A 248162-nucleotide genomic window follows, 5' to 3' on the forward strand; every position below is an offset into this window, starting at 1 on the left:
GGTGTCCGTGGCACAAGTGAAGTGTGGGTAAAGCGTCTTCCACTCGTCCCTTTTGTCCAAGTTGTTAGCCTGCATCTCGTACATTTTGCGGATGTAGCTTTTAGCATCCTCTGCATCTTGTTTCCTGCCTGTCCAGAAAGCAAATGTACAAATAGTAAGTACAGGAGCAAAACCCTCTGCATCCACCGCCTGCTGTCAGTTCGGTTTTTGTCTTTGTCCGGCCACCTTTAGATTTAGTTTGCATTAAACTTTGAGTTACGGGAGTTTGAAGATCTGCTCCATTGACGTCAATCTCAATCCGCATGACTGACGTCTATGACTCAGAATATCAGAAAAATGCGATTCTTGACACTGAAACTGCCTTGTGACGCACTTGTTCCCGCAAAATAAAAAACAAACAGCCCAAAAAAAATCTGATAAACCTCCATCTGTTAAATATTCTGTTAAGGTAAATTGAAATTGAAGATTTTGATCTTGTGTGAGGCTTTGTTTCACCGCACCAATGCCGACGAAAACCGAGTAGACGCCAGTCATGACACACACACAGGGTGGGGGGGGGTAGCAGCGGAAGCTTCATTCAGTGGTTACCATGGGTTACAGATGGCCGCTGATGATGGTGGAGGGGAAAGAATAGTGGAGTGTGGAGACGAGGCCCCTTGGACCAGTGGACCACACCGTCACCCTCACATACAACAACCACAGTCCTGAAGCGACTTCACCAAAACACCCTCTGTTGTTGTTTTCTTTCACATAATGGAAACAATTTCAAAACAATTCTGCTCAAGATAGTTTTCCAGAGCCTGTATTGTTGAGAGACTGCTCTCTAGTTTGCCGAAATTAGGTCCAAACCTGGATACATCACAAGATTCTGTGTTGTCCAATCCGGGAGTTCACTCAAACCTCATGAACCAGAAATAAATACATAGAATGTACAAATAAATATGAGGAAATTACGATGAAAACATGAGTAACTAAATAAAAAACCAATAAATGTATTAATATAAAATGAACGGTGGGCACAATCGTAAATGAATTGGCAAATGTAATTTTAAATAAATATTGAAACATAAATATTAAAAAAATAAACAGAGAAACATGAAATAAGGTCGCCACACACACCATTCACACGCACACTGGGAGCAGTTTTAGTGTCCAACTAACTAGTGAGCATGCCTTTGGGAGGAAACCGGAGTACCCAGAGAAAACCCACATGCACACGGGGAGAACATGCAAACTCCACCCAGAAAGGCCTGGAGCAGGATTTGAACCCTGAACCTTCTTACTGTGAGAAGGTTAGCAGTGCTAACCATTACGCTACTGAGAATATATAAATACTACTAACAAAACAACAATAACAAAATTAAATTAAACTTCAAACTGTTCATTTTCACTGAAACTTTTGATATTATTACCTTAAACATATTTTGAAATATAATCCTAAAGATCTTATCCTGGGTGCAATGAGATGAATCAGGCATGAGGTGCGCTTAACACACACACGTTCCAACAATACACACTCACCTGAAAAATTGGGGAAATATTTTTGCAGATCAGAGGTTTGTATTTTGTCTGCCAGGATGTCAGTCTTGTTGAGGAAGAGGATGATGGAGGTGTTGAGGAAGTAGCGGGAGTGGATGGTGGTGTAGAACAGAGCCAGACTCTCCTGCATTCGGTTCTGCCAGCAAGGTAGACAGAAATCAACAAAAGAGGCGCAAAGATATGTGATTTTACTGTGATCTGAAATGGTTAATGTGGAACAGGATGACTGGAGGACACGAGCAGGGGCATTTGATGGAGGCTGTGAAGGAGCGCTCGGGTCACTCCAGGGGTTAATGAATGTGTTGACTGACTTCAGAGTGGCTGGGAGAGATAAACAGCTTAGTGACAAGGTGGAACACCGGAGTGGACATGACTGGTAGGGGAGAGGGGAGAATGCTTCTTATATGAGAGTGACACCTGCTGGTGGACAGCCATAAGGACTTACTGAAACAGAAAAAGATGGGTACTGTAAATCATAACCTCTTATGATTTCTGACAAGCGGAGGACTAACAACAAAATGCTCTCAGAGGCTTCAAGATACAGTCAAAACCCTAGTCAAGTCTGAGTCAACCAGAGTCCATTGCAAACCATGAGTGACTCAAATCACACTTGAATCTTGTCATGCCACCAGCATAAATTGTAACCAAAATAAGCATGCGTGCTACCTCTTACATTACATTTCATTTGACAGCCATGAAAGAATTTAAGAATAAAGCAGGTCTTACAATCGTCTCTCGCTCCTCCAGGACTTGGTCGTATTCACTGAGTGAAGCCAGGAAAATAAGCGAGGTGACGTTCTCAAAACAGTGAATCCATTTCCGGCGTTCTGACTTTTGACCACCAACGTCTACTATCCTGTCGTAGAGATAAATACAAGAACAAACATCACTTCAAGCATTTCAAGTTCAAGTTCAAGCATCACTTAATGTTTCTTCAGCACTATTTCATCAGGGTTGCATGACTACAATTTCATGTCTTTCCAATCTGTTGTGAAACATAAAGCCATAACACTAGAATGAGAACTTTTATGACCGTTATGAGGCAGGACTGAAGCACGTATTTATTATATTGAAAATTAAAAAACAAAAAAAGTTGGAACAGTTGCAATAAAAAGACTTCAACATGCAAATGTTGTATTATATTTCTCGAAGCAGAATAATGACACATTCTGCTTTTGGAAAGAGAAAAACGAAATGCTGAACAAATTCACGGGTGAAAAACAAAGGTGACAGGTAAAAAAAAATCATAAACGAAGTTCCGAATGAAAACATGAGAAAAAAATCTGCCCTAATGTTTTTTTTTTTTTGGTTATGGAAAACTGAAAAAGGTTTTTTTTCACAAGGAAAAAAATATATTTCACTATTGATGTAAATGCGGTGTAAAAACTTTTTTTTTATATTTAATTGTGGTCTAAATTTTTAAACGAGTAGCAAATTGACCCCAAAAGATAGTTTTTAAAACAGAAATGATAAACAGAATGGAGGACAGTGTGAAATAAAGGAAGAGGTACATGTTATGAGACATATATAGTCCAGAATTCATACACAATAAAGTCGATTGAAAATTTAGTTTAGAATATTGATAGAAACTAATCTTACGGACATAAATGCAAAAAACTAAAAGTTGGGGTAAAAAATATTGGTTTTAGTGTGAATAAAGGAAATATTGCAAGGAAACTTCACACAAATGTAGCTGCTATATTTTGTGAGTTCTTTAAATAGGATTTTGCCATGTGTCGAGGAAATGAACGAAACTCTACGCAGTAAACAAGTGCACAACTACATTTAAACAAGGATGGAGAAAAAAAAAGACATTTGACACTTTCAAAATATTGCCACATGATGATGAGGGCGGGATATGCTGTTCAGGGCATCTATATTGTGTATCATGACAGCACACAGGAATTCGTCCAAGCCCTGTCGAACACTTCCTTCCAACTCTTCCTCAGTCTGCTCTTTACCAACATATGGAATTGGTTTTTAACTAAAAATAGGAACCCACGAAACCTATCTCTGGTTTCGGGCGCACATATTAGCGGCTGGAAGAGGTAGAAAAGAAAGGGAGGGACAATTTTAGTAGCTGTGTACTCCTCTCAGATCTCCTGCACAAACAATACATGCTCTCGTTCTGAATCAGACCCAATGGGAGACTCCTGACTTCCCAGCAGCGGCGGTCAGAAATGTGATCCTGTTGCGTGCAAGCAGCAGACAAAGCCCCGGTGGTGGATGGTGTCAGTATCACATTTGTCGCACCAGTGAAAGTCGCTGCTGCCCACCTCAGAGTGATGGTCTTGATGTTGAAGGAGTAGTCATGGATGCCTGTCGTTGGGAAGCGAACCCGCAACACATCCTGCTCTGTGGGGATGTAATCCTGGGTGGAGATGCGGTCCAGATTGTTCATGTAGCTGAAAGACAGACACGGATATAGATTAACTCAAGCAACTCAAGAAAACCTCAGCTGATCTGCAGGGAACATCAGCTATTGCAACATGACAGGTTGTCAAATACACAACATTGGGAAACCTGTCCTAATGCTATGGCTCAGGTGGATTACTGACGACAAAAGGAAAAAAAAAGTGATTAAAATATAAGATGGCGGTGTGTTGGCTGCATAACAGTGACAGAGCAGACAGGACTTTATGACAGGTGATATACTCTGTCATTAGCTCTTGTTGACATGATGGCTCTTATCTCGGACACCATGATGACTGAGCTGCTGGGCAAACACTGAGCACGGCAGCAACCAACCAGGAGAGAAATAAAAGGCAGGTTCTGCTCCAGCAAGTTGTCACTCATCCGAACAGCTTTTCATTAAAATGCTGAGCATGTGCCAGCATTTTTTGTCTCAATAAAAGAGATTTCTGTCAACATATTTGGCTCATGCCAGATATGTAATGAAGGTTCTCACTTGGTCTTTAGGCAGAGCCCTCCCATGGCAGAAGTATCCCAAAATACACACAGAGAGAAACGCACCCACCAGGGCTTTGAACCTTACAGGAGGTATAAATAAATTGATTTTTTTTGTGATATACATCGTTATTAGAGCACTATTGAAGTCATTTAAATTGGTCACTGTTTCATAATAGTGTAATACATAATGCTGTGTTGTTCCTGTGAGGAAACCTATTGCTCATTGACATGAGAAGATGCTAGAGACTCCAGTTTACCTGGACCACGCATAACCCTCTCTGTGATTCAATTCCTCCTTTTTGAACTCAGAACAGCTTCCATTCGTTACTTCCTATCATCATTGACCAAATCTTGACACAACAGATTATGACACTTAAGATGACAACCTGCAATGACAACTATAAAGAAAAATGTTTGAATAACTTAATCTCACATTTCTTTTTTTTACTTTCAAGACATCAACTTACATACACAGAGGGGTTGAAGGACACACCCAATGTTCAGATCCATACATGAATGTAAAGGTTTGAATGTAGAGAAAGGATTATTTTTTCTTTTATTCATTTCAGTCAATGTTTGCTTCTCCAGGAAGGGTGAGGTCCTCAGTCCCGTATTTATATCACAGAAAGGAGGCAGGTGTGGTGGTGCAGGCATTTCACACAGATGCTATCTTCTTATTCAATAGGATGTTTTGTAAGTCCTGAGTGAAGACCATCATGTTCCTCAGTCTGGGTTTATAGAAACGAGCGTCTTTATCTACGGGCTACTCACTATTCGGTGGAATCCAGGAGTTGGTACTCGCAGCGGCGGCTATAGCAGATCCTTATTCCAGGGTCTGCCCAGAGGCGGCGGATGGCATCAATATAGCGTTGGTCCAGTTGTGTCACCTGGACTGTATTCACCTGCTGCAGCAACTTGGCAAAACCCTGGGGAGCAGAGTTATGGCATCCATGTAGTATCCATTATAGTATGCATTTGGTCCAAAAGAACGGAAGAATCACAGACAAAGTCACTTTTAGACTTGACAAGGAATGTCCTCTTGTCACTTGTATCTGGCTTAAAATACTGACACCATGACAACATGAAATCACTGCCCACAGCTGAAAGTACTGCTCTAATTTATGAATCCAAAAGTAACAGACGAAGGTTTAAACAAAAACTTCAGTGGTTCTGGAGTAGCTGGAAAGAAGACTTAACCTCAATCAGCCATGTTTTTATTTCAAACATGATGGCTTTAGAGTTTCATGTGCCTCTGTCATGCACTTACCTCATTCTGAGGGTTGGTGTACGGTATTCTGAGCGTGCTCATGGCTGTCGTCATGGCGTTCATGGCAGTGAGAATGTTCTGGAAAATGCATTTTGCAAATGCTCTCCTTTCCTCTTCTGAGAAGCCTCGTCCGTGAATGATCCTCATCTGCCGGATGAAGGTTGTTTTCCCACTTTCACCAGTTCCTGAGTAAAAAAAAAAAAATCTTGTTGTTCTGGTAGGGTGGCAAAATTCTGAAAACTTCTGAAACAAAAATTAATGGGAATTTACGGGAATAAGGGAATAACCAGGGATACATTTGGGATATTGATAGGGAACTGTATTAAAGTTGAGGAAAGTACATTTTAACATAATCCTGACTCACTCAAACAGATGCCATTCAAATACACTTGAATATCCATGCTATTCCTCAATCAGATGCATAGAGCACACAGCTTACTGCATAGCTAGTGAGACCACACCCCTAACTGGCACTGTGCATGCCTCCATCACATGTACAGAACATTTCTCGAACGAGATGATCAAGGTAGGTTAGAGTTGAGGAGGCTGACTTGCTGTGGCAACCCCAGACGGGAAATGCAGACAAAAGAACCTTCCATTTTCTGAACATGATGTAATCTAAACATACAAAAGTGTGATGTCCGACAAGAGTAATGGAGTAGAATTGCAATCGAACATGGGTGGCAATTGGATTTGATTCGGGGCCAAACATTATGCACAGTTATTGTTGTGAGGGGCCATAAGGCATAAGAGAGAAGGCCAAAGGAAAAACAGTCTTAAATTTTGCTGAGAAGATTGCTAAAAAATTGCTGTGACATTTTTTTCCATGATGCTTACACTTTTTAAACACTATTTAAAGTTGTTTTTTTTTTTTTTTACAATTCTTCAGTTGTCTGACCTCATGAGGGCCACATAAAAACAGGGAAAGAGCTGCATGTGGCCCCCGGACCCATCTTTGCCTATGTCTGCAATACAGTATGCAATAGTGATGTCAATAATCCGCAAGATTCGTGACTCAAAAAGGGATACAACCATTGATCATCGTCAGGAGCCTCATATAGTCCTATTCTTAAGTCATGTATTTCCATCTAGGCCTTTGTAAAACTAGAAAATAAATTATAAATTTGAGTTGAGGCCATTGACATGACACAAAAATGTGTAAACGTGAAAAAAGGGAGGCGGTGTTTGTGTGTTTAATATCTGGTGTGTGACTGTGAGTGACTCTGGTATAATGAGCACATCTGTCACGACACACCGCTGCTGCCGACAGCGAGGAAGTCGCGGGGTTTTTGAGCGTAACTAGGTATCACCAGTCACGATCTGGACCATTCTTCACATACTCTAATGGTGACACATGCTTCACATAACTCCCTCTAGGTCACCAAACAGGCCAGGCAGTTTAATTTGACAGGCGGTCTTTAATCCCTATGTGTCAAGGGGTAAATCAAATCAGACTTAAATCAAATAAAATCACCGACCTAGAAGAAGAATTTTGATTTCCCGCCGCTCCTTCTTCTTCTGGTGCTTGAGGATCCTCTGGATCTCTTTGTCCACTGCGATGCTCCTCTTCTCATCTTCAGAAAGGCAGCACACACAGGAGCGACGACAGGTCTGCCAGCAGCTGGCCATGGCCCAAACAACTGCAGAACAAAAATCAGTTTGAGACACAATGTCGAGAGATGGACGGTGCTGATTTGGTGACAGGATTGAATATAACTCACATTTACAAAGTCGGTGTCACTAGACACCTCATGGTTCACTGTATTGACATTTTGTATGTCTGGGCAACACAAATCACTTCCATACACTCAAGCTATGGACTTTCCTCAAACATAAATGGCACTAAAACATGCTCAGAATGAGCGCAGCTTTAGTTTTCTGGATCTCAATATACTTAACAGTTATGAAGTCCCCGTCAGAAATAACACTTCCTACTTTACCTCTCACTCGGCTGTCACTCTCCGAGAACGCGATCAGGCACGGATTTCTTTTCTCGGCCCATTCCCGCTGACCCGGTCCACCGCATATGCCACTCAACCTCTGATACCTGAAGACGTTTCTCCTTTAGCCCACTCGAAACAACCTGTAGGTCAGGAGAGTCCACCGCGCCTACGCAGGAATGCTTCGCTCTGCAATAGGAATTCGCTTTGGGCAACGCAATGTCAAGGCTGCGCTCACTCGCAGAAGCCGCGCCGGAACTGCTACCAGCCCCCCTCCAAAATAAATGCATAAATAACACGCAAATGCGTCTTCTTATTTCATCTGAAGTGTCGACGAAATCACAAATATTACTACAGCACTTTTAATATTCAGTACTGAATTAATAGATCATATTTTCTTGGTGTCTTCTAACTGCAAAATATTGATCAAATTCAACAATCAACTTTTCAATAAAGTCAGCCTTCACACATCGTTTAAATGAAAAAGCGACACATGTGTTGATATAAACCGGAAGTGTGCCAGCGCTAATTCTGTCCGCCTTGACGAGAGAACCGCATTGAATGAATGAGTTCGCTTCTCCACGGATAAAGTTTCGACTCCACTGCTGCGGAGACTCTTGTGTGCTTCGTGTTTCAGCTGTGCGGGCCTGAAATAGCGTCAGACGCTCTGTTTATTTCAAAGTTTCTATTTATAACGAACACAAACGATATAATTAGATCACTTTGAGCCTGGATCATGTTCTATCTTATACAAACTTCAGCGCAACACACGTTTATTGTGTGGCTCGGTTAAACACAAAAATAATGCAAGGCATTGTCAAAATACCAATCTGTGAAATACATATTTATAATACCGCCTTTGTTTCATGAGTTTTCAAAACAGAGATGAATCCGATGTTTAGTCAGTCCTAGCCGCAATCTTTTGTTTTATCCCGCAGAACCGGTTGGCCCGGCCTTTCATGGGCTCAGATATTGGGATCACATGAGCTGTGAGTCACCATGGCAACCAGGTGGAGGCGAAGGAGCCAGCTCATGGTTAAGAGGTTCCTTGTTGTCCGGGGGATTCCAATCTATTCCTAACCTTTGTTTAAACATGCGTACAGCCGGGAGATTGAAATGTGTCAAAATCCACACAGATACTGTTGTCCCCATATAATATACATTCAAAAAACGAGTAAAGGTGAAGAATTTGGCGAAAATCAAATCAATCAAAATATGAGATGACAATAAGGTGTAAATTATTCATATTTTGCTGCACAAGTCACATATGTGACATACAAGTTTTAAATGCTGCTTGAAGATAAAAACTAACTCACACTATAAATTCATAAATGTGTATCAGACTGATGTATTACTTTTACAATACATGCACTTAATATTCTTTGTATCATACCAGTTATTATTCAAAATTAATATGCCTATACATAATATACCTCAATTTACTCGCAAGTAGATTTCGCAGGCTTACATTTTGTTGTTTTATCGCCAATCCGTTATTGTGGCTACGAAGTTGTCCTTTTCAAAGTAAGGCGAAAGGAAGTGCAACGAGATAAAGTGAAGGAACTGCGGGAAGAACGTGAAGGATGAACAAAAGTTCTCGTCAATCGGAAAGAAGACAACTGCATCGTTCATTCCTGGAAAAAAATATAATCTGCATTTCCTCGAATAATACAGCTGGATTCATAATCAGTATTCTTTATTTTGATGAATCTTTTTACAGCTGGTCATAAGAGGAGACTTTGTCCCCTCTTGTGGGAAACAGACAGAGGTCAATGATTAATCTTGACATGAGGAGAGAGGCTTCTTGGAGCAGTTGGGTGAGGCAGCCTCTTGATGAGACCATATAAATAAAAGGGGGCACTATAATTACTATAATATTTTTTTTGTGGCTGTCCAGAAGCATCTTAAATTATATTCAACGAATAGAAAACACAATATCAGTACTGTGAACAAATGAAATGTTGGTATTAGAAAGACAGGTTTAGCATGTAAATAGCTCGATACTGGAGTACAGGCAAGAGGTAAAACACCAGGATCTATAAATCATATGATATTATAGAGTACAGTAAATAATACTGCTGTTTTAATAAAGTTTAACTTTTTGCTTTTTTAGAAGCCTATGGTCACGTCAATAATATATCTGTGTTTGTTTCTACTGGACTTTGTGATTCGCGTAAACGCAACTCATTTTTGTGCACAATCTGTCGATTATTTATTTCGAAAATACTGTAAATACAGTCGGCGAACTGTTGAAATGTAATTCCTATATTGACCAGTAGAGGTCCCTTTATTCTTCTTTATGGGTCAGTTATCCTCAGTTAAACTGACATCACTGGGCAGCATTTATTCATAATTATTGTTCCAGAAAACCCTCATAAAGTTAATTTAAGATCCTGCTTTAATTTCACCCATGACTGCAGCTAGTATGCAATGTTTAGCAGGTTCATTCTTAAAGTCTGCACCATCATAGAATCCGGCTTAGTGGCTATTTTTTCCCATTCATCCATTTTCATCTGCTTTTTTCTTCATCGCGGGGGCAGCTGTCAAAGTAACGAAGTCTAGATCTCCATTACCCAAGAAGCCTCATTTATCCGGTGTGTCCTGAGCCTGACCCAAGACATGGATAGTTGCATACTTCACAAGGATGTGCAGGATTAGATGCATTAATCACCTCGAAGGGCCTCTCTCAGTGTGTCCAGTCGCCCTGTGGAGATAAGTTCAAAGTAGGGATGTAGAGAAAATTACTGAACATGTTCTACACCACGACCCAGCGTCCCCACGACTGAAAATGCTGCAGCCATCCATCTACTCATCTCACTCTGCACCAAAATTTGAACATGGACAAGCATTTTAGTCTCCACTGTGTCTCGTTTTTCTGGCAATGTAAACATGAGCCTTTCTGTGCAGGATTACTGGAAAACACGAGACATCTACTCTATTCAGTCATAGCAAAGAACACAAAGTCACTTCAAATATTGACAGGATGTGGGATGTGTGCAGACAAACCGGATAAATCAAGTCAAAGTTACTGTGAACATAAAATTCTTTGTCTTGTTATCAAGTATCCCACTCAAAGCTCATCATTTTATAGATCATCGGCAAAAACAGTAATCATGATTGTTATATTTCTGTTACTAGTTAGTTTTGGAAATGTGGTGGTTTAGTCAGATACTTTGGGTCGGTTCAAACTATGTATAAGACACTACTTTTCAAAAATGGGGTCAGTGATATAAAGGCTGAATGTGGCTGGTCATAAGTTAAAAGCTGATAAAAAAAATAGTATGCAACAAGTGATTTCTATCATATCAAAAGTGTGACTGAGTATATTCAGACTACAAATTCACTTGCAGCTTAACTGAGGTTTTGGTCATTCAATATGGCCAATAATTTCCCATGTTTAAATGCAACTCAAGTCACAAAAGAAATTGTAACAAAAAGTATGAAAGGTAAATGACACACTATAACATCCTCCAATTGTGTCAATGCCAGTTAACACTTTCTTAAATAATTATAGTCATTGATCTCTTGGAATCAGTTATCAGTCATTTAAATGTATTGAAATTAAAGACATAGATAATTGTTAAAATGGTTTTCCATGCAGTTTAACTTAATAATAATAATAATAATAATCAGTGTCATCGGCTTGCACTCGTTCAAACAATGTTATTAGGTAAAATATCTATCACACACTGGTGTCTTTACTTTCCCAAACTAATGCAATATATTTAATTAATTACGAAAACAAACTTTTGAAGACTGTTATTATACTGTTGTTCTTGCAAACACGCACCAGTGTTTTGGAGTGGGACAGTTTTGAGGACGTTTAAATTGTAGTGAAGCTACGGTCTATTGACATTAGGTCATACATGGTAAGTTGGCGCATGCTCTTGGGCGCACGAGTCTGATGGCCTCGATTAAGGGCGTGGTTCATCCAGTCAAATGTCAGACGCCGTAGCTGACACGCCTCCTTATCCTCAAGCAAACTTGCCAAGGATATGCCCATGAATCAATGTAGTCCCGCCTTCCACGCCCAGTACCCCTGTTTCTATTCGCTTCGCGTGATGTCAATCAATGATTTCCCCAGCGACGTCAACAGCAGCGACACACAGATGAGGAGTGGGTGACGAGGATTCATCTCAGCCACTAGGCGAAAATCAAGAGCGAGAAAATGTTTTGACATGTATGGTATGCTTCGCCAAAGCGGCGTGTTGGCGCCTTGATCTTTCGGGTGTTTGTTATTTTTCTGTGGGGAACGTTAGCGCCTTGGATGCAGTTCCAAATATGCTAGTTGTGCTAACCCAGCTAGCTCAGAATTAGCTTGTCAATTTGGCGACTGTGGCTGCAAGATAGGACAACGTCTGAGCGACCGTGCTTTTGGACTAGTTTTCATTGTCAATGGAAGACTGGAGGGTGAAGCAGGGCGCAAGTGTGTGAGTAGATGGACAGTCGGATGGGCGCTGCTTGTTTCTGCGCGGGCGTACAGTGTTCGACTGGCTAGGCTTGTAGTCGACCGAGCAGTCATCTGAGGGATGGTACAGATGTGGCAGCTTCAAGTCTCCCAGAAACTCTGAAACCGCCAGGTACTAGCTATTTTGTTTTTTCATGTTCACTTAGCTCTCACAGGCTTTCAACTGCTTTATAAAGTACACACAAGATAGTGGCTATTTGTACAGTTGGTGATCAGATATGTTTAGTAACAGGCTGCTTTGCAAATATCCAGCGATCAGCTGCTGTTCCCTGTAGCTCGAGGATTTACATAAGAGTTTGAATTGACTGTCAAATATTTGACACTTGACTGCAGGTTCACTGGGAAGCTTCAGCGGAGAACTCTGCTCAGGCTGTGGTCAGACTCCAGAGGGGACTAGTTGGAAACTTCTCTGCGTGGATTTTTGTTTACTGTTCGTTGTGAGGTGCTGCCCGGCGCCCCTTGTCAGACGGGATTTTCAGCTCATGCGGTGATGACTTTAGACTCCATGATGGCTTGTTGCCTGAGTGAGGAGGCGAAGGAGTCAAAACGAATCAACGCTGAGATCGAGAAACAACTGAGGCGAGACAAGCGAGATGCCAGACGGGAGCTGAAGCTTCTTCTGCTTGGTAAGTTCTGAGAGAAACCACCAAACTGCTTTCTTTGCATCATTCCAAGTTCATGTGCACGAACTAGCTGTGGCCATGACTGCAGTGTTTTGGTCACCACAAGATTTGCTTTTTATGGGTGAAGATCAAATCAAATGTCATGAATGATCTTCTCATTGTTTATGCACTGTATTATACTGCCAAACCTTGGTAAAGGATGAACAAGTGCAAAATGCTACCTTTGTTTCTGACAACTAAACTTGTGTTTTTGTTTTTTTTTAATTTAGTATACCTCCTTCTTATTCAGACACTGTAGTGTGGGAGTTTGGAATATGTTTTTTTCTTCTAGATCATGGTTGGGCAGCCGATGGCTCCTGGGCTCCATGTGGCTCTTAGTTGTGATTCTCTTCAACGTTGACTAGTGATGGGTCAGTCGCGACTGAAACAGCTTTAACAACTAAGACTTGGGATGCTCTGATCAGGATTTTTGCTGCCGAGCACCGATACTGATCAGCCCGAGTGCTGGTCACCACCGATCTCATGGATTGACTATGAATTTGTAATCTACATGATGAGACCTTCCGTGTTCATGACGGGAAAACTATTGAACTATTAAATCATTTAAATTAAAAAAAAAAAAAAAAAACTGAAAAACTTGTAATTCGATGTGAGGCAATGCAGCTTGGTCAATCTCTAGAGACTATGTCTGTGAAATATTTACCTACTGGCCCCTGCTGGCGAGACTCAGAGAGAGCGAGCACTCATCTTCCATCACTCCAAAACAGCGATACACTCGGCTGTTTCCATCATCTAGCTTGGTGAAGTTAATTATTTTTTGGGCAATTTGCTTAGCTTTCCGAATTTCACACTTGGACCAGTAGGTTTTGCTAGGCTGTGCTCTGTCAAATGCTGATGGTTTAAATGGCATATTTCATTCATGGTGTTTAAGACTTATAACATGCGTCCCTGCACAGCATCTTCCCGTGCATGTGCTGCAGGATGCAAACTTTAAATGACAGATAGAAAAACCTTCACAGGAGACATGCTGCTGCTGAGTGAGTAGCGAGTAGGGAGGAGCGGATGCGTCACAACCGGTCACAACTCGCAAATGGCAGGTAGAGATCAGCATTCACAGATCACAGATCGATCGGCGCATCACTAAACCAGATGAAATTTGCTTGCATTTGCTTGCAAACGTATCCACACACCGATTAGACGATGTTGAACCAAGCAGCCACCTGGAGGGGTATTTATTTCATGTCACCAGCTCAGAGGCTGGAGTACTTTTGTTCTTGAATGCGGGTTCAAACATTTCTCTATAATGACATCAGTAGTGACAGAGTAAAGTTGGATCCATTCAATGCTTTGATGCTCAGATCCTTGATCGACAAGATTTATGGTTAGCTAGTTCAGTGTTTCATGTTATGACCTCATCGATACTTGTGGTATATTTTGTGTATTATTTATCGTTGATTGCATGAAGTCAAGTTAATCCAGCACAATGGAGAGTCAACTTGAGACGCTCTGGATTGGGCTGTCTGCTGAATTCACACAAACACAGAACTAATCGGTCTCTGCTTTTACTGAGCCTCCTGTCACGTTCATTCGGACAGGAGGACAGCAAGTAGAATGACTTTCGTCTCTCTTCATGTGAGGAATCTGACAGAAAAAAAAAATGGTGAAGATTTTGAAAGTCCTTTTATTTGTGGCCCCCTGATGGAGTTTTACAGAAACCCGCCCTCTGCGGAGTTTGTTGTATTCAGTTTTGTACCACAAGAAAAAAAAGCTGGAACAAAATCAAGTGCCCATGAAGAATGGTAACAACTGTCCATTCATATTGATTGAATTTGATATTTGTGGTTCAAATAAGTAGGGTAATAAGTAGGAATTTGGAATTTTCTGGCATCATTCGTGGCCAGTACCAAGTTGTGTTTGATATTAGACTTCCTAAATGTCTAATCGTCGTAACAAGATTATCTAAAATGACAAACATATTGAGAGAATCCTTGTGTCTGGGGTGTGTTGAGAGAGAATTCCTTCAGATAATTAACTCTGAAAATGGCTCGGGTCGTTAACCGTCTTTCGTGTTAAACATGAAACACAAAACTCTTATGGCGTTTGCCATAACACAGTTCAAAGAATATCGGTTTGCAGTGTCAGCAGGCAAACACCACTGAAGCCCTGTGGTTCCCTGGTCTAATTGATTTACCGAAAGTTACAGTTAACAGGGTGCGGAGAATCGTCCAGAGATGCAGCACCACCCACAAAATTTGACAAGGGGTTCAACTATGAAGGTAAGTCACTTATGCTAACAATGCTATCCACGCTTTAATACAAAGCTTTCAAAGTGAGTAGTGTATCTGTATTTTGCGTATCTTGATGAACAAAGCCAAGTCTGACCATACAATTTGTACTGTACAGTAATTTGTGTTGCAATAAAACGTCTGTCTGAAGTTCGGAGAGCTGTTACTGCTCTCTATAGTGCATCAACATTTTAGCTGGTTTTATATTTCACAGTGGTGATGAGACATGGCACTGATCTGGTGCAGATTATGTATGTATTGATAACTCAGAAAGAATCATAGTGAACAACTCGCTTATATAATGTTGTTGGCTTCAAGGAGAATATGTTGGATTTAAAATCAATAAATTAGCTTTTATTGATTTTATAATTGTGTGTGTGTCAGAACATTTTATAATGGTTTAACTTCCGAGTGGAAATGCGCGATAAATGTCCGCAATGGGAGAGAACTGTTCATGACAAAAAATAACTTATGTTCCATATCTAAAATTGTTGAACATATTTATTACAACTTGTACATTTTTTCTGGTTCCTAACTATCATTGCTTGTTTTTCAGATAACCATATGTGATTCTGATCATGTTGGGATTGTGAGCTGCTTTTGCTCGTGTTCCTCGGCAGCATTTCTGTATCACATTGCACACAGTCCCTGCCATTCTCTCCTGCACTGAGACTGAACAGAAGTAGCATAAACAGAAAAAAGGTCTGTATCGGATATATCTTCACCTAATATCAATATCTTCAAATGGATGCAATGCCTGGGCCTGTGCATTCCATGATGGCTGTGAGGCCCAAGCCTGCATCAACTAGTGGAATTTGGTTAAAACGGGAACACTGTGCGCATCACTGATGTGATAGTGTCTAACTTTATTGAAGTGTAAACATTACTGTAAGTAAGATAGTACATCATCTATTTGCGTTACATATTGTATCATATATTAGTTAGGCCGTGGATCATGTATGGCTCTCCAGCTGGCATCTCTACTCTCGTTTCCAGAGGCTGCAGTGGTAAGATGCCTAGTATATCCGTGCTCGACCCAGGAAAAGCCTACTCTGACTTCAGCCCAAACACTCCCACTCATTGCCACAATGAACATTAGGGGTGACAAGCCACTTGTGGACTCTGTTTTTGGCAAAGTCCAGTCCTGTCATATCAGAAACCACCTCCCAAACCTGATTGTGTGATCACACATGATGCCCCAGAATTACTGCTGGAGACTTGCACCTGAGAATCCCGAGTGCTGCATCTGACATGAGTTTCTTTGACGTTCTCAGTCACGCATAACTGTCTTCAGTGTTTAGTGCTGTGACGAATAAAGATAAGCTCTTACCTCATGTTATCTTAATTGAGGAGTCAACATGATCCCAAAGTGCAGCACCTGAGTGGCATTTCTAGGGCAAAGAGAAAATGACAGCCTAACATTTTAGGGAGGTAGGTCACATAGAGGGCAGAGTTCAAGAGGGGGCATGGAAATGGGTGCCTTGAAAGACTAAGCCACTGCTCACTAGGTCATATTGTTCATCCTGTGCAGCCTGGCTGGAAGCCTCACCAGACAGTGCCAGGGTTGGCCTACGACCCCCCTGAGATTCTCTTGTTAATCACAGGACTTTAATGGTGCTGCACATTCACACGAATAAGTCTGTGCTCTGTACTTTGAAACAGAAATGTCATCAATCTTTCTTCAATTAACCTGCAAAAATGCCTCTTGATTGACAAATAGCTTTTAGAAATACATGCACATGACAATTATTTAATTGTGCATAACAAGTGTATCAAGTATAAGTGTACGCCACATAAAGCACATTCCACAGATACAAGCATACACCCATAGCCACTGTTCATGAAAAAGTAGGATTACAGGGCAGACATTACTCCGCTCCTTTTCATATATATTTATATCTGAATGTTGCAAGACAATGTAACAAAAGAAATAAAAAATACCATGACCTCTGTCAATTTCTCTTTGTATTGATGCGTGCTGAAATGTGTTCTTAACTGTTGTTTTGCAGACAGACAAACATAACAGCCTAGCAACAATATACTTTCATAAATTTCGGGTCTTCGGTGAACATGTGGGAACATGGAGGACGGCATGTACCATGACTTTTGTCTCTCATCATGTTAGGAGTCTCACAGAAAAAAAAATGGTGAACATTTTGAAAGTCCTTTTATGTGTGGCCCCCCCCGATGGAGTTTTACAGAAACCTGCCCTCTGCGGAGGACTGAGTGCTCACTGCTCCTGATTTAAGTTCTCAGTGGAGCTAAACTAGAACAAAAAAATGCAAATCATTGCAAAAAGAAATTCTGTCCTCGACCTTGTGATGGTCTAGACACGCAATAATCATTAACAAGGAAAAGAAACAACACACGTGTAGGCATGAAGAAGTATCTCTGGAAAATTTGATCGAAATACTTTTCTAATTTTAGCGCAATTCTACATAATGGTTAGTCAAAACAAATGCATAATCTGGGGGTGATAACTTTAAATGTGTGTGCATTTATTGTAATGTGTTTTTTAACCATTAATTTGTATAGTCAACTTTAATTTTAGTTCTTCATAACACAGGACTTAAATTCCTGTTATCGCTGACATTTCACTGAGGCATCCTAGAATCTTTTCTGCTTGTGTAGTTATGAATAGAGTTAGATAAATTTACAGACAAACGCACCATTATCTCAGATTACTGCAGATGTCACTCGTTTTCTAGCCTCAAAGGCTGAGTGACTTGAGCAGAACAAAAATGCAAGTGCAAGCATGATTCTTTTAAGCAGAAGATCATGCAGCTGTTGCATCGCTGCCGTCATTCATAGTCTGCTTCAGATCCTTGTTAAATTGATGGTGACTTTGTTGCACGGTAGCTTCATGCCATTCTTACTTTTCTTCACATCCTATAAAATAGAGATAAATTAGTTGAAAGAATGTGCTGAAACTCAGTGTGTGTCTGTAGTGAAATATTTTCAGCCGACTTGTTAATAAGTGCAACATGAATGCATTTGTTTTCCCGCAGTTTCAAATGGATCTTCACTTGACTCAGATGTCCAGTTGTGCAGGACCCAATTTAGCTTTTCCACCATCTCCTAGCCTGCCTTCTTTAACTGCTCCAGGATATTTAGGGCTGTGTGTCAGCTAGGGAAAGAGGTGCCAAACATTTTGTGTTCAACATCGTCTGGCGCTACTAGTTAGGTTTCCATCCGAATGGTTCAACATTTTTTTTTCAGCGAAGTAAAATGCACGAAAAGAAAATGTGACTTTATGCTCGTTTCCATTTGTTATTATTTTGCAATTATTGAGAGGTGGGTGCGCCATGACATGATGTCATCAAAGAGCGTCTCTCTGCATCAAAACAAACACACTCGGCTGACCGTTGTTTGCTGTTTACCATTGAGAATAGCATTAGGCTACATCCACACAGAGCCACACATTTTCCTATCAATCATTTTCCATGCCATAAAAACTGGGCTGTCTCGACAGATCAGCTAGATACAATTTAAAACAGTGTAGTTCCTGTGCCAAGACTGTAGAGGCGCTGTAATGATTATTATTGATATAATGGTTATTTCGATACAAGCCTATGTGTCTGGTGAACTGTGGAACTTGAAGCAGATATGACTAAATAGTCTTACAACTTGAATAACTTGCTTGGCTATTTAGCTAGTTAGTTATTTAGTAATACCTTTTTTTTAACAGAGTTTAAAATGTTTACTGCATATATACATATGTATGTGTATGTATGTATGTGTATATATATATATATATATATATATATATATATATATATATATATATATAATATATATATATATATATAATATATATATTAAAAAATATATCTCATCACTTATTTTAGGACCAAAAATGGTTCATTTAAATAAATATACATATATATATATACATATATATATATATATATATATATATATATATATATATTTACCAAAGATGGTTCATTAAAATAAATTGTTGTTTTGTTTGTTTTTGTTTTTTGTTTTTTGTTGTTTTTTTAATTTTATTTTTAGCCCATATCGCCCATACCAACTGGAGCATGTTTGAAATGTGAAAGTGTGTGACGTGGGTTTTTAGCAGCTCTGTGGTCACCTGCTTCTTGCACCCTCAACACCACAGGGACAAACCAGCTTCAATTCCAGTCTATAAGTTCATGTTTGATTATGCTTTGAGAAAATAAACATTCGCTCAAAATATTGAATGTGTTTTTGTGACTGGCATCCCTGAAGAGTGTGTGCTGCGCACTTGTCCTCGGCACATCTGTCACAACAATTGTTCACTGCTTATAATGACAGAGTAGCGGAAGATTTTGTGTTAATATTGACAATAACCTGAGCAGTTTCCGACTGTACCCTAATTTTAAGTGACTTTTGGTCATAGTTTATCTGCAAAACCTGTTTCCATAGTGATAAGTCATTTCTTTTTGTGTGTACGAAGAAAGTGTACCCCCTCTTCCAACTTCTTTGCGAATTTTCACTTTTTCTCTTTTTATTATCGCATTCTCATTTATGTTTATTTTTGCTATTTGTGAAAATTCTAATAAGAATAGGTGGATGGAAACCCTATTAGTGTTGTGAAGTGATGTTAAATGCTGGTGGCTCACCCCTGCCATGAGCCACCAGCATTTCTGTCGCTGCAGCATGGTTGTTTAAAGAGTAACTTACTTGCCAAATAATTGTGGGTATCCTTACTTTGCGGTTTCATGAAGAGGATTGCAAATAAATATACAGTATAAACAATTTTTGTATTTATTTTTGCAACTTACTAGTTTGGGCCTTTTTATTGTTATAGAACCGGTTCATATTTCATGGTATTTATACACCTTTAGAAGCACTTTTTGCCATCAAGAGCATTAGATCTGAAGTAGAATATTTTTTCACTTTGGTTTCTGTCAGTTTAACATACCATTTAATAGTTTAATTTTCAATTTGACAGTTCAATGAAAGCAAATACTCAAATAGAGGAATAATAGTTTTGAGGAGCAATGAGTTCAATATGAATCAAAATAATAGCGATTTTGATTTTTGTCATGATCGCACAGCCCGAGCATTGTCCTATTACCATGTTATAGGACAATGCATGTTACCACCTGTAACATATTGACTTTCCAGTAGTCGTGTATTTGCTGACTGCTGTAGAAACACAGGGTTCTCCTCAGCGCTTTAGCAGCATAGGGGGCCTCTAAACTGGAATTTCGACCCCCCCTTGCTGGGAAAAATACTAGCTGAAGGGTGGAATCCCTGTGTTTTCAGCGGTTTTATCAACATGAAATGCTTCCTCACCGTCTGTCGAGCAGGCGCTTTATTTTATGTGAGACTGTTAAAGAGGACCATGAAAGACGTATAATGCGCTGTCGTCTGTCAGCCTGCCCCTCACCCCCTCAAACTCTGACACTCTCAGCAGAGAAAATGTGAAATACAAATACAAGTCCTTTTTGTATAATGAATTCCTGGAGAGATTTTAATGAAAAGACATTTTGTAGCACTTGCATTTGTATGACATCGTCCTGCTTTCTTACCTACTTCTGCTCTGTTCCACAGCATTTATGTCTAGCTGCATGGATGCATCATATTTAGACATGTATCTGCATACACATGTATGTACGATCTTTCTGCTTTTGACAACTGAAGAGTTGCATCATGTATTATGTGCATGTGGAGACTCTTTGGGTGTGGTTACTATTATGTAAATCAAATGATCTCTCTTTTGAGGACTGCGTTGAGTGATTTTAAAAAAATATTGGATATTTCCATATGAGACAAAAAGGTTTTGTTCTTCAATTTTGTGCCATGATGCTTTGCTTGGACCCTTCCACTTCACAGTGAGTGATGAAGACAAACACGCCTAATATGTCAATACTGTCGAGTTGTTTCAGATACTGTTCTGTTAATCCTTAATAGTGATTCTATTGAGGCTGGTTTCTCATTTCTCCTATTTCCTGCCCCCATCCAATTCCGTGCTGGGAACTGTTTAATCAAGGCACACTGAAATTAATTAAAACCTGACTGTCATATTTGGTATTCTCTTGTTGATTGTGCAATAAAAAAGGTTTCAAGTTGCGCTTTCTCAGAAGGCCCTATCCTTGGCTGCAGTCTCTCCACAGCACACTTATGTCGATGCTCATTCCAAAGGTTAATTTACCGTACCGTACCTGTCAACCTCTGCCAGTAGCTCCCCTTGTAAAGCGGTGCAATTCCCCTTATAAATTGAGAAGAAACTTTACAAACACAGTCGCGGCACATTTTAATATTTTCTTATTACTATTTACATCACAGCAAGACAGACAATGGACTGGAAAATGATAACAAAGATAACATATATAAAAGCGCTTGCAATTACATTTTCCATGTGCAGCATGTTTTAAAATAAATAATTCTTCCTTGTACTCTTCTATTCTTACTAGATGGTAATTCCGATTCTTCCATGCTTACTTCTATGATTTTTCTCTGAACGATTCCTCTTGCAACACAATTCAAAACAATGGATGTGGGTGGCTGTGCACAACACACAACACTCCTATCGTCAAAGCCGAAAGCAACGAGAAAAATAAATGCAAGATGAAGGATAGCTTTTGCTAGTATGATGTGCTGACCGTTGTCAGCTTTTGTTCTAATTTATTTTTCCCCATATAAAAGGCGTTATATTGCGTACATGATTTTAAATTGTTAAAAAAACGTATAAGTTGACAGGTATGCTGTACTGGCATTGGCACTGACGTTTGTGAACTTTCTCCCATTTACTTGTGAAAGAGAGACATCAGCAATTTACAATTACGTAGGAGGTGCCACAATCAATCTCCTTGTTTATCTTGTCTGTGATGTGCAAAACCTCTGACTACATTCAATTCATAAAGTGTTTTTGGATTGGCAATTGTAGTTTACTGCTCACTGAAGTGCTAATGTCACTCTTGCCCGAGTTGAGGTTGTCTTTTTGGTATTTGAATGTAAGCTGGTTTGACATCGTGGCACAGTGTTTCTTCTTTATCTTTCCCAGGCCTGTGGTATCCCCCCAAAAATAAAAACATGCTTTTCGAGGATCGATTTTGACAAGAACAAAAAGAGGGTTCGCTTTGTTGGTTCCGCGATGATACAAATGTGCCCGGAGATGGGTCTAAAACCAGTGCTGAATCAGTCCTTCTGTCAGTGGGCGACAGAGATGAGGAAATCAAACAAGCGAACATGAGCATGTTAATAAATCGAGTGATCTTCTGGGGCAAGGTGATCTTCTGGTGATGGTCTGTCGTTTTGTTGTTTTTAATTATTTAATTTAAATTTTATTTCACCAAATTGTTCTTTGAGCATCCATGCCAAGATCAGACTTCCTCTATTTGGAAATGTCGGATTAATTTCTCAGAATAAGCTTACCTGTCAGTGCTTCCTACATAAGTACTTCTTTATCATACGCTGTTGTACCAAACTCCTACATTGCTTTATTGAGTTACGAGAACCTGTCCTACTTTTAAAATGACCATTGCAGGTCTTAGTCAACCAGCATCTGCTCCTCTAGCTGCTATACAGAGGTCTTCTTTCTTAAAAGTGTCTGAGTTTGGAGGAAGAGTAGGCATCTTGATGAAAACCCTCATTTGTCCATCAAATATCTTGACTCTGGGGGGAGAGAAGAGTGGTGAAAACCTCGAAGTATATCTTTTCTTTGGGATGACTATTTGGTTCTCAGCACAATAACGCCTTTCATTAAGATATGTCCTTGGGAATGTTAACTGGAAGTATGCATGGTCACAGCTACACAAAAACATAAGTTTGTAGTGTTCCATATACCATGTAATTCCACTTGACACCTATGCTCCAAAAACTTGTGCTACCCCAAAAGCGTCTTTTTTCTACCTTTGTAAAACTATAATGTATGGTTGATGGTTGATGCATGAATTCCTTTATCTTTGTTCTGATCACTGATTTGACAGCTTTGTCAACCATGTTTTGGTATACAATGGCGTGGCCTATCACCATTCCACTGTTGCAGTTGTAATGTTGTAATTTTCCACTTACCACATTGCTCCTTTAAATGTTAATCAGAATAGCAAGGAAACAGAAATGATGAGCAGTGCCTCCAGGTTGTCATGACGATTGGGAATAATGTGAATCTCTCAGCATGGGATCACGGTTTTATTTATTTGTTGAAGCAAAAGACACTGTTGGGTCCAGACAACTTCACACTCGGCTGTCTGTCTGCTCTTTTTCCACTTGTGAAAAACACAGGCAAGACTCTTCACCTGCAGCAGACTCTCATGTACTCACATATCTTAACCAGCTGATTCTTAAAATTCATTGCAATGAATCGGAATATTGATGACAATTTCACTTAAGGGAAATGCATGTAAAAGTGGGTACATCAGTTAAAATTTTCTTTGATGTTCCCAAACTTGTGCATGGTTGCAGTTGCTTGACTGCATGAATCTGTATTACGTAATGCAAATCTACATCCCAGTCTACGTCATAGAAAGGTCGGTAACGTCTGTGTACCAGCTTAAAAATGGTGCATCAATCCCACGATATAATAAGACTGAAGATGAAATTACAGGTGTTTGGTTGACATTAAACGGCGGTTTTTGCCCTGTTGAAGTCTCTGGTGATACTGAAGCTTCCCCAGCTCCACCTCCATGACTGCTATTATAATCATGGGTGAAAATGGCACCTTTGAGCATTTTAATCTAAATAAAATGACTGAAATTTCATTGGTCTGATTTGACAAAGTTCGGTCTTGGAAAGTGGCTTGTTTGCCTGTATATTCCCCATGGGACCTGCTCAGGGCCATTTCAAGTCACCGTGACTGAGTTTATTGTTGAGCGTGATGGCACCTGAAATACTAGGTGTCAAATCAACCTATGGTTCAACTCAATGGTAATCTTCAAAGCGATGAAACAGACAGATCAAAGGAAACTGCTTGGCTCTGCAAACTACCAAATCTACCTTGATGATCGACAGGTGGATTGACACTATGGACATCACTAGCATTAACTGTATCCAGACATTAACAGAGAATGTGTCTAACTGATTTCTTGAGAAAGAATGAGAAGAAGACTTTCATGACATGTGATTCGGTTATTTGTTCTTGTAGATCAGTAAGACATTTACTGTAATGTTCTAAATCAACATTTACTTTTGAGTCTCCTTGAGATGGTAATTTTGATAGTAAGGCTTTTAAAAGAACATCAGTCTTGCACCTGATATTTCGAATTCTACATTTTACTATTTGCAGTTTGAAAATGTAGTGGAAAGGTTTGACTCGGATACATGATATTTGTATTACACATTGTGTTCACTTGAGGTGCGAAGGCCCCAAGCAGTGTTGCATATTTACCTTTTCTCATAATCGAAATGTGAGACCGGATACTTTGTAGACACACACTGAGCACACACACTTCATCAGTCGATGTGCTTACTGCTCAAACAGGTTGGTAGTATCGGGGTTAATGAGTGTTTGCTTTTTGGCAACACCCAAGGATGTCTCATGTGAGGTGCCTACCTACGCCTATGATCGCTCCTTACCACAGCCAACCGCATATAATGTTTCTGTTGGTCACTCTTGCCCACTGAGGTCTTTGGTGGCGCTAGAAATTCTTGGCCAAACCATTGTGACCCCTTGCTAGCACTAAGACCTGCTGGTACTCAAGACCTGGTTGAGAAGGGAAAATAAATATCCATTGTACTTGTGCATGAAACTTGATCTCAACTGAAAGTCTTGGTCTCGAAACTCTCATCAATGTTAGTCTAGAGTCTTGGTCTTGGTCCCTGTATGGGCCCATCCCTACTTGGTTCTCGTGGTCTGGACTATGACTCAGTGGTCCAGAATGTGGAGTTGATTTTCCCCTGCTGTGATTATAGAGGACGAACCAAGACTGTGTAGCCTCTCGTCTTTCTCGTTTTCATTTTGTTTCTGTTTTGAAATGATACCGCTGTAATGTACTTATCACTTATCTTTCTGTTATTTTATATGTTGTGTTAATTAGCTATCATGATGTACCAGGTGGGAAGACTTTTGGAAGAGTTCCACCTACTGGGAAAGAAAACAGGTCGCTCTTATATCTGCCCAACACCCTCTTGTCATGCATGTGGGAGTTAGAGTATGGAATCAAAGCTCTATAGCACTGCGTCAGCTGGTCACACAGTGATGTTAAATTACACGTTACCATGTCTCTTCAATTGCTTATTAGGCCTGACCCAATGTTAGCAGGAAACTTGATTAATATTTCACAGAAGGAACTAATGTTCGATGGACTGCCCGAATACAACACATTTGTTTTTGTTTTCTCAAAATGATCAGTTTGAGTCTTGTCAGTCATATGAGGTACACCTTGCATTGCATACAGCATGACTTTGTATAATATAGTTCCCTGATCTGAAGGCTGCATCAAACATTGGAAATATCTGTATACAATATTTATATAAGAAATATAAGAATAATGACAAGAGAAAATAATTTTATTTACAATTATAGTTTTGTGGCACATAATAAATTGTTTATAAATAGAGTTTTTGAGGCACATAATAAGGCATTTTTTCAGCATTTGTCTCTTTCAGATGGCATCAACTGTATTGTGTCATTTTGTTTGGTTGTAATTATTACCAAGGTTGATTTATACTTTCAAAGAGATTCATGCCCTTTTACATAAAAATATTTTTATTATTAAGTATTTGGTAGAATTTTGTGCGGTTGCACATCATGGATCTTGCACCACCATCTTGCGTCCACCAATACTTACAACCATGGTGAGCAGATGCTTTTTTTATTTATTTTTTATTCAAGTCCTGGCACCGCAGCACATAGGAGCGTCATCGCGTACAACAGTTACGGCAGCACAGTGTCCCAGCATCTCACTCTCACACAGTGATCTACCACTACAGTAGTAACTATGAGCCTGGCGTCTGCTATTTTGAATGGCATTCGACTTACGTCCAATCTGACTTACGACCGGTTGGTCGGAACCAATACTGGTCGTAAGTCTTATGTTACTTGTAGTGGAAAAAAGGCAACAATCAGCATCAGCAACTCTTCGGCTTTCAACCAAGCATTTAAAATTTTATTCAGCTATGGCTTTGGCCACAAATCTTCAATTCGATGCATCCCTAGTATTTTCATGAATATTACGTTATGTGGATGGTATTTAAAATCACCTAAATAAATGTTTGTTCATTGAATTAAGTAATACATGTTGGGAGATGACATAAAAAATGATCATGTTTACTTTTAGTAAGTGAGTGTCTCTTTTTAAGTCTGGTGCAACATGGACGGCCATGTACACACCCTTATGCGTCAAGCTACACGATTAAACATTCATGGAGCACGTACAAATACTTATCAGTCAACATACACGTGCTACGCTGTCCTGAGAGAGTGGGACAGAACTGCACTACTACAAGAGAAAGTGAAAAGTAGCTTGTGTGGACGCCACTTCACTGCTGTTGCCCAACACTATTTCATTCTGTGGTGTTCCCTTATGCAGCAGTATGAGATTCCATTGGCGCCACAAATGTTTATTTAGACACTTTCTATAGAAATCAATAAACATTTTTGTCGATTACTCAAATAAATTTGACGTTGTGACCCGACTTCCTCTGGAGACTGAGACACAGCCAATCAAGACGTTAAACAATATTGTCAAGATTAAATTTAGATAAGATAACTGATGCGTTATTAATCCAATTTAGGAGAGAAAACTCCAAACTCAGACTGATTCAATCATTATATATAATGGCTTTGACCATTGGTACAAAAGAACAAACTAAAGTTTAGGATTATCTGTGAGAGTAGTGATAATCACTGTTGCAATGTGTGGCTGAGTAAACAGCGCGAGTGTTGAGAGGTGGAAGCAAGACATCAAAGACCAAAGAACAACCATACTAAACAAACACCGTCTGGAGAGGAGCAGGTCCAAATCTGTGGTTTTTGTTGCAGTCTGAATTGAGGCTGTCAAATATATATTTACACGTGCAACGTTATCCTATGTGTAGGATATGTGTAGCTCATGATTCAATACTATGGCGATATTTGGCCCATGATAATGATAATATCATGATATGCGATATCTGATATATAGCAAGAAATGAAAAGAAAGTCAGCAGATTTTCATTTTTTTGTCCATGGTTCACTGACTTATATTCCACCAAAGAAGCAGAAACAAAACAAAATATATTCCTCAGATTTAATGGGTTTCAATAAGTTTGTTGTTTAAAGTTTTGAAGCATTTTCTTCTTGTCGCCAGTCCCAGACATCCCATTCTTCAGTGTCTTTGCTGTTGCAGCTATGATGTGGAGATTTCTTACACTTACAATTATTCTTTTCAGATTTAATTTTGATTTATCTGTTTTTGAGGTGGCCCTATTTTACAAGGTATGCTTATTATTTGTGTTTTTTCACTGACGTGACGTTAAAGTATTTAAATCACATTCAAATTGAGATTTGCAACATTAATTGTAAAAATTATAATGGCAATTATTTTGATTCATATCACGATTATTCAAACGGTTACTCAACAATTTAAGATTTTGCTGTCATTGGTCGCCGCTGGATGAGCATCCTTCCTCGGTGGTTCTGAAAACCATGCCACCGTTCTACGGACGACCAAGTCGGTAGCTAACAGTGGTTAACATTAGCGTCCCCCACGGTGTGTAAACAGAGCCTCAGGCTCTCTTGCTGACAGGCAGAGCTTCACACTGTGAGAGGCTATGTGCCTTCCAGAGTAGCTTCCCACAAGTCAATTTTCACGGGGAGGCGTGATGCAGCATTTGGGTGCATCGGGACAGAATGAGAGCAGCTGGGGAGACGATGTTTGGCTAAATAATTATTTCACATTTTCATAAAATGCATGCCTCTGCCTTCATTTCCAGGAATTTTTTTCTCATTGCCCTTCGAAGTGGGTAAGTGGGTCTGCTCATTGACAGTTGTGCTAACCTTGAATTTCATGTCAAGATTGGTCAATGTCATGCATCCCCTGCAGCATCGGTTCAGACGGTCCACTGTGCAGTCCATAATAAATTCCTCTTTGTATCTCACCATGTCCTTCATTGAGTTCTCTTTTATCATCACCATCTTTTTGCTCTTGCCTTGACTTCTCAGTGTGCGGATGTCTCCCCAGTCTGGCCCTAGGATTTCCTCATATTGTCAAATATTTTTCACATTTTAGTTCTTTGTAGTTATCAGCGTCTTAAAACTTTCTCAAATTTGTTGATTTCTGCTTCCCTTCTTGTACTTGGTCTTCCATTGTTTAGATCTCCACTCTATTGCCCTCAGTTTTTTTAGTTATCGCTTTTATTTTGTGTGTTTCCTCTTTTTAATTTTTATAAATGCTGAAAGTCCAATGTAGTGCGTTGCATATATACACTTCTTGGAAATATAAAGTTTGTCACAAACTGTTCAAATTTAAGATTAAATCTCTGTCGTATCCTAAGTCAAAGTCTCATGATATGGTTTTATTCACACCTTAAATGGCTGCACCTTCTTTCTCTACGGGACATATAAGGGAGGAAGTCTGCAGTTTGAATAAGTCAAGGGTTAGTTACTGATTAGTTGTCGTGTCTAGCTGTCAGCAGCCTGTATTGTCCTCAGAATGCCAAATGTTACTACAGTACATGTCCAGTGTGACCTTTGTTCACCCTCAGCCAAGTAAACCTTGTAACATGTCTTCAGTCGTTGCTTCACCAGAAAACCTTCATAAAGGGGTCATTTAATCCTGTTCTAATGCAGTCAGATGAGGTTCTCCCAACAAGGGCATGAATTGGCTGTGGCTTCCTGTCTAATGTGCTTTGCAACCTTTTTAGGGAATGATTTACTCATAGTACCTTACTGGTTTGCCCTGTCACACTTTACACCACACTTCTGCTTCATTCAACTTGAGAAACCGTCAGGAACTTGTCTGCTCGCGTTGGTTATTTTCTTTTTAATATAATATGAATATTTGACTGTTACAGGAGTGAAACTATCCAGGTATTAAAAAATATCTGTTGCTGCAGCTCCTCATTAAGTCTACCAAGACAGCAAGAGGAGGAAGGTCAAACAACTTTAGATGTGCCTGTGGTTCTACTGCTGCTTTTGTATCATTGTCATCCAACCCTTACATTGTCTAGATTTTTGGATTCTTTTGTCAGGATGAGCTGACTATATAGATTATACAGAATTTTGTGTTCTTATCATAACTTAATGCTGTTTTTAAATTAAGGAAATTGTTCGTATCAACTCGATTTTTAACTCATTCACGTCATGGTAATTTGCTTTAGGTTAGATAAACTTTATTAGTTTATCTCTCTATTAGTTTATTAGGGACAATTTGACTTTCATGTGTGTTTATTAGGGGTGTCAAATGGTGCCATAAATGGCGACAAATTGATTACAGACATAATTGCTGCATTATTTTATTGTTTTATCGTGTTAATCCAGCGGCGTGCAGTGTTGCGTGCGGGGGGGAGGCGTTGTGTGTGTGTTCACGTAAAGGCAGCCACTTATGTGAAGGGACATTACCGTGATGTGTCTGCGTCGGGCCACGGTATTGAAGCAGCCCTTTACAGCAGAATCCCACCAGCCTAAAGCCATTGGTGTGCAGGGCTGGATTGCAAAAATGAAGCTACTTGCTATTATCTGCCTCAATAATATAATACATTTCACTGTGTATACCACAAGGGCTTAATGTGTATTGTGTATTGATAGTCATTGTGAAAGTGGACTTCAGATGCCACTCATGGGGCATTGCTAAAGTAGCAATCCCTGTTTCTCAGCGCTACTTTTCAGCTCCATGTATATGAGCACCGTACACGGCCATGAAATGATCTCTTTTTAAAGATCAAATTCCAATAAACTGATAACACATAACGCATCCTGGAGGATTTTTTACAGAAAAATACACAAACTAATACCAAAAAAAAAAAATACCAAACTCAAGTTGCGCATTCTGACCGGGCATATAAAGAGACTGACCACTGCAGATTGGAGAGAGATTTACTCATGATTAAAACCTAGCTATTATGTTGTCACCAGTTTAATAAATGTCAAAACTTTCGCTTTTTGAGTGGCTGCATTCCATTTTTTTTTTTGCTCCACCACAGTTTCAAAATATCATGGTGGAAATCCTGGATTTGATGACAGATATATAAAAACAATGAAACCATTAAATATGGAGGAGTAAGTGGTTAAAAAAGAGGGCAAAATCCTGACAACTGCTGATTTATAGCCAAGTCCCTTGTCGGGACTCCCAGTTTGCAAATACAAATTATGGAGTGGAAGAAAACAGGCTTCACATCGCAAGAGACATATAGTCTGTTCAAGTTCTAATCTCGCAATGACCTTAATTTTTTGCAGGTTTCTGTAGAGTAGTTGAGGTCACTCTTAACTGACTAGGCTTACATCACCTGGATGTCATTAAGTTTGTGTTTACCAAACCGCTTCTTTGTTTTCCTCAGGTACTGGTGAGAGTGGCAAGAGCACCTTTATAAAGCAGATGAGAATCATCCACGGGTCGGGGTACACAGATGAAGACAAAAAGGGCTTTACCAAATTGGTGTATCAGAACATTTTCACATCCATGCAGGCCATGATCCGTGCAACTGAAACCCTAAAGATCCCCTTCAAGTATGAACAGAATATGGTAAGTTTTCCTTTTTTAAAAACTTCCTTTTAATTTAACTTCTGTTTTCACCAAACTGTTATTTCTCTCACACTGGGCTACTTATTTGTTGTGCTTTATTTAGCTTAGTAAACCGTTTTTCAGTGAATATGTTTCAAATTGTTTACTTGGAATGTAATGTCTTCTGCTGACCTTTCTTTCCCATCAGAATCACGCTGTTCTGGTGCGTGAAGTGGACGTAGAGAAAGTTTCTTCATTTGATCAGCCTTACGTCAATGCGGTAAAGATGCTGTGGACTGACCCTGGCATTCAAGAGGCCTACGATCGAAGGAGAGAATATCAACTCTCAGACTCGACCAAATAGTATGTGCTCAGCCAAATAGATGACTGTATTTTGTTTATGTATTTTATCCTCACTTTGTCATCCATTCATGAAAGTTGGTAGAAAATGGGTTTCCATCAGATAACTATTCCAATGCTTATTCAACAGGTGACAGAAATGATTTCCTTTACTCCACTGTCATTGCTTCCATTTAATATATTAAATGTACAGTGATGCATTGATGAATTAATTTCTTCACTCACACACACACAAGCCCATATGTAGATGCACTCGCAAACACATTCATCAGTCTCATATAGTATTTTAAAAGATGAAAAACCAGTCTGTGGTTCCTTTAAGTTCTCCTATATCTGTATCTGTCCATCCTTTTTCAGTTACCTTAGTGATATAGACCGAATAGTGGCGTCAGGATATGTGCCCACTCAGCAGGATGTGCTGCGGGTTCGAGTCCCCACCACCGGCATCATTGAGTATCCATTTGACCTGGAGAATATTATCTTCAGGTACTGGTGGCGAGTGATGTTTCTGGTTGACTGGCTGAAAGACAGTCAGTTGGCTGGGTGCTTACCGCCGTTGCCGCTATTGCCGCAGCATTAACAGCTGGCGCACTCTGCATTCCGGATGGTACACTCCCAAAGGAATTTTCTCTTAATAGACTCATGTTTTTGGCCCAGACAAGCTGGAAAGCCTCCTCCCCCTGGTCAAATTTGGCTCCCCTTCAATCTTACTTCATCTCAATTGTGATAAAGGCATTGAGGAAAATTGTTTTTGGGAGGTGCTATGAGACTTTCTGGTCCACTGGTGTAGAGTTTCACCTCTGTAACTTTGGTCTTTGGTGATCTTTGGTTCTGCTGAGACTGAGCCACTTGCCTCTGGAGGGCATGTGCTTTTTCTGCTGTGATGCTTCATCTTCTCTCTCCTCTCCCACTCTGTGTTTTGCTTCCTTTCCCGTCTCCAGCTATCTAAGTGATCTGGATCGTATTGCTGAACCGTCCTATCTGCCAACTCAACAGGATGTTCTTAGGGTTCGAATCCCAACCACTGGGATCATAGAATACCCATTCGACTTGCAAAGCATCATTTTCAGGTAGAAGAAATACTGTCTATTTTGACTAACTCCAGTCTCCATTCCCTACGTGCTTCCTGTTTAATCATTTTAATGTGGACCAGAGCATGTTAGCTTTCCTCTAAATCCCCTTTTGCGTTGCAGCACATTCCATCAAATCACTATCGCACTGTTTTATGGTGACTGGTACCATTGTTGCAATGTTTTTTCGGCTCTGTATCGAGGTAAATTTACTTCATACAGAATTGATTTGTAATGATTTTTTTCTGCCATATACAATTTAAACTATTCTTGCATTTTATCTCTTTTGTTGCCTTTATAAAATGTATGAGCAAAGGTCACAAATACATAACAAAAAGAGAGAAACTGCTGGATCAGATCCTGTCTCCCAAATATTAACTGTGGCCACAGTGAAAGCTTGAAAGAAAGTATTTTATCTGTGTTATTTGCATCTGTAAGAGCAGCCACAAATAGCTTCCAAATGCTTATTCCCCTGGCAAAGAAAGATAGATGACGAGATAGAGATGGGCTGAGGGAACAAGAGTGATTACAGAAGAGTGCAGATCGATAGGAAGCCATCATGTCAGCTTCCTCCTACGCTTGGTAAGGCCAGAAATAACTCGCTAGCAATGTATCTGTGCTGGAGAGGTTCTCAGCAGCACTGCTGCAACTAACTGCCGCTCCACTTCTGTACCTACGTCTGTCGGTTAATGGTGACTCTCACTTCACTCTGAAGACGACCTCCTTTGTTTTCTGTATAGAGAAGGCCATTTGTGGCTGCGTTTATTTTTGTACCTTGAATCTTTTTTTTCCCCAAAATAATTTTTGATAATACTATCAAATGAGAGGGCGATTTGCCAACGGTGACAAGTGAAAGTAATAGAAATGGAGCACTTGCTTCAATGTGTCTGTAACGGAACAGCTGCTTGCTTGAACTGGCTTTGAAAGTCATAGGAAATAACTTTCAGCGACCTCACCATTTCCACCCTACCACTTCAGAGTGGAAATGACAGCTTGTGTGGTCAAAGTCAAACGGGTTGACCACAAGTAATGATGTTTGATGATCGATGTAAACCACGAGAACGCACAAAAACATGCATCATCGTTACTATTGAGGAACTTGAGGCAAATAGGAGAGTCTTGGTGAGTCTGTATGTTGAATAGAGGATTGTGCTAAAAATAATAATAAATATGAAAGCCTGGGGTTTTCTTGATGATAAGCGAAATAAAGAAATAAAATAAAATTGTTTGGCAGGTGGAACACAAAGCAGCCTAATAAATCAAGTCAGAATTAGAATCAACTCTTGTTATTCCTCAGTATGAAAATGAACAGTTGGAAACATGCTGTTTAACTGATGTCGCTATGAAGAAGTGAGTGAATCAACAAAACTCATGCCGTCCTCTGGGGTCTGTCCAGATCTTTGATCATTTCTTTGCATATGCTTCTTATGAAGGCTCATCTGTCCTGCTTCTTCTGTTATCACTGCCACGTTTCTGCCTTTAATGGTGATCCACCGTGCTTCCTAAAACCTTTTTTGGATTGGTGCAAAGATGCGGTTAACTTTCACCAACTTGGCCAGAATTGGAATGGGCCAGAGTGATGGAGTCCAACTATGAAAATGGTGAATGCTTCATTAGAAGCAAACATGCTTCTTTGCCCCAATTACATGTTTGAGATCAAGTGACTGAAGTCATAGACGCTGCAACCGTTTGGCAGTAAATGTTTTGCACTTGTTAAACTTGCTGAGGAGAAGATGTGCTAACACACATGTACACTCACTGGGAATTTTCCTAACTCTCTGCTCCTAATATCCGCCTTTCTTCGTTCTCATGTGTTTACATCAGCTGTCTCTGTAGTCTGTCTCTTACGTTGACTCTTGTTGCATTCAGGATGGTGGATGTCGGGGGTCAGAGATCAGAAAGGAGGAAGTGGATCCACTGCTTTGAGAATGTCACATCTATTATGTTTCTGGTGGCACTCAGTGAATATGACCAGGTTCTAGTGGAGTCAGACAATGAGGTAAGACCATTCTTTACTATTTACTGTATATTGATATACATTGTTGGGTCCGACTGACAGCGTTTGTGTATCCACTTTTAGACATGGTACACAATACCTGTTGATAACTTAATATAATGAAAGTAGCTAGTGATATCAGCTCCTAAATGTGTCATATTGACATCTGCTACATCAGGTACCAAAATCCCCGTCTCTCACACAAGGTGGTGTGACTGTCAAGGTCAGATGGTTTTCTTAGACAAATCCAGCTACAGCTTTTTTCAGTGTAGTTGATTCTCATTACAGGCCACTCGTGATAAACAGAAACATTGTTTTGGCTGGAGCAGTGTGAGACCAATAGTGCACGCATTCTGATTCATTCCATTTTCATTTCGTAACCTAGTCCTGCTTCATTTGGTCGTGACTGTGTGGTTACATTTGCCAGTTTACAGTTTGCAGCTATCATCCCAGCCCGTTGACAGGGGCCAAGTCTGTGACCCACTGAGTCCAGAAAGACTGCTTTGTGTAATCAGCAGATGGGTCAGGGCCAAGGTACATCCATTGTAGTGGATAGTCCGGACGTTTCATTCAGTCTTTCAGCTGAAAGGTGGTTAAGACATGACCAGGTTTCATTGATGATGACTCAAGTTAACTAATCGCCTCAGTCCCAGAAAGATCATCAGTCAGTAACAACTGGATTTTCCACATTTATAGAAGCATTCCTGAAATGCACAAAACTATCCTTTGTTTCAGTCCACTCTAAAACTAACTAGTGTTCATAGTATCGTTGACTCAAACTTGAATATTGTGCGTTCAGACTTTAGTGACTCTTGTGTTAGATTAGATTAGATGACCTTTATTTGTCCCACAGTGGGGAAACTCAACTGTACACATCTGATGTTGTCGTCTCTGGATGTTTAGAATCGAATGGAGGAAAGTAAAGCGCTCTTCAGGACCATCATCACGTATCCCTGGTTTCAGAACTCCTCAGTCATTCTCTTCCTCAACAAGAAGGACCTGCTGGAGGAGAAGATCATGTACTCTCATCTGGTTGATTACTTCCCAGAATTTGACGGTATTTTTTTTTCCTCTTCCCCTGCCTTTTGTCCTCCACCTGACTGATGATGAAACTGAAATCCATTCATGAAGCTGGTCATTAATGATTATCTAGTGACACCTTCTGGCTGTAATGTATATTCTGAAACTCAGACAATGTTAGCTGTCAAAGGACTATGTGAGTAAGCGTTAGTTATTATGGCATAGTTTAGTTTATAACATGAAAGGACAAGATTAAGTCAGGGGTGAGTCAGGTGGTTTGCTTACTCCTCTGTGTGGTAATATTTGTTGGTTGTATGTGCATAACATTCTAAATGCATTGTTGAATTTTATGTTCTGGGTGGCATTGTACAAAAATATTTTTTCAATGGAAGAAAAAAAATGGGCTACATGTAACTATATTAGTAAAGTAATGTGCACAAACACTAACGCAACTGTGATGTTCAACAAAGTGAAATTGACAAATAGCACTGCATTCTGGGAAGCATTAATACACCCTGAAAGTGAATAGTCTCTTTATTTCTCAGGTCCCCAGCGCGATGCCCAGGCCGGACGAGAGTTCATCCTGAAGATGTTTGTGGACTTGAACCCCGACAGTGACAAGATCATCTACTCCCATTTCACCTGCGCCACTGACACAGAGAATATCCGCTTTGTCTTTGCTGCTGTTAAAGACACCATCCTACAGCTCAACCTCAAGGAGTACAACTTGGTCTGAAAGATGAGAAGGGAGAAAGAGCCGGCACGACACTGCCATTCATGTTCACATTGCAATGTCCCTTTTTTTGGGGGGGTGGGGGAGCATGAAAGGTTGGCTTAACATTTTACAAGATCACTTTTCCGTGTTCTGCTGATCTCATTCACTTTGATTTTTATTTGCTCATCTTGCACAGGCACACCTAAAAAAAAAAAAAAAAAAAAAAAAAAAAAAAAAGAATGCGGGTCTGATCTGGGACTCCGCTTCTTTTGGCCTTTGCTCACATGCACCTTTCTTTAACTATATGACCAAGAGTGCTTGTGTCACAGGTTGGTTGAGGGGCCTCATTTAAATGGACAGTGCTTTATGGACAAAGGGCTTCCCCTTCTCCTTTAAACTACACTACACTGAGGTCCGGATGCAGACTGGCGCCTCCGCTCATCTTTAAAGGCTGACTAATTATGACAAGAGAAAAGATGCGGTACTTGGATACATGGCTGTGTCACGGATTTGGGTTTTCTCTTCGTTTACCCTGCTCCTCCCAAATCGAGCTCTGTTGAATGTAAATAATGTTTTTATTGCAAAGGCAGTGGGGGCTTCAGAAACACACACACACACTCTCAATCTCTGTTTGATGTTTCTGCCGGATATATTACTGTTCTCCGATTCCAGTTGAAGCAACATTGACTACTTCTCAGGACCCACTTGGGGTCTTGGTTTTGTCGTCACTGCCTGTCATTTTGAAGTGTTGCACACACACACTAACTGTATTTACTTGTCATATATATATCAGCAGCACAATACTTTTTTAATACATTGCCAATTGTTTTTTTTCCTGTAAATATAAGTATTGAACATTGCCAGTATCTTCCTGAAAGTATGTGGGAGCTGGTATTGCCAAAGTTGTGATTTGGATGTTAACGGTATAACAACTTGCTTGTTGTGGCTTTCATTGACTTGTCATCGAAATCACAAATGTTTTTGAACTCAAATTCCTCCTAGTTTCTTTTAATCATTAGAAGAATCTTCAGATGTTCAAGTCACTACCAAGTCATGATACTAATTTTGTACAGTGCAATAGTTAGTTGTTTTTAGTCACAGCTTTTGCACTGCCAGTCGGTCCGATCACAATCTCTTTGTATTTGGCTTCACCACAGTGTGGAGCCTACACTTTGGAAAAATTGTTCTTGATTTGTATGTATTCAATATGAATCAGATTGAATTATTGTCTATATGAGATATTCTTAGAGGGGGGGATTTTTTTAATGCAATGAAATGTCAAAAATAATTTTATGGAGTGTATCTTTATAAGGAGTCTTCATAGTTATTGCAGTTCTCTTTTGACAAACTTGACAGTGGGACGTTTCCATTTCAGCGTATGCAAATTTTGAAAACTGATTTTGAAAAAAAAAAAACAAAAAAACAGTGAGATATTTACTGATGAGAGGGTGTTTGTGTTGGCTGTTGTTTCCAGTACCATATCTAGTCTTGGCGAGTGATTCAGGTCATTTTTCAGTACTTCATCACAAGGGCTAATACTAGCAGCTTCAACAGAGTTAACAGACTCAGTTAATAGATGCAAGTGGGATTTTAATTCAGATGTTCAAGGTCAGCATTTGGCAGGAAGATGTCAGTCCGGTGAAGTGTGTGACATTCCTGTTGAAAGTCTGGTTGCCTTTTTTTCCCCCTATTTTAGTGATGTGCGCGTTGAAAGATGATGGCAAATGTGGTTTCCAGGGATGCACCTGACTCGTGATGATGTTGTTTTGGCATTAAATGTTGTCCTAATACACTCATGACTGACATCATAACATGGCAGGTGCTTTTTGAAGTCAAAGACAAAATTTGAGGAGCTGTATGTCAGGAAAAAATGCAAACAATTTCTTCCGATTTTCGGTAATCTCTTCATCTTTTATGTTGGAATTAGATGAATTATGAACTGAGACTCGTTTTAATGGTGAGCACCAGTGCCTTTTGTTGGTAAAGCCGACCAAATTTGTTGTGTGCGACCTTGCTGCTATCTTCTGAATAGCTTGGTCGACTGAAGTGGTGTCCATCTGTTTTAGATCCCCATGTGAGCTGGATAATTTGAATTTATTCATGGCAGTGAAGAGCCAACTCTGAAAACACTTAAAAAATAATGCTAGATCTCACTGTAAGGTGTGTTTAGTGAATGATCGAGTGCTTCACAAAACACCCTGTTTTTGGCTCCTTCTCAGAGTCTGATGTCAGAACCAGCACAAAACGACTGACTGACCTTGTCTGCAATAAATGTATCTTAAATTTCTCTTCAGTGCGTCTCGTTGAAGGCCTGTGTGACAATCCAGTACTAAGCACTGAGCCACTGAGAGTAATCAAGCTGATCTGTTAACCTCTGCGTTGTGGTTCTTTTTTCCACTCAAATGAAGTGTTTAAAATCTGGCTAGTGAAGGCGATACGTGTTGGTTTTATCAAAGAAAGTAAGTGAATTTAAGAGGTGTCTGTTTACAAGTCTGCCACTCTGATCTCCTGTTTGCCTTCACCTTGACTGCGGGTTTAAGTCCAACTTGCACCGTTTGCATTGAAGAACACAAGGTACTATGGTGTGATTGCGCGTGTGTTTCCAGTTCTGAACCCTGCATTTTGCTTCAAGTTGACTCTAATTTGAGAGATGACCGTACCCTGATAATAAACACTGTCTCATTTTGTACTTTTCTAAGGCAGGCACACCTTTGACACATCTTTTTAGGACCATAATTATTATTAAACAGTTCAAATGTGTAGTGGTGTTCAATTGAAGGTAATGTATATTTGTTTGATTATTCTTTTTTTTAAGTATACCAAATGTAGATTCTGTATATTTTGTGTGCCATTTTACTTGGTAACGCCAGACTCTTAACAAGTGCCAATGATACATTAAATCTAGGGGACCTTTGAACTTCATGGTCCAATTTTTTAAATTAAAACACTACAGTATGTGATTTCATTCACTGAAAAAAAAATACAATTTTATTCTATATTTAAAGATGAACTGCTGTTTTTGAAGTAAATGTCATTTGAATTGCATGTTTGTCAGGTCTGCTCGGATGTTGGTGGTTGGGTGGGTGACATACTGTATTCGCACCAAACCCTCGACAAAAAGGGGTCACGTACATGGTTATTGATTACAGTATTTTAGCCATATAACTTTTTTGTATGTTTCATTTCGACCACTGTTGCCTGAACCTCATTCAAACATGAAAATGATTTTCATAGCCTTCTCCTTTTAAATGTTTTGAATTGGAATAAAGTGTGTTCCGGTCCTCGCTCAATGCCTGTGTGTTTTGTGTTTCTGTCTGGTTGTAGAAGGAGGAGGACCAAGACAGGTTAAAGTGGAAGCTGCTGATGGCAGAGATCGGCAAAGCGCGGCCCTCTTGGGGTCAGAGCAATAACAATTGAATTCTGAATATAACTAATTGCAGTAGTTGGGTTTTCCTCGATTTTATTTTCCCTTTGTTTTTAAATAAGATTATTTTAGATTACATTAGATGGCCTTCATTAGTCCCTCAGATGGGAAAGTCAATGTGTCATAGCAGATAATGACAGCAAAGACACTGACACATACCAGAGACAGTAAAGGTGCACAGCAACCATCAAAGATCCTAAGAATCCGCATTAAAAAAGTGAAGTCACAAGCTGTCAAAATGATGAAATAGATCAATGGGTCATGCTCATTTTAGCATTATTTTAACATTTTTGTTCCACTAATTCATTAAAAAAGACCCACTAACTTCTTTAACAGTACCTTTTAAAGATACGATGGCTTGTGTGTACTGTGTGGAAGACATTAAGTATTTTGCAGCAGACTGCTTGTCCCTTCTAATTCAGACAAAGCAAAAGACGAGCAGAATAGGGAAGAATGAAGCTGTCAAAATGGGGATCAAATGTCATTGTAAACCTTTGGGCGAGGCCTCGAATTAATGGCCCCTGATAACGCTCGGATTGTCAATGTGTGCAGTACAGTATGTGTCCTCTAGATGTCCCCGTTGGTCCTATTTGCTGTTATAGATCTATAGAATACAGATCTGTCACGTCTCGTCTACTCACTGCGGCTCTGTGTGGGGCGTTCATCACCGCCACAGCTCTTCGCATCCAAGAGTGACTTTCTCGCCTCCCCATTTCTGTCGGTTCCACGCAGTTTCCACGGGACTCACGTCATCGCGGGGAGAAACGCGGACAATCGCAGCAAACAGCCAAACACCCGTCAGGTTTCCGTTCCAGCGGCATCGTGTTGTCACTGTTGCTGGACGCAGACATTTTGTAATTCCTATTTTTCCCTTTGAAACTTGTCTGTCGGCGTGTTGTGAGGTGGCTGCTGCTGCTGCGACTGACCTCCTCTCACAGCGTTTAGTCGTGTCCGCGTCGCTGCCGCTGGAGCGTCACAGGCGGTAAACTCGCAGCAGCGATGAATCATTTTGAGTGACAGCTTTTGGAGAATTAGCTTAGCGGTGGGGCTGCTGGTGATTTCCTGCCCACAGCCTCAGCAAACACCGGGGTCTGCTCGTTCCAGCGCGAGAAGACGCCGACTTGTATCTTTCAAACGTCGGCGAAGTGAGTCGGTTATCTCCTAGTTTTGTTTTTTTGGGGGCGGCGGTCGCTAACCACCGTTAGCATTTTTCGCCTGCTAACGCTGGACAGCTCCATTTTTTTAAGGTTGAGCTAGCTTTGGACAAAGGACCAACACAAGGAGAAATTGTCGAGTGTCATTCATCGTGTCGAGGAAGGAAAGCACCGAAAACAAGGAACTGACATGATGTTTCCACAATCAAGACACTCAGTAAGTGATTCTTCATTTTTACAGTTTGCAGTAAACGGTGTGCCTCAATTGAAGTCTGGCCATTACAAGTTCATTGGCTTTGTCAGTAATAATGGGACTGTTTTTTTTTTCACTTCCAATACTGGAACAATTCTCAAGTATTCTTGTGAATATTCTGTTTGATGCCAAACTGCAATTTCACACTACAAAGTATGGACATGATTCTACTATGCCACACAACGCTTCCTGCACATTTTAGGAGGCTGGACTGTATTATGGGATGCTTTCCTTCACTGTGGGAGTACTTCTTTAGGTTTTAATGATTGAAAGGGTTCCCCTAATCTCACGTTTCCATGGCAACACATCTCCAGCAGTAATGAGGACTCTTGAGCAACTGGTCAGATGTTTGTGTCAATGGCTGCTAAAATTCCCCCTGGGGCTCGGCCTGTGCCAGTCCCCCATCCAGCCTCCGATTTTAATGGACCGGAGGACAAACATGTAGAATGTGTGGAGCTGCCTGTCTCTCTTTTAGTGGAATATTTCAGCCACCGTCGATCTACATTTGCATTAACAAGGTGTTTGATCGAATTGGGAAAAGTTTCAGATAAAGTTACTGATAAAATAAATAATGAATTGCAGTTACAGCCATGTTTTAGATGGGGAAAACCTCTGTTCTTGTGGATGGTTTTTCCTGGGTGAGAGATGTTTTGTCTGAGTCAGAAACTGAAGCGCTGATGAGATTCATGTGCCTCACAACACCAAGAGAAAATAACTACTTAATAATAAAATAACTTCTTTATTGACGTTGATATCCCCTCACCTTTGGACAGGAATGGAATCTTTGTGGACATGATTTAAGATACAGCAGTCACACAAAGCTTTCCGTCAAAAAAACATTTTGAAAACTTGCCCATCATCAAGGACTTCCTTGTTGCTGTGAAAATGAGGCACCTGGGGAGTAGGATGTGCCCCGTTCCATATGGTGGACAGATGACATTTTGATTTTTTTCCTATAAACATATTGTATCCTATTACCTAAATATGTGTCATCAGGGATATCATCAAGACCATCATCTGACCCCTGTTGACTGGCCATGAAGGAAGAATTAAAGGTTTTCAATTTGGCTGATATTTTTGTTTAGTTAAATGTTTAAACATGGACAGATTATTTCAAACGTTCCCATTACCACAGTGACGATGTAACAATTTAATCATGTCCTTTTAAGGGCAAAGCACAGCACCAAAAGAGAGATGTGCATGTGTGAATGACACTCATAAATAAAGTACAATGGACCTGTGCCCTTTATTTCTCCCTGGCAACATCTTGTCACTACCTCGAGCTGTTGTATAACTGAAAGCGAATGAATTGTTTGCTGAAGCTCGAACCTGAATGTCTTTTGTGACATGAATGATTTGCCCTTTGCCAGTGGGTTTGTGGTGAAGCCTGTTTGTGCTGCACTGTTGAAGTGAGAAAGCTCCAACTGTTTTCAGACTGAAGAGCAGATAGTGAGCGTTTAAAGAATGTGCCGTTAAACTTGGCAAATCACCCTTTTATTGCTCTCTGGAAGCATGTCTTTTGTCTTGCTGTAAAAAAGTTCTGATTCCAAAGATTATTTTTTATTCTTAGTCATTTCTGCAAGTTGTCATTTACAGGTTTCCATTCCTAATGGTGTCAGGTGTACAGTGTAGTCACAGTGGGACAGTGATTTCTTGATTTGATTTTGTTTTCTAAATGTCAAGTACTGTAATCGCAGCCGAAAATTACAGTCTACTTGAAATTTATGCTGTGTATACATCTCTTTTCAGCATCTGACTTGCTGTTTGCTAGGAGTTTGTTTCTAGAGAAGAGTAACCGTTTTCATCCATACAGCTGATGCAGATAAGAGCTTCTAGGCAAATATCATTCCAAGTGTTCACACCTCCTGAAGTTCATAAAAGAAAGTAAAACACTCCAACAAGATATTTTCATGAGTGAGTTGTATGCCTAGCGCTTCACAGTTCACAGACCTGAAATTCATATTCTGGCATGAATTGAATCCCTTCACTGTAACTGTTTACATCACGGCATAAAAACATTACCCCTTCCTCTGTTAAGCCTCTGGAAAAACTCCCTTACCAAGACGTTCGTTGGTCTTAAGTCATATTTGTGTGCACATTGAGTCACCAGCATCAGGAGACGGTCACCAAGTAAGCATGTTAAAGAAATAATGAACAAGCGAATGGGTTGACATTCTGGATCGTTCAAATGCTGTGGTGATGACTAGCAGCGCAGTGACAAGTCAGCATAGTCTACCGTAGTCCACTATTAAATTAGTCCTGTCAGTGCGGGATCTGGGAAAGCTGTAGTATCGGTTCTGCGCATGCGTGGGAACTACTAGGGGTTGATGATGTCATTATGGTTCTCCCACACAGATAAACACGTGTGAGTACAGCATCCGGGAAAGTTATAGTATCGGTCCATTATTTTTTTTTAAAAAAGAACAACTAAGTTTAAATACCATGAGACCACAAAGAAATCACAAACAGTGGCTGAAACAAAAAAAATAAAATACATGCCATACTGCAATGAACACGTCACAAACAGCAAACTTAGCAATTTGTACATATAACTATTGTTAAAGGAGTCCTCAATAATTGTAACGTGGGTCATATCAATCATCATCAAGCTAGCCAAACTAAAAAAAAAAAATCCAAACTAGAATCATATAATCATGTTGAATTCAAGTGCATAACGATAACGTGTCCCAATCTCTTCCCCATATAACAGTGGACAACAGCACTCTGTGAAAACATTTAATTTACTTATGTTTTGGGTTTTTACTTGACTCTTAAGTGAAGCTCAAAGTTTAGGTATTTATTCACAGATTTATGTTTGTCTAACAATTCAAGCCTCCTACCAGCGTGTTGACAAAGATAGATCGCTACTGTGAGCCAAAGGTCAATACTAGAACTGCACAATCGCATTTTTAGTTATATTATAGACAAAGACTTCAAAGAGTGACTTGCTCCTCTTACTCTTATTATCCGTATAGCGTTGCAGTAGTTTATTCATTTGTTTAATTTCTTCAGTATTTTAATGTTATTTTTTTGAGACCTGGGATAATGCAATTTGATTTGATTTTTTTGGCCTCACAATAATCCAGTGTCTTCCTGCATTATGCGTGTCATTTCTAAATTGCTTAAAGAAGCACAGAGGTTTGTGATCCTGTCTACTGTGTATCTGCTTGTTTTTCAGTGTATGACCAGTAATCCTCCGTCAGAAGTTATGGGCACATTTCATTGGATTACAGTGAGGGAGCCTCATTTGGTAGTGGCAGAGTGCCTGACCCATTTGATAGTATTTGGCATATTGTTTGGGTGTTGATTAATCCTTACGCAGCGTCAACAAAGCTGGCTGCGGCGTGGAGGTGGAGCAACACACATGCTTGGAGCCAACGCTGGAGCGAAGAGCGAGTAACATGGCCGCAAATGCTCTCAAGTCGTCTTAGCCTGTGGTCCAATGTTGCCACAGGTTGAAAACACACATACACACAAACACACTTTGACGTCCTCCTCCTCTCGTTTGTCTCCCTTTATCATGCGTTTCCTCCCAGATCTGATGTAGTGGTGGGAGGGTCAGGGGCACAGGGTGCACTGGCATTATTAAGCCCACTTGAATTAACAGAACGGCCCCCAGCCTATCCTCTAAAGCCTCCAGCTGGGGGGAGCTTAATCCCCATGGTCCCCTGTCTCGCCCATTAAACAAACTCCCCCCACCCCTGCACTGCAATGTTGAGAGCACACACACATGAACACGTGTGTGTGTGTGTGTCTGTCTGTCTGTGTGTGTCAGTAGTGGACGTTCGTGCAAAGGCAAACATTGAGTGCAGAGCATGTCGGGTGCACAAATACACCCTGACTCCTTCCAGCTGAATCAAGAAGTACACTGCGTGAGGTGTCATTATCCTCAACAACAAGCTTATTTACCGTGACTTCTCATGACGTTCTGCTGCCCAGTAAACCAGTCATAGTATTTGATCACTATAACATGGATATCCACGCGCAAACAAGCTCAATGCTGCCAGTATTGAGCAGTGTCACATCAGACCAATGAAATTACAGACATCATATTGACATTAAACTGCTAAAATGCGCTGTTTTACCATTTGATAGTGCCTGTGTCTGTATTGTAGAATGGTGTAGGGCTGGGCAATTTGACCTCAAATTAATATCACAATGAATTGGCTCATTTATGCACAATAAATCCCCTTCTCAGTGTTGTACCTATTGGGAAGCACATTGTACGAAAAATGTGATTTGATGGTGTGGTAAACAAGAGGTATACAACACCATATTATTTACTCTGTAACCATTCACAAAGCTGTTTATGTGCCATAACTAGATGCAAGAGCACCTGATAGTTAACCTTTTGAGTCAAACTTCAATGTGCATGAACAACTTTTTGTGGTTAAAGTTTGGGGATAAACAGTTTTTAGTGATTCATTTACAGGTTTCCATTCCTAATGGTGTCAGGTGTACAGTGTAGTCACAGTGGGACAGTGATTTCTTGATTTCATTTTGTTTTCTAAATGTCAAGTACTGTAATTGCAGCCGAAAATTACAGTCTACTTGAAATTTGTGCTATGTATACACCCCTTTTCAGCATCTGACTTGCTGTTCGCTAGGAGTTTGTTTCTAGAGAAGAGTAATCGTTTTCATCCATGCAGCTGATGCAGATGAGAGCTTCTAGGCCGACATAGTAAACTGCAAATATCATTCCAAGTCTTCACACCTCCTGAAGTTCATAAAAGAAAGTAACACACTCCAACAAGATATTTTTATGATTGAGTTGTATGCCTAGCGCTTCACAGTTCACAGACCTGAAATTCATATTCTGGCGTATATTGAATCCACATTATAAAGATTCAGGCTGCACAAGAAAACCGAAGTGCATGACAAAATGTCTCTTTTTGCTACAAAAATATCACATGAAAAAGTTAGAGCAACTCGAAAAAGCATTTTCAAAAATGCATGTTGGGCATGCTAATAAAAGTACACGTGCGTTTTTATTCTGTATAATTGTGTTGTGTTATAATTTAAAGTGCCCTTGTATTTTCTTGATTTCTTCCTAATACATTCTGCCATTGTACAAGCACTGCTGCTTATTTACTGTTTTTTTTTTTTGTTTTTTTTTTTTTTTTTTAAGGCTGCAGGTCAGTGGGGGGGTGGACTACACTATAGCTATTTGACAGATTTCTGAGAAATTGCATGTTCACTGTGTGGGATTTTTTTGTCTGTGTACATTACTCTCTACAATGTATGCGTAACCAAGCTTGCACCTAAATGTACTATTTTTAAAAGAAGAAACATGATTTTCTTTTTTGCTGTAGTCTTCTGTCAGCTACCCATTTACTTGAACCTAAGGGTGATGTGTGGTTATTGTGAGGAAGTGAATGCTAGAAGGATTGGCATCAGTATTCAGCACTGTCTCCCGAAGTGTGTGGGAGGTGTGAAGGCGAGAGGGAGGGGCGGCCTCTGCAGAGCAGAACGGTGCCATGAGCTGGAACAAAGCCTCTTGACGGGGGGCTGCTTGATTGGCCCAGCCACCCTGGCCCGAGCAGGGCCCTTAGACCTGCCAAAACATGAGGCAGTGTACCAGTCCAGACAAGAGAATTGGCTGCTCCGTTTGTCTACCTAAGAACAGTAAGACCCCTACTGAAACAATATGTCGCTTATCCCCAAGATCCCTTTCATGGGGATTCTCGCTCTGGCAGCGACATCCTTCTTCACTCAAGTTCCCTGTCCAAGAAATAAACAAGGGAGAGCTGCAGGACTGATGAATTCCAAATGCATGTTGACAGCATTTGTCATCAACCCTGGTGTGAGGTTCAGCACCCTGCTGTCTTCAGAATGATTCAGGGCCATTCTCATTAAAATGCCTCATTTTGGTTGGGGGTCTGGGGGTATATACACGTTTTTGAAAATGGGCTTAGAAAGAAAGCCACCTACACATAAAATGTATTAATGTATTTCACTCAATAATGTTGACATATACAAGATCGTTCCTCACGGCCATACTCTTTATTTATCTGCTTCCCCCTCTCTCTCTAGCATCAATCCTGCTTGTTGTTCTTTTTTGTTTCATTTTCCCACTGCAAAATAATAAATTGCTCATCCAAGCTTGTGTCAGTTTACAAGGTAAAAATAGGTGCTAACTCTGAACCACATCACCATACAGTAAGAGCGGAACTTCATCTGGAAGCAAAACAGGAATATTTTTGTTATACTGTTGTCCAAAAATTGCATCCTGCCTATAAGTAGACCACAAGATGAACTTTCAAGCGAAACAATTTAACTGGTTGAAATTTGTCCAAACATGACCATGGAGTAACTTTGGGGAGTCACTACTGATTATCGTACTCACTTTGTAAATGCAGTATAGTTATTATTCCTGAACAGCTGCTGTGGCCTTTATCTTAATACTGAACATCAGGTTTTTTTGGTCATATTGTATATAAATATAAATTCTGCTCGTAGAGATATACTAATGGTCAACTTGAATAGTTGAAGAAAACTGTCTGCAACTCTGGACCTCCAATAAACATCAGTAGTAGTAGTAATTGTTGTTGTTGTTGTTTTGAACAGTTAAGTACTCATGTTCATGCAACACATTAAGTGTAGATAATTCAGGTTATTTATGAGATGCAAAATTGATCAATAACTTCAGACGAATTCTGACGTACTATGTGACCCAACAACTGCAGCCTCGGAGCACGTCGTTTTCGAGTCGAAAGGTTACAGCATCTGTGATATATCTGTGCCGTTTGGTCTTTCTGTCACTGCAGAAAAGGTGTCCTGAATTGTCATCTGTTCATTACAGTGGATTTCATATCACGCTGTGACGGTGACTCACTTGACCAAAAACATTTGTCAAGTTTACTTCTAGTTGTGACAATAACGGCGAGGCACAGTACAGAATCACTGATCCAAAATAGTTCCATATTTCTGACCTTAATTTTCTTTTGAGCTCTTCAGACTTATCCCTAGCGGAGTCATTCTGCCACCCTTCCCTCACCTGCCGCGTGAGCAGAGGGAGGAGGGGCTGCCTGAGAGCTGATGGCTCAGTGGTCCACATTAACAAAACTCTGCGGAGAAAAGAGATTGCTCAGTGATACTTAAATGAAACTAAATAAAAATAAGGAAAAAGAAGGTAAGATATCGCACTGTTATGTCAGTATTGTACACACGCACATCGCGATGACAATGTTTTACGCGATTATCGTGCAGACCTATTAAAATTGTGCAAAAAGTTCCTTGCAACCTGGCTGAAGTTGGTGCAGGAGGGAGTCACCTGCGTCTAGTTCGAGTCTGCAGCCTCAAACCGCTCCGAAATGAGTGACAAGTGACAAGTTTTTCATGGGCATTAAATCCCCTGTCTGCACTTCTGGTCCAACTGAAGCCATTTCAGAAGTTGAGCTGCAACTAGAGCTAGTTATAGAAATTCTTAGCATGACCAATCCATGAGAGAAGCGGCATTGCATAGCATAGCTATCAGTAGCCCTGTAAAAGGGCTCAAGTGGGTAAGTCTTTGTTTACATCTGAGATTGCCATGAGAGACACAACAAACTCGGACTGCTGATGTGGCGATTTTGATCTGAATACTCTAAATCTTTCAGCCCTACAAAATAGTTTTCATCAAATGAAATAAAAGCCTTTTAATGGTCTATGAACTGAACAGATTTCTTAAATACATGTTCAAATAAGTAGTGGTTAACTGTATGTATGTATCTTTAACTGAATCTTAATGTGTCATATCCAAAATACATTTCTAGAGTCTCTGCATACAAGTGAACTGACCCTTTTCCATCTTAATATTGAAGTCACATTACGCAGTTGAACTTGAAGCAACTTTTATAATTTTCTCCTGGTTTGTTCTCAAACTGATTCACACGGATTCACATGGACCGCAAATGTGAATGAAGAAGTGTGAAACTGTTTGTTTCAGGTGACACCTCATTGGTTAACTTGTATATGCTTGCAGAGCTTGAACAATAATCTACACCCACTGTGGGCCTTTTGTGGTTCACTTTGACACCACTGCCTTATAGCATTATCTTTTTTCCCCCCAACTTCTTGCGCAACGCTTCCTTTCTCACTGCCTTTCCTCCATTACCTTGTCGTTGCATGTAATAACCTTGGTTTTTACAAGCAGGCATCAATCAACGGTACAACCGCGCTGGGTGTAATCTTAAAGCCCCCGGTCTTCCAAGGGTTGGCTTTAATCTCTGCCATGGTCGTCCAACTCACAGTGCTGTCTGCCTCACCACTTTCTCTACTTTTGACAAATTGCCCATTTCCTTCGGCTTTGCAGTCTCTGCGCTAGTGCGTGTGCGTGTGGTGCGTGCGTGCGTGCGTGCGTGCGTGCGTGCGTGTGTGTGTGTGTGTGTGATTGCCACCCTCATGTTTGTGCGTGCGGTGTGGGAGTATATTGGTAAATTCTACCATGTTTTTGGACAAGTGCATCTGTGTCTTAGCATTGCAACAACATGTTTGTGTGTCTTTGCCATTGGCTTGACTGGACCTGCATGGGGGGTCAAGATTGTGGAGGGAGTGGGGCTGAGCCATCCCAAGTCTGTTTACAAGGGCACTTCACTCGAAGTGATAAAAGTAGAATAATCCCCTTTAAACCATCTTAACGAAGTCAAAGTTGTGCGCACGTGCGTGTGTGTGCGTGTGTGTGTGTGTGTGTGTGTATGTGCTCGTGCATGTTGTGATAACTTTGCTTCTGAAACGGGGGTAAGCCGTGACTTGGTTCGTGTGAGATAATAATCAAAAACCAAATTCCAGGCCCAAACAGGATTAGGCTCTTTCTGCAGTCTTAATCCCCTGTCCAGAGCAGCTAAAGAGACAATCCTATTCCACACACACACACATAGACAGACAGACGGACAGACTCACACACTGCATCCCAGTGTTATTTGTTGGCCCTAGACACAGATGACCAACATGAGCTTGGATGCAGGCCAGTTAGCACGGTCCCCCTCCCAGATCACTGGGCACATACGCTTGGGCCACATTCTAATCTGGGATATTACGATGGAATTGACTGGTTCTTAGATGGAGGATGTGGTCATGTTTGGCACTGTATTAGCAAAACTCATAAACCCCCTCTGTCTGGCTCAGTGAACAAGATTCTCTCACAGATTGTTTTAGGCAACACATTCTCTTACTAAGGCTCTAACAATTGATTATGTTTTATGCTCTTGATTAGTTGAGATCAATACTAGACAGAGCTCAAGAAAAAGCCAATAGCAAAGCCAATTTCTTGGGCAGTGTTCATAGAACTAGAGTTATTTCCTAGTAATTCCTTCCCCAATTACACACACTCACACGTTTGTCTTCATTAGTGAGCACCATCATTGACATACATTGACATAATGCTTTCCCCAGCCTTTCCCGCTAAACCTAACCATCCAAAACAAATGTCTAAACTTAAGTTCTTAACCACACTAAAACACAATTGTAATAATATAATACTAACTGTAGTTTTAAACCTCAAATGAGGCTTGACAAAGTGAGTTCCTCAAAACTCATACAGGTTCTCACAAAGATAGTAGTACAAGAACGCACACACTCACACCCGTTTTTATTGCAATCCTTGTGGGGACATTGAGGTTTTCATTGCCATAATGCTTTCCCCAGCCTCTCACACTAAACCTAACCATCCAAAACAACTGGTTAACCTTAACCAGGACTTCCTAATTATGATGACCCAGTTATTTTGAAGTCTTCATCCTCAAGTTGGGGCTTAACCTCATGGGGTCCAGCCTAATGTCCCCGCAAAGTCATATGGTCCTCACAAGGGTAGTGTTTTGTCAAGAATTGGTCCCCACAAAGTTGGATAAGCAAGCCCTCACGCACACACGCACGCGCACACACACACACCTGTGGTAGGTGCTCTTTCTATGATTGAAGCGAGGATCAGAAATTCATGTCAACACAGAGCATGTGTTTTTTTCACTAGCAATTACTAGAAATAGCCAAATCAAAGTTTTTTTTTCTGAATCAGTTCTTATATAACCAATACCGATACCTGGGCTTTGGGTATCGACCAGTACCGATCCAATACCAGCGTATAAAGTATTAACCATCTTTTCATGCTGTGGGATAACACTGCTGCCAGGGCACCGTGTGTGACGTCAACATGAGCACTAAATGTAGTTTAAATGCCAGGATCGGCTCCCAGATTGGCAATTTTTCAATGATGCCCTATCCCACTTTGAGAGGCTGGATACCCTAGACCAGGATGGAGATTGGTGCATCCCCTACTGCACGAATACTTCTATCTCTCAAAAAAAAAACGAGATGAGTGGCTCTAAAGTGACCCTTGATTGAATTTCTGGCTTCAAGAAACCAGGCCAGTGTAGATGTTTTGCGTATTGTCAAGTGTTTGAACGAGACAATATCCAGTTGTTTGTAGGGGATTGCCAAGATTCTATTTCTGACTCTGACATCGGGACATACACAAACACAGTCCGCTGAAGATGTAAACAACCAGCTTCAAGAATTACAATTCCCCTCTGCAGGATTTAGCCCTGGATGATGTGTCTGATGAGTTGTGTTGTATTTTTGAGTGCATCCGTGTCTGTCTGTGCAGCATATGTATTGTAATCATGTGTTCTCGGTGTGTCTGATCTTTTTGTTATGGTTGTTGCCAAATAAAGCCAGCCCACCGTCAGAATAATCTCCCTCTGTTGCCATCGCTTTTGTTGACGGATCGCGTTGCGTAGAATCAATTTACCACGATTCTTATTCAAAATAGACATCGACGTTCACAGTAGATTAGACGTGGATTGGACCAGATGATGAGACTGAGACGAGATGGTGACTACGTCTGATGATGAGTAAGCTTTGGGTGGGGTTGGGATGGAGTGGGGGTGGGGCACCAATTTCCTGAAACGATAAATCCCATTTATCGCTGAAGACTGTCTCAATTGCTTCAGCAGCGCACAAAGCTTTTTAATGCTTTAATTACGTCTCAAAGGACAGGGCAGAATCAAATTAGAGATTGTCCTACATTTATGCCAGTTGAGTGTTTGTGTGTGTGGGTCTGCTGTCTCTGTGTGTGCACAGTGTGCAAATTGTCTACGCACGACAGCGTGTGCGGGCTTTGTGTCCTTGCGCGTGATTCATGGTAGTGAATATTTGTTCCTCCCAGCAGCTAAGCATCACACACAAATTGACTCATCATGCTACACACACATGCACACGCACTAACTTCCTCACTGTCACACACACACATGCAAGCACACGCATTCCTGGCTCGTTTTGTTGTACTTGTTAGCCATGTACTGCTTTTGTTTTTGTGTACACTTCTGTTAAAGTGGTGTGTGCACATTGAGTTTTGTGCATTTTGGTCTTGCATTTTAGGTGAATTGTGAATTGTGTTGTAATGCCAATGGCTACTTTTTTAGATTGCATCTGGAGGACCGTAAGGTTTTGTATTAATGTTAATCAGTTTTCAACATCACGGCTACAGGGAATTGTGCTGCAACAAAAGTGATTTCACCAAGAGCCTTGTATTGTTATTTTGTGTTTTGACGGCAGGTGCTGGTGTTCAGACTCAATAAATAGTTCCTTTTCTATTTTGAAATAATGTGAAATGACACCAAAACCACTGCTCTCAGTTTCCGGTTATGAAACAGTTGGTGGTTGGTGCAGCTTTGCAGGATTCCTTCACCTGAACCTGCATCTGTTTAGGACTATGCTAGCAGCTCAGAAATAAGAGGTCAATGCGCTCATCTGAGTACCAGTGGAGGTAAACTGTGATAATTTTCTATATACTGCCAGAAGTGTACTGTAATCACATGTTTTGGAAAGAAATCTTGACTTTTTATACATCTGCCAAAAGTGAATGTAAAAAGTACGTATAGAGTATCACCTCATTTTTTGTGGAGGTTACCCTCCGGGACCAGACGCAATAGTTGATGCACCATAATATAACCCTGTTTTAGCGTGGGGTAACGCAGATCATCAGATGAAATCACTGTAGTGTCTCTGTAGCTACTAATGTCATCGGATGGAAACCGCTGAAATTGAATTAAACACGTTCATGTATCTGAGTGGTTTCTCGCACTGCTGCTGGAGCGAATCAGAAATCAGCTGATCAAAGATAGCGTGTCAGCAATCTCATCGGGGCAGGCGCACAAGTGGATTTCTTTTACTGTAAAATGCGAATATCATCCTATTCACGTTACTTTTCACAGGCTGATTTCCTGTCTGGACACTCAGTGCCGTGCAGTCCAGTGCGCCGTAAAAGATAGAACTGTCGTTGTTCATGAGTAGAGCATCAGGAGTGTATTTGTCATATGAGAAATGGCAAGTGAGGCATGAGAGCTTGCGACCGCCCTCATTTGTGTGAGAGTAGACTGCCCCATAAAACCTGCGCTGCACTGATACCATGGAATATGGTGAGGGAACACTTGACATGAGCGAGTACTGTACAAGTACAGTGAAATAGGCCAGTATCGGCGCGAGAACTGATACTGATATCGGTATTGGGACATCCTGACTTGCAACAATGGCGAATAATCGATGCTGCATTGTCTCACTGCAATAAACAAATGTAATGTCATAATGGTTATTTGATCAAGGATGTGATTGAGCTCTAAGTTGAAGCTTACTCACACTTGAAATTGTACGTCAGAACACAGCAAATCACAACTTACGTAAGCTCCTTCAAGGCTGATTTGTCCTCCTTAGGTCTTGTGCATGCTAAGCAGTGACATTTAATCCATTCTGGTGTAATGTGCAATTCCTCCCTGGATCTGGAGCACATTCAAAACTGCTTTTCTTTTTCATGGCTTGAATCCCTTCCTCATTGCCCAGACTTGGGTTTCACTTGGTTCTAATTTTTTTATTTTGTGTGTCTCCCTCTGACAGGCTTCATCACAGCAGCTGAAATTCACAACCTCTGACTCCTGTGACAGGATCAAGGATGAGTTCCAGTTCCTCCAAGCACAATACCACAGGTGTAAACAGACACACTGACACATGCAAACACTGAGCAAAATCAGCTCCTTGTGACAGCCTTACCAGAGCATTAATGTGTCTCCAGGCTTTCTCCTGCTTTTTTTCTGTATTCTTGAAAGCGTTTTGATGTGTGTGTACCAAAATGTTTACTTTAAAATCTCAGCCTGATCAAAAGTTTATTTGGCAATAGTTGGATAAATCAAGCAAAACTGCACTAAGGCTTCTAGTCTAAACCTGAATGGAAGTCTGATGGAAGTCATAAATGTTAAGGGAAACTGGAGGGTCTGCGGAGACCTTCTTTGATGCCCTGTTTCCTTCCTGAAGAGGTTGTTCCTCTGAACCTGCTCTGCTAGAACCTTCCATTGCTGTCTGCTCCAGAGGGAGGAGGATGAAAGCCTGACACATTGTATGCAGAACTGCTGTTCTAGTGTGATCGTCGTTTTGCCGGGGATTCCAAAAATGCGTCCTTTTCTTTGCCTTCGGTTATTGTTATTCTCACAGCGGTAAGCGGCAGCGTTTAACCCTCTTCAGAGAGTCATGGTGCAGCTGCAAGAACACCTTTTTTGTCTGAGCTTACTGAACATGCATACAGTGTCTTTTGACTCAGGAGGGGGGCTGAGATGCGGTGGGTGGCTTGGGAGTCACAGACGAGGCTTTGTCGAGCTTTGCTGCTGTGCTGAGCTTGTCTGTTGTTGTCGCTTCTAAAAGGCAAATGTACCACAGGCGTTCCCTTGGGTGTAGTCACAAGCAATGTAGCTGTGTTGCTGTCTTCCTTTTTGCACCCCCTCTCAGCATCCCCCATGTCTTTACCCCTCCCTTTGTTCAGTTGCATAAATAGATCGGGGAATACATAAATCAAAATAAAGATGACAGCAAAAGCGATTTAGGGACCGAAGAATTGGCAATAAAACTCTATCAAAGTGTCGTTTTAGAGCAGCGGGGCAGCCCTGGGGGTTGCTGAGCACCAGTCGGTGAAGGCACAAAGCCAATCCCAGGTTGGCTGCCAGGGGGTGAACCTGTCGTCATGACAACTAACCACACATCCTTCATATGTCCACACAGAGATTAGAAGGGCTTTTAGGTAGGTGTGTGCTTGAGCCGTTCTAATGCGGAGGCTGCAACAAAAAGCACAAAGCTTCGCCGTCAAATCCCAGTAATTATTAAAGGTCATTTATGACACTAAGAGCTGGTGTTTTATCAGGACAGTCTGTGTTTGTTATTATTTGTTAATACAGACAATATTAAACACCGATTAACTGTTGTACTGATAGAACTTTATCTGTGAATTTTGCTTAATGTTTTTATTTTTTCCATAATGCTCACGACAAATAAGTTGTGTTTTGATGAGCATTTAATGCTGTGTTGTCGCTCCCGACGCTTCACAGCACCACCTGATCTCCCTCCTATCACTGTAGAATAATCCATTTCTTGTGGAAATAGTCCTCTATGGGGTGTAAACTCTGCAGCATGTCACTACAGTGTCACAGAGGCTGCCCCTTCTTTTTCCCCGTATGAAATGCTTCCCAATTTAATAGCCCCAATAAGATGGTTAAAAGTAAATACATTTCCAATGATTTAGAGGTCTTGGACATTGAAAGCTGAAGAAAACACCGGCCTCAGACACTGCCCCGTTTATCCCGACCTTCCTCTTTTTTTCTAGCAGTTGTCTTTTTGATTTCATGATTGGAGTGACTAGTTGATGCGTCTTGCATTGTCCTGCCGCCTCGTGTGAAATCGACGTTGACATGATTGCAGCTAATGGCCGTCGCAAGCACAGTCACAGTGAATACTTAGCCACCATATTCCCCACTCATCTATGATTCCCACAGATCCTGGATGACATATACATTATGGTGCAGGATTTGCTTTGATCAGTAGACATTGACTGTGAAGACACCGACGTGAATCATTATGGTGGTGTTGATTGTCAAGTTAGAATGAAGGTCATGATGGTCGCAAATTTAAAAATGTGGCCTTTCTGTTGACAAGCAAAGAAGATGGAAAGAGCTTTAATGTGCATGTGACATAGCTGACATCAGCATTTTTGGTGATGATGAAGGAGCTAGATCTGACCTGTATCAGTATTTAACAATGAAGGGTGTCTTACTTTGCTCCTTTCTGTCTGTTCCCAGTTTGAAACTCGAGTGTGACAAGTTGGCCAGTGAGAAGTCGGAGATGCAACGTCATTATATCATGGTGAGTCCATCTGTCATGGGTTGTCAGATGCATGTATTCTTTTGTGACATAATAATGCATGCGATTTGTGTATGTTTACTTGCAATAGACACGACAATTTCGACATATAACCATAGTCCTCTCATTGTCATCTGTCACTGTGAAGCTCAACACTTCTCGTGCGGTAGATTCAATGGTTAAACTGAGACATGAATTATCGAATGGCCGTCACCTTGGTAAAATGCTTTATTGCACCCTCCCTTTACGCCTTTGTTTGTGTGTGTCCCCTATTTTGTTGAGCCGTGGTGCACACATGTCGGCGCACACAGATGTGCTCCCCTGCACTTTGCTTAACCTCAGGGCTAATCTCATTGTTGCTGGCCATGTAGCCGTCTGATGTTTTGCCTCTAATTGATCCTCTGACTGGCTTTAATCTCATCTAATCTGTGCCGCCGTGCCGCTCGCCCTGCTAGCACACATGCACACACACACACTCTACACAGGCACTTCCTACTAGTGTTTGCTATCACACACACACGACACACAAACATCCTGGTAGCAGCTGCACTGAATGAAAAGCTTGCCACAAAGCAGAAATATCTGAACCTCCATAACCTCTGTGCGTAACCATCATGATGAAAACATTTTTGAGGGCAATTCATGTGGTGCCTCTCCCAGTTTGATATTAGTTTTCCGTTTAGCCTCTCTGGACCGTTACATCAACTAACAGACCTTAACATGAAACACAAAGATTTTTCGACTCAAGTATGAAAACCATTTTTGAGTGTCAGTTCTTTAAATTAGCTGTAATGAGGTAATGAATGACCTAAGTGTGTGCACAAACTCAACTTCCCTAATTAACTGATTAAACATCATTGTGTTGATGGTCGGCTGAACGTCGGCAGGATGTTTGGTGCCTCGAGGCTGAAATTATCATCACAATCTACCGGATGATAAATGGAAGCTTTTCGTCAGTGTTTGTGTGGGTTAGTCTTCCACACTCCCACTGCCGCTCTGTGTTGCCAAGATAAGATTAATATTATTTATATCTCTACTTGCAATCTTACCCTTTTGTGGAGTTTCACAAAATCACATGGGGTCCCTGACCTTGGCCAAGTGTGTGCTGAATTACAGCAGAATATTGGGGTACATAAAAGGTTCAGAGGAGCTTCTTGTTCACATTAACACAACCTGCAGTTTTCATGGGACTAAGAAAGTTTTGTATTTGTAGGAAGAATCATAGTGCCATAACTACTGAAGACATTACTCCTATGTTTGGACTGGAGGCATGTGTATGAGGCTTCATTGATTAACAACGTGTACAAGTAACACCCGACTTGTGACCTGCTCGACTTACGTCCACCTGGCACCACATCACATACCAGCCCAGCAATGCGTACAACAGTTACAGCAGCACAGTATCCCAGCAGTGATCTACCACTACAGTAGCACCTATAACCCTCGCGTCGGCTATTTTGAATGGCATTCGACTTGCGTCCAATCTGACTTGCGACCGGTTGGTCGGAACCGATCCCGGTCGGTCGGAACCGATCCCGGTCGTATGTCGGATGTTATTGTTTGTCCAATATTCCAGCACATCTCAATTGCTTCGAAAAAATATCCAAATATTGAGGTGCTGTCTGTCAAGTGTATATAATCCAGTTAACAGGTCAATACATCATCAATACTTAATATATACTTATAATAAATAAGACTCAAGTGCCTTCAGAGGCAGGTAGACTGCATGTAGTATCCGTCAGCAAGTACGAAGTGGCTGATGGTGATGTTGAACAGAAAACCTGAGCACATTGGTCTAAAGCACCTGTGAGCTGAATGAAGCCAGGGAGGTGATGTGATCACTTTGATCTGATTAAACCTCGATTTCACGCAGAATGCCTGCAACACTTGCACATACACACAGCAAAACACGGTTTCAGTCGTTCTTTCTCCCCATCAGCTGGTCATGTAGCCCTACTACCAATCTCTCCCTCCTCCTTCACTAATAGCATATCAGGTTTCTGAAATCCCTCCGTCAATAGCGGTACCTCCATTTCCCAGGCGTTGTAATTACTTTAGGGGGCTTCATGTGGGCTACAGCAGCCATAGAAAAAAACAAACCTCGTGTGTGAGTGTGCGTGCATGTGGGAGAGTGAATTTGTGTGCACCAATCTGCAATTGTGTGTGAGAGATGTGGGCTGTTTGTTTTCCATTGACAGTGCCAGTCCCCCCTGCAGACAGAGTCTGTGATTAACAGGGCTGACGCGTAGAGGGTGGCCCCCTCATTAACACGCGCACACACACACACGCATTTTCTCTTTTTTCAGTTTTGGTTCCTTTCCTATTTGTTGCTCCTACGATTGTTTCAGTCCATAATTGGATGTCCTGGGAGGCCTCGAGATGGTTTTGATGGTGCAGTCTGGCTCCCTGACATGAAAGTACTGAACTGTTCTGTTCTTTCCTCCACAGTACTACGAGATGTCCTATGGGCTCAACATCGAGATGCACAAACAGGTGAGGACCCATTTCTATCTGTGATTGTCGTTGTGATAATCATATTGCTAATTTTTGTATGAATAAATGCATTATGTATGTGTAACTATGTAATGACGCTTTTTTTTATTTCCTTCCTGAGGTCATTAAGTTGTATAACAACTAGAATTATCAAAATATTGTTAGAAGCCATGTTGGTCCCCGCTCACTGCTCTGATTCTTGAAACTTCCTAAGGCGTATTCATCTTCTCTAAGTGCTTCCCACTAAAATAGTGGAAAAGTGTCAGCGTCTGTGAATTTTTAATTTAATGTTTTAATATCCTGAAAGCTGGAGTGCAGCACTTTTATATATATTAATGAGTGTCCAATGTACTGACGCGGTCGCCTGCTCATTTCCCACTGCTGATTAACTCCCCGCCAAATAAATCTCTATGAGAGTTTCTTAATCATGAAATATATTACTTATTTCTCTCTCTGGTGCTAATTAACACTGAGAGGTTGAAATGGGTTCATTTGCCTAGTAAGTGCCTCAGGTTTTGTTCTCAAGTGGTGGGACTGTGAGATCTTGAGAAAACAGCTCAGTTTTGACTGTGTGAAGCGTTGCTACCCTGTCACTACCCTAATCTGATGTATATGGCAACCACCTGACAATGATTCTTTTGGTGAACAAAAGTCATGAAAATGAATTGAATAAGTCATCGGACTTCATTGAAAACATTTCAAGACAATTTGAAATAGGCAAAACGTGTGTACCTTGTAAAATCAAGTGGAAAATTAGAAACAAAGGGAAGGGAAGCTAAGGGGGAAGAGGCTGCACGAGAGGCTCATCCTCATACATCAGCTGGGGAAGTAATTTATGCTCCATCTGTAGGAGGCAGAGAGCGATGGGCCTCTGAAAGGCCAGTCCTTATCAGTGACCTCATCCAGCACTGCCGCTCCACACACAAACACACAATGTCTTTATGATTGACGGTGCCCACTGACAGCCATATTGGAAAGAACCGAGGCTGCTATGACAAATGGACACACTGACAACCCCCCTCCCCGACTGCTACCCACCCCACACACACACACACACCCAAGAGTAGCTTCTATGAATTACACACCCTCAGATTTATGCAGACACACCAACATCGGTCTTACGTGCAAACTTACTCCCCTGACTAAGTGTTCTTGTTCAAATCTGATCATAGATTGATGCACACACGTCCAGTTCCTAGAGCATATGCCTTCATATTTGTGTGTAGTTAGTGTGTTTCTAAACAGAAAGGGGGCTTTGTGTGTGTGAGCACTTTCTTTGTGTACTGTGGGTAAGTGGCTGCAGAGACTCACTAGTTCCATTAGGGAGCAGAAATTGACAGAGATGTGCGGAAACGAAGTGTCAGGAGCATTCATGTCGGGGCCCATTGTTGTGAGATGCTTACTCGCCCGCTCTGCTTCTCTTCCTCGTTTCCACCTCTACCTCTATTATCTCCTTTTTTTTCTTTCTAGCACGTTCACACATTCAATTGCTCCCCCTTGATCATTCTGTCTCTTTGGATTCAGAAGATGCCTGGTCTCTCTCACTGTTGGCTTCTAACTGTTGCTCAGCCGGGCGTTTGACTTTCGCCTTTCGCCTGTTTGCATTTAAGTCAGGATGCAAACATAAATGGACACTGTGTGACTAAAATATCCTTGTTGTCTGTCCAATTAGCAATGGCAGATTTAAATAAAATAATGACCATAACACTGTTGCTGAATGGAAATGAATGCTGAATCCTGATTTTTTTGCAGTGGCTCAAATCAATCTGAAATCACATCACGCCATTGTGCATGTAATATTATGTTCTGTTTTCTAATTTCTTCCTGCTCCCTACTTCATAAGCTTCATGAATTTGTCAATACATTCAGTTCCCCTACTGATAACAATAATCATCATTGTCCTGAGCCCCTTTATTGGCGCTTCAGTTTAGATGTATTCCCAACACGTCTGTGTTGTGATGTTAAGGCTGTCAAGCAAGTTTACTCAAGTTGTGCTGCTTTTGTTTTTGATTTTTGCGTTTAAGCCTACAGTGTACATGATGCATGGAATCATCTGAATCATTGCTTTTAAAGTTAACTTTTCCTCTGTATTCAAATCCCTGTCACTGCAGCACAGTGTATATTTTTAGCCAGTGAAAGTCAGTGTGACCTCAAAAACTTCTCACAGTTAAAGCACCGCACTTCAGTGTGACATTCTCTAATTTTGCACGTAGCTCACCTGAAACAGATGCATGGTTTGGTCTAATTTTGTAAGTATTTGGTCTTTATTTGTGCGTAGAATTCCCACGACGATGAGATGAAAATGGTTGCTTGTGTCCTGGGGGAAAACTAACAATAAATCTGTCTACCTGTACTACAAAAACTCTGTAAAATGCCCTTTTCATGGCATGCCACATTGTGTTGTTTTTATTTCCGTTTGGAATCCTCCACCCCAGGCTACATTTTAATAATGCATCACTCATTAAAAAAACCTCTGGTGTACTCACCCAGCTTCCATTTCTTGTTTTTTGTTTTTTTTTTTTCCTCTTGCTTACTGTTTGAAAGCTTGCGCCGCTTTCTGAGGGTGTGCGTTAATTGTATAAACCTAGGATGGCACATTTATGTCGTGCTGCAACAGAAACAGCAGGAACCATTAAAACGGAAATAGAACGTGTCATAGAGAAAAAAAAAAAACATGAACTTAATTGCATTTAAAAATAGATTGTTTAAAGAGCGCTGAAGATAAGGAACTGTCGGCATGGTGCATTTTGCAGCATGTGTTTGTGTGCGTGCGCAGCGACGAGGCGATGAGAAGGAAGCGCTTGATGTGGAGCGGCGCGCTCTGCATGCCTAATGACTGTTCCGAAGGCCTCTCTCTCATCACACCACAAATTAGGCTCTAACACAATTACTGCTGCTTTGCATATCTCAGATGGATTGGATGATTACCAACCAAATGTGATAATAGACCTGCGTGTGAGAAGGATGGTGTGTGTGTGTGTGTCTGTTTGCTCTCATGATGGATGCACCACACGAGCGTGGTTGCATTCGCATCTCAGCCTTTGAAGAAAGACTATTAGGTACAAACAACTTAATTAACCAGGTGAGGAAAGGGATGCGCACGTTGTCCCGCGTGTCTGTGTGTGCCCGTGATGCCGGACACGGCCGCTCCGTTTCAGAAGGTCAGAGCAGATACTTCTCATACAAATGAGTGCGGAATGACGCACTTAATGGCAGTTCTCTTTTAATGAGGGCTTAAAGGTTAGTGCAGCAGTTTTTTTCCTTTTCCTCTAATGGGCAACAAATCCTCTCAAAGATTATGGAAGACGGTTGGACAGTGGAGGGGAAAAATGATGTTCTTCAAAATATTTTTTATTATTGTAATGAAATTTGTGGATCAGAACCATCAGTCTGTTTCAGTTCTGCATGCACTACAGTCATCTGAGGACGCAGATGGTCAGGTGTTTAACAGATGTCCAGGCAAATGAGGGAAACACTGATTTTGTCTGTGAGAAACAGAAGGAGGCCATCGGAATACTGCAGAAGCAAATGTTACATTTGTGAAAGTAGTTGTTGCCCTGCTGTTATGAACACTGGCCATGCAGTTTGTCAGACTTGACCTCATTTTCTGGAGGATGAAAGGCCGCCGTAGAGAGAGATGTAGTTGATGCCAATTTCAGTTCATTTTGTGAAAATATATGTCACGATTTTCACCTCATTGTATTCGTTCTAGTTTCATTAATCTTCAATCTGACTTTTTTTTCTTTGATATGACAATGCTTAATAATGAAGAGTTGAGCAACACATGAGAGTCGAGAGCTGCTCCCTGGCGTATATTGTTTTTTTTTCTTTTTGACCTTCCACACTGGGTTGTTGTGCTGATGAGTTTTGACAAAGGTATACTGTGCTTCATTCATCTGATTTAGTGAACATGCATACAAAAGTGTGAGAACACAGACATCTGATTTTCCAGTCAAACAGTGAACTTCTCCTTCGTCTCAGGCCATCTACACACACGCACCCTCCTTCGTCTTTGTCGTCCATCAATGCGACACACGACATTGCTCAAATGGGAAAAATGAAAGTAAAATCAATAAAAAAATACTAAACACAACACAAATCGGATTTCACTTTGTCCTCACCTCACCATCTCTGGCAGTAGAGTCTTACTTTGTTGAAAAAGTAATGGCAAGATACATGTATTCAAATAGGTGTTTTGGCGTGACTGCTTACGTATGTTGTTGGCGTGTATAATCCAATAAAGATGGAAAATCAATGTGAACAGAGATGCAAAAAATAAGGGAAATCCATAGCAAAGCAGGGACTTTGAAGCTTTCTTTTATGGAAGAGGAAGTACACATAATGGTTTGTATTAATCACCTCTCCTTCCACAGGCTGAGATTGTAAAGAGATTGAACGGGATATGTGCCCAAGTCCTGCCCTACCTGTCTCAGGAGGTAAACAAACAAACATGCACACGCACACGCTAGCCATCACTAACCCCCTGACCTCCAGTCGTATTCCTTAGTGCCTGGAATGAGATCAGCCTCATTCCCGCCTCATTACGTCCACACCTCTGTGACCCTTCTCTTACCATCGCTGCCTCCAACCCTCTTCTCCTGTCATTCATCATCACTCCCTTCCTTCATTCCGCTCCTTCTTGCTTTGGTTTGGTTCCTCCTTCCCCCACTATGCTTCCCTCGTCCAATATTATCCTCTCCGCACAGACCTCTGTCTCATCTCTCCATCCTCCCTCCTTCACACAGGGGGTGTTTGTGTGTATGTGTGTGTGTGTGTCAGTGTAATAAATGGTTGTGTGATTCAGATAAGCCGAGCTGTTACGTGCCCACCAGAGGGTTGACCTCCACCTATTACAGCACACCAGCCGATCATCCATTCACTGATGTCACACCAGTCTCTTCTGTGCGTGTGCGTGCGTGCGTGCGTGCGTGTGTGCGTGCGCGTGTGCGTGTGCGTGTGCGTGTGCGTGTGCGTGTGTGTGTGTGTGTGGACAGCCGGAGGAGGAGGAGGGGAGATCACCAGTGGAGGGTTGTCGGCTCTCAGTTTGGACTATTGATATTGATCTAACCTCTGCCCTCTCTGCCCCCTTCCCTACCCCCAAACTCTCCTCCCACTTGTTTCTGTCTCTCTTTTATTGTCTCTCTCACTTTCCTCCCATCCATCTTCTCCCCTGCGGCGCCATCCCATCCTCCGTCTCCAGCACCAGCAGCAGGTCCTGGCTGCCATCGAGCGGGCCAAGCAGGTCACCCCCCCTGAGATGAACTCCATCATAAGGGTATGATGTTCCGAATTAGCGCTCCTCATCGTCGTTTTTACAACTCGGTGTAAGAAATGGATGCCACATTCAGAGCCATTAGATGTAGCTTTGTTTTTCTGAGCATCAGTGGCACAGTGAACTCCAGCGTGGCCCAGGTTTCATTATCAAATGCTGAGCATAAACCAGGGCCACGTATGAAAGTGACCCTAATCAGATTTTAAAATAATCTTGTTTTGTCGATTGTTTTCCGGATTATGTTCTGGGCACAACAGATTTGGGTCAGATTATTTGCTCAGTCACTTTGATAGGAGTAAGTAGACGACAGACAGAGGTTTGGGCCCTCATCCCATGGACCTCTGAAAATAGAGATTTTTCAAATAGATTAGAAATAGATATTCCGCTTTAATTCATGCTGTTCATAGTTCAGACTTGTGTTTAGCAAATGTAAGATTAAAAACCAGCACAATCCTTCACTTGGATTTTAAGTTTCTGACACTTTCCAAGGAGCATCACAGGGTCTTGTTTCCTGCAGTCATTGATCCAGAAATACAGTTAGTTTGCTGAGGTGTTCCGTAAATGCTTGTGCCCCTGTGCCCAATATTTACTTTATCAGTCCTTGACAAGGTCAACCACCAACTAAAGGTTTAGTTTTAGCAAGTCTGTGTGTATAATAGCAATGTTTGTGTTCCATAATGGTATTTGCAGACGCGGTAATCACTTGTGTATCACTGCGACTGACGCGTCTAAGCTTCTTTGGCTGTCTGTGCGTGATACGACTGTTGAAGCCGCACATGTGCAGCCAGGCAGGACAGACACACAATCAGCCCACTGCTGCGTCTCCATCATAAGTCTAAGCACAGCAGGAAGTTGCCAGCTTGGCAGTGGCAATTGAGTTTTATATAAATAAAATGCAAATCTTGTGTACGCAGCAGGAATCTCTTTCTGCGTATAGCCACTCGTCCATGTTGTTTGTTGACATCGTTCTTGTCCACCGGTTTGTTTTTCCTCAGGATGCTTGATAATGTAGGGAATTGTTTTTCGATCTAAATTATCAGGGGCGGCTGCCACAAACACAGATGTTTCTTAAGGAACTTTTGGGCACTAGTGTGTCAGTTTCCAACTCTCTCCTGTCCTCCACTGATATTCTGCCTTCATGACTATTTTCCACGTGTGCAGTTTTGATCTGGCGCCTGCTCTGCACCTTTTAAAATTCATCTGAAAGTAGAAAACAATTTGAAACTATTTGACATGAGTGCAAGTCAGCCATGTAGTTCTGGTAGTTCTATTGAGGGTGTCTTTACCATGGAGTGAGGAAGGACAGAAACTAAAATATCAAGTGGCTTGTGTAATGAAGTAGTGAAAAGTAGTCAGGTGTTTGCTTGAGGGTCGATGTAAACGTGCTGAGAATGTCCTGGATCTGTACTGTAATGCTGCAATTAAGCTGCGTTGGGTTGTCTTTCAAACAGCAGCAGCTCCAGGCTCACCAGCTGTCTCAGCTTCAGGGCCTCGCCCTGCCCATGACCCCTCTGCCGCTGGGCCTGAGCCAGCCAACCCTTCCTGCCGTCACCACCTCCTCTGGGCTCTTCTCCCTCTCCTCCCTTCTGGCATCTCAAGCCCAGCTGGCCAAAGAGGAGAAGGCTTCGCGTGACGGAGTGGACAGCCACCGCGAGGAGGACGGAGAGAAGTCCGACTAGAGGACGTCGTCATTCAGCGGTTTTTATGGAGAGAGATCTTAGCCCCTTTGGCCTACAGCTTCTCCTCTGCCCTCTGCTTAACTCTCCTCTTCACACATCACCTCCAACTGCCGACACTTCAATATTGTACTTGGTCTTTAAACCGCTCTGCGTCCAGACGCCTGCTGGTGCACTGGGCCCTGGACTTATCTGTCTCCACATCCTTGTTCTCTCTTCACTCTGTCACCAGTTCAGTTTTTGTCTTTCTCACCTTCTCTGCGTTCACGTCTGTCTCCATGTGCCAGGACCTCTGTGGTACACTGGGGCTGCAGGAGCCTCACTAGCTTTGTGTCTGTCAGAAGCTGCACGTGAGTGGAGGAGGAAGCTTATATATTTCTTAACTAGTGGAAGAGAGGAACGTCTTTAGAACCACCTTATGTGTGTTCCAAAAATGCTTTATATAACCAGGGGAAGCAACACATCTGAATTCAAATGTTTGTAGAAGCACCTTCTTGCAGAAACCTTCATGTCAGACTAGCTAGTGGCCCCATTTTACCTTGACTGCTAAATCCTCCAGCACCTTCATATAAAAGCAACAATTTCATCAGGAGCTCACACAGCACTTACAGATGGTGCAGTGTGCGTGTGTCTGACGATAGAGGGCAGTGTGCAGCCTTCTAAAAAGTAACATCCTTCTGGCTGGGTTTAAGCCTGAGCCTCATGACATCTCTGTGACAGAGCACAGGCGGAGGAACGACTCATTTATCCGCCCAGTGTGCACAAAGTTAATAAACACAGAAAAGACTGCTGACATTAATCTCTGCACGCCGTCAGAACCGGTCCACACATTTGTCACTGTTTTGGAAAGCATCTTTGCATGTGAGGAGAACGGACTGCTGCTCTGCTGCTAGAAGTTTGTCGCCAGATTTCATACACGTCCACTGGATCATGGGTGGCAGTGCTGAGGAAGCACATGAGGAAACCTCTGATGGGCTGTCTGGATCTCAGCAGCTACCAATGTTTGATTCTAATGCTTTAAAGCCAGTATTTCAACAAAAAAAACGAGCGTAGTAGTTTCAACTGCCTTTACATTCCTTACTCGGACTGTAAGGACTTTCAATTACAGTCCAGCTTCTAGCAAGCTTGTCAGAAAGTGACTTTGAGTAGTCGGAATATCACTACTGTAGATGATCTCCAGCACCTGTGGTAGCCGCAGCTAACCACTGGCGCTGTAGCTTCTGTCTGAAAGTGCAGTGGTGTTTTGTGTGGCGCCATGACAGCATGGCTGGATGCATTAAGCAAACCATTCTTCTTTGTTCTGACAGGGGAAGTGAAGTAAATAAAACACACACAGAGCTATTACCTAGTTGACAGACATAAACATGCTCCCTCGTCCATAGAAACGTGTCCCTCTGTTTATGCCAACGTAGTTATCACAGCCTCTGCCAGCGTGACTGACGGTGCAGTCCTTCAGGGCCCAATACCAGCTTGACACATCTGTAGTTAACTGCAGACTGGGACCCAAGTTTAGCCACGTCGCGTGATTCTCCTTTGTTCCTGTCATCTTCATTCATCTCTCGCACAGTCGGAACTGAAACCATGCCACCGAAACGTAACAACCAAATGAGTGGGGGATTCTCTGAGTCTGAGTTGTGCGTGTCGACGCTTAGATGAAGCCCTCTCTGAAGCTACCGTGATGATCTGCTTGTGTATTGCGCTGCATCCCATCCTGCTAGGTTGTAGACCAATCCTGACGCACACTCAGAAGCATGCCTGTGGGGAAACCAAGATGGATTTGTTACGCTTGTTTTCTAGAATGTTTTGTAAGTAACGCACTTGTGTTATTTCCTTTAAGTCATCATCAATTAGAGACTGAGAATTATAAGGCTATCCACATGAATAATGGACTCGTATGTGTATGTTGAAGTGTGGGCGTGGCCTCCACATTATTCGGCTGCATCATCTTGTTTGTTCTGGACGACTCTTGTGTGATGTTGTGTTACTGATGTGACACCAGAGGGAACTGCAGTAATTTGACCTTTCTTCTCTCTGATCCATTCCCTCTGCTCACCCCACCCCACACCCCCCAACATTCCGCCCCCCTCTTTAGCGTGAAGCATTGTAAGCGTTTTTGAGCTTTGTAAAGTTCTTCTTTTTTAAATACATATTTTGTGTATAATGTAAAACCTGGAAGTGTGTACTTTGGCAAAATGTTTTGTGTCCAACATCATAGCTTTGTTAAACAACAAAAAAGTGAATATAAAAAGTACAACAGACATTTAATATAAATAATATGAAATGTTCTGCAGTAAGGAAGGACTTCAGGTGCCTTACAAATAAAGTCAATCAAACGATGTGACGTCCTGCTTCTGTTGTTGTTGTGTTGGAGTGGTTCTTTTCAATGGTACTGAGAATATCCTTTCTTTTCACAGAGCTGTTGTCCCTCTTTAGCAGGGGGCACATCCTGCTTTTTCCTTGAGTTCAACCTAAGGTGCTCTTATCCTGCTGTTCCTCCATTATTCTGGTCCAATTTTTCAAGACCCTGAGCTGTGGGAACTTCTCCATGGACACTCAGAAGTGTCATACAATCCTGAGACCACGGCCTGTACACGAGCGACCCTGTCCACGAGAACCGTAATGGATTGATTGAAAATTCAGACGATTGCAACTCTCTTCACAAATATTCATTATTTACAGTACTGAGCGGTCAAGTCAGAGGCGCCCACAAACGGAGCGTAACATTTAGGTGAAGAGGAGAGTGCAGACAGGGCGGAACAGATGGACAGTAGTGAGTCCTGTAATTGTGTTTGGTTTAGAGCAGACCCGGGGAAAGTTCAGCCCGGGGACCAAATGTGGCCCTTTGACTGCAAAAACCTCCTTGTTTTATATTTGTCTTTCAGTTGACTCTTTTAGTAGCATTTCTTGACCCTTAAAATACATCAGAATAGAAAATAGATTTTGAAATATATGAAACACAGAGAATCTATAAATGGAATGTTTTAAATGAAAGATGACACAACAAGAGAATACACATAACCCCCACTTCACATTTTTTCATTTGCCTCTTTTGCTTTGGGCTAGACGGGCCCTCACAATAGTCATTAAACATTGTGGCCCCTGGTTTAAAGCCTCATATCTCCAGAGTTTGTGGACTTCTGAAAACAACAGCTCCCTAATGAAAACATTTAATTTGTTCCTGAAGACAGAAAATTAGCATCTTAATGATACATGACGTGCACGCAGTGTGATATGTTGAATGTTTACTACGTTACAAAATGATTTTGAAAATAATCTTAATTTAGTTAGGAGGCCATTTTGGGAGTGCTGATTCACATTAGTTGCACGAGTCTCACTCAAAACTGGCTGTGACTGTCATTGAGAGTGGGGAAGACCACCAGGCTGCTCAGTCCTATGCAGTCCTGCTAAAATCCCAGGGACGTCAGTGCTATCAATTGAACTGAATATTGGAGGTCTGGGATGATTCTCAGGGGATTCATTTCAGTCCATGTTATAAAATTGGTCCAGGGTGAGGTTTGTTATTGTAAATATGTGGGACAGGTCAAAGTTTAATTTTCTCACGTGATTCATTTGTGTCCATGTTATGAAATTGGAAATATCTATTTTCCCATTCAAACTGTAAAAACCTCAGTGATGCTGAATAACTGAGAGATATCGAACATGTTTACGCGAACATGCTTGTGTTCGAGGTTCACTGCTACAAGAAAAGTCCACCTATTGAAAATTTGACATAGGTGGACTGAGAAAAGTGAAATGTGGCCATCTTCTCCACTGATTCACGTGGCTTGCATCCATGCAAAATATTGCTGCAAACGAGGCTCAGATAATTCAATAAAAGAAGAGCCGTTTCATACACAAATGTCAGATCAGAAGTATTGAACTGTGACGCTGTATTGAACTACAATACAGCGTCACTGTATTGTAGTTCAGCGCTGATCCACAAGGAGGAGGTGTGGCTTTATGTTGCTAAATGTTATTCTTGACGCCTGTGTCATGACTTCTTCAGCTTTATGAGGGTTTGTTCATTCAGGGATGTGTGCCATTAAACATAGGTCACATTAGATCATATATGTGTCAGACCCCTGGGTTGTGACCTCTGTAGGCCTCATTTGGACACAACTCAGCAATATGTTTGTGTCACAAACACTGTCAGGTCTCTGTAACAGACCTTTGTCACCTGGTGGGTTGCTTGTGTACGTAAGGAACTTCACTCCTGTTAAGTGTGTACAACAACCTGGTTGCCCCTTGTAATTCACTTTGTTTTCCCGTCCTCTGCCGAAGTCACTGCCGACCCTCAAAGTGGTCCGTCAAAGCCCAACAAAAGGTCAGATAGAGTTCTAAAGTGGGGCATCTTCTCCCCACCACCACTCCAGGTCTGTGGATTGATTTCCATGGATGATTCTGGGACCTGATGATTCTGCTAGATACAACTGAGGTCTAGTCTGTGAAGATGTTCTTGGAATACTTATGCATTATATGTTTTTTTTGTTTTTTTTTAAGAAGAGCGCACACATCGGCAGGTTACAATAGTATGGCAAATGTTTTGTCATTTTAATAAAGTTATAGATGGAGAGGAAAAATAATTGAGCTGCTATTTTTTTTCGTTGTGTAATTCAGGTTTTGGACAAAGAAAAAAAAAGAGCTTCCAGCATTAAGAGTCCGCTGGCACCTGAGTAAGTCCAGGTTGAGAAGGGAGCCGACCAGAACCTCAACTAGTTCCATACTGAGATATTTCCTTTTCTGAATCGAATTATTGAGGACTGAAGTTATTGGCACAGTATGACGCTGCCCACATTGTCTCTCTGCAGGTGGTCGTAATGTATTGGCTGGTCAGTGGGCGTGTCGTGTGAAGATGAGGTGGCAGAAGAAGGCGTGCATGCGTGAAGCTTCTTGATGAACCATGATTGACTCATTCAGAGGCTCCACTCCTCCCTCCTTCCCTCCTTTATCGCCTGATTACGAACTCCATCTCTTTCGTCCTCCGCCACCCCCCTCCGCCGCCCCCCTCCGCCGCCCTCCCCTGCCACGCAGGAATCCATCCCTTTGAAAGCAGACTGCCAATCCCACACCCTTCATCCTTCCATCCATCTCTCTCATCCATCACCCCCTCCCTCACACACACTGACTCCCTCACTCAGTCACACCAGTCTCCACTCTTCACACTGGCTTCTACTCATCCAGGGCTCCTCCATCCATCTTCTCCTCCTCCAAAGTGATGCTTCGCATCCTGTCAAAACACTCGCACAAGAACGGGAGGAGAGAGAGAGAGAGAGAGACGCCCGTGTGTGTGTGTGGGTGTGAGTCTTCTCCTCAGCCGCAGTGTTGACACAGTCTGGCCCGACACACGTCGACTAATGCATCATGGGAAAACGTGCCCTGCTTTACTTTCAAAGACTTTGCCCTGTGTCAGTCCCCAATATACACACTTGTGTGTTTGTGTGTCAGCAGCTGGGTGTCTCCTGCAGCAGGAGGCAGAGATGAAACTCTTCAAACTTTAATGTACTCACATACAGACCATGTCTCTCTCTCTCACTTTCTCCCTCTCATCCTTCCTTTCCTCGCCGTCTCTCCTTCACTGACCTTCATTTTTCCCCTCCCCTGTTCCACCCTCTGATCTTTCTCTCCAATTCCCTCTAATCTTCTGCCCCTTCACTCAACTCTCTTCTCTGCTCGACCTCTAAACTCCCCATCAACTTGAGCATTTTATCCTTTTGTCTTCCCTCTCGCTACTTTCTAAGCTTCGCACTACGCTTCTTTACTTTCACACTGTGTCTCGTCCCTGTCATCAGGACACCCAAGTTTTGTGATTGTTTCGAGTCCCCTGAACATGAAGCTTGGCACAGGCTGCTGCAGCAGTGGGACCTCAACATGGTAAGACTATTGCGGCGTCACAACTGCAGGCAAGCATGTGCCCACAGTTGTAAAGAGAAGGAAGGATTTGTGTTCCTGTCATCAGTGTGGGAAGAGTTGGTCTACTCCTGTGATGCGTGTGAGAGTCCCGGGAGCTACGTCCATTTTAGTGAGATGTTGTTCAATATTTCTGTTCTTCACTCACCATCATCCAACAATGTTGGTCCTGAATCAACATCCCAGAGGAAGATCTCTGCACTAGATAATGGCGAATCTTGATTCAGACACAGTTCTTTTTCCTGCCCCGCCAGCCTTTTATGTTTTCCTTTGAAGACATAAATACAAACAAATTTGCAGCTTTGCTCTCTTGTCATGCAGACCCGCCGAGTTCAGGCAAGACGACGGCGTATCCATGGCAACGGGGCTTGATTTTTCAGAAGGGGTCAGGAAGAGGCGGCGAGAGCTCTTTAGAGGTCTGCTCTCACCTGCACGGACGTGCCAGGATGTAGGAACACAGGAGAGGGAGCCAACAAGGGCTGCGCCTGACTGACTCTGACTCCTTCAAGTCCCAGCAGGAGCAAATCCCTCCTCCTCTACATTCACCCACAGTCTGCTTCCTCCCCATAAGTACAGAGGACCTATGTCTCCCTGAGGGCGGCCCAGTAGGGATGGGCTCCCATAATGCACTGCAACAGTCACTCAACCGTCTGTATCAGATTCCAGGTTAAACACCATCCTCCGAACAAATCCTGCTTAATTTAGACTCTATTTTTGTTAAAGCTCCTCTCAGCTTAACATTTGTTCTGCAGGACGATGGCGTGTCTTCAGAGCTGCACGTGCTCCTCATTTCAATTGATGATCGCAAATGTCAGACGGTGCTTTGATTTCCATTCACTTGTAGACAAGTGTGTGTCTATTCTGCTGTGTCTGACTCGCCAGCAATAGTTGATAAATAAAAATGACATAGTTAAGTTAAATATTGACGCATTTAATTTTATAAATCAACAATTTTGACGACAATTTTAATTAGTATTTTTAAAAAAAAGGAAGTACAGTAGACAGGACAATGAAAAATAGTCATATTAAATTTAGAAAATAAATGAATGTAGAAAGTAAAGTACAAAGAGACTGTTTCTATTTAGGTGTGAACATCAAATATGGAGCAAGAAAACCCATGAAAACCAAAATATTCTTGATAATAGATCGTATCATCATCGTGAGGCTTCTTCCCTCACTTGTTGTACAGTCCAACCCTGGTGTAAAAGCATTACTGCTCATGCAAACGATTATAATCCAAACAAACGCATTTGAATGAAAAAGTAACAACTGTTTTTGCCTGCATGTTTCTGAGGACATGTCTAGCATAACATCTCAAATCGACAAATGAAACTAATGCACTTTCTTGAGTCAGTTTGGAATCTGCCTAATAATAATGGCAGATACACAGGAGAAAGTTTCAGGTCAATCCACTCACTCACCCCGGACTTCTCCAGCCATCATACTGTATAATGTCTGATGCTACAGAACATGAGTGGTAAAGGCATAGTTGCTGCTAAAGAAGGCAGAGATTGGACCGGGGACCTGGAGCCTTGGGTTTGTTTTCAGCCAATGGGAGACACACGTTTGAATACTGCTGATCTGTGACCACTGGATTTAATGGTGTCACGCAATGAAGTTTGGACGGTCACTGCAAAACTCACCCAAGGGCATAAGTGAGGATCATATGGCATAAAAGGCAGCAATCTACGTGCATCAGAGTAGTGTACGTCGCTCCCAGTCAGCCTGCGGTGCTGAGCTGAACCTGCTGGATTGAGGCGCTGCAGTGATGATGGTACAGTTGCAAGTGATTTGCAGAAACCACGGCGCTCCGCCGGCGAGAGACGCGGCCCAGTCGTGACCCTCGACCTGTCACACGTCAGCCATGCTTCAGTGCAAGTTTTTCCACAGCTAATACGAGTGAGCACCTCCAACAGCTGCATATGTTTTCTCTCCCTCCCCGCTCACAGGAAGTGGCAGGCGGCTGCGTGCACTGGCCATGTGGTCAGACAGTGGGCCGTGTGAGCGACTGCTGTGGTTCAGCCTGACTCCTCCTGCTTCACCAGTCACACGCTGTGGCACACGCTCCTGATGTCTTTGTGCTCTTCTCCATCAGTAAGACTTTGGTCAGTGGTGAAGATCACTGAAGTGATCATTCCTATCATTCCAGCAAACATCTCTCCCTGCTGACCCTGAGAAATGAAGGAGTCCAGAAGATCCCACATGAAGATGGTCGAGGACACAATCCTCCTTCAACAATGCTGTCACACCATCTATTCCAACAGTGCTCGGTCCTGTGACAGGAGTGTGAAGGTGTTGGATCACTGATCTGCCTTCTGATGGTGATGGGGGATCCACCACAAGCTTCTCCACATCCCACCGAGCTGATCCACCACAAGACCACAACACTTCACTTTACTGCTGTCCAAGACCTCCTGAAGATTCCTCACTGAAGGAGAGCATCATTATGTATAATATGTACCATTGACTGTGGAAGGCGTCACCGTCACTGGCATCACCGCTGTTCTACCGCGGCCACAGTTACTGTCCACAGCCTCTTCAGCTTTTTCAAACATGATCATGTGTTGACTCTCCCAGGGTGGAGAGCGTGGACATGAGTCGGGCAGGTGGAACATCCAGATATCTCCAAGGAATCTCCCAACATGGAATCATGAATATTTCAGCACCGGCAGGGCCAACACACACACACACACACGCATCTGTTCCCAGCCTAGCCGTGTCTCAGGAACCCATCTGGAGCAGGATACCAGCGCCAGGATTCTCACAGCTGAGATGCTGCTGCAGCCAGATACAAGGGGACTGATGTTAACACACAACATGATTTTAATGGGCCAAAGTTGAAGGGCTTGGATTTAAAACCAAACTCTAGATTTTCTCCACCAGAAGAGGGAGCTGTGGCATTCTGGTGATGCTGGCGGCGGTCAGCACTCGCTCCATGATGGCTTCAGCTGTGGATACACATTCAGATGTTTCCCTGAGGACAAAAACAAACAATGCTTTTACCGGAACAAGACCTTGAATTTACTTCCTTGATGGGTGGGAACTGGTGCTGTCAGTTTGGGCGGCACAGTGGGGTGCAGGAAACAGTAAGAAGAGCTGCACACCTTTCCCTCACAGTGAGGCCATCACAGTCCACTGGTGCATCACCTCTGGAGTATAATAATCCTCATAGTTTAAGGAGCCTCCCAGCAGGAGCAGTCACCGTTTGTTTTGGAAGGAAATCAGGAGCCGGTTTGTCCCCTTCTGATGGATTAGAAGCGGCACTACAATGTTCAGCTCTGTCCTCATATAGATATATTTCATGTAGGTTTTCACGGCGTGTCATCAAACCCGGAGCCGCCATGATGGAGATACTCACTGCACGACACAGAAGGCTCCTGAAAGCGGTCTGCAGTATTTCCTGGAAAATATGGTGAATTACTGTCGAGTGTTGGGCTGTGCAAATCGTTCCAATTGTGAAAAACATTTGGAATTTTATTGACTTCCAATAGTTATTACAAATCAAGGTGAACAATGCCAGAAGTTGTCGGAAGAAAGGAGGCGCTTGTGGTTAGTGAAGCTGAACTGTGGATAACATCCTAATACAGTAGTTTGCTCATTAAAAAAAGAAAAGTGTAGCCTAAATGACTATTAATTTGCATTATACTGTTGTGGAAGAGTTTTCAGAACATTCCCTGAAAAAGCTATCTCACACACATACTCACACACACAAAATACTTGTGTACATAGACTAAAATAGCACACACACTCAAAATGAAACATCAAAATATTTAAAAACGACCCATTCTCATATAAGGTGCAAATGTTCTCGATGACTCGGTATAACAGTCTGGTTATAAGCCTCCAAACTCCAGTAACATTTCAGGTCCTCGGTGGTGTACGGACCAGGCGAAAAAAAACTATAATATCAGGATACATCACCCACGACGACGGAGCCAACTCGTGCGGGTCTGCAACCCCAATAAAGCTCAACTTTTCCAAGTGTTGCGCATTTTCATGTCCATTAAATCCTCTATATCCTGGCACTCCCAACTTGTTTCGACGAGACTTTGATTTTTTTTTCCCCATTTTTCCATCACACTCCATTCACAGTCTATGGGGCTGTTTACAAAGAGTATCTCCAGCATGGCGACTGTAAGAGAGTGTTGTCTCTCCTCCAGTCCAGTTAGCCTTGACTCCACTCACTTAATTTTGGTTTAGGGGGCGCCACTATCTGTCTCCTCCTCCTCTTTGTGTAGCCATAAAGACTCCAAATATGGTGGTCTGGTGTCATGGCTGCGGGCAGTAGGACAGTATCGCTGTCGGCTCTCTTCCACCCACCCAGTTACTGGGGTGGGTTTGGGTCACAGGGGTTGCGACTGAATGATGGAGGCCCAGACTTCTCCAGGAAAGGTCCTCCAATATTCCACCCAGGAATGAGGCCCAGCTAAAGCACCATTGTGTGGTCCGATGATCAACATTAACACCTACATTTTGCTTGTGTTCGGTCATAACTCGTCTATTCAAGCGACGTCACTCACATGCAGGCGCGTGGGAACCGTGGTAAACGCCACCAGTGCTGCGGTCTGTGTGCGCAGGGCGGTAAATAAAACACACCACAATAAGACTCGTCTGCAGAACAACAACCACCAGCCTGACTGGACTGATGGAGGTGACAGTTACACTCTCAACATCTATCTCTCTCTCTGCTTCTCTTCATCCAGTGGTGGCCATGAGACCGTGAGTGATGGAGGTTGGCTCCACTCGTGTTAAGCCCTCATTTCCTGCTCTGATCTCCACACATGACACTTCATTAATACCAAGACAAGCACCTGTGCGCTAACAAGTCGGATGGTTTCTTAATCTCCTGTCGTCCGATACGTCAGAGACGTTATTGCTTGACATGGATTATGCAAATGAGAACATTATTTATTTATCATTTCCTCTCTATTTGTCCTGAAAAGCTTGGCTTCTGTTGAGGAGTGAAGGCAAAGATGGAGATGCTAGTTGGGGCAGCATCCTCAGTGCTGGTGAAGAAACAGTGTGTGTTCCTATTCTCACCTACGAGCACAAGCTTCTGCTGCCCCCGTGACCTGACCTCAGATGAGCAACGTATGGATGCATGGAAAGTCAGTGCCTTCACCTTTAATGTTCAGTCACACCCAGCCCCAGTTCATGTGCTCACACTGCCGTCGACAATTCCTCCCTGTCCTCCACTCAGTCGTCGTGTCCGGGATGCTTCCCTCCACACGTCTGCAGCAAGGCTCTGACTCACTGCCACATTCCTGCGGTGCTGTTAAAACAAGCGTATGTGTCTCAATAAATAGGCCAAACATTAACGCCACACTTTGAATCCACTTCCTCGGAAATATGTCTCTAAATGACGCGCCACACCACTCACATGCACAGGAAAGTGTCATGAAGACAGTTTGGGCACCGCACACGTGCAACACACACCAGCCTCGCACTCGCAAAGAAAACACTCACACAAGTGAACACACACAAATGTTTGCACTTGAAGGTCAGGAGATCACATGTGTTTGCCGGCGCTAAGGGGTGGACACACTCACCGCAGGTATACACACACACCACAGGACTATTCATCCTGTGTGTGTCGTCGCAGGCTTTTGTTTGTGTTTGTTCTTGCTATTTATTCAGGTACAGCAGAGATAATCCAAGTGAGTTTCATCTTGTGTTTTCTGTTCTGAGCATGAGGCACACACACACACACACACACACACACACACACACACGCTTTATATTTATGTCCGACATCAGAATGTAAAGAGGAAGAGGAGTGGAAGGTAGCAGACCTCCTCCACTCCTCTTCATGGTGATGGAGGAGGAGAAGATGGAAGCTGGAAGCAAGTGCTTTTCACAGGGGACTTTGACCACACATTAGTGCCACCATTGATACCTGTGTAGATTATTGGATGGATCCCAGCACAAGAGCTTCTACCACAGCCGGGGGCTGCTGCAGATGAAGGCTCCTTCTCAGGTGCTTCGCTGTGACTGGACTTGTCATCTTCTCTGGCGTGAACCACACTCAGATGTGGCTTCAGGCCACAGCTGGTCTTCCTCACCAGCCCTGGCCCCACACCTCCCTCCTACCCACGCTGCTGAGATCTTTCTTGGCACACCTGAGGCGCGGGCTCCATGTCACGTGACTCACCCAACGCTCTCTCTCTCTCCGGCCTTTTTCGGTCTAAAAATTCGCGCCGCCATCCGCGTCACGTGACTCGCGCAAGCTAAACCACTGAAGCGGGTGTAATCTGTCGTCGCACCACTAGATGTCATTGGATGATCCCGCCATGTCTGTGGCTGCAGCAGCAGAGTCCTGAACTGCGTCGCGTGTTCGGCGGTCCGCGTGAGTCTGGTCATGTGGCTGTTTCTTCGGTGGGATCCATGCGCTGAGAAGAAGGGAGAGTCGCGCTCGCGACAGCGGAGAGGGGTTTGGAAATTAACAGCAGACTTTACTGAGCATTTATGTGGCGTGACCGGCGTGTGCGCGCGCGCCGCGTGCGTGCGTAATAATTGGAGCTTCAATGCCCACAACCCCGACACCCCCACCTTCTCTCCCCCCCCCTCACCAACACCCATTCAGCAGCCGAGCCCCGCTCTGATTGGTCAAAAGCCCATGCGAGCTGGAGCCCCCACGTGGGCTCCTCTCGTCACGATTGGGTCGGAATGAGGTCGGCTCGTCCAATAAGAGCGCCGGGAGCGCTCACGGACGAGAGAGCGCATTTAAGGTGGAACTGAACTCGAGCGCTTTGAAAGCTCTAAATTAAGACATGGAACTTGACAACAGGTTCAATGCTCAGCCGCCGACTGCGCCAAAACCGGGCCCAGTCTGACCGGAAGTCAACGAAAATTTCTCAACTTTATATCCACGAGAATGTTTTGAAAAGCGACCGAAAATACTTTTTCAAAGCATTCTGCTGTTGGTTGCTGATTCTCTGTCAGTTCAGATGCTGACCTCTGACCTCAGAGCGACACCACTCATGGTCATTTTAAGTTGTCTGTGGGGACACCTCTGAACAAAGAGGACCAGGCCGCTAAACAAGCACGGCGCCGTGTTTAATGCCCTATATGTTTGAGGATGTCCAGTCAGCCGTGTCGTAGCGGTCGCCTGATAAACTGGTGTAACCAGATCTGTTGTCTGCCCACCTGCCTTGCTCAGAGCCGCAGCCAACAGCCAGGAGAATAATGACTCACCTAATCCCGTTCAGACCATCGGATAATGCTGTTTAGTGGAATGGGCTGCATGGGAGTGGAGATGGTGTTGTTGACTGACAGCGTGTCGCGTGGATGAGACGGCCGACTATCATTCAGGCAGCACCTTCTCGTGTTATACACTGTCAAGAGACTTTTACGTTTCTGTTCATCTTTCCTCGCTCCCAGAGAATCAGGGAGGTCAGATTGATACAGATGCAGCCAGTGGAAAATGGTTAGAAGGACTGCTGTTTTATTTATTTATTATTATTTTAGATGTTCCTCATGAAATTCAGTCAATAAATATCTAACTTTGGATTGCACTGAAGATAGAGTGTGTCAATATGAATATGAGTATTTTAGATGGCAGTGGGCGGCACCAAGCCAACGGAGAGATTAAAGTTCGGGGAATCCGAAGAGTAACTCACAGTACAGGTTGGATAAAGAGTTACGATGTGGGTCAGAGGACGACCTTCAGGAAATGTTGTTTGTATTAGCCGAGCCAAAGTGTTCTGTTAGTGATTCATCACTTGGTGGGCAGCAGAGCCTTTCTCAGCCCTGATATGAGTGCCGCCTACATGAATGAATCTCATTGAAGGGAAAAAGAAAAGGGGGATGTGCAGACATGTCTGCTGGTTCACGTTCAGTGACCAGTGGAATCTTTCATATCGACCAAGACGCTCCTTCAGTGGGAGGATAGGGAGGCTCTTCACTGTGCCATTATGGATATGACTCATAAAAATGTCCAAAACACTTGATGGTCTCCATCATCTGGAGGGAGCGCTACGGCGGTTGTGAGAGATCAAAAACTCTTTTGGCAATAATCGGGAGACAGGTGGCCCCTCATTATCCACTTGGGTACATGAGAACAGATGCGGCGAACGAAGGAGAGAATCTTCGATATGAAAGTAGCAGCTGGTGAGAAAATAAGATTTCACTTGTCTCCGTGATGCGGTTTTCAGACGTTTTCCTGCAGGTACTTGTTTGGCGTGGTCGGGATATGGCCCCTTCATTTGCGCGGAAATGAGCCTTGATGTTAGTTATCAGCTACCGTTGTTGGCAGGCGGCATTAGACATCCAAGTTCATATTTCAAGCTTTTGAAAGAGTGTGACACCAAGCTTTTTGAAATTTAGAGTCATGAAAAGCAGCGGTAATAGAACACCCGACCTTGATTGAGGCTGCCTAGCGCTTGTTATCAAGTCCAGTCCCAGTCGAGCTGGAAAGCCTCGGCGGATGCCAGCGCTGACCTTGTGGGACGCAACAGTGTGAGGATTAATGTGTGTTTGATCGAGTTCAAAGACGAAGCTGCCCTGGATAAAGTCATTACACACAGTGCCAGGAGGCGGCAGGGGCAGGTCCTTGTGCTGTACATAGCACTGCTTTAAATACCGGGACCTGTTTGGTCCCAGGCCCCGCAAATAGCCTGCGCCTGTGTGCCAGCAGCTAAAAGGAGACAGACAGCAGGATATTTGCGGGGTGTTGCCGCCGTAATCCCCTAGATACCCGGCTTATTGATTCTCATGACATCTGCCATGGTAAGTAGAGGCTGCTGTGGCGGCCTTTATAGCCCAGAAACCATTTGGGTTGTGTCCCCTGCTGCAGGGTTCTTCCTTTTGAATTCAGAAGAACCTGTGTCAGTGAGAGTCGGGTGTTTGTTTTCTACCACAACTGTTTTCAAGGACTTTTTATCTTAACATTGGTCTGAATTGTTTATCATCTTTACTATGTCCTGGAGCAAATAATCTTCAGCAAATATTCCTGGATAAGTTGGTAGGCCTGGATATATATATATATATATATATATATATATATATATATATATATATATATATATATATATATATATACTGCACGTCTCCTGTCCTTCTGTCTTATGGTTTGATGGCCACTCACAACAATTCTGGTTTTATCATTTATATTTAAGGCCTTCAACTGTTGCAGTATATAATGGGAGAAACAGCCAAAACCAAGACGTTATCACTGCAGATCTGTCACAGATGATTTGCATTGTCAGACTCAACATCTCAAATGTATTGTCACATATTGAATAATCTGAAATGTTATTCTCTTTCAGATAAAATCCTCACTGAGCTCCTTGTGATGTCACACTGTACCACGGGAGTGAGTGATGGCTGCCAGGCAGAGCCAACTAGAGGAAAGCCACCGTCCACATCTTGGCGACACCAGGGGAATCACCTTGGTTGGTAATGTAAAGAAACCATTTCAGAGACAGTTGAGTGCACTGGGTGTTATGGGGTTTGACGTTGAGTCCCAATTTAAGTGACTGGCAACTCTTGCGTCTCACATTTTGTGGTGGGACGCGTCCTGTGGGCTTCTGCCGACACACATTTCATGAAGAAGCTGACCTGGTTTGTGGTTGGATAGGACGGTGCGTCGTCAAACATCTGCATCTCTGGCCACTTCCTGAGGCCATGCCGCTTGGCGTTTCACATCTGGTTTCAGGAGCTTCACTAAATGGACGGCAGACATTTTTTTTTGGCTGGTCTCGTGTGTGTGTGTGTGAGTGAAGATGTGCTCGTATCTGTTTTGGTCTTTGCGCATGACTGATCGCTCTGTCTGTCATGACCACAACTGACGGGAGACGCCGCTGTGTATCTGCTGTCTCTATCTGCCGGGTTCCACCTTAAGAGCAGCTTTATCCGCCTGTCCTGTTTGTGTGGAAGCCAACAGGCACAATATATTACAGTCCAGGGCAGCGCTGCTGCTGGAAAGCTCGCTGGATCCTCCACTGACCTGCTGTTCTTTCCTGCTTCTTCCACATTTAGATTAAAAACAAAGCTCTCCCTCTCTCCTCCCACCCCTCCTCGTCGTCCCTCTGTCCTGCAGCACTAGTCCAGTAAGCGCGTGTGACAGAGAGGTTACAGGAGAGGACTCTTCTTCATGACGGTGTCGGGATGCTTTGCCTGGATGACCCGCTCCGGCCCCTGATTGGACCTTGACTGGCCGTGCACCGGATGAAAGAGGAGAATCTGTCAGTCGCGGGGACAAGTCTGTTCATCATGTCGTTGTTGCGCGCATCGAGCGGTGAAGTGGACGCTGGGCGCTTGCGTGGAAACCCTTTGATCTAGAAGAGTTGGACGACTGAACCGGGCAGTGCGTGGCAGAGGTGTGGGGGGCCAGCCCTGACTGACCTGGCCATCAGACGGACTCCTCTCCCGGGACCATGTTCCCGCAGGGCAGGCATCCGGTGAGAAGCTCTCCATTCCACTTTCGAAATGACTGGTGTTTGTGTTGAGCGTGTGTTTGGGTCTCATGCCACCGCTGCCGTAACACGATGTGACACAAACACACCCTTCCCTTCCTCTGTCTGTAGCGGCGAGGTGCCTCACATGTGACGGCCGTGTAGAGCCATTACATCCCATCCGTGTGTGTGACTTGTCTTTCCCTAACGTCTTTACGCGGACGCCTGCAGGGGTCAAAGGCGAACGGCTCCATTTCTCCGCGAGCGTCTGTGACTCGGGCTTACACCGTTCGGCATCATCTGCATTGGCTGTCTGCTTGAAATGGGTCAGCTGCCACTCGCTGGCAGCAAAGGATCGCAGCACATTGAATGAAAATCGAAGTGCAGTTCAGGTTTCCACCTGTACGTTGCATAAATGCAGCTTTAAATTCAGGGGTCAGCATTTAAAATTCATCCATAGTTTGATAAAAATACATATATCAAGAAACAGGAGTGGTTTCTCATTTGTGTTCTATTCTTTACAACTTAAAATAGTTTGTGCATGTTTGATGTGTTGGGGTTTTTTTCCACGGCGCCTGTGTTTACTTGGCTCCTCGAAGTGACCACGCCCCCTTCGTTGCTATTACCTGGGCCCACAACGCGGAGGCTCTGCCCACCTCACTTCTTTCATCTGAGCCAGTCAGATTATTTCAAGGAGGGAACACACAGTGACATAACACCCAAACTAATGCAATTGCGACTTTTAGAACCTGAAAATGTGTTTAAACAGAATGATATTGCTGAAAAAAGTTGGTCCGATCATCACTGCTCAGTATGTGTGCTCTGGTAGAAGTGGGCATGAGGATATTTGGGTGGGACTATTTGTTCCGGGGTGTCCGAGAGTTGCCAGCTGAACTGTATTTGGAAACAAAAATGCAGGGTCCACATTGAGCAACCTTATGTGACCTCACCACCATGTGATCAAGGACACCGGGCGAAATTTCAAAGGCTCAAGTGAAATGACTTGAGGGGTTTTGGGAGCTACAGCACAAAAACCCTTTTCATTTCACAGTTTACATAGTTCTGCATAATATTAGATCATGGTCTTTGAAGTGAGCACACTGCCCTCCCCTGGTGGGAGGTCGTTATTTCGTGTCTCAGTCGACTCGTATGAGATGTTTATGCTTTGAATTTTTTTCACAGGAGTCAAACGCATGTCATCGGTTTACACGGTGGCTCAGGGTTTGAGCTTGACACATGCAGCAGTCTGTGTCGAGTCGGTTTCAGAGTCGATGGAAATCAATCACGTACATAGAGACCATCGCTTTACTGCAGATAAATCCCGGAACAAAAGTTGGAAAAGTGAATACTTTGAAGCGCCAAAATAAGCTGTTAGTTCCCTCTCTGATTTTGGGTCCCCATCCACTTTGCCATTTGTCTCTTATTCTTCCGAGCCCCCTGCCCGGGAAACCTTTTTTCTAGTGCTGTGAAATGTGATCTGCGGAGAGGCTTTGGAGTGCAACGGTGTGTGGTATGTTTGTGGTTATGGCACACACTCATACTTCCTTTACGCACATGGTTTTTTCATAACCAGGTCACTTACAATCATCCTCCGGGTCCCACCTCCTCCCTGGGAACATCTGGACGACTGATTTCCTTTTGTGTGCCGCCGCTCCAACATTAGGCTTTTATAACTTGGTACCCCTCCTCTTTCACTTACACAGTCTTGGCTTGTTAGCACTTCTGCTTCATACAGCAGATATGCATAACATTACAGCCATAAGCTGTTCAAAGAGGAGAAGATCTTATCCCCTGGTGTGAGCTGGGAAACTCACCCTTAGAGCAAATGGCTCTGAAAAGTTGAGTTATGCTTTTCCCTCATGGTCTTAAGGTGCTTGATAATTCTGAGTTCGTTTATGGCTCTTTTTTTTAAATCAAAAGTAAATGAAAACTGAAACAAAACTGCTATGAGATGTTGCAGTAAATTGTGAGGCATTGGCTTTTGCAGTCAGTACTTCGCTGCCTCCTCCTGGCGCCTGTAAGGAAGATACTGTCTTTCTCACCTTGTTTCCGATCTTCGTGCTGATTTGCTGAGGAAGCTGAGCTGTGGTGCTGTTACTAGAGTGATGTGTTTACTGGTTCTTGCCTCATAATTCTCACTGAAGACTGGTTTCAGCATGTTAAACTGTCCCAACAAACTCAGCTAATGTGTTTTCTCATGTTCAGAGAAAGGGTGTGCTGTGTGTGTGTGTGTGGGACACAAGGACATCCCACTCTCACCTCAGCCAAAAACTAGATTTGTGCTGTGCTGCTACAGTACGTACAAATCACTGGCGAGTCTTGACACCAATAATCTGTATAAATTAAATTAGAGTTAAATACAACTTTAATTTTACCTTTGAAAAGTTTTTACCTTCTGTATTTCATTTGGGGGTTTGTGCTGATAGACATAAGTGTTTTATGTCAACTGGAGACAACCTCTCTTCTTGGTCCTTTCTTTGTGGAGTTTGAATGTTATTCCAAGGTTTGTTGGTACTCCGGTTTCCTCTCACTGTCCGTACAGCCAGAGTCACTGTTGCTTTTGTTTTGTTAGTCTCATTTGTAGTTCTATAAAATGGCATGGGGTGTTGGCCTGTGTGTTCATCCTCACATGCTCAACAAATATGTTTTTAAAGAGTGGTTGGAAACACAATAGTAATTACATATATATATATATTTTATATAAATATATATGATTTTATATTATATATATTTATATATACACACACACAAGCTGAGAATGACACCCAACACCAGACAGCCTGGCTTCTGATGTGCGGTTCTGATGAGGGTTTCCTGCAGAGCTTTACATCCAAGGTGAGGCACCTTGTCTCTGGGAGGATTCATGGACGAGTTCAGAAAGATGCTCTACATAACTTTTAACGTGAAACCCGAATCAAACAAGAACTTGAGGTGAATGTATACTAAGGAGTAACTGTGGATGAGTGTCATTCTGCCTCAATTGTCGATGCGACCGCCCCCTTGGTTCTCTGTTTTTTGTATATGTATGAGTCGACGTTTGAATTTATATATGGAAGATAAGAAGATTGCAATCGCAGTAATCGCGATAAATCGGAACAGCAATGGAAATAACAAGGATAGAAGCAGTGCAACATGATTCACCTGTCCTGAAGTCACAGGAGTGGCGTCGGAATATATCAGTAGGCACAGTTTACTGATGGTGAAGTGACTAGTGGAGTAGAAAAAAGATGCCAATATTATGGCTGGCAGTTCCCATTCATAAAACCATGGCTGGAATAGCTGACCAGCAGAGTGGAGACAAGATAAAGACTGCTCGCTGCAGTAAGGAGCAAGGCAAGATCTGATGCATGTGCCAGGCAAGAAAGACGCCTCACACCATGTTGGACTCATCATGTTTTCACATTTGAAATCTGTCCAGAAATAAAAGCATTTCGCCGCTGTTGTCAGGCTTTTTTGCAGTCGGAGAAACACACACGGGTGTTTGTTAGTGCCGGAGTGTGTGCACACGAGCGAGACTTATCCTGCGCCCCTGAGTAGGCTGACACTTCATTTCTAAAGCCGAGTAAACAAAGTAATCAGAGCCCCCAGAAATCACGGCGGCTGAATTAATGAGGACAGAGCCACTTTAGGAATGTCGGCGTATAAAAGCTTGATTGTCACGGCTGTGTTTTTGTATTATTGCCGCGCCTGAAGTCTGTCAGTGACCTTTGCTAATCCGCGCATTGCTTGTCATTTATCCAAAAGTATGACCAGATTTTGAAGTGCATTTTGTTGAAGTGACATTCCACTGACTGGGTTTTTTTGTTTTTATGGTGTGTGTGTGTTTATCAAATCTTTGTGGCGATAAAGAAATCCATGAAGGCTGCTGCCTCCCACTGTTGCTTTTTAAAGTGAATGCTGCAAAACAAAACACCTGGTCTGTAGTTTAGCACCTACGACATTCTTTCACTTCTTGTGCAACATTTCTGTTCAGTCTGCGCAAGTACTCAGACGTTCATGTGACAGGAAATGTTCAAGAGAGAAAAATAAATACAGTGATACATTGCACATCAAATAAAAGGTTCAGGAAAAATACATTTACTTACTTCACTTTTCACTGTAGCATACTTTTGTGACTCATTCGGTTTAGTTTCATTAATGACTTTTTCACTCGACGACTGTGATCAGTGATCAATGCGCAACATTTTCAAAAACATCCAGGACCAGCAACACTAAGATGGAAATGTAAGTTGTAAAGCCGAAATACTAACATACAATTACAATGTTGGTGAATAATGCGCAGATATTTACCCCCTTTTAAGCAGTTCATTATTGAAGGGACTTTCCATCTATTATTTGCTGTCGATAGCCTGTGAAGACCACTGCTCAAATTCAAATGCTCAGACCTGCTGCGACCAAGGCAGATACAAGGCAGGCTGTCTGTGACCAAATGCAAACGTCGTCGTAAGCTTTGAATAAGTGTGTGCTGGGAGAAAGTATGTATAAAGCAACCTGTACTACTGTTGCTACATGTTATTAGCTACGTTTATGCTTTTAAATACTTAGGCTCCACTGTCCAGGGTGAAGGAGAGTGTGAAAGAGGTGAAGAAGCGGGTGCAGGCAGGATGGAATCATTGGAGAAAAGTGTCAGGTGTTGATGTGTGACAAAAGGGTGTCAGCAAGGATGAAATGGAAGGTGTACAAAAGGGTGGTGAGGCCAGCAATGTTGAATGGTTTGGAAACAGTGGCACTGAGGAAAAGACAGGAGGCAGAGCTGGAGGTAGCAGAGATGAAGATGCTGAGCTTCTCTCTGGGAGTGAACAGGATGGATAGGATCAGGAAGCAGTAGATCAGAGGGACAGCACATTCCAGGTGTTTAGGAGACAAAGTCAGAGAGAGATGGAGATGGTTTGGACGTGTACAGAGGAGAGAGAGCCAGTACATTGGTAGGAAGATGTTGAGGTTGGAACTGCCAGGCAGAAGGTGGAGAGGAAGGCCAGGAGGAGATTGGTGGAGGTGGTGAAGGAGGACATGAGGTTTGTAGGTTTGAGAGAAGAGGAAGCAGAGGACAGGGTGAGATGGAGGAGGATGGTCTGCTGAAGGGAGAAGCTGAAAGAAAAAGAAGAAGATGCTTTGGAATTCAAAGGCTGTATAGAGAGGGTCATGACCTTGTGCTTTCCAGTATTTGTTCCTTTGATTTGAGGAAGGCAGTCATCACCTGACCATCACGATCATAATCATGATTAGTAATCGTGATCATCATAGATCGGAAACATCGTTGCACCACAGGAGGATCATGTGTGTTAAAGGTTTGTGCGAGTGTCAAAGTTTGAAACCAGGTCTGATCCTGACTTTGGTCCGAAGTCTCTCCTTATCCAGAACCTTAGCACAAGACATCTACCTTAAAAAAAAACCCATTTTTTTCATCTTAAACTGCACTAGACAACACTAACTTGATCTGAGTGATAAGTGCCGTCCATGAGCCCCAAACTGGAACTCAACATGTCTCACTAACTTAACTAGCTACCCTGACCCTGGTTTAACTCATCAGTGTGGACCTTCTGTGAGGTCAATGTGCGACCACTGAAATTTCATGATGCTAAGCAAAATCCAATGAGGCAACGAGGGAAACAGGACTGGCTCTTTAGAAAACCGGTCAAAAGAAAACAAGCCCCTCCCCTGAATCTTCTGTCTTCGGCCTGTGCTTTAGATAAATCTGAGCAACAGCAGTTGAAAGCCATCCAGTCTCTCCCTGCGTTGTGATCCACTGCTGGCTGACCTCTCACAATGACTGAATTGCTGGTTAACCAGGCTGAATGGCTCTTGTGGTCTGCCCATGGGTCTGGATCAGGGTCCCGGGTGTTTGGCTGCTAATGGACTGTCAGGAGGGAGACCTGAACGAGGAATCGCTGCCTCGCAGGTGACGTGCACCTCCGCTGCCTCTTCACTTTCAGTCACACGAGAGATAACACACGGATCGGTACGTGTTAAAAGCTGCTCAGGCTTCTAAACCATGACAAATAAGTCACATTATTATTCCCCCCCGCAGCCATTAGGGCTTCCTTCACTTTCCCTCTGAACCAGTGAGCTGTCTCCTGCCACTGTCAGGCTCACGCAGTGGTTCTCAACCATTCATCTCCCCAAAACTTTCACAACATGTCTTTATGCACAGTTTGAACTGCGTCTGCTTTGGTCCCACGAGGAGAACAAAGGGGGATTAGATGGATAAGTAAATAATCATCAGAGAGAGAGAGAGAGAGAGGGTGTTTGTGGGTGTGTTTAATGAAGGCATCCTTGTGGAGACTTGTCTGTTAATACAGTGTGAATGTGTTGGTGAGCTCTGCCCGAGGCTCAAGTGAGAGACAGATGAGGCGCGTCTCTTCTCTCCCATGCTTGGTGAGAGGGGAATAACAGGAGGCGTCACGTGCAGAGGAGCTGGCTCCCATAGATCTGGTGAAGATTCATCTGAATAACGGCCTGGCAGACGTGCAGTAACGCCAGCCATGTTGACTTTAGGTTCCACAACTCCTTTGTGCAGCACTAAGGCAGTGGCTTATCAGAGTGCGAAACCGTAATCTGTCTTAATAAAAAGTTCCTTTACACTGGACATTTTGTTCCTAATGTGGGATCCAGCTTTTACTGCTGGTGTTAGATGCTCTGGTTCCTGCTCGTGTTTCACTCTGTTGAGAAAGTAATTATGAATATTACAGATAAGGGAACACTCAAGCTGTGCATGAGACTTGTCCTCTCACAGAGGTCAGTATAATCTAGATCTCTTTCATTCGATCCAGTGGTGGGGAGCAGCTTGTGCAGGTTGACTTCTCACCCGATGTCTGCCTTTGGTTTATTTCTCCAAGAATGTTTTTTGTCACACGCACGTCGTGGCATAAGTCCTTCATCAAAACAGAAAGAGAGTCGCTTTCACAGTGGGTGGAAACCCACTGGACCAATAAATGATCATCGGTGTGATGAGCACAAGAAGGTGGTGAGACTCTGCGTTGTCAATTTTGGGATTAAATTGTGCATTTAACTGACCACAGTTACATGCATGAGAGAGGCAATAAGTCGATTGCAGCGAGTGGGCACGACCGTATTATTGTGTCAGTCCTTCCAGTTCATCTGTCAACAGAGGAAGAGCATGGCGCCGACAGTGAGCGTGGAGCTGTTTTCAGACACTAATGTTTGTGCAGACTGATCAGCGAGTTTAACTGAAGAGCTCCAGAATCATCCAGAGCGTTTGAGCCATGACTGAGTACTGACCGCCCTGAATCAAATCAAATGTTCAGAGGAGTTTTTCTGTGTTACAAGAATGATAGCCTCCGGGTACAGAGATGTATAGAGCATGCCAGGATCACTCTGCCACAGAGTTTACGATGTAAGTGTCAAGTTGAAAAGTGCTTGATGCACGCAGACATGACATGACGTGAATGAAACCACTGTCCGGTCTGGTTTTAAGTTTTAATGCCAGCATTCACTCTACTGAGTCGCACTTCAGTCGAACTTTAGTCAAACCCACCATCAACACCACTTCTCACATGAGAGTGAAAGGCTGCAAACTCTGGCCTTTTTCAGGGAAGGGAGTCCCATGACTTGAGCCGCCTTTTCACTCAATCAATCTAACACATTTTTTTCTGGAGGAAAAAAAGGGTTCATTGAACGGCCTATAACTGGTGGCCCTCTCACTGGATATGGTCTAAACAGAACGCAATATCAGTCTCTCCTTTAATCATCACAGGCTATTTTTATCATGATGCATCTCTGTGGTTCACCACTGACTTGGACTCAACACAAGAAACAATCTGTTTTTACCCTAAGTGTACAGACGTGCATCTGTCTCTCCTTCTTTCCTTTTATCGCCATTCATTTATTTTGGGAATTTCCAGATTTACTTTTGACATTTATTACACCCACTTGAGTGTTGGACAACAAAGATGGTTGACTGAATTCCTGGTGGGTCATGATATGCTTGGAGATGGTTTTGGGCTTAGTCAAGGGTCTGAATCTCGACATATGGGTTTGACAATTGCACCGAACCAGTTCATGGTTTGTTCGATAAACCCCACGCTGGTCGCAGCGATGCATCAGTGTGGCTGGTGTCAGATGTCAGCTAGTTGTGCTGAGTACATGTTACTGTTTCCTGAAGTTTAGACCCGAGGACTTTGGTTTTTGGAGCTGCCCTTGTCCTGTGTTGTTTCCCACTTTAAACACTAGATAGTGTCACATGTTGATCCCAGTCATTTGATGAGAGTGGATGTTTTTTTTTTTCTTCCCTCCATCCTGTTACGCGATACAGTGAAGCTCCATCAACCCCTCCCACCCCCCCTCCTTAGGTAATCCCTCCTAATTCTCTGCTTGCCAGCAAGACCAAATTGTGATTGACGGTTGTCTGTGTGTATGTGTGTGTGTGCATATCTGGCCCTTCGCCATTCCACCCCCCACCCCTCTCCTTCGTCCACATCCACCTCTGAGATTAACCGGATCAGTTTCTGGTTTCATGAACGGCTCGACATTGCGTGCACGCACACACCGACACACACAGGAAGCTGTTATTTGGCCGAGTGTGACGGGCAGTTGGAACCGTCACAGTCTGGGCCGCCATCTGTCATAATACCAGACGCACAAACACACACACGGATACACATTTCAACAACAGTCTATTTGCGCGTATGTACCGCGTGACTCGTCTGTTTTGTAAACATCGCAGGAGAATGCGTCGTCTCTCTGAATCCATCTTGTTACAGTTCCACCCCACAGCTAGCAATGTGACCTTGAGCAACTCGCTATTATTACTGACAAGCACAGACTCATTTACTTCTCCCTTTTCAAGTTTCTCCCTCACTGGAGGTGAGGAATATTTATTCTCTCGCCCCAGGACGCTGTATCGCACGTCTTCATTTTCATTTCCCTTTTGCTCATAAGAACTTTTACTGCTCCGGGGTGTGTGGCAATGCGCAAAGGTGAGGCTGAGGAATGGACGGACAGTTTGGAGTTTCAGTCCGGCGGATCAGAAATGCATTTAACTGTTTAGAATCAACAAAGGAGAGCAGCCGTTGTCTGAGGCAGATCTCTGGTATAATCCTGATCTGTGATGATGGGCTTTGTTATATGACGTTGTGCAACTGCTGCGAGTGTGTGTGTGTGTGTGCTCATGTTAGCAGATGGTGCAAGTATTATGGATGGACAGAGGGCAGCCTGGTCTGACTCTATCCAACAGCACATTCTGTCTTTCTTTCTTTTTTTTTTGTTTATCATACATTTATCTCTTTTTACCTGAACTTTGACTATGTCTGTATCTTGACAGTTTTCTTCTTTAAACTCTGTCTTTTTCCATCCATCTAACCGACTATTACCAATGGCATGGTAGTAAAGAGCACACCCACAATCCACTGCAACAGTTGAAGCTCCGAACATAAAAGTCAAACGTGCTTTAGTCTGTCAGTTTCGGGAAGTTGAACAAATGTTAATTCCTCAGTGGCATCTCTGACACAGCTGCTTCTTTTCTGGTTCTTGCCGTCCGTGTTGTGTGTGTTTTACCGTGCTCCTGGCTCCGTGTCTCTCTGCCTGTGCTAGATTACCATCTCCCCCCGTCACTGAGTGTCTGTGGTGTGAATCAAGGTCATCTCTTGGCAAATCCATCCATCCATCCAGTCGTCTCTCCCACTCACGCCCGCCGGGTCTGTGTGTGTGTTTTGCCCAGCTCGCCGTCCCCTCTCCGCCTCTGCAGATTCATTACTGAGAGCCGACCACGACTCTGACCTCCACCGCTGGACTAATTGAAATCTAATTGAATGGTGTTCGTCCAGACTAATGAAAGGCCGCCAAAGAAACTGCCAATCTTTTAGTTTGAGCTGCAGGCAGGCGCCCTGCCACCTGACAGTGACAGTGGCGTGAAGACTCAGAACATGGCGAAAACTTGGATGGATATGTGCTCCAGTGGGGGTGAGGCTGTGTGGCTCAGGTGACAATCCAAAAGCTACGGTGGCCTGACACCAGGCTCCAAAGTAATTCTTTATTTCTTATTATATCTAGCATTTCTGTCTTAATGTATTACTTTAGTGGCTATTAGTCCTGGGTCCAGGACAGAAAGAGCAGGTGGCTGGATCGGTTTGCTTGTTCCACAGAACAGCCAACGTCCATTTCCTCCTACTTTTCTGAGGTTGTTAGGAGGACGAGATCTCACCAGCATATACCAGGTCAGACCCAAAGCCACCTCCCAGTTAGCGTGACCTAGATTGCAGGTTTTGCTGAATCAAGTGAGTAAATATGATGATTTTGGCGTGTGAAACACCAATAAACACCTTGCAGACTTGCTGGCGTCCATGACAAGAACGAGGGCGAGCACAAGAACTGTGGGAGAACATCTGAGTCGGGAGTGTGGCATCACTTAGTTTTGACATTTCACCAGATGTGTTGAAACGTCTTGCCGAGATAAGTTTGGTTTTTAGTGTGGAATGGGTTTGTTCAAGCAGCTCTATATGATTGATGTTTTTAGTCAGTGAAAACTGAAATCAGGCTTTTAGCTAGGATTTTGAAACCAAAGCCCACGTCCCACCTGAAATAAATAAATATGGCACCATGTGTATTTTGATCCCTGTTAAGCTATTTTGCTGACATTCTGCAAGCGCTGTTTGCCATGCAGCGAAATGCAACGCTCCACAGAGCAGCTCACTGCCCGGCGCAGGGGAGCCGGGGGAGCAGGCTTCATGCTTAAAAGAAATGTCAAAATACTCCTCTGATTAAAAAGCTAGTTTTGAGTTAGTTATTCAAACCATTCTTTCAAGTTTGGAACTTATCTGCAGTTTCCTCTTGTCATCATCCCATCAATAACAGCGCGTTTCCATGCAGTATGCAGAGTATGGCAACTTGCAACAATTGGCGACCGCGATGGCCAAGCTACGGCTACGAAAGGGTTGAAAAACGGTGAATTTCGATCATGTTTGGTTAAGTCACTGGGCGGAAACACTCTTTTCATGGAAACTAGTGTGATGACGCTACGATAGGGCATTGCACAGGCGCTAATAATCTGCTAAATGGACGCAGATGCCCCACTAGCTAAAAGCCTGGACGCCATCATATAGGTATTTGAATTGGCGATTGCGTCACTAAAGTAACCAAAAAAACAGGCCCTTTTGATGAAACCTCACTTCATTGAAACAGTGGCGTTGAGTGCTGAAGACACAGCTTTGCTCCACTCTGAGCCTCTCCTGGATGACCAGGCTCCTGCTGTTGGCACTAAGCAAGAGTCCAGTCACCCTTTCAAGAAAACCTGACTGTTTCCATTGCTCATCACCACTGGCGACTGTTGGACTGTAGGTCAACCAGTAAATCCAGAGCTTCACCTTTTTCATACGTGTTTGTTTGATGCTTGGTTTTCTCTGGACACTGGTTTCCTCCCGCAGCTCCAAAAACACTAAGCGGTTAATGGGTGACTCTTTATTGTGTGCAGGTGTGAGTGGTTGTATGTGCAGAAGAAAACATCCTGGTTGTTCCCCCTGCCTTCTGCCTGTGCTACTTTGGTTTGAAATGGACAAGCAGCTGTTAACGTTCATGAAAATCCAGCTTCAAAAGCTATTTGCTAAGAGCATTTTCACTGATCTGTGAATCAAATGTCAAACTAAAACTTGTGTGCTGTGCTATAGCAATGTGAGATGACGTTCAAGGATGAGCGCAGCTGTAGAAAGTGATGTAGCCGCGACAGAAACAAGCAGGGGTGGACGGTGGGAGGGGGAGTCCTCTGGGAGGCGCTTGTGTTGTTGAGCCTTCTTCCACTGTTAGCAGGTGAGCGTTGATGCTTGATTCTCCATAAGTTATTCATCTGACGTCTCTTCAGTGCTCCGCTCTGAAATCATGATCGGTCCGGCGTGTGGAGAGAGGGAGGGGAGGGGAGTGGAAGATGGAGGAAACCAGGCCGAGTCATTAGAGGAGGAGGAGGAGGCGGAGGGAAGGAGAGAGTGAGAGAGGATGAGGCTTTATGATGTGTGGGAAGAGGAAGTGACCTTTCCTCTCACTTTCATCTCGGCTTTTCTCTCCCATCGCATTCAGAAACTCTATTTTGTCAGTACCACACTATCTGTAGTTCACCTTTTCCTCCCCCTCTTCTCCCCCCTGAAGGTCCCCCTGCAGCCCGGCCAGTCTTTCAAGTTCACGGTCTTGGAGACTCTGGACCGGATCAAAGAGGAATTCCAGTTCCTCCAGGCGCAGTATCACAGGTACAAACACACAGTTCCTTGGCATTTGTCAGTGCAAAACACAGCGAGATATATGCATATTGATGATATTGAAGGTATGAGATTGTATCTCACAGGCTCTTCAACTCCTGGTCCCACTGTGGAACGTAGCTAAAGGTTTCATCATTTATCTGACCTGACGTGACCTTGTCTCCAGTTACACAAAACATAATAAGTTATAAATACAAACGTCCCAGTATTTTTATCAAGTAATGGATTGACATGGTGCCACTATACCATCAGAACCAGGCCCTGACCCGGGTGACATTACAGTCTCCTTCCTAGTCAATCACCTGCTGGACCACTGGAACTGAAATGACTTTGTTAAAGGCTTGGCTCAGCGCAGATGAGGGGGTTTTCTCATGACCTGAAAACACGAAGCTCTGTGTCGCTGCCTCCACTGTCACTGCGCCCAGTCATATCCAGCCTCACCATATGCTGGGAAGTCATTTGTATGCACTTCCATGACCTCAATCTGCCACGTTTCTTGTGGAATTTGTGCTCTTAGCAGATGCAACTAAAATATTGAATCTGTTTGTGCCCTTCTCTGCCCTTGCAGCCTGAAGCTGGAGTGTGAGAAGCTGGCCAGTGAGAAGACCGAGATGCAGAGACACTATATCATGGTGAGTCACAGCTCCAAACTGATGGTGTGACTGTGATGGTCGTGTTTGGTGGAGCAACATGAGCTGACTCTGTCAGTGTTAGTGTTAAAGGCTCACATGTGTCTCTGCTGAATGCAGTATGATATGCACCATCTGCAAAGCTGCCCGTCTTCATAAAACCTGGGAAAGCAGGGCGGATCTGGATCGTAAGCTTGGAAGCAACACAGATGGATGGATGAAACATACAATTCAGAGAGAGAGAGGGAGCGACTGTTTGACTGTATGTGGGAGGAAACACACAGTCAGACAGACAAACTACTGGGCAGACAGATTAAAGCTCGCAGACAGACAGAAGATAAACAGATGAACAGAGGCACACACACCCGCGCACACACACACACACACGCCTGTCTTTCTATCTTGTGGGGACCGTCATTGACATAACGCTTTCCCCTCTCACCCTAAACCTAACCGTCCGAAACAAATGGGTGAACTCAACCTTTACTCCTAACCAAACTAAAACCCAACTACAATAACTTTGGACGTTTATGAAGTGAGGACTGGCCAAAATGTCCTGACTTTGCAAAATGTCACTCACTCTGTTGGTCCTCACTAAGATAGACGTACACACGTAGCACACATAGATTCCGTACTTGTGAAGATACAACTCATCTGAAAATAAGTACACACGGAACGAATGCTTTAAAGCTGCAGCACGCAACCGACTGGCTGCTACAATAACTCATCAACTCCAGTCAGAAGATTCCCAGTGTCGTGTCCTCAGTTTCGAGGCTGGGTGTAACAAGTAATCCGGTACTATTGTGAAGTGACATGCACTGATGACGTCTGTACCATGAGACCCGTTCTGGAAGTGGATTGCGCAGTTAAGATTCCAGATTGTTTTAGCCACTGTCACGTTGTTGGAACATTCAATATTCAGTTAGTTTAGAACAGGGGTCACCAACATGGTGCCCATGAGCAAGTGACTGAGAAATGTGTGTCAAAACTGCCTTCTCTGTATTGTAGTAGTCTTATTTACTGAAACTCTGACTGGTCATAATGGAAAAACAAAAAAGTTCCATTTGCGTCCCTTGTACCTGACCAAAGCCATGAAACTGAGAAGTGTAATGAACCACAGTTTTGTGCTGTCACACTGCTAGTGTGCACTCAACCGCTGTCTGGAGCTGTTTCCTGGGCCATGTAACATCATGGTCCTGGTTCACTTCGTCGGCACCACATCAACACGGCTGCCTATCCTCTAATCGACGCTGCATTCATCAGTGTCATCATCTGAGCTGCCTGAGTGAAGTCTAAAAATAGGTCGCGAGTTGTTTGCTTTTTAGGGGAGTCAAATAAACAACAGCCTTCAGATATCACCTCTCAGTGGATTCCAAAACGTGTGAAAAGACCTCCTGGGTTTGTCTGTGTCCCATCATGGAACATGGGTTGTGGTCGTCCTGCGGGGCTGGGAAGGAGGTTGCTGCTCCCCCTGTGGTGGATGAGACCACAATACCTTACCCACATTGTGATGTCCTGAACTCACAGTGGGTAGAATTTGCTTGTTCCATGATAAGGTTTTTCAGAGATATTAAGAAAAAAAGATCCATCCATCCATCCATACGTTCATCCATCTATCTATCCATCCATCCATCCATCCAGCTTAGACCACCCTCTTGACAGAATCCTCCTCATCTCCTGAGGGAGGTCTAGGTGGCTTCCTGAATAGAAGAGGTGTACAGATGGAAGAAGGAGTGAGGGAAAACTGGCGAAAAGTGTCGAGTGCATTAATTACTTTGTGTTACATGACATGTTTTTTTTTGTTGTTAAATTGACTTGAATGCACAGAATACAAAGCCCTTCAAGTGACGGCATGTTAAGAATAAGATTGAAAGCTTGCGCAAAAAATCTCCCAGGGAATAACTGGAGCCTTGTTGGAGAAAACTCTCTTCGGCAGCCTTCATCTGTGATCTCACTCTGGTCACTTCTTAAACTTGCAAACTGTTTTTTTTTAACCTCAGATAGACAGACAACTGTTACAACTGAAGCGTATATGATATGAATCGTTTTTCATTGGATGGCTCACGCAGTTTTACAGTTCTTCAAATATATGGAGAGGAAATTGAAGGGAGGGCTTCAATTAAAGATACATTTCTAATATGAAAGTGTTCAGGCATAAAAAAACAGGGAGCCGTTGAGAGAGAGAGAGAATACCACAGAGAGGAAGTGAAGGAGTGTGAATCAGAGCTTCAGACAGAGATGTTATTCAGCGACAGTGTGAAAGGATGGAGATGTAAAACAGAATCAAATACCAGGGGAGCGACTCACCCAGGATAAAAATAAGATGTTCAATTAAACTAAGAGGGAAAGATGGAGGCGAACGGCAAACATGCAAAACTGAGCGCAAGAAGAAGTGTTTGTGTGGTGGGTGTGAAAAGCAAGTGGGGGGGGGCAGATAGAGAGGAGGACATGCACAGACACGTAAATAATGTGAAGTAACAATGGACTGGCTGCGCCCACAGAGGAGATAACCCAGAAGGCTATATTTAGACGGCCAGGCCTGTCATCCACACTGAAGCTTGTTTCCACAGACCAGGGCGCCGCTCGCCACACTCACGGCTTCTTGCGCTACGATTCATCACTTTTAAGCTCTTTAAATATGACAGCCAGGCTTGCAAAGTGGGGAAATAGTTACACAAGATGATACCAGCACTGATGCATGTGGATTTTTATGAGCGCTTCAGGGCTTTATCCCCCAACGCAGCACAAGAAATGATGTTTGTACGCAGTTAGGTGGCAATATTTTCATTTCATCACGTCCGATCCATTTTGCTCGGTGTCTCCTCTTCGCTGGAAGCTTCCGACATGCTCATTGACTTTCCTCAGCTTGGAAAATGATCTACCGTGGAACTAAATCATCTTTGGCAGAGAAATGTGTGAGGGTGGTGAGGAAGAAGAAGGAGTCTGGTGGAGTAAAAGAATCATGCCGTTTTAGAGCAAATTTAAAGGCCTTAGCATGACATATAGTCCTGAAGATATTCGTGGAATGAAAAGCAGAACATGGTTCTTCCCAACATTGAGGCCTTCTACGAGATTTGACCGTTGTTTTTTTCAGTATTATCAGGTCCACTGTTACTGACAATGACAGTACTGCTTCTGTTGAGGAGGACCCCTTAAGGAAGACTGTTTAAGAGGAACGTGAAGGATGTTTGAGATTGGGGTCTTCAACTTGGTCCCCTAAAGCGCAGGTTTTTGTTCCAACTAGTGCTGACATCATAGAAAATACCATAAACTCCAGTGCTGTCATAACTGTACTAAATCCATCAAGACCTGACTGTACTGGTCCTCCTCACGCAGCTCACGCTCTCTGCTGTCGCCAGATCTTCAGGGTGGTGAGTGCAAAGGTGGGAGGACAGGTTTATGGAATTACCTATCTTCATCATAACATATCATCATCTTCGTTGCACATGAGCTACCCCTCGTCCATACGGTGCCTCATAACACTCTGTGAGGTTCTTCATGTTTCAAACTGGTGCTTACACTGGACTGGACCGTATCTTTGGAGCAAGGTCTGTTTCAGTCCAGTCTGTTTCAACCAAATGTCCACTGAATAGTTTGGACCTGGAAGCAGCGCGGTGGAGTAGTGGAATGGAACTGTTGTGGACTGTTCGGTGGACATTCGGTTGAAACAGACTGGCGTTGTGGTCTGGTCTGGTACAGCACAGGCACCACTGGTCTGTGACTCATGATTCACAGTTATCGCTAGAGGCTGTACACCGTATCCATCAGTTGCTTCCCTGAAGTTGTGGAGGAAACACCATGAACAAATGACATGGTGGATGGTGCTAGGGCTGCACATCTGGCTTTCTGTCATTTAGATGTGCCTTTGGTCACCAACCTGCGCCATGCCAATGATGAGAGGTGTTCTGGAGCTGAGCGTGGTGATGGGAGTATAACTGAGCAGAAGATTGAGGCTTGTGACAGCAGGTGCCGTTGTTGTTGTTGTGATGAATTTGATGCGTGCCAGCAGAATTTCTGTCTAGCGGAGAATTTCAGGATTCCGGTTCATACTGCTTCCCGTTGGATGCCGGTTTCGAAAGTTGCTGGTTTCAGATGCTCCGATGCCAGCGCCATGTAAACAAGCACTACATCCACTTCAAAAGGCTGTTGGATTCACTCGGATTCAGTGCCGTACACAAGATACTACCATATGTGTATTACAAACTCTTTTTTAATATCACAGAGAAAATGTGGACGTACAGATAGTAAAAGATTCACTAAATATATGTCTATTACACTGAATACGTGGAGCTGCGTAAATCCACAAAAACCATGTACTGAATAACAAGGAAACGCTGACAAGACATCACTTCCTGCCAAAACAATGGTACTGATACTGATGACTGTGTTCAAACTACTTTTGTACATGTGCAAAATCAACCCTAGAATTGGCTCATTGAATGTTTCCAGGTAACATATTGTTTGAATGTTCAAGTTAAAGGAAAATAAGAAGCTGTCCATACATGTACATACACGTGTTTTTTGTGGGGAAAAAAAAAAAAATTAAATAAAGACACATTTTTAAGAATCTTGTCTGAAAATCCTTTTGATGAAGTGCAAAATATATTAGAATATTATATATATTAATATTGAGATTATTTTAGGGGGCACATCACTCACCTCTATAACTTCCCCAAAATATGGTTGACATTGCAAGTGTGTGTGTGTGTGTGTGTGTGCTCCCCAACCCCCAGGCAGACAAGTGTGTGTCTCTGTGAGAATGAGTTTTGATGATCTTGTGAGGACCTACAAATGCGATGGGAATGTGTGTGTGTTTGCTCTCAGCCTCCTTCTCTCACTTTGTCAGTCTGATTCAGAGTGACACAGCTTTCTCTTCAGCAATATCACAGTCCCAGGCTTCCTGACAAAGACAAGGTAAAGTGAGTGAAAGCAATGAGAGCGAATAGTAAAGTATTTGAGGGAATTGAGGCGAGACTTTATGACAAAGAGCGAGACAGAGAGACCACAGGGATGGAGAGGAACAACTGAAGGAAGTGTTCAGTGATCAGTGATAAAACCGGAATAAAGACAGACAGATGACTTGAGGAGCAGGAGCGAGGTTCAGCATGAAGCACTGAGGGGTTGGAGGTAGCTTCGCTAAGTGGTCTTGCATTAAATATTTGAGAAGACATGACTCACATTCAGATGCAGGGCTTGAGTCATCACGCGAGAGGACCACCTTCAAGCTTCCTGGGGAGAACCCAGCCTTTCTCACAACACTGTAAGTCAGTGTGTATTACTGTCACATTTGTACACGTTGTTCAGTTGTTGTCTCGACTGCTGCGATGAAACTGGCCGAGAGAAGCTGCTTTGATAGATGTGGTTGTCACTGGCTGGTACCTTGTCGCACCTCTAACGTCCGTTAACATCCTGCCAGGAGGTGAAATTACTCGGACAGAAAATATTGAACAGTAATCATGAGTTGTTCTGTCTGTGCGATTGATTTTCTTCATGAAAAATACAAAGAGCTACTAGAAACAAACTGACAGGGTCGTCTGACACTTTCCTGGGGCCACGAGGGCGAGGGGCCAGTTGAAGGGTGGGACAGGGCTCATTAATGGGCTTAAATAAAGATATTTAAATAAAACAATGTATTTATCAATATTTTAAAAGTGTTTAAATGCTACATTAAAGGTCAGTTTTGGATTTTGGAAATTCCTCTACTGATGCATCCTGTATTCCTTTCTCTTGTCTATTTTTTGTTCAACTTTTACAATGTCTATTTTTGTTATTTTGCCCTATATTTATTGACTAGTATAAAAATATTTAACAATTGAATTCCTAGCATTATTGCTGTACAACTGATGAACTTTTTTACAGTTCTATACCAAGATATTTATATTTGCTACCCATCATGTAACTCTTCTGAAGATGCCTTTGGTCATAATAAATTACATCATTTTTAGTTTGAAAAGTCTGTTTTCCTTATTTACAAGATCACAAGTCGGTGAATCGTGTTTCTTATGATTTTTTTTTCCAACTTTGATCAATAAATCAACAGACTGTATCACAGCTAAACAGACGCTGGAACAAATTCAATTGAATTCATTGACCTGCCTTGTCACTGGTCGTAAACATTTGTCGCATTAATGTCCACTACGTTTATAATGCAGTCTGTGCCGTTCAAAGACTCCATATATCTCTAATGCTGCTGTGCTGCTGTTACTAAATATTCACTGAGCTGGACACCAGTGGCAGCAGAAGGAACACGACGGTCAGTGTTTTGTACCAGGAGGATTCTTTTGTGAGCAAACCAGTTGAGTTCCTTGTACTGCACACACATCTAAGACCAGGCTGGTGCTGCTCCTGCCTCGGAGCAGAGAGCAGCCTTGTTCTGATAAGCAAGCAGTTGGATTTGCATGTCAGCAGGAAACCCTGTTGGATCTGTTCGCTTTCTAAAATAGTTTAGCTGGGTTTACTATGTTAATTAAAACATTTCACTGGAGCAGTGAGAGCAGACGAGAGTTCTGCAGCTGAACCCACTGCGGATGTTTCAAGTGAGCTCAGACTCCCACTGAGCTTATTGCTGATCAGCAGGCAAAAATAACAAATCGTCACTTCGCTGCCGTCGAGCAAACACCCACGGGGCGACTGTTCATTTGTGGGTTTTCGCTCGGTTTAAATTAAACTTGTTTTTTGTTCTTGTGTGAAATGAAATGCTTGTTTCAAGCGACATTTGCATCGACTCTTCTGGCTGTTCTCATCTCTTACCAGGTCCACAGTGCTCTGGTGGTGCCAGGGCGGTGGGGAGATGCGAGGATGAACTGATGCTTCAGTTGAAACAGAGGAGCTTCAAAATAATTTAGGGGAAAAAAAAATCAATCCAATCCTATTTTAGCTTATGTCAAATTTTAGATTTTCCAAATGTATTTTCCCACCCTTATTATTCTTCGATTATTTCTATTTTTTCTTTAGCTACACATGATGGAAGGCCTCCAGTCCATCACAGGGTGGAATGTCAACAGACACTCACTCACTCACTCACTCACTCGCTCGCTCACTCACTCACTCACTCACTCACTCACTCACTCACTCACTCACTCGCTCACTCACTCACTCACTCACTCACTCACTCACTCACTCACTCACTCACTCACTCGCTCACTCACTCACTCACTCTCCCGCTCACTCGCTTGCTCACTCACTCACTCACTTGCTCGCTCACTCACTCACTCACTCTCTCGCACGCTCACTCACTCACTCACTCACTCACTCACTCACTCACTCACTCACTCACTCACTCACTCGCTCGCTCGCTCACTCACTCACTCACTCTCCCGCTCACTCGCTTGCTCACTCACTCACTCACTTGCTCGCTCACTCACTCACTCACTCTCTCGCACGCTCACTCACTCACTCACTCACTCACTCACTCACTCACTCACTCTCTCTCTCGCACGCTCACTCACTCACTCTTGTTCACTCACTCTCTCGCACGCTCACTCACTCACTCACTCACTCTCTCGCACGCTCACTCGCTCATTCACTCGCTCGCTCGCTCACTTACTCACTCACTCTCTCGCACGCTCACTCACTCACTCACTCACTCACTCACTCACTCACTCACTCACTCACTCACTCACTCACTCATTCCCTCACTCTCCCGCTCACTCGCTTGCTCACTCACTCACTCACTCACTCACTCACTCACTCACTCACTCACTCACTCACTCACTCTCTCGCACGCTCACTCACTCACTCTTGTTCACTCACTCTCTCGCACGCTCACTCAGTCACTCTTGTTCACTCGCTCGCTCGCTCACTCACTCACTCACTCACTCACTCACTCACTCACTCACTCACTCACTCACTCTCCCGCTCACTCGCTTGCTCACTCACTCATTCACTCACTCACTCACTCGCTCACTCACTCACTCACTCACTCACTCTTGTTCACTCACTCACTCACTCACTCTCCCGCTCACTCACTCACTCACTCACTCTCCCGCTCACTCGCTTGCTCACTCACTCACTCACTCACTCACTCACTCACTCACTCACTCACTCTCTCGCACGCTCACTCACTCACTCTTGTTCACTCACTCTCTCGCACGCTCACTCAGTCACTCTTGTTCACTCGCTCGCTCGCTCGCTCACTCACTCACTCACTCACTCTTGTTCACTCGCTCGCTCACTCACTCACTCTTGTTCACTCGCTCGCTCACTCACTCACTCTCTCACTCACTCACTCACTCACTCACTCACTCACTCACTCACTCACTCACTCACTCACTCATTCCCTCACTCTCCCGCTCACTCGCTTGCTCACTCACTCACTCACTCACTCACTCACTCACTCACTCACTCACTCACTCACTCTCTCGCACGCTCACTCACTCACTCTTGTTCACTCACTCTCTCGCACGCTCACTCAGTCACTCTTGTTCACTCGCTCGCTCGCTCACTCACTCACTCACTCACTCACTCACTCACTCACTCTCCCGCTCACTCGCTTGCTCACTCACTCATTCACTCACTCACTCGCTCACTCACTCACTCACTCACTCACTCACTCTTGTTCACTCACTCACTCACTCACTCTCCCGCTCACTCACTCACTCACTCACTCTCCCGCTCACTCGCTTGCTCACTCACTCACTCACTCACTCACTCACTCACTCACTCACTCACTCTCTCGCACGCTCACTCACTCACTCTTGTTCACTCACTCTCTCGCACGCTCACTCAGTCACTCTTGTTCACTCGCTCGCTCGCTCGCTCACTCACTCACTCACTCACTCTTGTTCACTCGCTCGCTCACTCACTCACTCACTCTCTCACTCACTCACTCACTCGCGCTCTCAGTCACTCACTCACTCACTCACTCGCTCACTCTCACTCACTCACTCACTCACTCACTCGCACACTCACTCTCTTGCTCTCTCGCTCGCTCACTCACTCACACACACTGTATGTTTTGTGGCAGAGGGAGTGACACCCAGAGCACAAGCACAAAGAGCATTGAAACAAACAGAAAGGTGGTAGGATCACTCCAAATCCAGAGTAATTTCTGGGTGAATTCAGATCGTTTTCATGCAAACTATCTTTGGAAAAGAAGTTTCATGTTCATCATGATTTTTCTCTCCCAGTCTGACAGTGCAGCAAACTGACACTGTGTCTCAATATAAGATAAATTCAACTGTGGCTCGGAGGTTCCACTGACATTGTGCATTACATGAGCGGAACTGTCGAAGGAGCGGTACATTTTCATGACATCTAACCTTCATCAGTGTTCGATGAGTCACGTTACACCTTGAAAGTACAGACTCATGCAGAGGCAGTGGTGTATTACGTACGTATTACTTACTTATTACTATCCGACTACGTCTTGCTTTCTTGACGTAAGTGAATGCTTTGAACTATGCTATGCTATGAATGGGCCTGTTGAGGGGTGGTAGACATGGTGTTATAAAGGGTGGGATGACCTTTGCACTGAACTAATCTCTACTGCCTTGTGTGTGTACTGTGTGGCACTGCCACTCCTACTTCATTCTTCAAGTGACTGTGTGATTATCAGGTGCGCTCTTGAATCTAACCGCAAATCTGACTTTGGCTTTTCCCTGAGATACACAGGTGCTTCCATTACCATCCTGTGTCTTTTAGAGAAGTTCTCTGCTCACCTTGTCTGAATAAACAACTCGCTGCTGAAGTGAAGTGGGATTTGACTTGAAACGTTGCATTCAAATAGCAAAGTACTGAGTGGAAGAGGAGCTTCGGAGAAAACTAGGGAGCTGCAGAGTTGAAACGTGGAGTGGTCGGAGACTGAGGGACTAGGTGCACAGGTGAGGATAGGAAGGCTGTCAGGCATTAGTCACTCTTGCTTCCACAGTGTCATCTGTTTTCACAAGTAAAAACACCCTTCCAGAGTTTTCACTGGTGACAACACTTGAGCAAGGACAAACATACCAGCCAAGACATTGGAGTGGAAAATGATATGGGAAGTGGATATAGGTCAAGTGATCCTGGGAGTCTGGTGGAGGATACTAGAGTGGCGGTGAAAGTGCCCGTATAAAGGTGGCTGAATAAAAGACATGCAGATAGAGGAGAGGCAAGACATCATGATGATGCAGTCAGACTCTCAATGCTCCTGGTGACTTCCACTGAGATCACACGTGAGGATATCTCAGTGCTGCTGATCAATGTTTCAATGTGTTTGTTCCTAAACTGTCGAGGACTTTTGAAACAGAGCAAGTTATTTTTAGAAGCAGATTTCTTACTTTCTGATTAAAAAAAAATGTTCACCTCTTATGTCAAAATGTCCCAAGTCAAAGTACACACACAAATATGGAGTTGGAGAAGCACGTCAGTGACGTGTGAGCGAATGTTGGAAAAAGACGGATTACAGTAGCAAGAATGGTTTTAGTTACTTTAGTAATCTGTTGCGATCATCATTGAAACACCGTCTTATGATTTCATCCGCTGCCATGCAGCAACACCTTCCGAAGACGCTCAGGCTGCTGGAGCGTCCTGCCGGACAGGAAATGGAGCGATGACTGAACGAGCATGAAAGCACATAGACAGGCTGACATCTCTGAAAGACGGAGCTGCGAGCATCACCCAGGGGCTGCAGGAGGGATGAAGTAAATTGAGAGAAAGAGAAGCGAGCTGTGCTGCAGAAATGAGCTGCGGAGGAAGAAGAATCCTGCTCTCATCAGTCAGAGCTTTGCTCATCCAGGAGCCGGCGCCTCTCTCACCATGACAGATGCTGGTTGGCCACGTGCCGCCCTGCTCCTGTAACAGTACAGTACATTATTGATGTGCTCGCACACCACAGGGAACAACAGGTTGTGGACCTTCAGACTTGCAGGTAGTTTGGCACACATTAAAGTGATTTCATTCAGGCTATTAACATCAGGTTAGTTTTTCGCTTCTATTGTTCGACATCAATTCAAAAAGACTATAGTTCATCAGGGCGACCGCATTTTCTCGCAGTAAGACCTTGGTTTACTTGTCACGGCAGAAAGATGGATATTGAACTGGTGGTTACGTTAGCCAATGAAATAGCAAATGGCTAACAATGCTAGCATTTTAGAGACTTTGGAACAGCAGACCTGTGCTCACAGGCTAATTCTTGGTTAAATCACCAACATTCAAGCAACACAGTACGACCTGTGACCCCATTGCTAGAGTCAATACAGCGTCTACTCTCTCAGAAGAGCAAGGTTCCTCTTAGCTAGCAGAACACGCTAGCATCAGCAACTTGGCACCAGCGGTTGGTCCTCGGTATGGATTTGACTCATTTGATTTGGGTTTGAAATACTGGTTTAGTTCAAATATTACATTGTGTTCTTGGCTCATCCGTGATACCTTCAAGACACGTAAGCAACGCGTCAGTTGTCAATCAAGGCCGAGCAGGAAACCAGGCTTCGAAGTTCTTGGAAGAGCGTAGTCTCCCCCAGAGGACAGACAGTGATGAATAGATGTACGTAGTTTCATAAAGATACAGTGTGCCGAAGCAGTGGCTCTTGCCGTGGGCTCCCTCTTCTCATACAGGGACCCGTAACTGTGAAGCCTCAAACATATTCCAGCAGGATGCTGCTCCTTTGCCTCTATTTGTGTTCTCTTGGTTTGTACTGAGACAAATGTATCCACCTCAAAGTGCATGTCTGCATTTTCTGTATCAGATGAAGAACCTGGCACACAGTCCCCAAACACTTTCAGGTTAATTGGTGTCTCTAAATAGCTGTGAGGTGTTAGTTTTCCTGTGGCCACGTGTGACTGCAGTGGCGATGTTCTGTGGAGGTGGGAGTTGCTCCCGCCCACTGTGCTGAAGTACTGGGCTTTTTCACACAGCAAGAGAGACTACAAATAAAAACCCATTTTTAAGCTCTATGAATGTTCCATCATTGGGAATAATAGGTCACTAAACTGGAGACAGGTTGAGAATTCATGTATGAAAATTCTAATGTTGATTGTGTTTGTTTTCACAGTACTACGAAATGTCCTACGGTCTCAACATCGAGATGCACAAACAGGTAAGAGCTACACTTTAAATACGGACTAAAGAAGCCCTCAGAAAAGTCACTGCTGAACTGAGTTGGACTAGCTTTGATTGTACCGTCGTCTTTACCAGGTGTATTCACACTGAGGTCAAAGTACATGCAGAATTGTGGAATTGGCCGATTAAAATGGGATCTACTGTTTAACATGGATTACAACATGAGCACAACATGGATTTTGTGCTCAATAATGTGCTTGATAAACTGTTTTGTTTGTGTTTAGGAAAAATTCAGTCGTATTTCTGTGTAATTTGCCCAATTCCAGTTGCCTTAGTGGACAGGCTGTTTACAGGAGCATTTTTGTGACTGAGTACAGTGTAATGGCTGTTGTCTTTCTACATATACTTCTTGACCTATCTGTACAAAAATGTAATGAATTTTAATGTAATGTACAACAAAATCTATAGAACAATATTATTTATATATATTATAAAATAGGTATTTTTCATTTTTTGGTGCCTGGGTAACTGAAGCTATACAAGGGGCCAGTAAAACTCTGATTTACTGGCCTGGTGAAAAAAGTCTTAGGTTGAACCCTGATGTTTGTCATGGTCTGCTGTCCTCATAGTTTCAGTCCGATGTTATTTACGTTGAAGTTATCTTCCTCTGTCCACATTGTGTCTTCGTCTGTTCGAGGGCAAAAGATTTCTCGCAAGGAAGGGAGGTTTTATCTGTGTAGACACACAGAGGTGACTGAAGACAAATGCAGAGAGAATTGTTGTCCAGAACTGGAGTGTCTGGAGCTGCACCTCTGAGAGATGAGAGGCAGGAGTTAGGAGGGGGGGTAGGAGAAGAAGGACAAAGATGACAGAGGAAACAATGGATGGTAAAATGGGAAGAAATAAGTGGCCCATCTGACAGAGAGGAAGCTACAGTGAGGTGTGTAAGAATAAAAGGAGAAATCAGGAGGTGTGAGAGAGGAGGAAGTAGACAGATAGAGAATGATACAGATAAAAGAGAGTGAAAGCTCATGATGTGATACACTGAAATTGTAATAAAGTCACACAAAAGGGCTGTGAAAGTGAAATAGATCTGATGGAATAAAGAAGTAAGGAAATGATGTGAATTTGAGAGGAAAAAGAGTGGACGTCAATGAATGAGCGTGTAGAGATAGAAGACTGAGCTGCAGGTTTTTAATGAAAGTTGACTTTGAAGGGAAGACTTGAAAAAAAGCGATGAAATAATCTTCCAAGTGAAATAGTTGCGTGGAAAAGTGGAAAAAAGATGAGAAGCAAAAGGTAAACAGGAAGCTGTGAGGGAGATAAAGACTACACCGAGCAAATAAGGAGGGAGGGAAGGAGGAGTGGTGGTGGGAGAGAGAAAGGAGAGAAAGCGGAGGGTTAAAGAGACATCAAGGATGTGGGGAGAGCTCTGAGCCGCAGTGAAAATAATGAATCATGAATAGATTTAACAGCATCTGCCCTTATTTCCGCTCCTCCTCTTAACATCCTGTCTGGATCCCCCCGCTCGCTATCAGCAGGCGCTCACGTGCTAGCTGGAATTGAGCCGCAGCAGAAGTCCCGTGACCGTCAGACCATCCTGCCTCCCCTCTCTTGCTGGATGAATCATCCTGACTGTTTCCTCACTTCAGCTCATCTGTGTCTCGTCTCTCTCTGACTCCGTCTGAACTTATGAACTTATGCGCCGTCTCCTTGGACTTCTTGCCTCATGAGGTTGTCAGGCTGCAATGGGAAAAAGTCTTTGCCTTTCTCCATACTCCATACAACCTGCTTGCTACATTGGATACCTTTGAACTCCAATGTGATTTTTTTTCAACAACAAAGCCAGAAATAGAGGTTGGGGCACCGGTGATATTCTAACCCTTAAATCATTTAACATATTTAATAAACACATGAACAGCATTATTTTTTGTCTGTTTCTTCATTTTGTATGACACTATGTCTTGCATAATATTCATCTCTAAAGTCTAGCGGGACTCTGGACGGAATTGGGACGCTGGTAAAACATTTTTCAAACCTGAGAAAAAGGGCCCCCGAGGCAGGAAAATATTTTATTGCCGTCTTTCTTCTTGATTAGTCGTACTCACACACAACATTCAATCACATCACTGAAATGGATCAACCTTCCGTGTGTCGTCTGTCCAACACTCTCCAAGCACAACTGCGAGGTTGCTGTCCCGTGTCTGGCAAGTAGCCTATCGATGCGTTCAGTTAATTCTGGATGGAAGTTGGTTTGCTCATTTAGTTTTAAGCTGTGGATTTTTAGTGATGTCGGACCCGTAGTTGTAGTTAGTGGTGCTAATGTGGTCAGTTAAGCTCCAAGCAACGTCACTATTTTTGCCTGTCTGTCTGATGCTGCGGGTCAGAGAAGCCTATAGCTTCTGGCGTCTGGACGCTACTTTGTGACTCTCAAGAACTCAAATTCCCTGTTGGATATATATATATATATATATATATATATATATATATATATATATATATATATATATATATATATATATATATATATATATCCAACAGGGAATTTGGGAATTTGAGTATATATATATATATATATATATATCCAACAGGGAATTTGGGAATTTGAGTATATATATATATATATATATATATATATATATATATATATATATATATATATATATATATATATATATATGACATAGAATTGATGAGGAAGAGAGCCACCTTTTTTAAGAATTGTAGAACAAAGAAATGGCTGCAGCAAAACAGGTCCATTTATCAACCAGGGCTGGAGGTCAGGTCCTCGTGGTCGATCTATCCATGTGCCTGATTATGATCATATGAGACCATTTGAGTTTTCTGATGTCATTTTATTTTACAGTGACAAGTTCAAGTTACCTTCTGTGTGGCTACAAAAACAATTGGGTTTGTGGATGTGCAGTGTGCTGGAGGCCAGTCAGGGCATGACAGAAGCCGTGTGATAGTCAGGATGCTGAGCAGTCGGGCGGTTTCCCTCCCCGACAGACCACTGTGGACAGATGAAGCAGCTGGCCCGTCCTTCCTTCCTGTTTCCTGCTTTAATTTCACCAGCGCATATTAGAGCCTGCATCTGTGTGTTCCAACCTGCATGATTCCTCCGGATCTGCCTTGTCATGTGACCGTCTGTGCAGCACTGTAAACAGCAATTCCATCATGGGCACCTTTGCTGAAATCCTGAGCAAAGCAACAGTGGAGACTAGAACCTAGCGACAGACACGTTATTCCAGCCGTCTGCTTGTTCTCTTGTCTAACTGACCTGAGGATTTTAGCATCTCCCTGTGTGTCTAAGTCGTGTCATCGATCATTGTGTCTGTAAAAAAGACACACAAAGAGAATGAGGAGAGTGAGAGGAGGTGAGCGGTGCCTTCATCTTGAGCTCACTGCTGTGCCTCCTAATAGGATTGGGCTGCTCTGCTCCTTCTCTCCTCCCACGTGTCTCTTTCAATATCACTTTTATGTCCCTCTCTTATAGCGATCAAGCACTGTGAAAATCATCAGAGTACCGAGTTTCCCAATTGGAAAATCTGCATGAAAGACACCCGGAATCATTGTTATGACTGTGGTTTATCGATTTGGTGATGTCATCACAAATGTATGTGGATATTACATTTGTAAAAAACAGCTAGATTTTCATTGTAAGAAGCAGAAGAACTATAAAATAATAATACTCTGATGATGAGTTTAGTCTAGTTTAGAACTATTCTGCATATTTACATTTACATAGTTTCACTCCTGGCCTCTTACTCAGTTTTTCTGCCAGTCGGTGAGTGCAATGTCCGGCTGTTTTTTTTTTTAGCTGGTGTGGTAGGATGCACATACTGGTGGCCTTCTCACACTCACTGACTGCCACATCGCAGGTCTGAGTGAAAGTCAGGCTAAAAAAAATGTAAAAAATATCAAGCCTTCAAACTAAAATAAAATCAACACATTTTTCCTTTTACCCTCACTATGCACATGCATGCCATACATACCCTTTTTTTATCACACAAATCATTCAGTAGTTATTCTACTGAATCCTGTTCACTGAGTGATGCATGTGAAACTGCAGTGTTCCTGCTGCAGAAGTGCTGAGCGTCACTGAAATTCTCTGCTTTCAGATGGTGTTTTGGAGTTTCTCAGTCGGATAATCCCTGTTACTGTTATTTAAATTGGCATTGAAAGTTTATTATGCAATAAAATAATGCATAATCCATATGGCCTAATCCCTCATTAACTAAATATTGTTGACAGATAAACCTTAACTGCAGTAAGATACAAATTCTGGCAGAGATCTCGTCCAGTTCCCTCTTCAACCATCACCTCTTGTTCATGTTGTTCATGGTCTCAATACAAGATGGTGACAACAAAGGTGCAGTTTAACAACACAATGAGAAAATCCATTTTCAGTTGGAGCTTCAACTGTTCAACTGTTTGAGCACTTGTATTTATGCACCATTGTTCATGTATCATATTCATATCAACATATTAATATATTCATATCAACATATACATGTTCCTGGCTGACAGCCGCCCTAAACACGGTGAAAGCTTGAGACTTGGAGTAGAGCAGCTGCTTCTGTATTTTCAAAAGCATGTGCGGTGGAGCTGGCATCTCGACAGGATGTCATCGCACCTTCTCCTGAGGCAAACAACGACTATTTTCAGGCGTACTTTTGTCTTCTATGTTGATGATGAGGTCAGCCTCCTGTGGTGCATGTTGATGCGCAGGTGTTTCAATGGAGTCTTCCGCTCTCGTATGACATTCCAAATCGGGGGGGCGGGACAAGCGCAGAAGTCACAGAGACTGAAGAGCACTCGACCATGATACGCCACGGCAGTGGGATTTGCGTTTCAATTGAAGTCCTGAACATATGTCAACATGTGGAATGCAAAAGTTTATTTCAAAGTTTCAAAGTTCCTTTATTGATATTGATTTTGGAATATGCTAAAATCCCACATGAACCAACAATTGCCATAGTCACGATTAAACCTGTGTGATGCTGCTGCTGTGTAGCAAGAGCGTTCACTTGCAGCTGGAGGCGACGCTGGTCTTTCATGTGTGGCGTTTGTTGATACTCCTGAGGCTTGTGTGTGCAGCTTGTTAAGGCTCTCTGTTGACCAAAGACATAGAGCAATTACTGGTGGCAGTTTTTGTTTGTGTGTATGTGCATCGTTTGTCTGTGTTCTGTTCTGGACTGCAGAGCTCTCTGACCTTGAGCCACACCCTCACTCACCTGGAATATCAGGACTAGGACTTTGAAACCTTCTAAAAGCATGTTGAATACATTTCTCTGCTCACTCACACACAGACCGATCATATTACTGTTAACACAGTTTAATAACAGCGCTCAATGAAGGTGCCAGCGACCTCTATGGGCCATTTAATGCCTCTTCTTTTTCGATTCTTGTTTCAGATGTGGGTCAACAAGTGTGTGTGCTGCTCCTTTTACGATTATGGGTGGAAGCAGCTCTGCTGTATGAATGTTTGATGTTCTTTCACTCAATGTGTATTGTGTATGGCTGCACACGCGAGCGCAACTGAGCTCATTTGTGAATAATGAGGCGAAGAGTGAACAGTGTGATGTAACCCCAGAGGAACGGTGGAAAAAAAAGTTGACGGAAGACAAGGAGAAGGAGAGAAAATGTGATGGGAACACAAGTGATTACATTCTCAGTGAGCAAACCTTTTAACATAATGGCTTTGTCACAGTGGTGGGAGAAGCGCCCGGCGAGTCGCCGGCTTTGTTGGCTTATCTGAGGGTTTGTGTTTGTGGCAGGGAGATTTGTGCTGCTCTGGTCGGTGACTGGCCGACCTGACACGATGACTGGTGGCAGTGTACGACTTCCTCAGTGCAAACTGGGTTCGAGGTGAGAGCAGTGATGGGCGTGGTCTATTTCTGTCTCCATGAGAGACGGGTGTCGTGAGTCAGATGTTGTCAGTTGATTCTTGGAGATCTAGAAATCTAGCATCATTATTTTTGTGTGTTTTGATAAAGCTTTTAGGGTTGGGGTAGTCCTCTTAACTTTCCATGTTATCGCTGACATTTTCCTTAGCCTGGCTGAAACACTGTCTTCCGTAAGTCACTATATCACGTCCACATTAATCTGCAATGGCTTTCATTCAGCCAACACTCAGTCCTCATAAAATGACCTGGCCTTCAGTATGTCACATAAAAGTGTCACCATCAGTTGCACCATCACACATCCATCTAATGAATGCTTCTCACCAAAAGTGCCCGTGTGAAGGAGCCATAGCTCTGTTGGACTCCCGGATTGTCATGTCACTGAGTTGTGACAGGATGTTGGCTGTGCATGGCAATAAATACAGCCGAGCGTTGTCACTCTTAAAGCGTGATAAGACACTGATAACATGCAAAGCAGGGATGGGGGATGCAGGGACACCAGGATCTGTGCACGTCAGAGACCTCAACAGCACAATTTAAATCATGTGACTGCATTTGCACGGCAGACATTAAATATAGGATCATGTCCTTGAGGTGGCTCTTAAGTTTTATGCGGAGCAAAGTCACATCTTATCATGGCGCCACCAATCCGACCCAGGAGCAGACAGTGGGGATCTCACTGTCAACACCCCCCCCACGAAAAAAGATATGTGTCATAAGGAAATTGTCTTTTTTTGTCATAAAACAAAGAATTTCTGCAATGAGGACAAACAGGATCACCAGAGAAACACGGTCAAAACAGAAACCTTGAGAGTTTGAAAGAAATGTTCCACCCCTCCTTTCCCAGCACACTTCGTTGTGGTGTCACTGCCAGTCTGGGGTTCAAGCTATTTCCCCGGATGACAATGTGCTTTCATCTGTTCCCTCATTTATTTTAGACTGCACCTGTGAGAACAAGGTCAAAATGATGACTTTTTTTTATCATTGAAATTTGATGAATTGTTTGCATCTCATCTCATATATCAATATCAACAACAATTACTTTAGCGAAATGTTAATAAATTCAGTTGTAATGACAATTTTAATTTTAATTTTATGCTCACGTGGACAGAGACTGTCAAAGGGCTGCATGTAGCCAGTGCTGCGTGATGAGGATGAAGGGCTGCCTTTAATAAACAGGGTCTTTGGTTTGGTTTGATTCAGCCTGGCTCAGGTCTTTTTACTCTATGTACTCCTCGGTGCTTTGTGTGGCCCTGTTTTGGGGAGTTGTGTGCCAGATTTGGACGCTGCACGTGCACGCGTGTTTGTACTGCTCTCCTTTTCCTCTGTTTCCAGAATAGAAGGACCATCAATCATAGGCGGGGAACAAGGGCGGGAGGAGGAGCTGGCTCAGAGCCAGGGAGGATGAGCTGGCATCCTGCCCAGATAGGGAGAGAGGGAGGAGGAGAAGAGAGCAAAATAACAAGACAGAGCATGAAAGACAAGACAGCGAGGGAGGGGGGGTCTCTGGGCGGGAGAAGCAGGGCAGAAAGATGGTTCCGGAGGAAGAAAAAAAAGAAAAAGAAGGAGGGCATAGAGAGAGGAGAGGAAGAGCAAGAGAGCAAGGCCATGTGTGCCGAGGGAGGACAGAGAGCGAGTGGAGGGAAGCGAGCCCACGGAGGAGCGAAACCAGGATGTGGATTGGGTGGAAGGAAAGCCGAACGAGGAGAGAAGCACGAGCTGCTGCTTCACCTCCATCAGGTGCATCACTCGTCACTGCCTGCAAACCTGAAAAGCTCAAAGAGCTGAAAGAGGGTTCGTCCGTCAGCGTGGTGATGAATAGAACTGGATCTCAGAGTGATGATTCACAGATGAGAAACACGTATATCCCCTCTTAAATGTCCTCCAACAGACCTGCAAGATTAAAAAAACTACTAGGTGGTAAGGAAGAGAGTGAAGGAGAGGCGTTTTCTGTGGATCAAAACATTTTTCTTTTTCACTGGAAGTAAAGCTTAACTGTAGCACCTCTGGGGAAGCAGAAGAAAAGGTCAGAGAATTCCCTGCTCCCTTCCCGCAGAATTCGGAGGGTTCACCGAGAACAAGAAGGGCAGTGAGAAAGCAGCAGTGACGAGGGTCAAGTGTTGAGCCTGTTTGAGGTCCTGCTGTTGTAATTTTGTTGAAGTACACTGATTATCGATCATGTGTCTACGTAAAGGGGAACTGTTATCTAGACATACTGACAGTTCATCAACTGTCTGGACGGTGTTTTTTCCAGCACTGTAGTTCCAGGAATAAATCTCTTAGCCCACTATGAAGTCCTGGAGAGTCTCGTTTTCTGTTTCACAAGTGCTTCACGAGTGAATCGTGTTATAGTCGTGATATGTGGCATCATCCTGAATCCAGTGGTCCTTGTTTTTCATATTGTCTCTTTCATCCGCTTCTCCTCCAAACACCTCCTCATCCTGTCCACCACTGCTTTCATTCATCACCCACTCATTGCTTTGGTGACAGTTCACTCTGACCGCATTATAAACTCAGTGGAGGAGCTGTCAGGCTAAAGTTCTTGTTTATTTGTCAAAAGACAGATGAAAAGAAGCAGTGAAGTTACTGGAACACATTTTAATATTGGACAATTTTGGCCGGTTCCCACACCTGTCTCCGTCTCTTCACACTAATAATCTCCCAAATCCTCCCAGATTATCTTTGGTATTTAGAGAGGGAAGAGCGGTCACACTATTTTCCATCCGACTTTAGGAGTCAGGCTCCAGAAAGAGCTGAGTTGAAGAAGATTTAGTTGCAGTGGCAGACATTTCTGCTGAAAGCAATTAGCGGGGAGTGACTACGCAGCGGATCTGCTGCTCACAAAGACGCTTCCCTCAGTACGCTGGCTCACTCGACCGTGTTGGACTCGGGGTCTGGCATCGCCATGGTTTCCCACCTGACGTGCCAGAGAGAAGCTGTGCTCATCACATGATGCTTGGTGCTGGAGAGACCAAGGTCTGAGCATGGAACTCCCCCATCGTACGCACGTTTTAATGGGCTGTAGCTTTGAGCCGGTCCTGTTGGGGCCTGTTTGGTTGTCGGCTTCTCTGTTCCTCACAAGGGCTTATGTAATGTCCTCAGCATGTAAAGAATGGCTGACTCTGCCCCTGTGTTTCTGTCGTAGCTCTGCTCAGATCCCAGGTTCTATCATCACCAGGTCCTCTGATCATATAAACGCCGCTCGCTTGTGATTATCGTCCTGTCAGTGCTGTGACAGGATGACAGTTTGGTTAGCGCTGCTGCTGCTGACAGCCTGTGTGTTTGCCTGTACGAACGGGACGCTCCCGGTTTGATCGGCTGATTTGTTCCAGAGAATTTCCTTTCCTCCTTTTTTTTTTTTTTTTTATCTGTCAAACATTTTCACAGTCTTTTTTCTTTGGGTTGTGTTTTGATGATGTAACTGCTCTTCATTCGGGGTAAAGTTAAAATCAGAATCCTGCAGTTAGATTTAGAGACAGACGGAGAGAGTTTTTTTCAAGGTTTTGGGGAAGACATTGATGACAGAGGCCTTAGTCATGTTTTTATTAGTGGTGGGTTAGTTCATTCCTATTAATTCATTACAACACAAAAAATTATTTAATTGAATTGAACAGTTTGCTGTCCAGACAACACAGAACCTTTGTGAGTGTAGGAGTTCTATTTTGGTGACCAAATAATGGAATTTGAATTTTGGAGTGCAGACCGACGATGTCCACTCAGGCATTAGCTGTTCAATGTCAGTCTTGTTGTGTCAGCATCAATGCAGGTGTGAAGGTCAAGTCATTGTAGGAGGAATGTCCTTGAGAACTTGAGAACTAGGTGCAATACCAGTGCCTTCATATGTATTGACCATTAAAGGCTGCCTGTAACAGTTTAATACACATTTGAGCTTAAAAAGAAAGACTGATTCAAATGAAAGAAGAGGAAAACAAAATGTAAAATACCTTTCTCCACAACATCTGTTTTGTGAGCGCTTTGTGAGTGAATTAAACTTCAGTTGAAGACTGTGAGGGCACTTTCATCCACCCAGCAAGATCTTGGTCCATCTGATTTTCCTTGCTTCTGTCCATACTTCTCCGGCTCTGACGACAAACACATGGTGATCTTTCATTCGTCGCACAGAAATTCATATTAAATTGTGAATCTTTGTTCCTGCTCTTGAGAACCTTCCACCTTAAGTCTGAACTATGTGGAGGTCCAACACAACAGCAGAGTCTTCCAGGTGTTCGAGCTGCATCCAGGACACTTGAGGATACAATGCTTTCCTCCAAATGTAACGTAGAAGAGAACTTTGTCAACATAACTTTTGATGTGTGTGGAGCAGCAGGCCATAGTAATCAAGCTCAGATCCTCAACGCCTTCTTAACTGGATCTATTATTAATGTAGATGATAAATGCAGCTTCACATTATTCACTGTGAATTAGAGCTTTTTTCCATTGTCAAAATGACACATTAGAATTTCTGTCATCTGTGGGGAGTCTTTTTGGGATGAAAAAGAACAGAACAACAGAAAAAGAAAGGTAGATAAAGGAGAAGCCACGAGGTTTTAAAGGGGAGGCTGGTCGTGAAAAGGTGAAATCTGAAAAATAGAGCAAGAGAAAAGGATGCAAAGCAGAGCGATGAGCGAGGGAGAAGGGAGGAAGCGGATGAATAGGGTAATAATGGCTCAGTGTGAGAGCTGTTGTAGGGAAAGAGACGGCTGAGTGAAGAAGAGAACAAAATGAGGCTGAGGGCACTCAGACAGATAGAATTAGACACACAGCAGAGGGAGTGTGTGTGTCTCTGTGTGTGTGTGTGTGTGTAAGAGAGTGAGACACACGGCGTGTGTGTGTGTGTGGTTTTATTAGTGGACCTGTATTGTGCGCTGACTGCTGTATTCCACGGTTGTTTACTTGATTTGCAGTGTGTGTGGAGGAGAGGGAATGTGAGTGTGTGTTTTATCTGCAGCGTGAGCGTGTGTGCATGCTTGTGTGTGTGCGTGCGTGTGTGCGTGCTCCTCTGGCAAAACATCTTCTTCTTTACAAGTTTTTGAAAATGGACAGATGTAATGGCGACTCTGCTGCGAACTGTGCAGCACTTCTGATACAGCTTTTATGAAGATGTGTGTGTTCAAAGGGGAGAGAGGAGGTTTGAAGCCCTTGATCATGGGAATATCTGCTGGACTTTGGTTCACCTTGTCGCACTTCAGCACGTTTGTCTACCGTTTCCACTGGCTCATTAGGAAGCTGCACTAATGCTCAAGCGACTTCCGTCCGAGTTGGACCTCGTGTTCATCCACTCATCATGTGACAACATCAAATATTCTCATCTGTGCCTCTCTGGCGTCTGTCTCCCTCACAGGCGGAGATAGTGAAGCGCCTCAGTGCCATCTGTGCTCAGATCATCCCCTTCCTCTCTCAAGAGGTGAGTGTCTCTCTCTCTCTCTCTGTCTCACACAGGTTTGTTGCACCATCCTTGTGAGGACCGCTCATTGACATAATGCTTACACCAGCCTATCGCCCTAAACCTAACCCAAAACACATGGCTAACCTTAACTAGGACTCTGAAGTAAGATGAAACCCAATAATAATGACCTTGTTGTTTTCAACAGTATAATAGCCCTGACATGATTTGTTTTCACCAAAATTGGTCCTCACTAGGATAGACATGCTTAAACACGCGTTTGTTTCTCTGTCCTTGTGGGGACCTCTCATTGCCAGAATGCTTTCCCCAGCCTCTCATCCTTAGCTGAACCATCTAAAACACATGGCCAACCTTGATCAGCACTCTGAACCAAACTTGTGCCCAATTATAATAAACTGCTTTGACTGATGTTGTAACCCTCTAAAGGTTGTGAGGACTGGCTAACATGTCCTCACATAATATAATCATAATCCAATCCTTAGATGTTTGTTTAAACTCCGTTAAAGTAGCAAATCAAAGCACCAACCAAAACATTCTCTTCATCTGACAGTAATTTTGCACGTGTTATTGCACACTGAAGACTTTACTGCTTTTTATGTTTGTTTTCTTGAATTTCAATTTGATGACATTCACTCAGTTTTTTTTTTTTTAACCAATTATGATCCAAGATTTTAGCTATTTTTCGTTGGCTATATTATTACTACTAATATACTGAATTAAAATAAGTCAGAAATGTATTATATTCCTCCGGTATTACTGCGGTAGTTTTACCACTAGAAGCACTGCGCCTCATATACTGTAGCGTTTGGCTGGTGGCAGTTTGTGAAGGTCTGATTTGTTGAATTGATGTTGCTATGGTGATTCAAGCAGAGTAAATAATGGAATCACTTTTTGTACCAAAGATAAAAAATATAGGTCTGTGAATTTCTTTTCTTTTTCAAGAAAAGCATTGTTGGGAAGTGGTCAAACATAATTTAGGAGCTGATAAAAGTCAATGAAGTCAATATTCTGGCCCCATGATTTTGAAGACCTGATCCAGGTGACTGGCTCAGAGGGTAGAAATAATCCAAGAGATATTTCATGGTGATGTCAGTAGATTTTCTCCCAGAAGTATCTCGCAGGGTTCACTGGGAAGCTGACAAAAAGAGGATAGATTCAGCTGCAGCCTGGTTGAGGGTGGAGGCCGCAGGAGGACATGTCAAAATAGGTCTGGTTAGAGAACTGCAGACATCATAGCAAACCCTGAAGCTGAGGGCAACAGTAGCAGAAGCTCCCTGTCTGCGACGGAAGTCAAGCTATGATCTGCAGCACTTAACCAAACTTCGGAACGATAAAAGACCCGAGAGATGTTGTTGTGGTGAGTCCCGGTTTCTGGAACATTCTGCCCTCCACTTTGATCTGGGACCCACCTACATTCCAAGGATATGTCAACAGTACAGCCATCAATTCTTTGAGGAACATTTTCAGCACATCTGTCACAGGAGAAAGCAAAGATGACCATGAGAGCAGAAGAGTCTGAGTTTTGTAATGCATGTTTATGACATCACTCTTACGGAGACTGTCCGGCCGTTCAAACAGCTGCAACTGTACCGGTTCAGGTGTATGAATACTGCGCTAAACTTTATAAAACAAATTAATAATAAAAACCTCACAATTGCTCATTTGCTGTAACCTGGTCAGCTCATTAACTCAAATGTAAGTTTAGATAATGTGCAATGCTAACAATGCATTGACTGTTAATGAATGGAAACTCTGTACTTACAATGTTTGAGTCTCGAACTACCATCAGTCATGTGACCCGTCTGCTCTGACTCAGATCACCAGCCTAAACATAGGTGTCTTAAACCAAACAAGAGAATTGTGACTGTTGTTGGAAAACATATGACAGTCATTTCACATTCTGAATGAGGCACTAATGTTACGCTTCATTGAAAATCATCAAAGAGTCAGAAAAATTGCATAAACTAGACTAATTATGCAGAAGAATAGGTTGCTGAGTGCGTTGGGGTGTGTCCTTCTCCCTCCAGATGTTTTCTGCAGCTCCAAATATGGCTCCCACTGGTGGATGTGTGTCCCTGGTGACAGGAAGGTCACTGCTCTGGCCGCTTGATCAATATTGACTGTGTGTCCACAGTGCAGTGTGATACACACGCTCACTCACTCACTCCATACACAACACATTGTGTTTGCTCAAAACAGAGAATTGATGGCTCACGTGAGCGAAGCCATGTGAAGTTTTCTGGAGTATATTTAATAAAATACCTGCCATCTCCATAAACGTGTCAAGCTCATCATAGTGTGTGTTTGTGTTTCAGCACCAGCAACAGGTCGTCCAGGCAGTCGAGAGAGCCAAGCAGGTCACCATGGCTGAACTCAACGCGATTATCGGGGTGAGTCACAACACTCACTCACTCACTCACTCATACATTTGACTGGAGAAGGTTCTGATCTCCGGGCTGTTAGTGCTTCATCACCAATGTGCAGGTTCCTGTTGGAAACAAAAAGTCATGTCAAAGTGGATTATTTGTTGGGCAAATACCTGAATGGCATGAGACATTTGAGTCATTGAGGGCTGAATGTTGAAGGAGCCGTGTAACTTTCAAGGCCAGCGTCAGAGTGACGGAGCGACCCCTGAGCTGCTCATAAAGATGGCACTTTAAAAAGTGAAGAAAGATGTAGATTGGACATTTGCTTTTCGCAAAGACATTTGAGAACTACTGAGCATAATGAAAGATCAGTCAAGGATTGAGACGACTGACTTGAAAATTCTATTCACTCGTTCCTGACAGTTCCTACTTGGAACTTTCTCTCCTGTCCTACTTCCTAGTGTGACATCAGTAGAGACTACTGTATGTCAAGTCTCACTCTAGCAAACATTGCTGCGACTGTGGGAGGCAACCAGAGTGCCCAGGAAAACCTCTGTGAGGTCACCTGTACAAAGCCACATGGAAGCACATTGAACTGCTTCAGTGAAACTGGATGCAAAGTCTTCTGTGACTAGTAAACTCTCCTGATATCAATCTGATGGAGCGTTCAGGGGATTTGGTTCCAGTGTTCAGTCGACTGTTTGAATGGAGGAGGTTTGTAGAGCAGGAATGTCATGCTGAATGGTGGGGAGCAAAAATGTAAAACACTATTCACTTTGTAAATCAAAATGAATAGTGGATGATCTAGTTTCTTGTCTCTGTGGTGGACAGTTCACCAACTCAAGGTCCAGTTCAGCTCATGAAATGACAGCTGGTCCAGATGTGGCTTAAAGTCTGCCACTTAACTTGTAATTACGAATTCAAATACACTCAAATACAACGACTGATGATGTCATGCATGTTTTCATTTGATGTCAACAACCTCACAGCTTCAGCAGAACATTAGTTTAGTTCATACATCGGCAGAGACAAAATCTATGCAGGAGAATTCCAGAAGAATAACAGTGTCTTCAAAACCTCTAAAGTTGAGCAACAGTGTCCACTGAAACAACCAAAGCATGTGGTTATTGCTTCCAGTTTTACTGGTCCTTCAGTGAGCCGGTGCTGCTCATCGCAACAGCTCTGGTTGCGACTGTAAATCAAGACAACTCATGGCCGTGTGAGGCGCCGTTTGCACCTCTGCTGAGACAAGCTCCTGCATCAAAGTGTCACATCAAGTCCTAACACCGAGGCAAAACATTCTGCCATATAAACCCAGCTCGGGTTTGCCGCTGCATCACCGCTGACAAATTTATCAGATCAGCTGCCAACTCTGTGGAAGTGACAGTGAGGTGTCATAGATCAGAGCCAGATAAACAAGAGCAGAATGGTGATTTGCTGGAAGGCTGTTCTGTCAGGTTTCAGCTCACTCACTCACACTAGTCGTCTTTAACAACAACGCTCCGACTGATCCGATCGAGACAAAATCAGTTCATTGACAAAATCAGTTCACAGCGCTCAATAATACATTTTTAAAAAAGCCTGATTTGTGTTCTGTCTCTTCCAAATGTCTGATGAGAGGAGCCTCACGTGCACAAACAAAGCCTTCCCCGCACGTGTGGTCGTCCTCTCGCTGATGCCTGAGCCGCGATCACATTACTGTCTAGTTAAAGCTCTTTGTTCCTGCGGCCTCTTCAAATGCTGTTGTCTCTGAGGTGTCTGTGCGTGTAAGATGAGCACAGCAGCTTGACACAACAGCAGACGAAAAAAGAGCGTCATAATCCTTCCCTGAGGTTAACAGCCTTCCTTTATCTGTTATGCCGTGCTCCACCTTTCCTCCTCATGTGTTGTCTTCTTTGGATTCTCGTCATCCATCCATCCTTCAGCAACATCTTCCCCCTCAGTGCCGTGTCACCTTATTGGCCACTGCTATCTTACACTGCTTTACCTTCTTCTTATTTATGTTTTCATTTTCTTTCCACTTTTAAAGCCCCACAACACATTTTGTTTTCACTTCCATCTGTTCCAATATTGCTGTGTTTTACTTGTGTTCCCTTTATTCCCCTTTGGTAGCTTTTAATCCACAATTTTCTGTTTCACTCCCCGCCTCTTGTTTGTTTGCCTTCTAACCATCTTCTCTTTCTCCTGGCTTCCCTGTGGTCGCAGCAGCAGCAGCTCCAGCACCTGTCTCACCACGCTCCTGGCATCCCTCTGACGCCGCACCCGTCGGGCCTGTCCCTGGGTGCGGGCGGCTCGGGGCTCTTGGCGCTGACGGGGGCTCTGGGTGTTTCAGCACACCTGGCTTCCAAAGACGACCGCAATCACCTGGACGCGGAGCACCTCCGAGGTAAACACAGCAGCTCTGGCTCTTCCCTCCGCTCACTGTCGTCTCTGAGGGGCGAGGCAAACACAAAACAGCTTATTAGAATTCTGATGGATTTTGATGGATCACAGTGTAGTTCACAAGTAGATGCAATAGAATGCAAACCTGAAGTTTCCCACAGCTAGATCTCAGTTTGCCTGTTGCGTGTACAATAGATCCCAAAGGCGGCTCAGATCGCTCATAAATCATGAGAAAAACAACTTGCTCTGCTCCGAGATTTCATTGAGACGATATTTGTCCTTTAAATTAATCCTGTCTTTCAGGAAGATGCCTATCAGACTGTGTTATCTAAGAATTTATTTGTGGCCTGTGGGGGGCAGTAATGAGCATTTGCTTCACCCGCTCTGCCAGACCAGAAGAAGGAGAAGAACTGCAGTAGAAGAGTTTTGCCAAGCTGGCTGTCACTGCCCTATTTGCTTCTTCATCCCGTTTTGCTTCCAGGGCTCAGGCTTATGACGTCATTTCCTGTCCGCATGCGCACATTGGTATTTCAAGACGTCATTTCCTGAGTATATACTAATATTAACTGAGACCTCGTAGGCAAGATAGAAAACTGCATGCATATTGCACAGAAAGATCCAATTACTTCATCTGAAATCTTCGTTAAAATATCCAAATTGTTGAATACAAGTCAAATGTAGTGATATATATATATAGAATAAGGTTAAAATACAGTTAATACGTCGGTGTAGTACTTTAGTAATTCAAATTCTGCTTCTCTTGATGAATGTGTCGTGAGGCGTGGCGTAATGACGTTGCTAATTTTATTCTAATTTATGTGTCAAGCAGCTACACCCATGTGCGCATGTGGACAGGAAATTATGTCTTGAAATACCAATGTGCGCATGCGGACAGGAAATGACGTCATAAGCCTGAGCCCTGGAAGCAAAACGGGATGAGGAAGCAAATAGGGCAGTGACACTGGCACATTGTGAGAAGCTCTGGTATAGAAGCCCGGCAGGTCAAATGAAAAAAGTGAAAAAAAAAACTCACCAGGAACGAGAGAGGTAGTGCCACTTTCTCTCCTGACAGTCAAATAAGGGTTTTGTCACTGTTAGCTTAACAGTCAAAGTTTTAGATAAGATTAGATGTCCTTTACCTGTGTTTTGTTTCTAATGTATAATGCCATAAATAATATTGATATTCATATTCACATGCCTCATACAACTTTGTGTGGTAGACATTCAAGCTAAAAGGCAATATTTCCCATTATTTGTCAAACAATGACGCAAGGTATAAAACATTACAAAGTTGTCCTGCATTGTCTATCGACTTAGACAAGATAATAAGACTGTCGTTTGTCATTTTAGTTTTCTTGAAAGGGCGCAGGCTTGTCTTGCAAGATGTGTCTTGCTTGCTAACCCTAACCCTAAAATGACTGCAGTCAGGGAAGGTCCTTTTTGGGATGACCCGGGCTTCAGCTAAAGTCATCTGAAATTGTGAATAGATATATCTACAAAAGTAGAGTGAAAACCATTTAGGGAGGAGTTGTTTATATGTAAAAATTATACGTCAGCAAGTGTGAGAAAACCGCTGATTTCTCAACTAATATTTCTCTGCTCACTCATTTTCTTTCCAACACAATACTTTTAACATTTGATTCACTTTTGCGTTGATGTTAATGTTAATTGTCAGCAAGGATTATATTAATGGTTTTTCAGAGAAGTTAATGTAGAAATTTAAAAATACCAGTGTGGCAGAAAAAGAATCTAAATAAATAAAAAATGAGGTACAGAAAAATGGGTATTACAAAAATACCACGTGAATAACAATAATGAAAAATGAATAAATAAATGATTAGAGGAATCCCAGAGGGAAATTCAGTCATTCGACACATTTATTTGTTGTTATTTAATGTTTTTATTTTTACTCTTCCATGTTTTGACTTCCACCACTGATGTCACCAACGTGACCTTGTGAACTCTTCCCCCTACTGAACTCTAATTCACCTTGATGGATTAGCTGAGATTTTACTCAGAAACAAAAGACTCTTTCAAGAACAGACGGGACCTGCACAAAGAAATGAATCGGTTTAGAACAAAAGGATTTAAGAGGATGAGATCAATGTCTTCATATCTGAGTATTACCTTATCTGTAAAAGCCTCTGAACTTCTGTAGCTGTGGGTAAAACCTTAATAAGAGATGGAACACAGGGAGAGAGAGGCGGACACAATAGTGCTTTATTGGAGAGGATCAATCACAGTTCACCCAAACCTCCACACTATTATCGTGTTGTTGCTGTTATCGTGGCTGACGTCAAACCTGTCTCACCTCTGTTCTCTTCTGTCTCCCCACCACCGCAGAGGGAGCGCCCAGCAGGGTGAGTCCTGCCCGCCTGTGAGTGAGTGAATCTGTGTGTGTGATTAACTGAGAGGCAGGGAAAAGGGCTGTGAAGTGGCCTGGGTGTTGTGATGCAGTGGAGCTCACCACAACACGATAGTTGGTCAGAAGCAGCTCGGTGACTTGCTGAAAACATTTTCAGTTTCAGTGATTAAACACACTTGGATTCATTTGAGCGGTTTCATTTCCCTCTTGTGTCGATGTCGCCTCAGGCCAGGAAATGTGGCTGTGACGTTCAGAATCTCTGTCATATTCGGGCCTGAAGGCCTTTGCTAACATGGCTTCAAGCTATCCTGAAGCTGTGAAAAAAACCTAGAATTTTCCTTCTTCTGTTGCTTGTGCATTTTACACAGCATTACGTGATAATATCTCGTGAGGATGTGCGAGGAGAGCAACTGCAACCTGAAGGAGAGTTTCTGCACCAGCTACTTTCCTCCAAACTTTGCGATGTCCCTACAGAAATGTGGGGGTGGGTTTGTCGGCGCCTGAGAACGCCACGTTACAGTAGAACAATAAAATATTGTGTTATTATCTGATTTGCAGCTTTGTTCTGGTGTGCGCGGACACTTAGGGAAATGGAGGAGGAGGAGGAATATAATTATTGTTGAAAACCAAATCAAGTAAAAAATGTACCTTTCTATTGGAAGGCGTTCAAGTACTGAACTTATGATTGCTATTTCTCAAGGTCTCCATGGGAACTGAGAGGGAGCACAGACTTTATACAGTAACTAAATCATACTAACAAGTTATTTGAAGTTTTTGACTCCTGCTGTGGTCACCGTAGTCATATTCGACTAAGATCTCTTCAGTTAGTGAACTGAATACACTGCAAAGATGTTACATTACAAGCTGTATTGTTGGACAGAGAGTGTAAAGTTGAGTGTGGACTGCACTGAGCTAACCTCACCTCTAGGGTCCGCATCTGAGCGAGGGGGAGATCCAGCAAACTGCATGTTAGAGGCCGTAGTTCTCAAGAGGAAGCTGAACTATGCCGTAACGTCTACAGAGTTGGTTCTGTTAATTTGCAACACGAAATAAGTCTAAACGTATTTCTTAGTGAATCTAATTCAGCTCTGTGTTGCACTCGGCAGGAACCAACATTTTCAGGTTTGGAAGGTTTTGTTTACCATCTGAGCACTGGAGCTAGTTCAAAATGACGTTCAGGATCTGGAACTGAGGTCCAGCTTTTCTTGCTACTTATCGTCTAAAACGGCATGCAGAATTTAAGTATGAAGGTTTTAGCTGTGAAAAGTGCCTGTAAAGCCCCAGAGAGTTCAGGTTAAAGCTTAATGGCGCTGTCTGGAGTGTCTGCTCTCAACATTTGAAATAAAATGTTGAGGCACAATGAGCTCTTTCTCTGCACGCTAAGCTTTCTTCTTGTTATCTCTATCTCAAGTTTTTATGAGGCCCGGAACCTCAAGCAGGAAGGAGGTGACCAGAGAATGATAAGACTAACTGAAAACATGAATCACGCATTTCAGAGAGAAACAAGCCCTGGACAGTTACACCTTATCTTAACTGTATATTGAATCAGTGCCAGGCATAGTTCCCATCTGTCGATCACTAGTTCTTTGTTCTGATCACATTTAAACTTTCAAAGCTAAATGAGAGCATCTTTCCTCCATCTCCACTTCAGTGCTGACTATCATCAGCGTAAAAGTGGACGGGCAGGACAGTTGTGAACAGCAGGAAGACCGGAGCTTTTATACGGATGTGAAAAGGATTTAAGAGTGACTGTACTCTCCTCCCTCGCTCACCGCATTAAAAGCTGCTGCTGATGAGACAGAACATAGAAGTGAAGCCTCTCTGAGGTCCGCTGTGCGGTGGCTTCTCTTCCCGCCAGGCTCCTTCCTGTGTGACTCATTTCTGTGTTGAAGCAAACAGTCCTGTCCTCTTCTGAACAGGGGATGACAAGTGGCCCTCAGTGAACCTCTGCCCCCGCCCTCCAGACTGCACAATGCTGGATGGGCTTTTTCACCGTGCTCAGCACCTGGCCAGGCGCTATTGTAAATATGTCGCCGCAGCTTTATTACCCAATAATGAGAGTCATATTTTACATGATGCTGGTGCTTTGGAGGACGGCTGGGGAGGCTTGGTGCCTACTTGTGTCTGCACTTTGTAGCACTTGTGTCCGGTCCAATTCACATCTGTATTCACATCCTGTCAGTCACAGAGAGTTCACCGTTTCACTCTTCCTCTCAGATACGAATGAGAGAGTGAATGATTTATGTGATTGGAAGCATTTCAAGTGCAGATTCCAGCCTTCCATTTTGCCCTAATTTGATGTGTTTTGCCCTGCAGAGCAAGTCGGTGTCGTCCACAGACAGTCAGCCCAACGAGGAGCGTCAGGGTCCGTCAGGCGGCTACTCCTCCTCTCAGGGAGGGGCAGAAGCCAAGAGGAGGCGCTGTGACGACAAAGATTCCCTGCAGCCGCACTCATTCGTAAGTACTGCTTTTTTTTAATTCTTTCTTTCTATGCTGTGACGTCTTTGGGTTTGTCTGATCATTAGATTATTTATTGTATATTTTTGAACACCCTTAAAATTTGACACTGTCTCACATATCATCATGAAACATCTTGGAAAATATATTTTTGTTATAAAATGTGTGGTTGCATAATACTGACCCAAATACAAATTCGTGTCTGTGTGTGTACACGTATTAATGTTTTTATATGGACCAGTCTTTGAGACGGCATGGGAGGACATTTTGACAGGCACATTTTGTCTGACAGTTTGCTGGGACCAATTCTTGGTGGCACACATCTTTGTGTGGACCTTTTGCTATTTGTGGGGACCTTTTGCCGGTCGCCACGAAAACATAAAAACACAACATGCACGAGAACGTGTGTGTAAGAATGATGCACCTCAGCAGAATCCCTTACTACAACCAAAGTCTAACTCTTAAACACTCCTAGCCTCCACTTCCTCACTTGTTGTCCTCTGTCTTTTCTCTGTCGGGTTACATTACAGCTCCCATTTCTCTCTGTTCATCTCCTCAACATCACCTCTATTTATCACGTCATTTTCCCTCCCTGACCATTCCCCTTCTTTCTTCCTTTCTTTCTTTCTTTCTTCCTTTCTTTCTTTCTTTCTTTCTTTCTTTCTTTCGTTCTTTCTTTCTTTCTTTCATTCTTTCTTTCTTTCTTTCTTTCTTTTTTCTTTCTTTCTTTCTTTCTCTCTCCCTCCCTGTCTGCCTGTGTCATTGTGCCAAGAATAGGAGACCCAGTCCTGTTTTAGCTGTGTGTAATTAGCTAGTGCTGTCACTCCACACTGATGTCAATGGGAATATCAGGCCATGATCACATCAAAGCCCAGTTGCCATGGCGACTAAGTGCCATCATTCTCAACCCAGTAAAGCTGAGAGTAAGATGTCTGCTGAAGAGGTGCTACAGAGGCAGAAAGAGCAACAGTGTGTGATGTCGGCTGCTGATGTGCGTCATGCTCTCTGTGCGGAAAGCTGCGGGCAGGGGATGAAGCGAGTCTGAGACATCGATTCATCGATCCGCGTGTGTCCGTCTTCATCATGAAAGTTGAGGGGCGACAGGGGAGGGGACGGGCTCCAATAAACACAAAGCTGATTCTGCTGTTTTCCTCCACCAGGACAGTGATGGAGAGAAGAGTGAAGACAATCTGGTGGTCGACGTCTCCAATGAAGTAAGTTGCCTTTCCAAACAGGACTGGAAAAGAACAACGTAGAGACCTTCGTCGGATTTGTTTTTTTACCACGGTGTTTTCAAGCGTTAGCAACTCCATTTGGATAATATTAGCTCCCACTTATCACTGTCTCTTTGAGCCACAGCTGAGTGCTCTTTTCATCAAGTTATAATTAAGAGAAAGAATTGTCTCCGCCCAAATGGAGTCGGAGCGTCAAGCTGGCAAATGAGCTGCTGAAGACTTTTGCTGTGAGTTTCGGAGAGGTCTAGATGAAGATTTAACAGCAGTGTGTGTTTATTCCGTCACAATTTGGTGTCAACGCTCATTGTCAGCGTGGTTTTGTTAATAAAAACAGGAAGCTTTGTGATATGAGAGCGAGCTCTGACCTGTGGTGGTGTCAGACTGCAGACTTGGATGTTGCACTGGAGGTCATACTAAAGTGCTCTCTCTCGCTCTCTGGCTTCATTTGAAATATTGATTTGTATTTGTGTCTCCATGTCTCCTGCTTCATTTTTTCATTTGGGTGATTGTCCAGAGTGTGGTGTCATGTCGGCGTCACACACTTGAAGCCAGGTGCATCGCCAAGGAAACACGTCAAATGAATTTTGAACATTGATGGACGTATATTGCGCCATTTGCTGAGGGGAATGTTTGCAGAGCCTCTGTCTCTTCTGTCTGCCTTAGACTTAGATGTGTGTTTTCAGTGGTGCACATAAACAAAAACGCTTGCCAGGATCCTCCATGTTCTTTGATGTCACGCACTGAAGCTGAACGTGCCTCTTGAGTCATTTAGAAGCTTGAACAAGTGCTTGATACAGAAAAAAAATTTGTGTAATGTGAGAGGAATGGTTCCCGGGTGTGTTCTGAATCAGTGTCTGTGTGTGTGTGTATCGACCCTCGTGAGTTTTGGGGACAACACCCCTTGTGGGGCCCTTTTTCCCGACCCCACAAGGATAAGGGCTTCAAAATAACCGGGTCACTATAACTGGGTTTGAGTTCTGGTTAAGGGTGAGAGACTGGCACTGGGTGGTCCCCACAAAGAGATAGAGAGAGTGGGAGGCTGCAGAACTAAATTGTCAGTGCTGATCACTCCGGCCTTGTGAGAAGTGCTGACTCTGCTCTGGGAAGGCAGCGCTGCCTTGACACAGGGACGAACAGCCACACACACCCTCCCTGACTCACACGCACCAGCGGCCTCTTCGTTCTCTAATATTTCCCCTCTCAGTTGTTCTTAAATCAGATGACGTTTGCCACGAAGAAGCCTCAGCGGAGAGTGTAGTGGGAGCTGCTGCGGCATCATAAACATATCAGAATAGCTAGTGTGATGTCTAGTGTCTTAACTAGTGGGCGCCTACAGTACAGTCACTGTTGTTTAAGACAGAGGTTCTTCACCTTTTTGATCTTGGAGCCCACCTTTCCCAGAGCAAATGGGCCCCATTCAAGTGATAGAACTGAATCATTACTCTTGATTTCATTGTGATCAACAACCATATTTAATCTACTTACACGTAAACAAACCAAAATCTTGTGAAATGACGTCATCATCGCAAAGATATTTATTGGTCATGGAAAAGTCCAACCAGCACCAGCACCAGGTGCAGGTCATGTTAGTAAAGCAGGTCATTTACTAAAGAAAAAGTACACCTATATAATATAAATATAATAAAGCCATGTCTAAATATCATAAAATAAAATAATATATAATAATATAATATTAATATATATATATATATATATATATATATATATATATATATATATATATATATATATATATATATATATATATATATATATATATATATATATATATAACATATATCTAAGTCCAAAGAAGATATAAGTAAAGTGTAAATGAAAGTATCGCCATAAAATGTTTTCAAAACTGTGTCAACACCTGCTTTTATGAACAGTTTTTACTGTTGTTCTTTTCAAGAACTTCTCCATAGTTGTTAAGTATCACAGATTTGCAGCTCCAAGTCAATACAGTGACACACTACTGCCACCATATGTGGCTCATGGATTCAAACTGAGCGTCTCGCAGCCCAGAGGTGTAAAACAATCAAACCTTTAGCGGCCCTCTAAGAGGCGCCCGTGGACCAACCATGGCCCCCGGCCCTATGGTTAACAATGACTGGTTTAAGACACCTTTGGTGTCATATTCTGTTCAGGTGTCTCAATTGTCTTTGGAACACAACAATATTGCATCATTTAGCACCATAAATGTCACATTATTACAAAATTTAAGGGAGTAAAAAAGCCACCAATGTAGGATTTAATCTCAAGAAGTGTGGAGGCAGTACTGAACTACATCATCTGTTACTGGCATTCAGGAGCCAAACTCTCCGGTTGGCAGCCCACCACACTCCCCCCATGGAAACGGGTTGGACCGAGCGCCGAGCCTGAGGAAAGAGGCCCCCGGCTCCTCAGGAGGAGGAGAGGCGAACTCCACTCCAAATTCATGCAGCCCCACTCCGGCAAAAGCTAAGGACTTGACAACGGTAGGACCAAGCTCCTTCAAACCTGTTCTGCGGTACTGAGCTCAGTCAAGCCCACAAACTCTTGAGTCGAGTTCTTTGGCTTGGGGTTTGGGTGAAAATATGACATCAGGTTTTGAAAATGATTTATATTTGACCTGTGAACTCACTTACAGATGGACAAGTCTCAGTCTCCGTTGTCGAAATCGGGTACGCCTTCCCCGTCCCACCGTGAGGCCCTCACCCCGGGATCTGGCGGAGCTCCCGGACCAAGCACCTCATGTCTGCGTCTGGTCAGCAAAGCCGCATCTGCAGCTGACCCCCACGGTTAGCTTCCCATCCGACACACCTCTCAAGAAAATATCAGTTTTTCTGTATCTAATATGCAGTGGAAACTGAGATTACGAACCATGGCATGACATCATCAACCAGCGACATAGTTACAGGCCAGATTCTTTCACAAGGCTCATTCTTTTGTCTTTTGAATAATGATAAAAAAAGTCCCCGAGTGTGTTTGCATTCCTTGCTGAGGCTCAGCATCCTTCAACCCTTCGACCCTCCTCTGTCCCTTCCTCCCCAGCTCTCCGCAATCCCATGTCTGTGCCCCCTGGTTCATATCCGGCTCATTTTGGCGTGGTGTCCCACTCAGGGCTGAATGGGGAGCTGGCCAGCCCAGGTGGCTTCGGTGGGGCCCTGACTCTGTCCCCCCAAATCAGTGCAGCAGCCAGTGCCTACTCCCGGAGCCCCATGGTGAGTGAGCCTCCGTTTGTGGTCGTAAACCTGTTGCCAAGCTTTTGCTGACTGGCTTCATAGATAGGAAACGTTTCATGCTTGATGCCTCACCAGGTGCCGTACGACTCTCGAACTCACCTGCGAGCCCCGGGTCTGTCCTCCTCACTGCCCGGTTCCTCCGGGGGGAAGCCGTGAGTGACGATTCCTCAGCACACTGGCTCACGCTCACAGCTCTTGCTCATTTGAAACTACAATTTCAGAGCCTACTCCTTCCACGTGAGTGCGGACGGCCAGATGCAGCCGGTGCCCTTCCCCCCCGACGCCCTGCTGGGTCCAGGGATCCCTCGCCACGCCCGGCAGATCCACACCCTCAACCACGGAGAGGTGGTGTGCGCCGTCACCATCAGCACCTCCACTCGACACGTCTACACCGGCGGCAAAGGCTGCGTCAAAGTGTGGGACATCAGCCAACCCGGAACCAAGAGCCCCATGGCCCAGCTGGACTGTCTGGTATGTGGGCTCCAAACCCTCAGGTCCACGTTCGCCCCGCTCACCTTCATTCAGTTTTGCTCTTTCAACCTCTCCCACAGAATCGTGACAATTATATCCGTTCATGCAAAATTCTTCCCGATGGACGGACACTGATCGTGGGCGGCGAGGCCAGCACTCTGTCCATCTGGGACCTGGCCACGCCCACTCCTCGCATCAAGGCGGAGCTGACGTCCTCCGCTCCAGCCTGCTACGCCCTGGCCATCTCTCCCGACAACAAGGTCTGCTTCTCCTGCTGCAGCGACGGCAACATCGTGGTCTGGGACCTTCACAACCAGACGCTGGTCAGGTGAGTGCCACCCCTGAAGTTGGCATGACAAGTGAAAGACGTGGAGGAAACCAGAGTTCCGCTGCTCGCAGGCAGTTCCAGGGTCACACAGACGGAGCCAGCTGCATCGACATCTCCAACGACGGCACCAAACTGTGGACGGGAGGCCTTGACAACACTGTCCGCTGCTGGGACCTTCGAGAGGGACGGCAGCTCCAGCAGCATGACTTCACCTCACAGGTACAAACGGCTTCTCAATGATCCATTCTGGTGAAGAAAGAACTCACAGCTCCGTCGCTCCCTCCCCAGATCTTCTCTCTGGGTTACTGCCCGACCGGCGAGTGGCTGGCTGTGGGCATGGAGAGCAGCAACGTGGAGGTTCTGCACGTCTCCAAACCTGACAAGTATCAGCTGCATCTCCACGAGAGCTGCGTTCTCTCTCTCAAGTTCGCTTACTGTGGTGCGTTCACTGTTCATCGCTCCCCATTCAATGACTGCTATTTCAAGAGCACCAGACGCTGAATGTTTGATTTTTTTAGGAAAGTGGTTTGTCAGCACGGGAAAAGACAATCTGTTGAATGCATGGAGGACGCCGTATGGTGCCAGTATTTTCCAGGTGAGACAAGATCTTTACATTCGTTACAGTTGACTTCACACAGACCAGACTTTTTTCTGCCCATCTGTAACTCACAGTGGCGATTGGTTATCTCCACAAATGTGGCAAAAAGATACTTAAATGAAAATTGTTTGATACTTGACAAACAAGTATGAGCATTTTTGTGACCTGAACCTATAGACAGGACTAGTTTTGATAAAATATTTTGGATTATTGACTTTTTCCATTCTAATGCTACAGATTAAAACAAATAGTATCACTAGTAAAATGTCTTTCAATCATTCATTTACGGATTAGACTACCTTACATTTACATGTATTAGACTACATTAGAAGTCAATAACATATATGTTGTCACTGACACATGGCTGATCATCATGACTGACTTTTATTTATGATAATGAATTTAAGTGAAAAAATGAAAGTGAATGTGTGTAGTACAGCTATATACGTGTGACATGCTAATGATAATGCTATGAAGAGGGTGTGTGTGTGTGTGTGAGAAGGAGAGATTGGTTTATCTATTCTTGTTAGGACGAATATCTGGAAAGACACTGTGAAGACATTTGACTTAGTTTTGCTTGTCCAAACAAGGTTCAATTTGAGGATTAAAATTTCAAAACAACTGGGTCATTATAATTTAATTTAACTGTGGTTTAGTTTAGGTATGCTACTTGTTTTGGATGGTTAGGTTCAGGGTGAGGGGCTGAGGAAAGCACCATGGCAGGTCCCCACAAAGGTGGAAATACAAACACGTGTGTGTTGGGAAGCTGCTTTGGCAGCTCTCCTCTCTGTGGGTGGAAGGAAGAATCTGTCTATCTGCTTCGTCATCTAAATACTGAATGATGCTGCTGCCAAGAAGGAGGCAGGCTGGAGTCACTACAGAAGTCTTCCTCCTACTCTGTGCTTTATCTCGCTTCTCTGATCTCCCAGTGTTGTCGCAGCTATTAGCCCATTTGCACCAGCTCCCTCTCTTTCTTTCCCTCCGCTACAGAATTTATTCAAGTGGAGTTGGAATCCAGCATGTGTTCCGTCTGTTTGGTCGTGTTATTGTGTTTAAACCAGGGGTGGGATTTGATCTTAAAAATGTATCTAGTTAATTTGAGAATTTGTGATAAATTAATCTCATTTAATCACAGTTTGATGGTATAAGAATATTTGCCACAAGAAGCCACATTTTTCAATTTCAATGATTGTGGTGAATCAAATGATGGACCCATATATACATTTAAACAACAAAATATTGTTAACTCTCTATCAGTTTGACAATAGCACAATAAACCACAATGGTGGCTATATTCAGGTTTTTATATCACCTTATTAAAACTAAAGCTCTTCTCATGTCTTGAAAATATTTGTATAAGAATTTCAATTTTATGAGAATTTCAAATACATTCAAAGTAGTGGAAACCCTGGTCATTGTGTAGTGAAAAACCTCCCTGAACAAAAGCAAACAGAAGTTTTTGTTTGCTTTTGTTCAGGGATTCCTCCATGTTTGTTGTTGTTGTTATCATCCTAGCTGCCACGTGTCTTGTGCCTCAGTGTGGTCACTGGACCAGGAACTCCTGCACTCACAAAGGTTCCCTGTTGTCTGGAGAGCAAACTGTTCAATTAAATTTTTTTTTGTTATAATTAATTAAACGTAATTTACTTGTTAAAGTCCTACCACTAGTTTTAACATTTTTCGTGTTAATGTCTTGCCACCCATGCTATTGTCGCTCAGATCACCTGTCCGTCACTGGTCACACAAAACTATGGCTCGTGCACGGTCTTACACGTGCGGACAGTTTCCTTTGTTGTTTAGTTACAAACAGTAAAAACAGTTTCTGTTGTTTTGGCTTGTTACATGACAGATTTATGTTCCTCACTAACTTGTTTAGTAGTTTTGTTGTTGCCTTTGTCATTTACATTTGAGATGCCCCACAGTGTGTTTGTTGTATTACATTGTTTTGTCACTTGTGGTGTTCTTATTCCTTATGTTTGTCCCACTTGTTTAGCAATAGTGCACCTTTGTCAATGCTGGTATTTCAGATTCTACTGCAATAAAAATTATAATAATAAATAATTATTATGGTTGTTGTAATAGTTGTTGGAAGCCCAGCCATTGTTCCAGACAAAGCAAAAGTGGTTTGTGTTTCAGAGATGGTCTAGTTAATCGTGCCAGATTATTTCTTCTCCTCTTTTTGCTTCTTCCTCTCCACACTCATCTGTTGACTTGTCATGTGATGTATCCCTCCTGCCCCCCGCCGCCCCCCACTGCTATCTCTGTATGCTACAAGGATCCCCAGTGAAACGTCCTCTCACCCATGCTTTGATGATTGACAGGCCTGCTGTGAGGTGGGGGGGAGGGAGGGGAGGTGGCGAGGATGGGGAGGGAAGTGATGAGAGAGGCGGAGGGGATTTAGCCTGCGAAGAAAGGAAGGAAGGTAAATGATGATTTAGTGGCAGGAGGAGAAGAAGAAAGAGCTTCAGATGATCTGAGGCGAGCGCGCAGGTCTGCGGCAGGGAGGCAGGATGAAAGAGGGATTTCACACTCTGGCAGGTCAGAACGCTGCAGCTAATGAACCTCTGAAGGGAGAAGAATGAGTCAGCATCCCGATGAGGAGCACTTCCTGGTGAACATAGATACCTCCATCACCGCACCGTCACATGGCTGTCGGTCTGTGAAGAGACCTGCCGTGATTCCTCCGTGGGAAAAGGATGTGCAGCGCAGCTGGACTTGTTCTTGCAGTTGTTTTTCATTGGCTTCAGGTGCGGCCATGGGTTAGAACCAAAGATGCCACTCTTTAGAGCCCTTCAGAGCTTGTCAACCATGATGATGATGTATGAATGAGGGTGGCGTAGGGTTTTTTGTTGAGCTGCACAAGAGGGCTACCTGGAGAATATCCTGAATTTTATCTGCTGAAACTCACCCTTCCGAAGGAAAAAAAAGGATCCCAGGCTTGTACAATGCCAGTGTATGTCCCACCGAATCCCTACATTCACCAACACGTCTATGTAGATGGAGCTGAGTCCCAGTCCAGTGACCCAAACACGTGTAGATATTTTCTGATGATGTCGACCGTAAATAGGTCAATTTTCTCTCAGAACTTGTTTCCTTCTCCGTGGACTGGGAAACCTTTGGTGAAACATCAGAACCTAGGATTGTTTTTAGGATTGAATCTGCATCTGGGCATCACTGATGTCGGGACAGACAGGCGTCTTACAATATGGAAGTGGACAGTCTCAGTCTTTCTGAAGAGCTGCAGCTGCTTCTCAACCTGATGGCAGTAACCCTCCAGAGATACTGAGCTCAGAACAAGAAAGTTAGTCCTGGGTTTGTGCATCACATCCATCAAGTCTAGATAGCAGCAGCGGAGTTGTGAGGAAGAGAAAATACTCCTAAGGTTCGATGACTGGTGTCAAACATGATGAATCACACTTGTCTTCTCCTGTCTTCTCAGTCCAAGGAATCCTCCTCCGTGCTGAGCTGCGACGTGTCTCCAGATGACAAGTACATTGTGACAGGATCCGGGGACAAGAAGGCCACCGTGTACGAGGTGGTCTACTGAGGGGATGCAGGACTTCTGGGTGATCTCTCGGGGGGATTCGTCACATCAGCATCATCTGCTTCACTTTCAAAGGACGGTCACCCTCCTCAGCCCTAATAAACTTCTCTTTCCGCTGTGATATAAGCTTCTCCGGAATCCCCCCCCCCCCTCGGCCCCAACCCCTCTTCGATGTTTAGCCGGAGGACGAGAGGAGAGAGAATGAGGAGGCAGCCAGATAAGGAGGACAAACGAAAAGGGCGGCAGAGCGTGAAGATAAACTCAGGAAGAGAGAGGTACGAGCAGGAAGAGATGGAGTGAGAATAAATGGAAAGTTGGAGAGAGGAGGCGGAGGGGGCTTGCTGGATAATTAGGGCTGTTTCCTGATGAAGAGCTCAGTGGACGGGAGGCCCCCAGAGGAGGTGCAGAGCAGCACTGAGGGAGCGGCAGCCAGCAGCTCTGATACCACACAATCGATTCATTAGCCAGACAGTGGAAGCCGTAATGAGGCCGCCGCCGCCGCTGGCTCTCCCCGGCGCGAGGTGTCAGGAGCCGCCCCACCATGCCGCCGCACGCCCTCGCGCAGCTCCGGATTCAACATTCAGAGCAGCCCAATATCTGGTTTATTTTGGTCCGACTAATGAGCAGCCAAGTCCCGGCGAGAGTCCGCAGACACAAACCGTAAACATCCACGTCGCTGGTTCCTCCGGATTCTTCTCTTGGAGCGTGGCGACGTCACTGTCAGGCAAAGAGCAGGGCGAATTAACACATTATGTCATTGTCCGGGGCCAAGTCAGCTGGAACTGGTCCACTGTCTACTGCATTGTTGTTGGCTATGTCCACATTACCAAGTTCATACACTCTGTTTTACTTTCTTTATCCCGCACCCCGTGCTGAAAATGACACTTATTTAACATAGCACTTTTCTTTGAGTGGATGAAAAACATTTACAATTTTGCTAATATACTTGTAAAATCTATTTAAATATTCATATTTAAATTCTTAAATACTGAGAAGAACCAGGCTCAACAAATGGTTAGAAGGTGTGTTTATTATTAAAGTAAAAATTAAATATTCTAGTGTTTGGACGTTCTAAATACGACATAATGAAAAACATACACAGAAATAAATAAGAAGACTTTTTCTTTATTATCTTGACTTGTTTGAAATTTCTGTTTGAAAACAACAGTGTGTCTGTAAGCTTTTCTTTTAAATCAACGTTTTCCCCTGTAGTGTGGATGTAGCCTCAGAATTTCATTTCTACATTCTTTGAGCAAAACTTTTATTTTTGTATTTACCTCTGTGTCGCATTATTATTATTATTTTTAAAATTTGATCAGTATGTCAAGGGGGCGATTGGAGAATCAAACTTTAAGGAGTATCATATTTTGTTTTTTCTTATTTTTGTTTACAAACCCTCCATGACAGCAGCAGAGAAAAGTCCTCATGGTTGTTTGTTGTGTTTGTTTTTAACTGATTTTACTGTTTCAATGTGTTTTTGTGTATTTTTACTGTGTTGATTTACTTCACCGCTGTCGCACAGGTCTCTTATTGTCACACAGCAGTAATATCCAAGACGTACAAGGTAGATCGCAGTATGCAGAGTAATTCTTCGGAATGTGTGGTGAGACCTTTGTGACAGCAGCTCCTCTCCACAGTGACACACTCCTCGTCCTCCCTTCTCTCAGAAAAACCACCGTCTCTTACACAAGCTTGTATCTTCTCTCAGTGCTGCTCCATCATGGCTTTGGGTCTCGGTGGCGTAGCATTAACGCTGGGGAACTTGTGTTTGATACTCTACTGGCCACTTCATTGCCTGTGCGTCTTTGTTTTGGGATGTTTCTCTGTTAAAAGTACAACTCATTTTTCCTGACTGAAGCCAAGGAACTTTCGTTTGAGATTCGCTGTCTTCCCTCCTGAAGTGTCACCCACCTGTGCTGTACACAACAAGCTCTGTGTCAACAATAAACCCAACTTGTGTCCCTTTGCATTGAATCTGTTTTCTGTATGAAGCTATAACGCGAAAAGCATATATATATATATATATATATATATATATATATATATATATATATATATGCTTTTTTATATATATATATATATATACACAACCTCATGTTGTGATCTCATAACCAAACCATAAAATACAAAGAGGAAGTAAGATTGTGCTATCAAAATTCAGTTTCGACAAACATCTGGATTAAATCACCAAAGATGTTATGCGGGAGTTTGATCATCACTTGAGAGATTCGTCTTATATTTGATCACTCTGGTGGCAGATATTAAAATGTATTTTATCACGATTCATTCATTATAAAACCTCTAAATAATTGGATTAATTTTGAGTCGATACCGACCCCTCGTTCTAAAACACAATAGTTCAATACAGACAAAGATCTAAAATGAAACACAAAAAACAGCAACTTCTGACCAATTCCACTTTGATTCCTGAAGCGTGGCTTGCAAGCTTCTCCAAATTGTTCACATCAAACATCCATCCTTGCATTTACATCCATTTCCATACCAAGAGAATCTTCTTAAAAACGCTGGACTGAAGCTTTAAATACATTAAAAAAAGAGAGACATGGCCGACATCTTCAAAGGCAGCGATGTTTAATGAGGACCACATTCCTGTTCATCACTTTTTAAATCAGCATCTTGTGAAAAATAAGTCCCAATGAGACAGTCTGGAGTCTATTCGCATTTCCAACTTATACCCACATCAATCTCCCACAGACTCTGAAGTCTTTACAACAGAAGGATTCGGAATTAAGAGCCGAATCAGATCAAGGAGGACTGCGACAGAGAGGGCCGTGGCAGAGGCAGGGAACTTGAATTGGACTTCTCGTGGCCAGTTTCCGAGCTTATGGTTTAAAATTAAATCCTCAACTATTGTATGTTCAAGTGCGAATGGAAAACGTTGTCCACCAAAAACAGGTGCAGCAACCAGCTAAACGTTGAGAGAAAATGTCCATTCTGGTTTATTCTGAAGAAAAAAAAGAGTAGAAAACAACCACACCAGATGTTTCGCCTCAAATTTCCTATTTTGGGATTCATTTGGGGGTATTGGGAGAACAATCCAAACTGAAATATTTGACTATTTCCAAAGTTTTCATCACTGGAGCGCCAGGTATCTTCGGCAGAATATGGTACGCAGCGAAGCGCAGTGGGACGGCAAACCTGTTTAATGTAGCAATGCAGTTGAGACACGTCCAGGTTAGGGCCACATCTGGTCCTCACCACCTTCATATATGGCATAATTTCATGTTTATTGTGAGTGTCCTGCGCCCTCCCCAACATCAAGTCTTAGTAGGAAGACTGCCTCCCTCAGCCTAGATTCCCCATCTCTCCTCTCCAAATGCAAAAGTGACACCAGAGCTGCAGCAACGCTCCATGTGATCACCATCATAATCCTCCAAACCACCTCTTGAACCACAGATCACCTTTGTCTCACTGCACTTGTATCGGAACTGTGAATGTGGTTTAAATCCCCAGACACGGCCGCTGCCGCCACCACACGAGCAGCATGACAAAGCAGACGTTTGCTAAAGAGCAGCTGCAGATAGAACGGCAGCACATCGCCATTTATTCTTCTGCCTGAAGGATCTTCGCCTTGCCATATTTCCCTCAGGTGCTGCTGATGTGGCTGATGATTTGACGTCCTGATCGTCCGCTGATAATCCAGTTAACTGAAGGAGTCTCAAAGCAAAACCATTTAGCTTCAGAGAACTTTATTTACACATCCATGTACAGGAACAATGCAGTGAAAACAGATGTGGCCTGACAACCAAAGGTAGAAAAAGCATATTTGAAGTCCAAAATTGATAAAGATGTCTGGAGGAGAGGTTTTCTGACTGTAGTCCGGTTTTCTTTTTTTAAAAAAAGCAAGGAGGATGTCTGCTATAACATGTTTGAGTGTGTGTGTGTGTGTGTGGATGATACAATCATGTTGCTGCTGAAATTAAACCAGGAGGGAAATTAAAAATCTCCGGAACCTCACAGAACTCGGTTCAGCCATCTGCTACACATCTGCTGCCCCGAGGAGCCGACATGTGCTTGTGGTCCAGGCTGGACCGGAGCGGGCCAGATTGAAAATGGGCACTGTGTTTCCACCCGGAAACTTTCCCGCTTCTGTCTCCTCTCATTTGCCTCTCGTTCCATCACCTGTGGTCCCACCTGCTTGCAAAGAATTCCAATGCTAAAAAAATATGTTTGACTAATTTATTTTTCACTACAGAGGTTTTATTTTGTTTTTTAGAAAATAAATGACAACAAAAAGGTCTTTGGACAAATTCCACAATAGCGGCGTTGTAAACCATGAGCGCCTTCAGAGCATAAAAACACTTGTTTTTTTTCCAGAGATGTGACTTTGTGCGCCCGATTCTTACCATCTGTAACAGACAAAGTAAAGTACGAGTCTAGTGTCCCCACGCCACCCACGCGCTGTACAGTCACTGGTCCAGGGAGAGGCCGTGGCTCCGCCCCCTACTTTATAAATCTTTTTCTTCACAGCCGATCACGGCTCAGTAGATGACTTCGTAGACGGTGGCCTTCTTATCGCCGGAGCCGGTGACAATGAACTGGTCGTCTGGAGAGATGTCGCAGCTGAGGACCGACGACGACTCTTTAGACTGAGGACGCACAGATGAGAACAGCTCAGAGAAGTGTACCGTCACACAAACCAGTTGAACAATGAGAGCACACTTGCGCTCAGATACCAAACCAAAAATGGCATTTGATAATGAGAAATCTCAGTTTGAGCCTTTGAGCCAGTTGGAAGCCTTGTAGCTATAATATAAAGGCATGAAGGTTTCATTTCTCACTGAAGGAAACAGGACTTGACTGTTTCCTGCTTGTTTGCTGGACTTCTATGCTCGAATGTCTTATTTCTTCCTTATATTATTCCCATATTCTTCTACCAGTTTTTATCTCTGGCGTATCACGACAAAGGGGCCATTCTGTGATACGGACATGTGACATGACATGAATATTATATTAGAAGTATTGGCAGTGGTTGAGTCACTCCTCTTTCTTCTGTGGTTGCAGCTACACTCTGCACTCTGGACAAGTCGAAAGTCTCACACACAGCAAACACAGGCAGACAACCACTCACCCACAACTGATTAGGAAACCAGAGTGACTGAATACTAGAACTCTGAAAACACGTGATAAAGTACTCTGGTAGTTCGCAACCTCCACTTCCACAGTGTGCTCCGTCTTACACAGTAGCTAAGCTGCTGTTGGTGGGTTGATCAAGCAGCGATTTCAGCAGGAAACTTGTATAAAACATGATTTATTTGTGGGCCACATAGATCAGCGTACTGTTGCGAGTGTGGTACCTGGAATATGCTGGAGCCGTAGGGAGTCCGCCAGGCGTTCAGGAGGTTGTCTTTGCCAGTGCTCACAAACCACTTTCCTACAAGACCAAACACAGTGTCGTCATGAGTTGGAAGAAGTTTGCTAGAATTGGAAGCAGGTGGAGTAAAAAGGTAGAAAACACTTCTGTTCTGCCTCTCAGTGATTAGACTTCCTCTGGTGATGTGATGTAACCAGAGCATCAATCAGTGAGGGAGGGAGTGGAAGTGAACGCACCACAGTAGGCGAACTTGAGAGAGAGAACGCAGCTCTCGTGGAGATGCAGCTGATACTTGTCAGGTTTGGAGACGTGCAGAACCTCCACGTTGCTGCTCTCCATGCCCACAGCCAGCCACTCGCCAGTTGGGCAGTAACCCAGAGAGAAGATCTGGGGAGGGAGCGACGGAGCCGTGAGTTCTTTCTTCACCAGAATGGATCATTGAGAAGCCGTTTGTACCTGTGAGGTGAAGTCATGCTGCTGGAGCTGCCGTCCCTCTCGGAGGTCCCAGCAGCGGACAGTGTTGTCAAGGCCTCCCGTCCACAGTTTGGTGCCGTCGTTGGAGATGTCGATGCAGCTGGCTCCGTCTGTGTGACCCTGGAACTGCCTGCGAGCAGCGGAACTCTGGTTTCCTCCACGTCTTTCACTTGTCATGCCAACTTCAGGGGTGGCACTCACCTGACCAGCGTCTGGTTGTGAAGGTCCCAGACCACGATGTTGCCGTCGCTGCAGCAGGAGAAGCAGACCTTGTTGTCGGGAGAGATGGCCAGGGCGTAGCAGGCTGGAGCGGAGGACGTCAGCTCCGCCTTGATGCGAGGAGTGGGCGTGGCCAGGTCCCAGATGGACAGAGTGCTGGCCTCGCCGCCCACGATCAGCGTCCTGCCGTCTGACAGAAGCTTGCAGGAGCGGATGTAGTTATCCCGATTCTGGGATGGGGGGAAGTTCAATATGCAGTTGAGAAGAAGTGAGGAGGAAGGCATGTAGAAAGCTCACACCGTGCCTCACCAGACAGTCCAGCTGGGCCATGGGGCTCTTGGTTCCGGGCTGGCTGATGTCCCACACTTTGACGCAGCCTTTGCCGCCGGTGTAGACGTGTCGAGTGGAGGTGCTGATGGTGACGGCGCACACCACCTCTCCGTGGTTGAGGGTGTGGATCTGCCGGGCGTGGCGAGGGATCCCTGGACCCAGCAGGGCGTCCGGGGGGAAGGGCACCGGCTGCATCTGGCCGTCCGCACTCACGTGGAAGGAGTAGGCTCTGGTGAGGAGCCGCAGAGTTAGGAAGAGATACAGAAACTACAAGCGTTCATGAGTCCCTTATAGAATCACAGGCGCGAGATCACACTTTCAAGGCCTTGCACTTTTCACAGCTGTGGCCATTTAATTTCAGATTGTGGGGTTAGAATGCATCCAAATGAATCACACGTTTGGAAAAAGGGCCGCTGGATCGCCACCACATGCTCATTAATACTGTGTATGTGCTCTCTTCATGAATCTTTTCCAGGGAAATATCCAGCTGAGAGTGTCAAGCTAGCGCTGCAACTTTAACAGTCAACAATTAGCTTTGTGTCCCTGACGTGTGTTAGAAGGAAATGAAATCTTATCATGAATGAAAACCCTTCAGCGCATCATTTTTCCGGCTTTTCAGGTAATGTGGTCTCAACTTCATCGCTTCCTGAGACTCGGGAAGTGGGTAAACTTACGGTTTTCCAGAGGCGGCTGACTGCAGACTGGCGGGCAGCCCAGGGACCCTCATATGAGGGTGTGGAGACTCATATCCTACCTGGAAGAGCGGGAGAAAAAGAGCTCACAGTGATGACATGAATTGGCATCAAGCATGGTGTTTCATTTATTTATTTAGCTTCCTCTCAACATTGGCTGACCAGCAAATCATTGCACAATATTTCTCTCCTGCTGTAAATTCTGCCAGTGGGATACTTGTCTTCTTAAAGCAACAAACAAATCCAAAATCAGCCTCTTTAAATTCACTGGCAAGCATGAGTGGACGCAGAACCGCCGTCAGACGTGAAGCAGTTGTTCACATCTGATAGCAGTGGAGTTATCCTCTAACAACACCCCAGGAGGAGCCAAACGCCCAAGTCAGCAGCATCTATTACACCATCATTCTTAATGGTAAAGGACAATGAAAGTGCAGTTCCCTCCCTCCAAACTTTTCCCCTCTGCTGACAGCATTTTGTGCTGAGGTGTCACACATGGCGGCAAGAAAGACAAATTATCTGTGGAGGCTGAGACTCACCACGGGGGACCGTCCGTAGCCCGCGGCAGCAGCAGCCGCCGCCGCCGCCGCCGCAGCAGCTCCATTCATCTGAGGGGAGACCAAGTGCAGACCTGCTCCATAGCCCGCCGCCCCAGGCAGGTCCCCGTTCACTCCTGGAGGAGGCAGGCCAAAAGCACCTGGCGGATACGCTCCCTGAACCGCCAGGGGGTTCCTCAGACCCAGGGCTGGAAGAGGTGGAGACATCAGCCATCATTTCTTTGAGAATTAGTGAACATGTTATAGCGAAGGATGACATCATGGGTTCATTATTCTGCGTGATTCATCATGGAGCAGAAAGTGAAGCAGCGGGACATGCGCCTCAGGATTAGACCACTACTGACCCCTGCTGGTCATAGCGGCCTCCTGCAGTGAAGGAGGCTCATAAATATCCTGGCGTGTCTGGACATTGCAATGCGAATTCAAGAGCGGCGTTTTGCCATTGCAGCTCCGAAAAAAAGTAAAACCAACTTGACTCGCTGCTAATCTAAAATGTTGAGTTAAAAAAAGGTACTGAGTCTGTTTCAAATCAGCGGAAATAATTTGCTCTCATTAGTACCTGACAACACAACACTGCAATAAGTGCGCAAACTATATGAGAACGAGAAAATGTGTGTGCATGTAAATCCATAAAAATCCATAGTATGTAGGAACAAATTGGGGGCAAACTACGAAGCTCACTTAAAACACTTTGATCTTCACATCCAGATCAGCTGGATGTTCTTATGCAGAGCAGGGTTTCTCCAGACTGACCGAGGACTGCAGGAGTTAGGAATGAGCTTTACCAAGAGGGTCGACTCCAGGTTTCCCCGGAATGGGTCGGAACTGGGGCGGTCCACTGGGTCCAGGGGTGTTTGACTCTTGTGACATAGGTGTGCCGGGCTTCATCCCAGGAGTGCTGGATTTCTCTCTCTGCACACACGAGAAGCCAAGGATGAGAAGGAGAGGAAAAGAGCCTAGAATCATCCTTTAAAAACATCCTTGTTTTTGAACTAGTGGCGATGACTAGCTCACTTTTTTTGACATGTGAGACGAAAGACTAAGGTCTCCACCGATCAAGAGATTTATTTTCAAAGCTCACTTTTAAAAAGGTTTTCATCATCTAATAATGTCACTGAAAAGCGGAGCATGAATAGCATTTAATTATGGCAAGGCTGAAAGTAACAGGCTGATCAAATAGTAACTTTGTAACAATTCTTCATACGTCAGACAATCCTTCGGCAGATGCACTAAAGACCCAAACATTGTCAAAAGAGACGAAGGACAATCATTGTGGCGTTTTAAAAGGATGTAGGAGGAAACTTGTTTTGTCTTTACAACTCACAGTAACTCATTTAAGGAATAAATCAATGCGGAAATCTAAACCTAAATCAATGAACAAGTAATATTGTTGGTGATTTTTACACTTATTTAGAAAATTGTTTCCTCATTTATGTATGTCTACATTTCTGTCTCCATTTGGTCAGAGTAAATGTATATTTAAATAAAAACAAAAATACAAAGCATTCCTATAATAAATGTATCAATACATATATAAACATTGTAATAACAAAATGATTCCATGTACTTACTACTTTGTTTATTCCATTTATGTAATTATCTATCCATGTTTCGGTGGTGGTTGAATGTATGTGTCCGACACGCTACATGAGCCTGTGTGTTACCTGTGGCGCTTCCTTCCCACGTGATGGTGACGCAGCACTGCTGGAAGAGGCCAGGGATGTGGGACTAGCCTGAGGTGGGCCTTCCTTCCGAGACGGAGGAATCTTGTCAAGTCCGTTCTCCCTAGATGAGTACGACTGCACGCTGCGCGGGGAAGATGGGTCCTAGGTAAAAAAAAAACAAAAAAAACAGCAAGTTATTTTTGTTCCACCTGCAGTGAGTATTGCGAAAAATGATCTCTGCGGTTTGTCGTTACTATGGTAACAGCAGGCTTGTTTTTTTTTTTAGCATAATCACCCAAATTATCTAAACATGAAATGTAACATCAAGAAAGCTGTTTGTTTTGAGCAGGAGAGACAATGTACCTCGTCCACCACCAAGTTGTCGTCACTCTTGTCTGCATCGCTACCCTGAAGAGGAAACAAAGATTAGACGTCCAGTGATGCTGCAGGCTGATCAACACATGGAGAAATAAACACATTTGGCTTGACTTCACCTTTCTGCCGTTAGTTTTGTTACTGAGATCTTTTTGTTTCTTCTATAGCCACACATTGTTTGCAGATATTATTTAAAATATATAGATTTTTAGCCCTTCAGAGTTCAGGAGACTATTTAGAGACTTCTATATGATTTTTTTTCTTTGCGTCTAGTGAGGGTTAAAAGTGTGAAACCAGTGTCATACAAGTGAACACGTATGGTCCCTCATGCCATGAAGGATCACTAATGTTGGGATAGATTAGATTCTGGTGGGCATGACAATCAAAACCAGCCTTGTGAGACTGAGACCAGCAGCACGGAGTGAAACATCTGAGTCATAAAAGCATCCTCACATAATCGGTCATGAACTCTTTCTCATCAGCTTTCCTCTTCTTGCCGTTGCTGAGGTAGTCTGTCGGTCGACCCTTATCCCCATTGGACAGAGAGCTCTGAGGAGATTTAATGCAGAAGTCAGAGGGATGGCAGTGAAATGACAAAAGAGGGGAGTTCGAAGGGGAAGAAGAAATGGGAGTGAGGGCAGAGGGGCAGGAAGTGGATGATAATGAGGCGAGAGGAAAGACATTCATCATTTCAGATTCATAAAGTGCAGAGAAGTGGAGGGCTCTGCTAAAGTTGTACGTAAATGCATACACCTATTAATTTCGCAAAATAATATTATGCATCATATTTTTCCATTTCTGTAGTGTACAAAGTAAATATAAACTGAAATTATTCTGTAAATACTTAATATGTATTTCCGAGATTTACAAAGCAGATTGTTTATCATTAATAGTGAATAATTATATCCTGTTAAATTTGAATATAAATTCAAGTATGCTTTTGTCTAATTTCAATCATCTCATTATAACTATATCAAATGCCTTGACATGTACTCATCCCTGACAAAAGTTAATGTCAGGAGCTTGGATAAGTCATTTGATCCGACTCTGAATTAACTTTTCAGAGGTACAAATGACACCGGAATGTGACACCCACCCTAACCAAACAAACTAGGTCAGACTTGGGTCTGAAATGCAGTGAAACACAAAAAAAGTCATGGAGTACAGTGGTGGTTACTCACAGGTCCTGCGTCACGATCTGATCCCAGGTAGAAGCAGCCAAGAGTTCCACACAGCAGGACAGAGACACACAAAAAAGTAGCTGTCAGTTTAAATCTCACTTCAGCTGATGACTGTGCAGAAACCCTGATGGGAGTTTCACTATCTGGAGCATGTTCCCATGTTCTGCACGCTAAGCCCAATCTCCAACCTCATCAGACCTCGCCCACTTACTTTACTCTGGAGGTTCTCCAACTCTGCTATTAATACATGTGACCGAGCGATCCATGAGCACAGAACCATTGTCATCACTCAAGTTGTCTGCATAAACGTGTGCGTCATTTGACTCGAAACTAAAAAAGCTCAGTCTCAGAAGACAAATACTTTTCCAAAATTGTTCATTTCACTGTCCTGGGCAATAAATTATGAAGTTCTCCCCCCTCCCTCTTTCACCTCACCGGAGGACACTGCCATTAGACATTCTTAAACCAGCTAAGAGGGATGACAGCAGCACGGCTAAGCTGTCACCTCACAGAATTTCTGGCAGGAATTATGAATTATCCTGTTACCTCTATGGTGCTCTGCAGCAGCTGCAGCTGCAGCAGCGGCCTCCAGGTGTGCTCGCTCATCTTTAGCAGCCAACTGGGCACCCAGGGCTCCAGAGAGGGCCAAAAGGCCAGACCCTCCACCAAGGGCCAGACCAGGGTGGGGCAGTCCCGACGGATGTGGACCCACAGGCAAACTCTGTGCGTGCTGGGAGAGATGCTGGGCCTGGAGCTGCTGCTTAGAACAATCAGAGCAGAGGAGACAGAAACAGGAGAAGAAGATCCCGGTGACTTAAAAGCTCAGAGTGAAGAAGCTTCACAGAAAGAAATGTGGAAGAAAGACGGTAGAGATGCATGCATAAGAGGAGAAACTCAGGGGGCAGTGGGTCTCTGCAGGGGAGTCCTTCTGGTGGACGTGACTACTATGGAAAAATGTTTTTTAGAAAAAGTCTGTCCCTGTATACTGACCGGAAGACTCTGTTTTTATTTGCAGACAAATATTTTAAACCAATAGTTGCTACATAATCTGTCCTCATATTTTAGGATTTCAGAATTCTAATTACTTCTGGGTTCATCGTTTTGAGGTCATGGAACTGAGCGTGGTGCGCAGCCGTTGCCGTAGATACGGCTTCATTCCAAGTAAACAGTTCCTGGGAGTCAAATTACAGAGGTGTTCTTAAAACGGATAAATTGAACTACAATACGCACCTCGTCTTCTTTTTTGTATGGGAAAATATAAATGATAGTTTATTTTACAGCAAGCTGCCATTTTGAAACGATAAATAAAGACCTGTCACTCAGACTTTGGAAGTTATCATGGGAAACAAATCCCACTTAATTGAGGACTTGTATTCAAGAACAAGGGGAAGTCTTGTGCCTCAGCAATAAAAGAAAGAAGAAGAAATAAAATTATGGGAGTATAAGGTACACACGCTATGAGGCAGAGGGGGGAGCCCACGTACCCCTATCGAAGCATTTAACTCCCCCATGGTCACCTGTTTGGCGCGTTCCATTGCCTGGACCACCTGTTGTTGATGCTGCGGAGGGAAGAAGACATCAATGAGAGAGCGGCCTGAACCCTCTAGTCTCGATCAGGAAGTATTTGGGGTCCACTTGTTGCACTTGATGGTAGGCGCGTTTGAAGTTTGTTAGACGTGCGTGTCAATGTTTTTGTGCCATTTTTCCTAGAGTGGAGAAGGACAAGAGTGAGTGTCGCACCTCCTGTGACAGGAATGGGATGAGTTGAGCACAGATCACGTTCAATCGCTTGGCAATCTCCGTCTGCAAGGAAGGAAAGAAAAAGAAGGCTGTGTCACTTTGATGAACATGCACGTCCACACGCACACACAGAGGCCAGCTTCTCTCTGGGCCAGCATGGTAAATATTTCAGCTGCTTACATCTGGTCCATGCAAATGGAAACTCTGCCAGGGAGTTTGGCTAAAATATTCATGGACAGCATCTGCTGCGGCTACGGCCAGCCCACACACTGCGTTTGTGTACTAGTCTGTGTGTGTGTGTGTGTGTGTCCACAAGCAAATACAAGATGCACCATCTCTACACTATTGATGTGGTGGAAGAGTGTGCGCGTGTGTGTGACGTCTCTTCAGCTGCGGGTCAGTGATTTGGTGACTATGTGCTTCTCAACTCAACCACCTTGTCCCCTCTACATTTTTTAACCCTTTCTAGATCATGTAGGATCATGGGAAACATATATTGACTTTCAAGGCACACAAACACAAGTTGAGATTGAAATGTTGAGTGATTGACTGTTGAAAGAGAGAACAAACACTGCACAGTCAAGCTGATGGTATAGTATAGAAACACCACCGCATAGCTACAAGGAAACAACACATGGTTTTAGAATGTTTAAAAGTAGGCTCAACAAATAAATAACTGATATTCTGACAAGAAACTTAGAGTAAACCTTGTTGAGGGGTAACTTGGGTATCTAGCCAGGATGCCTCCAGGTGGCCTTCCTCACCACCAACTGAGGAGGTGTCCCTTGGGCAGTCCCAAGACATGTCTCTGCTGACTCCAATGAAACACCTATGTTTTCCCCCAGAAGAGCTGGAGGAGGTTTTATGGATTACCTCTTTACTCCAACTACTGCCCCCACGCCCTGACTTCAGTGAGAAAATGGACTAGTGGATATTGGAGCTCTTTAGTCGGCTTCCTCCTAACCTAAGGTCATCACGGCCGTGAAATATACTGCAGGTTATCCCAGGGTTTAGGACAGGACTGACTTTTATACTGCGATTTATATTAGAAAAGGGTGCAATGAAGAAGTCTTCCACAAACTTATTTTATTAGAAAAATTCAAGCACTTAAACATAATACACTGCACATAATTATACAAAGTTGTACTTCCAACTACATCTGATCCACACTTTCACCCATCATTCAACCTCTTGAGAAGAAATAAGCCTCTTCAGTACAGCAATTCACTGTCGTCTTGAACCCAATGTTAGACCCGTGTCTACTTGTGAGTGGCAACCTAGGAACGTTGCAAACAAAACTAAACTAAATGAACAATCACTTAACGTCCATCATAGCTGCTCGCTTGCGTGCGGAATCTTAAAAGATGGTCGTGGTCCCTCTTTCTGCCATTAGCTTTTGAGCCAAATCATGACCAAATCTGGCGATTCAAGCTTTGCCATGCAACACAAACAGACAGACGCGGCTGTTTGGGCCAACAATGATATGCAAGCGGAGATCATGACAACATCATTATGACCACAGGCTGTTTGTCTTGTTGACGGCTAGACTCTGCTGTGTGAGTTTGTGTGTGTGTGTACACATGTACAAAATTATGCCCACATTTATCCCCGCACGCGGGCAGGCATGCACACTCACACGCACACACACTTAAGTGATTTATTGATGCTGGGCTGAACCTTCCACCCCCTCCTTTTTCTTGTTCTCCATCTCCCCTCATGCTTCCTCTCTCCCTCCATCCCTTTTTTTTCAGCTGAGCACTGTGCCCCCTCCTCCTCCCTTCCATCTCCTGAATCTTTCACCCTCCACCCCCACCCCCAGGGGAGACACAATGATTTCTTGTTAGAGAACTCCAACTACTAAATGACATCTTCTGAGAGATGGGAATAAAGGGGGAGAGAAGGAGGGAGAGAGAGAGAGAGAGAGAGAGAACATTGGCAATCGAGGAAAAGAGGATAAAGTTGGATGAGCGGAAATGAAAAGAGGAGGAAAAAAACGGAAAGGGCAGATTGGGTAGCGGAAATGACAATGAACAGAGGATGTGGGAGAAAGATAGACGGCAAAAGAAGAAACAGAGGCAAGGCGGGGGTGGAAAATCAAGATGGGGGTGGTTGCAAGATGTCAAAAGCGAAACGATTGAGACGAAGAGGGAGAGTGTAGACGACAGAGAGGCAGTGACCTGATTTAAAGTGAAATTCAGCATGGACTATATGTCTGAGAGGACCCAGAGGTGGGGCTAGGAAGGGTGAGGCGGAAGGAGAGGTAGTGGGGATGAGAAATAGATGGAAAGAAAGAGACGGGGATGAAGAAGAAATGGAGATTAAGGACAGCATTATAAAGAAAAGTAAGACAGCAATTGGATGAAAGAAGGATGGAGCGGGAAAAAGCGGGGCAGAAGTGGGAGGGATGAATAAACGGAGCAGAGGACTGGATTTATGGCGGACAGCAGAAGAGGCTGCTGCGAGAGAAGGGCAGCAGATTCTCCTCTGTGCATCTTCGCAGCAGAAATGAATTCTGTTTGTGGATCCTATTAACGCCTCTGCAGCAGCATCACACAACGGATAGACGCTACAGTGGAACAGAGAGAGAGAGAACCCACGGGGCAAAAAGAAAGCAGGCAGCAGAAATAAAGAGAATAATGTAAAGCTGCGGGAGAAGCGGAGAGACGTTGGTGTGCTCACCTGTTTGTGCATTTCAATGTTGAGGCCGTAGGACATCTCGTAGTACTGAAAGAGACCGTAAGACAGTGTAAACAACAAGCATGAGAGCACAGTTAGCACATACAAGTGATTACTGCCTGCTCAACATTATTCTTTTGCAGCGACGTTATCACCTTTAGTCACTCAAGAGCTACACAGTTGGGCACATTAACTTCGATTTCCATTGATGGACATGTATCTATTTTAATATCGACCCACGCTGTGCCTGTACTTCATATGACTAAGCTCCCCGATGTATGTGCTCTCACCACAGCGTGACTGCTCTCATAATACCAGTGAAATTACCATAATCGCACCCTGTGGCAATTTTGTTGAAACAATCACTCCTGCGTGCACTGATGTGTGTACAGAGGCAACGCAACAGTAAGGTCCTGATTCATATGGCTTGTCTGCAACTATTTATCATTTTTGTTGCAACTATACAGCACTATTGGCTACATTCAAGAGGAAAAACCACAGTTACAGATTAATAAACAGGTGACATTTTAACATCAAATACAGGAAAAATAATCTAGCCCGGCTTTTGTTTGTTCTTTTGTCTTGGCAGGGATTCGGGGCGACAAAAGCAGGTGATTAAATTCTGTGTCAGCAAATCTCCGACCATCTGCTTTACTGTCAAGAACCATTCATAGCCTCTCGTCCACGATCAGTTATATTAAAAGCCGCAAATTGGCCTGAAAATAATCAAATGATCAGAACTGAGTGTATGCTTGGCGTTGAAGACGGACTGTACAGATGAGTCGTTTTTTGGCAGAGTGGGCGATGCTCCCTCGCCGCTTAGAAATTTGATACATTTGGCTGTTTGCCAGTACTTGGTCTACTTTGTATTTGTTTATTTTGCTGCTATGATTTTCAAGATGCACAGATATAATGCATTTAAGAGTTGTAGCACTCAGTGAAGAGATTTTTAAAAAACATCAATAAACAAAATATCTAAATCCACCTAAAACACCTAAACAAATCCAGGCAGAAAAAGCGCACGCCCAACAGTCTGAAAGTCAGCCGCACTAAAATGAACCAGAGGTGTGTTTGGAGGTCAGACTGAAGGAGGGAGGAGAGAAAATTGTCACTGGCAGCGAGGGGTGGTAGACTACTGCAATAATCATGTCTAAGGTCTGCCTCCTGACCTCGACTTTGGTTGGGAAAAATCCAGGAAGAGGGGGTGAACTCTGAGAGTGCACTTGTGAGGATGTGTCTCTGCCTTCAAAGGTGGAGGGAAAGGAGAGCATTTTAAAGTCAGATGCCTCCAAAAGTGACAGACTGACATTTGCTTTTCAGCGTGACTGGCTGTGGAGAGAGAAGATTGGCAGTTGGGCAGCCGGAACACTTTGGCAGAATGAGAGAGGAGATGGCAGGGGTCTTCTCTCTCCAGACATCTCTCTTGGCAAAGAGAGTGTGTGTGTGTGTGTTTGTGCATGTGTGTAGCGCAACACAGCAACTGTTTAGCTGGGTGCATATATGTGCGTATTTTGTGTGTGTTTCCATAAAAGATGCCTTTCCTGGCAGCTGGCAGCTCTGCTCCTCAGTTACTGTGCCAAGTTTCGCCTGTTGCTTAGCAACGCCCAAACTCCTCCAAATCATCAGCCAGAAAAAAAGACCTCGCTGGGGCTCAATGCCAGCCCCCCACCCTCCCCCTACAACTTCAGAACCCCCTCCAAGCCTTCACTCAGTGCCAAGATTACCACACAAGTCTGTGTTGGCGCCGCAGGTTCCGGGCAGCTCACACTCAGTCAGCTGGGCTCCTCTGATTGTAGGTAATCAAGGTGGCCGGATTCAAAGACAAACTAAAAATATAGTTTTAGCTTCCATGTTAAAACAGTGATCTGGATTACTTCGTAATATAATGGCAGCAGGGGAAGTCAGTTTGTCGAATATCTGGCTGGATGGATGCATTTTCACTCACAAACATCCACGTCTGCTGAATATTAACACACCAACGCTAACAAGAACTTGGTTGAAATTCTCCTGGAAAAAAACCTTGAATTCAGTGAGAGTTAATCAATTTAGCGCATGATGAAGTTACACCACTTCAGGCTTTGTAGCGAGAATATAGTTTTAAATGAGTCACGATGTAATTCACCGGCTCTGACAGCGCTGAGATATTAGTTCCGAAATATTTTGTGTTGCAGTCAGAAACACACGCTACATTTTTCTAAACTTAGCAACGTGATCAGTCCGCTCCATTCTGGACAGATGTGGACACACACATGAGCGAGACCAGCCGAGACTCTGAAACGCAAACCATCAACGAGCAAGCTCAGGCATATGATTGCACACCCCTGTAAGTGATGTTTAGCCGAATATGCTGCGTGTGGGGTAGTGTGTGTGGTCTTGTGTGTGGTTTTTGGTGGGTGTCGGTTGGCAGCTGTGAGCAGATGAAAGGGATTCTGTGGACTTGGCAGCAAACCTGCCTCAGAGAGACGATGCTTGTGTGCATGTGTGTGTGTGCGTCTTCCACTGTGAGATTTTGTACACTGTGCGTTATCTGTATTTTTGTGCGAGTCCATCTCTCTCCAGCTGCATTTGTCTGTGTGTGTGGTTGCATCAGTGTGGTTCTGCACTGATGACTTTGCCACTATATGTGCGACTCTGCATACATGCGTGAATTAGACTTTTCATTTAATATGGTGTGCATAGTGGAGGATTTATGCTTTCAGGCATGTGTGTGTATATTCGATACAAATTCATGATTTGTTTGCATGTGTGTGTGTTGGGTGGTTGGGTGCGCATATCTGTGTGGACATGTAGTCAGTGACTGGGTGAGCTGCATTACTCTGCCTGCATGCATGTTTGTGACTGAACAGTCAATGTGCTTCTATGTGCACGTGCTTTTGTTGATGTGCAATGTTGCATGTGTGTTTTCATCATTGTGTTTCTGTGCATTCGAGTGTGCGCATTTCTCACCATAACATAGTGTCTCTGGATCTCCGTCTTCTCTGTGGCAAGTTTCTCGCATTCCAGTTTCAAACTGCAAGAAAAGAGACACAAAAAATGTTAAAGGTTGTTTTCAGATTTTATTGCCTTTACATCAGCCAAACAGAACACAACATTAAAGCTTCTATCCTTTTATCCTCCCCCTTGCACCCATCCTCTCTCACACCAGTGGTGAGGTGGGGGGAGTCGGGGCAGAGGAGCCGGGGGACTGCGGTGGTGACAGCCCATTATCACCTCCAAGCAGAAATAGACAAAGTCACACTTGGAGTCTGAAATCCAGCCAGGACCGCAGGACGGCACTATAAAGAAACACCCCCCTCACCCTCACCTTAAATTCCTCACGATTTTGTTGCCACTCTGACGCAAACCCCACTGTAATCTAACAACATTCAAAGGGATACATCCTTTCCACGGCTGCATTTCTAGCTCGATCCGGGTCTGCTCTTGTTAGTAATGAAGACACAAAATGGGTCCAAGGCTTCACACACACATCACCACGCTGATAAGCAGCCAGCAGTTCTCCCCCGTGTCCTATATTTTATTCCATCCTCCGCGACTGCCTCAGTGCGCACCCAAACCAGTCCCATGTGTCCCCTGAAATTGGATAATGATTTGCAAACAGATACGCTCAAACTTCCATCACTAAATGTAGCGAGAAACGAGTCCCAACAGCTCCAACATCTCCCCTGACGCCCCCCTTAACATGTACCGAGGTACCCCAGTCTACCTGCTGCAACCCTGATTCTTACAAGAAAGTCACTATATTTGGGGCACTCCAGCAGTTCTTGTTTCCTGCAAGCAGTGATTGATTGGAGGGCGGGGGAGGAAGGGGGGTGGTTGTATGGCAGAGGAAAATTAGAATATGATTAATACCGCAACATTACCCCCAGCCGCAACAGGTAATAACAGCCTCGATCCACTCCCCGTCCACCAGGCACACACTCACACACACACACATAATTGACTCATTTATCATTGCCAGCTAGTTGAGGGGAAGAGGAAGGAGAGGGAGGAAGGTGGTGAGGACCGAAGCTGTGGGGGTGATGAGGATTATCGCTTCCACACACACACACACAAACGAACACACACCAGCCTATAGATTTTATTACTGTGGAATTGCCTCTTGGCAGAAGTCACTCAGCTGACCATGGAGCGTGAACGTGTGCGAGAGATTGTCTGTAGCGCTGCTTGTTGTGTGTTAGCCGTTGTATTTACTAGCCACTTTAATTTGCTTCACATTATCCAAGAGCTGCATCAGCTAATATCAAGAGTCAGCTAAAATGGAATTCCCCCGATGACCATCAGGTCTTCTAGGAGGAGACCACAGAGATACCATATCTCCACGCTGGCTTTAGCCACATCTCAGGATGCCACAGTGAGAGCTGAAGTGTCCAGGGAAGAGGAACTACACAATATGAGGTGCACTGAATGGGTTTTTCATGGACGTCACGCACACATGCACAGATGCAGACACACCTTTTCGCTCAAAGGGAAAACCCCAAGGTCGCACTCGGAAAGCAATAACTCCTTCACACAAAATGGACTGAAAGGAAAGTCTGTATGTGAAGGCATAAAAGAGTTGGATGAGGAAAGGAAATGAGGGAGGGAGGGGAGGAGAGTGGCGAGCAGGAAGTGGGTATTTTATGTCGAAATGATTGCCTGTAATAATTAGTCTTTGGCTCAGCACCATTTATTGAGGAGAGGGAGGGAGAGCAGGTTTGGGAGATAAAGAGAAAACAAGATTGAAGGACTGCGCTCATGGAGGAGGGATGAACAAGAAACAGTAAGATACTACTATGTGTGTGTGTGTGTGTGTGTGTGTGTGACGTGCGTGCGTGTGTGGGCTTGGTTCCTCCAATCCTTCACCAGCGTTGACAGGAGATAAGATGATCAGCCCAACGCTCTAAAAATCTGCAGCTTGCCAAACCTCACACAGCTCCATCAGCGCTGGGAAGTGCACACGCATCATATGTGAGTAAGGCAAAGCACACACGCATATATGACAGCAGGATGTAAGCACATAAACAGGACTCGGTCCACACATTAAAAAAAGGCACACATTCAAACAAACCCACAGACGAAGCTTCCAATTTAGTTCCAGCGCTTTGTAGAGACGTGCCAACTGCTCCCTCAGTCTGTTTGAAACAAGCCAACTGATTTGCAACGTTTTCATCGTTTCTACCCAAAAGAGTCACCTGTAAAAGACTCACATTCGCAGTTCAGTCATTTGGATTTTGGTTCAAAGTGTTTTGATAATTTCTGACCTCCTTCTGCTCTTATTTCTCCTCAATGATTTTTTTCCCTGGTGAGACATCATAGAAGTAAGTTATTTCTTCATGGATTTGTTGAACTTTTTTCATAGCTGATTATCCACCTGTCTGAATGGTAGACTGAAGTTTCTGTTTTGAGATGTTGGCAAGAGCTGAGGTATTTTTAATTAAAATATTTCTAACGCTCCATAATGAAACATCAGATGGGATTCAAACCTAGTGCAGTTAATACAGAGAAGTAGCAGTTACAAGATGGGAATTATTCATCACTCATTTATTTTGCTTATTCCCAGGCTGCTTGCGTCAGCCATAACAAGTTTATGCTCACCCCTGACAACTCACCCTGTAAGAAACCACCAGATACAATTTGGTTCACAGTCGACACACCATTGACTACGCAAATTGTTTTGGTGTTGCTGAATTAAATACAATAATTAGAGGTGAGAAAAATATCAATATGGAAGTATATTGCAATACTTCTCTATCTCTATCAATACTTCTTGTTTTGTAGAAACTAAACGTTTAGCTGAGTTGGATGTAAAATTGAGCCATCAGCAATTGAGCTACACTGCAAGTTAGGATGATTTCAATATGTTGTTACAGGATAAACAATAATATTTCTTTCGCAACACTTGTTTAATGTCTTCTGCAGTTTAAGAGATGCACTTCATGTTTAAGTGTATGAATCTAACACTGTTTTTGAGTTCTGGTAGTTCACGTTAAAAATGAAATGGAAAGGTTTTCAGTCAAAGACTTTTAACTTAATTTGGAGTTTAAACCTTCCCCAATTGTGTCGCAGTGCCATGATGTTATTACTGTACTTATTAGCCCATTATTTCTTTTATTTTTTGGGGCCAATAAACTCTTTTCGGAAGGTTCACAAGCTACACAAGAAGCGACTGGCATTGAACTGTAGCTGGTCCCACTACTGCACCCACACAGGCTTCAGTGACCCACAAGTAAAGAGTGAGAATACTCCGGCGCAGATGGAAGCCATGTAATGGTAGTCGTGTCGAGCCTTTTCAGTGTCAGAACCATTTAGCTCCTCAGCCTCCAGGTATGTGACTGTTCACTTTACATTTCATTAAATATTGATCAGCCTCGCTCCCTCCCAGCCTGTCTTCTAACAAACATACACTTGCTGTTTCTAAACCCTCTCTCTGGAGTACAGGGCCAACAGCAATAGGCTAAAGAACACTTGAGGTATACGCTGAAGTAAAATTCAAATGCAAACACACCAAATAACTCCCAAAGGTAGATAGCGCTGGTTTTGTCTCAGAAGAGTCTGGGACACACGCTTGTTTGCTGTGATATGAGCCGAGTGACTACCCAATGTTGCATAATCACCACTGACACCAGAATTCAATTTGGATTTTCATCAACGTCAGTCTTTTGGAGGCGCACATATTTACTTTTTGTCAGAACAAACCTCGTCTCTTTGTTTACAAAAGCAAAGAGTTCAATAATTACACTAGACATTAAAAAGCCTGATCTTGATTAAAGTCATTGACGCAGCCTTGGAGGCAAAATTAACTCGCACATTCAGTGACTGGCTTTGACAGCTATGAACCATCAGTTTGTTGTGTGGAGGTGCCCAGCCGCTATTATCCAGCAGATATGTATAGAGTGAGTGAGTTACGGGCGAAACTCTCAAAGCAGAGAACCTTCTCTCTGTTGCCCACATCAATTCTAAACTATATCACCCGTTTATGATTCAGCTGTACAAAAAAAAAATCATGCGTGGTCATCAGTCATCTTCTAAGCGATGTCAGGCGAGTGCACAAGTCTGTTAAAAAGATGACACGCTCTCAAGTGTGTCCTCAATGTGGAGTATTGCTGTGAGTAATATGAGGGGGCTCTCAAAAATGAGTGGCAGCAGGTCAGCGGCGGCTGAAGAGGCTCGCCGAAGACCACACACACACACACATAAATGCACACACGGACGCAAGTTGCACTGTGCTGACAGCAGCTAATCTTAGTCTGATTACAGCCCATTTAGTCAAAACACAAAACCCGAAAAAGTGCATCTGACCCTCCGACAGCGCTTTAATTAACCCTTCCCTTCTTTTAGTTTCCTTGTAATCTTCCTCATTCCAACAAGCTAACCACATCATCAAAACCAGCGACACACCTATTTGCCAGAATCACACACACACACACACACACACACACACACACACACACACACACACACACACACACACACACACACACACACACACACACACACACACACACACACACACACACACACACACACACACACACACACACACACACACACACACACACACACACACACACACACACACACACACACACACCTCCTCTCGCCACACACAGTTCTAGCTCATCAGCTCTAATCCCTTCCCTGCGTCTCTTTCCTGCCGTCTAATCCAACATCTATCAGAATCCAGCCACCTTCACTGCAGCCAAAATACACAACTAAGCCTCGCTATTTCCAGGAAACATATTTGTGTGTGATGATAGTGACGGGGGGCTTGCATTTGAAAATCTTTGTTGAGCACATCAGAATGCATGTGTCTGAATTAACCCCAGCTCTTCCCAACACCCTGCGGTCTCAAAAATAAAGCGCCATTATGTGTTGTGTTGAACGAAATCTGATGGATCTTTGAGGTCAAACCTGCTCTCTGATGGGTCAAATAGGTCACCACTAATCACACTGAGCAATATCAGCCGGAAACCAAGTAATGTTACATTTAGACCACAAAAAGAAGAAAATAAGAATTAGCAACTGAATGGTTCGATCATAACATCTCAGATTAGATTTCGAAAAATGGCACGTACATCATTTCAAAAACTACCATGGAGAAAATTATATCGGGTGATGTGCTTGAAAAACCTTAGTGTTACTTAGATGTAGCTTGTACATCCAGAATAAGTTGAAAACCTCCATGTCTCACTGACTTGGATGTGAAATTACAATTTTGACATCTGAAATTGTGCAAAGATTCAGCCCCACCCAGGACGGAATGGGTTCAAGCAGATTTCTGAAACAGCCCCACATAATGTCATGCAACAGATGATTGTCTGAGTGTTTGTTCTGGCTAGCACATTTGGACAGTTGTTATAATAAGGAGTAGTGATTTTGAGTCGCCTAAAAAAAAACATTATAAAAATGTTGTGAAATCACAAGCTCGCTCCTGCCTTCACTTGGGATCACATTGTTCATTCATCGCTTCTCTAGCAAGCCAGATTTGAGCGGTAGAGCTTGGCAAGAGGGCGTCGCTCCAGGCCTTTTGTAACACACAGTGCAACATTGAACTCCTGCCAAAGAGGCTGATGATGGCACCAACACCGCAAACAGATCCAGGAGAGACTCGTGTTCACAGAGTGGTTTGATTAGTCTCAGCCAGGGTTAAGGTCACTGTTAGAGTGATCGGATGCTAAAGATGGGCGCAGAACAGCCATTGAACGGCCTCAAGTCTGAAAATATAGACTGTACAGCCAAAGGTTGGAGACTATAAGATTATTATATGACAATCCAATTTCACTAGAAAGTGAGAACCTCCACCTGTTCCTCAGGAAGCCAAACATGGGTTTGTCGTCTAGCAGGTGAGTTTAGCAGCTGCAGTGTAGAAATTGCTCTGCAACATCAATGTAGTGTGCACAGCATGTTTAAATGTTTGCTACATGACGCAGTAAAATACTGGAGACACAAGGCCATTGCCACCCTCTGGTGTAAAGAATGTCCGCAGTTCATTCATGCTGGGATGAAAATGAAATTCTTAATTTTACTCTAAAGTTATAAGGCACACTGTAGCTTGGTGCGGTATGGTGGGGGACGTAAATTGTGGACTCATTTACAGTCGACGTCATCAAAATACATGCACGTGCATTTTGGCAACAAAAATGGTTCTTATCTCCATGAGTGAGGGCGTACCATCAAAAAAGTTTTCAGAACTGGCATTTTAATCCACTGTCGACTGTGGTTCTACCAGCGTACAGTTGGTAATTGCCAATATACTCCGTCCTCTCACTAACGTTGGACAGGTGGACAGTTTTATCAGCTTTCTGCAAGATTTCCCTGATAAAACCTACAAGATTTTGTAGGTCGTGCTCTCATGTAGCCTGACAAACAAATGTACTCTACCATACAGCTGATGACAAAAACCTGTTGTTTGATTTATGTTGCATGTGTCAACACAGTCCAGTCAGTCAGGTGACATTTGGAAACATAGGCTAAAAGATATAAAAGATGATCGATCGGTCATCCTAAACCACTGGGTATTGGCTAAGAAGAGAGCACATTGCTGAACTAATTATGATATGGAAACCAAAACCAAAAATTCTTAAGGTCCAAATGTTCAGTGTTTGAAGAACAAAGTTCAAGAACATGAATGTGCACGAGGGAAAGGAGGGGCTCACAATTAGTCCCACAGCTTCACAACAATGGTCGGCCAGTACATGTCCAGAAAAATGCAAGCCAAGCTGAAGTAGCAATGGGGGTTAGTGGACGGTCGGCTGGTGGGGGCGACACAAAGCAGCAAAACAGGAGGGTGTAAAAAATCTGGCCCCTCAAATCAAAGCAGACCCGTGTGAAGGGGTGCCAAAAGAACAGAGGAAAAAAAGAGAGATGGTGTCCTAACCAGAGCCAAGTCCAATTCTCAAAGACATACCGGACGTGTTCCTGACAGCTACCACTATATAGTCCAGCTGAAACATAAGCTGAAAGACATACATGTACCTCACGTGTCACAGTTCTGCTGTCAGACTTTGCTTTTGAATGGCTGGACATATAAAGAAGGCCATCAAGTCAGGGGTCTTTGACTGAACTTTGCAATCCTCCAGTGTCAACATCTAAAACAATCAATTCTTTCCATCGGCTGCCAACAATAACACATTCATACACACATAGCAGGATCTCAACGCACCCACCTGTGATATTGTGTCTGCAGGAACTGAAACTCCTCTTTGATGCGGTCCAGAGTCTCTGGGTAGGTTAGTTTTAGGGACTGGGGTGTCCCTGATGCCGCTGCCGCCGCTGCAGCAGCTGCCACCACAGAGGCAGAGGACCCCGGAGGTGGCTGTAGAGGGGCCTGAAAAGAAAAATAACTGTCAGCAAATTCCAAGTTGACAAGCTTTTTGACTGATGAAAGAAAGATCCCTTTACATTAGTTAATACTGCTACATTAAGCAGTATTAACCAAAGTAAAAACAGGATGTCTGAAGCATCTGCATAGTCACAGTTGGGGGTACACCGTCCCCACAGTGCAGCCAGATGTAAATGGGTCACCAAGACAGTCGATGGAGAAGGCCAAAAACACGAGAGACTCTGAGCCAAATGAGCTGACATTGTTTAATTACAAGTCTAAGTCGTGAAATGGGACTGAGAAAACGGGGGGATATGGGGCACGAAAGAGACCCCATTCTTGCTGAGGACGCCTCTTGAGCCTTGTGCTCAGTCTCCCTTCTCGGCAGGATCCAGAGCAATTAGGAGACTACAGCCATACGTGTAATGCTACAGGACAGGCAGACAAAGGAGATCTTAGAGCTGGACGAAGAGGGAGGTGGGAGCTGTCCCACTGTCTATCTGGCTTTGTGTCAGAATAACAGCCAGCGGGGACAAATTCAGTGGTTTAAAGACACTCGATCACGCAAATACCAACCCGCCTGCTCTATGGGTTCCTTTTACGAGGGTTCTGAGGAAACAGGAGGAGTAAAAGAGCACCTCTAATCGGGAAATAAAAATGACTGTCACTTGGGACTTCTACAAACACACTATTTGTAGTGACCCAACAAGACAAGGAAAACGTCAACATCGGAGCACTGACTTTGGAGTACAATCGACAACGTGAACAAAACACAGATCACACACAGCCAAAAAATGACTCCAGGATTTGTGGATTCAAAACATGAGAAATAACGGCTTGTTGCATTTTGGAAGGAAGGAGAGCCAACATCAACAGACAAGTGGGTGAGGATAAGTGATGGAGGCGGATGGAAAGTAAAACCGCTCGGCTCAGATGGGTCCAACAGAACGTGAGACTGCCGGAAACTGTGAGAGAAATGAGTCTTTTCCAGGAAGGACGTGGAAAGGGCAGATAAGGAGAGAAAAAGGAAACAGGGATAAATGAAAAGAAAAAAAATGATCTCTGCTCTAATTTTTTTCCTTCCTCCAATGAGCTGCTCTCAATCTGTGAACTAAACCGCACGCACCTACTTACACACACCTTTTACTGGAAATACACACTCACAAAGAGGCACACTCAAATTTGTCACTCGCATGTACGCAGCCATGATGGAACACACACAAAGACAATTACTCTTCCATGGGGGGAGGCCACTTCTAGGGATGGAAGGAGAAAGAGGGAACCATCGCTCTTGTCTCACCGCTTTGTTGTGTCTAAAAGATTGGGTGGAAAGACCCACAGTCATGCACATATACACATATTAAAAATGCACAGAGAGTACTGGTCACTTTCAAAACCTGTATATATTTCAAATCTATAATTCATTTACATTGAATGAAGGAACACACCTGGCAGTTCCAAAATGTTGGCATCAACATCCTGTCCTGCCCATATCAATACTGATGTCTGTAGGAACAACAACAATATGATCCAAGTCTCCCAACACTTGAAAGTAAACAGGTTTATGAGCTCTATATTTAGCAATTATTCGCAAGTTACAAAGTGGTTATTCTGTTTGTTTTTTTTATTGTTTTCTGTGTGTTGATTTTAGATTTAAAAAATACCATCACCAATCTTCTAACTGAGACTACCGGTACATGACCAAACTTGACCACTTCACCACATACTTGTGCATTCAAATCCACGCTGGGTGTTTGTGTTGTATAAATGGACCATAAATGTAAATTGAAGACGCACAAACAACATACATTTGTCAAGTTAATGAAAACCACCCAAAGCAAAAGAGATGATTAGTATAGTTGGTTTCCAGCATCCAAAATGTGGTCATTCGGTCACATGTTTGTGCCAAGGGTAAATCCAAGGGCAGTAATGCTAACGTTTAAATTTAGATGAATTAATCCAAGCACATACTCTTTCACAGGGATGGATGCAGCAAAAACATCCAGCAGACCGTACGCAGTAAAGCCGGAGCACTTTCATGCTTGAGCTTATGTGTTTTGACCCACATGAACCACCATTAAATTTCATCAGTCTAGTGTCCAATATTGAAAGGCACCAAAATGAGATTAATTCACAACAACGCCACTAATAAGCCTTTTTTTTTTTTATCAAATTCCACCTCTAGTGAGTATGAATGGCCACGGTCCATGAATCGGTGCAACCTCACGAGAAGCATTTGTTGGTTCAAATCTGGTTGAAACAACCCTGTATTTGGAGCAAGCTTTCTCTCTGTGTGAGGTTTTCTTGTGCCAGGCGGTCATTTAAAATCAACTGTGATGTTGCAGTAGACGGCAATGTGACAAGAACATGATACTATTGCACGAGGGCAAATTAGATTATATCGGGTGAAAAGAATATTCCTAAGAAGTTGTTTTTTTTTCCCAGCTAGCAACACTCTTTTAGCCCACAACAGAGAAGTCACATGATTCCTGACAGCATTAGCAGCCTGTACGGTCAAAGGTTATAACACTGACCCTCCAACCTCGATGAATGGATTTGGTCAGGGAGTCTCACCTGATAATCCCTGATATTCTCTCAGCATCCTGACTCGATAGTAAGTCGCAGACCGTCTGCTTGCCCTTCCACCAAGCTTACAGACTGAAAGTCGTGTTACCCAATTACAGGCTGGCTTAGTCTGTGGTCCACACAAATCAGGGATGTCTGGTTTTGTAATACCAAGCAAGGCGGGCTTTCATAAGAAGGTGACTCTTTGATATGATTAGGATGTGCTCTGTTAAATCGGTGGGAACGTGTTTACGAGCTCCGATCGAGCTCTTGTCGCCGTAACAGGCACCGTCGCGATCTGTTCCACCAAGACAGCTGAGGAAGTCACAAGCTGAAACCAGTACCCGCGGTCACCGACTGGAAAAGCGCCACAGGATAGCTGACAATGCAGAAACAAATGCAGCAGATCTGATGTAAACGGAGTCAAACTAATCTCCCGCTTATCCCACGAGGGTCAATCGCATTGATTAAATGAGGAGCCGACGATGAGAGGATGAAAGAGGTGGACTGTCAACTGGAGTGAGGACAATCATTTTATTCAAACTGTGGATGCTTCTATGGGATGGACAAGAGGACGCTGTCTCCATTCTAATGAACATTTCTTGGCACTTTATATCCCCTCCGCCACAGCACAAAACACCCAAAACAAACACCAACTTGGATGAAACAAAGGCCATTAGATCCAAACGTGAGGATGTCATTAACAATTTGGCGTTCTTCTACGGAAATACATACGGCTTTCATTTAAGTTTCTTCTAATTGCACCACAAGCAACAAACCGCTATGACCTCACATCCTAGCTCAAAGCCATGTATCTCTGGAACCATGTGCACACCCCAGATCCAGAAAGGCGCACTCACACATGCTACAAGAAACCCTGACTGGATGAACACATGACGCAGCGTTCAATACTCATTTACAAGAACACGTGCGTTTTATTGCGTTGAATACCTGCTACGTCAACATCGGCAGCAGACTGCTGGATGCTCCTCGATTGGGTCTTCACACATCTATACTTGCTACAGATGTGAGGGACAAAGGAGTAGAGACCAAGGCCAGAATGGGTGTTACCCAGGCAGAATTAAAGCCAGCGTCTAACTCTCTGAAAAATGCCTCAGCTTAAAGAAGAACAATGTCTGTTTGCAAGATTATTCCAAAATAAACTTTAAATTTTTCGATTTCTTTCAAAGCATGAGTCATTCACTCATGCCATGGTGGCCACCAGCTCCATCAGGTCAAAGCACTCTGAGCAGGTGGCAGACACGCGCTTTGTTCAGAACAATAAACAAAAATACATTTCTTTAAAACTGAAAACCTAGCTCACCAAAACGACTATGGACAGGCTTTTAGGTAGGAGGGCGTCTGCAAAATATGAAAAAAAATGGACACCCGATTCTCAACTTTAGCTTGGCCGCCAGATCCCGCCATATACCAGCGTAATCTGGCGGCCAAGCTGCAGTCGAGAATCAGGCGTCCATTTTTTTCATGTTTTGCAGACGCCCAGACGCCCTCCTAGCTAAAAGCCTGACTATGGACTGCCCAGCTAACAGGCAAGTTCGATTCCCCATCAAGAAAAGCTGACATAATTCCTAAAATATGAAAGTTGTTTTACAAATATGCAACGTTTTAATAGTGCGAGATGAACAACTCGGCCGTGATCTAGGTGCCTTTTCAAATTTCGCTTGTTTGTAATCCTCACCTCAATAACACTGAAGTGCTACATGTCTGCCGTGCATTCATAAAGGAGCCTTTATTGTCATTAAGCCGGATTCATATTTAATTCATTTGGTGTTCAGAATCAATTAATGATTGTCTGAAAACGTTCAGTGACATTGATCAGGATTTACACTCGGCTCTCTAATGGCCGTGTTTAAGATAAAAAAAAAACTTTTGACAAAACTCTCGTTTCAATTCAGCTATGGTGTGGCCTCTCTTAATAAGGGTCAGGCCATTAGCCAGACCACTAATTAGGCCACTTATCCCGATTGTCTAGCATCAGCGTAAACACCCAGCAAACTCCCTCAGTCTGTCATTTGACTCCCACCGCAGGGAGGTGGAGGGTGTGACCCAGGGAGGCTCGTCTGCCCAGCTCCAAAATTGAGTCATGAAAAATGGCCATTAGCACTGAAACGGCATTGTGGCGTGCAATGACAAAGAAAAGGCAGGAGACTGACGCCCCCAGCGTGCCGTCATTCCGCCCAGCATCCATGTGCCAGAGAAGCACGCGGGTGATCTCTCAATGACTCCCGCTCCCTCAGACGAGGAGGGCGCTGCCAGGCACCTGTTTCATTAGCAAAACGCATCTTTCTTCCACAGTCTTCCATCAGCCCAAATCCCTGCACGCCTGCATTCCTCCCTTCACTCCCGCAAGCCTCGTTATTCAAATTTCCCTGCTGTCAGCCCACATTAGTGCAGCGCCACAGTTTGCCTGTCAGCTGGCTTAATTGCCGGAGGTGCCTTCTTTTATTAGGTAACCCCCTCAGCTCGTTTGTTCCTTCCACAGAGACGCACCTCCGCAGCAGCTCCTGTAAACCACAGATCCCTTCAGCCTGCTTCACTTTCTGCTGCCTTTTCTACCGACCTCTAAGTGAAGCGGGCACAGGCTCCCGGTCGATAGCCACACTCACCGCTGGACAACAGCGCTGATGTTGAGGAGCTAAAAGCAGCGACGACCAGGGAGGGGGCTTTAGATTCAACCGTGTTAAGGATACACTGGTCACGCCACCTCGCCGTGGTATTCTGCACAAAACACAAGCGTCCTTCAAACAACACTCTGCAGCAACAAGTTGGGTTTAATTACCCAACAGGAGGAACAATGGATTTTTAAAAAATGATAGTTTCATATGGGGCCAATAACTGTACAACACCCTGAAAAGAAAACATTTTTCAACACGTTTTGCCTGGCATCTTAAGCACCTGAAGAGTATCACTTACATCCGGGGTTTTCGAACGGGCTGCCGAACTGCACCTGTTGTCAGTGCCGACTCGTACATGAGAATTTGGGAATTTGAGTAGAATGAGATCACGTAGATAATCTTCTGAGACCATCAACTGCTGGTCAACAGGTCACATTGAAATCCTGTTATTTAAACTAACTTATTCAATGGGTCAAGACCAGGGTGAGGCAAGGTGAACCATCCAGGTTTACTAATAATAGACGAGTGAGGCTATATGAGGTTGTGGTCGAACCTCCAGGAAATGTGATCAAGTCTAATAGTGGCAGTCACAAAGCAGGATCATTTAATTACGAAGAAAACAGCCCCTTTGTACCGAACGACCAAGTTTAATCAAAATCTTTTTCACACCAAACACTTTGACATTTTATATAGTGTGAAGCAGCTTTGTCCAGGAACCATTCACCACAAGGACTATTGAGAGGGATTTCAGTGCAACTGAAAAACAGTTTTCAAATAACCTCAACCTCTTGCTTCTCTGTCAGTCTGGCACTAAAACAACCTTCTTTTACAACCAAGCTTAAGTAGCACAAGTGGGTTAAACCATTTGACATCATGTTCATTATAAGAGTATCATGATTTGAAAAATGATTCTTCTTCTGCAAAGCTTTATTAATACAACCACGCAACGCTGGTTTAATCCGCTTCCTTTCTCCATTTTACACACAAAAGCAAGACTAATATTGGTATCTGTTTTTATATAGCGCAGTGACACTTCGGACATTTAGACCGACTGAATTTAGATGAGATTTATTTCACTAGACCCATGGGAAAACAAACGTAGATAAGTTCAATAATTATCAAGCAAAACATGGCTCATTATCATAATAACTATTAATTACAGTTAATGTGAAAGCCTGATGTAGGCGATTCATTTTCATGAAGTTTCCAACTCATTTCCATTTGATTAAGATGTATTTAAATTAGGATTAGAGGTGTTGGTCTTCAAGGACTTCCACACAGGATATATTGATGCTGTACTCTTGGTTAGAAAAAATGAAATCTATATTCCTCCATTGTGACTGCAAAAAACGCCAGAAGAGAGCACTACTTTTTCTATTTCTTTGCTAAAGAGTGAACGCTGTGAACTGCAATTACAAATGGTTTATTTAGCATTCATTAGCAAATAAATGTCCTCCAGAAAGGCCTCAAAACAGGGAGTGCACATTCTTCCAGAACTTATTGTCTCAGAGAATATCTAAAAACGTCTGTCACATATTAAACATTACTGAGGTTTACTTTTATGAAACTAATATAGTGACAGTCAGTTGGTTTTGTTTTTCACTTCACATAATGAAGACCAGATGATAGACATCCAAATGCTAGTCCATGTAAACATCCACTTTTTTAAAGCTTGGAGGGTGAATCAATATCAAAACACATTCTTCAGCTAGTGGACTTATTGACAAAGCTCTCCTTAATAATACTTGGCTATGACATGATGCTGGGTTTTGCAGCAAGTCACAAACACACACACACACACACCAGTTAAAGACGCAGCTAGATCATTGCAGGAGTGAAGAGAAACAGGGGCGCTGGCCTAAACACTCGAGCCTGGCCCACCACAGTCTGCCCCCGTCACCTCGGGTCGCCTGCCCATACATTAAGATGTGGTTTGGGGATCTCACAGGAACACGAGTGAGGAGAGACTGGATGAGAGGGATTGAGTTTACAGTGCAAACCACAGAGCCACAGTGCAGTCTGCCTCCTGCCCAGCCTTCTGCAGTCAGCCTTACCACACACACACACGTGCATTTTTGTGTGCTCTGTTTGCGAACAAGCTGGGGCGAGCTCACTCAAGAGGAAGTGCAAGCACAAATGTAGGCTAGCACGCATCATCACATTGCACATGACAAGTTGCTAACTAAACAGGCCCTGGGAAAGGACATCGGAGATTTTGAATGATGGTAATGCAAATAAGGCCCCACTAACTCCTCACCTGCTTGATTGTGTTCCTTAAATCCATATTTGAATGGCACACAAAACATGTTAAGTCTCCTGGTAATCTGGTCTCAAAGCACGACTGTGAAAACCTCAGTCAGGGGTGGGGTGCAGGGCGACATGGCTGGAGCATGGAGATGAGGGTTAGGCAAATGAGCGCAGCTTAATTGATACTTCACACAGCTGGAGGACCACTGTTTATGTATTTCAATGTGCTCCAAAAGCTCTCCACCTAACTGGACTAGAACATATTCAAATCTGCGCAGCACAGATTTCGCTCCTAACCTCTCACTGATCCCAGACGGCTGGCAGTTTAGTTTTTATAGCCACATAAGAAGGTGGAACATAGAAGTTCTGGCAATCAGAGCCCAGCACTGTACAAGGCCACCATCAGCAGTGGACTACTGTGGTGTAAAACAGAAATAAATGTTTGATATCCTGGAACGATGGACATTAATTTAAGGCTGTTGACACTTTTTCAACTGGGTCATGCACTGGTTTGTATGGGGGATGTTTTTCCCTGGTAAATCTTGTTCGGAATATAATCTGGTTGACATTTAAAGAAGAACATTGGACAGCGTGCCGCCCCAAGGCCACGTTCACCCCTCTGACTGTCCCTGTCGAGCCACTGCCAGGACAATATTGTTTATCATTTTCACTGGAGAACTTTCTGTTGACACTCCTCATGATTTTCACAGGAGATCACTCTCCCACATGTTACGCTTATTGTAGCTTGCCTTTTGTATACATTAGCATTACTTTCATTTTTTTCTCCCTGAAATTGTACATAGCATTTTCTCTCAAAACACCTCGTCCATTTTTACGGTTTATGTTCTAACTCTTGATCATTTTTTTGCCTCACATTTTGGTTTCCCAAGACACACCTTTTTTCCCTCAGGATAGTTTCATAATTCCATTATCACCCCCTTTGTCTCTCATCACGTTCCAATGTTTACTCTCTGACCCATGTGCTCATCATATTTCTACAAATGTCATGGATGGTGAAAGAAGGATGGCAACACTTGCTCTACAACCTTTTACCATTTACTTGTTTCTCACGCCTTCCACTCATTTTGTCAGCCTCTTTCCTCCCACTTCAATATTTACCTTGTGCTTTTGTTCCTAGCAGACATCATTGATGTTGCATGAAGCCATTCATGTTGCATCAACACAACACTGGAGCTCGTGCCCTCCGAGGTGTGAGCACAGTCCGGTAATATTTCTCTATACCAATGATACAACTTAGTTTAGCTCTAAATACTGGGTTAGACGCTGGTAGGTAGCAGTTCAACAATCCCTGCTTCATATCAACAAAGTTGGACGCAGCACACAGAAGAAACACGAAGGCTACAAAGCATGTTAGCATCGCTTCTGACTGGCTGAAGTTTCTGAAGGCAATGTGAGACTTACTGGTGGTCGGTTTTGAGGGAACATCTTCACCACTTCTTTTTGTCCTTCCGACTCCGGGCTGAGATAGAAACCTTCAGGGGAGTAGCAGCTCACGTTCCGGTCTCTCTCCCTCTCTCTCACAAAGGCATTGAGCCCCAGTTCCGACGGTTGTGGTGAAGCTAGTTGAGGCTCGCTTCGACACTTCTTTGTTCTGGGTTCCCACCTCCAGCCCTGCACCGAGCACCAGAACCCGAGGGGGGACAGCGCCAACGCCGGCTACAACACACAGGCTTCCTCCGAGTCGCCGCGCGGTGCCTCGTGCTATCACGAGCGCGTTTCCTTCTCCGGTACAAATCCCGCCGCAGAGAGCGCGAGTGCGGTCGAGTTTGCGGCTCGAGAGACGAACTCAGCAGCAGCAGCAGCAGCAGTGAATGCAGCCGCAGCCTCTTTTGTCTCCGCTCGGCCCTTTCACACAACACTCCCCCTCCTCTGATCCTCGCCGGGACGTTACATAGGAGTAGCGTTCTTAAAGGAGGCGGTTTGCTGCCCCCACACGCCCTTGTTTCTCCGAAATAAACAACAATAAACCCCTGGTTTTTCCACCGCAAACACAGTCAATACGGGCTTGCGTTGGCGGTCAATAGATTTGGGTCGTAATGGCGAGTGGAGGGTTTCTGTCGCCGAACTGAAGTCGAATATCACTGGTTCGGGTAGATAGTTTGTTTAGATCGTTATTTGGAATTAAAGAAAGAGATTGAATGAGATCTCCACGTGGGGTTCGGCCGAGGCGCAGTAAACATGACCAGGGAGAGCCAATCAGTGCCAAGAGAGCCCACGTGGGGAAGCTGGCTCTTCCGCGATTGGTCGGGGCTGGTGCCACAAGGCTTCACACGTCCATCACGGCGGCTCCACCGAGGAGCGGCGTGAGGTTTAACCCTTTCCTGCGTCGGCGGCGCGATGGAGGACGCGTCGCTGGATCGGGATTCAGCGGTTTTCCTCTTCTCTCACCGCAAGTCGTCAAGACTCCAGAAAGCCCACAGTGCAGCGGTGCCGGGTGGCAGCAGACTTCTCGCTGTGTGTGTTTGTTATGTTCTAATATTGAGCGCACACTCGGGCGCGGCTGCGCGTCCACCGACAACAGACGGCGCTGAAGGTGCGCAACCTCGGACCATGAGACGCGATTAGAGCCGAGGAGGTGCAGAACACTGACTTCTAACGCTGCATTGTCATCCGTCAATCATCACGGAATGATTGACGTGGTAATGACCCGCCTTCTGGCGATCGGTGTCTCCAAAGTCAGGCCTGAGGGCCACTCGCGGCCCGTGGTCACATTCCACTGCACAACATTTCTGGAGTTGCGAAACACGTTCTGGAAAACCACAAGATCTTGTTATTCCAGAAAATGACCCACAGAGGGCATTTCCTGAAGCTGGAGGTATGTCGAATGTTCATCGCTACATTAATATCCCCTATTATTCCCTTTCACTGCAGATTTTGCAGGCAGTTCTTGGGTTATGATTTGAAAGATTTTTGCCTATAGTGTAGATGGCAACACTGATCTTCTAAACAGAAAACTCTTTGACTCGTGAAGAAGTTATAGATTTCACTGAACTTGACTCGATAATAATGGGTCATTCACACATCTAAAATGATAGATCTAAAAAGATATATTCAGCACAGATAGAGCCCTCATGGTGCTCAGTCTCTACCAGAGAAATGTGGCCCTTTTGCAGGAACCCTTCAGAAAAAAAGTTACTCTCTTCCTCTAATTTCACCTCGCTGTATTTTGGTATCTGACAGGGCGTCCTCTGGTGCTCACAAGGTCCTTGCCACAGCCCGTCTCACTCTCAGGTGTCATGAGGTTATGAAAAAAGCATACTAACTCGTTGTTTAGTTCAGTTTTGTAAATCCAAATAAACCAGTCCAACAGTATAAACATGAATTTTATCATTTTGTTTTTACCCTGTGGCAGATGCCCTTTTTTCTCTGTTCTGCATGATGGAACACACCTAGTCCAAGGAATCTTAAAAATAGTCAGATCTTTTCTGAATGACCATGAGTAACTCAATCCTTCATCGTATCGTGCATATCACAAATTTAGGATAGGATTGTGAAGACTCAATTTTATAAAACTTGCCATTTGGCAGTGACAGTCTCTGCCAAATAAAACAACATAAGCATCTATTATTTCAACTCCCTTGTGCCTTGAATCCACTTAGTGCCACCAGGAAACTTCCACATCCATCTCTGAGCTACTTCTTCCTTTATCCCCATAACCTTATCGGTGTTTGACCCATGGGGAGCAAACTGGAGTTCCCTGAGGATACCCACTTTGGCAGAGCCAGCTCATGCAAACACTGCATTGAACCTTTTTACTGTGAGTAGATGGAGGCGGAGCTTAAGTAATTACATCATAATTAAAACTGATAATGGATATGAATGATGTAGACCCACAAACTACAGCGTAGAAAAAGTCTTACTATGAGCTCGACAGCTATAAACCCTAAAGGAATGAGCAGTAAATTCAACAATAAAGAGGAGTTGTTGTTTTTTTTAAACCTGCAGCTCTGGAGTCTCCACCAACTGTCTTTGTTTTAATATTCGCCTCACGTTTAGGCTGAAAATTCATCTCCATGAGACTGAATACTTTCTCAAAGGGGAACTTGTGATAACCAGTCAGGTTGTTGTCCCTGTAAACATGATTATTCTACCAGGTCTGACTTCATGAAAAAGCGAAATATTTTTGTGAGAAAGGGGGGCGAAAGCAGTGCCAGAAATTGGTATTCCAGTGGCACGACCCTTAGCAGGGCTCATAATTAGAGAGAGAGAGAGATATTGAAAAAGCAATTTCTGACAGTGGAAATCACAACCTGCCAGAGGTGCAGTTGGAAACCATGTGTGTGTGGGAAAGAATATAAATATAAAAATATGTTTGTGTGTGTGCGAGAGAGAGAGCGAGACAGAGGGAAGGCAAAAGGGGGCAGGGAGCAGGAAGAGAATAAAGGATGAAGGACAGCAGGGGGGATGCTGAGAAAGACGAGCCAGTAGGAGGGATAGTGAACAGCCGCCATGAAAAAAATTAGAGTGGATATGTGTGTGTGTGTGTGTGTGTGCAAGTGAGGGAACGAAAAAGAGAGATGGGTGAGTGTAGCGAGTGTGAAGCAGAAAAGAGAGAAAGATTTTATTGCCATTTTTCCTATGAATTTTAATGCACAGCACTGGTCTCTCTCTCTCTCTCCCTGAATCTGGGATCACATTTATTAAGAAAGAAGTCAGGAGGAATGCAGTGCTTGGCAGTCTGGACACGGAGATGTTTGGTGTTTATGTGTGGGTTGGTGAGGCGTCCTGGACCGGCCAGCCTGGCTGTGTGGCGGGCATAATGATATTGATGATAGAAAATGATAAGTGAAGGACACATATTATTGCTATTGGCAGGTGGGATGAAGGAGCGTGCTATAGGTCTCTGTGAGTGTGTGTGTTTGTACCAGCGTATGTGTGTGTCTGGCTGAGCTCCAGTGATTAAATGAGTCCACATTGCCCTCCTCTCCTTCACAGTGGCTCAGAGCAACAGGACACAATGGGAGGACGGGCACGACGGTTGTAACAGGGCGGCATGTTTTGCTTTTAGCAGCCTTGTGAGACCCTGGTGCCAAAACACAAGTTTGATGAATCGAAAAACTTCACGGAAAACTTGTGTTCATTAACTATTCTTCAACTCACATCTTCAAGATCTGTAGAGAACAGAAACCCTGTCTGAGACAGTTCCAGGGCAATAGTTTCACCTTGGACTCCCAAACTTCCCTTATCTCAGCTACATAAGATTCTGAGTGTGCCAAACCATCATGGAGGTGAAGGGTCACTCATGGAGCTTGCCTCAGTTTGTTGCTCCTGGGAAGGTACAGAGTCGGGTCAACCTGGCACGTGACAAAGCTCCTCACTACACCTTAAGCCAGACCTGGGCGAAGTGCGGCCTGGGGGCCATATGTGGCCCAATGCCTGTATTTTCATGGTCCTTTTGACTAAAACTAAAACTGATATGTTGACATTTTTCTGATTTTTTTGTTTTTTTCTCTTTTAGTCACCACCACCACTTCAGCAGTAAATATAGCATGTTCTTGTTTGAAGACTATAATTTTCGTATTTTTGTGTGTTTTTCTTGTTCCTCAAAATACATTGAAGGAATATTGAAAATATATTGGTCCATAGTTATGTTGATTTATTTTCAAAATGCATGCAAAATGAAGTATTTCAATCGGTTTCATGGCATATTTACACTTCTTAATATCCTTACATTTAATCTTCTTAGGTTCATTTTGCCCTTGTGACTTAAGTATATATTTGGGATATTTTTTCATCATGTTTTGTAGTCATCGCTGTCTTTCTTTTGATGATAGCCCCTCACAACTGTTACAGTTTCTAATGTGGCCCTTTAGGAAATTTAATTCCCCACCTCTGCCTTAAGTGGAGGTTTAGAGCATCAACTGTGGCGGTTTTGGACTTGCACTTCCTAGCCACCGAACAGATGAGCTCGGAACCAAAATCCTTTGCAAGCTAGTAACAATTCAAACATGGAAATACTGAGTCAGCAGGTGATTTTTGACCACGCAACCACCAAACCACCAAAGAGTGCTGATTCTTCTCTCCTGCTGAGACACTGTTGCGCCAAAAATTGGGACCATGCTTTTTTGAATGTGAACGACTCTACGGCGACAAAAAAGTACAGAACCCCAACTTTTTCTTCTCTGGCTGCGACCCACACAGTCTCAGAGTTGTGCGCACAAAGGAGCATCTGGCCCGCTGGATGCCGCTGAACTTAAATGGCACCCTATTTTGCTTCTTCTGAGCGTCTGCTTTCATTTTGCTTTCTTTCTCATACCCTCTTTGAATTAACTCACTCAAAGTTTCACCCTCATGACCATCAGTTTGGACTCAATGTGGAGCAGTTCATTCAAGCTGTTGTGTTCTGACAGGTTGGCTACATCTGCTCATTTCCAGAGATGTTTTCTCTCACCGTTTAATTCCAACTCTTCAGGAATGACCACAGCCATTGTTGCAGGCGGGGAGTGGTTGTTTAGGCAAAGGTTTCAGTCAGTATCTGTCGTCTGTTGAGCGTATTCTCATCCACGGTGCGAATCAACAGGACTGTAAAGAACAGAAATACACTTGTGCATCTTCTCCTGGTGCACTTCACAAAATAACCAATCCTATAGTCGACTGTTCAGATGTGAAGAAAGCACCAAGCTGATGTTTATTCCTATATTTCCGAAGAAAAAGAAGGCTATATCTCTTTTGTTCATTATTGATTTTCCAAAACAAAGAGTTGTTTGAACAAAATTAGGTTGCTGCCCTCTAAAAGACAGAGATTAATAGTTGAAAACAGAACTGTGGTCAAACACGGTTTTCACCCCCTCCAGCGATAAAAGAATTGGACATTCTGCAGCATATTTCATTGCACAATTGACTTTGATAGCTGGAATGTTGAGCTTTGCGGAACATTAGTGGAGAACATCTGTTTCTGGACAATATTTCAGAATCAAAGAGTGTGGCCGTCTTCCCAGACCGACAACTTTGCCACAATAAGAGTGGGAATCCATCACAAGCACAGCAGGGAAAACAATTTGTCCAATAGTAGTTTAACCTTCCTGGTCTAGACGCTAACACGGTCCAAGATCTTCAACATATCATTGTTAATGCTGTCACGCTGTTTTTTTATTATTATTACTGAAACCACTGGACGATTTAGGATGTGAAGAAATACATTTCTGCTATCTGCATTGTACCACGTAGCTCTTTTTCAGTGGACTGGAGCATCCTTTCTTTCCAACTTTGTTTTAGCCTGGATTTGATTTTCAAAACAGTAAAGGAAATTGTGAGTTTGGTTCTGCAGCCAATGACAACTTATAATTTCACTCATTTGGATGGTGGTGTCTTGTCAGCTGAAAACTGGATACACCTGAGACGTTTCTGCTGATGAGGGATCTGGGTGAGGAAATAGCTCAAAATGGAGGCTTAAAAGTTAAAAAATGATTTGATTGTAGGAAAATACAAAACCAAACCGAGCCAAAAACTATTTCTAAAAAGTTATGCAGCTGAAGGAGTCAACTGTGTGGCTCAACAATCACTACTGCACTGAAAAATACCAGGACAAAACAAGGTATGAGACGCTTATAGCACCGACGGAGAAAAGTCACAATCACAAGGTTGCTGGGCTGGAGAAATGAAAAATACAAACACAACTAACCCCACAAAGTCCAATAGGCCAAAGGCAAAACACAAAACAAGCATGCAGTATGTCACAAAAGAGGATCATGCTTCCGTAGGTCACCGTCTACTTTTCTACACCGTCTACTCAACTCCTGGATCAAACTTATTTGTGTAACTAGACTTGTGTAACTAGTGTTGTTGTTTATTCTGTCCAACACATTCCATGACATCAAGACCATGGGCGATGGCGGGGAATCACACTTGGTCAACAAACAGAATGAGATGTGACACACACACTCTGGTCTGGTGACCAGTTCTAGCGGACATATAGATGGAAACTACCCCAACAAAACCACAACATGAAAAAATCCTAGCGTGTCCCAAAGCCAGACTTGCATGAGGCTGCACTGTCTTGGAGATGGGGTCAAGAATAGAGGAAGACAAGGCCACCATGTTGTCATAGCCCCCTCCTGCTCCACCCCTGCTCCCCCTGTATTTATGCACTCCTGGCTGTGGCCTCACTTTGCCCCCACCCACCTTTGTCCCTCATCAGACAAGTCGGGTGTCAGCGAAGAGACGGCAGTGTGATTTATTGGTCTCTGCTGCTCTGGGACTACAATCACCTCCTGACCGCCGCACACACACACACACCAAATCATGTCTTTATCATCTCCCCAGACTTTGAATACATTTACATTATATACACCAATGTTTGTCTCCGATATCATCAGGGAGCATCAAACTTTTTATCTTCAAAGTCAAATGTCGTCCAGGAGAGAGATTGATGTCCCCATAACTGTGGGAGTACCTGGAACACACATGCGCACACACACACACACACGATAGTCTCAGACCCTCCCTCCTCCTCCCATAATTTCCCCATCCCCCCCTCACCTTCCCCCAATCACTCCCCTTCCTCCCATGCACACTCCCCTCACATTCTCTCCCCCCCTCCAGTCCACTCCTGCTGCATGGCCCCTGGGGGACAGAAGGGGTAATGACCCACATCAACAGCAACTCCACGAACACACAAGCACACACACACTCTCTCACTCTCACCTCTTGCAGGCAGATACAAATAAATACCCCCTGTGACACACATATGCACGCATACAACAGACGCTGACACGTTTACGCCCACAGGCATGAGTATGTGGGATCTCAGGAATTTCACTGCTGAGGTTTAACATTGTCTCTCTGGACGGACCAGGGTACAAAAGACTGCTGCCATGCCCTACACCAGCCTTGGAAACGAGAAGTCATCGTTCACGCAGTTCACCAGTGTTTTTTTCTACAAAAGCAAGAGTTTCATTGTCGTGTAAAACTTTGCAGAGACCTTTTTCCTCCCTCTACAGTCGGAGACGTGGCCTTGAAATCCAAAACTGTATCACGTTGCCGCACAATAACAACTCGCTGATAAAAAAAAAAAAAAAAAAAACCTTGGAGGGAAATTTGAAGTCAAAGCAGTAGGTTGAGGGAGCAAAAGTAGAATCTTTTCTGAGGTCATTTCTGAATTCAGACAGTCAGTCCTCACTGAATGGAGAGCAAAGAGGTTAAATCTGAGCATTGACTTGCAAATACAAGCAACAGCTCTCTGCATGAGCTGTCAGTCATCACACAGCCCACTGATAAGCTCCGGGAAAAATGTTCAAGATTTACAGGCTTTCAAGAGACGGCGGTTTTAAAACAACCACGGGGGAAATCAAACCATACCAGAGACATGATAGTCTGTTTTGGTCACTTTGGGGCATCACATTCAAATATGCTAATGTTTTTACTCAGAGCACGAGAAACCATCCTGGTCTGGCCTCACCAGGAATCAATCCTGGGAGGTGTGGACCAACAGCTTCTATTATTCCGGCTAGAAAAGTTCTATATGCCATCTTTTAGGTTATATTACGAGGTAAGTTAATAATGCTATAGTTTATACAAGTTACAAACAATTGGAGGTCTCACACTTCCAACACCATCAAATACCACAATAATCATATTTAAAAAAATATAAACGGCACCACTTGTGGATCTAAGGGGAGGATTTTTTTTTAAATGTCCAAGTGCCCTCCATTCAACTAACCACCGGTCTCATCTTTGCCTCAGACATTTCCACCTGCTGACCACGTGCTGCTTGATGTTGGCTGACTAGAACATCACTTCACTGGGTTAATAGAATAGAATAGAAATAGAGTATCTGCACAAACAAATTTTAATAAGCCACTATCTTATTTTTAGCTTTTAATTTCTCTCTTCTGTTTTATTCTCTACTGAAAAATCCCACCTTTTTCACCACCAACGCTTGGCTCTTATCCTCAGGTGACAAATTTGTCTACAACACACAGGACGATTCTCTACACTACATCCGAGGGTTAATAAGGACAACGTGAGGTGCTCAGGTCAAGGTGGCGGGGCAGCTAAACTGGCAGTCTGCAGTACTGACCCAACCACCAGAGCAGAGCAGTGGAGCCCTTTTGGCAGGTTCTTACTACTGCAGACCATTTCCCCAGAAGGTACGGCATAATATTTCCAGGCACCTGCTCACAATGTGATTTGGCTGACGGGCTGTTTTGAACATTTCTCTTGCATATTAACTGTTGTGATTTTTAATTCTCCCCTGTGTGATAAGTCCAATTCCTCATTAGTGTAAGATAATCAAACAATAACTACGTTTGTCTGCTCCGGCACTTTGATGACCCAGAACTCTGAAATGCCTTTTGGCTCGTTGCTCCGTTCATTATTCTTGAACAGGCGGAGAGTTTCAATTATAAATTAAAATGCTTTTCATTCAAGTGAAGTCGAGTCCGCCAGGCGCAGAGCTGGGACTATACAGCCCCCTGTTGACCACTGGCGGTACTGCATGCAATTGAAGTTGTAATTGGTTGATTTGTGAAAACCTCAGCACAAGATGTCTGGACTAATGAATCGCCTATGTCGACTGACGCACCTGATTAACTTTCATGTTGACTGTGACACGTGATCATGAACTCCAGATCTCATTTCAACGTCTGCGTTAATGAATCGGTGTCATCCTGTCTTCAACCGCTGTTGTTTCCCTCTAAACAGGCAGCTTTGTTCTTTGTCAACTGAGAATCAAACTTTCCAAACTTCTGAAGAAGCGTGTACGTGGACTCCAGGGACTTTACTAAGAACTTTAATGAGTTAAACACGGCGGAGTCAGACACCTGTGTGTCATGTGCACATGAAATGGTGCGTTGTTTGAGGCGGTGATAAAAAGGATTTGTTTGTGGAGGTAGCAGAGAAGAATAGTCCACACACTCATCCGTGCACGCCAACACAGCCTCGCAAAGGTCACTCAGTCGTGTGGTCCAGCTTGAAGTGCAGCTTCTGAAGCTTTTTGGAGCTTTCATCATGCTTCACGCGGTAGTTTGTCAGGGATTTCTGCTCCTCCAGCTTGATCTTCACCTTGTCCAATTGTTGTTGATTCCTGGTGCTCTTTTCGCTGGCAAGCTTTTGTCTCTCTCTGGTCAGCAGGTCGCTCATCTCCCTGTAGGTCATCTCCTCCCTCCTCTGACACTCCTTCTTGGTGATGCGCTGCCTTCTCAGGTGATTGGATATCAGCTCCACTTCTTTACGGAGGAGTTTCAGATTCCTGGACTGCTCCTCCATCTTGGCAGTCAGATCGTACTCAACGTCTGGCTGGTCAGGTTTGCTCGTGACGCCGTTTGTCATCATCACCATGGCGGTGTCAGAATTGCTTCCACTGGTCAACAGTCGCTGTGTTTGTGTCTTTGAGAGTGATATCGATCTTTAAAGAGCGTTCTCATTTATAAGTTACAGTGTGATGGCACACAGGGGAGTTTAGCCAGCTAGCCTTCTAATAAAGAGGGCACCACCACGATGGGACGGTTTTCATTGTGATGTCATCATGGACAACTCTCCAGCTTCAAGGTTCGCACCTGCAATAAAGCCACGCATCTCACCAAAACAGGTGTATTTCCATTTTAAGTATGACAGAAACATCACGGAAATTGAAACAGTGTGGTGGGTTGGAGGAAAAATATTGAAGACAACTTATTAAAAAATGCTCTCTCGTATTTAACCACTTCATCTACTCTCCACCCAGCAGAGGTCAGTATATACCTGCCCTCTGCTCACTCGCCCGCCCTTTTGAAACTGCAGCTTGTAGAAGAGCCAACTGGGTGTCCATACTGATCCACTACGGGTCATGGTGGGTGCAGGTATTTATTCTAACCAATTGAGGAGACACCTTTTTGCCAACTGGGCATCTTTAGAGTGTAATGCGTTGTCAGTCTGGTGTTGCTTGTTTCAGCTCAAACCTCACTGGTTCAACAGTGTATGCTTGGTCGGTTGTAGCGAAACTCTTCCCCAACCCCTGCCCTTTGAGGACACTGAGTTAGAGGGCTCCGCTTGTACTCAGAGAACTGGAGTCAGGTCCAGTTAACTATAGCTATTTCTATCTCTTTGCTTTGCAGATGGTTCATAACGTAGGCGAAGGCCTTGGGGATGAGTTACTGCATACCTCTCTGTTCCCACGAGGAAAACCATCCCACCTGACCTCACTCTGCTGCAGATGAGCTAGTGCCACTATCCAAAACCACATCAGACAGAGACCCTGAGGTCATGTCGTGTTAATAAGACAAAAAAATAAGCCCGACTTGTGCCGTCACTCCCCTGTACATGGAGGCGGAAGACACAGCTGCTACGCCTCTGGTGGAGTGGGCCCTCAGCCGATCAGGGCGGGATGGCCCGCCACCTCATAGGATTTGTGAATGGCACTGCAGAGCCATTCACAATGAACTCAAGGCGCTGCCGCGCCCATAAGAGGGCGGGGCATGTACGAAATAGAATGTATGTGGGCCTTTTATGGGGCTGGTGGTATTGTCCTTAGATATTTGATTTAAACTCTGCCTGCACCTTTATTCAGAAGGAATCGTATAGTTTCAAAGAGATCATTTTTAACCCTCTAGCCTGTTTGGCAAATAACAGCATGGAATTAAAATTATCATTTACTGCCAGAAACTAGGCAAAATGAACAGTTAAAATGGTAGAAATTAACCATAATTTCTGCATTCTGTTTTGCACCTTAATGAAAGCTGTTAAGTAGTAAATTAAAGAAGAAAATAGATTCTGTATACTTCAGATGTCCCGCTCTGTATGCTGTGGGTGCAGAGGAGCAATTTACCCTGTATGACTGTTGGCATTAAAGTGCTCAATGCTTTGAGAGCTCCGCCTCCTCATTCAATCTACGGTGGCAAATTCTAGGACGATAGGGGGAAGTACTGCCTCCCTCGCTGCTGGTTGGCTAGAATGGTTCATCTCCCCTGACCCTAACCTCATCCAATTTCAAATTGAAGGATTTTGCTGATGGACTGACAACTTACCTTGAAACATTTGCCTCCGCTCAGCTACTTACTTCAGCTGAGATGAAGGCTCAGAAATAATCTACCTCCGATGTTGAGCCTGCTCTCAACCTGAGATGATGTTTTGTGGCCAAATGAAAGAGCCAATCAGAGGAGAGCTTGTGTCGCCAATGGAGGTCGAGGCAGGTGAGACCGGTGTAATCCAACTGTCATTCTGGTTCGTCGGGAGATAGCGTCTTCCTGTCAAAGACAGGGAAAAGAACAGCAAAATGAGGGCTGTGCACCAGTAAGTACCGTTGGACTATAAGACGCTGCGGAGATAAACTGGCACCAGGCAAAAAAATCCATCACGAAGTACAAAAAAACAAGTCACACTGAACTAAGTGATAAGTCACATTTTTGGGGGTAATTTGATTTTACAAAATCCCAAACCGAGAACAGATATACCATCCTTGCAATCATAACAGTAGAATAAGGAAGAACAGTCAGAATAGCTATACGATGATGTGTTAACATTGCATATTAGCAGTTGTTAGAGTAGTCTATAGCATAAGGAACATAACTGAGAGGATGAATAGGAGGAATAAAAACAAGCATAGAGCGCTCTCCTGTGGCTGTAGGTAAGGCTTACTCCTTTCTCATGTCGGTCAGTGTGAAATCACTTTAGAAGAACGTGTGAAGTTATACGTAATGTGATTATACATCACAAGACCAGCCAAAGTAAGAAAAAAGATGTGACTTACAATCGAGAAGATTCGGTAGCTTATCAGCTCAAGACTCGTATCAGCTCTCCTCCTCTTGTGACTTGCGTTTTCTTCCATTTGCTGTGAATAATAGAAAAAACAGAGGCATTTGCATGGAGACTTTTGCTCCAACACTCGAAAAACAGAGAGGTTAATGGGTAACAGGGTCCTGTCCAGTGTGTCCTTTGCCTCTCACCCACAGTAAAGACGTGCCAAGAGAGGAGGAAATAAATGAACGCAGCAACTGAACAATCCCATTTTATTGTTGGATGTGACTCATTTCAGTAATCAAGCCAAACATAGCATGAAAGCCAAACATGGTGACATCTCAAAGGCACCAATGGATCTTCATCCCCGACGTCTTTAGTTCCAGCACATCTCTCCGTGCTGTCGCGGTGAGCAAAAGGTAACCGTCAGAATCATCATCATCAGATCAGAACCATCATCAATCACCAGGAAACATATAAATGGACTCTGTCGTCAAGCCATGCACCTGAAATGTTGCCGCATGTCACCGAGGCACGTGCATGTTTGAGTGGGGAGATGAGAAAAGAAGGCTCCGTTGGAACTCGTCTGGACTGAGGATCTGACAGGGCAGCGGGCAGAGATGCAACGCATCAGATAAACATAAAGTGCTGAATCTTCAACACTCTGCAGCACATCTGAGACACGAGCGAAGAGGAGCAGCCCGAGTCAGACAGATCATTAGTAGTGGTAAACATGAGTGCTGAAGCCAAGAATCTTGACTCGCAGGAAGATGAATATGATCTCACAAACAAGCTGGCAGATCAATCCAAACATCTCCAGTTCCTACGCAAACAAATGGTGCAGATCAAACGCCAGCTGAAGAACCAGAAGAGCATGAGGGACGAGAGTCAGTTACGAAGAGACCAGCAGGTCTCCATCGAGCAAGAGGAGCATTGGCTGGAGCTGGGCAGGTTGAACGACCTGCTGACCATTGAAAAACAAAGGGTTGACAGCGAGAAGACGGCAAGGATCCAACTGCAGACCGAGCTGGAGAAAAGCAAGTGCCAGCTGGACAAAGTAAACACGGCGAGAGAAAACTACGTGAAGAAGGAGGAGGAAATGTCCATCATGCTTCAGAGGCTACAGGAGCAGAGTGAGATCCTTCACACTTCAACTGAACATCAGGTGATTTTTTTTTTTTTTTTTTAAGGAACTCTTTTTTTTTCCCCCCGGTGGATATGGAGCAGGACTGTTAAAGTTTAATATTTTTATCTCATGGGTAGATGGTGGAGATGAAAAAGAAGGAAGAGAAACTGATTCAGGAGGTCAGGGAGGCACAACACATGATGGCGAGATTAACTGAAGAGCTTCAGGGGGAGAAAAACCTAAACTTAGTTCTGCGGCAGCAACTAGAAACGCTCACGGTCTCACATGTGGAGCTCAGCCAAGAGTGTGAGACGGCAGTTCACCAGTCTGATGCTCTGAAGCAGAAGCTGGAGATAGTTCTCAACTCGCATGCTGAAAAAGTGGAGAAAGATGAGCAGCTTATTCAACAGCTGCAGGCCGAGCAGGAGGAGCTCAGGAGAGCGATGGAGGTGCAGCTTTGCACTGCACATCAGGCCATGTTTGAACTAGAGAGGGTTGATGAGAAGAAGGAGGCAACTTTTCTTCCGGGCCTCAGTGAGGAACAGCAAAGCTTGGAGAAGTGCACAGATGAATCTCAGCAGGAGGAAACAAATCTTTTTCTTAGAGAACTGGAGAGATTCTCTATTGAATACCAGCTGGAGATGCTGAAAAAGTCTCATGAGAAACAGACAACGTACGACCAGCTGCTCATCAAGAAGTTGAGAACTGAGCAGGAGGAGCTCAAGAAAAGGATCAAGGAGCTAATGTCACAAGCAGAACCGCTGGAGCAGCAGGGAGATCAGGAAGTACATGAGCAGGACGCTGACTGTGAGACCTCCAGGGAGGACCGTCACCCATACCTACAAATTCAGCAAGAAGTCTCTTCACAGGCTGAAGATGCTCTTGAGGATCCCACCCCCGCGATTCTGCACGAGGGGTCTGAGGCCAAGCAGCTGCTCCCACCAGTTCACAGGTCAATGAGGAGGATTCGCCGCTTTTTAGGTTTGAGGCGGAAGAGACAGAAGACTCCAACTTACTGAACTCAACACACAGCCACCTTCTTGAGAAGTTTCCTCCGTAGAGGATTTTATAAGGCAACACAAATTATAGTTGCTGTTGATGATTTTATTTTCAAGATCAGACATTGACCCACTCCCTTCACTGCCGGCACGTGCACTCTAAGCAAAAGGAATTCATGCTGACAAAAAGAAGACGTCAAATTGAAACAGGATGCGCTTTAAGTGACTTAATCTGACTAGAGATGGCATGAAGACATGACACAGTCAAGGTGATTCACAGCAATGACAGGGAGATAAGGAAACATTTTCTGTCCAGCCTTCTGGTTTCAGCCAACAAATAATGATGTTGTGTCCAGGTAATGTCATGTTAGAGGGACACTGCTCAGACTGTTTTGTATACATATATACTAGTGGTGGGACTTAATTAATTCCAACATTATCACGATGAATCAATTACAACAAAAATGTAATTTAATTGAATTGAACAGTTTGCTCTCCAGACAACAGGGACCCTTTGTGAGTGCAGGAGTTCCTGGTCCACTGACCTCACTGATGCACAAGACACGTCGCAGCTAGGATGATAACAACAACAGCAACAAACATGGAGGAATCCCTGAGCAAAAGCAAACAAAAGCACCTGTTTGCTTTTGTTCAGGGAGGTGTTTCACTACACAATGGCCAGGGTTCCCACTACTCTCAATGTATTTGAAATTCTTATAAAATTGAAATTCTTATACAAATATTTTCACGGCATTAAAAGAGCTTTACTTTAAATAAGGTTATATGTATGGGTCTATCATTAGTTTCACTAATATATCAAATTCATTTAAATTAAAAAAATGTGGCTTCTTGTGGCAAATATTCTTATATCTATATCTTATATCTATATCTTTACTACTTTCTACATTGCAGGTACACACTGAAGACATCAGATATATGAAGCAGGATATATGGAATTATGCAGCACAGTAAAAATGTTTACGAAAATGTTTCATATTTTAGATGAGTCACAGCCAGCTTTTGCTGTGTGGGCTGCACTGCGAACTGCTTCATGGTGTAGTCACCTTTTGGAAAACCCTGTGAGGTGACTGCATCCTGAAGCTCATCGCCAGAAAGGCCAAGAGTGAGCAAAACAGTAATGAAAGCAAAGGGTGGCTGTTTTGAAGAATCGAAAATATAAAACATGTTTTGAGTCATGACACACTTCTATGTTTAATACATAATTCCAAATGTGTTCATTCATAGTTTTGATGCCTACAGTGAGAATCTACAATGTAAACAGTAGATTGAATGAGAAGGTGCGTCCAAACTTTTGACCTTGTACTGCTTATACTAACTTTTAAACAACACTGCCATCTGCTGGACAAACATATGAACGTTGGTTTTTGCATGGAACGTGACTAAAAGCAAAACTAGTTACTAGCGATCAGACGCTTATGGGAGGAGCACTGACCTTTGGCGAGGCTTCCAAAGGCCAGTTCTTTGCACCGTGGTCTGTAGAATGAGAGCCAGGACATGATAGAGAGACTGTGACCTGCTGACACCCGCTTCATGTTCCTCTGGTAGAGTTGGAAGAGGTTTCACGGGTGAAGTCTGGGTCCCTTAACTGCAGTGGCTGCCCCCATGACTCAACTTTAGATTGACACATAGACACGTAGACTACAATAAATGCAGGGCTCCTGGTGTCGAGGATTTTGGATGTAATCACAAGGCTTCACTCATGAAAATAAACATTTTATAACCTTGTCATGTTTTGCATTGATGCTGCACTTCCCATTATCTCCACGCGGGGGAGGCAAAATAGCGCCAGAGAGCTGCTGCAGTCTTCACACAGTCCAAAAACCAGCTCCATCTGACGCTTGCTGATGCTCACGATCTGTAAGACAGAACACATCTCGTGCATCATTGACATGGAACTGTTCGTCACTAGTCTGTAGTAAGCCATAGGCTGTTCATCTGCCCTGATCCCACGTTTGTATTCAGAGACCTCAACCAACATTCCTCCACTTCCGTTGTTTCTGGTCATGGAATTCCAGCTCAAAACCGCATGACCATCACTCACCGAGGCACATCAGTCAAACAGTTGTGAGTTTAAAAAAACATCTCTGTCATAGGCTTAACTATTCAAAAAAAAAAAAAAAAAACCCTCTATATTTGTTTGGTCACCTATTGTGAGGCTTCTCACTGCAGAGTGGAATTAAAAGGCCGACATGGGACTGTGATTTGGAATAACGCTGAGTTCACAAGGACAAATGGAAACTTGCTCCTCATCCTTCCATCACCAGCTCTGAGGACGACTGGACTGGAATATCGATGAGCTGAAGTCCAGAGCTGTCACCAGTCAGAGTATAATAATATAATAAAATTTTTAAGAGACAGTCAACAATGATACTCTGTGGAACAAACTTCATTTTTTGCACCATGAATTTTCTTTTTCTTTTTATTATTTATTTTTATTTTTTTTATTATCACAGTCCTTTTTTTTTTTTTTTTTTAAACTGTTTTACTGGAGCAACTAACTCAGTCCTCTACAGCTCTGTGGTTCTTGTTGACACCTGCATGAACCGTCCAGCGATCCCCTCCATTTCTCACTCACAGAATAAACACAGATTTAATACATAGATGAAAAAGCTTTATTGAAATCCTCTGGGTCAAAATCCAGATTTCATCTACACGCATAAGCAAACACGACCAAAACCACGGCGGCACGTCGACACACACCAGCTGTATCTGATTTTCGGCACACACCCAGTAAATGAAGAGCACATGGAGCCACAATACCAGCTGAGAACTTCCATCATAATGACCCTTCATCCTTCTCCTCCTCCTCCTCCTGCTCGCTCAGGCCGCAGTTATGCTCGGATGAAATAGATGCAAGAAGCAGGGGAGGCGGAGGTGAGGCGAAGGGGGGGGTGAAGAAGGGGCTCGTCGCAATTAACCACAACCAGTTCCAGCTGTTTCTTGCTGTAAATGTGTTTAAAACCAGCGATACCGCACCCCTCCAAGCACCTCGACTCACAATCATTACCAGGTGAGGGGTCACGCCGCCGCCCCCGGCTCCTCTTCTGTCCAGTCTGATAAGGGAGGGAGATCACAGACAGACCGCATTTACAACTGTAAAGCCGATCCAGGTCAACACAAGAACAGAGAAGGCGCTTTCTTCTGCAGTGGGCTTGGTGACTTCACTAACAACCCTACAGCATCACCATCATCTTGAAATCTACTCACGTTTGCCTTCAACCAGTTAATGGAGTAAACCAGCAGAATTTGAGGACTAAACTACTGTGAGAAACAAAACCTGAAAGCAGGCATATACGTTCTAAAGACACAATCATAACAGACAAACACAGTGTTTGTGGCTCATAGTGGCAAGCAGGCGTGATTGCACCAAAACAAAACAGCGCTTATAGAAGTCAATAAACAAAAATCATTGAGAATAAATTAAACTTCGTCTTCAGGTTTGATTTACAGTTGTAAAAGATGTTTTCTTACCGCCAATGTAGTAGTGGTCTGACTCTTCCAACACGAAAACGACAACAATATTTGGATCTTTTGAAAGTTTCAACCATGACTGGCTTTCAGCCGAATTGAGGTCAGTATTTTGAATGAAGTTTCAATTGCAGTTTCAGTATTTTGCTACTGATTCAAAACGAAACATAGCTGATTTAAGTAGTTTAAATAAGTACGCTCGGTGAGAACATGACCGTTTTGAGTGTTGTAACATGTTATGGCTAATTCTTTGCACATGTCTCTCAGAATGATGAGCATTTCATGCAACAGATTAAAGTGACCATTCGAAAAATGACACTCAATCCAGCGACTGATGATCTCATCTCTATCTGATGCTGATGTACAGCACGAGCAGTAAAGGTCACCCATGACAACAGTCAGGAGCCAAACCTATCATTCTCCAAAAGTCACCTCTCACATTGTCATATAATTTCAGGATTAGCTCTTGCTGGGCCTGTTGGTTCAGTTGGCTTCATTTGTGCTCCTCGGCTATTTCAATAGACGACGGCGATGAAACAGGTTTGACAAACTATCCATCCTGTTTCACACACTTCATTAGGTCTGAAATCACCTCTAACGCTCACTCGTATTTAACTAAAAAAGCCTATTAGAGAGCCGTCACTTTCACACCCAGGTATTTTATGGCCAAGAAGAAACAGTGAAATGTGTCTTGTGTTGGACCTGGTGTCTTACACTGAAACATCGAAACTGATGTCTAAAACAAAGACTCTCCATGTCATGTGGTGCAGAAGAGAAGGTCATCCTCGTGTTTGGCTGTACAAGTCTTAAATTCAGTCAGTCCTGTTGATGAGAAACAGCTGGGGGTCGTGGTGGTCCCCAGAATTTCAAAACTCATTTCCAATATGTTGCAGCTTCGCACGCCATCGTTGCAGGCCACTCAGACCGTTTCCTGCTCACATTCCACACCCAGGTCCGAGCACCTGGTTGTGGGCAGCTGCTGCGTGGTCACACGGGCCCAGGACTGTGGTGGTAGTTGTAGTGATTTCCGTGTTCTGAGTCTGCGATCTGCAGGCTGGGTTTCCTCTCCGGCTCCTCGCCGTCGGCCGTCTCTTTGCAGCGAGCAGGGCGTTTCTTAAAGAAGGTGGACACATAGCGCACCTGCAAGAGAGAGAGAGAGAGAGCCCAGTTGGACGCGTTCCCACAGAGGTTTTGTGTGCTGAGAAACCGTGATGACGACTGTCAGGTCAGAGGTCTCCCCACAGCTGTTGGGGCACTGTAACACACACGTCTATAAAACGCGGCGTCCAGGAGGGAATCTAATTGTGTGCAGCGCTGTGAAAGCCAAAGGTGTGGACTCACTTCCCCATTCATCACACGGGGAATGAGCACACGTCGCCCCGCTGCACAGGTGTTGACTGTCATTCAATCTGAAGGCAGATGTGGACACGTAATAACCAAGCACAGCTGGCCCAAGCCTGACCAGAGACCACTTCTTTCATCAGTCCGATCCAGGACCAGTGTGTCTGCGCTCAGAGACAGAAGAAACTTTTCACTTACTTTTAGGTAAGAACGATTTTTTCAGAATTAGAATAGAATTTATTGCCATGGTCAGTGGGGGTTCCACCAACTAGGAAAGTGACAATAAAAAAATAAAGTTACTCATTTGACCAATAAATTACAACCAAACCCACAGCAAACTCCACAGATTGACCTCTGCACCTTCTTTTAGGATTTATTTGGTGACTAATGCTGCAAAAAGCAAAGATGAAGGAGATGTGAACTCCAGATCTGACACCAGAGCGCCTTATTGCCCCTGAATTTAACAGGGGCTCAAGTGGGGCTGCAACCAATATAGTTGACGTCATTGACAACGTCGACAATTTTAATCTGTGCGTGGATGAGACGATGTTACGCAAGAGGAAGAGGGCCAGTGAAGAAAATAATAATAATAATAATTGCGCTTTAAAGTGAGAATTCAGACTTTAATCTCAGAATTCTGACGTTAAAGTCAGAATTCTGACTTTTTTCTTAGAATTCTGATTTTTTCTTTTTTTTACAGTGATGTAGTGAAGTGTCCTCGGTCTCTCTCCTCTTCCTAATAATAACCAGAACTGAACTAGGGAGCTACACTGAACACATTGTTTTGGATTAGTATTCAAATAAGACCTTTTGAAGTGGATGTTGATCAGATATTTTATATGAGATACACATATGAATACTGATGATTTTAAATTCTTCTCCAGGACAATAAAGGCCTCTGTTCTGCTTCGTGCTTCACAGGGTTAATACATGTTCCTGGATGGTGTGTCATTATTGTAATATATTTGTTTAATAACGTATGGTGTCAGGAGTATCACAGTGAGATGATTTAAGCAAATTTAGGTTAAACAGATATTCACAATCGGTAGTCGACGAATCAACAAACAATAAATAGATTAGTCGACAACGAAAATAATTGTTAGCTGCAGCCCTGGGCTCAAGTCCCTGTGGCTTTGAAACATTCTTTACATCCCTTTACTTCAACAACAGTAGTGGAAGAGGCCCTGAGGAGAGCCCAGAGTCCTTGGACGCCCACTAAAGGTGTTTCAAGCTCACAAACTCTGACTTTGTTGGAGGGTGTGTCATTATATGTTTTTACAAAATGAGCTGGACAGTCATGTCTGCTAAACACGTCGGCCTTCACACACGCTTGTTACATACAAGATTCCTCAATTGTCTTCTATGTCTCCACAAATGTCATGCGCAGAACAGCATACTGGTGCTGGACTCATCATGTTGCCAGTGTTGCTTTCTTCCACCGGAGCAACACTTCACATCATAGTTCTGCTTACACTAGTTTGAAGGTGAGCTGTTTCTATAGAAGGCACCAAGGTTCTGCGAATCCAGATCCGCACCAGCTCTACATTGAGAACTCAGAGACGGAACAAGCCTTTTTTGCATCCCAGGGATGGCCACTTGGCATTAGAATGATCTTATTGTTAGACACGCAGGAGCCACACCAGCTCCCTTTGGACTCACAGGGAATCGTGCAACTGACTATTGCTCTATATACAGGTCTATATACAGGGGCATGAGCATAATACACCTGTTATTCTCTGATATTCACCTGAGGAGGACTTCGATCAGAACCCATGTGTTTCACTGAGGACCTCTATTACCACGTGTTGTATGGTGGCCCCTGAGGAGGGTAACACGCCCCTGTATTGTATTGTGTATTTAACCCACACCAGTGACACTTAATGGAAATAAAACAAAACACAACAGCCAGCACTGAGTTTAAGTCATTGCAGTTTTATTATTTTAGGTCAAAGTACTGACACAAATGAACAACTATCTGCAAATCTAGACCGTCAAACCTGTCCAAATGAATCAACAACAAATAAAAAGTTAATGTATGTCTGCATTCCATTCTGCATTTAGAACTTTTAGCTTCATTTTTTACTACTTAAAACAACAAATGAAATGACAGAATTGAAACCAGAATATCAACGGCAAGTGTTGGCAGTTTTCTGAAAACTTTTGTTTCCTCCCAAGTTTTCCTGGAACAAAGTGCTGGCTTACTTGAGTAAGCTCACGGATCACATTGTGTCCACTTGGTCTTTCTTCTGTCACTGATGACTTCAGGAGCCTGTAACTCTGTAATGAAGGAGCAAGCAATGATGAAAACTGTGTTGAACATGTCATATTGACACATACAACTACTGGTAATTCCATTTATGAACGCGAGGAAACCCTCACCTGCTGAATCATCAGCCAGCAGTAACTGGTGCTCTAATATATTTTAGCATGAAATAGAAGTTCTACGTGTCTCCCAAGCTAAAACTCAACCAACATGACTAGCACGACATAATCTCTGCCCAAACAATAATGACAGGCAGAGGTAACAACAAAAATCATGATGCTTGTCCTTTGATAATGTCCTTGTATTTAAAATTATTCATCCACAATTAAAACACACATTGTTGTTGTCATGCATATTTTTCAGTTCAAGACACAGAGAAGGTTATAAATCTTTCTGATAACGTAATAATGAAATGCAAACATACCTTTATGTCTCTATCACCTTTGACCCTTCTTTTCTTTCTTTTTTTGGCACGTCCTTCTTTCAGAGGTTGATGCTGCTGTGGTCAGTTGTGTGTTGATGCAGTGGCAGCATCTAACTGACCCCCCCCCGCCCAAAAAAATTGGGGGCCAATTACTGCGCTTCATCCTCGGGGTATTATAAGAACACCAACGTGCCGGAGTGAAAGGCTTGAGGGAGGGAAGCCTTGAGCTGACTTCAGTGGCTAGCATAGAAGTTGGCATAATACCGTTCCACAAAAACGCCATTTTCAGTGAACACGAATCCCAAAGACTCCCGTCGCAGCCTCACTTTTCCCTGCTGAATGGAAATTCCAAAACCATGACAGCATTCAGAGATAGAGGAGTCTCTGTTATTTCTGCCTTTCTCTGGCCCGCGTGGTCTTTTTCCACGACTCGGTGGTGTGTGTCATCCAAACATGATGCAAACATTCTTTACGATGAATATTCCCATTCAGGGACGTGGGTGCGGAGACTCACGTTGAGCACGGCGACCAGCGCTCCCTGCAGCAGCCCCGTCAGCACGTCGCTCCAGTGGTGCTTGTAATCCGACACCCGGGTGTAGCCCACGTACACGGCAAAGGCCACCAGGAAGAACTGGATGGTGGGCCGGAGGAGCCTAGCCCACTTAGCCACCAGCCGCGCCTGCACGTACAGCTGGAGCGGAAAATGGAGTGAATGGTTAAAAGATGTTATGTCATATCTGAGCCTGGAAAAGATCCGTCTGTCAGTATTCTCCAAAACTAAATTTTACAAAGTCCTTTCATTTCATTCTTTTAGTTCTTTGAAATCCCTTTGAATATCTCATGATTTTTCTTTGGTTTTTCTGGGTTTCAAAAAATTAAAATGAAATATTGTGTTGCCAATGCATTGCTTGGTCCACATGCTGTTTTCCATGTGAACAATCGAACGATCGCTGCGATGACCCAAACTTTCAATTGTTTAAATTACATTACACGCGACAACACAGTCATTTGGCCATGAGATGGCTCTTGAGAGGATATTATGACCTCTGCAGTATTTATCTCCAAGGTAACAGAGAACACCCGACTCTACGCTCCAACAAGGACACAACAATATCATAAACCTTCTTATCTAGAGCGGACAGACTCAACCGCTTGGAGCCTCACACCGAGTATGACTCGACTGAGCTGCTCAGCAGATGAAAGTGTTGCCACACTAAACACACGCAGATGAGTCAAAGCCAATAAGGTGAACAGGTATTTTTACACAATCATCAGTGGGAAGGAAAAGCCGCCGCTGTCCTGGAGACCACATCTCTGACTTGACCTGCTGTGACACTGAAACCATTTTAACAGCTCCATTTAGCTTCTGAACGCAGTTACGGCTTCTTCAAGTTTATGTGTGTACAACATGTAGTTCACATGAGGGTTTTATTTAGTACACTCAAATGTAGTACACTTCCTGCCACCAGTACTGCAGCTCCTGCTCTGGTGTGATTATGGCTGGGGTGGAAGCATTATAGAAGTAAAGAAGCATGTGCATTCTGTTGCTGCAGGAGCGGACGCTCACAAAATGCCTGGTACTGATATTACAGTACATGTATTCAGCTGCCTGTTTGTAAGATGTTTTGTCAACTTTTGCTGATGGTGACACTTTCCGACGTATCATGATGTCACTTCCTGTGACTCAATCCATGTGCTGAGTGATTGTTGTCATGTCTGTTTTACTAAATTTGCTTTGTTAAGGTGGAACTGTCACATATTCTACAGTGGTTGAATGGAGATTGCTTAGTATGTTTAAATAACATTCTGTCGTCCTAATGACAGATGTTATTAAAAAATAAAATAATAAAATAAATAAATAAAGATAATTATTTTGCCATATTGCCCAGCCCTAATCGAATAGGCTCAGAACTTTTCAAGCTACAGTATGTTGGGATGAGACAGACAGCAAAAACATAACCTGCCCGGCAGATGTGGTAAACGTACCGCAAGGAACAGCATGCAGTACATCCCAAAAGAGGAGTGGCCAGAGTAGAATGACAACCTGCAAAACAAGGAGGAAGCAGTAAACACAAACCATCCCCGGCTACAGCTGAAGCCACGAGCTGTGGCTCTACCTGGACTCGGTGACATCCAGAGGTTGGCCCGTGCAGTTGATCACCGGCATGTAACCCGTGCACGCTTTTGGGGCGCACACGGACATGAAATTAGGCCTCGGGCGGCCGATTGTGAACTTGGCCAGGTCCGTCAGGGATTGACTGACAGCTGCTCCAAACAAGTAGGTTCCCACCACCTTGTAGAGCGCGACGACGTACTGGTTGAAGTCTGAGTTGGAGTAGATCCTCTTGCTGTAGACCAGGTAGGCCTCTCCAGAGGAAATCTGCAAGAGGAAGACAACAGCGCTTTAACAACAACAAACACGCTTTCGTACTTTGATCCACCTGGAGTTGTTTGTCTGGGGGATATTTACTGTATCCTTACAATGACAACGGTGCAGGAGATGGTGACGGCGGCCAGCATGCCGTGTGTGATGGTGTCGGGCTTGAGTGGGTACATGATGGTCTCATCGTCACAGTAGATGCCTCTCTGGTAGGGCTTGAAGATCACGTTCATGATGAGAGACGGCAGCCCCGCTGAAGAGCAAACAAACCAGCCAAATGAGACTTGCTCAGTCTAAATCTATAGATAACATTGCAGCAAATCTCACAGGTATTCATTCTGACCAAGTCATCAGGGTTTGAACTCATGAGTCTGCAGATGAAACCGGGTGAAATGCTCAAAGCTGTAACAACACATGCGTAACCTGTTCAACACACGCTCAGACATGACATCATTTCTTCAGCAGGAAGTGGAAACATTTCTTTAAGGATAGGTAAATTGTTTTCTCACTGGTTCGGGACCTCCAGGTCTAAAATCACAATGACGAAACAACCCCACCGGGACGGAAAGAAAACACTGAAATCATTGCGTCTGGGGAAACGTGGGGAAAAAATCGCGATGCTTGCATACATGAGACAGTTTACTAACAGATTTATAGTAAGATGATTGGAATTGTATTAGTGGATGAGCAAGACCGGGCCATGATGTTGAAGAGAGGTGAAGCACAACAACAAAACACAAGCGTCCAAAACCAAGTCACTATTCACAGCATTGCATGAACAACCACACTAGCCTTTACAGACACGAGCCAAAGATGTGGTTTAGAAAACCAAGGTTATTAAAATGACTATTTTTGACCACCACATCTATTTTAGTATTTTATTCAGAAAGGGTAGCTCCACGACCACAAGCTGTCACAACCACTGAGACACACAAGTCTTTAAAATCTCTGTAGAACTCAAGAACGGAACATGAGATTTAAGTCAGGAGGTAGACTTTCAGACAAAAACAGATCAGTAAAGCACAACAAAACAATGGACACATCACATTCAAAATATGAGCCAATAAACATGACAAACTGATTTAAAATACACTGAATAAATGTTTTTGTCATTCATGTGGACAAAGCACCAATACAATTTCAATGTGACATTGTAATGTCGGGGTATATAGTAGAAAACGGAGTTCAAAAACTATATGACAGTCACAATATTTTAAATTGAAGTTAAAAATGAAGTGTGACATCACTTAAATGTAAAGCATTTAGCTGTAATAATATTGACTGCATGAGGTTCCTAGACATTACACGGACAGGTGTGGGGTCCAGCGTTAAAACATTGCACGCTGACGTCTGTGCGAGAAACCAGTCAGACTTGTACAGCGTGATGACAGTTTTACAGTTCCCCACCGGCCGTCAGGTTCTGACACCATTCAAACAGGACTCCCCCTTTGATTGACTGGTGAGCGACCAAGCATCCGCACCTCCGAGACTGAAGACAAATACACGTGTGGAAGGTGGAGCGGTGTTCAGCTGCAGCAGTTCTGCACAAACACACGGACAGAGTCGCACTGCTGTCTGCGCCATGCTGAGACTAAAGCAACAGTTTCAATTACGAGCAATAAGACAAAGAGCAGATTCAACACAAGTGAAAGTACAACGGCCTTGAAAACAGATATCAGGTGACACTGTTGTCTCCGATGACATCAGAGGCGACAGATTAGTCAAAAAAATCACAAGGTCGGCTATAAAGAAACAAATGGAGCTTCATAGAGGAGGAGCTGATAAGAAAAGAAGCTCTGTGTGGAAGGATAGTGAACACTAAAGCTCCCATTGTATGTCATCAAACTTGTATTTAACACACAGAACACAAAACAAAAGGAAGAGAGGAAACCATGAATCACCAGGAGACGGAAAGTTTAGACGCACACATGAACAACGTGAAACTGCCTTGGCCTCAAAGGATTGTTGCAACCTTGAACACTACTTCTACTCTTCATCAGATTTTATCTAGGAGGAAAATATGGGAATAAATAAGTGAATACACAAATATTGGGGTAAACAATGTTGATGACTTGGGCCCAGAATCTCTGGACCTCAATACAGGTCCAAAACTCACACAACTGAGTGACCACACTCTTCCCAACAACACTGTGTCTCACCCAGACCTTTTGACCAAATCCCCTCCATCTCTTGGAGTTGTAGACCGTTGTTGCATACTGAATGCTGATCTCCCTCCACCATCTTGGTCACAGTGGCATTCACTAAGATTTGACGGTGCAATGTGTGAAACAGTTGCATTTCACCAGGTTATCAGATAATCCCACAAACAGAATTTGGATTCCACAATTGGAATGTGGAATGTAGCAATTGTAAAGTGACCAGTGAGGAGCAGTTGCCACCTTCACAGACTAACTTCAGTTCATGTACTGAAATCCATCACCAATTTAGAGTCACACTAAATCAAGTGTATTTTTTTAAACTTATATCTCTATAATATACAAGATGGAGTCAGTGATTAATATATTGTTAATAGTTTAAAAGCAACTATTTAACCAAGGCGCGGATAACGCTGAGTCAGCACAGGCCACTGCAGCCATCATTGGCCCACATTCCTCTGTTGATAACCTGAACCGGACCAAAGGTAAACTAATGTTAAGGTACATAAGCAAGGACGTCAAGCCACTGTATTAGCTACTTTGTCTCAAGTCATGACGTCGATACTGCAACTTGTCACTTTAAGGTCTGATCGATTCATCGCAGATATTCACCATCCTCTCAGGAGAATGGTGACTTCAGGAATGAAACTAAATCAAAGCAAAACTCACTTGAAGTGAGTGCAGAGGCGGCGCATGAAGTTGGTCAACAATCCGCATAATGACTTTCTTCCTCTTTCTCGCTCTTGATCAGTTGCGAGTCTCCAGCAGCTGCTTAACACCTGGTCTGGAGAGGAAAACTCCCTCCATCAGTATCTGCTCCACTGTTATCTCACCAGCTACGTGGCACACTAAGCGACAACAGAGCTATCGGCGCTTGTTGCCAGGCTGATCCTCACACAGGCTGGTTTGGTGATGTGGCCACTTTGCCTGTTTCTACTTCCATCTGGAAGGAAGTGGAGGCGAAACACTTTCATGCTTCTTTTCTCTGAACGGTTGGAACACTGGTTGTGTTTCTGTGTTGTTGCCCAGTTTAGAAAGAGTTCTAAACAAAAGCTGTTTCATCTGAAGGCCGCGATTTTGAATGAAACAGAATTTATCTCCAACCATTTATCTGGATAATGAGGAACAGCAGGGAGTAGCAGGCTTTCCATTACCCACACGCAACATTGCCATCTCTCACAGGGAGTTATCGACAGACAACGGTAGGTGTCAGCCTTCTATCTGGTCTTAGGCTCGAGTCCTGCGCAGGATGCACCTGGAAAATTCTCTTGAGCAAGATGCCGTGTTGTTGCAAATTGACCCACCCACCCTGGTTCTTATCTACTCAAAGTCTGTGATGGACCAAGAATCTGTCTTTTTGGACTGCCCATTTCAGTCCTCTCCACTTCTGGCATTGACTCACTGACTAAATCAAATCCAACTCACAAAACGACTAAGAACAGGCACCGGCTTTAGAGCCAAGACAACAAATAAACGAAGTGATAAAAATGTATCTTTTTTTTGTCTGCAAATTGCAATATGTTACGTGATCCGACAACTGAACCTGCTGTTTAAACAACATGTGGCCTGACCTGAAGATAAACAACAAATAAAACACACTGCATATGTTGAAAAAATCTGGTTCAACTGAAAACAAACAAATGTAAACAAAAGTAAACTGAAAGAAAGGTGTGTGCTTGACAGCAACATTTCACTACTCAACTGAGCGCTCAGGAAGAAGCAATCTATTTATGCATTTTGTATTTGTCTATTTATATTTAATGGTTAGAAAGCCACATTATTCCATGTAAATAGAGAGAAAGAAACAGACTTATTATGTTTTTAATGAATTTCTAAATATAATAATATGTAATACAAAATTATAATTATGCTTTTGTAAACAATTAAAAAACTGTTTTGGGCAAGATAACAAAGCAACACATATGGTTGAACCATATGTTCATATGCTCCAGGTTTCCCAGGGATCTTAACCCGTGGTGATGACAGGATCCAGCCCCCACATGACCCTTGAATAAAAGACAGACATTTCTAAGAATATATTTTTCGTTCTTGATCTTTCCACAGCTTGTTTTGATGTCCAGGTGGCAGAAGGATTAGACAACCCCAGGTGTTTGTTTACGTCCGAGTGCCAAAACTAAACATCTCTAAGAAACAAACTGGTCACTCAGTTGAAAAAACGCAGACGTACACACACCACTGACCACTGCACAAAATAGCAAGGTCTGCAGACATATCAAGGCCTCTGAGACACCACAAGACGACCCCAAAAGCCAAACTGAGAGTGTTCCAAAGCCGCCTCACCACTGGGTAAAAAACTGGTCCGTCTTTTTACAGCAGAGAAAATCCAAACGCACGGACAGTGGGAACGGATGCAGAGCAGGGCGGACCGACTTTTTTAGGATACAGAGGAATGTTCTTTCTGCAGAGCCGTCAGATGGAGGGAAGAGTCTGGAATGTGTCCAGGAAGTCAACTTCAAGCTGCCAGTCAATCAAGAGCTCTCTCTCCAAGACGTCTGTTTGAAGTTGGAAGATGGCGTTTTAAAGACCTTGGTTCTATTTAGGGATGTCAGAGGCTTCTCCATGACCCGTCGGCAAACTGGTAAACATTAGCGGTTGCGAGTCTACACCTCTTAATTTGCAAGTGTGTATCGTAGAAGCCGGACAACATTTAATGTCTACCAAACCAAAACGTCCACCAATAACTAAAAAGACAATGCTGCAAACAAGACATTTGCATTAAAACAGCACGGCATCGTCATCGAAAATCTAGATCATGTCTGTTATAGATTTACTGTAAGTAAGAAGAGAGAGTTCCCTTCAAAGACATGAAGTCCTCTGTGCTTGGAGAACTCAGCCTCTCTTCTCACCACCGATGAGTCACATGGTCCACTATCTTCTCCCGTTCCTGCTCCTCTGCTCTTCGGTCTCTCGATTGCACACTTCTCGCTCTGTTGTAAATATAGCGGCCACGATGGGCGGCTGGAGCTTTGTGAAGCCGGCAGATGTGCAATTACGCCGCACCACAATAGTCCTGCCGCCTCAGACTCCAGGCTGACTTTGTCCTCCCTGGATGCCGTCTCCTCTTATTTTCATCCCTCCTTCTCAAACATTATTTTTTTTTTCTCCTTGGTAAAAGTGCACCTGAACGTCTCATGGATATGTGCCCCACTAACATGAAAAGCAAACAGTCTGTGTTTTCATTTGTCATATTTGAAAGGTGTGCAAAGTCAAAGCGTTGGTCTGAATTTCATTCTGGGTCACGGCTGGAACGTTTGCTGGATGGTGCCGACGTCTCACGTCTAGCAATGTGTTTTCCACCATTTCAATGCTCATGGAAGCCTCCTGGAGTGTAAACAAGCATTTCCCCACTGAGCAGCCAAACATTCATGTCACTTCAGTGAAGGTGTTACTATGGTACTGTGCTGCATTTCCTCCGCGCCGCTGGTGGGATCCAGACGCCAGCATTTTCACATTAGTTTCCCATCCTGGTTTCCTTAGTTCCACAAGGTTTCTCCGTGTTACCATTAAAGTTTCTGGTTACCAAAATAATGCGTCAGTGGGAGAGTACTAAAACTACATTTTCTGTTTCCTTGAGTACAATGACGTTGGCAAAAACATATAGATGAGATGGTGTGAATCTGAGAAATGACTGAAATGGATGCCAGGCTTGTAAGTGGCGCCGTCTCTCTAAGAAAAAGGTGTGGCACATGCACACAGATGCATACACTCTGTACACACTTAAGGATAAAACATGGAAACACTACAATTGGCGCCAAATATTTTGGATTCATATTTTGAAAAAAATTTTGAAAAAAAAAAAATAAATAAATAAAATGTTTTGAAGAAAAAAACGTTTTCAATTTGTAAATACTTTCTAATGAGAAAATAATAATAAAAAACAAAGTTTATACTCAAAACGTTCTTTTTGGATTAAAAATAATTAATTTTTATTTGGTATTTGATGGCTAAGATTTAACTCCATACAACAGCAATTGTGAAACAAGCATTTTCTAGTGGTCCACCTTTATCATTGTGAAGTGAAAAGTCAATTTTCTGGCCATGATGAGCTTGGCCTCCTGCCACTGGGTGGCAGTGTTTCAAATTCAAGCTATTTTCCAAGAAGATTAGCAGCACTTTTAATTCCAAATGTTTTATTTACATCAGTAATGTCAGCAAATATTATCTGTTTAATGGATATTAATTTTAAATTCTTTTAAAAATTGCCTGCTCTAAAATTAACAACTCAATCCTCTATTTGTATTTGCATTTTATACATTACATTTCGTATTGATATTTTTGTTGTTTATGGAGCAAGTTAAATTGGGATTAATACAGTTTTTCTGATTCTATCACGTAACAACAAGTTTTCTTTTTACACCAGGTTGTGTAAACAAGGCTGATGGCAAAAGAGGTTGCACTGCAGCAAAACAACAGAACACTCCCTCCGTGTGACTGCCGCAGCCCAAGAAGAACTGACTAATGTGGAAGATATGTGCTGAGCCTTCAACGTTCAGCCGATGGTGGCCTCCGGAATTCGAGCTCACAAGAGGAACGCCCAACTTCAACAGTCACCAAAGCCGACTACCGCTGCCCATTCTACAGTGTTAATCCGGTGCTTTGCCCCGTCCATCACTTACGCATGCTTAACTGCAACAGTGCAGGAGGGTGGGTACCAGCAGGAGAGGGCTGGGGGGAGTGGGTGGGCAGCTAGACCTGGCTATCAGAGTCTAACAAAAATGGACATGTGAGAGAGAACTTGAGAGCTACCAAATCCACATTCCTGAAGTGAACAAAAAATATTTTTGGTTGATGCTTCTCACGCTGTTTTCTCAACATTCAACTTCTATGACATGACCAGCAGAAATAAAAACACAAGTGTCTCTGCGGAGTGTGTGTTTGCTTCTTGGTACGGTTTCCATGACACACTTGTCCTGAGGATAACAATTCCCATGAAGCCAGCTCAGTTTCTCAGAGAACTTTGGACAATCTCCCGTCCCAAAAAGGCCAACCTCAGAGGTCCGGCTCCCTGGAGACGCAGCGGCAAGACTTCACCAACAAACAACAGATCGGGTTCACATGCGACATATGTCGTGAGAACGAGGTGAAGCCGCTCTTCGATGTTATACTGCAGCACAATCTTCGCAAGACAGTGATGCGTGAATTCAAAAGAATAAAAGCATGTGACCGTGGGTGAACGATCACAAGCAGTCTGCACAACAGGATGTTGGAGACAGGACATTTTCAAGAGAGGAGACACCACTCCCCCAAGACACAGGCTCTGTATTTGAAGCCAATAACAAAGTAAGTACAGGTTTTAGAAAGCCTCCTCTGCCTGCTAGTTCTCCCTGCTGTGGCCTTGCCTCTTCACCTATCGCAGTTCTAATCTTCATGGCGCCATTCTAAGATGCAGCTGGGGAAGGAAGGATTTGGAATCTGCTGCCACAGGGATTAGTGGTGGAGGTTTAGCATCTTTACTTACTGAATGACGCCGAGGCTCTCTGGAAGATCCCCTAGTACAGGACCTTAGTTCCTGTGGATGGTACAATGGGGGCGGCCATTGTGTCGACAATATGAGACAGGGAGGTTTTAGATTAGCTCCCTCAATTGAAATGAGACACAGATTATCAAGGACCTTAGTGATCACAGACATCCGAAGCAGAAGTTCAAATCAAAACTGGGCACCACAGATTTAATCGGGCTTATGAAGCTTCATGAAACAGTAGCACACTAGATGGCAGGCCACTAAAATATCTTTAGATTTGAACAACCATTTCAATGAAACATCATTTTCGAACCTAGAGCGCCACCTACTGATCTCGGAAAATGAGCACACTGTTTCACTATTACTATGTACTGAGATGGAAGCAGCCAAAGCTTCAATCTCTGGTTCGAGTCTTGAATTCTGACCCAGAAATATTAAATCTATAGGTCCAACTTAAGGCCTACGGCCCACATCGAGCCCCTGATGTGATTTGAAGTGGCCTGTGGCAGAAAAATCCACACTACAACCAGTCAAATGACGCGTCCCATGAGGCACAGCAATGGCTTCACAGCAACTTTTCCAAGAGACAAAGATCAACAGTGCACTCCTGATGAAACTTGGCAGACTGCAGAAAAGCCTAAGCACTGACAATGAAATCAAAGTGATGTAACAACGAAACCTGAATAAGTCCGTCATTACTTTCCAAACCAGTAATGTTTTTTTCAAAACAATATGTGTGTGCCATGATAACAAAAGCCTTTCAACGGAACAGGTTTCTCAAAACAACATTACACAAACTTGTGTGTGGTTGTTGTGATGACTCTCGCCTCAAGCTCAATGAGTCTCCAGAGTCACTGTCTTATTATAGTAGCGATCATATTTCTAATGAAGCTGGCAGAGCCGCGCTGCAGCACCTGAATCTGAGCCGCGGGCAGGGAGAGGTTAAGCCTGGCTTTTTCCTCACCGAGCTGAGAGACAACACCCACTGTGTATTTGTGCTGAGTGTAGACTTACAAAGACTGGCAGAACCAGAGGAAGGGAGGGAAGATGGAAACAAAAACGAATCACAGCGCCAGAAGGACTTGACAGGGTGGTGGTGGGGAGGGGGGTTTGTGCGCGTCTTATTTTGTGAGTTGAGAGAATTTGATCCTGTAGTGAGGTACAAACTGATGCAACACCTGTCTTTCATTAATGGCCACAGTCATGACTCACCAAAGGCCACCGAGCCCTTTCAGAGCGACTCTCCCGTAACTCATCCAGAGACAAATTAAATATGAATTACTTTTCACACAAAGGGGCTTTTGAACTGGGCCTTTGGTGAAAAGACGGTTCCACTCATTGTGCTGACAAGCGAAGCACCTCCAAAATCCATTATTAGTCATTTGCTCGGGACACCGTGGGGCCACAAGGGGGCCGCAGCCAGCATCAGCCTGCTTGTAGAAGAGAAACCCACGATGGCTCTCTCTGTTTGCAAATCCAAAATTTCTACGACTTAGAAACATTGATTACTGTTATCTCTGTTTGATGAGTTCACAGTTCAGTGCTAAAACAGCTCAGTAAACTGAAAACGTCATCAAGGATACATGGAATCTCCCGAGATAATCCAGGGGTTTCTGGACCTCAGCAGATAGGAGGCACTGCACTCTGCATATACATCGGAAACAAGGTTGTTTTCACTGAATTTGTCATTCATTTATAGCATCTAATGTAGTAAAAACATGACTGAAAATTCTGGATGTCTGTGGGTCTTAAATGTGGATCAGACCACCACGACAATGAGACAAATCATTTTGGGTAAAGACTTAATGTTCCCTGTAGACGTTTAAGTTACCAGCTAACTTGACATTCCAAACTAAACAAAAGCCTCATCCAGCAGAATCATCTCTGCCACCGACAGGGTGACCACAAGCTCCGTCATGTTATCACTACATGGTTGGGACACCCTCACATAAAGCTCTTGGTTGATGTGGAGATGAGTCGGTCGCAGGAAGGTCAGTAGCTTCTAGACTGTGATCCACTCAGAAGTCCATCGCCGTCTTTCCCGCCATACTGATCCCTCCTCATGGAGCAACACTCCAACGCCACTACCCTCCCACCGGCTTCCCAACATCACCAGTGGAGACACAACAACAGACGAACACTACACTGACAACCAAGCCATGACATAACACTTGGCCGTGGTGACACCTCACTGGTACATTCCACACTGGCACATTATCTTCAGAGGCTGCGTGTGAGCACAACTTGTCCTCAAACACACACCTATATTTATCAATCAAATAAAAAAAAAAAAGTCATCACAATCCTTAAATTAAAATTGATTTCCCGCGCTAAGGTCTGTGACAAACAAAACAACAAAGCAGGGAGCAGACAGTTGAAGGGTTCAGCGAAAGTAGGACAGCATTAAAAGGAATCAAGGGCAAAAAATGAAAGAAAGAGAAACAATGAAAAACGGCTCACATATCAGATCTACATACACAAACATTCAGCTTCCTGAGGCTGTCTGTGGGAGAAGCTGACTTTTCTCTCAGTGATTTGGAGCAATATACTGTAGTCATACACTTTGTTTTAGCGGCAAGATCAATCATTGTCCTTCTTGGCTCTGTGTGGAAGAGTGAAAGTACGGTTTTACAGCACAACAGGTGAGGCATGAGCGAAAGACAGTTGAGTGAAGCAGGGTCATAACGTTAAACCGTTTTTAAAAAGTAGCATTCCGCCCTTTTTTTGGACATTTTAGATCTGAACCTACTCACATCTGGGTTTCCACCCCAAGTAAAGTAGGACAAGCGTCTGACTTTGATTTGTCAACACTTGAACTGACCTTTGACTCGATAAAGAAATGTTAGATGGTGGCCCATGTGACCAGTTACCAGTGACTAGTTCACATTCCTGAAAAAAACAATCCAGGTCCTGATAGAACGGGGTCACATTGTGAGCTCTTAAAAAATAAAAACAAACAAAAAAACAGTACTAGGTGGTACTAAGCACAGTGAAAAAGGTGACAAAAAACGCTAGTTTGCTTAAATATCCAACAAAAAAGTACAAATAGTACAAATGAAAAGCACAGTAATGGCTCAACCAATTGTGACACTGGATCAATTTACTTCAACCGTTCATAATAGAGATTATGAACATACATTGTTTTTGTCTGTAACAAGCATCAGCCTTATCTTTAATGTATTAATATTGCTTCTTCATAATAACTGGGCTCATGATATGCCACCACTATCTGGATTCTGTCTTCACTCAAATGAGAAAAACATGCATTTAAATTGGATTTTTTAAAATGCAACTTTCCGTCACTAGAATTGTCGGTGTAATATATTGGAACTGTGTGAACGAGTTTACGTTGGCATTTATTAGCTTTTAGGGACTTTTAATCGTAACAAATAATTATCATTGTAAAAATGATATATTGCGTTTTTAACTGTGTTTGTGGTGTGTAGTCAGTCCATCAAACCATATTGTACATGCACCAGCATTAAGTAAGTCCGTCTAACTCGACTGGAAAGTTAAACAGAAACAAAACATTGACATATAAATGTACTTGCAGTGATGCATTCACGTGCATGGGAAATGTTGAATGTGGAGCAGCTGAATTCCTGTTTGATGGCAACAGACTGTCTGACTGTGTGTTGTGCTACAACATGCGGTTGTCTTCTCTTTCATTGTGCATTTAAACAACTTCCACTCCACCAGCTTCAGCTGACATGCAGCAGCTCGGTACTCACCCACGATCAGACACAACACGTCCACCACCACGTACAGTCGCTTCTTCTTCGCCTCCTTCATTTTCTGCGGTTCGTCGGAGCCCAGACTTCGTCAGAACTTAGAGGAAACGGAGCGCAAGTCCATCGGAACTATACAAACAAGCTGGCAACCTGAACTTCGAGCTCTTCCGGGATCCACTCGGCGACCCACGCCGACATTGACGACAGCCTTTTGAACCGACCCACGCAGCTGCCGCCGGGGTGGAGGGGGGGGAACTCGAAGTGCCAGTGTCCGGGTGGGACCTCGGGAAGTTCGGCGGAGTCTGACAGTGTCCCGCGAGCAAGTGTGACGGGTTTGCAACACGCACTCTCACACACACGGCAGCCGGGCCCCGCCCCCTTCCTCTGGCGTCCCGACCGCAACCTCCAGCAGGAGCTCAGTTCTAGTGTCACCGAGCAACCGCTCTTCTCAGTCTTGCAGTCAACTGGGAAAACTGTTGGGTTGTTGTATGAAAAAAAAAAACAGCAGTTACTGGACCTCAAGTATGAGATCATTAACATGAAGGAAGACCATGGTTTTAGTCTTGACTTGAACTGTGGTCTTTTTCCAAGACTTTCATTTATAAATTTATATTTTGTAAATACTGTACAACTATCACACAAAACTGATAAAAATATTAATTTTAAAATTGCAAATACCCCTTCACCATTCATCCTGTAACGCACTGCAACAGCTGAATTGCTATAAGAGCCACTGGTTTACATGACATTTATATTCTCACTCAAACGAGGTTAGTTTAGGATAGTTCAACACACAAATGTGGATGGCACTTGAGTGGTGTTTTGAATAACACATGACATTGCACAAGACGTTAAAGTAGATTTACAACAACAGTAAATGCGCTGTCCTAACGGCATTTGTACTGTAGTTATTTAGATGCAACTGAGAGCGTTGTCATCTTAGATTCGGTGTAGAGCCGAGGCTCTGCTGTGTGTTGTGTCATTTTTGCCATATGTGGAGCAGTGTGGCCTCACAGCCAGGGCATCCCGGGTTCCACCCTATATTGGTGCGAGTGGTTGTCTGTCTCAATGTGGTGACTGTCCAGGGTGTCCCCTGTCTCGAACCTGATACAGCGAAACAAGCCATTGTATTTTCTAGTTCCAAGTACCAGTCTATTGTTATGATTAATCAGGAGGGGAATCTAAATATGTGTTCCCGACATCATCATTTTTAATATTTATTGATACATCCTTCAGTACACACCTTTGTGTCACCGGATCAAAATATGTTTGAATAAAGTCTTGAGAGTCTTAAAAAAATAATTGTCGACACAAAGGTGCCAACATTTCGAGTGTGCAAACAACGGCCTAATACCCGAACTCTGGTTTGTCGTGTAAAAAAAATAGAAACTACAGAACTTAGATATCTTTATGTTGAGTCAAAGTAATAGTTACGTTGTATTGCAGCTAATCGGGCTTAGTGTGACGCCTGTTCGTCGTCAGTTTCAGATGTGGAGGCTGACGAACTCAACACCGTGTTTCTAACATGAAGGAGCGCGAGCACCCTCTACTGGCAATAACGCAGCTCTGCAGAGCGCGTTTTTCTATCCGCTAGAGGGCGGAAGGATGACAGCTCGAGCCAAGTGATAAATAGGTGATAAACGAAGGCGAGCTGGTCCGTGTCCGTTTCACTCGCAAATGTCACAAACAGCTTGTATCTATAAATAAATTATTTAAGGATCAATTTAGGAATCATTAGAATGCTTCCCAATTACGTCTCTAAAACTCAACATCCGCAGAAATGTGGAAGAAACACACATAAAGTCACTTCATTCATTGTGCTAAAACCACACCACCACCACCAATGGGTTCAATATTTCATCATTGTTTAATCTTGTTTACAAAATATAACAGTTATGTACATAACAAAAGCGAGATTAAAATTTCAGAGATAATGTTTGAAGCATGGACAAACAAGTGGCTCTTTACTGCGCAATAATAATAATCTCATCATATAAACACAAACAAAGATCCCATTTGGTTGTAAGCTGCAGTAAACAGGACACTAATCGAGAGGGAAGAAATAAATAGAAGCGTTGACGACAGGAATATGAAGTCCCTCCCTGATATGTACATTTCAATGGAAAAAGAACGTCAAAGCACATTTAAAAGCCACGTTGAGTTTTGATTCATGTATGATTCTGTATCAGAAACGCTAAATGAAAACAAAGCAGATCAGTTTTTCTTTCACCCAGATGAGAGTGGCGGCAGATGCAAGTTAATATGACATTTTCTGATACATTCTGATGGCAACTGGCAGATGTTCATCACAATTATGGAAATACAGAAGTGAAATGGATCAAGACTGGCCTGCTGCTTACCTAAATATTATCTTCAAAATGAAGACTCAGCATTTTTTTAAACTGTTGCCATCTCGTGTTTGATGCTGGAACTGGTGAAAGCCAATCACATCCACCCACTGGACCAGTCTCTGTGATCTTTTCGGAAAGTCATATTGCTAAAAACCTACAATAAATAGTACTTCAAGATACAAAAGGTATTCAAATTGTAGATAGTGGGAGAACTGGTACTATATTGTTCAGCAGGGTTTGTAAGAAAAAGAAACAATCACACATTTGTCACCACCGTAGGAGAACGGGCTGTGACATAAATATAAGAAAAAGAAAATGCAGTGGGGACGATGGAGGTAGAGAATTTAATGCAGACCATCAGTCTGACGTGTCCGAGCAGTTACATGATAGGAGAGTAGACCCCCTGAGTAGAACTGGAAGTCAACTTAAAATGGGGACTGAGCAATGGTGCGTCCTCCACAATGCCATCATTATAAACTCATGATCAGCACTTCTTGATGACAGCGGTGTGGTGACAGGAGACGGGACGTGCGGCCGTATAAACAATGTTGAAAAAGAGAAAAAAGAGAAAGGTCCCAAGACAGAGGCACTGCTCCTCTCTCTCTATCCAGGCTGTGGGTGACTCACTGTGAGAGCGAGCGCCGGTGATAGACCAGAGGGCGGTGCAGCAGACTGCCCAGGACACTAGATGTGAAGTGAGACACGCAGCAGGCTGAGTTCCACCTGCAGCAGACAGACGGGTCGGTCTCTGCGCGTGCTGCACCACGTTGGGACCCTTCGGGGGGACAAGGCCCGTCAAGTCTGTGCAGCTGGAGGAAGAGGCGTGATGGGTGTTCCGGGCGGGACCACAGAGAGCTCGGAGGACAGGGTTGGGACAGCAGCTGGTCCTCAGTTGGCAAGGAGAAGCCTGACAGCTGCGTTGTAGAGCCGTCGCCGTGCAGCTCCGACATCCTCGGCAGCAGCTCCACATCTGGAGGGACAATTTAGGAATAGACCATCACATAAGAAGAAAAACTAATAGGTCATATCAGCCCGAGAGAAGTTTAATAGAGCTTCATCTTCAAGGTTAGGACAAATCTAGAATCATCTGAGCATTTCAATGAGAAAATCTGTTTTTTTATGTCAAATACGTTCTGTAGAATTTTAACAGACAAATTCCTCAGCAAAGGTAAAAACAAAAAGTGGGTTGAATGACACGACCGTCTGAGCCGCCAACTGGAAATATGTAGTTAGTGACATTGGATGAGGTGAAACACATGTAGTGAGAGTTCAGCTGAGTCAGGACTGAGTCACTTCCTCCTTCTCTCCCTTCTTTACCTGCAGGCTCTGCCTGCTTTCTGAAGCCTGTCTGGACAGAGGTCACGGCTTTAAGTGAAAGCGGGGAGTTCGTCTGCGGCGGGGGCGACTCTGCTCCTCTGGGATGCCAAATGATGTGAGCGGCGCACGCACAAAAACAAAGAAGAAAATGGGGTGAAAGGAAGTGCACACACACAGACGACAGAGAAATAAATCAACTCAAGGTCATGGCAACGTGCAGGCAAATAAAAGTCATCCAAAACAAGATAAAACAAACAAGACACCATGAAAACAGCGTGTCTGATATGGAGCTTCAGAAAAGCTAATGCTTTAGGTTGAATTAAAGCATCTTAAGGAGGTCAAATGAATCATGCTTATGAACCACTGTATTGGGTGAGTTCAAGTCTGATTGGACCACACCTGAGGCCACTGATCCACTTCACGCATCACAGAAACAAATAAAATCTCTAGTTCAGTGATTGTTAACCATAGGGCTGGAGGTCAGGGTTGGGCCGCAAGCGCTAGCGAATGGTTGCTGAATTGACTTGAAAGTTCTTGAAATGAAAAAAGGATAAAGAAAGTGATGGCGTAGTAAAGAAAACTGTAAAAACTGTGTATCTGTGAATCTTGTGCAGTTTTTCCAATTTTCTCAACAGTTTGCTTTTGTTCTTTTTTTTTTCTTTTGTAAATTTGATGAGCATGACTGGCACCTAGTGTTGCTCCTGGTTGGACTTTTCAATGGCAAATAAATATCACTGAAAAGTCCATGGTTTCATGTCATTTCACAAGGTTTTGGTTTGTTTACAAGTAAGTACATTAAATATAGTTATTGATCGCGAATGAAATCAAGAGTAATGAATCAGTTCTATTACCTGAATGGGCCCCGGGTCCACTTGTTCTGGGAAACGTGGGCCCCAAGATCAAAAAGGTTAAGGACCCCTGGTCTAGTTGATTTATTATTCATCTTCAAAGTATCAGTAAGTGTAGCTCAATCTATAGTAGGACTGCATCCAGCCACTAGTTTGACGATGGACCAGTCACTGACTGTCCTTGTATGGGTTAACAAACCGACATAATTGTCGTGTGTAATTGTAATTGTACGATAGTCGTGTTGTAAATGCCGATTTAAAAAACTGTAACCTGCCGAACACAATTTTACAGTAAAATGTTTTCAAACTTCACGTATTAACTCTGTCAGGTCTGTCAGGCAAATGTTGCGTGTCACTTGAGTCTTCGACGTGTCCATTGAACAATGGTCATGATTTGGCCGCAGTGATCCCAAAGCCTCTTACTATGGATGGCGCTAACTGGCGAGTGCATGGAACAGCAATGGCTGTGTGACGGCGCCCGAGACTAATAGTTTTAGGGAACAAGGTGTCCATTTTCCTTCAAATCCCGATAAATAAGGCCCATCACATATTTGTCTAGTAGATTTTCTTTATAATTCATTCAGTCCTCGTCTTGGACCATCTATGATGCTACCTTTTTTGCCTCGGTCCAGACTGGACTGTGGAGGTAATGGAGACACTAGTTTTGTAGGAGCCATGGAGTTTTGAGTCAATAAATGGTTGCTCCCCTCCGTTTCTCCAACCTCTTGGTCCGGGTCGCCATCTTCCCTGAAACACAGAAAGCAGCCAGTCAGCACCAGCAGAAGTACAGACAGGAGAAACATGTGATAACCAGCAACGCCACTCACATGTTCCCTGACTGCATGTTGTACTTTTTACGGGTCAGCCTTGTTGTTTGTTGTGTGAAGTACTCGTGGCGCTCGGACTTCTTCCACATGTAGTAATACTCCACGCATTCCCCAACAGAACGCGTTCGTACCTGCGATCACAGATGTGGTGTCTTTTCTTACAGCAAACACCAGAGCACTTTAAGACTCACCTTGTTGGCCTGAATGAGATGGAAGTTTTTCCCGTACACTTTGTATCCAGTTTCAAAGTTCCTGCACTCTTCTTCACTCCACGCGCACAGATCTGACCAACAGAGGAGGCACAGTGCTACAGTTAACAATATTTCACAGGTAGAAAATAAACACCGGTACCTCCTTTCCTAATGTGTGCCATAATTTCCGGACTATAGAACACACCAGAATATAGGCCGCAACCACTACATTTAAGAAGAAAATTGATTTTGTACATATATACAAGCCGCAGCAGCCAAAAACTGCGGGTGCAGCAGTGCAGTCCAGAGCTCTGGGAGCACCTGAGACGGCCTGCGGTGGCGGATCTACAAACATGCAGGTGAAAACAGCCCATCACCTGTGTAAAATCCATTTATTAATCACTGTGTGGTTCATGCTGTGGTGTTCAGAATAGGTGAAAAAAGTAGCATCTTATAGTCTGGAAATTATACATCACATAAAATGGTGAAAAGGTTCGAGGTCAGTGAGCACAACCAGAGTTAATGTATACAGTGCACCAGATTAACTGTCCATTTTTGAAAAACAAAAAGAAAATTTTAACATGGCGTTATATTGACTAGGAGGAATATTACAAAAATATAAATGAAAAAAATAGCTCTACTCCTCTAGAACAGGAAGGTCATTTCAATCATTAGAGTTGAAGGAATCTCACCACTGAAAACTTTCACATTGAAGCGCAGGCGTCTCAGTGCTTCCTCTGCATTGAAGTTACACTTCACCAGTTCATACAAGGCCTAAAATCCACAGAGTTGGGGAGAATGTGAGAGAGGGACATTAAGATTTAAATAACAACAGTACCTGATCAATATTCCACACAGTACCTGCTCATTATCTTTCACAAAGTTTCCCTCCAGAGCATTTGTTCTCTGAGCGGACAGAAGGAAGTCTTCCACTTCACGTGTAGACAGAACACCTGGCTTCCACAGCAGCTGGTCCTCGTTGTTGTATGCTAGAAATGAGGCTACGATATGCAAATGAAGAACTTCTTGTCTTGGTGTTCAAGAACAAGTAGAGGGAATGGAAATAAAAAGACACCTGTACTAGGAAATAGCTTGTATAGCTGCAGCATCCGAATGCCTAAAACTAGCTCTCCCGTTGACCTCTTGTTTTTAACACAAGTTTATGTTTGTCTTTCATTTTAAAAAAAAGCGATAGATTCTGTCAGGTGAATGAATGGATTGGAGCCAACTACAGGTCGGTGTAAAGCTGAAACCTGGCACAGGTTTGAACTCACTCAACAGAGTCCTTTTCACAGATCAAGTCAGGGACTTTACTGAAAGTCTCTCCCCAATATGAAGGCCCACTCACCTCGCTCACTGTAGTTATACGGATTCAGTGGAGGGATCTTTGCTTGGTACATGGAGCCGACCATGATCTCCTGTGTCAGTAAGCAAAGACTTTAAATGAGGCTTAGGAGTTTAGAATTAAAAACAAAAAGTTGCATTGACGGCCGTGTGTGTGACTAATTTTACTTTATTAACAAAACAATGAATCAAACAATACGTTGGATTCATCCCACAATTTGGAGATGCGCATGTGGTATACATTTGATACCATTGAAGTTCTACCTTGTGATCCTCATTCGAGGGAGTAGAGGCGTCATCAGGCTCCTCGTCTGATGAGCTGACCAGCTGATCTTTGTTTCCACCTGGAAGAGAAAATGTTCCACAGTCATTGACAATGTGTTTTGCTTGTAATTAGTAAGGTTAACAATAATTGCCAACAAAACCCGAGTCAGCAGTTCAGGCTAATAAAGAGACCACTTTGTACGGACGGCGTCTAGTGAGACGCGCCAGCAACTGTGTCGCATCACAAACATTGAAAACACATGACTCACATTGTTCTGAATGTCACGAGGGAGACGGTCTCATTCTAGCAATGCAGATAAATAAAAGAGTCACACACAAAAGAAACACAACTCTTCATCCTGGACCACGATGTATTGATTTAATGGCCAATTGGAGTCGATTTAATGAGCTTTTGGTGTATTGGAACAGCGTACTCCACAGACGCACAGGCGGATTGAGATCTGGGATGCAACGTCACAATTGCAGCGTACATGCTTAAAGTACTCCTCAGTTGCTCAGTAGTCCAGGAGTGACTTCTAATTTGGGCATTTGGCAAAGGTGGACCAGAGCTACTGTAGGATCCTCTCCATCATGTCTGAACAACATAATGACAGTGGCTCATCTGTTCTACCAGTACAGATAGGTTAGTCTACTCTCATCACGTACATCTCAGAGGAAGTCTGTCAGAAGCATGTCGCACATTTTAACAAAGCCATGAGATGATCCTTCTACGCTATCCATCCTCATAATTTTGATGCTAATCTGCGTATTTGTTCATATCTGATGTGTGACGCCTCTGATCATCTACTTTTAACCAGCATTGTCTGAGTCATTCACCTTGAAGTTGGTCGAGAAGGTCAGAGCCTTTCGAGGACACTAAGCTGCTGAGGTCTTCTGAGCACTCTTCTTCCTCTTCTCCAGGAAAGAGATTTCCCGCTATCTGATCCTGAGGAGAATGAAAGGCCAGACAAAATCAAGTTACTCAGTCAACTCATCTCTTGGCAAGAGATCGAAGAGAGAGTATTTTAGAATTGTGAGGAAAAGGTCACGGGGAAAGGAGACCAAGTTATGGAGCCCAGGCAAAGATGGTGTTGACAGGAGAGGAAAGACAGGGACACATAGAGGAGGAAGAGTTGAAAGACGGCCAATGAGACTCATAGATGTGATGAAGAAGGAAAAGAAGAGGAAAAGTGAGGGGAGTATGTTACAAATTCAGATTTTAATCAGGACTGTACCATGTTTATGGAATGATCAATCATAAATAACCATGATGCCAAACAAAAGTACAACAATTCAAATAGAGCTGCATTACATAATGTATTTATGATAATGATTTAAACTGTGTTTTACATTGTATTTTTCCACTACAATGATTCTAATCAGTCTCACCTTAACTACTTGCTGGTTAAATAAAAATGCTTCACATTTGAAACGTGTTAGGATATTTGGGTCCATGTGCCAAGCTCTCTATCTTCCGCTCAGTTTTCTGTACAGCAGAGAGAACCTTGGACTTATAAATCCAATGGTTAGCTGGACTCCTATATGCCCATTGACGCAGATATGGCTTGGAATGCAATGACTCTGAACACTTCAAGGTCATCTAAAACCACATCTCAAAAGATGACTTGAGAGTAACATGGGTGTTGTGCAAGAGCAGTGCTGAACATTATTATTATTATTATTATGTATCATTATTATTATTCCATAATAATAATAATACTTTTATTGTTATCGTAACATTCACAACATTAACATCACAAAAACGGTCAAATGATTTGTGGTAAAAATAAGTCCTCGTCCATAATATGGAGATGTTTTGGATCGAAAAACAAGGGCGCAAAGCAGAGCCAGGTGTTGTCCAGGTCGTGATAGCCGTGAAGCAAAGCAGCACAACAAACTAGTTCTGGCAAGACATCCAGCACGCAATAACAAGATATGAAATTTGGTCCATATCATTCAGCCCCAGGGAGGAAGCCCAATAGTGTGGGACCAAAAATTAGGTTGTTGTCAAAAGTGACTAAGATTTTCCCACATGGCCGACGATAGACTTCAGGTTTGCTCAGGGCCATAGTCATGTTCACCTGGACTTTTACCGCGATCACAAATCAATCATCCTTCTCCAAACCTGATTCCCATGTCCTTAGTTTATTAATGAGTGGACACCAAGGAAGACGAGGCTATGGTCTAGCAGGATGATTAAACTAGGCTTATGGTCATGGTGGCAGACTTGTGGGGGAACCCAGGATGAGCAGAGATGTGTCGGATTGTGATGTAGAGTGTGCATTGTACATCCTTCACTGGCCTCCTTAAAGCAGAAAAAAAAATCATATTTTGACATAATATCTATTGTTTTCATATTCTGTGTGATGGCAGGCTTCATATTGAACAGTTACAAATCTGGCTCTCTTGCTACTAGTATAACAACAACGTAACTTTCTCTGGGTGACCCATCAATGGGCGTGTCCCGGGAGTGACACCACAGTCACCCACCGTGTGAGCATCAGACTGATTAACAGCAGCTATGCAAACTCGAAACTTGAAGGGTCCAGGAAGAGAAAACAGAAACGGACCGACCAAGAATCCAGACCATAGTAGACATGATAGCAGTTACATTCACACCCTGGCTAAAACCAATGAAGACTGAAGAGTTCAGTTGCCGATATTGATTTGATAAAATGACATGTGTACCAGACTTGTAAGTCATTGTTTATGTTTACCCCAAGTCTTTGGTGTACTGGCAAATATGTGGAACATATTTTAGAGAAGCTAACAAACGTGCGCTAGTCGTTTTATTGTGTTTATCAGCGTATAGTGTATATATAGCCAGCCAAACAGGTTAGCTGTGACATTAGTCACCAGTGGCTAATGGCAGAAAAGCGGGTTCAGCCAGTTCATGTTGATGGACTATCTGGTTTGGACAAGTGCAACATGTTATATCGCCAGTGTTCTGACTACAGACCTGCACCGAGCTGCTGAGAGATGCAACCACCATCAACATTTCAATATTCCTGGCAATCGTTCTGGAACTTATTGAAGAAACTTGCTCTGACCTCTGTCTCCACTGTCAACTCAAAATACAAGTGGAAACAGACATTTTAGTGCTCACGCTTCGATCGCTGTTTGTATGCTCCTTATTGAGTCATGATGTAATAAAGTAAGGAAAAAAGCTGCATCTTTGTCTTTATTATCTACAGAGTTTCCGCTACATGTAAACGATGGTGGCGCACCGCCACATCTTAAATGAGAGCCGCCATCAGATTTACTATGAAATCTCACCTGCTCAAACGTATTTAAACCAAGTGGAAACATCTGAACACATACATGGCAAATTACGCATCGTTTCAGCATGTTTTTCACAGAAGAATTCCGTAAGAAATACCACAATGACTGGAGTCTGTTGCTCACGCAACTCAAGTGGCGCATTCCAGCCGAACATATGAAGAGACGGACCCATGAAGAATGTTGCAGATTACATAGCCATTCACTTTTCATAAGTAAAATAAATATAGTGGTTTGTTGTCACCATTTCAGTAAATGTCAAAACTAGTGGTGGGACTTTAACAAGTTAATTACGATTAATTAGTTAATAGTTAATAATTACAACATTATTATGTTTAATTAAGTTTTATTTAATTAATTGAATTGAACACTTTGCTCTCCAGACAACAGGGAACCTTTGTAAGTGCAGGAGTTCCTGGTTCACTGATCACACTGATGCACAAGACACGTCGCGCAGCTAGGACGATAACAACAGCAACAAACATGGAGGAATCCCTGAACAAAAGCAAACAAAAGCATCAGTTCGCTTCTGTTCAGGGATGTTTTTTACTACAGAATGGCCAGGGTTTCCACTACTCTGAATGTACTTGAAATTCTTATAAAATTGAAATTCTTATACAAATATTTTCAAGACATTAAAAGAGCTTTAGTTTTAATAAGGTGATATAAAAACTTGAATATAGCCACCATCATGATTTATTGTGCTATTGTCAAACTGATGCAAAATGAACAATATTTTCTTGTTTAAATGTATGTATGGGTCCATCATTTGTTGCAGTAATATGCCAAATTCATTCAAATTGAATGTGGCTTCTTGTGGCAAATATTCTTATACCATTAAAACTGCAATTAATTGAGATTAATTTATCACAAATTCTCAAATTAACTAGATTAATTTTTTTTGTCAAATTCCCCTCGTCAAAAACTTCCCCTCCTGCATCATTCTGAAACATGTAATTGAAATAAAGTTTTATTATCTGAGTCAGACAGTCTGCTTCAGCGCTGGATCCTGGCTCTCTTCTCTGGCTAAATGTTGGAGTTTGATTCCTGATGTTGAATGATAGATGTCTAGACTTCTCCTTTGCAAGTTTAAGATGGACAGTGTTGTGTATATTGCCATCAATGATTACAATTTTCGCTGTTTTGCCACGGTCTTCCCTATAAACAAATAAGTCTTTACGACAGTTTGCAATTAAACTCTTTTACCACGGTGCCACCAAAAACAAATATTCTCAAACTGTGCAACAATGCTTTATCTTAAAAGGCAGAGACCTACTTGACAGACGCTGAAGGACCATGAATGACATTGGAGTCATACTGTATTTCACTACATTTCGACAAAAATAATTGAAAACACAGGATTTTTTTCAGCATGCTAACAATAAAGCTCAGCTCAGTGTCTGTGCAGTTTGAGAGTAACTTTTGAATGCAATTATCATATAGTTTATTTTGAAATTGAGTCAACTTTGCTTCTCCACGTCTGACTTCCTGCTTGAATTATCCACTCTACTCCAGAGTGATCCTGGGCAACAGGGCTAATGGTTGGACGACGATGGTAATGGTATAATACTCCAGTTTGATGTGTATTTTTTATTTATTAATACAAATGGAACGGCAGTCTCGTGGTCTGCTCAGTCATTAAAATCCTTGGGTGTGTCAAGTGATATGGTAGTTGATCTGCTGGCTGTCAAAGATGCAACCTCTTCATTCAGACGATTATCTACCACATTTGCTACCAAGATCACCACACAACATAAATCAGAGTTGAAACATATCTATGCAAACTCACCTTGTCCAGAGTCATGTTCGGAAGTCTGGCGGCCATGTGACACGTTGTTTTCTCTATGTCAGACACCTTGTAGCTGTAGAGAGCCAGAAGCTCCTCGAACGGAAACCCACCGGCCTGAAAAAAAGACACATTAGACACAAACCAAACCTAAGGCAGCCTAACGTGCAATTTCTTCTTCTTCAGAAATGAAATTCTATATATTTAACATGCTTCATGCCAAACTAAAATGACAGCACGACTCCACACATGATAGATGCAGAGCAGAAAAGGGTCTGATCGTCCAAAAACAACTTTGCAAACTCTCAGAACACTGAGGTGTGCAGACGCAGCAGAAGGAGATCGATGCTGCAGAACATTCACTGAACAGCAGAGCAATCCAGGACTTACTTGGCTGACAAACATCTGATTTTATTGACAGACAGATTTACTTAAATGAATAATGTTGAACCGTGAGATGTCTGCATGAGGAGAACAGCGAGGAGGAAAGATTCAGATTTTTCTGAAGTTACTGAGATTACCAGACTATTCCTTATTCATTTTGGACATGTGGATCTGTACCACAGATAAAAATCTTCTCCATCGTCAGTACTCACTTGGTTCAAATTGTGATTGAGAGTAGCGTGGATAAATCAAGACAGTCCGTATTAGACAGCTTGTTTCCCCATTTTCATGCAAAATAAACATAACATTATTTCATGTTTACTCTAGGCTGTAAAACGGCACATTTTGACGCTGGCATAGAGCGCAGAGTGCCGCCAGCTGAGGAGTTAAAAAAGGACATTGTCTGAGGCTAAGAGGCGCGAAGCTGCACAGCAGGGGCCGAATCGCACTCGGGCCACCTGAGACAGAATCTCCAATGTGAAAAGCCCCTCAGTGATATAGTGCTGTTGTAAATGAGCTGCTTTCAAAGTATACATGGCTTTGGTATGCAACTTACCTTATTTAAATCGCTGAGACCTGACCACTCACTGGACTAACACAGACATTGTAAACGGAAAACTTACCAGTACACAAAATTTTAAATAGTTTCATATCCTTTGATGAGATGACTCAGAATGAGAATGTTAAAATGGGAAAAGCTCAAACTGAAAGGCATGTTTACACTGACTAGTCCCTAGTACTTCCTCGTTCTATGGTACATTTCCCTTCAGGGGCGACTGCAGCAGGTCAGTCTCCTCCACCTCTATCTATCATCCACAGTCACAGCCTTCATTTCAACTCATTGGACACTTCCTTGCACAGTCCAGCATTCAAACGGTGAAAGCCACAGTTGCCCCAGTCCAGAAGCACGTGGGTCCAGACACTAAACATCTGAACCATATTAAATCGGGTTTATATTCAGTTTGAAACAAACATTTATTATTCACCACATATGACCTGTTGGATCGGAAAACACTGAGCTTTCATTGACAAAAACCATGACCGAGAAAGCTGTACTTACACTTCTTGACTGCGCTGCCATCTTCATGTGGTTTGGAGATTCCTCCTCCAACTCTTGTAGGGTCTTCTGCTGCAGGTGATCACCGTCATTGCTTCACCTCAGGAGCTAATTAGACCATGATCTTTAACAGCAGGTTCAGAGGCTCTCACCAACCTGCAGACAGACATGTCCAAGTATTAGTGCGTTCACCAGACAACCAGGAAGTGCCCATTAAAGTGTACTTCCACCTGTAGGAGGAAGATGACTGTTTGATTTAATTCATCTCAACACACACCACACTACATTAAAATCACAGAGTAAATCGCCTGAATACCCCTAACTTATTTAGGATTTATGCTGGAATGGTAAGGCCTCATGTTTGTTTGATGAAATCACAACATTACTGTTGTGGAGACTGATAAGAGACATACGTTTGCAACATACATGTGATGTATGTTGTATGGCTATTTTTCGTGATATAAACACCACAGTTGAAACGAATTAGCTTAATCATGTGCTCCTGGACACTTGGAAACAGAGGAGTACTTGTCATAAGATTACTGATATTGGAATGAACTGTTGATAGACAACACTAATATGAACAATATGAAATAAAAGTTTATCTGAACTGCAAGGTATAATTTCAACAACAACATTTAACAAGACAAACAGACACATTCGCTGTTTTTAGCACTGTCGATTAATATTGTAACGGCTACCATAACTATTCGCCAAACTCATGAATGACAAATACAGAAAGTTATTGAACAACTGCAATGAGCAGTAATTATTCGGTCCACCACACAAATCCCTCCATAAACATGTCCAGAACCTTGAAGCATACATCATCACCAGAGCATCCTCAAACAGCTCCACTGCCACCTGGAGCAACACATGAGACTAGAACGACTAGATAAAGACATGAATGTGATGAAAGTCCACTGTCCCGGCACATTTTATAAAACCAGCACATTTGCATTGATACAAAACTAAAGATTACAGAAACTGACCACCATTCCAAATACCATATTTAGGAGAGCTGAAAAGGCTTTTTAGGTTAAAGCTCCAGCCCCTTCTACCTCTAACAAAGTGAATTTGGGGAATAAAACACTGATGCAGATTTAGTGTTTCTCTTTAATGTACTGCATAACTAAAGAAAAAATAAGTATTAGCAACATATTACATTAAAACACCGGTACTTAGTTCCGAGTATTGTTGTTATATTGCTGTTCGACCCCTCCAGGCAGATTAATGACAAGATCTGATTTAAGATCTGCAGATACATCTGTTTGTATATGACGAAGCAACAACAGACAAAACAACTGTAGCTGCCATTGTGTCAATACTATCTACTGACTCGCACAAACAGAATCATACTTTAGTACAACCACCCCCGACTAGTTTTTCACACTTGGAATCCCCACGGTCTCGATTTTATCACCGAGATTAGTCGGATAACTCCAAACTAACAACTTGAGAACGACGTGTAGTTATATAAAAAGTTTTAGTGGAGTCAAAGGTCCATTTTGAGCCCAAATGGATGAGCAGAAGCAGGACTGAGTGACCAGCGGCGCTTTCCTGTGACTTGGTGCTGAACGTGTCTTCCTCCCGAGCGGGGCAAGAAGGAAATAGTTCTCCAACAAACTAGCAGAGTTCAGTCATGACAATCGCGCCATCACGCACAACTTTTCCACCCAATCCACTTCTTAACACGCTGAAGACGCGCCACATTCCCTCCTGGTTGGTTTTGCTATCGTTTTCTTCGGTACAATCGTGAACTAAGCGGTCGGAACGGCTCTTTAACGCCGAGAACGTAGCGAGGCGATTCGCCGGAGAGAGCTTCTCCATTTCTCCCCCACCTCCTCGTCCAAAACCCCGCTGTAGCTCACTCACACTCGGCGGTTTGGGAGCGACGAACGCGCAGACGGTCCTGGGTACCGTCCGGCGTTGAAATAGTCACGGAAAGGGTATAGTTTGTAAATCATCCGGCTCATAACACTACTCGTTTTCGCCCACTTACCTCCGCCGCCATTCCGCTCCTGCGCAGGCGGACTGATGCCCGGATGTTGTCGGTCTCTCCACCGCTCGACTCCGTCTGCAGCTGAGACTCACTTTCTGAAGTTTTTTATTTTCTTCAGGCGACTAAAAATAATACTTGCGCTAAAACATTAACCATATTCAACGTTGTATCGATTTATCTTTATGTGTTTATTACTATCTATCTATCAATCTATCTGCAGTACCATGTTGCAGGAGTTGATTTTTATTCTTTTTTTAACTTGGCCTTTTATCGTAAAGAGCAAACTGGACCAACTTTGAACAAGTTAGTCAGACGTGAAATAAATTAATGAAAATGTATGATTCAACTACATTATATCCATGAGATGATCATTGATACATTTATCATGGATACAGTTATTTAGAAAAGCAAAGGGGACCAATAATAATAGACTGTGTCTTCAAGACTTTGATGAAGGAGGGAGGGGACCAAACATGTTCTGACAGATAAAGACAGGCTCCAATGTATGGCTCCAGCTTATAGAAGATATGATGCTAAGCTTGGGCCCAGCAGGAGCATAAACATGGGTCACTGCAACTGCTACCAGCATGATGCTTCAGAGAGCACAGTCCAAGTTAGTTAAGTTGGATCATACAAAATACGCTACACATTCTTAAGATACGGGGAAATATGGAATCATCTGGACATCTTTCCATAGCCAGACAATGACCTGAATGAATGAAGAGTGAAAATCCTGGCTAGCCTTAACCATGGTATAATTTGGGAAAATTGTCAACCACTAAATGCCAAAACTCTGTAATCCTGAAACACTAGCCATGTGTACATCAGCTATATGACGATTAATTGTGAACTGTGATGTTGACAAAGTATTATTGCTTGTTGCAACATGATTTAATGACAAATAGTTGGGTGTAGTTTATAGTCATATATGATTTTCTTTTGCTCAGATTTGACTCATACTCAAAGTCTTTGTGTGTGAGTCAAGTCTGTTGAGTCAAAGTTGTCTCATTTTACATTGTGGTTCAAGAAATAATGCGTCTTCAATGCATGAGCTTGACAAGATATACTAACTACACTGTCATAAAATCATTTAAAATAATTATCATAGAATATAGAAGAACTGCTCAGAAACAATCTGCGTTATACTCTTAACTAACTTGGCTAGAGGGAGAGGATACGGCTGTCAGCAGCTCTGCACTAGTCTGCATAAATACCTCCCCAAAGAGAATTTAAAATGATGATATACCAGCAGGCCACTGATTCCCCATCACCTTTGTTCTGCTTGCTCTCCAACTAGGATTAAGTTGAGTCTACATCCCTTTAAATTATCCACAGGGACCTGTGCAGACTAAGCTGATAAACTAGAAGTTACATCAACACAAGCATTCTAATAAGAACCAAGCTGACAAAGTTCTGCTTTCTTCAATTGTTACTCTTGGGAAACAGATGATGAACCGACAGACTTATTTAGGATGCTTTGGTGTTTGTCTGTCTTCTTCTTAGTTCTTCTAAAGCTCATCACTTTGGTAAGTGCCGTAAACAATTCCTTTGGCAAAAAGATCCCCATAGGTGGAAGGAAATGATCATTTTAATCACAAGAAACAACCTTATATGTACTGAAACTATGTGCTCATTACTTAGGGATTCTGTAGCAGCCATGCATCAGTCTTCAAATAGGCCAGGAAACGTCTGACTTTCTAGAGGCATTATAACTTGAACTCTGGTTTAATGCGTTACATTTGTAAAATAACATCATTAGGTATGTTTGCATTAAGTATTTCCCTTATTACAATCCATGCTTTCTCAACAACAGGGTTGTCAAACTGAAGGGGCCAAAATGTTGAACTATTTCTTAAGCAGGATGAAGTACGTTTTGGGTGCATCTCTCTGGTTCAGCATCCATGAATTGAGTACCTTCACCACCAACGCAAAACACACATATGTTATCCTTAAAACCTTCCATCTCATTCGAGTTATTGTCTTGGGGAGTTAAAAAGCTGACTTTAATAATCCCAGCTTGAAAAAATCCTGTTGAACTGGTCTCTATGTGTCACAACAACGAAATGCATTGGCAGTAGAGTTCACTTTCATTTTGAATTACTTGCTTACTGAAATCTCCGTTGGGTTCCTATAAAATGACATGGTGGGCCTGATTTGGCCCCCTAGGCTCGGGTTTGTGCTCCACAGCATCTTAAATTGTTCTTACCGGAGCCTTGTACAACTCATGAGGGAGGGTGCTTTGATGCTCAAAAAGACATTTCAAACTGAAATACAATGAAGTTAGGTTATGTTTATATGATTTGCACTGAATTACAAAACCTGAATCCTTCAAGCAGCTGAAGTTGTCTTTGTCGAGTAAGTCCATTAGCAAAGTAACAAATGTTTGGTCACACTCACATCAGAACCAGTCGCAAACAGGAAGTGGTTCAGGAGCACATGAAGAAGTGTGACAAGAAGCACGTTGGAAATACAGCCTGAGATTATGAGCCTTAACTGCAATGCTGAGGAGAGAGGAGCAGAAGTATCAATAACCTGAGGATTGTTGTTGTAAAGACATGGGAAATGACCAATCTTTCAAGTTGAGTAGGAAGACTTTCAGAATAGATCTCAGGTGACATGCAACATTATTAATAGTTGTTGTGTCGCTCTTACTAAACAAAACAAAATACCCCCTCCTCTCTTGCAGCAACACTGAAATATACAGAATAATAACTAGGAACCAGGCGATAGCCATAGTGTATTACATGACTTTTACAGATGTTTATCTGGTGCGCTTACTCATCTCTCAAGCAACAATGATGGCTGGGCATTGTCACTGCATTACAGCAACCTCACTGCTATTTTCCTCTGCAGCTACCACGTTACGGACGCGGTGAAGCGCCAGCATGTCTCGCTTGGAAATGGATGCAGGGTCACAATGTGCCAAAAGAGATCATCATCAGAGTGTGAATGTTCCTCTTCAGATTCTAAGAGCATCAAATCAACCCTTCCTCGCTCCTCTAATCCGCCCACCAGGTTTCTGTTTAGCTCCTACTACAAATCTACTACCTCCCATGTCTTCTTGATCATGTTCTGGCTGGTTTTCAATCTCTATTTGCTCCAAACTTTGATAGAAACATGCCCACTGATCTTGCCCAGATTGAAGTTGCAGGGCTCCGCCACCTGCTTGTGCCAAGTACCAACTGCATTTGGCTTCATATTTTCTGCTGGGATTGTTTCGATGCCACAATGTGGCCTGTGGTTGTTGGCACCTAATGGGTTAAAATAGGAATTTTGAGTGCTATGTTCATTTGTCTTCTACTCTTCCAAATAATGGACTTTCACAGCAAAGTGGTCACCCAAATTATATATTAGTATATATTATGGTTTTGTTATTGAACTGGAGAGTTGAAGAACTTGGACAACCTTTCACTTAACTAAACAAGCTGTTATGGGGTGGTAAATATCGCAGCAGAATGACTAATGTGGACAGTATTGTGCAAGTACTCCACACAGTTGTTGAATGTTCTTCACATTGCATTTCAATTGAGAGAGAAGAGTTAACAGCTTCCCATCTTCTGTGTGTTATGGGGTGCTAAGATAAAACTTCATGGGCCATATCTAACGCCCAAAAAGAGGAAATAAACCATATCAAATTAAGTGGGAAGTGCGAAGTTTGAGTGATGCCTTCTGCTGTCTGTGATGTCAAAACCCACTGCCTTTGTAATGTGGTGTTATGAGGTGGTTACTATAACTCATTTTGTAGTTGGGAATAAATAAATAAATTATGCATTTAATGGCATTTTTTAATTTTATGTTGTAATGAATATGTTATGTGCTTATCATAACATAATTTGTTTTTAATAAGTCATAATAATTATTAATAAAATTGTTTGTTATTTTCAACTACGTCATACTATGTCATACAAAAAAACACTACTTTAACATATGCTCACAATTATCGCCACACTGTCGCTTGAAATCCACAAGGGGGGGATACAACTCTGTGGACGGAGTGTTTCTACTTCCCGACCAGGGGTGTCAAGTGGAAAATTGCCACTCAGTATTTCAATTGTTTAATAGTCCAAGAGCCTGGATCAACATGGCAAGGAGTCAGATGAAAGCTGGGTTTGTTCTTTTGTGCCTCAGCCTGTGCTGCTGTAAATGGTGTGGGTCGAGAAATTGTTAAGCATCAACTGCAGTATTTTGTTTTTACTCCCCACAACCTCATCAACATATCGATACATACCTCAGGCTATAATTTTTATGAATATTTTAGTATTATCAAACTAAATACTTTGAACAAAACGAAAATATTGAATGATCACTTCAACTTTTAACAGGTATTTGCTCAGACATTCCACTCATTTATAGCCCAGTTCATTTAGCAACAATCAACACTGGTATTTCTCAACTTTCCCACTGACCATCTAAACAGGATGTTTGTGTCTCAGAGGGGCAGCAGACCAACACAAAGCAGATGATCTGATAACGTGGCTATGGAGAGACCCGATCCCCCAACGCTCCGACAGATTAACTGGGATTTAGTGCTTCCATTTGAATTCCGCACTAAAACAACTTGCAGAGAGGGACACAGGAGGTGGTGTCGCCCACAGCCTGATTCCCCTGCACCATTGTTGTCTGTGGAGCTGAGCCGGTGTCTCGGTTTGCTGTGGAAAAATAACACAGTAGTAGTAATGGGACTTATCTGACAAACAAGAATATCGTGTGAACTAAAGGAGAAGATTTGATCCGAGAAGCCTCATTTTTCGATGCAATAAAACCATTTTTACTGGAATGCTTTGACAAATATCTTAAAGTTAATGCCGGGCTATTTGTTCCGATTGACTGCTGTTTTTTTACAAACAATTTCAACAAATGTATTGCTTTATTATATGTGGAAATTTACCATTTGATTTCTTAAATATCATACACAAACTTTACAACCAGAAATTGTAATACTGGAATTGAGTATTTGAAGCTAGATCCATTTGGATGTTGAACACATAACACATATATTTATTTATTTCTAGGGAAGAGTGGTTGCCACGTACAGGATTTCCCCCAGTACAGAAAGGTCTGTGGGTGTAAATGAAACATCATATCCCAGCCCATCTGACTGTGCACCTGACCCGTGCTTACTCTGAAGATCATGTGAACACGGATAGCAGAAGTGGTCACACATGATTTAATGACCTCCCTATCGACCATTCACACAGTCCTGTGTGAACTACACTGTCCATTCACCTATGGACAGGTCCCTACAGCAAATATGGCTCTGATGAACAAGATTCCACCTCTGCTCCACTATCAACACGTCATGAGACAGTGGAACCTTTTTATTTACTCTCTCCAAACTCTGAATATATTTCTACATACTGAAATATATACATTTTGTTATTTTATTTTATTTTATTTAAGTGCTAAGTTTATGGTCAAATTTCGATCAATACAAAATATGATCTCCATTTCTTATCCAAAGATCATCTTAAGTGACATCAGTGGTAAGTATTTTACTGTATAAAAAGGCTTTTTACATTCGGACTAATTATATTTTGTTAGTTGCTCAGACCTGCGTCATTATTGGTTATAAGAACACTATATGTCAGCAGATTGGCCTGGGCTGTATTTTAGACTTTATTTGTGGTCAAACTTGGAGGTGATGTCATGAGTCCTGAGAGAATTGTGTTTTCCGTGTATTGTGCATTGTAATGTGTGAATGCCCCACAACAAATATGAAATGCCAGAGTGGTTTGTGCTGCTCAGTCTCTGAACCATGAACGCAGGCTGTTTCATAACATCACGCAAGTGATCAAAGCTAGACCCCAACAGGAAACAAAATTACAAAGGCTACTAGAGTACTTTAAATAGGAAGAGGTTGATTATTCCATTATACTTAAAAGAAAGGAATGTCCTTAATGATCACTTCAGCTCAAGTTTATGAAGTGAATTTAATGTTAAATATTGCGTTTGAATCCAGAATAACTGCCATAATGAATGAGGAGTCCCTGTCCCAAACAGCCTGCTTAAATGAAAGCAACACGTTCCTCTGTGATCTTGCTCTGCTCTCAAACTCCAGTGTCAGTCGTCCCTCTGTGGTTTTTACATAAACCACTCCTTTCCTTTCACAACATTGGCCATTTCTGGCTCTAATCCACTTTGTAAGGGCCTGTGTCAAGTTTAAAAATGGCAGAAAGGTGCCACTTCTCCATTTGCGGACGTGAAAACATGCCGTTTTCAGAATGTTGCATAAACGAGTGAACAGAATTCAAGTTCGGCCCCCAGTCTGGTTCAAAGGAAGTAAAATATAAACTCTAAAAACTGCTCACCTGCAATCTAACAGGCACAACCGGCTCTCTGTTTGCAGGATTTCCTCCAATGTTGTTTTTTCAAATATGCACAAGAACCTGAGTGTGAATTAGGCCAGTAAGTGGTGTCATTAAGTCACTGACGCCCAGACACACAGGCCTTTCACTCTGAAGCCTCGCTGGGCTGTGCACACATGTGCCATAGATGCCGCACACAACCGGACTTCTGTTTCGACCCATAGTTCATCTGGGATCTCGACCAACCCCCTGCTACACAACCCTGAGAGCGAGTTTAAATATTACATCACGATTTAACGGTCAGAGATTTTCTGGTTCAAATAATTCACGATGCACTGACACCTTCAGTAGAAACACAGATCTTTCAGGTATTCCCACATTTGTATTTTCAGTGGTTGCTATGCTAAAATGATACTGACCTTCATGACTTCAGGACATGAAGGTACAATTAAATTAAATTTTCATGGCTGTCCTGGATTAGTTTTGAGCAGCAGTGTGAGAAGCGCCAAAATAAAATAAAATTTCCAACACGCCTTTATTCCAATTGCATTGCTCAAGTTAATCTTTATCGGACGACCAGCGCTATAAACCATCAGTGCAAGCAAACTTATACTTTACATTTACCTTTAACTTCAGTTAAAGCATTGTTGGCCAATGGTCACCCCAAAATGTTCATGTACTATCTAAAAAATGAAATATTTTTACAATGTATGTAACAGTGTCTTTGTCATTGACTTAAGTGTAAAAATATTTCATTAGAAAGAAGAAAAAAGATTGCAGCACAGTTTCAGTCTTTAGAGCGCATCCCAACTCAAAAACCTAGTGTGGAGGTAGTCAAGATCTGATTTAGGTTCGATGTGCAAGATGTGCATGGGCAATGTGTCTCCCAAAACACTTTAATCCAGAGGTCCCACCTGAGAGAAACATACCCCATCGACAGTGACAAATGGATCTGAAGGACCTTGAATCATATCACAATTTTAAACAAAATTTTAACACTAAAAACCCACAAAACCACCAAAGCAAAAGAATGCAGAATTCCGTGAATGCGTTGCACCTCTGATGCACTTTGCTCAAGGAATTCAAAAGGTTGGGAAATTCGCGTTTTGTCACCAATGTAACACATGAAAGTTGATTTATTTTAATCATGTTATTTTATTTTCTGTTTTATAGTCTTGGTTTCTAGCTTGCGGATGTTCAACCACAACCAGTCACATGACCCTCAGTTATAGAAATGAATGGGGAAACTTCAAACCAAAAATAGGGAAAAGAAAAAAACGGCACTAAAATCGACACACTTTTAAGTTAGCCAACCCTTGAAGTTTCATTGAAATACACTGGTTCGCTTTTCTTCTTACAAACAAGCAAACAAAGAAGCAGAGCCTTATTGCATGGCCTCTCCACAGAATTAATGGAGAGAACAAGAAACTCATCACTTATTGAGACTCTGTCAGCAATGGTTTGACTCTGTATCATGTTTGACTCTGATCATCTGCATGATATGGGATGAGAGCCAGAATGTGTTGTTGTTTGGTTCATTTCACACCCCTTGAATTTGTGATATGAAAAGTCTAATCTGACAAGCTTTTCCATAGCCTTGCAACCCTGAGGTCATGCTGGAGCCACAAGTTTCCAATGCAGGCGAGTACCTCTCGGTGACGTCTCATGGAAATGCCAGGGCACTGTGAGGTTACGTTTTGTTTTGTTTTTTATCTTTTGGTCTCTATCCATTGACAACAATCTGAGTGAGTTCAACTAGTTTCAGGCTGTTTTCCATTCACGTCACCCCAATAATCGGCTGCACTGAGGACGATGGAGAGGCACTCAGATGCTGCTGGCATGTGCCCTTGTCCCAGGTTAACCAAGGCGAAGCATTACTCAGACAGGTAGAAGATACTGTTGATAGAGTCTGGTAACCAAGAGTCCAATGGGTTTGGTTGTGTAGAGGACAGAATGCAGTGCTGCTGGTATGATCACATGGCACAGGGCACAGGAAGCAACTAGTGAAGTCCATAAATTCTTTGGCACCATAGACTCAATGTCCTGTGCTAGCAGTGTAATTGTTTTGCTTCGGACTCGAGGGAAAACAGTCCTGCGGCAGGATGCCAGGGCAAGTGCGTAAATGTGTGTGCGCTGTTTGCTTTTACTGATAGACGTGGTGATACAAGGCCTTGTGCTGGACCAAGCAAATGACCAAACAGGGTGGAAGAAATGATCTCAGAACGAGAACAATTTGAGATTGTGGCTCCAACAATCCTTTGTTCGCTCCTCTGTCTGAGGCTGGGGTCGTTTATTTATCTAACACCATCACCCCCACAGCTTCCAGTGTCCAACACCTTGGCCACGTCTCGGTCCTGCTCGCTTCACTCGCCGTTGATAAACAATCCCAGATCTTCACAGAGAACCTTTCTGGTCCACGTCTAAAGCATGCTGCTGTAACCACCACCCACTCGGGTGTGGAACTAGTGAATCAGCCGGCTGGGAGGTAAAGGAGACCTCCGTGATCTTACAGACAAGGACCATCATGCACCGCACTCATAAAGGTTGGTCAACCGCAGCACAGCAGAACAGAAACATCATGTCCTCTTTAATACCTGCCGTCCCTCACACATGTGCAATGCACATGCTCAACTCTCCTAAGTCAAAAATAAGCTCATGTAGCCACTAACTTCTACCGACCAGACCTGAGTGAAGCCCTACGGTGACCCACATTGAGGGGCTCAACACATTGACTTCCATTTCTTTTATTCAGCTGTGTCAATAAGGGTGGCTTAAGAGGTCTCATACAGGTCACACGTCCTGCAGCTTCTGCCTAATCTCACGGGAAGTGTGTTTCTAGCTTTGATTCTGTGCAACCAGGGAGCTTTAGCACTGTCAAGCCTGAGGTCCACCATCTCATTGTTGTTGCTGCTGGTGGAACAGTCACCATGACAGCCTTTACCACGTCTGCAGATCTCTATCCAAGCTCTCATCACTATGTCACGCCGGCCAGCAGGTCCACGGCCAGAGTAAAGCTGACGTAGACGGACACTAAAATTAGTTCATTCTTCCACAATCCATCCTACTTCAGAGCTCTGCTGAGGTCACTTCTCAAGTCACTTTCATTCAATCCAATTCAGTATTCACAAGCTAGTTTTGCTATGAGTTTTTGAGGGTTCCATCTGAGCCATTCCTTCCTTTCCTTTTCTCGCAGTATCTCGTCTCGAGAAACAAAATGTGTTAAGCATTAGCAAACTACCGTTGTCTGTCACAATCTCAGTCACAAAGAGGGCCAAACAAAAATACTGTTGAACAAGGTTTACATTGAGTTCACAGTTATAAGACATCATGGAGTGCACTTGCCTTTTCTATTTCTGCCAACCTTAACCTTAAGAGTTTTTACTATTCTGTCTTCCACAGTTTGAAAGATGAACAAAGACATTTGTTACCTCTGCCGATGGGGTCATATTTTTGTCTGTCTGTCTGTCTGTCTGTCTGTCGTGTTCACAAAATATCTTGAAAAGTTCCAAACTTAGTTTTTGGGAAACGTTAAGAAAACAGAGAATAAATAATTACATTTGTAATTGACTGTTCTGAAGCTCCATCTGGATTTAAAATGTTTATAGGAATTGTAGGGACATTAACTGCCGCCCAGCTCTGTTAAGAACAAGCAACAATAACAAACAAAACTCGACTTTATAAAACATCATACAAGTTCCATGTGACTGTGCTGACATGATGACTTCATTCTATATTGTTTTGGGTTTGGTAGATGATCACTGCAGATTTCAATACCGACGTTCCCTAGTGGTTAGGTCCCATCACTGCTGGGCCTGGCGTCAACACGCCTGACTTGAACAAACACAGTTGAAGTTGTTTGATTGATTTTGGTGTTTGCTGCATTTTGATAATGTCATGTGTAACAAGCTCCTTCACACTGTGTTTTTCAAATCCTTGTTAATTTATCTTCACTCCATGGTTTTGGCTGACCAAGGAAGTGATCTGTTGAAAATGTTCCCGCGGAGGAGTGAGGGTGGAAGGAGGACGTGGAGCAGACCCAGGAATAGATGGAGGCATGATCTATCTACCCAAGCTCAGCCATATAGCTAAAATATATAGAACCAGTATTTAATGTAAATATCGGTATCAGAAAGTATCTAAGAGCATGTAAGTTAAGTCGATAAATTACAAATCTATTTTTATTCCAGAATAACAATATCAGAACAGGTTGTCTTCACAAACATCAGAACAAATTCACAGTTTTTTTGTTTACACATTTGCTGCATACATAGTGATGATGTCCACATTTCATGAGCATATTCTTATGTTTATTTAAGTGTGAAAAAAGTGTACTCCCTTGGTCTAAGTGGACACAATTCAAGAGTAGAACTTCTACTCTTTCAGAGAAAACAAATGTTTGGTTTTTCAACTGCAGCCCTTTTAGCTAAAATGCAGTTTAAACTTCAAAGCGCCCATAAACGTGAGACCAAATTGGAGGAAAACATCCCAGAACGGACTCAACGTGATCTACAGTACACACACAAACACAGGCAAGCAAGAACACACACACACAGGATTTTTTCCAGCGTTCCCAGGGATAAAAAAAAACATTTCTGAGAAATGTGGGCATGATTATTTACATGACTGAGGTCTGAGCTATTTTGGACTTATTTAGGCCGTGATGCGTCTTCGGGTTTATTTAGTGTCAGAGCCTTGCTATCATAAAGAAAATAAACATAAAGATCGTGACATTTTAAATTCCACAGCGATGGTGAGAGAACAGAATCGCTGTTTATTTATGACTGTAGCTCCTGAAGATGACGAAAGCCATCCCGTCTGAGTGGTGGATTCAAATTGAAAATACACATTATGACAAACAAGAAGAAGACTGGTAAAAGAGTGCGTCATTCATCCTTGTACTGGAGTTTTGAAAGAGCTGGTCAGTGCTGGAGGAGATAAAAAGGTTATCTAACAGACACAGGGCAGAGTTCAGACCAGATGTCACCTTATACCCTCAGAGATCTCAGACCTTCACTGATAACCTGATAATATATCAACATCCTCTTCAAGTCCCCTCACAGACCCATTCAAATGGGCACGACTGCACTTGTGGTCTCTTCCACTTCATCTTCAGACTGACATTTCACTTTAGGTGAGCCAGGCAGAGTTCTGTCAGTCAATGGCATTTCATGAAAACATTACCACAATTAAAAACACCTTCATATATTATCACATATACATGATGCAGTTTTGTATTTAACACAATGAGAATGAGCTTCACTATTCTCAAGCACACAACAAGTAGGAGGCACACATTCTGTGTTGTACTTAGTAACTGGGTCACCAAACTTGGTCACACCTATCCTCTTAATTCCGTCTGCACTCACAAGCTTTTACCTGCGACTTCCATGTCCAACAATATTTGTCCAACAAATGCTTGTGCTTTCGTGTTACTCCCAACCAAAGTATTTCTTCCACTTCTGACTCTACTTCCTGTCCCTTTTAGAGTCTCTAAATCATACATCTCTATAGAATCTAAAAAAAAGTAAAATAAATGCTTGGAAAAATACATCATGAATAGCCATGAATGTGTCAAAATCATGATGCACACAGCCTTTGCGGAGTGTCCTGTCTAGTTTGATGTTGCTGATTATTTTGTGGAAACATTCTTACAAGAAACCGTCTGTGGGTAAACTGCTGCATAAGTTGTCCCGAAAAGGCTGTTCCTATTGCACCACCGCTGCTCCTCCTTTGCTCCAACCACTTCCAGCATTCCCAAACATCTTAATCATCAACCAGACTTGCGTCAGACAGCTCAGCCTCAGGATGATGCCCCAGAGAGCAGCAATAGCACAGCAACTCTTTAATAGTCAAACGTTAATCCATCTACACATCCTTTCAAATAGCCAACAAAAGTCGGGCTGTTATGTCAACCAGCTGAGAGACAGTCCAGGAAGTCAGCGTCCCGCTGGTGACAAGGCCTGTTTTCATACGGTTGTAAATGGGCTGTCTAGTGTGGACGTGTGTATTTGTCCTTGCTGTTCAGGGTAAAGTCAACACCTCTGAGGGTCAGTCAGATCAGTAGCCAAGTTGCCGGCGACTCCATCCTTGTACAGTTTCATGCTGTAGAATCTTACTGAACTTAGCTGGACACAAAAGTCAGTGTATCTAACAGTAACCATGCTATGACACAAGCAGGTATTTTTGTGGGAAAAATACACCGTACACCATATTGGTGTGGTATGTGTACTGCAGACAGCAGTCGCATCTGAGTGGAGAAAAGGATGAGCAAATGGGTGTTCATGCTAGTAGAAATCCTGAAGTTCACCATTGAAAGAAAAAGTGGTCAGAACCGCCTTAAAGAAAGTGTGGAAGTCAGCCAAAGGAGAGCTACTCTCCCTGTGGGCAAACAATTAGTCATGAAATCCCAGCTGGCAGCCATGAGACTCGTGTGTCTCCAGTAAAGTACACAGATCAGAACCCGGAGCAATGGGACGTGGTTTTGGATGACTCCCCTTCAGAACAATTTGCTGCATAAAAATGCTCTTAGCCGGCCACAGGGGCAGAGGTTGGCCGGTTGATTTGGTTAGCAGTGAAACTAATACCCGCAAAAGAACCAGGAAGGATTATCAGAAGTACCTTGTGCAGGGAAACTTAGAAAAACACATTTCAGACCCTGTCCACTTGGAGACAGAGTCAATTCACGCAACACCAAACTGCTCAACATCACATTGGTTTGTCATGCTACTAATACAGCGCACAAGACATTTTTTTTGCAAGTCATGTCTCAAGTCTTTGGTCATGAGGCCAAGTCAAGTCTCAAGTCTTTGGACATCAGTCCAAGTCAAGTCTCAAGTCTTTGGTCATGAGTCCAAGTCAAGTCTCAGGTCTTTGGTCATGAGTTCAAGTCAAGTCTTTGGTCATAAGTCAAAGTCAATTCTCAAGTCTGTGGTCATGAGTTCAAGTCAAGTATCTGCTCATAAGTCAAAGTCAAGTCTCAGGTCTTTGGTCATGAGTCCAAGTCAAGTCACAATTTGGAAAAAAGAAACAGCGGCACAATCCCTATCGAACTAGTTTGTAACATTGTCATGGCATTTTAACTATGTCTGTCTGTGTTTACTACAAACATGAATACCTAGAAGAACGAGCACCATGCTGTAGTCCAGCGTAATTGATGCGAAGTAACAACTTTACAGGGGAGAGCTGAGATGGACTGGGCTGTGACGTTATTGTTTTCTATATGTTGCTGATCAGCTGTCTGGTGTTGGATATGATGACTGAAAACACAGGATCCGCGTGGGTGAAAGGTCAATCTCGCAGGTGCCAATGCTGACATTGCACCCCGTAACGTGACTGACTTGTCATTGGTACCGATCCGTCCATTCAATGTCATTGATTCTACACCAGAGGACGTTGCATTTGGCTACGCTATTATCCTCCTCTATAGTTGCTGTCACTAAACAAAGGGTACTATGGTGCTATATTTCCATACACGTGAAATTTCCACCAGCAAGCAAAAACCTTGTTTGTGCTCAGTAAACATCACTTTCTGACACGCATGAACAATGAACAACGAACGAGCACTCCACCTTGTCTCTGTGTATGCGCTCAGGTTTTCTTTTCACACTCAGTGAGGATCTGCCACAGCCTTACCAATATATATATATATATATATATATATATATATATATATATATATATAAATAAGATAAGAATTAGTTTTCACAACACACTGTAATGCTTGATCATTAAATAAGGAATAAAATGTAATCTCTACCATTTTCCATTAGTTACAGTGAAGCAATACTTCTGATTTGTCTCCAGCATGAACATCACACTAAAAGCCCCCGTCTACTGAAGTGCAGCCACAATCTCAAAGAGAAGACACAGAAGCGCATCTTCCCAGATTTCCTCCATAAAGTACCTCAAAATATCTTTTAATGGTCCTTAAGCTGACCTTTAATCTGTCTTACATTTTCCAGGCTGGATGTGAACTCTTCCCCTCCCCTGGGTGTAGGACAGCACCTAAAATCACTGAGCATCTTCATGTGGGAAAGTACGGTGAAAATGATTCAGGGATGAACAATCCACGGGTTTAGCAGCAATAATGCAGAAGCAGAGGGGTAAGAAAGTGTGACTGTTTCCTTCCCAGCCATTCCAGTTTGCTCTCCTGGGAGCTGCCTGACCTATCTCACACACGGAGCGCAACAGAGGCCAGACTTCTTTATCATGAGCTTGAAAAACAATGAGTCATTAAATAACCAGATGAAGTGTCATTTGCAATGATGTCAAGCTGCCTCTCATCTCTTTGTCTTTACAGTCTGAAACGTATCAGCTATCCAACTCACCGGTTGTTGTGCACAGCCACAGCCAGTGACTAGGATTTAGACTCCGGCTATAGATGGGGACAGGTTTTCTTCCCAAAGCTTTTCGCTTATGTTTGTCTATTGAGTCTATTGGATTGTCTTGTCTGGTTCTGGCTAAATGGGTGGCATCAATTGTTGCCCTCAAAACCAACCACCGCTCCTGAAATGGCACCAGCTCCAAAGGAACACACTTCCTTCAAAATAGCAATAAATGCCAAAGGTTTTGAGAACAAGATCTGGAGAAAGAGTCCTCAGCATTTCAATAGAGAGGAACATTTCTTGGATGGGGTGATTCTTGGCCTCTGTTCCTAGACTGCTGCCCCAGCAACGACACATCAGTGAGGTGAAATCGACTGTTTTCAGAGAGGACTTAAATACAGGTACAAAGGCCACGCTTCCCTTTTCTGATGTATAGAAATGAGTTATAGTTAAAAGGGAAATGAAGTCAGCTGCTTGAGTTCACTGTTCGCATTTGTTGCAAAGCTCAGTCATAATGTTTTTTTTTTCTTTGTGTCTGAATGAGTGTTACAATACACACTAGGATGTTTCTGAGGGAAGTTGGTCATTGACGTGGGTTTAAAAAGATACTGGTCTAATTCAGCTGGTCAGAGCAGAAGCAGCGGTGCGGAAGATCCGCCCCAAATCGAGGGAAAAAGAAGAGGGAGAGCAGGATGTGCTCTGTCAGAGAGGAGAGGACTTCACAACGTTTTCCACCTCACTATGGATTGTTGACTTTGGGTCGTGTTTATTTTCCAACCAAATTCAATTTGGGCTGAAGGAAATGATTCCAGAGCTCCGCCACCGTCATGTCAGACCTAAGGTAAGATGCGCTCTGGGACACCAGGTTATTTCATATTTACTTGACGGTTGTACCAAGTTTATTTGTTGATTTTCAAGCGAAAAACTAAGCCTATAAGAAGTGCATTGACGATGCCGGTTGTTAGTTCTGGATTGATTGACCGGTATCCATCTATGCTTTAAACATAAAGTATTTCTACACAAACTATTTAAAACATTCATTGCCAACATGATGAATGATAATAGAAACAATATCTTCATAGGGAAACTTTAATAAGTTGTTGTTTGTCACTTGTATTCGTGTACGTTTAAGACACACTTGTTATTATTAACGTAAAAGAATGACAACGGTTGACACGTGAATATCGATGTCGTGAAAAACTTTCGGTTGGCGCACTGTTTTTTCTTCTGAAACGTATGCTCCATACTCTTATCACGAGTAAAGTTCGTATAACTGACTTGAACTGAATTTCGGTTGACAAAACGACCTGCTATTTGCAGATGCGACGAGGCTGAAGTGAGCCAGTGTCCAGTGCTGTGGCGCCGCCTGCTGTGTGAGTGAGGAAGAGCAGGCAGGATGAGGAACGCTGTGGAGGAAGGGATGAACCTTGTCATCGTCAACCACTACAACTATTCAGGCAAATGGGAGCGGCCTCGCAGCAGCGGGGCCTGCAAGACGGCCGTGCTGCTCTGCATCTGTGTCTTCATCGTGCTGGAGAACCTCACCGTCCTTCTGGCCCTCTGGAGGAACAAACGCTTCCACAGCCGCATGTACTTCCTCATTGGAAACTTGGCGCTGTCCGACCTGCTGGCCGGCGTGGCCTATGTGGTGAACATTTTCACCTCCGGAAACAGCACCTTCTTCCTGACACCAGTGCAGTGGCTGGCCAGAGAGGGCAGCATGTTCGTGGCCCTCAGCGCCTCCACCTTCAGTCTCCTGGCCATTGGAATAGAGAGGCACATGACCATGGTTCGCCTGCGACCTTGTGAGACGGCGGGTCGAGGGAGGCTTCTGGGACTGCTGGCAGCCTGCTGGTTGGTGTCAGTTCTGCTGAGTGCCCTTCCCAGCCTTGGATGGAACTGCCTGGACAACATGACCTCCTGCTCCACCGTACTGCCCCTCTACGCTAAGAGCTATGTGGCTTTCTGCATCAGCGTCTTCAGTGCTCTGCTGGTGGCCATCATCATCCTCTACATCCGGATCTACCGCCTGGTGACCTCTAGCGGACGTAGGGTCAGCAGCAGGCCCTCGGAGCGCTCGCTCGCTCTGCTGCGGACTGTGGTGATCGTCCTCGGGGTCTTCGTCATATGCTGGTCGCCGCTCTTCCTTCTCCTTCTTCTGGATGTGGGCTGCAGCCCCAACGTGTGCCCTGTTCTGTACCAGGTGGACTGGTTCATCGCACTAGCCGTGCTCAACTCCGCCCTCAACCCTCTGATATACACTCTGACCAGCAGGGAGATGAGGGCCGCCTTCTTCCGCCTGCTGTGCTGCTGCCAGAGCAGCATGGATGCTGTCGGGACTCCTGTGCCAGGGAACCCTCACATCGGCACTGCCATCCCCACAGCTGAGAACAGTAAGACTAGTCTGGGGGGAGGAGCTGGCAGTGGGGGAGGGAAGGCGATGCTCAACAGAGGGAACGTTTCATCATCCATCAACACTGAGAACAAACATGGAGACCCGTCTGGCCCAGCGGTGCAGCATCCGTCCGGACCTGCAGACCTGCTGTCAGCAGTGCTGGTCAAAGCTGGGGCGCTGCCATCACTCAGCAAGTTCTGAAACACCTCGCATTTCCACCCCTGAGCTGAATAAGTTACACTGAAATGAAACATACAAAATGTAGGACTGCAACAACTCGTCAGTCATCCAGAGCCAACCATTAAATAAGTTGCTTCACACGTCAACTAGTCATGACATCATCCCTGTCGATTCCACACTTTCCACCCAAAACATTGGAAGTATTTTACAACAGACACATCAGACTAAAGTAAGAGGCAACATCTCAACTTTCAAACCACAAACCACATTTTAGCTACTATTCACAAGACTAAAGTTGGTGCGGTGTGTTGGTCAGATGCTAACTAGATGACAAGTCATTGAGATAGTCAGTGATCCAGAAAACACATTCAAACCTTTGGTGTGGCACAATTATAGCAGAGACTTGCAGCATTCACACTCTGTCTCTTCACTCTCTCCCTGTAGCACAACAAATTGGGATGGTCATGTGGAGCGTACCAACTTCTATACAGTTCATTTAAAGCCACTTTATTTATCATATTTTATTAACATCTCCGCAAACCATTGAAATGTACAAGGATTGTGATTTGGCTCAAGCTTAAACCAAGGTTATTCTGTCTATCGCCTCCAACAGCAGTTTTATTGATGCTACTTGGTAATGCATTTATTTTCTATGAAAACGTTTTTTTTCCTCTTGAATATATTTTGTGCTTTGTGTGCATAAAAACCCCAACGGTACTGGGATTGTATTCATTTGTTTGTGTGTTTTGATGCACTGGTTTAGACGGAAAATCACTCACAGCATTGTTGCCACCTGCTGAAAACTGTTCCCATTCTGCCACAGTTACAAGAGTAAATATCGCCATATTGGAGTTGTGAAGGTCACTTGTTGGTGAGGCTCAAAACATGACAAGTCGTGTGTCACGTAGTTATCTTAAAAATGGCACAGTGACTGGTGTGTGGTTTCAAAGGCTGGCACCTTATTATGTTCATGTTTGTGTTCGACACCCACATTCTTTTTTATGGGGAACTACAGCAAGAAGATGATCCGTGTTCAGAATTCTCAGCAGACTAGCGGCCTCCTGTGGCTGTAATTTTCAGCGCATGCAAAAGATTTATCAGCAACATGGACTACTTTATTCATATTGTGAACTTTTGAAACCACTTTTGTAGAGTAAGCAACAAAACGTGTAGTTTATCCAAACAGTATTTTGGTCTTAAGCACACATCGAATTGAAAGTACAATATTAATTGAAAAACTATTATTAACTGAATGTGTTTATTTACCGAGACTGAAGTTGTCATGCGGCGTTGGTCCTGATGGGGGCGTCAGAGGAAAAGCAATGACAGAATTCATCTGGTGTCGCTGCTGTTGACGGGGTCTCCAATCTAGAAGTGCATTATTATTAGTATCTAATAATTTCTGTTTTTTTCTGCACACGTCTGAACCACTCACACGCAGACTAACCACTAGTGAAGAGGAGATGTGAATAATTTATCAGTGTTAGACTGGCGATGACGTTTGTGCCGAGGGAGTTGTGGTGCCTGATTCCATTATGTAGCAAATATAATAAAGCAACTGCTCCATTTTATAAGCATCTCATGTGTGTCATGTGCTGATATTGAATCAGTGACTCACTGGCAGCCACTGCTCTGTGGCCCAGAGCGCGCGCCCATCCATCCTGTTCTTCGTTGTTTCTTTGTTAGTACAGTCGCTGTTTTGTTTTGTTTTGTTTTGTTTTTAAGAAAGTAACGCAAAACATAGATAGGTAATTTTATACTTCAGTCGCCAGATTCCTCAGTTAATTGTTCAATGAATTAAAAGAATCACCCCCTCAATTCCATACACAATATTGTGAAACGGCGTTATTTAATAAAGATTTTTTAAGCTCCATCGGCTCACCACTGCCCCCATGAGGTCGGATTCTTCATTGTCCTCCACTTGGTTCCCCAATAACGTGGCGAGACATGAGACACGTCTTAGTTAGTTTTTTTCTTTGTCTTACTTGCATATGGTCACAGGCAGTAGCGATGGGTTGATGAAGCAGTGTCCTCATTTTTACCACTAGGTGGCGCACTCGGAAACGATGATGACATTGACAAAGTTGGGTGTCATCTAGTGGCAATCGATAAAAAGAGGATGCTGCTACATGAACGTCATCGATGCCTGCAGTTATCCAGAACATCTCATGAGAAAGGAAGAGAAGTTGACGTCAGAAATGGATATATGGCTGAGCGTTTAGGCAATGAGCCCTTGGTGTCATGAGGCGGAGTCAGGAAAGGCGCCGCGGTACAACACACCACACAGAGGTAGGTATGTGTAATTTAGCCTCCAAGAAGGAGAACACAAACTCATAGCATAGTTGCTTGACCTTTTGCTCCCTTTTGCATGACCTTTTGCTCTCGTGGCACTCTTCGCCACAATTGGAGTGAGAGGTGGGATGGTCATGTAAGGCCATGGGAGACATCAAATTTTATTGAACCATCATTCTAAGGACTAGAAACTCTGTTGTCACCACACTATGTCACTGAATTGTTGACTTAAAGTAAATTAGGGTCCATCTCCTGAAATTAAGTACAGTGGTACCTAAGTTCTCGACCACAATCCGTTCCAGACGGCGGTTCGAGAAGCAATTTGTTCGAAATCTGAATGGATTTTTCCCATTAGAATGAATGGAAAAAGAACTAATGCGTTCCGAGCCTTAAAATAGACTTTTGTAGGAGTGAATGTAGAGTGTCTGCTGCATGTGGGAGGGGTTGCCGAGTGAGTGACGTCTCTCCAGAAGTGAAGAGGTGCCCGGTGCATGTCCAGCTCTGAATGTGCGCTTCTGTGCAGTTTGGCTGTGACAAAGTCATAAACCAAGTAACGCTCTGTCCCAGACTCGCCTCATCCCTGACCCAGCTCCATTCGACAACAGGACATCAAACCCTGGAGTGAGCTCCAGCCTCGGAGGTGTGGAGAGCGAGCACCTCCCCTGTGACACGCTACCACGGTCCAGTGCGGAGACAGGCAAGGTTTTGCACCTCAATATGAAGAAAAAACAGTCAGTAAATGTAGCTAACGCGACACATCTGCATACAGAGGCTGCGTTATACACAATAACGAAGCGCGTCGTGGGTCAGCTAATCGGTCCGCGCACGTTCTGGATTTTCGTAGTCCGGGACGTGCGAAAACTGAGGTACCACTGAAATTTCCTTAAAAAAGATCACTGATGAAAACAAAAAGAGTAGGAAACAAACAACAATAATAATATAAAATTATATGTCTGTTTTACAGACAGAGAATAACCAGTCATGTTCGTGTCGTGCGACTGTAATGTTGTTGAGTGGATGTTTAATACTGAATTCACAATGTCAAAATTGCACAGAAAGAAACAGAACCCAGTGTCTATTTCACTTCTTACGTGAAAGAGTCGCCTTCTCTTAACACCTGAAATAAAAGCTAAGTGGGTCAAACCCCTTTGATACACAGTGTTCACTAAATAGCCATCGCCAATCTTCTTTGAGGCTTTAGACACGGCGGATTTGTGTCATTCTCAAAGCACAATGCATATTTGCATATGACTAATGTGAACATGAAGCGCACAAGAGGATCACACCGCCCCCTGTCATCGTCAGCCCGGCTGTGCACGGACGTGCGGGTAAGAAGTCTGCATTAGTTTGAGTGTATCTTTGGGGTCGACAAAGACTCCGTGTGGTCCAGTTGAATATAAAGAAAAGCTTGATGCTGTATTTTGGAGGGTATTTGGAGGTGGAGAGGTCCAATTATGAGGCTCCTGCTGGGGTCCATGCAGACACACATGCATCTGGTGTGATAATGATTCACCATCACCTCCCCATTCAACATGGTGCTGTCACACATGAACAAAGAATCAAGCCTCGCCGCGTCAGCTGTGGGGAAGCGCTCAAAAAAACCCTCAGGATTTGTTTGGCGAGTTTCCCAGCACACATCTGACCAGTCCACAGTCAATAGACGTCTCGATCAGAGTGGAGTCCCTCAGGAGGAGACTCTTTCTCTGCTCTGACACAAATGTGCACACAGGTTCGATAACCTGTAATTGAAAGTGGGGGTCTTCTTCAGCATTTATCTAAAGGACTAATGATTGGTGACCTAGTCACTAAAACTAGATCTAGTGTTAGATGTGGTCATAATCACAAAAAAATAAATAAATAAAAAAATTGACAATGGCACAATAAATCACGATGGTGGCTATGTTCAAAGTTTATATATCACCTTATTTAAACTAAAGCTCTTTTAATGTCTTGAAAATATTTGTATAAGTAAAATATTGTAATATATATATGTATATATATGTATATATATGTATATATATATATATATATATATATATATATATATATATATATATTCCTCAATGGAAGAGGAGACCCTCAAAGTATTTTTTCCACCGCCCGACAACATCACCAGTCGAGGTCAGCCCTTCTGAGGCGACGACAGAACATAGACCACTCAGACTCCATGTCACCAACCTCCCTTGGGATCTGGGAGAAACTCTCCCGGAGGTGGGAGTTAAAGACGCCACTGCCAGCGGGTTCCGCCAGGCGTTCCCAGCAGACCCTCACAATATGTTTGGTCCTGCCCGGTCTGACCGGCTTCCTCCCCTGCCAGCGGATCACACTCACCGAAGATCAGATGACACGATCACAAAGTCAACGATAGACCTCCGGCCCAGGGTGTCCTGGTGCCATGTGCACTTATGGACACCCTTGTGCTCAAACATGGTGTTCGTTATGGACAAACTGTGGGTGGCACAGAAATACAGTTGAGGTTCAGATCAGGTAGGCCGTTCTTCCGAATCACACCCCTCCAAGTCTTGCTGTCATTGCCTACGTGGGCGTTGAAGTCTCCCGGTAGAACAATGGAGTCCCCGGTTGGAGCACTGTCAAGTACCCCTCCCAGTGACTCCAAGAAGGCCGGGTAGTCTGCACTGCTGTTCAGCCCGTAAGCCGTGACTGCCGTGAGACACCTGTCCCCAACCCGTAGGCGTAGGCACGCGACCCTCTCGTTCACCGGGGTAAACCCCAACACAAAGCTGCAGAGCTGCGGAGCTATGAGCAAGCCTACGCCAGCCCGCCGCCTCTCCCCACGGACAACTCCAGAAAAGTAGAGAGTCCAGCCTCTCTCGAGGAGTTGGGTTCCAGATCCCAGGCTATGCGTGGAGGAGAGCCCGACTATATCTAGCCGGTACCTCTCAACCTCCCGCACGAGCTCAGGCTCTTTCCCCCCCAGCGAAGTGACATTCCATGTTCCAAAAGCCAGAGAATGTCCACACGAACCAGGTCGTCGGGTCCCCCGCCCTCGACTGCCACCTAGTCCTCTTTGCACCCGACCCCTATGACTCCCTCTGCGGGTGGTGGGTCCGCAGGAGGGACGGCCCATGTCGTTCATTCGGGCTAGGCCCGGCCGGGCCCCATGGGCAGAGGCTCGACCACCAGGCGCTCGCATTCGAGCCCCAACCTGGCTCCAGGTTGGGCCCCGGCTGCGCCATGCGACATCACGGTCATTGTTGCTATCATTTTCATCAGGGCTTCTGAACTGCTCTTAGTCTGACCCGTCACCTCGGACCTGCCATGGGAGACCCTACCAGGGGCATAACGCCCCCGACAACATAGCTCCGAGGATCATTCAAGGTACACAAACTCCCCCACCACGAAAAGGTTGCAGTTCCAGTATTTTAGGTTCAGACATCATCAAAGGCTGTGCATCACATGATTAAAAGGCTACTTTATTGAAATAGCTGAATCGTAAACAGTGTTTCCCACATTGCCAGTAAATTCTAATGCAGTAGACCACAGTTATGTCAGCGCTTCCACTTTCATTCCAGCAGTAGGTTCAGTGTTATCTATGATGTGATCTAATTCCCTCCATTGTCAAGACAGTAATGCTCCTGGTTTGATCTCTTCACAGCAACATGTCAGGGTGAGAGCAACCCCCTAGTGGGAGCAAAGTTCATAACTGACACGTGCCATTGACTGTAAACTCCTCCGATTGGACAGAAACCACTGTAAAAATATTGACCCCTGAAATGTGACGGATTGCTCCGGCTCAGTCAGATGAGTTGGCTCATTGAAAATGTAATGATTGCAGATGAACAAGTGCAAGTGTAAAACCAGCGAATTGACAGCACATTAGAGGGTGTTAATATTCACCTCATTGGGATCATACATGCACTGTCCGGTCTAAACAGCTGTGGTCATTGCTTAACATGATCTGCACACAAATCTTCCATGGTTTATTTATTTTTCCCTCTGGAAACACCTGTAATGACAGCCGACCACTCTACCACACTGTTTACCACCTGGACGGTTTCAAGGTCTTTGACTATTGCAGTGCATTGTGGGAGCTGAGTGAGTGGTAGCAATGCTTTTTATCAGCAGAGTAACTTTGTGTGAGATGTGACCATGCTTTTTTATGTGTAAAGGGGTATAAAGGGAGGGAGATAAAGATTGTTTTTCTTAAAAAAAAAAAAAATTCTGGTGCTTTTTTGTCTGAGATATGATTATGAGTAAAGTGTGTAGAAACTCTTCAGTCGAGCAGAAAGTGGAGTATTTAAAGATGGATTGCTTTACCTCGTAGATGGAAACAAGAGGACATGAAAAGCCCTTTTAAGTGTCAGACTGCTGTTGCTCTTCTCCTTGAAGAAATCAATGAAAAAATAAACTTTATAGCATTTGCTGTGGTGAAGGACCAAAGCTTTCAGTGGCCGTGAATCATTGGCACTCAGTTTCTTTTCAAACAACCTGGCATCAATAGAAGATGAAGGGTGGGAACGTGTTCAGCTGAGGTTGGTGTGTGTCTACAGAGAAGCGTTGGCTCATATTTTTTTTATCTACTTTAGCCATTGAAAAGATTCAGACACAAAAACACCAGTCACAAAGTTGATATAATATTACGGATATGTCTCTACAAGTGTCAATTTTAGCTCGCAATCCTTTCAGGTGCGATGAATCCAGCGTAAGAGTATGAAGCATTTCAACTGGTAAAGGCACTTCCACTGAAGTCCCATTTTGGACAGCAACAGTTGGTGTGATAAGTTGGAAAACATTAATAATTTTCTGCTTGGATTTTATGACTCGCAACCAACCAGCCGTTCCAGGACGACCCATCTTTTTAACTGCAGAAGAACTAACATCCATCATCAACAAGTCAGACCCCTCATAGCACACACTCATAATTGGCTGCTGAATAATTCACAGCTCACTACATTCCTGGAGCAACTCTGTGATGGAAACACGACCACCTCATCTCTTCTTCACGCTGACCCCCTCCCGTACCCCTGGATCCCGGAAAAACAGCAGCTGCAATCTCCGCCATCCATCTCTGATTGCAGTCTCACACACATGTGCACGCACCTGCTCACGCTGACCTCAAATCTATCTGCTCCACGCCTGCCACTCCAGCGGGGATTAGCGTGTCTAGGACGGGGGATCAGATAGAGGCACCATGACAGCTTTTTAGTCTAACATGCCTGTTCCTTTTCTCACTTGTGGCGTTGAGCGTGCCTGTGCAGCTGGCTGATTCCTGGCTGCCTCTGAGCATGAAAACATTCTGCCCTTTCACCATATATATTACATGACTGTCAGCGGAGGACGCTGCTTCATTTTAAAGTATTCGGTGTACGTGACACCAGCCAACTTTTCTAGGGACACATAAACAATTGCCCTTAACAGGTGGAAGTAAAAACACTGCTGACCTTAGACGGTGTTAAATATTCAACTTGATAAAGTTCAACGGCGTCAATATTTGCTGCTCAATCGTACTGGAATAGACCTTGGAGACAGATTTCCACCAATATTTTCCCAATATTATGACCCTACATTAATTCAAACTATTATAATACATAGTGCTGGGACTTATACACGTTTTGACATGATATTTAAAAAAATAATAATTGATGCAAATATGATTTATTTTATTTTCACAGTCACAACATTTCTGTCACAATTTCAGGTGCACCATATTGTGAAGATGTCATAACCAAACCATCCATGATGAAGGAGACTAAATGGGATTTTTTTTGTAATTTTTATTTTCACGTGAAATGACACTGTCATATATGGTTAAGAAGCAGTAAAGGGTGTGAATTAGAACAGTTGAAACCCCGGTCAATAAAAACGCACTAGCATCTGAATCCAGCAAGGAGTTATTGGCGTACATTGGACTCAAGTTCTTGTTTGATTCGGGTTTGAAAACAAAGGTTTGCCATAAATAGAAAACTCTCCTTTGATTCGTACATGCTACTTGATATGGCGCTGGTAAGTAGTAGGCGTCATTTAGAGCGATCAGCCAGAGACTCGCAGAGTAAAAAAAATTGAAAGAGTTTTCTATCATAGATGAATCAAAATGAACCGATAAAGTCCCACCGCTAACTTGTTTGGCATTTGAAATCTCATTGATCTCATTAATAGACAAATTCTATTGAGCTCCTATCTCTCGACAGAGTCATATTTTTGATCCCATTATTTGTCCAGAAAACTCCAATGAAATCCATTCTTTTGTTTGGGGGATATTTTGCTAACATGATCAGGAGGTCATTTTCGAAATATTGTTCAAGACAAGGTTCATGCTGGTTTGGAGATGCAGCGTCATGACATTCATTTTGGTTCTCATTAGAAGGATAGACACACGGCTGTCAGGCAAGAGGAGCAAAGTAACTGTGAAGTGGATGAGGAGAGCAGGAATGGAGG

General features: G+C 43.4%; 9 protein-coding genes across 22 annotated transcripts in view; 5 read left to right on the top strand and 4 right to left on the bottom strand.

Annotated features, from left to right (window-relative positions):
• Window positions 1-7820, bottom strand: part of LOC128761256 (guanine nucleotide-binding protein subunit alpha-11-like) — a 10365-nt gene extending 2545 nt beyond the window's left edge. The window contains exons 1-8 of the mRNA XM_053869451.1: window positions 7657-7820; window positions 7195-7356; window positions 5717-5901; window positions 5221-5375; window positions 3816-3944; window positions 2266-2395; window positions 1522-1675; window positions 1-128 (exon numbers count right to left, since the gene is read on the bottom strand). The exon at window positions 1-128 is cut by the window's left edge and continues 2545 nt beyond it. Of these exons, the coding sequence (XP_053725426.1) occupies window positions 1-128; window positions 1522-1675; window positions 2266-2395; window positions 3816-3944; window positions 5221-5375; window positions 5717-5901; window positions 7195-7345 (1032 nt within the window). The 5' untranslated portion in view covers window positions 7346-7356; window positions 7657-7820. The remainder of the gene's footprint in view (window positions 129-1521; window positions 1676-2265; window positions 2396-3815; window positions 3945-5220; window positions 5376-5716; window positions 5902-7194; window positions 7357-7656) is intronic.
• A 3922-nt stretch (window positions 7821-11742) lies between these two features.
• Window positions 11743-39378, top strand: LOC128752459 (guanine nucleotide-binding protein G(q) subunit alpha). Of its 4 annotated transcripts, XM_053853683.1 has the most exons (9): window positions 11743-12236; window positions 12458-12750; window positions 30441-30625; window positions 30813-30967; window positions 31322-31450; window positions 31906-32034; window positions 33904-34033; window positions 34934-35087; window positions 35596-39378. In XM_053853683.1, the coding sequence occupies exons 2-9, from the start codon at window positions 12615-12617 to the stop codon at window positions 35784-35786; spliced, it is 1209 nt and encodes a 402-aa protein (XP_053709658.1). In that variant the 5' UTR covers window positions 11743-12236; window positions 12458-12614; the 3' UTR covers window positions 35787-39378. The 4 variants fall into 4 exon arrangements, with proteins under 4 accessions (XP_053709658.1, XP_053709657.1, XP_053709660.1 ...); XM_053853682.1 differs by having other exon boundaries at window positions 11743-12750; XM_053853685.1 differs by lacking the exon at window positions 31906-32034 and having other exon boundaries at window positions 11743-12750.
• A 450-nt stretch (window positions 39379-39828) lies between these two features.
• tle5 (TLE family member 5, transcriptional modulator) lies at window positions 39829-67520 on the top strand. 2 transcript variants are annotated; one of them, XM_053853687.1, is made up of 7 exons: window positions 39829-40560; window positions 53461-53549; window positions 55683-55746; window positions 58192-58236; window positions 62610-62672; window positions 63437-63511; window positions 64963-67520. In XM_053853687.1, exons 1-7 carry the CDS (start codon window positions 40534-40536, stop codon window positions 65185-65187), a joined length of 588 nt encoding a protein of 195 aa, XP_053709662.1. In that variant the 5' UTR covers window positions 39829-40533; the 3' UTR covers window positions 65188-67520. The 2 variants fall into 2 exon arrangements, with proteins under 2 accessions (XP_053709662.1, XP_053709661.1); XM_053853686.1 differs by having other exon boundaries at window positions 39830-40560; window positions 64960-67520.
• A 13451-nt stretch (window positions 67521-80971) lies between these two features.
• tle2b (TLE family member 2, transcriptional corepressor b) lies at window positions 80972-138536 on the top strand. 3 transcript variants are annotated; one of them, XM_053882597.1, is made up of 20 exons: window positions 80972-81491; window positions 93576-93673; window positions 94251-94314; window positions 106281-106325; window positions 117536-117598; window positions 119914-119988; window positions 122170-122350; window positions 124690-124706; window positions 127028-127168; window positions 128329-128382; window positions 130716-130883; window positions 131036-131186; window positions 131440-131609; window positions 131706-131782; window positions 131852-132101; window positions 132182-132429; window positions 132501-132648; window positions 132718-132868; window positions 132948-133024; window positions 136467-138536. In XM_053882597.1, exons 1-20 carry the CDS (start codon window positions 81468-81470, stop codon window positions 136572-136574), a joined length of 2310 nt encoding a protein of 769 aa, XP_053738572.1. In that variant the 5' UTR covers window positions 80972-81467; the 3' UTR covers window positions 136575-138536. The 3 variants fall into 3 exon arrangements, with proteins under 3 accessions (XP_053738572.1, XP_053738758.1, XP_053738662.1); XM_053882783.1 differs by having other exon boundaries at window positions 131509-131609; XM_053882687.1 differs by having other exon boundaries at window positions 122173-122350.
• Window positions 138537-140280: 1744 nt separating this feature from the next.
• tle2a (TLE family member 2, transcriptional corepressor a) lies at window positions 140281-183455 on the bottom strand. Of its 5 annotated transcripts, XM_053859606.1 has the most exons (22): window positions 183440-183455; window positions 183244-183324; window positions 182522-182740; window positions 161957-162117; window positions 154758-154821; window positions 151815-151859; window positions 149136-149198; window positions 148850-148954; window positions 147942-148152; window positions 147396-147412; window positions 146668-146763; window positions 146203-146247; window positions 145840-146001; window positions 144961-145087; window positions 144158-144363; window positions 143604-143683; window positions 142909-143158; window positions 142582-142829; window positions 142363-142510; window positions 142143-142293; window positions 141890-141966; window positions 140281-141181 (listed from the first exon to the last, which is right to left on the bottom strand). In XM_053859606.1, the coding sequence occupies exons 5-22, from the start codon at window positions 154758-154760 to the stop codon at window positions 141074-141076; spliced, it is 2142 nt and encodes a 713-aa protein (XP_053715581.1). In that variant the 5' UTR covers window positions 154761-154821; window positions 161957-162117; window positions 182522-182740; window positions 183244-183324; window positions 183440-183455; the 3' UTR covers window positions 140281-141073. The 5 variants fall into 5 exon arrangements, with proteins under 5 accessions (XP_053715581.1, XP_053715572.1, XP_053715546.1 ...); XM_053859597.1 differs by having other exon boundaries at window positions 183244-183454; XM_053859571.1 differs by lacking the exons at window positions 182522-182740; window positions 183244-183324; window positions 183440-183455 and adding an exon at window positions 170982-177609.
• Window positions 183456-183612: 157 nt separating this feature from the next.
• LOC128746944 (trichohyalin-like) lies at window positions 183613-187083 on the top strand. The gene is made up of 2 exons (XM_053844327.1): window positions 183613-184395; window positions 184494-187083. Exons 1-2 carry the CDS (start codon window positions 183964-183966, stop codon window positions 185373-185375), a joined length of 1314 nt encoding a protein of 437 aa, XP_053700302.1. The 5' UTR covers window positions 183613-183963; the 3' UTR covers window positions 185376-187083.
• An 875-nt stretch (window positions 187084-187958) lies between these two features.
• plpp2b (phospholipid phosphatase 2b) lies at window positions 187959-206968 on the bottom strand. The gene is made up of 6 exons (XM_053853786.1): window positions 206621-206968; window positions 195353-195504; window positions 194989-195251; window positions 194858-194915; window positions 193386-193562; window positions 187959-189983 (listed from the first exon to the last, which is right to left on the bottom strand). The coding sequence occupies exons 1-6, from the start codon at window positions 206679-206681 to the stop codon at window positions 189831-189833; spliced, it is 864 nt and encodes a 287-aa protein (XP_053709761.1). The 5' UTR covers window positions 206682-206968; the 3' UTR covers window positions 187959-189830.
• A 1508-nt stretch (window positions 206969-208476) lies between these two features.
• Window positions 208477-222305, bottom strand: mier2 (mesoderm induction early response 1, family member 2). Of its 4 annotated transcripts, none has more exons than XM_053854363.1 (13): window positions 222271-222305; window positions 220272-220424; window positions 218831-218944; window positions 214600-214708; window positions 213763-213842; window positions 213503-213572; window positions 213016-213143; window positions 212847-212928; window positions 212155-212246; window positions 211964-212094; window positions 211751-211883; window positions 210289-210388; window positions 208477-209941 (listed from the first exon to the last, which is right to left on the bottom strand). In XM_053854363.1, the coding sequence occupies exons 2-13, from the start codon at window positions 220296-220298 to the stop codon at window positions 209595-209597; spliced, it is 1413 nt and encodes a 470-aa protein (XP_053710338.1). In that variant the 5' UTR covers window positions 220299-220424; window positions 222271-222305; the 3' UTR covers window positions 208477-209594. The 4 variants fall into 4 exon arrangements, with proteins under 4 accessions (XP_053710338.1, XP_053710336.1, XP_053710337.1 ...); XM_053854361.1 differs by having other exon boundaries at window positions 213016-213155; XM_053854362.1 differs by lacking the exon at window positions 222271-222305 and adding an exon at window positions 222144-222253 and having other exon boundaries at window positions 213016-213155.
• Window positions 222306-237610: 15305 nt separating this feature from the next.
• On the top strand, window positions 237611-241250 carry s1pr3a (sphingosine-1-phosphate receptor 3a). Its single transcript, XM_053877226.1, has 2 exons — window positions 237611-237740; window positions 238220-241250. The coding sequence occupies exon 2, from the start codon at window positions 238296-238298 to the stop codon at window positions 239493-239495; it is 1200 nt and encodes a 399-aa protein (XP_053733201.1). The 5' UTR covers window positions 237611-237740; window positions 238220-238295; the 3' UTR covers window positions 239496-241250.
• The last annotated feature ends 6912 nt before the right edge of the window (window positions 241251-248162 follow it).

The sequence above is a fragment of the Synchiropus splendidus genome, chromosome 1 (genome assembly GCF_027744825.2).
Source record: "Synchiropus splendidus isolate RoL2022-P1 chromosome 1, RoL_Sspl_1.0, whole genome shotgun sequence".
NCBI lineage: Eukaryota > Metazoa > Chordata > Actinopteri > Syngnathiformes > Callionymidae > Synchiropus > Synchiropus splendidus.

Excerpts from the sequence above, each read along its gene's own strand:
- tle2a (XM_053859571.1), bottom strand. The coding sequence starts at position 171,005 with ATGTTCCCTCAAAACCGACCACCA. Across the intron at positions 162,118-170,981 it reads TCCCTCAAAACCGACCACCA|GCCCCTCTACAGCCACCTCC; the intron begins GTAAGTCTCACA and ends TTTTCTTTTCAG. Across the intron at positions 143,684-144,157 it reads GCTACGGACGGTCCCCCGTG|GTAGGATATGAGTCTCCACA; the intron begins GTGAGTCTCAGC and ends CCGCTCTTCCAG.
- tle2b (XM_053882597.1), top strand. The coding sequence starts at position 81,468 with ATGTTCCCGCAGGGCAGGCATCCG. Across the intron at positions 128,383-130,715 it reads TGGTCGACGTCTCCAATGAA|GAGCCAAACTCTCCGGTTGG; the intron begins GTAAGTTGCCTT and ends ACTGGCATTCAG. Across the intron at positions 133,025-136,466 it reads ATGGTGCCAGTATTTTCCAG|TCCAAGGAATCCTCCTCCGT; the intron begins GTGAGACAAGAT and ends CTGTCTTCTCAG.
- LOC128752459 (XM_053853682.1), top strand. The coding sequence starts at position 12,615 with ATGACTTTAGACTCCATGATGGCTTGTTGCCTGAGTGAGGAGGCGAAG. Across the intron at positions 12,751-30,440 it reads GCTGAAGCTTCTTCTGCTTG|GTACTGGTGAGAGTGGCAAG; the intron begins GTAAGTTCTGAG and ends TGTTTTCCTCAG. Across the intron at positions 30,626-30,812 it reads TCAAGTATGAACAGAATATG|AATCACGCTGTTCTGGTGCG; the intron begins GTAAGTTTTCCT and ends CTTTCCCATCAG.
- mier2 (XM_053854361.1), bottom strand. The coding sequence starts at position 220,298 with ATGAAGATGGCAGCGCAGTCAAGAAGT. Across the intron at positions 214,709-218,830 it reads CGAACATGACTCTGGACAAG|GATCAGATAGCGGGAAATCT; the intron begins GTGAGTTTGCAT and ends CATTCTCCTCAG. Across the intron at positions 213,573-213,762 it reads CCTCGAATGAGGATCACAAG|GAGATCATGGTCGGCTCCAT; the intron begins GTAGAACTTCAA and ends TTACTGACACAG.
- LOC128746944 (XM_053844327.1), top strand. The coding sequence starts at position 183,964 with ATGAGTGCTGAAGCCAAGAATCTTGACTCGCAGGAAGATGAATATGAT. Across the intron at positions 184,396-184,493 it reads ACACTTCAACTGAACATCAG|ATGGTGGAGATGAAAAAGAA; the intron begins GTGATTTTTTTT and ends TCTCATGGGTAG.
- s1pr3a (XM_053877226.1), top strand. The coding sequence starts at position 238,296 with ATGAGGAACGCTGTGGAGGAAGGGATGAACCTTGTCATCGTCAACCAC.
- tle5 (XM_053853686.1), top strand. The coding sequence starts at position 40,534 with ATGATGTTTCCACAATCAAGACACTCA. Across the intron at positions 53,550-55,682 it reads CTCCAAGCACAATACCACAG|TTTGAAACTCGAGTGTGACA; the intron begins GTGTAAACAGAC and ends GTCTGTTCCCAG. Across the intron at positions 62,673-63,436 it reads TGCCCTACCTGTCTCAGGAG|CACCAGCAGCAGGTCCTGGC; the intron begins GTAAACAAACAA and ends CTCCGTCTCCAG.
- plpp2b (XM_053853786.1), bottom strand. The coding sequence starts at position 206,681 with ATGAAGGAGGCGAAGAAGAAGCGACTGTACGTGGTGGTGGACGTGTTG. Across the intron at positions 195,505-206,620 it reads CGTGTTGTGTCTGATCGTGG|CGGGGCTGCCGTCTCTCATC; the intron begins GTGAGTACCGAG and ends TTTGCTCTTCAG. Across the intron at positions 189,984-193,385 it reads CGCTGGTCGCCGTGCTCAAC|GTGCGCTATGTGTCCACCTT; the intron begins GTGAGTCTCCGC and ends TCTCTCTTGCAG.